The sequence below is a fragment of the Lampris incognitus genome, chromosome 3 (assembly GCF_029633865.1).
Source record: "Lampris incognitus isolate fLamInc1 chromosome 3, fLamInc1.hap2, whole genome shotgun sequence".
Classification (NCBI taxonomy): Eukaryota; Metazoa; Chordata; class Actinopteri; order Lampriformes; family Lampridae; genus Lampris; species Lampris incognitus.
In genome coordinates, this window is record NC_079213.1 from 113,918,730 (window position 1) to 114,136,229 (window position 217,500).

At 46.6% G+C, this 217,500-nt stretch overlaps 7 protein-coding genes across 9 annotated transcripts; 5 read left to right on the top strand and 2 right to left on the bottom strand.

Moving 5' to 3' along the window:
* The first annotated feature begins 4,737 nt into the window (after positions 1 to 4,737).
* On the top strand, positions 4,738 to 54,599 carry rubcn (rubicon autophagy regulator). Of its 2 annotated transcripts, XM_056276180.1 has the most exons (21): positions 4,738 to 4,948; positions 9,521 to 9,674; positions 17,011 to 17,094; positions 19,359 to 19,518; positions 22,393 to 22,499; positions 23,552 to 23,759; positions 25,586 to 25,972; positions 26,813 to 26,908; positions 29,274 to 29,389; positions 29,735 to 29,930; positions 30,326 to 30,433; positions 33,077 to 33,151; positions 34,670 to 34,730; positions 35,901 to 36,033; positions 40,517 to 40,662; positions 41,712 to 41,776; positions 43,175 to 43,413; positions 44,741 to 44,802; positions 46,414 to 46,567; positions 49,184 to 49,277; positions 52,586 to 54,599. In XM_056276180.1, the coding sequence occupies exons 1-21, from the start codon at positions 4,911 to 4,913 to the stop codon at positions 52,720 to 52,722; spliced, it is 2,820 nt and encodes a 939-aa protein (XP_056132155.1). In that variant the 5' UTR covers positions 4,738 to 4,910; the 3' UTR covers positions 52,723 to 54,599. The 2 variants fall into 2 exon arrangements, with proteins under 2 accessions (XP_056132155.1, XP_056132156.1); XM_056276181.1 differs by lacking the exon at positions 33,077 to 33,151.
* On the bottom strand, positions 54,070 to 76,393 carry LOC130109967 (5-hydroxytryptamine receptor 3A). Its single transcript, XM_056276932.1, has 10 exons — positions 76,241 to 76,393; positions 73,081 to 73,125; positions 72,881 to 72,990; positions 61,689 to 61,858; positions 60,908 to 61,068; positions 59,700 to 59,910; positions 59,314 to 59,604; positions 58,333 to 58,350; positions 57,199 to 57,419; positions 54,070 to 54,249 (listed from the first exon to the last, which is right to left on the bottom strand). Exons 1-10 carry the CDS (start codon positions 76,391 to 76,393, stop codon positions 54,070 to 54,072), a joined length of 1,560 nt encoding a protein of 519 aa, XP_056132907.1.
* A 9,294-nt stretch (positions 76,394 to 85,687) lies between these two features.
* On the bottom strand, positions 85,688 to 136,621 carry thop1 (thimet oligopeptidase 1). Its single transcript, XM_056276622.1, has 14 exons — positions 136,539 to 136,621; positions 116,009 to 116,215; positions 113,100 to 113,248; positions 111,188 to 111,295; positions 109,347 to 109,449; positions 107,675 to 107,832; positions 105,281 to 105,416; positions 104,848 to 104,990; positions 100,450 to 100,673; positions 96,611 to 96,812; positions 95,213 to 95,399; positions 92,536 to 92,664; positions 87,288 to 87,424; positions 85,688 to 85,979 (listed from the first exon to the last, which is right to left on the bottom strand). Exons 1-14 carry the CDS (start codon positions 136,549 to 136,551, stop codon positions 85,818 to 85,820), a joined length of 2,058 nt encoding a protein of 685 aa, XP_056132597.1. The 5' UTR covers positions 136,552 to 136,621; the 3' UTR covers positions 85,688 to 85,817.
* A 60-nt stretch (positions 136,622 to 136,681) lies between these two features.
* Positions 136,682 to 149,202, top strand: sgta (small glutamine rich tetratricopeptide repeat co-chaperone alpha). Of its 2 annotated transcripts, none has more exons than XM_056276658.1 (12): positions 136,682 to 136,786; positions 137,579 to 137,719; positions 138,863 to 138,966; positions 139,360 to 139,450; positions 139,854 to 139,953; positions 140,215 to 140,319; positions 141,129 to 141,264; positions 143,663 to 143,725; positions 145,443 to 145,480; positions 146,487 to 146,600; positions 147,706 to 147,831; positions 148,423 to 149,202. In XM_056276658.1, exons 2-11 carry the CDS (start codon positions 137,620 to 137,622, stop codon positions 147,815 to 147,817), a joined length of 963 nt encoding a protein of 320 aa, XP_056132633.1. In that variant the 5' UTR covers positions 136,682 to 136,786; positions 137,579 to 137,619; the 3' UTR covers positions 147,818 to 147,831; positions 148,423 to 149,202. The 2 variants fall into 2 exon arrangements, with proteins under 2 accessions (XP_056132633.1, XP_056132634.1); XM_056276659.1 differs by having other exon boundaries at positions 136,698 to 136,801.
* A 2,246-nt stretch (positions 149,203 to 151,448) lies between these two features.
* Positions 151,449 to 158,430, top strand: LOC130110519 (zinc transporter ZIP3-like). Its single transcript, XM_056277644.1, has 4 exons — positions 151,449 to 151,478; positions 153,537 to 153,639; positions 155,128 to 155,339; positions 155,699 to 158,430. The coding sequence occupies exons 3-4, from the start codon at positions 155,133 to 155,135 to the stop codon at positions 156,440 to 156,442; spliced, it is 951 nt and encodes a 316-aa protein (XP_056133619.1). The 5' UTR covers positions 151,449 to 151,478; positions 153,537 to 153,639; positions 155,128 to 155,132; the 3' UTR covers positions 156,443 to 158,430.
* A 4,177-nt stretch (positions 158,431 to 162,607) lies between these two features.
* On the top strand, positions 162,608 to 201,506 carry slc1a8a (solute carrier family 1 member 8a). Its single transcript, XM_056276933.1, has 13 exons — positions 162,608 to 162,661; positions 164,838 to 164,919; positions 165,113 to 165,381; positions 168,965 to 169,044; positions 179,655 to 179,870; positions 186,690 to 186,732; positions 188,379 to 188,586; positions 189,546 to 189,645; positions 192,381 to 192,614; positions 193,943 to 194,137; positions 197,047 to 197,181; positions 198,985 to 199,087; positions 201,339 to 201,506. Exons 1-13 carry the CDS (start codon positions 162,608 to 162,610, stop codon positions 201,504 to 201,506), a joined length of 1,887 nt encoding a protein of 628 aa, XP_056132908.1.
* A 12,307-nt stretch (positions 201,507 to 213,813) lies between these two features.
* tal1 (T-cell acute lymphocytic leukemia 1) lies at positions 213,814 to 214,838 on the top strand. Its single transcript, XM_056276934.1, has 2 exons — positions 213,814 to 214,000; positions 214,411 to 214,838. The coding sequence occupies exons 1-2, from the start codon at positions 213,814 to 213,816 to the stop codon at positions 214,836 to 214,838; spliced, it is 615 nt and encodes a 204-aa protein (XP_056132909.1).
* Positions 214,839 to 217,500: the final 2,662 nt, after the last annotated feature.

Here is a 217,500-nt window from a genome sequence, read left to right on the forward strand (position 1 = left end):
TGTAGAGCAATGTGACTCCTGGGTGCCATCTGGTGGCCAATCAGAGTAAAACAGGTCCGCTGCTCTCCTAGCAAGGCTGTGGTCTCGTCGTGTTGGTTTGTTTCTTGTTGTTTTCAGGAGTCGAGACCCTCAGAGAAGCAGCAGCTGAACTGTGTGGTGGATCAGCAGCTGAACTGTGTGGGGGACCAGCAGCTGAACTGTGTGGGGGACCAGCAGCTGAACTGTGTGGTGGATCAGCAGCTGAACTGTGTGGGGGATCAGCAGCTGAACTGTGTGGTGGATCAGCAGCTGAACTGTGTGGTGGATCAGCAGCTGAACTGTGTGGTGGATCAGCAGCTGAACTGTGTGGTGGATCAGCAGCTGAACTGTGTGGTGGATCAGCAGCTGAACTGTGTGGGGGATCAGCAGCTGAACTGTGTGGTGGATCAGCAGCTGAACTGTGTGGTGGATCAGCAGCTGAACTGTGTGGGGGATCAGCAGCTGAACTGTGTGGGGGACCAGCAGCTGATCTGTGTGGGGGATCAGCAGCTGAACTGTGTGGGGGATCAGCAGCTGAACTGTGTGGTGGATCAGCAGCTGAACTGTGTGGGGGACCAGCAGCTGATCTGTGTGGGGGATCAGCAGCTGAACTGTGTGGGGGATCAGCAGCTGAACTGTGTGGGGGACCAGCAGCTGAACTGTGTGGGGGATCAGCAGCTGAACTGTGTGGGGGATCAGCAGCTGAACTGTGTGGTGGATCAGCAGCTGAACTGTGTGGTGGATCAGCAGCTGAACTGTGTGGGGGACCAGCAGCTGAACTGTGTGGTGGATCAGCAGCTGAACTGTGTGGGGGATCAGCAGCTGAACTGTGTGGTGGATCAGCAGCTGAACTGTGTGGTGGATCAGCAGCTGAACTGTGTGGTGGATCAGCAGCTGAACTGTGTGGTGGATCAGCAGCTGAACTGTGTGGTGGATCAGCAGCTGAACTGTGTGGGGGATCAGCAGCTGAACTGTGTGGTGGATCAGCAGCTGAACTGTGTGGGGGATCAGCAGCTGAACTGTGTGGGGGACCAGCAGCTGATCTGTGTGGGGGATCAGCAGCTGAACTGTGTGGGGGATCAGCAGCTGAACTGTGTGGTGGATCAGCAGCTGAACTGTGTGGGGGACCAGCAGCTGATCTGTGTGGGGGATCAGCAGCTGAACTGTGTGGGGGATCAGCAGCTGAACTGTGTGGGGGACCAGCAGCTGAACTGTGTGGGGGATCGAACCCCAGTCTGTGCTGTATTCAACTCTGTGGGTAATGGATTTTTATTTTATTTTATTTTATTTTTTTTGCTTTGAATCTCTTCTGTCTTTTTCTGTCTCCACCTGGTTTGTTGTTTTGCTTGTATCTTGTAATATTGGACTGTAAAGGAGCTGCTGGAGCCCAAAACGCTTGTCTACATGTTCGAGTTTACTGAGCCCAGTAGAGGACAAGCCCCACTACTGCTGTCAGCCAGCACTCTGTAGTATCACAGCTCTTCAACCTTAAGAGATACCTTTTTTAATCTTTTTATTGGGTTTTGAACCACTGTTGCATACAATACACACACACATATATATATATATATATATATATATATATATATATATACACACACCGCACACACACACAAAATATCCAATTGAACTGGTTTAAGAGATGCTTTATGAACAGAACAAAACCAGAACAAAACCAGAGGACAGTTGCGAAATACTACTACTACTACTACTACTACTACTGCTACTACTACTACGAGTACTACTACTACTACTGCTACTACTACTACTACGAGTACTACTGCTACTACTACTTTCGGCTGCTCCCGTTAGGGGGCGCCACAGCGGATCATCCGTTTCCATCTCTTCCTGTCCTCTGCATCTTCCTCTGTCCCACCAGCCACCTGCATGTCCTCCCTCACCACATCCATAAACCTCCTCTTTGGCCTTCCTCTTCTCCTCTTCCCTGGCAGCTCCATATTCAGCCTCCTTCTCCCAGTATACCCAGCATCTCTCCTCCACACATGTCCACACCATCTCCATCTTGTCTCTCTTGCTTTGTCTCCAAACCGTCCAACCTGAGCTGTCCCTCTAATATACTCCTTCCTAATCCTGTCCTTCTTCATCACTCCCAATGAAAATCTTATCATCTTCATCTCTGCCACCACCTCCAGCTCCTCCTCCTGTCTTTTCATCAGTGCCACTGTCTCCAAACCATATAACATAGCTGGTCTCACTACCATCTTGTAAACCTTCCCTTTAACTCTTGCTGGTACCCTTCTGTCACACATCACTCCTGACACTCTTCTCCACCCACTCCACCCTGCCTGCACTCTCTTCTTCACCTCTCTCCTGCACTCCCTGTTACTTTGGACAGTTGACCCCAAGTATTTAAACTCATACACCTTCATCACCTCCACTCCTTGCATCCTCACCATTCCACTGTCCTCCCTCTCATTCACACATAGGTATTCTGTCTTGCTCCTACTGACTTTCATTCCTCTTCTCTCCAGTGCATACCTCCACCTCTCCAGGCTCTCCTCCACCTGCACCCTACTCTCGCTACAGATCACAATGTCATCCGCGAACATCGTAGTCCATGGAGACTCCTGCCTGATCTCCTCCATCAACCTGTCCATCAGCATTGCAAACAAGAACGGGCTCAGAGCCGATCCTTGATGTAATCCCACCTCCACCTTCAATTTCCAGCTTCATACTCATCACTCTGTCTGACCCTCTCTTCACCTCTCTTGACATAGTCTTCCTTCAGAATTACCCCTACCCCAATTCTCCCATCCACACCATGGTAGAAGAGTTTGAACCCTCCTCCGATGCTCCTGGCCTTACTCCCCTTCCACCTGGTCTCTTGCACACACAGAATATCGATTCAATTCACTTTGCTCTCATTAGAAACAGTGTCAGGCACATGTTCAGAATGAAACTATGCTGCTGCGGCTTCGCCCAACAGCAGCATAGTTTCCACCGGCACCCTGCAGGCCCACAGAACCGGTAGTGGTCGTTGGTAACCCGGGCCTCGACCGATCCGGGATGGAAATCTGATTTATGATCCGCATATTTGATATGGCAGAGATTGGTCGCCGGATGCCCTTCCTGACGCAACCCTCCCCATTTTTCCGGGCTCGGGACCGGAACCAAGAATGCACTGGCCCGTGCGCCCTCGGTGGCTGGGTTCACGAAAATGGGAAATGGAAAGTGAAACACGACGCTGTGCAAACCAGTGTGTGAGGAATCATTTGTATAACTACTCACAGATATTTACAAAAGAGCAACATGATTATGTAGGAACAGGAGAACACATCCCACAATCTGAAATTCCTTTAGGGAATAGAATTCCAGATACATTAACGGTTGACACAGCTGAGATGATGGCAGTGAGTGTTGGTCTTCAGGGGGTGGAGGAGGGTGGTGTTGTGCGTGTGACTCTGCCGCAGTACTTTTTTAAGTTTGCAGACTGTGAAGTCAACCAGGGAAGATCTTACTACTGTTATTCCCAAATGTCCAGTTTGGGAATAGAGTGACAGCTGCTTGTGTGGGAGTAAAGGGCAATTAATGTGCAGACGGGGTGGCTGAAAGATGACTAAATATGAGGTATATGTCTAACGGACATACCATCTGGAAAAGGGGAAGGAAAAGCACCCATCAACAAGAAAACACTGGACCTTTGGCAGAAAAAGTGGGATGAGGACAGTAAGGGCAAAACATTCTTCTTCTTCTTCTTCTTTTCCTCCTCCTCCTCCTCCTCCTCCTTTCGGCATATTCCCAGTTTCTCAGGGGTCCCCACAGCTGACTTTACAGTTTCCACCGGTACCCTGTGAGGGCAGAACATACTAGAGAATACAAAATACTGTTGGAGCACACAGAGTGTAAAAGGAGGAGGTGGTTTTATCCAGGTTGAGGCTTGGGCACACTGGTTTCATTAGACTCTGGTTCTACTGGGAAAAGTAAACTCACAAGTGTGTGCGCACGCGCTGTAATATAACTGAACACGCGAACTCGTAATGATGCACTGTGACGAGTGTTCTGGCAGAAGGGTAAGGTTGCAACAAAGGGTGGAGAGGCTGGACGAGGGTGGGGTTTGGGAGGAATATTAGGAACAAATGGAGATAAGGTGTGGGAAACACACAGAGAGAGAGAGGGGTAATACGTTTTTTAATAAATGGGTCATTCTATGGAAACCTCCATTCTTCTGTCCCTAGCCTTTACAAAACTATTCCACTTGAAAAATGCTTTAGGGTTACCATTTATTTGTGTTTTAAAATATAACAATATGTTATTTGAACAATTACCTCTTTTTGAGCCATCAGTTTGGCAATACTTGTTTTTTATTCAATTGTTTAGAATGCCAAGCACCACAGTAGTGGTGCCCGTCCCCTCAGTCCTGTACAGAGGGCCAGCGCTGTATTTTGAGGTCCAAAACACGATTTCCTACCATTTAAGGCACAATAATGTATACATAATGATCAAATATATGATGTAAATTACATTAACAAAATCTAATAAACATTTATAACGGAACATTTATAGTTTATAATCCGGTATATATACCGGATTGTTTATTAGAATATTTTTTGACTCGTGTAAATTAGATCCTGTTCTATGTCCTCCGAGCCTGTAGATGGCAGTACACATCGGTACGTTGTCATTGCAATCCGCCAACAACGCAAAGAAGAAGAAGACGACCAAGACGAAGACGAAGAAGAAGCAGAAGAAGGAGGCGTACTGGGTAAGGAGGCCCAACAAGGGCGTTTGGTCTGTCGCTGACAGGCGGTCGGCTGGACATGTCGGACCTTCTTCGGCCATCCAGAAAGCTAGTTTGAAGCTAATTCAAGCGACGTAAGGTGGCTCTGGAGCCCTGGACGGGGCAGGAGGCTGCTAGTTATTTCCCGGAGAAGATGGAGGTGACGACGGAGGGAGAGGTGGAGGAACGCAGGTGAGAAGCCGGGCCTCGGGAACCGGGTTAGCCGGGCTGGCTGTTGGTTCTGTTAGCCGGGCTGGCTGTTAGTTCTGTTAGCCGGGCTGGCTGTTCTGTTAGCCGGGCTGGCTGTTGGTTCTGTTAGCCGGGCTGGCTGTTGGTTCTGTTAGCCGGGCTGGCTGTTGGTTCTGTTAGCCGTAACGAAGTGGAGACTAGACGATAATCCCGCAGTGACGGACATTAAACTACCCCGAGCGTCCAGTCCCGCACGACCCAGACCCGCTTAGTGTCTCTCTTCAGTGTAGACCAGAGCGTTTGTCACCTTTACCCGGATTGTTCTAATGCACAGTATTGACACGGTGATTATTATTCATGGTTATTAATGTTAGCTAAGGGCTGTGTTCCACACCTGTAAGTCCTGCTGATTACTGCCTGTCACCATGGCACCAAGGGCTTGTTGGCCAGACCACCACTGTGTGTGTGCTGTTTTACACCTGCTCAGTGTCACTCGCAGACAGCACCACAACAAACGACCCAGACCACAACAAACTACACAAACCGCAACAAACTACACAAACCGCAACAAGCTACCCAGAGCACAACAAACTACACAGAGCACAACAAACTACACGGAGCACAACAAACTACACGGAGCACAACAAACTACACGGAGCACAACAAACGACCCAGAGCACAACAAACTACACGGAGCACAACAAACTACACAGAGCACAACAAACTACACAGAGCACAACAAACTACACAGAGCACAACAAACTACACAGAGCACAACAAACTACCCAGAGCACAACAAACTACACGGAGCACAACAAACTACACGGAGCACAACAAACGACCCAGAGCACAACAAACTACCCGGAGCACAACAAACTACACGGAGCACAACAAACGACCCAGAGCACAACAAACTACCCGGAGCACAACAAACTACACGGAGCACAACAAACGACCCAGAGCACAACAAACTACACAGAGCACAACAAGCTACACGGAGCACAACAAACGACCCAGAGCACAACAAACTACACAGAGCACAACAAACTACACAGAGCACAACAAACTACCCAGAGCACAACAAACTACCCGGAGCACAACAAACTACACAGAGCACAACAAACGACCCAGAGCACAACAAACTACACAGAGCACAACAAACTACACAGAGCACAACAAACTACCCAGAGCACAACAAGCTACACGGAGCACAACAAACTACACGGAGCACAACAAACGACCCAGAGCACAACAAACTACACAGAGCACAACAAACTACCCAGAGCACAACAAACTACACAGAGCACAACAAACTACACAGAGCACAACAAACTACCCAGAGCACAACAAACTACCCAGAGCACAACAAACTACACGGAGCACAACAAACTACACGGAGCACAACAAACGACCCAGAGCACAACAAACTACACAGAGCACAACAAACTACACAGAGCACAACAAACTACCCAGAGCACAACAAACTACCCAGAGCACAACAAACTACACGGAGCACAACAAACTACACGGAGCACAACAAACGACCCAGAGCACAACAAACTACACGGAGCACAACAAACGACCCAGAGCACAACAAACTACACAGAGCACAACAAACTACACGGAGCACAACAAACTACACGGAGCACAACAAACGACCCAGAGCACAACAAACTACACAGAGCACAACAAACTACACAGAGCACAACAAACTACCCAGAGCACAACAAACTACACAGAGCACAACAAACTACCCAGAGCACAACAAGCTACACGGAGCACAACAAACTACACGGAGCACAACAAACGACCCAGAGCACAACAAACTACACAAACCGCAACAAACGGCACAAACTGCAACAAACTATACAGACCGCAACAAACTACCCAGAGCACAACAAACTACCCAGAGCACAACAAACTACACGGAGCACAACAAACTACACGGAGCACAACAAACTACACAAACTGCAACAAACAACCCAGAGCACAACAAACTACACAAACCACAACAAACAACCCAGAGCACAACAAACTACACAAACTGCAACAAACAACCCAGAGCACAACAAACTACCCAGAGCACAACAAACTACTCGGAGCACAACAAACTACCCAGAGCACAACAAACTACACAGAGCACAACAAACTACACAGACCGCAACAAATTATACAGAGCGCAACAAACGGGACAGACCGCAACAAACTACACAGAGCGTGGACCATATTTCAAGATATTGCAGTAGAGACATTGAACACTTGTAGATATAAAAATCCTAGAAAAACTGCTCTTGTCAACAGGCGCTTTGTTGCGTGGTGGAAGAATGTAATGATTAGGAAGTACAGTTGTGCGAAAGAGCCATCTTGAAAAGGTAATAAATATAACTCGACACGTGTCAAGAACTCAGGGCGTGGTAAGAGGAGCCAGTGTCTGGGCAAGTAATTAATCTAAGAAATGTGTATGGGCCACTTAACGCAACATTAATTAATACAAGTAAGCACTGGAGGCTCAGTGAAGTTATGGTACTGTTCCATCTCCCAGCTGCCTGATTAAAGATGTCTTGTCTGATGGGGGATGTGCCTCCAACCAGTTCTTATTTCTTACCTTAAAAAGATAACTTATTAGTTGTGTTAGCTGCTTGTTGTTGGCAGGTAGGGTTAGCATGCTAACAGCAACTCAGCCTTCAGTTGGCCATCTGCTGCACATGGGTTGTGCTTATTAACAGCGGTCTGTTTGTCAAGTCAGTTTTATTTGTGTAGCCCAGTATCATAAATTACAAATTTGCCTGAGGGGGCTTTACATCAGCACAACATCCTGTCCTTAGACCCTTGCATCAGATATGGAACAACTCCCTAAAAACCTTTAACAGGGAGAAAAACTAGGAAGAAACTCTGGGAGAGCACCAGAGGAGGATCTCTCTCCCACGTTGTCGTTCAGTTTGGATGACAACTGTGTGTACCTGATGCTCGTACTAATAATACGTGTTGGGCTTATAGCTGAGCTGACTGTGCCTGGATAAAAGCGACATTGTCTTTATGATTAAAAATAAATTCAAATTAATGGGGCCCTCAGGTTAATTTCTGTCCACCCCTCTTTAAAATCTACCTCTTCCAGTAGTACACACACACACCACACAAACGCACACAGAGTGAAAGAGACTTCTAAAGTTAATCCTTAACCTTAACAACCTTAGGAAAATGCTAGCCCTTCCCCCCGATACAGACTCGCTTTCACACAGAACCTTGTTGCACAAACACACAGTGTGTCCCTCATGAGGCTGGCGTGTTTTCCCCTCCAGGTAACACAATGTGATTTGATTAGGTCAGTTGGTGAACCCGTGATAGCACTGCTCTCTATCGCAGCTTTCTTTGGAGAGAAAGCTTTTCGTGTCGCATATAAATGGGACCTTGTGAGCTCCAGCTGCACGGCTTTTCAACCTGTAATTCTCATTTCTCCAGTTATGTTATTTGCTGCAATGTTCACTGTGAATTTATTGGAAAATTGTAATCAGGAATTTTTTGGCAGACTCCATTATGGGCGTGCATTGTCCAAATCAGGACTTTCTACTCCCCCAGAGGACTGACCTGGATTCTCTTTTGCCCTTTACAACATTCCAGGTGTAAACCAGACAGTCTGCTGGGTTTCTTCTGATACAGAAGTGAATGTATTCAGGGAAGGGTTTTTTTTTTTTGTGTGCCGTTCAATACATACCATCAGTGACCGTTTTGCTTTTCAGAATGCATCCAAAGACCCAGTCCGCTTTGACTGTGTTTGTCTGCTGTGTGGGGATCAGTTTGGACACTGGTTCAAAATGAACAGAAAAAGAGCGCTTCAGCTTGATGAAGCGCCCTTAGGTACTGCTCCCTCCCATGTGAAAGGAAGTGTGCCCTGTTTCAGTGTTACGCTGCCGCTTAGACTCCGTCTCCACGGCCTCCTGTTTGGATTGGCTGCTGACAGGAAAATAGGAGGAAGCCCTGGATGGGACTTTGTGCTTTCAGTCCCCGAGGGGACGCAGTGTCAGCTCCTCTCGGATGTTGTCAATTTTAATTTCCTTGTCCCAAAGACAAAGACAAAGTCTAAGTCATTCTTTTTCCATACTATCTAATTTCACTCTTTAATTTCTTTTCCAAACTGGTTTCAATCATCTGATTTGCAGTGACACAGCATGGCTGCCAGACAGGCCTCAGATGACTGAGTCTTGTGCTCTCTGGCTGATGTTGTGAACAAACTAACCAATGATCAGCTAAGTGCTACTTAGTTCTGATCATGTGGGGTATCTGGGCTCAGGCCCTTTAGAGGGGTGTTGAGGAAGTAGGGCAGTTGTTTTTGGGTCCGTTATCGTTACTGTAGACACTTTGTGGATGTCAGCATTTCTGCAGGGAGTTGGAAGAACTGCTGCTTACGCTGCTGAATTTGTGCTGAGCTGTCAGTCAGTCAGAAGTCTTTCTCAGGCTGAAGGGAAGTAGTTTTTATGTACATTGTACAATACAAGCCACCAGGGTGCTAGCTGTGATGCTCATACTTCTTCTTTCACTTCTGTCCTCCTCCTCCTCCTCCTCCTCCTCCTCATCCAGGCGGGAGCACTGGAAGCTGCTGTCCAGTCTGAAGACCACGGTGGAAGGCCTGGTGTCCACCAACAACCCCAACGTATGGTCACGTTACGGCGGCTTGCAGAGGCTCCACAAAGACATGAACAACATCCTAAGTCATGAACTGAAGAACGATCAGGTCTGCACTCACCACGGCACACCAACGGGGGCAGCAGTGGTTGCTTATCACTGTTTCTTACCGAAGGGATAACTCATGGTTTAAGGTGGTGTGAGTTAGTGGTTGTGATTGAGGCATGGACGTTACCATGGTCGGCGTTACCTGTGGTCAGACATCTGGCTGCTCGTGTCAGCGAGTTGGCACAAAAATGTAGGGAAAGCTAATGAAAACATTTTCAGGCATATTAAAACATGAAAGAAACTACTGCTAACTAGGGGTGTCACAATACACCAGTACTGACGATAACTGTGATATTTAAAACAGGAAATATTGCTATTGTGTTAATAATACCCATATGATAATATTGTAAATAATCCAGTGCCTCTTAGGGCCCGGACACAGACCGTCGGTGAGTGTTCTTGACCCTAGTTTTTGCGGTGTGTCCCGCACCGTCGGCACTAGTCGGACCCCTGTCGGCAGCCTTTTGGCTGGTTCAGCATGTTGAATGGGCGAAGCCCATCGGTGAGAGAGATCACTCTGATTGGCTGTTCAGCTTAGTGAGTCAGTGCAGAACGTACAGGCTAGCTGGCCGTCAGCTGTAGTCTTGGTGGTGTGTCCAAGTGCTGCTTTTTGGCCCAGGCGACGTGAGGTGGCGCAACAGTCGGCCCTCGTCGCCGCTAGTCGGTTTTGTGTGTCTGGGCTCTTAAGTCGTTTCGGTTTTCCATTCTCGCTTTGTCTGCCTCTCCTGTGATGCCGTGATGTAGTAACTAGCAAGTGTGGCGATTGCCCAGATTATGTTCTTATAAATGATAAGACATATGTTTCCGGCTATCAGTCTGTTTTCACTCACCTCCACACACTCACCTCCACACACTCACCTCCACCCACCAGTCCTGTCAACCAGCAATGTGGCTCTTACTTACCCGCTATTGGAAAGACAGGCCCCTTACGTTCAGGGGCGGATCTGGGACACAGTCTTGCCACCCCTGTTGCCACCCCATTTATAAATCAGATAATATGTTTTTTAAGTATATTTTATGTACATGCATGGTGAAGGTCAATGAGACCCGCACCAAACTCATCTCAAACAGAAGTCGCCGATTTAGAATCCCCCTCCCCCTCACAGGCGCGGATCTACAGGGTGGCAAGGGGTGGCAGCTGCCACCTCTGGGACACAGTCTTGCCACCCCAGGAAAAAATCTCTAGATCCACCACTGCTTACGTTCCCTTATGATGTTGCACAGATCAGTATGGTAACCGATGCCGGCGAGTAAAGAGCAGGGAGAAGTTAGACCTCCACTTCGTCAGCCTGCCCAGGCCTTTGTGCTATGTTAAGTCTGCATTTGTTATATATTCACATGTGTGTCCCCTTGAAAAACCCTCTCCTAATCATGTCAAGCAATCCTTTGAGGATCCAGCAACTCAACATCTCCTGAGACTCGACAACAGCTGAATAATCACTCGCCATAGGGGCGTCTGGGTAGCGTAGCGGTCTGTTCCGTCGCATACCAGTAGGGGGATCGGCGGTTTGAATCCCCGTGTTGCCTCCGGCTTGGTCAGGAGTCCCTACAGACACAATTGGCCGTGTCTGCGGGTGGGAAGCCGGATGTGGGTATGTGTCCTGCTCGCTGCACTAGCGCCTCCTCTGGTCGGTCGGGGCGCCTGTTCAGGGGGGAACTGGGGGGAATAGCGTGATCCTCCCATGTGCTATGTCCCCCTAGTGAAACTCCTCACTGTCAGGTGAAAAGAAGTGGCTGGTGACTCCACATGTATGGGAGGAGGCACGTGGTAGTCTGCAGGCCTCCCCGGCTCGGCAGAGTGGGTGGAGCAGTGACCGGGACGGCTGGGAAGAGTGGAGTAATGGATACAATTCGGAGAAAAAGGGAAAAATCCAAAAAAAGATTTTTGTTTTACTTGAGTGTTTCATTTCCTGCCTTGCGGTTAATTATAAATTACTGTTGTGCAAAATCATATCATGAGTAATGGACAGAGGAGAAGTGGTGTGAGGGCATGGTCGGTGGACATTACAACACAGCAGTATGTCAGCCTCTGGTCACACACACACACACACACACACACACCCACACACACACACAATGTGTCCCTGCTGCAGGGGGTTTTGCTTCAGTTGACATTGTGTTGATGGCACCTGTTTGGCTTGTGGATCTTTATGTTTATCATATCATCTACAGTTGACTCGGATCAGGCGGCAGCAAGAATATGCAACACTTCCTGTGTTGACTGCAACCTAGAGGAAGTTGTTCCTTTGCAGCGTTAGCATTTTTGGGATTATCAGCGTTCTCTTGATAACTTGTGATCATGTCGCTGCCTGATTTGAGTCAGCTGTACTAGATGTGAGTCGCGTATGCGCGAGCGTAAACGGTTTACCCAGCTTTATTGTCTTGTGAAAATAAAGACGGAGGTTGTTGTTTTTTGTTCATCCAGTGTTCCTCCAGGTCTCCTTATCCGAGATCAGCAGTGAAGTATTTGCTCTTTTGCGACATACGATCGACTTCTCGTTTACTTTCAGGACTCGTACCCGAATACGTAATGTTTTGACACTGTTGCTGCCCGGTCTACGTCAGCTGTGTACATGCGTGCACAACTCACGTGTATGGTTAATTAGAGTGGGCAGCGTTGTTCCAGCAAGCTAGAGAGTGAATGAAGAGAGGGATCGGCGGTGTCGAGGACAAACATTTTTCAAAGGTATCGAATCACCGCAACCACGAGAGGTTCTTGATCATACAATCATACCTGCAAAAAGATTTTTACTAGTATGCGAGATTAGCTGTGGACAAACGCACACACACACACACACACACACACACACACACACACACACACACACTTGCTTGCTTTAGGTTGTCCGTCGTGTCCGATGATGACAATCCTGCCTCTGTCACTTGTGAGTCTTCTTATGGCTGTAAAGCCCAATCCGCGATCCACAATGTCTGCCACAGACAGAACAGGTGAAATCACTGACTGGGGGTGTAGGTGTGGTACTGGCTTCATGTCTCTTCAGACGTCTTCTGGTCCGTCGATCACCGCGGTCCTTCTCGAGGTTTTGCACCCCTTGTTGACAGAGCTGCCGCCAGATGGAGCGTTGGGCGGCAGTGTCTTCCAGCTGGCTCGGGTTCAGGCCGCACTTCTTTATGATGGTCTTCAGCTGGTCTTTGTACCGTTTTTTCTGGCCCCCTGCCAAGCGGCGGCCAAGATGTAGCTGGCCATACAGCACTTTACGCGGTAAGCGCTCCTTTGGCATCCTGATGACGTGACCGAGCCATCGAAGTTGGTGCTGGGTGACGGTAGCCTCCATGCTGATGCAGTTGGTCTTGCGGAGTATTTCAGTATGGGGCACTCGGTCACGCCAGGTTATCCTCAGGATGCATTGTAGGCATCTGATGTGGAAGGCCTCAAGCATCCTGAGGTGGTGGCTGTACAGGGTCCACGCCTCACAGCTGTAGAGGAGAGTCGTGATGACAACTGCCAAGTAGACAGATATTTTGGTGTGGAGGTTGAGGTCTTTGTTTTGAAAGACCCTTCTCCTAAGTCTGCCAAAAGAGGATGACGCTTGTTTAATCCGGTTTTGCATCTCCCTGTCGATGCTGCAGTCGTCAGAGAGAAAGCTGCCCAGGTATTTGAAGGATTCCACTGTTGCAAGCGGTTTGTCGGAGATGTTGAAGGTTGGTGAATGAGATGGAGGAGTAGATGCCCACTGGCATACTACTTCAGTCTTTGTCACATTTATAGAGAGCCCCAGCCTACCATACGCCCTTGTAGCAGCTGCAAGGGTAGCTTGTAGTGCCTCGGGTGTGTGGGCCACAACTGCACAGTCATCTGCGTACTGTAACTCAATGATGTGCTCCGATGTCATTTTTGTGACCGCTTGGAGCCTACGGATGTTAAATAGGTTTCCATCTAGTCTGAAGTCCACAGTAACCCCACTGTCCTTCCTGATTTCCTTGTGGAGCAGCAATGTCACACACAGGAGGAAGATGTTAAAAAGAACTGGAGCAAGGATGCACCCCTGACGTACCCCGGTGCACACCCTGAAGGGCTCAGATTCCTGGCCTCCAATGGTCACACGTGCCATCATCCCCACGTGAAATCTTTGAAGGATGTTGACAAACTTTTGTGGGCAGCCAAACTTCAGGAGGATGTTCCATAGGATGTCCCTGTTGACTGTGTCGAAAGCCTTTGACAGGTCGATGAAGGCTATGAAGAGGTTCTGATGTTGCTCCCTGCACTTCTCTTGGAGTTGCCGTGCTGTGAACACCATGTCCACAGTACTCCTATTCTTCCTAAACCCACACTGTGACTCAGGCAACAGCTCCTCTGAGATGTGTTTTACCAGCCTGTGTAACATGAGTTTGGCCAGGACTTTTCCAGCAACAGCCAGTAGTGAAATGCCACGGCTGTTGCAACAGAGGGACTTGTCTCCTTTGCCTTTATATATGGAGATGATGTTAGCATCCCTCCACTGCTGAGGGACAGTTTCGTTCTTCCATACGTGTGAGATGAACAGGAAAAGTGCACGGGTGCAGAGGTAGCCTCCCTGTTTAAAAATCTCTGCAGGGATACTGTCAGGGCCAGGGGTCTTGTTATTTTTCAGCGACCTAACTGCACAATGAACCTCTTCAAAGGTTGGTGGAAGGTCAAGGTCTTGGATGGTGGGGCGGACAGGTAGTTCATCCAAGATCGAGGGATCGGTTGGGGAGGGCTGGTTCAAAAGAGTCTCAAAATGTTCTGCCCATCTTTTTGTGATGAGTTTCTGGTCTTTTATGAGGGTGGTACCATCATCAGACTTCAGGGGGGAGACAGAGCAGTTTCTTGGGCCGTAGATGGTTTTCACTGCATCATAAAAGTTGTGCATATCATTTCTATCGGCATGGGATTGTATTTCATTTGCCTTCGATATCCACCACTCATTCTGCAGGGCACGCAATTTTGACTGCACCTCTCTCCTGGATGCTTGCCATTGTTGCCGGAGTGTAGCTGATGTGGGATTGTTGAGGACAGCACTGTGTGCTTTATGCATGCCTTTGAGTATGGAAGTTATTGTGCCTGTGTTGTCATTGAACCAGTCCTGGTGTTTTCTGCTCTTGTAACCGATGGATTGGGATGCTGCCTTGTAGAGTCTGGAGCTCACGGAAGACCATTTCCTGTCAATGGAATCATCCGTGCTCAAGAGAAGCTCAATGTCTTCCAGGTTTTCAGCCAGAGAGAGGCGGAGATTGTTCTGGACCTCAGCCTTTTCTAGCCGGGTACAGTCAAGCCTCTTCTTTCCTGACCTTTGGAGACGAACAGCAGGGCGTACCTCCACCTGGAGCCTGGTCATGATGAGCCGGTGATCTGTCCAGCACTCAGCACCTCTCATTGCACGAGTGAGTAAGACGTCTTTTGTATCAGCACGTCTCACAATGATGTAGTCCAATAGGTGCCAATGTTTGGAGCGTGGGTGCATCCAGGATGTTTTGTGCTTGTTTTTTAATTGGAAGAGGGTGTTTGTGATGGTCAAGCCATGCTCAGCACAGAGGCTTAGGAGGCGCAGTCCATTTGCATTGACTTTCCCAATGCCATGCCCACCAATGACACCACTCCACACCTTGTTGTCTTTCCCCACTCTGGCATTGAAATCGCCCAGCAAAAAGATCTTGTCCTCCTTGGGTATATGACGGAGAGCCTCATCTAGTGACTGATAGAAGCGGTCCTTTACGTCATCCTCTGATGGCAGTGTTGGTGCATAGGCACCTAGGAGGGTGGCATAACGTTTCTTGGCCAGAGGGATCCTGAGCGACATGAGTCTTTCACTTATGCCAATCGGTGTTTCAGTGAGTCTTGGTAGGAGGCTGTTTTTTATTGCAAATCCCACACCATGCTGATGTTGTCCTCCTGCAGGGTATCCCTTCCAGAAGAAGGTGTAGGTGTCCTCCTTCAGGGAGCCTTCATCCAGGAACCTGGTTTCACTGAGTGCAGCAATGTCAATATTGTAGCGATTGAGTTCCGCTGCAATTAGTGCAGTCCTTCGCTGAGGTCTTTCGGCATTAACGTCCAGCAGAGTTCTTATGTTCCATGTTGCCAGTTTAAAGGGAATTATTTTCTTTTTTTTATTTCGACCGCAGAGTGGAATGTCCCGATAGGTGCGGTAGCCTATCCAGGATGTTTTGAGTGGGCAATGTTTAGGCCACCTTTTCTAGGCCCCTCCCCAGTTGGGGTGAGCAGTGTGGCTCCTAAATAGGGCTGCTCAGACACACAGGGGTCTGCCGAGAGCAGCTGCCACTCAAGCCCAGCTGCTGGCGACCATGAATAGCCCTGTGCCGCTGGCGTGCAGGGGTCTGATTAGGAGCTTCCAGTGCATTCATACCTGCTCCCGTCACCAGACACCCCATCGCCGCCAGACTTTGATCCATATTCCGGTTGCTGGTCTCACCGAGGCAGAGGTGGATACCTGCGCAAAGAGATTATTTACAGTGCCGCTGGGGGTGCGCATGTCCCAGCAGCACTTCTTCACTGTGAGAGGGTGGGATCTGGTGGCAAGGGGGGCCCAAGACGACCAGCACTCTTCCACAGCTGCAGGAGGCTGCCGGAGCTCCAGTCTGTCAGAGGACCGCCTATCGTGCGCCGCCATGCACATTGCTTTTCTCTCAGGGTGTGCTCCCCTAGCCTTTGTCGTCCTACACTTACCCACAAGGCAGTGGGACAGTGGTTGGTCAATGCCAGGGCGTATCCACTTCACATGGGCCTGCGCATTAGACCTCTGGGGACCACTGTAGCTCCGAGATCCCCTACAGTTTAGCCAGGGACCGCAAGGTACCCAGTTACCGTGTGTGGCCACGAGGAGGCACTGCAGGAGTCTTGGCGGTAGAGAGGCTATGTACCGGCAGGGGAGACTTACGCACTCGGCTCCTCTTTTCACCCCCACAAAGAGGGCTAGCCGGCGGCAGTAGCTGAGAGCAGAGAGTAGCAAGCAGAAGCAGCATGCAGCATGCACTAACTACAAGCACTACTACCCCAGTATTACTGCACTGACGCATCACACACGCCCTGTGCCGCTGGCACACACACACACACACACACACACACAATCACACACACACACACACACACACACACACACACAGGGAAGCTGACAAAATCTGGATAGATCTGGATAAAGGAAGCGAGTCTAAGCAGAGCTTTACACCTGCCATCAGTGTCCTAAACACACCCGGGCCGGCTGGATAACACCAAGAACATTTCTTGGGGAGCACTGACACGCCATTACACACCAACACAACACAGCAGCTGGGTTAGTCTCTTCTAGATGTCCAGCATGACTGCATACTGTTGTTCTAGAAGTGCTGTGTTCTCCTTACAGGTGTACTACAAGCAGAAAGACTACTGGGCGTTTGTGTGGTGCGTTCGCTTTATCAGCCCTCACCTGGCCTCACATGTGGAACAGGTAAGACAGAAATACACTCACTGACTACTGCTGCTACTATTACCGCCACCACCACCACTACTACTACTACTACTACTACCACCACCACTACTACTACTACTACCACCACCATTACTAGTACTACTACCACCACCACCACCACTACTACTACCACCACTACTACTACCACCACCACCACCACTGCTACTACTACTACCACCACCATTACTACTACTACTATCACCACTACTACTACTACCACCACCACAACTACTAATACTACTACCATCACCACTACTACTATTATTACTACTACTATTACTAGTACTTTCAGCTGCTCCCGTTAGGGGGCGCCACAGCAGATCGTCCGTTTCCATCTCTTCCTGTCGTCTGCATCTTCCTCTGTCACACCAGCCACCTGCATGTCCTCCCTCACCACATCCATAACCCTCCTCTTTGGCCTTCCTCTTCTCCTCTTCCCTGGCAGCTCCATATTCAGCATCCTTCTCCCAGTATACCCAGCATCTCTCCTCCACACATGTCCAAACCATCTCAATCTCGTCTCTCTTGCTTTGTCTCCAAACCGTCCAGCTTGAGCTGTCCCTCTAATATACTCGTTCCTAATCCTGTCCTTCTTCATCACTCCCATTGAAAATCTTATCATCTCCAACTCTGCCAAAAAGGCCCAATAACACGTTTCTCCTGAAGAGGCTGGCAGGTTTTAATGTGAGACAGGACATTTTAAAAGCATTTTACTGGTCACTCAAGTGTATGAGTTCAAGTACTTGGGGTCAACTGTTCAAAGTAACGGAGAGTGCAGGAGAGAGGTGAAGAAGAGAGTGCAGGCAGGGTGGAGTGGGTGGAGAAGAGTGTCAGGAGTGATTTGTGACAGAAGGGTACCAGCAAGAGCTACAGGGAAGGTTTACAAGATGGTAGTGAGACCAGCTATGTTGTATGGTTTGGAGACAGTGGCACTGATGAAAAGACAGGAGGAGGAGCTGGAGGTGGCAGAGATGAAGATGATAAGATTTTCATTGGGAGTGATGAAGAAGGACAGGATTAGGAACCAGTATATTAGAGGGACAGCTCAGGTTGGATGGTTTGGAGACAAAGCAAGAGAGGCAAGATTGAGATGGTTTGGATATGTGTGGAGGAGAGATGCTGGGTATACTGGAAGAAGGATGCTGAATATGTGGTGAGGGAGGACATGCAGATGGCTGGTGTGACAGAGGAAGATGCAGAGGACAGGAAGAGATGGAAACGGATGATCTGCTTTGGCGACCCCTAACGGGAGCAGCCGAAAGTAGTAGTAGTAGTTGTAGTAGTAGTAGTACAAGATACCAGTCACTCATTGAATCAGTCCTCACATTCATCATAGCATCCTGGTATAACGTCCTCACAGAGAGAAAAAAAACAAACTCATGTGAATCATCAAGCATGCAGCCACAATCACCAGCACCACTCAAACCCAACTCTCAGACTTTTACAATCAGGCAGTAAGAAGAAAGGCAGACTCCATCACTAAGGACCCTTCACACCCCCTGTGCCACTCCTTTCAACTACTCCCATGAGACAGATGCTCCAGAGCACCTCTGGCCACGAAGAGACTGTCACGCTTTTACTGCAGCGTTGTACACGTGCTCTTATTTATTTATGGAATTGTTTGTGTTTTAATACAATTTTTGTGAGTCTTTCAAGGGTGTTTGTTTTTGTGTTGTTTTTAGCCCTTAACCCAAGACAATGTTCTATCATTATACGAAGTACAATACAGTTTTTTTTAATCTTGGCACTGGCGGCACGGTGGTGCAGTGGTTAGTGTGGTCGCCTCACAGCAAGAAGGTCCTGGGTTCGAGCCCCGGGGTAGTCCAACCTTGGGGGTCGTCCCGGGTCGTCCTCTGTATGGAGTTTGCATGTTCTCCATGTGTCTGTGTGGGTTTCCTCCGGGGGCTCCAGTTTCCTCCCACAGTCCAAAGACATGTAGGTCAGCTGAATCGGCCGTACTAAATTGTCCCTAGGTGTGAATGTGTGTGTGTGTGTGTGGGGGGGGGACTGGCGGCCTGTCCAGGGTGTCTCCCCGCCTGCCGCCCAATGACTGCTGGGATAGACTCCAGCATCCCCGCGACCCTGAGAGCAGGATAAGCAGTTTGGATAATGGATGAAATCAAGAAAAAAGACATTCACGTTCTCTCTCTCTCTCTGTCTGTCTGTCTGTCTGTCTGTCTGTCTGTCTGTCTGTCTGTCTCTGTCTGTCTGTCTGTCTGTCTCTCTCTCTATCTCCCTCTCAGTTCAATCTGTTGGAGCCTGTGCTGAGTGGGGGAGGTCAGGTCGGGGGGGAGAGTTATAAGGCAGAGCGCTGGTTGCTGCACAGCCTACAGGCTCACATGCTCTCCGCCCAGCTCCACCCACTCCTCCACCACTTGGAACACACACGCAAGTACTACAACGGTGAGTATTACTACACAAGAGGTACTGTGTGTCTTTAGGCCGTATAAATGCTGTTAACGGTGAACACAGTACACGGAATCTTGTATCTCTTCTCGTCAGTACTCAGTGGAAGTTGCTCATACTGATCGACAGTTGCTGAACAAAGTCGCTGCGATGCTAACACTGTTAGTGTAGCAGTGACTAGCAGTCGTATACTACTGCCCTGTCTGAGACGAATGAGTGTCCTTAAAGTGGTCATCTTTTGTCTGTCATACGTGGGAAATAAAAACAAAACAAGTTGATCCAGAAAATCAGATGTTAAAATGTTTAATTTTTCCATGTACGTCTGTGACACGCCACCTCCGCTGCACACATCTGAAAGTGCGTGTCCAGACCGGCTGGAGCTGTACGGCCCTATTTGTAGGCCTTGGCCTAAAATTTGATTATTAAAAATGTACTTTAGACAATTCAAAGCCAAGTTACTGTGAGCTTATGGGCTATTTTAAAATTCCTGTTTGAATCAGCTGATATTTTATTACATTACGGTAGCCGATGGTAGACCACTGAAGAAGAAGTCACTTCTTCTTCTTCTTCTTCCGGCTTGTTCCCTGTTTCTCAGGGGTCGCCACGGCGGATTTTTGCCCTCTGTAGCTTTCTGTCTGATGCATCCCTCTGTTTCTTTTTTTGGGGATTTTTTTCCCCCGTTTTTCTCCCCAATTGTCTCCGGCCAGTTACCGGCTGCAGACCACCACGTCTCCTCCGATACATGTGGAGTCGCCAGCCGCTTCTTTTCACCTGACAGTGAGGAGTTTCACCAGGGGGACATAGCACGTGGGGGGTTCACGCCATTCCCCCCCCCCAGTCCCCCCCCCCCGACTGACCAGAGGAGGCGCTAGTGCAGTGACCAGGATACATACCCACATCCAGCTTCCCACCCGCAGACACGGCCAAATGTGTCTAACTATTTAAGAACGTGGCAGAAAACTTGGACGAAGCGGGATTCAAAAGAGCCCCCAAGCAAATCCGTGTTCGGTGGAAGCGCCTCAAACAGCCCTACTACTACTGCTACAGGCCTGCTAACTTGTTCGTAGCTTGTTTGGTATATGACGCAGTAGGTCACCGGAAGAAGGTCCAATAGCAACCAGCTGAAAGGGGGCATATCGCCACCTACCTTACCGGGGTCAGACATGCTTCCATCAATAAATGGATTCTCCCCTGGTTTTTGTATACTGGGACAACGACGGTAGTCCAGTTACATGGCCTGATGGAGCTGTAGCCGTAGCTCCTCTTAACTGTGCGTGTAAACACACTGAGTGTTTCAGTTAATCGTGTAAAATGGAGACGTGGTTTGTTTCATTGTGTTGTAATTATGTTATAATGTTACGTGTGTCAGTTAGACGGTAGTTTGGCGAGGGAGCTCATCCGGACAGATATGGTCACTGTAAGTACTTCCACCGTACACAGCTGAGGTTTGCTCTGCAAGAAATACTCCTGTTTTCCAGGGGTACTGAGTAGGTGGGTCTCATAGTAGTGTGCAGAATACTTCAACACTGTACAAGAACTACAGAGGTAAGTTTCTTGCTGCGAAAGGTCCCCAGAAATACTTCATTAGTAGTGTGTAGGTCAGCCTCTCAGCACTGTGACAGTAACAAAAATACTTCATTAGTAGTGTGTAGGTCAGCCTCTCAGCACTGTGACAGTAACAAAAATACTTCATTAGTAGTGTGTAGGTCAGCCTCTCGGCACTGTGACAGTAACAGAAATACTTCATTAGTAGTGTGTAGGTCAGCCTCGGCACTGTGACAGTAACAGAAATACTTCATTAGTAGTGTGTAGGTCAGCCTCTCGGCACTGTGACAGTAACAGAAATACTTCATTAGTAGTGTGTAGGTCAGCCTCTCGGCACTGTGACAGTAACAGAAATACTTCATTAGTAGTGTGTAGGTCAGCCTCTCAGCACTGTGACAGTAACAGAAATACTTCATTAGTAGTGTGTAGGTCAGCCTCCCAGCACTGTGACAGTAACAGAAATACTTCATTAGTGGTGTGTAGGTCAGCCTCTCGGCACTGTGACAGTAACAGAAATACTTCATTAGTGGTGTGTAGGTCAGCCTCTCAGCACTGTGACAGTAACAGAAATACTTCATTAGTAGTGTGTAGGTCAGCCTCTCAGCACTGTGACAGTAACAGAAATACTTCATTAGTAGTGTGTAGGTCAGCCTCTCAGCACTGTGACAGTAACAGAAATACTTCATTAGTAGTGTGTAGGTCAGCCTCTCAGCACTGTGACAGTAACAGAAATACTTCATTAGTAGTGTGTAGGTCAGCCTCTCAGCACTCTGACAGTAACAGAAATACTTCATTAGTGGTGTGTAGGACTGTAACATTTACTATGAATTGAACCCTGCAGCACTGATGCTGCTGGTGTGGCTGTGTGTTATTAGGATACTGGTTGTGTTTACAGAACAGTGTGTGTGTGTGTGTGTGTGTGTGTGTGTGTGTTAGGATACTGGTTGTGTTTACAGAACACTGTGTGTGTGTGGGGGGGGATTTAACAGTGTTTAATTTCAGGAAGAAGGCAGAAGGCTTGCTGGCTGTGTACAAAGGGTCAGTCAGAACAAGACTTTAAAGCTCCTCTTTATTCCCCAGCTGTTCACACCTCTGCAAAACATGCTTCTTCTCATTCTGTCTGACCTCATCCTGTATCACTCTATTAACTTTCTTCTTCTCTTTCATGTCTTTCACATTATTCCCTTCTCTCTCTCCCCCTCGCTCCCTCTCCCCTCGCTCTCTCTCCCTCTCCCCTCACTCTGTCCCCTCGCTCTCTCTCTCTCCCCTCACTCTGTCTGTCTCTCTCTCTGTCTGTCTCTCTCTCTCTCTCTCTCTCTCTCTCAGACGAGGCGTTCCTGCTGAGCGAGCCTCATGTGACGGCCATGTTTCAGTGTCTGGAGGCAGTTGAGCAGAACAACCCCAGGCTGCTGGCCCTGATAGACACAGTTGGGGTTGGTCACACACTACCACCAAGACTTGAACATACAAACCCTGTTGCATATGGACAATTGCATACTGCCACACACAAACTGACACAAAAGTAGAAGTACACACTCTTTCTCGAACTAATACACACAAATATGAACACAAACCTAGCAATGCATAAACGCACTCATATAGAGATGTCTTTTTTTTGGAGGATTTTTTCTCCCCAGTTGTACCCCTTCAATTACCCCACTCTGCCGAGCCGCCCCGGTCGCTGCTCCATCCCCTTTGCTGATCCGAGGAGGGCTGCAGACTACCACATGCCTCCTCCGATACATGTGGAGTCACCAGCTGCTTCTTTTCACCTGACAGTGAGGAGTTTCACCAGGGGGATGTAGCACATAGGAGGAAAAGGCCTCCCAACCGACCAGAGGAGGCGCTAGTGCAGTGACCAGGACACATACCCACATCCGGCTTCCCGCCCGCAGACACAGCCAGTTGTGTCTGTAGGGAGGCCCGACCAAGCCGGAGGTAACACGGGGATTCGAACCGGCGATCCCCATGTTGGTAGGCAACGGAATAGACCGCTATGCCACCTGGACGCCCGTCATATAAAGATGTAAACTGTCCGATGCACACAAGTACATTATGAAGATGTCAGTGTGTGTAGATGAGAAATTAGGAAACTCAAACATCACTTCCTGTCCACAGACTTGTTAAACCCCACATTCCAGAAAATTATAAAAACAAAAGAAAATCAAATGAGAAAATGAGCCTAAAAATGTCTAAACTGACCCAGGATCAGATCCGTCTCTCTCTGACTACCTGACTTTGCTGTTTTCAAACTGGCTGAACAAATGAAGTAAGGGGTTTGTCTCGGCGTGGCGATTGACATAAAGACATAAAAGCACAGCATTTTGAAGGACAGGAAAACCACCAACACGGTGTGGAAGATAAAATAGTCGTCTAACGGGAGGAAGACCAAATGAATTCATATCTGAAAAAGTAGATTTCAAACCCTCTACTAGCAGCCGGTCTCTGGTTTTAAGTCTTCATCGTCTCCCTCTCTGTATTGTAGTTGTCTCCACTGAAGGGCCCTCCATGTCTGGGTCTGCTGAAGAGCCAGAGTCTCTGTGTGCTGCCGGGAGCGGGCGGAGCCTGGAGGAGCGCCACCTCCAGAGAGGAGACCTTGAGCCGCAGGCTAACTACGTCCAACGTCTCCCTCAGAGATGCCCACGCCACCGTCCGACACACCGCCACCTCCTCCCAGAACGCAACCAACAGAGGTGAGGAACAGCTCTGTGAATTCTGGGTATTCATTAGGTGACCTGTATGTTCTGTGAACCGTACCAACATGAAAATGACCAACGCTCAACAACTTTCAGTCCTGGCCTTCATTTACGTAGCAGGCGTTTTCAGGGGAGTCACAGTGACAGACGTGCATGAAGTGTGGCTCAGTTTTGGCACTCGTAACAGCTTCTGGGACAAAATCAGACCTGTTTGGTTTTTTTGTCGCCGGTCTCAGGGTTGGGCTATGTGTCCGCAGCCAATGAGCTGTCTGGCAGAAGTGAAGTGCTGGTTAAAGTCGAAAATCCCTCGCTCTTACAATAGACATTGCGTAGCAAAAAGCAGTGGTGGTCAGAAACAAAAAAGACTTGATGCAGTGTAAATGGATCCTCTTCTTTTTTGGTCGGCACAGATGAAACAAGCTGCAGCGATGCTGACAAGTATTTGCTTGTCCTCCAATGTTGTTTTGCACTTTCAGGCGATTTTCTATTTGTATCCCAGTGTGCTGCATCTTGACTGGCTCTCTGAAAGAGGCAACTTCACTTTATGTCTCGCATCTCATTATGAGGCTTGGATTCCTTGTGAAGCATCTCAAGTAATGGATCACCCCTATCAACTTCTTGTTGTTCAATGGGACATACTCAAGGACAGAAGGACGACTAAGTTGTAGTCCTTAAGTGTGACATATTCCCTGACTAGAACTCTCGTTGTGTAATGTGTACCAGCCTTTACGGCGCCTGTTATGGTGTCTGTCATCATCATCATCATCAGTTCCGTAACCTATGGAGGTCGTAGGAGCACAGCTGATGCCTCAACAAGAGGTTGAGCCATCATTGTGTGTCAGTAGGGGGCAGTACCTGGTGGTCCCTGTCTCCTCTCCAGGTATGGATGGCCGTTGGTTCACAGAGGAACTCATCTGCCCTTTGACAGGTTTTGTTTTGAGTCCTGCTGGATGTCCACACACCCTCCTCACAACAACCCAAGGGTTGAAGAGGGAGTGCCGGTTTAGTCGCCGACCACCTGATGGTTGCAGTTTAACGTCGTACCCAGGACCAACACCATTACATGGTGTCTGTAATGACACATAAAGCACAAAAACTACAGACAAATAGAGAAAATGGTCCGGCATGCTGGTCTGAGGACTGTCTGCCTCCAGCTGGAAAGAGTCTGTTATAACGTTTGTAATGACTGATGGACCGTTTATTAAAAGAATCCAGTATCAGGTTATTGGAGGAATTATATTATGATTCTTTTTTTTGGGGGGGATTTTTACCCCTTTTTCTCTCCAATTGTACTTGGCCAATCTTCCGAGCCGTCCCGGTCTCTGCCCCACCCCCTCTGCTGACCTAGGGAGGGCTGCAGACTACCACATGCCTCCTCCGATACATGGGGAGTCACCAGCCACTTCTTTTCACCTAACAGTGAGGAGTTTCACCAGGGGGAGGTAGCGCATGGGAGGATCACGCTATTCCCCCCAGTTCCCCCTCCCCCCCGAACAGGCGCCCCGACCGACCAGAGGAGGCGCTAGTGCAGCGACCAGGACACATACCCTCATTCAGCTTCCCACCCGCAGACACGGCCAATTGTGTCTGTAGGGACGCCCGACCAAGCCGGAGGTAACACAGGGATTCAGAATTATATTACTTTCGACCTTGTAAACAAATCGAGCTCTTCAAAAGGTTTATCTTTAACTGTTTTCTGAAAGTGTTTGTTCTGTTCTGAACAGTCTGAGTGAAAGATTCATTCTGACCATGCGTTGTTAGTCCTCACCTGTGAGCTAGTTAGAGATCATTATTTGTTGTTAACGGTTTAATTTCTGACACAGCAACTGGCCTGGGCGCTCCCTGGGAGTGTGTGTCCGGGCCGGGAGACACACCTGCTCCTGCCTCCGCCACCGTCCCCCACATCTCCCTCACCAAGCCCCCCTCTCTCACCGAGGCCCACCCCGAGGCATGCGACTCAGGTGAGGGGGACTATGATGATGGGCCGGAGTACCTGGCCATCGGGAACCTGGGAAAACACAGCTCTAACTCCAGAGGCTCCACCCCCAGCTGTGGGCAGGCAGAGGGAGAGAAACAGAACACCCTGGCTGTTGCTCCACCCCCTCCCCGACGGTCCTCTTTCTCCGAGGGCCAGAGGGGGCTTGGCCGGGCGCCTCGAGGCCACACCCGCTCGCTGTCCGACACGGGGGTCAACCAGAAACACCGGCATGGTGAGCCAGTCAGGGGACACCGCTTCTACATAACTTGGGTGCCAAACACACGTATCTTGTATTGGTGTGCTCTGTTCTTTCTGAATGATCGTTTCCAAATATACCCCCCTCCACCGGTTTCTCTGCCCTTAACCCTCTTTTCTCTCTGCTTTGAGGTAACTGTCTCTCCCTCTCCTCCGATTATCTCTCTATCTCCACTTATCTCTTTATCTCCGGTTTGTGTAAAGGAGGGGCCCACAGGAAAATCACCATCATAATTGAGGATCCAATAGCAGGTTGGCTGTGCAGCTCCATGTCAGTCATCCCCCCCAAACATGCCACTGTTTTTCTTTTGCATGATAATGAATTCTCTTTCTCTCCCCTCATCTCCACACATTCTTTCAGACTGACTTTACTCTTTCCTTTTTTTAGTTCTCATGCGCTTCCTGGTTTTGTTTTGTTTGAGGTCAAATCGAGGTCACACTGGCCTCACAAGCATGTTCAGTGGCTACATCATTCTTTGAACCGTTTATGAGTTTATGTGATGAAGCTCTCATTCATTGCACTGACTGGATGCTGGTAATGGATATCAGTGAACTATTTCTCTTGAATCATTTTGACTTGTGATAAAATTTCATGAACCATCTGGAACCAACAATTGGCAAACCAACTTTGACTGAAAAACGAAATTCTATCTCAGCTGGCTTCACCAGTAATGAAGATTTCAATGCAACCTTGTATCATTTGCTTTCACTCCTTCTGTACTCATGATGAAGCATGCCTCCATCAGCATCAGTCCTGTATTCGTAATGATCCTTGTTCAAATGATAGATGCTTCCTAACGTGACCTGTCTGTGTCAGAGTCCGGAGGGGACGACTGCTGTATGAAGGACTACAACCCCTTCTCACCACAGAGCAGTGATTCAAGCACACCCAGTTCCATCTACATGGAGGCTAGTGAGTCATCCTGCTTTTAAAATCACTACTTATACCCTGTGACCCCACGACCCTAACCCGAGTCCTTATCCTGCTCCATCAGAGCACAGACACACACACACACACACACACACACACACCTCCATACTACCAGGGTTCATGTTCACCCTCTATCCTATATATGTTAAGGATTCATTCGGTCATGAAAAAACCCTGGAGAGGTCAGTAAGTTTAAAAATCCAAGTTTTAGGCATTGGAAAATTACAAGTTATGGAAAATTACTGTTTTGTAAACATTTTGGAAAAGTAATTGAAATCAGACTAAAGCAGCGTCAACTCTGTTAAAGACTGCTTGGCTAATTAGAAAAACTAACTGTGGGTGGAACCATTGCAACATGGTCTTAAAATTTCTTGTGTGCGTGTGCACAAAAGTTTGTCCTAGTATGCTAACATGTACCTCCGCTGGCTGATTTTCATCTCAGTTAGCTTGCTAGGTTACCGATGATATACTGGACAAGTAACAGTAATAATAATAATAATGATAACTTTATTTATATCGCACTTTACTAAAACAATGTTACAAAGTGTTTTATAAGAAATAAAACCAGACAAGACAAAAAAATAAGAATAAGACCAAATAAGTAAGAGTAAACATTAAAACAATATGAATAAATAAAAACAAATATCAAACATTTGTAAAAGCTTAACAAAAAGAAAGGTTTAAGATGAGATTTAAAAGAAGCTAGACACTTGGTTTGTCTTAGTTCAACAGGAAGAGAGTTCCATAGTGTGTGTGTGTGTGTGTGTGTGGGGGGGGGGCTCTAACAGCAAAAGCCTGATCAACCTTTGTGACAAACCAAGACCTTGGAATAACCAGCTGGGCTCCATATGCAGACCTTAATGGTCAAGAGGGCGTATACCAGGTCAATAAATCACAAATGTATGTCAGAGCAAGACCGTTTAAGGCCTTAACAGTGAGCAAAAATATTTTAAAATCAATTTGAAATATAACTATGAGCTAGTGTAGGGAGACAAGCACAGGAGTGATATGGTCATGCCTCTTTGTCCCGGTAATGAGGTTAGCAGCCGCATTTTGTATCAACTGCAGACAGTGGAGGGAGCCCTTGCAGATACCAGAGTAAAGTGCGTTGCAATAGTCAAGCTAAGAATAGATGACAGCATATACAACTTTTTGAAGGTCAGCAACTGATAAAAATAACCTAATTTTGGAGATTACTTTGAGCTGGAGAAAGCATGACTGAACATGTTTGATTTGATTATCAAAGTCGAGGTTAGCATCGAATATTACCCCAAGATTCCTAGCAGCCTGCTTAAGGCTACCCAACAGACCACCATATAGTATCAAAAGGGCTGATGGAATTTAGGGGAATGAAAAATTTTCAGACATCCAGGATTTAATGTCAGAGAGGCAAGTTGTGAGATTTGCTAGGATTCTAGGTCTGTGGGTTTTAATGGCATGTATAACGGAGTGTCGGCAGCATAAAATTGTAAAACACATCATGATTTTGAATGATCTGGCCTAGGGGGCAGCATGTGTATAGAAAACAGAAGGGGGCCAAGAATTGAGCCTCGAGGGACACCACAACTCAACTGAGCCATCAAGGAAGTAGAGTTACCCAGAACAACAGAAAAAGTTCTGTTGGTGAGGTAATCAGATTTAGAATCAGAATACTTTATTCATCCCTGAGCGGAAATTGGGTATTGAGTATTGAGTATTGGGTATTGAGCATAGTAAGCTAAGAGCCGAGCCCTCGATGCCAACCCAAGGCGATATAAGAGGATGCTGTGATCAACTGTGTCACAGGCAGTACTTAAGTCTAAAAGAACTAAAATCGAGCAGTCACCTCTGTCTGCAGTCAGCAGTAGGACATTAGTGACCTTAACTAGAGCTGTCTCAGTACCATGAAGTGCTCTAAAACCAGACTGGAAACTGTTAAAAACGCTATTAGTGTTCATAAAAGAAATCAATTGAGATGGAAATTACTCTCTTCAGAACCTTAGATAAAAAAGTACAAGATATGGCTTACAAAAGTTGAGTATTTGAAATATAGACCATATTTTACATTGTGTATATATAATGTTAAAAAAAACCCTAAATTTTAAATAGTAACTCGGAAAAAAATAGTTGCTTTTGGTCATGGAAATTAAGCTAAAAGGTATGGAGAGCTCATGAATGGGTCACCATTGGTGAAAGTGTATGAACTCTGAATGTATACACTTGTTTTTCTTATTATAACTTCTTTTTGTGCAAAATACATTCCATTGCATTTTTGTGTGTGCAATGAGTTATATAAATAGTTTGCTTGTGTGTGTGTGTGTGTGTGTGTGTGTGTGTGTGTGTGTGTGTGTGTGTGTGTGTGTGTCAGATGGCTCCCAGTACAGCAGTGTTCCAGACTGTATGTTCCGGAAGCCTTCGGAGGGGCAGAGCCTCATCAGCTACCTGTCGGAGCAGGACTTTGGCAGCTGTGCTGACCTTGAGAAGGTCAGGAGACTGCGTCACGTCTGCATTGTGATGTTTGGATGAATTATAAAGCTGTTCGACACAAACTGGTGCTGTCAGTGTGGCTTATAAAGCCAGCAGGCATAAGGGAAACGTGTGGGAGGAAAAATGCAGTACCAGTGTACAGATAATATATTTAATGTAGTTGTTAATCCAGTGTTATTTTACAAGTTATGCTTGTTGGGGAAAATGCCGACTTAGATGAAACCTTCAGTTTCAGTCGTAAACAGTTCTGGAAAAAGTATTGACTATTTAGATTCGACAAAGACGAAAGAAATCGTTATCAAGTTCCCTGATGAGTTCCTCCTTTTTCCTCTCTTCCTCCAGGAGAACGCCCACTTCAGCATCTCCGAGTCGCTGATCGCAGCCATTGAGCTGATGAAGTGTAACCTTCGTCGTCATGAGTGTGAGGAAGAGGAGGGTGATAGCGACAGTGAGATCCAGCAGCTGAAGCAGAAGATCCGTCTGCGGAGGCAGCAAATCCGCCGCACCCGCCTGCCGCCCTGCGTGTCGTCTCAGCACCGTAAGCTAACGCTCGACTTCTCTCTTCTGATTGGCTGTCTTACTCATGAAGCCGTATAGCTGAAAATTGCATGTCTGTGATGACATGTCAGCTTTAATATTGATTCACTACCTTTAGAGAACTATACCGTTCAATGGAAGAATAACATTTTTTGTAATTGCAATCAACGTGCTGTGCATGATGGATATTTTGAATTTCTTTTCAAAAGCCAACAAGGTAGATGGTAAAATAAAGAATGGCAGAAATGTTTGGGCCACCAACACAGTGCTTCATTGTCTGTTTTTATCTGCACAGTTTAATTCGTTTACATTTCTTAAATACTTACTTCTGTTCTCTTCTTTTGCCTCCTCCCTCTTGTTCTTTTATTTCTCTCTCTCTGTTTTTTTCCTCCTCAGTGTTTCACTCTACAGACAGTGGAGGATCCAGGAGGAGTTCCCAGGACTCCTCTCAGGGTCTGTCAGACTCCGGATCAGCTGAGGAGGTGGAGGAATGTGAACTGCGAGGTAGAGCGAGCGATGCTGGGAAAGCATGGAAACGATGTGTGTTTATGTGGTGGTGGTGGCGCTGCTGCTTTGTTGCAGAAGGACTGCTGCACAGATCATTAACCTTACATTCCTGAAGAGTTGCATATAAGATATACGTCCCTTTTGATACTTTGTGTTTCTGGTGGATTTAAGGTAAGTCTGTGAAACTCCAGATCCTGCAGACTGTAGCAGTATGTGATGTGGATGGTTGTTGTCCGGTAGGACTTTGCCAGGAAAAATGACAGGGTGCATAGTGTTTTCCATCTTCATCATAGCAGCCAAATGAGGAAGAAGAAGGCAGGTAGTGTTGAGTTTGAAGAAGTGAAGTTGGGTCAATAAGTACAACTCAACGGGTGTCCAGGTAGCATGGCGGTCTATTCCGTTGCATACCAACAGGGGGATCTCCAGTTCGAATCCCCATGTTACCTCCGGCTTGGTTGGGCATCCTTACAGACACAATTGGCCGTATCTGTGGGTGGGAAGCCGGATGTGGGTATGTGTCCTGGTCGCTGCACTAGCACCTCCTCTGGTCGGTCAGGGTGCCTGCTCGGGAGGGGGGGGGGACTGGGGGTAATAGCGTGATCCTCCCATGCGCTACATCCCCCTGGTGAAACTCCTCACTGTCAGGTGAAAAGAAGCAGCTGGTGACTCCACATGTATTAGAGGAGGCATGTGGTAGTCTGCAGCCCTCCCCGGATCAGCAGAGGGGGTGGAGCAGCAACTGGGACGGCTCGCAAGAGTAGGGTGACTGGCTGGATACAATCGGGGAGAAAAGGGGGGGGGGGTAAAAGTCAGGTTACACCAGGTTTTTGGCTGGACCAGACCAGTGGGCCAACCCTACAAATGTGAATGTCTGTGACTGAGTGAGAAAGTTACACAACTGGGCTGCTGGATCACGTGACCAACGATGTCACTTAAGTTACACGATTGGTCAGCCGACCAGCGACTTCACTGGTAAACATGGAAGTGGGAGTTTTGCTTTTGGCCGTTGCTCTTTCGGAATGAATCAGCACAACGGTTGCAGCTCATTCCACATTTCTTGCACGCTAATGAACAGACGGTATCGCTGCTGCTGTTTCCACATCTGGTTCGGCACTGGAGCAGTCCAGCATAGAGCGCAGTAGGAGAGAAATCAGCTCTTCATGCACCGAGAGGCATGGGGGAGGGCGCCCAGCAAAAGCATCCCAAATACCAATCACTCTGACAAAACACTCAATACAGAGTGGCGAGAGACCCCCCAGACGGAAACACACGAGAGAGGATGGGGCATTAACAGATCATTATAATAACACTTTAATAACACTACCACTGACTAGCCCGCTAGCAAATTGGCCACAGTTTCAAATGTTGACCACACACGACTCAGCCATGTACTAGGTTTTGATGTAGTCTTGTTTTGTTTGTTTCTGACACAACAGCACTTTTGACAGCACTCAACTTACCAACAAAGTATGAAAAAATAATTTCTGCATAGTCGTGATAAAATTGTAATTACATTTTATGTAGGAGTTTCTAAATGTTATTGTGAAGGAAAACTGTGACATGGTCTAGTTTGCAGTCAGATGTTCTGGATGGCATCTCAGCGTACATCATGTTGAACGCTGACTAATGTGCCCAAATCCACATACAAAATCAAGGTCTGTAAAAAGAACAGATTCATTTTGAAAAATATAAAGGAAGTCTGGTTGAGGAAGTGTCCGTATCTCAGGAGTTCATTCATTCTTGTGTGTCAGTCATAACTCATAAAGTCATCACAGCCGACTCCATATTGGGGGGCAGCACGGTGGCCCAGTGGTCAGTACTGTTCCTCACAGCAAGAAGGTCCTGGGTTCAAACCCCAGGCCGTCCCAGGTCCTTTCTGTGTGGAGTTTGCATGTTCTCCCCGTGTCTGCGTGGGTTTCCTCCAGGTGCTCGGGTTTCCTCCCACCACCAAAAAGACATGCATGTTAGGGTTAATACTCCTGCCTGTGCCCCTGAGCAAGGCAATAGGAAGGAATGACTAGAGTTGGTCCCCGGGCGCTGTGCAGCGGCAACCCACTGCTCCTAGCTACACAGCTAGGACGGGTTAAATGCAGAGAATGAATTTTGTTGTATGTATGTACAACGACAAAGCAGGAGCACTTGTGTGTTCTGCCATGGCCCATAAACCTGGCACTCTGGACTCAAGTGGCCGTGTCGTAGGAAGGTTTTTAGTTGTGTGTAGGAGGGTATAAAACGTTTTCTTGGACTTGATCAGTGTCGGAAAGATAAGGTCAGGATCAAATGGGTTTGTAGTTGCCGTAAAATTGGACTTCCTAAAAGGATACGATTGGTTCATGAAGAATTGCGGTGGTGAGGTTGCCGAGAACTGATGTAAACAAAGTAGTGATGCCAGAAGAAGTGACAAGTCTCAACAGCTGGAAGACACAACGCATACATGGGACTTGTTTAAGGATCCAAGCAGGTGATGCTGTGCATACATTTCATGCATACTAACAGCATGTCTAGAGGGATTTTTTGTGTGTGTGTGTGTGTGTGTTTGGGGGGGTATTTTACAGTTCCAGTGGTTAGATCCATGCATGTCCATCAGTTGCAGTGTTTGTTTTAGTTTGGTGAGTGCTGAGTGTCAGTTTCTGTCTCCAGATGGCTGTGAGGGTCGCTCCCTGCTGGAGGTGTCCCAGAGCGGCCTCTCGCTGTCGCTCGCCTCCCTCTTCTCAGGTACCTGCAGGGGCTCCAGACAGGGGGGCCCACTGGCTCCATTCCAAACCCAGAACAGGTTTCCTTTCCCGTCCCTCTGCCCTAAACCACCCAGCTGTCTCCAGCAGTTCTAGCAGCCACTCAGTGAAGAGACGGTCGCTGCTGTCTCCCGTGGTTTTCACATTAAGGCGGGCTGAGCCGGTGACTGGTTGCTGAACTTCTACATTACACTCCATTATCAGGACAGTCTTTGGTCTCTTCACATAATATTTGCACTTAAATTCATCAGCTGATGTAATGGCTAGATGAAAACTGTTTTTTATTCATTTTTTCCTTTTTGGGGGGGTTTTGTGAAGCAGAGGTTTGTCGGTGAAGGTTGTAACGTTTCTGTTTGGAATGGAGCCCGTCTCCTCCTGCCCCGACTGACTTGTGTGTCCGCTTGGCTGCTTCTCATAGGTGTTTGTCGCTTGGTGCTTCGGAGTCTTGGTAGTGCACGTGTGTGCATGTGAGAGCTCAGGGAAGCTGGCGGAAGCTGCACTGAAGCAGCCAGTTTTATTCCCTGGCAACAACTGCTAGAAGGCCTTTTTTTTTTTGCACGCACGCACGCTCATTTGTTCACACTCTCATCCATCTAACCATGTGTCCGTCCATCCACCACCTGACCTTTCACCCCTTGGTCCACTTTGTCAAGGTGCTCCCTGTAGAGAATGTGGAGGGTTTGTTGATGAGGAGAGATGGTCGAACCTCCTTGCTGTGTGAAACTTTTGCTGTGCTTCTCTTTCTGCTGCGTTCTAGAGAGATGCACACAGTTGAGCAAATATTTCTCTCAAAAGCATCAGCCCGGTCAGGTGAAGCCAGATACCTGGCACAGGTAAATATCTCCAAAATTCCCTCAAACAGACTTACATCAGGTCTGCCTTACCAGTGTCAACATGGTCATGAGTCTGTAACCTGCCATGAATAGTTCTCTGTGCAGACTTGGTTCACAGCGCTGGCTTGTTCCTCCACCTGAACTGGTTCAACTTGTCCATCCAGTTCCTTTGTGTTGAAACATGGTTTCTGGTGTGAAGGTTGTGATGAAAGCCTGCAGAAACCCACCTGTTTGTGAACATGGAACAAACGGGCAGACTCGTTCGTCTCCTTCTGGGAACTCTCAGGACTGTAGGTTCATGTAGGTCTTCTCTGTGTGCCTGCCAGTCTGATGTTTTGGAGAGAAATGCAGAAGGTGCTTGAATAGAACTGGAAATGTCATTTAAAATACATGAAACTGAAGTTCTCGTTGACTGGAGAGATTTCGAGGGTTCCAGGTGTTTTATTTTAATTGGAGATGGATGTGTGTGTTTCTGTCGTCTTAAGCCGGTAGAGTTTAGCTGAACTAGTCTGTAAACCGTGTCAGGTAGCGGTGCTGATGGTGGATTTTCCTCCTTGAAAAACTGTCTTTGGATGAAAGGTCGAATCTCTCGGTGGTGGACGAAGAGGTTCTGGTTTTCTCCTTCCTGGTAAACTGAACTGCCATGTTGCCGTCTGCTTCTCTTCCAGATGCAGACATCAAGCGCAGCGTGACGTCCAGCAGCAGGTCTTTCTTCAGCTCAGACTCTCTGTAAGTAACCCTGCCACTTCCTGTTTCCCCTGTCATTTCCTGTCAGGCCTGGGACAGTCATTTTCAGAATTCCTCAGGTGGCGATGGATACGGTGTGAGTGTTGGTGTCGGGTGGCGTTAATCAACCCAAGAAAAAAAAATCAGATCCACACATTTGACCCAAGATATTAAATTATTTTCTGGAAGTCCTCATAAAATGTCTAAAAAGTGAAAATGTGGGGTTTTTTTCAGACACTGGAGTTTTTTTTTGTTGTTTTTTTTAAGATATACTTTTGTGTAATATTTTCTTTCATATTGGTGATTTTTCTTTTTTTTTAAGCATTTCCTATAAACAATATATACGGGCTCCCTGTATGTTGTCCATTGCGTGATAGTATCCCCCCCCCTTTTCTCCCCAGTTGTATCCGGCCAATTACCCCACTCTTCCGAGCCGTCCCGGTCGCTGCTCCACCCCCTCTGCTGATCCGGGGAGGGCTGCAGACTACCACATGCCTCCTCCCATACATGTGGAGTCACCAGCCGCTTCTTTTCACCTGACAGTGAGAAGTTTCACCAGGGGGACGTAGCATGTGGGAGGATCACGCTATTTCCCCCAGTTCCCCCTCCCCCTCGAACAGACACCCCAACTGACCAGAGGGGGCACTAGTGCAGCGACCAGGACATATACCCACATCCGGCTTCCCACCCGTGTCTGTAGGGACACCTAACCAAGCCAGAGGTAACGCAGGGATTTGAACCGCCGATCCCCATGTTGGTAGGCAACGGAATAGACTGCCATGCCACCTGGACACCCCGTATTAGGTTTCTTTATATTGATTCACCCTGTGATGGCCTAGCAGCCTGTCCAGGGTGTCTCCCTGCCTGCGATCCGGTGACTGCTGGGATAGGCTCCAGCATCGCCGTGACCCTGAGAGCAGGAGAAGCGGTTGGGATAATGGATGGATATTGATTTATGAGCAAACCTCCAGTATTTACTTTCCCGCATACACACACTAACCAGGGTTCATGTACACCTCTGCCTCATGACTCAGTGTCTGTGTTTAGACTGTTGTCCTACTCTTAAAGAACACTTAATTTCTGTAATCTGTTTTTTTATAAGTTATTAATAATTAAGGTGATTTTTTTTGTAAGTTATTGATAATTAACGTGATTCATAAAATCTTTCTTCAGTTCTCGGTCGCTCTTGCAGTCCAACTCAGCAGAGTCGGTGGCCATGGGTCTCCTCAGACAGTTTGAGGGGATGCAACTTCCTGCTGCCTCAGAGCTCGACTGGCTGGTACCAGAACACGACGCTCCACAGAAGGTACACACACACACACACACACACACATGTTCACACACCCTGGTACACTTCATTGCACCAAACGTGGCTCTTAACATACTAGAGCACATCTGTACACCCCCCCCCCTTTTTCCTCCCATTTGTACCCGGCCAATTACCCCACTCTTCCGAGCCGTCCCGCTCTCTGCTCCACCCCCTCTGCCAATCCGGGGAGGGCTGCAGACTACCACATGCCTCCTCCCATACATGTGGAGTCACCAGCCGCTCCTTTTCACCTGACAGTGAGGAGTTTCGTAGCGCGTGGAAGAATCACGCTATTCCCCCCCAGTTCCCCCTCCCCCCGACCAGGCGCCCCGACCGACCAGAGGAGGCAGCGACCAGGACACATACCCACATCCGGCTTCCCACCCGCAGACACGGCCAATTGTGTCTGTAGGGACGCCCGACCAAGCCAGAGGTAACACGGGGATTCGAACTGACGATCCCCGTGTTGGTAGGCAACAGAATAGACCACCACGCTACCTGGATGCCCAATAAACTGTATTTGTATATAGCAAACTGTGTTTCTTTTAAACTAACAGTTTTTTATAATATAGTTTTTTATTTCACATTTCAAAATGGTTACAGTGTTTGTATGACAACAAATAAACACACAAGACCTCCAGGTGTGTATGCACAAGTAAATATGAAATGTCCAACATCCACCCGCGGATGGCAAATGGTCTTTCAGTCTGAGGATCCAGGTTCAAATCTCAAGTCAGCCAGTTCTGCTGTGCTTAAGTTCCCCTGGGCCAGACACTGAATCCCCCCCAGAGTCCTGGGAACTGTTCTGTAACCCAACCTCACCTTTGACCTCTCCGTGGCAATAGGGTAAAGAGAATCCTTTTTATTATCATTTAAAACACGTGAACCTGTTAAGTGAGTGGAATGGTGACTCAGTGATCAGTGCCGTTTCCTGACAGTCAGGTCGTCGGTTCGATAAGATAAGATACTTTATTGTCAATGTGTACACACCACGAAATTTCATTTGGTGACTCTCAGACCAGCAACACTAGACAAGGTAAATGATTAAAAAAAAACAAGATAAAAACAAGGACAAAGAACATTTAGTATAAAAAAGTGAGGTAGTAAAAATAAGTGAGGTAGCAAAAATGATAAGACAATAAAGATAGCAGCGGGTTTTAGTAAAGTTCAAAATAGTGCATGGGGTTATTGTACATAGTTGTCCATACTGCAGCAGCCTTAGTACCAGTTAGTCTTCAGCAGCTATAGGCAGGTGTGTGTGTGTGTGTGTGGGTGTGGGGCGATGGAGGCTACAGCAATGGGGAAGAAGCTGTTCCTCAGCCTGTTAGTTCGGGTTTTGATGGTGCGGTATCTTTTTCCTGATGGCAAGGGAACGAACAGACTGTGACCTGGGTGTGTTGCGTCTTTGCTGATGTTGCTGACTCTCCTCTGTAGGCAGCCAGCATACACAGCATCCAGGTCCGGGAGCACAGCTCCCACAATCCTCTGTGCTGTCTTCACCACCCGGGCTAAGTCCTTCCTGTTCTCTGCTGTGCAGCTGGCATACCACACTGTGACACATTACAGAGGAGGCTTTCTATTGTGCTTCTGTAAAAGCTGAGACCGGCTTGTTTAAGTTTCCTGGGGAAGAAAAGCCTCTGTTGTGCCTTCTTCACCAGGTGGGAGGTGTTGAGTGACCATGTGAGTTCTTTGGTTATGTGGATTCTCAGGAATTTGATGTTATCCACAATATGCACCTCTTCACCATGTATGTGCAGTGGGGGTGGGGTGGTTTTCCTGGATCTCCTAAAGTCCACAATGATCTCCTTTGTTTTGCTGGTGTTCAGGACCAGGTTATTGTCTGAACACCACCTAGCCAGATGTTGCACCTCCTCTCTGTAGTGTGTCTCCTCGCTGTTGGTTATGAGTCCCACTATAGTGATGTCATCAGCAAACTTCACTTTAGTGTTGGAGGAGTGAATGGGGGTGCAATTGTGGGTGAAAAGGGTGAAGAGGGCTGGACTGAGCACACAGCCCTGCCGCACACCTGTGTTCAGGATGAGGGTTGAAGATGTATGGTTACCTATCCTGACATTTTGTGGTCTGTGAGTGAGAAAGTCCATAATCCATGAACAGAGTGAGGTGGTTAATCCTAGGTGGCTGAGTTTGTGTACCAGTTTATGGGGGATTATTGTATTGAGAGCGGAGCCGAAGTCAATAAAAAGCATTCTGACATATGTGTTTGGATGCTCCAGGTGGGACAGGGCTGTATGAAGTGTAATTGAGACTGCGTCCTCCGTAGATCAGCTCCCCCGATAGGCAAATTGGTGGCTGTCCAGATGTGTGGGGATGATGTCCTTGATGTGAGCGAGTATAATCCTCTCAAGCACTTCATAATAATTGGGGTCAGGGCAATTGGGGCGATAGTCACTGAGGCAGTTGACTGCTGTCTTCTTGGGTACAGGCACAATGGTGGTGGATTTAAGGCAGGTGGGGACAACAGCCTGTCTGTAGTAAGGAGAGGTTGAAAATGTCAATGAACTCTCCTGTTAGTTGGTCAGCGCATGTCTTCAGTGTGCGGCCCGACACTCTGTCTGGTCCTGCCACTTTGGAGATATGGATTCTGCTCAGACCGGATTTCAGCTGATGGTGCTGTAGAATGAGTACATGCTCCTCCTTGGGCAGGGTCATTTGGGTCCTCACTCTGCTGAGCTGCCTTTCAAAGCGTGCAAAGAACTGGTTAAGCGTGTCGGGGAGTGCGCTGTCACGGGTGATGTGTGGGGTGCTGCATTTGTAATCCGTTGTTTTTAATACCTCTCCACATGCTTCGGGGGTTGTTGTTATGTGTGAAGTGCCCCTCAATGCACTGCTTGTACCTGTGTTTAGCCTCTCTAATGCCCTTTTTCAAGTCCCTCCGGGCATTTTTTGTAGGCCAGCATGTCACCTGTCCTGAAGGCAGCATCTCGAGCCCTGAACAGAGACCTCACATATCCAGCCATGGCTTCTGGTTCAGAAATACCTTGATGGTTTTGGTGGTTAGTACTGTCTCAGTACAGAAATGACTGTAGGCCAGGATGGCTGAAGTGTATTCCTCTAAGTCTGCTCCCTGTGCAAACACTCCCCAGTCTGTGCTTCCAAAGCGGTCCTGCAGTCATGAGGTGGCTTCCTCACTCCAAACTTGGACAGTTTGAACAGCTGGTCTTGTTCTGCAGAGTAGAGGTTTATAGGATGGAGTCATTACCAGTGAGATGTGGTCTGATAAGCTGAGGTGTGGCGATGGTGCAGCTTTGTAGGCTCCCGGGATGTTGGTGTAAACATGGTCCAGATTATTTTGGTCTCTGGTTGGGAAGTTGATATTCTTGTGGAGTTGAGGCAGCAGTCTTTAGTTCTGAGTGGTTAAAGTCTCCTGCCACAGTCATGGTTCCTCTGGATGTGCATTCAGCTGGTTGTTGATAGTGCTGTGCAGTTCCTCCAGTGCTATCTTAGCATTAGCATGTGGTGGTATGTAAACGGCTGTGATTAAGATGGCAGAAAACTCCCTCGGCATGTAAAATGGCCTGCGTTTCACAGCCAGGTATTCTAAGTCCCGGGAGCAGTGTGTCCCAGTAATGTTCATAGCTGTACACCAGTCATTATTTATGTAAACACACTCCTCCACCTTTGCTCTACTGGAGGCTGCTGTCCTATCCGCTCGGTAAACAGTGCCCCGCTAGTTCAATAGCCGCATCGGGAATGGTGCTGTCCAGCCAGGTCTCTGTGGTGATCATCACACAGCTGTCCATGTTACGCGACGTAGTCCTCAGTCTTATTTCGTCCATTTTATTGACGAGCGAGCGGGAGTTGGCGAGAAAGAGACTCGGCAGGACTGGTCTGTGCGGGTTAGCCCTTAGCCTAGCTTGTAGGCCGCTCCTCTTACCCCGCTTCTGCTTCCTTTCCCTGCGCCGCCTCCGACACCTCTTTGGTGGGATAGCCATAACTCCCCCTCCGGGCTCTCCTGGATGCAGGCTCTCCAGTGGGATAGAGTCCAGGCTTCCAGTTGTGTAATCCTGATACCATCCTACAATGTTAAGGAGTTCAGCTCGGTCATATTGTATACGAGCCTCAAGCGCTCGAACAAACAACCACAACACACACAAAAGCACAAAAATACTGTTTCGCTTAGAGCAACGAGCCACTGCATCTGTGAGCGCCGCCATCTTGACCCCATTCGATCCCAACTCTTCTGTGTTCACGTGTTTCCGCCCACAATAAACATGTCAGGTGACTGAGAATCTGAATCGTCTGTAGCCATGAATGATAAGTGAATGATTTTGTGTGTGTGTGTGTCCTGTGGTGGACAGGTGACCTCCCCAGGATGTCTCCCTGCCATCTGCCCAGTGCATGCTGGGATAGACTCCAGTCCCACATGATCCTGTCTTGGATTAGCTGGAATGATTGAACTGTAATAAGTAGCAGAAGCCTCTTGACACCGAGCTCTCCCTGTCCTCCTGCTTCCTCCCAGCTGCTGCCCATCCCCGACTCTCTGCCCATCTCCCCAGATGACGGTGAGCACGCTGACATCTACAAGCTGAGGATCCGTGTGCGAGGCAACCTGGAGTGGGCGCCGCCCCGGCCGCAGATCATCTTCAATATCCACCCGGCCCCCAAGTAAGTCCACACCGGCTTTTACACAAACCTCACTCCCACTTCCTTTTTAGGGCTGTCGTTTCCTTTTTGCCAGTTTGTTTTCTCTCTCTCTCTCTCTCTCTCTCTCTCTCTCTCTCTCTCTCTCGCTCTCTCTCTTTTTTTTTTGTGGATTTTTTGCCCCCAATTGCATCCGGCCAATTACCCCACTCTTTCGAGCTGTCCCGGTCTCTGCTCCACCCCTCTACTGATCCAGGGAGGGCTGCAGACTACCACATGCCTCCTCCCATACATGTGGAGTCACCAGCCGCTTCTTTTCACCTGACGGTGAGGAGTTTCGCCAGGGGGATGTAGCACATGGGAGGATCGTGCTATTCCCCCGTTCCCCCTCCCCCCAACCGACCAGAGGAGGCGCTAGTGCAGTGACCAGGACACATACCCACATCTGGCTTCCCACCTGCAGACACGACCAATTGTGTCTGTAGGGACGCCCGATCAAGCCGGAGGTAACGCGGGGATTCGAACTGGTGATCCCCGTGTTGGTAGGCAACAGAATAGACCACCACGCTACCCAGACGCCTGTTTTTTCTCTTTTTGTTTGAAGTTACTTGTTGCCTTTGACACATTTACTGTGTTGAATGGGAAGTTAGTTTAAAACAGCTCTTCTGGTTTGAGACACTAGCCCTGAACAGACACCACAGGGTCGAGTCCTGCTGGTGTTTTAGCATAGGGATTATGGAACAGCCCCAGTGAGAATGAAGTGGAAGAGATGGTGGTGGTGACTGGGAGAGCATCTGCCCCACAACACATTCATTACATTATTACAGAAACAGCTCTCTTAAAATCAGTCTCCCATTCATCGTCTACAGAGCAGCTTGAGAATTTATGGATGACTGTCACAAGGTAGAATTTGAGTTGTTGGGAGAGATCTGTGTCCAAAATATTGATGTGATTCCTGTAAACTGTTAGAAAAGTGAATTCTCCTTTTGTTAAGACCAACCATTGGACACCAGTGTCTCTCTACCTCCTTAGTTTCATGTTTAATCTCACTCCTGCCTCTTTTCCCCTGTCAGGAGGAAGACGGTGGTCGCCAAACAGAACTACCGCTGTGCTGGCTGTGGCATCCGCGTTGACCCAGGTGATGATGATGATGATGATGATGATGAAAAGAATCCTTTATTTTCTGAACAAAATCCAAAAGATTGGGAAAGCCAGGGAAAATAAAATGACTGACAAGGACCACCAGGGACAAAATGAGGCGCTAGAGGAAGAACAAAGGAACCTAAGAGAAGTCTGTCTCTACCTGTCATTTCTTATCTATGAAGCCTGTCCATTTAAACCTACCTGCATCAGCACGTCACCTGTTCAGTCATCTAGACCAGCATGCAACAGTAGGATTAACACAAATAGTTAAAGTTCCAATATTCCAAGATTTCAAGTTAACCAGTAATACACGGGTCAAAGACTAAAACCACTTCTGAATTATTATTATTATTATTATTACTACTCTCGTTTCCTCTCCATATTTGGGCTGCAGGGCCAGCCCTGTGTTTTCAATAGAAAGGGGTAAATTATCTGAATTGCGGTGACACTTCAGCAGGTATGGCGGTTGTGGGGCAAGGTGATGGCAGATGATATCATTAACCACAAAGGTGGCTTCAGCACCTACATCATAGGGAGCAGACTTTCTTAACTTTTTGTTAATTTTTTATTATTTTGACTGGTGTGAACACTCTGTGGACCCTGATGTTCATTAAACTAGTTAAATGTTTACAAAAAGTCGGTCTACTTGAGACTGGAGTGGTGTGGAATGTTTTCTGGTGTGAAGCCAGTTCCAGTAAAGTTAACCTGGGAAAGCTAGAGCATCACTGGCCTGTTTTAGTAACTTTGTCCATTTGAACCCAAAAGTCATGATGATAAATCCTGCTCTTCATTTTCCTGTTAGTCTCGCTGTCCTCAGTAGCTCGCTTGCTGGTGAAAAACAACAAAAACATCTGAACCCGGCGTCCAGGTGGCGTGGCAGTCTATTCCATTGCCTACCAACATGGGCTACGCCGGTTCGAATCCCCGTGTTACCTCCAGCCGGGTCGGGCGTCCCTACACACACAATTGGCCGTGTCTGCGGGTGGGAAGCCGGATGTGGGTGTGTGTCCTGGTCGCTGCACTAGTGCCTGCTCTGGTCGGTCGGGGCGCCTGTTCAGGGGGGAGGGGGAACTGGGGGGAATAGCATGATCCTCCCATGCACTACGTCCCCCTGGTGAAACTCCTCACTGTCAGGTGAAAAGAAGTGGCTGGAGACTTCACATGTATGGGAGGAGGCATGTGGTAGTCTGCAGCCCTCCCTGGATCGGCAGAGGGGGTGGAGCAGTGACTGGGATGGCTCGGAGAATGGGGTGATTGGCCGGATACAATTGGGGAGAAAAGGGGGGGGGGACAAAATCAATTTTAAAAAAGCAACATCTGATCCCACAATGCACGGCCATGTTGTAATGTGAATGTCTCTAGACCATCTTAACCCCCTTTCCTCTGTTCCCAGATTACATCAAGCGACTCCGCTACTGTGAATACATCGGTCGTTACTTCTGCCAATGCTGCCACGAGAACGCCCAGACGGTTGTCCCCGGCCGCGTGCTCAGGAAGTGGGACTTCAGTAAATACTACGTCAGCAACTTTGCCCGGGACTTGTTGAGCAAGATTGCCGGGGACCCCCTGTTCAACCCCAATGACATCAACAGTGGTTTATACAAGAAGAACAAAGCTCTGGAGACAGTCAGGGTGAGTGGATTGTCAAAGGAGTTAATGGAGCTCTTTTTTCCTGGAAAACTTGCTGTTGATTGTTTAATGCCACCGTCGACTTCATGAGCCAGCCTGAGTTCTTGTCAATCAAAATGAACCTCAGTGAGATTCATTCTATTCTCCCTGTCATTGTCAATGGCTTTGACACAGCGGGCCTAGAGGCCGTGACACACTAGGCCGACGGTCAGCATTAGGGGTGTCGGTGAGCGTCTGTGGCCCTAACTTTTGCAGTGTGCCCCACACCATTGGCAGCTTTTCAGTCAGTTCCGCATGTTGAATCGGCGGCGGAGCGCGTGGGTGAGAGAGATCACTGATTGGCTGTTCAGCTTAACGAATCAGTGCACGAGAAGCAAAACGGAACTTACGAAAGCGAGCAAACAACGAAGTCAAGAGGCCACACACAGAAGGCTCGCCTCACTTTTCTTCTGCATGTCACCTGAACATTTCAAGACGCTAATATTTTATGTTTAATATTTAAATTAATAGCTCATAATTAGCTAATATTTAAAGACCAAGGCCTGACAACGCCAGTGCCATTTGCAGCTTTTTAGAAGTAGCTATAGTACAACACCGTCTGTAGTGAGCCAGAGTGAAAATGGTAAGTAAACGCTGCTTTGTTTACTGTTGGTATATCCGCAGTCCTGGGTTTTCCTGTTTCAAATTTTGAATGACGAATACAGACTACCGCCACCTGCTGGTGTGGAGAGTTATTTCCTCTCACGCAGGCGCAGAACGTACGTGCTAGTTGGCCGTTGGCTGTAGGATTTGCGGTGTGTTTAAGTGGTACTTTTTGGCCCAGACACAGGCAGTGTGAGGCGAGGTAACAGTCGGCCTTTGCTGCTGCTAGTTCTGATGTCGGTTTGGTGTGTCCGGGCCCTGAGCGGTTACACATTCAGCATGCCATTCAGCAGAATTAGACTACAACAAACGGTTTTTAAAGCTGTGATTGGATCGTCCGCCCTTCTGAAGTGTCTCCTCGGAGGAGGCCGGAGCCCAGACAAAGCCTGTTTGATTATTCTGGTTCATGAAGCTCGGCCAGTTCAATTAGGAAACACAATACTGATAACACACGCTGGCCAATGTCCTCCAAAGACCAGGGAAACTGGTCTTAAACCCCGGCTGTGGAAAAGAATCATTATGATCATCATCATAATCCAGCTCCACTGAGCTGCTCCACGACCAGAAGAAGGAAAAGCAGATGAGAGTAGGAAACCAACTTTAAAAGAAGTGTTTTGATAAAGGTGAACTTCAGAGCGGAGTCTTGTTCAGGACATAATTAAAAGTTATTTTTCCTGTTTCTATTCAGGTGTTAAGAGTGCAGCTGTTTCACATGAAAAACCTCCTCAAGACCTGTCGCCTGGCTAAAGGGTGAGAAGAGAGTGTGTGAGAGGAAGAGAGAGGTTGTGTGAGTAGGGATGGGTATCGTTAGGATTTTATCGATACTGCTTATCGGTTCGGTGCTTTATCGATACTCTTATCGGTTCTTTTTGATTATTATGCAAGAAAAAAAGACACTTAATTAAGAACAGAATCGACATTGCTTTATTATTCTATTATATAACTTTATATAAATATAAACAAATATTTATTCAGCAGCAACAGCAGCAGCAATGTTTTAAATGCGTCTGAATTATAGACTTTATAATCAACATTCAACAACAACAAATAAGATAAAAAAATAAAAGTAGATAAAGATAAAGAAAAAAATATATATATTAAAAATAAATTTTTACAGCAAAAGGCTAACGGAAGTTCAAACAAACAAGAACCTAGCACATTATCCTAACGGTTCTTCTGCAGAAAAATCAACATATCTGCCTTCTCCGGCAGGAGTCGTGATCTCTCCTGACTTATAGTGTCCCCGGCTATTAGCCTAGCTAACTCCGTATCTTTGGCTTATATATTTGTAGCTAAACAATTAGCTAAGCAATTATATTTTATTTATTGGCCTATTCATAATAATTCGTTATTAGCCAAGCTAACTCCGTATCTTTGGCTTTTATATTTGTAGCTAAACAATTAGCTAAGCAATTATATTTTATTTATTGACCTATTCGTAATAATTCGTTATTAGCCTAGCTAACTCCGTATCTATGGCTTATATATTTGTAGCTAAACAATTAGCTAAGCAATTATATTTTATTTATTGGCCTATTCGTAATAATTCGTTATTAGCCTAGCTAACTCCGTATCTATGGCTTATATATTTGTAGCTAAACAATTAGCTAAGCAATTATATTTTATTTATTGGCCTATTCGTAATAATTAGTTATTAGCCTAGCTAGCTCCGTATCTATGGCTCATACGGCTTACCTGCAGTGGACGTGGATGGAACACTACGAGCAAAGCAGTGGAAAACTCCGCATTTCTGCAGATTAATAACATGTTTCGACAAAAGATGTTTCGACAGATTGCTTGTATTGCCACCCTTACTGGCAAATGATTTGTTGCACTTGTGGCAACGAGCGTTGTTGTCATCGACTTTTGAAAAATATACCCAAACTTCTGAACGTTTAGTTCTCTCCGCCATGATGAGCCCTTGAGCAGAGCTGTGTGTGCGTGTGTGAGCGAGTGTGTGGAGCACAGCACAGCCCCGCCCCTCACGCTGTAGGAGAGAGAGACAGAGAGATGGAGAAAACGGCAAACAAGATTATGTTCGCCACGTTTAAATTCCTCGAAAAACACAATTGCCACATTATAAATCTCACTCCATGATTTCTCGAGTACCTACCGACTACCGATAGCAGAACCGAAAACGTCGGATCTTAAAAATGCTCCGGTTTTTACTAATTTAGAACCGGTTCCCGTTTAGAACCGGGTTTCGGGGGGCATCCCTATGCGTGAGAGAGGAAAATATATTTTCCCTGTAATGGATGACATCACCGGTTTGACTTCCTGAGTTTCATGTCGTGTTTCATTAACATGTTCATATGTCCAGTGTGCTCATCCCACATCTGTCTGTGTGTGTGTGTCCCTCAGTGTGCTGGACCAGTTCGACACTCTGCCAGGTCACCTGACTGAAGACCTCCACCTCTTTTCTCTCAATGACCTCACCGCCGTGCGTAACGGAGAGCTGGCCCCCCGCATGAAAGAGCTGCTGAAACTTGGTTCCACGCATGTAGCTGGCTGTGTGGTAGGACTCCTGTCTGTCATATAGCTGTCTGTCATGTAGCTGGCTGTGTGGTAGGACTCCTGTCTGTCATGTAGCTGTCTGTCATGTAGCTGGCTGTGTGGTAGGACTCCTGTCTGTCATGTAACTGTCTGTCATGTAGCTGGCTGTGTGGTAGGACTGCTGTCTGTCATGTAGCTGGCTGTGTGGTAGGACTCCTGTCTGTCATATAGCTGGCTGTCATGTAGCTGGCTGTGTGGTAGGACTCCTGTCTGTCATGTAGCTGGCTGTGTGGTAGGACTCCTGTCTGTCATGTAGCTGGCTTTGTGGTAGGACTGCTGTCTGTCATGTAGCTGGCTGTGTGGTAGGACTCCTGTCTGTCATGTAGCTAGCTTGCTGTGTGGTAGGACTCGTCTGTCATGTAGCTAGCTTGCTGTGTGGTAGGACTCGTCTGTCATGTAGCTAGCTGGCTGTGTGGTAGGACTCGTCTGTCATGTAGCTAGCTGGCTGTGTGGTAGGACTCCTGTCTGTCATGTAGCTAGCTGGCTGTGTGGTAGGACTCCTGTCTGTCATGTAGCTAGCTGGCTGTGTGGTAGGACTCCTGTCTGTCATGTAGCTAGCTGGCTGTGTGGTAGGACTCCTGTCTGTCATGTAGCTAGTTGGCTGTGTGGTAGGACTCGTCTGTCATGTAGCGAGTTGGCTGTGTGGTAGGACTCGTCTGTCATGTAGCTAGTTGGCTGTGTGGTAGGACTCCTGTCTGTCATGTAGCTAGCTGGCTGTGTGGTAGGACTCCTGTCTGTCATGTAGCTAGCTGGCTGTGTGGTAGGACTCCTGTCTGTCATGTAGCTAGCTGGCTGTGTGGTAGGACTCCTGTCTGTCATGTAGCTAGCTGGCTGTGTGGTAGGACTCCTGTCTGTCATGTAGCTAGCTGGCTGTGTGGTAGGACTCCTGTCTGCTGTGCTACACTAGTTAATCTATTTCCACTGTTTAATGTCGTAGTTATGTCTCTGCTTAGGATTGGTGATCTATAACATGTTATAAATGTGGATTTCGTCTTGCCCCGCCTGTCCGCCCCAGGCACGCCCAGGTTTGTGTCCCCCTGCCTGCCGCCCAATGACTGCTGGGATAGGCTCCAGCATCCCCGCCACCCTGAGAGCAGGATAAGCGGTTCAGATAATGGATGGATGGAAATGTGGATTAAAAAAAAAACAATCCAGTCAGAGTTTGGTCTGTTATTCAGCGTGCAGGAAAACATGCAGTTCAGAGAAATCAGTGAAGCGAACATGGGGGTGTCCGGGTATGGTGGCGGTCAATTGCGTTGCCTACCAACAGAGGACTCGGCGGTTCGAATCCCTGTGTTACCTCCGGCTTGATCGGGCGTCCCTACAGACACATATGGCCGTGTCTGCGGATGGGAAGCCGGATGTGGGTATGTGTCCTGGTCGCTGCACTAGCGCCTCCTCTGGTCGGTCGGGGTGCCTGTTCAGGGGGGAGGGGGAACTGGGGGGAATAGCGTGATCCTCCCACGCGCTACGTCCCCCTAGTGAAACTCCTCACTGTCAGGTGAAAAGAAGCGGCTGGTGACTCCACATGTATGGGAGGAGGCATGTGGTAGTCTGCAGCCCTCCTGCATCAGCAGAGGGGGTGGAGCAGAGACCGGGACGGCTCAGAAGAGTGGGGTAATTGGCTGGGTACAATTGGGGAGAAAAAGGGGGGAAATCCAAAAAAATCAATAAAGCGAACATGGATTTTTATCAGGTTGGTTCTTAAAAATTAATCAATCTGGCCTCCGTCCCCAACTCGTCTGTCCTGCATACTGGCATTTTAGCAGACGTGCATTTCCTCTCCTTTATCAGCCCGGATGTCTAAGGCAGTGGTTCTCAATCAGGTCCTCGGGTACCACCACCACCACCACCAGTGGGGTTAGTGAATTCTATTCAGCAGTTGTTGCAGACTGGAGGAAGTGTGGGAGTATGCCGACGGTGTGTCATTTACTGACTTTGGGGAGTTTGGGGGTGATACAGAACTGATTCTTCATTGTCATCACAACCAATTCGATTTCTTGTTGGGTTACCTGGAACCGCCTTAACCAGCGAAAGAGATTTCTAGTGAACTATTCTGCTCTGCAGCAAGTTAAGATGATTAGTTTCCATTATCCATCCATTATTCAAACCGCTTATCCTTACTCAGGGTCACGGGGGTGCTGGAGCCTATCCCAGCAGTCCCAGGTGGGGAGACGTTTTCGTTTTCAGTAAAATATCGCCCATTTCTGGTTTTTACTTTTTGTTCCTGGAATCGGTTTGGAGCCTTGATTCCAGTTATTCAGCCTCGAACCAGGGAGGTTTTACACCTGGAAAAACAGGTGAACGTAATGAGCTACCTGGTAGAATAGAAGACTGAGGACCTGGTTGAAAACCACTTTTGTAAGGAATAGTTGCAATAAAATGTGGTGTATTGATAAATTCATCTGTTAATTTAAAAAACACAGGTACTTGGATTTTGTATGATTCTACTAACAAAACCTGACCTGAGTCCTAATAACCGTGTGACCTCTGGCCTTTTTCTTGCTTTCTTGCTTTCTTTCTTTGTCTCTCTCTCTCCCTCTGTCTGTCTCTGTCTCTGTCTGTCTGTCTCTCTCAGCTGTGCCAGGCCAAAGGCTTCGTGTGTGAGTTCTGTGGGAATGACAAAGACATCATCTTCCCCTTCCAGCTGAACAAGTGCCAGCGTTGTGAAGGTGAGCGCCATCTGCTGGCGGCCGGCCTTGGCGGCCCACAAGCCCCCCCGCCCCGGCCCTCCCCCACACTCCCCTGGAGAGACTGGAAGTTCCCCAGACATCGTAGACTGGCGAGAGCTCTGTCGCTGGGCCGGAGGGAGGGGGAGGGAGGGGAGGAGGAGGAGGAGAGCAGTGATGAAGAGAGCAAAGAGGAGAGTGGTGCAGTGGAGGAGAGGAGGGGGGTGAAATGGGAGATTTTTAAAGCACTTAAATCTGAGAAACTGGCCCAAGTCTGGTCTTGGAGCAGGAGACGGGAGGAGGAAGAGGAGATGGTTGGAGGAGGCGAGGCAGAGCGTGATGAACAGTCAGATCCGAGCAAAGGAGAGGAGGAAAAGAGCGAGGGAGGTGCAGATGAACGAGGCAGAATGGAGAAAAGAAATTTGTTAAAGGCGTTTCACATCAGTAAACTGATGAAAAGCATCTCCGGAAGAGACGCCGGTGGAGCTCAGAGACTGGCCAGCGATGATGAAACCACCAGTGGTGTGGAAAGACGAGATGAGGGAGGAAGAGGGGAAGCTGAGAGGAAGGGGCGTGTGATGCTTTCAGGGATCGGCGGACAAGTGAAGAGTTTTCTAAAGCGAGAGGGAGAGAGGGATGAGACGGCAGAGAAAGAAAAGAGAAAAGGCGTTGAGAGAGAGAGAGACTCGGCAGAGAACGCCGTCAGGAAAGAACGGTTTCCCAAACTTCCCGCCATCTTCCTCAGAGGCCACAGAGGCTCGCAGCCACGAAATACAGGGATGGAAACGGAGGAGGAAGTAGAAAGAATCCAGACAAGCTGGAGATCCCACAAGACTCGCAAGGCCAGAAGAGAAACCAGAAGCAGGAAGACGAGGGGAGGAAGAGTGAGAGACGACGCGGCGGAAGATAGAGATGGAAAAGAGACGGAAGATTGGCAGGCAGAAAAAGAGTGAGAGAGAGCAGAGAGGCTGGTGATTCCTGCTTCAGCTCGGTTTTAAAAACTGGATTGATCTCCTGACGAAGAACCAGAGAGAAGGGAAAATGTCAAGGAGTCAAGTCACAGAATGGCCTGAGTAAATAAAGTTTGCTCTTCAGCAAAGTGATTGTCTACAAAGTCCAGCAATAAATGGACCTGCTGGACGAGAACCGCCGGGTGGTGTGAATGGAGGAGGTGTTTGCTATAGAGCAGGGGTGTCAAACTCCGGGCCTCGAGGGCCGCAGGGTCTGCAGGTATGTGTTGCAACCGTGCACTACACCACCTGATTTAACTAATTAGCTCAGCTCCTGGATCAAGGAGGGAAAGGAACTAGTCTAATCAGGTGGTGTAGTGCACGGTTGCAACACATACCTGCAGACCCTGCGGCCCTCGAGGCCTGGAGTTCGACGCCCCTGGTAGAGAGTCTTTGTATTTGACCAAGAGGAGGAACTGCGCTGTGATTCAGATGAACCACAGTCCCACCTGCCTTCACACACACACGTGTAGCCCTCCAGATAGCTCGGCTTTTTTACTACAGTCACGATTTTTATTCCGTCCGATCATTTCTGCATTGTCAGATTTCTCTTTTATTTCAACGTGCACTTTGCACCCCTGTCTCCATCAGCAGCAAGTTAAGGTTCCCGCGTCGCCGCGGCTGAGATCGCCTCATCCATTCGGTCCCGCTCGGTTCTCTTCTTCCCACGGTCGGCGGTGTCTCGTTTCTCTCTCCTTCGCTCTGTTAGACTGGTTGGTGGAGGTTCTGCTTCATGGTAGACGCTGTCTGGCGGCTGGTGCTTGGCAGGAATTTCTTCCGGTTTTTGCATGGACGAGGTCAGCCTGGTGGTGGTGGTGGTGGTCTGTGATGTGTCATGTAGGTGTTGGGTTTGTGCTGTTGGGCCTCGTCTGTAGCCCTGCTTCCGGTGGCTGGGATGGACGGCTGCTGATGCTCACGTGTGAAAGATTGATGCCAGAGTGTCGCGGCTCTTGTCGAGCTTGATGGTTCCAGTGTTTAACTCTGGTCATGAAGTTCAGTTGGAAACAGAGCAACAGTTCACTGCTGTGCTGCCTTTGTGTTTTTCGGGGCAATTGTCATTTTGATCATTTTTTGTTTTTAAATGGTGCGGGTGTCGGTGTCTTGTGAAAGTGAACATTATTTAATTTTTTCCAACTTCTCAAACTGCATGTGAAGATGAAATAAAACATTTTTGAATTTCCGTTGCTTGTCGTTTCATTAAAGCCTTCTCCGCTGGGTCCAGTTGAGAGACTAGGTTTAGGGGAAGGGGTTTGGGGGAGACGTTGTGAAGCCGTGGGTGAGAGCTGTGCTCCGTGATCTGAACCGTCTCTCATCCTCCCTCCTTCTGCCTCCGACCAGGATGCCTCTCCTTCTTTTATAGTCGCCTCTCCGCCCGCCTCCTTCAGGGCAGCGTGTGATTGGCTGTGCAGTCTTTGCATCACAGCTCCTTTCGTTGTTCAGGAAAGCGGTCAAACTGGTTGGTTCACAACAGAGAAAAGCGTCTCTACTGCAGGCAGGAGGTTCTCCGTGTTAGAGTTCATACTGAAGTCTCTACCGAGGGCAGGAGGTTCTCCGTGTTAGAGTTCATACTGAAGTCTCTACCGAGGGCAGGAGGTTCTCCGTGTTAGAGTTCATACTGAATTCTCTACCGAGGGCAGGAGGTTCTCCGTGTTAGAGTTCATACTGAAGTCTCTACCGAGGGCAGGAGGTTCTCCGTGTTACAGCAGGAGGTTCTCCGTGTTAAGAGTTCATACTGAAGTCTCTACCGAGGGCAGGAGGTTCTCCGTGTTACAGCAGGAAGTTCTCCGTGTTAGAGTTCATACTGAATTCTCTACCGAGGGCAGGAGGTTCTCCGTGTTAAGAGTTCATACTGAATTCTCTACCGAGGGCAGGAGGTTCTCCGTGTTAAGAGTTCATACTGAATTCTCTACCGAGGGCAGGAGGTTCTCCGTGTTAGAGTTCATACTGAATTCTCTACCGAGGGCAGGAGGTTCTCCGTGTTAAGAGTTCATACTGAATTCTCTACCGAGGGCAGGAGGTTCTCCGTGTTAAGAGTTCATACTGAATTCTCTACCGAGGGCAGGAGGTTCTCCGTGTTAGAGTTCATACTGAAGTCTCTACAGAGGGCAGGAGGTTCTCCGTGTTACAGCAGGAGGTTCTCCGTGTTAGAGTTCATACTGAAGTCTGTTGCAGGCAGGAGGTTCTCCGTGTTGCAGTTCATACGGCAACCACGTATCACATATGAGGCAAAGTGTTTCATAACTTCAGTCATGGTGATCACTTCTGCTTTGTTGACGTATGTGTGTGTTTTTGTTTTCCCAGAATGCCATGCCTGTTACCACCGTGGCTGTTTCCGGGCAGGCAGAGACTGCCCGCGGTGCCAGCGTCTGGCAGAGCGGCGGGAGAAGATGGCACGTCGGAACATGGAGGAACAGGAAGACGAGGGAGGTGGGAGCTAGTGTGAGCCGCCGAGGAGGAGACGAAAAGGAGCACAACGTGACCGTGATGATTGTAGTGACTTGCCTTTCCCTTTCAGACTGCTGCCTGTTTGTTTTAGTCCGTGGAGCGCGCCAAGCGGACGGGGTGTGTCACACGAGATTTACTCAGAGGAGCTGATGAGTTTCAGACTGGGAGATTGTCTAAACTCCATACTTGCTGTGGCAAACCCTGTCTGCTCTGCACCGAGATGGACAGAAAACCCGTTTAAAGGTCCGCAGCAATACTCTAATCCAGACCTGCTTTCTCTTAAATCCAGATTTAGCTTCCTGTCTACGAGTGCAGCTTCCACTGAGCGCTGAAACTCTGCTGTTCTTACCGGCTGCTGGTTTAGCTTGAGGTCCGTCTGTTTCTCTTAACCAGAGTTTGCAGGAATATTTCAGTTTTGCGTTGCTTTTCAAACTGATTGCCAAGTAAACCTGCAGGCTCTCCTGTCTGCCTCTAGGGTTTGGTTTGTGTAGCGCGGACGTTGGGGGGCTGAGTTGTCGTTTTTAAGCGGAGGGCGCTGAAATAATCCCTTTAATGGCAGAACTACCTGTTCCCGTCCCGTTTTAAGATGTTTTAGCTGAGCTAACGTGCCTCTGGGACCAATGCACTGACACTGCTGGAGCCACATCGGTAACCAAAACATGGACTGGCGATACTGGACTATGTGGGGTGGGGGGTGGGGCAGTCGGTGTGGCAATTTTTTTTTTTTTTAAAGGGGTCTGTGATGATTTGGTGTGTGTGTGTGTGTGTGTGTGTGTGCTGTCCATGCATTTTGCATCAGCCTAACCGGGCACTTCAGCGTTTCCTTTTAATGACTGGTCTTGATTAACGGCGGCCGTGTGTGGTTGCACTAACCTGGTGTGTTTGTGTTGGAGGGGGATGCCACTTTGGGTTCTTTTACATTCTGTTTAAACACAAACCTTCACTTTTACGACTCCTAACCCACCGCTGGCTTATAAAGCTGCTCTCACCGGGTCTCCTTATCCACGTCGTCCCCTCTGGAACGAGCTGAACGGCGTCTGCTCGCAGAAGGCCGCCGGTCTGGAGACAGACCCTAGCCGAGGTTCGTGTTCACGTGAGGAGCATCTCGACTTCCCCTTTCTGCAGAGTAAAGATGATCTGAGCTTCTCCAGTATCAGCTGAACTTGTCCCTTTTCACATGATGGGTCACTGTCCCTCGGCGTGACCCATCATGGACTCCTTCTCACGAGGGATCTGCTCAGAGAAGTTCCAGTCAGCTGTGGAAAGTTTTTCTGGAACTTTCCTTTCATTTCCCCATCAGTAGATTCAAGTAGATTCAAAATGAAGCCTGAATAAAAGATCTAGAAGATCGCGTTGACCAGAACGATGCAGTGAGACCAGATGATGACAGAACCCGGTGTCACCTTGAGGTTGTTGAAGTCATTTGGAGAACAAAAGTCTAAACTGTTGAAGCCGCTGATGCTAAAATCAGAATGGAGCCAGGACGGACCGCAGCTCAGCGTTTGTTGTGGGCTGCTTTTCTGAGAGGACGAGACACGAACGCGCCTTGAACCCTGAGAACACCGCGAGTGTTTCCGTGCAATAACTTCAGTCGTCGTCCCTTCGCCTGCTCAACACGCCGCGTGTGGGTTTCAGACAGGCGGCTTTTAAAAAGCGTCGCTGAGCGTTCAAGCTGCTGTTGAGCATGAGTTAACTCTCCGCTGAGGATTCTCTGCTCGTGGACGGGTCTTCTGACACGCAGACCTGCACAGTTGAAAATGCACTACAGAGGAAATGACTCCTTATAAATACTGATTGCTATTCTGATTAATTTTGTGTTTGTGTTAATTTGCTTTTGTGTAATTCTGTTGATAATAAAAGACTGGCCAGACTGTTACCGTGTGTCCGTCCCTTCCTTGTTTCAGTTCAGAAAGTGGATTTTGTAAAATAATCTTTTTCGATAGAAGACGCTTTACATCTGGTCTGAACACCGAAACGGTCATCATGAGAGCAGAGGGTGTGTGTGGGTGTGTGTGTGTTGCTAATCTCTCATACTACTGGGCCTGTCAGCCAATAATGTTTTTTTGGATCCCCCCCCCACCCCCACCCCTTTTTCTCCCAGTTGTACCCGGCCAATTACCCCACTCTTCTGAGCCGTCCCGGTCTCTGCTCCACCCCCTCTGCTGATCCAGGAGGGCTGCAGACTACCACACGTCTCCTCCCATACATGTGGAGTCACCAGCTGCTTCTTTTCACCTGACAGTGAGGAGTTTCACCAGGGGGATGCAGCGTGTGGGAGGATCACACTATTCCCCCCCAGTCCCCTCCCCCCAAAATAGGTGCCCCGACTGACCAGATGAGGCGCTAGTGCAGTGACCAGGACACATACCCAAATCCGGCTTCCCACCCGCAGACCCAGCCAATTGTGTCTGTAGGGACGCCCGAACAAGCTGGATGTAACACAGGGATTCGAACCGGCGATCTCTGTGTTGGTAGGCAACGGAATAGACCTCCATGCATGGAGGTGGCATGGAGGTCTATTCCGTGGAGCCTGAACGGAGTATTGGGTAAATTCATAAATGGAAAGAGGACTTGCTGAGTGGTAGTTTAGTGTTGTCGGCTGTCTGCAGATGGTTGAGACATTTTGTGAGAAAGATGTGACACCAGTCGTAAAACCTGTCTCATCACCATGTTAAGAAGTTAAATCAATTCAGTCACAGCTGACCTTCTAAAAGTGATTTATTCTGTCATTTACCAAGCTGCATATTAATCTACATGTTAATGTTCCTCAAACAATATTGGAACAAAATAATTACAAAGTGCACAAAAGTAATCGATTACTTTGTCATACAGAGTAACTACTGAATATTCAACTTTCTACCCAACATTTCCTTTTTTCTTGTCTAAAGAAAAGCCCAATATAAAGATGGAGGGAAGTGGGTTTGCTGGGCTGAGGTGAGTCATCCACAGAAAGGTCAAAGTTCACGACAGGTGACATTTCAAGCTGTTATGAATCCTCACAGGGACAGAAACCTCAACTATCTAATGAAGGTCATTGAAAGTTTAAAGATGAACGAGCTTATTTTATTACTACTACTACTCCTACTTTCAGCTGCTCCCGTTAGGGGGCGCCACAGCGGATCATCTCTTCCTGTCTTCTGCATCTTCCTCTGTCACACCAGCCACCTGCATGTCCTCCCTCACCACATCCATAAACCTCCTCTTTGGCCTTCCTCTTCTCCTCTTCCCTGGCAGCTCCATATTCAGCATCCTTCTCCCAGTATACCCAGCATCTCTCCTCCACACATGTCCAAACCATCTCCATCTTGTCTCTCTTGCTTTGTCTCCAAACCGTCCAACCTGAGCTGTCCCTCTAATATACTCCTTCCTAATCCTGTCCTTCTTCATCACTCCCAATGAAAATCTTATTATGTTCAACTCTGCCACCTCCAGCTCCTCCTCCTGTCTTTTCATCAGCGCCACTGTCTCCAAACCAGGGGTGGGCAGTCTTATCCAGAAAGGGCCAGTGTGGGTGAAGGTTTTTGTTCCAACCAAGCAGTTACACACCTGAGTCCACTAATCAACCGGTACAGTCTCTGCTGAGGAACTTGATTTGGAGACACAGGTGTGTAACTGCTTGGTTCTTGTAAACCTTCCCTTTAACTCTTGCTGGTACCCTTCTGTCACACATCACTCTGCCACTCTTCTCCACCCACTCCACCCTGCCTGCACTCTCTTCTCCACCTCTCTCCTGTACTCCCCGTTACTTTGGACAGCTGACCCCAAGTATTTAAACTCATATGCCTTCCTCACCTCTACTCCTTGCGTCCTCACCATTCCACTGTCCTCCCTCTCATTCACACATAGGTATTCTGTCTTGCTCCTACTGACTTTCATTCCTCTTCTCTCTGGTGCATACCTCCACCTCTCCAGGCTCTCCAAGACATAAACGAGCTCATTAAGATTTGTAATTTCACTCGTGCAGACGTAGAGGGCGATGTTGGACTCCACTGACAACCCCGTCTCACATCAAATTGTATAAAAGCTACAGTGGCTCACAGTGATAAACGCATAAGTTTTATAATAACATCACCTGAGATGCCTCCCTTTTTGTTGTTGTTGTTGTTTTGGGACTATTCTGTTCTATTGGCCTGCGCCCATGTCACATGACTGTCACCACTGGTCCACCAGAGAGGAAGTTCTGCCTTCTCCTTTCTGGTGGACCAACCACTGCCAGCTGAAGTAAAACTTGTCGGTTCCTATTAGGGTTCATCTGTGCAGTTTGAGATTTTTCTGGAGGAAGTGTGCTGAGCGTTTTGAAATCCAAATGCTGTCAGAAGGAAATGCGTTCATGAACTGAAGTGAGCTGACTTGTTTTAGCGTAGTTGTGGTTGATAGCAACAAAGCACTCTTTCTACATAATAAAAAGTTTGAGATTACCGGCTTAAAAAGGGAGAAGAAAACCTTCCTGGACCAAGGATCCCTCAGACCTGGCCGATCCAGATGCACCACATGCAGATGATGACCAGAGCATAACAGGAAATGAGCAGCAGGTAGATGCGGAACAGCAGGAAATCGAGCACGTAGCCCACGTGACACCACTCATCCTGCAGCTCGCTCTCTCTCTGCATGGCGTTCAGGTGTGTACGCAGCTCGCCCACGTCCTGACAGATCTGCCTCAGCTCCGCCCCCGCCGCCACAGCATCCAGACCTGGAGCAGATGTGATGACATCAGAGACCAGAATCTCTTCAATGCAGAAAAATTCCATAATAACCTGTCAGCATATTGTCAAGTGGTCTGAGAGAAAACTTGGATCTGTATTCAGGCTTTAAAATCTTCTAGCCCGGGACAGAAGAGTCCAATCATGGCTCATTTCAGAGCATTGGCTGTTCTACAAACGCAGATGTGCATGTACGTGATCAATTGGTGTCTACCCTGCCAAGCCGGTCGCTTGTGGTTGTAACCCTGCCCCTAAAAATCAACAAGACCAGCTCGGAATGGCTGCTCCACATGAACAACAGTAATGTAACCAAGAGATCTGCTGAAAAATAAACAACATGGATGATCAAGCACCATACAAGTTTCACAAGTCTCGCTGACATTCCCTGGTTGTACACGAGTGTAAGGGGCCGAAGAGCTACGCGGCGGTCATTTGGTGGGAGGGGCTTAGTGGAGTGATATGAGGAAGCAGAGAGAGATGCGGAAGGATTTGCACTGGAATGTTCAATGTTGCCTACTGCAGCTTTAAAGCCCAAACCAGCTTCCACAGACCGGATGGTGGGAAGTGACTGGGAAGGCAGCCAGCATGAATCAGACCAACAGTGTCCTTTACAACTGTCCTTTGACCTTCCACTGGTGACACGGTGACCCAGTGGTTAGTGCTGTCACCTCACAGCAAGAAGGTCCTGGGTTCGAACCCCAGGGTTGGCCTACCTCGGGGGTCATCCCAGGTCGTCCTCTGTGTGGAGTTTGCATGTTATCCCCGTGTCTGCGGTGGGTTTTCTCTGGGTGCTCTGGTTTCCCCCACCATCAAAAAGACATGCACGTTACGGTGAATACTCCTGTCTGTGCCCCTGAGCAAGGCATGGCAAGAAGAACTGGAGTTGGTCCCCGGGCGCTGCACCGCAGCTGCCCACTGCTCCTAGCTACACAGCTAGGATGGCTTACATGCAGAGAGGAATTACCCCACGGGGGTCAATAGAGTATATTTCAAAAAAACACCTGATGTAATGAGCTGCCTTCCCAGTGCTCCCAGTCTTACTGGCCATCCCAGTGCTCCCAGTCTTACCGGCCATCCCAGTGCTCCCTGCCTTACCGGCCATCCCAGTGCTCCCAGTCTTACCGGGCATCCCAGTGCTCCCAGCCTTACCGGCCATCCCAGTGCTCCCAGCCTTACCGGCCATCCCAGTGCTCCCAGCCTTACTGGCCATCCCAGTGCTCCCAGTCTTACAGGCCATCCCAGTGCTCCCAGTCTTACCGGCCATCCCAGTGCTCCCAGTCTTACTGGCGATCCCAGTGCTCCCAGCCTTACAGGCCATCCCAGTGCTCCCAGCCTTACTGGCCATCCCAGTGCTCCCAGCCTTACTGGCCATCCCAGTGCTCCCAGTCTTACCGGCCATCCCAGTGCTCCCAGTCTTACCGGCCATCCCAGTGCTCCCAGCCTTTCTGGCCATCCCAGTGCTCCCAGTCTTACTGGCCATCCCAGTGCTCCTAGTCTTACTGGCCATCCCAGTGCTCCCAGCCTTACTGGCCATCCCAGTGCTCCCAGTCTTACCGGCCATCCCAGTGCTCCCAGTCTTACTGGCCATCCCAGTGCTCCCAGCCTTACTGGCCATCCCAGTGCTCCCAGTCTTACTGGCCATCCCAGTGCTCCCCGCCTTACTGGGCGTGTACTGAGCCTACGTGATGTCAGAGCGTTTACACAAGACATCTGGGTGATTTCTCTGATACCTTCACAACCTGGGCTGCTCCATGACGAGGACATGCTGATTAAAACTCTTCTCAGTTCTACGAGCTCTTTATTTATTTTGTATTATTGGAGTTAGTCCTTCCTTTATATCACCATCCTCCAACTTTGTTTACTTTCCCTTTGACCTTCACTCACCTCTGTTGCTGACTGGATGCTGAGTAGGCATCTGAGCAACTGGCTGGATAATCCAGGGGCCTGAACTGCCATCCGACCTCTCGGCGTTCGGCTCTTGAGGTACGGGAGGGGGCGGGACTTCCTCCGGCCAGCGATAACAAATGAGGTTAGCGATGTATTTAAGGACGACTACTCTCACCCAGTCAGGGACCATGCGGTGCTTCATGGAGTTATGGTGAAGAACGTTGGTGATGATGACGGTCTCCAGCAGGCTGATGACCATGAGGGCAAGACACACTGAGAAGTAGATACCTGACAGACACAGACGGAGAGAGAAAGAGAAAACTTTCAGCTGAAGTTATAGTTCAAACAGAAATACACGATGACTGTGTGACTTGACCTCTGACCTATGATGGGAGTGCCATTGGCGGTGCTGGGCAGCAGGTCGTTCATGATGAGCAGGAAGACGGTGTAGCCCAGGATCAGCGTCATCTTGAAGGAGGCACGGTCGACACTGTGGGGCGGCAGATAGAACGACAGGATGTCTATGAGCATCAGGAAGGAGCTGGGAATGAGCAAGTTCACCACGTACAGCACCGGACGCCGTTTGATCACCACCTAGGCGACAGGAGAAGGCACGTGTATTAGACATTAGTCGACGTGACCTTATTTGAAAATGTGACTTAAGATGAGCCTCATACAGCCACCCTAAAGCTCACCAGCCCAGTTTTTCACTACAAGGGAGGATGTAGATGATGACGGCCAACAACAATGATGACAACGCTGGTCATTGGTCTTCTTCGTCTAAACCCACCCCCATAGTTGGCTGACTGGTCTGACTTCGAGCTGCCAGACACAAAGCGTTCTAAATGGGTCCTTTCCAGATTCATATGTTAATATCGCGGGCGTCCGGGTAGCGTGGCGGTCTATTCCGTTGCCTACCAACACAGGGATCGCCGGTTTGAATCCCTGTGTTACCTCCGGCTTGGTCGGGCGTCCCTACAGACACAATTGGCCTTGTCTGCGGGTGGGAAGCCGGATGTGGGTATGTGTCCTGGTTGGTCAGAGCGCCTGTTCAGGGGGGAGGGGGGACTAGGGGGAATAGCGTGATCCTTCCACGTGCTACGTCCCCCTGGTGAAACTCCTCACTGTCAGGTGAAAAGAAGCGGCTGGTGACTCCACATGTATGGGAGGAGGCATGTGGTAGTCTGCAGCCCTCCCCGGATCAGCAGGGGGGGTGGAGCAGAGACCGGGACGGCTCAGAGAAGGGGGGTAATTGACATTTTTCCCCCTTTTCTCCCAATTGTAGCACGTGGGAGGATCATGCTATTCCCCCCAGTTCCCCCTCCCCCCGAACAGGCGCCCCGACTGACCAGAGGAGGCGCTAGTGCAGCGACCAGGACACATACCCACATCCGGCTTCCCACCCGCAGACACGGCCAATTGTGTCTGTAGGGACGCCTGACCGAGCCGGAGGTAACACGGGGATTCGAACCGGCGATCCCCGTGTTGGTAGGCAACGGAATAGACCACCATGCTACCTGCATGCCCAGGACACATTTTAATATCGGGTATGAACATGACGTGTCTTTCCGTCTGTCTGTCTGCGTCTCACCCAAAAGGTGATGATGTCCCACTCATCGATGCCAAACTGGAGAATGGAGGTTTCTCCCAGTATGACCACCAGCTCCCATTCCCCGCTGGCCTCCAGGTAGCGCTTTGAGTTCCCAGACATCTCCTCAAAGGTCAGGGCCGGACTCACCCTCACGTCCCTGACTGAGACAGAGAGACAGACAGACTGTCTGTCTGTCTGTCTGTCTGTCTGTCTGACAGACAGACAGACAGACAGACAGACAGAGAGACAGACAGACAGACAGACAGACAGAGAGACAGACAGACAGACAGACAGACAGACAGACAGACAGACAGACAGACAGACAGACAGACAGAGAGACAGACAGACAGACAGACAGACGCACACTCAGTTTACCCAGGAGAGAGTGTATGTGTGTGTGTGCATATTAGTTTGTGTGTGTGTTAGTGTATGTGTTAGTGTATGTGTTAGTGTGTGTGTATGTGTTAGTGTATGTGTGCATATTAGTGTGTGTGTGTGTGTATGTGTTAGTGTGTGTGTGTGTGTATGTATTAGTGTGTGTATGTGTTAGTGTATGTGTGTGTGTATGTGTTAGTGTATGTGTATGTGTTAGTGTATGTGTGTGTGTATGTGTTAGTGTATGTGTATGTGTTAGTGTATGTGTGTGTGTATGTGTGCGTGTGTGTGTGTGTATGTATTAGTGTGTGTGTATGTGTTAGTGTGTGTGTGTGTATGTATTAGTGTGTGTGTCTGCATATCAGTGTGTGTGTGTGTCTGCATATCAGTGTGCTTGGCTACTTACTGGTGTGCATGTAGGAGCCGAAGGTGAAGGAGCAGTTCTGGAGGTCGAAGGGGAAGCTGTAGATCTGCAGGTTGCAGGACGACACCAGACGTAACATCCTGTCCCAGCGGATGTGACCGGTGTGGTTCACGTACACGTACGGACACGCCTGTGACACGTCATCGTCCACGCTGAGACGGAGGGATGACGGGGGGGGGGGGACGAAGAGATGAAACAGAATGACGGGGGGGGGGTGAAGGAGATGAAGAGATGAAACAGAATGACGGGGGGGGGGTGAAGGAGATGAAGAGATGAAACAGAATGATGGGGGGGGTGAAGGAGATGAAGAGATGAAACAGAATGATGGGGGGGGTGAAGGAGACGAAGAGATGAAACAGAATGACGGGGGGGGGGGGGGACGAAGAGATGAAACAGAATGACGGGGGGGGGGTGAAGGAGATGAAGAGATGAAACAGAATGACGGGGGGGGGGTGAAGGAGATGAAGAGATGAAACAGAATGATGGGGGGGGGTGAAGGAGATGAAGAGATGAAACAGAATGACGGGGGGGGGGTGAAGGAGACGAAGAGATGAAACAGAATGATGGGGGGGGGGTGAAGGAGATGAAGAGATGAAACAGAATGACGGGGGGGGGGGGGGACGAAGAGATGAAACAGAATGACGGGGGGGGGTGAAGGAGATGAAGAGATGAAACAGAATGACGGGGGGGGGGTGAAGGAGATGAAGAGATGAAACAGAATGATGGGGGGGGTGAAGGAGATGAAGAGATGAAACAGAATGACGGGGGGGGGGGGGACGAAGAGATGAAACAGAATGACGGGGGGGGGGTGAAGGAGATGAAGAGATGAAACAGAATGATGGGGGGGGGTGAAGGAGACGAAGAGATGAAACAGAATGATGGGGGGGGGGTGAAGGAGATGAAGAGATGAAACAGAATGATGGGGGGGGGGTGAAGGAGATGAAGAGATGAAACAGAATGATGGGGGGGGGGTGAAGGAGACGAAGAGATGAAACAGAATGATGGGGGGGGGGTGAAGGAGACGAAGAGATTAAACAGAATGACGGGGGGGGGGGGTGAAGGAGACGAAGAGATGAAACAGAATGACGGGGGGGGGGTGAAGGAGACGAAGAGATGAAACAGAATGATGGGGGGGGGGTGAAGGAGACGAAGAGATGAAACAGAATGACGGGGGGGGGGGGGACGAAGAGATGAAACAGAATGACGGGGGGGGGGGTGAAGGAGATGAAGAGATGAAACAGAATGATGGGGGGGGGGCAGTGAAGGAGATGAAGAGATGAAACAGAATGATGGGGGGGGGGTGAAGGAGACGAAGAGATGAAACAGAATGATGGGGGGGGGGTGAAGGAGATGAAGAGATGAAACAGAATGATGGGGGGGGGGTGAAGGAGATGAAGAGATGAAACAGAATGATGGGGGGGGGGGTGAAGGAGACGAAGAGATGAAACAGAATGATGGGGGGGGGTGAAGGAGATGAAGAGATGAAACAGAATGATGGGGGGGGGGCAGTGAAGGAGATGAAGAGATGAAACAGAATGATGGGGGGGGGGTGAAGGAGACGAAGAGATGAAACAGAATGACGGGGAGCCAGAAGAGAAGAAAGTCGGGGTTAAAAGACCAAAAGAATGAAACAAAGAAAGGAAAAGGGAGCTTTTAAAGATGTGAAACAAAGACAATGGACATGCACAAGTTGGACATGTGTCACGCAGGCTTCCTGTCCACACATTAACCTCTTTAACCCTACATTAACTCTACATTAACCTACATTAACTCTACATTAACCTCTTTAACCCTACATTAACCCTACATTAACCTACATTAACCTCTTTAACCCTACATTAACCTCTTTAACCCTACATTAACCTACATTAACCCTACATTAACTCTACATTAACCTCTTTAACCCTACATTAACCCTACATTAACTCTACATTAACCCTACATTAACCCTACATTAACTCTACTTTAACCCTACATTAACCCTACATTAACCCTACATTAACTCTACATTAACCCTACATTAACCCTACATTAACCTCTTTAACCCTACATGAACCTTACATTAACCTCTTTAACCCTACATTAACCTACATTAACCTCCTTAACCCTACATTAACTCTACATTAACCTCTTTAACCCTACATTAACCTCTTTAACCCTACACGAACCCTACATTAACCTACATTAACCTCTTTAACCCTACATTAACTCTACATTAACCCTACATTAACCTACATTAACCTCTTTAACCCTACATTAACCTACATTAACCTCTTTAACCCTACATTATCTCTACATTAACCTACATTAACCTCTTTAACCCTACATAAACCTACATTAACCCTACATTAACCCTACATTAACCTCTTTAACCCTACATTAACTCTACATTAACCTCTTTAACTCTACATTAACCCTACATTAACCTACATCAACTCTACATTAACCTACATCAACTCTACATTAACCTACATCAACTCTACATTAACTCTACATTAACCTCTTTAACCCTACATTAACTTCTTTAACCCTACATTAACTTCTTTAACCCTACATTAACTTCTTTAACCCTACATTAACCTCTTTAACCCTACATTAACCTCTTTAACCCTACATTAACCTCTTTTCAAAACATACATTTAATAGCTAGTATCTAAGAGACATTAGGCGATGCTATGAACATACCTACTACCACCACCACCACTACTACTACTACTACTACTTTCGGCTGCTCCCGTTAGGGGGCGCCACAGCGGATCATCCGTTTCCATGTCTTCCTGTCCTCTGCATCTTCCTCTGTCACACCAGCCACCTGCATGTCCTCCCTCACCACATCCATAAACCTCCTCTTTGGCCTTCCTCTTCTCCTCTTCCCTGGCAGCTCCATATTCAGCATCCTTCTCCCTATATACCCAGTATCTCTCCTCCACACATGTCCACACCATCTCAATCTTGTCTCCAAACCGTCCAACCTGAGCTGTCTGTCTAATACACTTCCAACCTCAGCTGGAAATGTGGCAGCAGAACCCGCTGCAGCTGCAGGTTAAACGGGACTAATGAAACACTCAGTGCTGACTGGCTCTGAAAGACTCTATTTCACTGTTAAGGCTACAAACAACCCATAATGCAATATTCTGTAAAATACCGTAGTTACTCTGGTACTCTCTCCATTCAAAAGGCAAGCACGTTACCAAAAAATATATTTATAAGCTAAAAGGATAACCAAGTCAAAACAGCTAGGCAACAAGAAATATTCAAGGACACACTAGGTGGAAAACAGCTACAGCTAGAATAAGATCCCACTAGATCCCACCAGGAACCAGCAGCAGACCTATAGAGAAAAGGACTAATACTCCAGCAGCTAGAATAAGACAGGTACAGCTAGAATAAGATCCCACTAGATCCCACCAGGAACCAGCAGCAGACCTATAGAGAAAAGGACTAATACTCCAGCAGCTAGAATAAGACAGGTACAGCTAGAATAAGATCCCACTAGATCCCACCAGGAACCAGCAGCAGACCTATAGAGAAAAGGACTAATACTCCAGCAGCTAGAATAAGACAGGTACAGCTAGAATAAGATCCCACTAGATCCCACCAGGAACCAGCAGCAGACCTATAGAGAAAAGGACTAATACTCCAGCAGCTAGAATAAGACAGGTACAGCTAGAATAAGATCCCACTAGATCCCACCAGGAACCAGCAGCAGACCTATAGAGAAAAGGACTAATACTCCAGCAGCTAGAATAAGACAGGTACAGCTAGAATAAGATCCCACTAGATCCCACCAGGAACCAGCAGCAGACCTATAGAGAAAAGGACTAATACTCCAGCAGCTAGAATAAGACAGGCACAGCTAGAATAAGATCCCACTAGATCCCACCAGGAACCAGCAGCAGACCTATAGAGAAAAGGACTAATACTCCAGCAGCTAGAATAAGACAGGTACAGCTAGAATAAGATCCCACTAGATCCCACCAGGAACCAGCAGCAGACCTATAGAGAAAAGGACTAATGCTCCAGCAGCTAGAATAAGACAGGTACAGCTAGAATAAGATCCCACTAGATCCCACCAGGAACCAGCAGCAGACCTATAGAGAAAAGGACTAATACTCCAGCTGCTAGAATAAGACAGGTACAGCTAGAATAAGATCCCACTAGATCCCACCAGGAACCAGCAGCAGACCTATAGAGAAAAGGACTAATGCTCCAGCAGCTAGAATAAGACAGGTACAGCTAGAATAAGATCCCACTAGATCCCACCAGGAACCAGCAGCAGACCTATAGAGAAAAGGACTAATACTCCAGCAGCTAGAATAAGACAGGTACAGCTAGAATAAGATCCCACTAGATCCCACCAGGAACCAGCAGCAGACCTATAGAGAAAAGGACTAATACTCCAGCAGCTAGAATAAGACAGGTACAGCTAGAATAAGATCCCACTAGATCCCACCAGGAACCAGCAGCAGACCTATAGAGAAAAGGACTAATACTCCAGCAGCTAGAATAAGACAGGTACAGCTAGAATAAGATCCCACTAGATCCCACCAGGAACCAGCAGCAGACCTATAGAGAAAAGGACTAATGCTCCAGCAGCTAGAATAAGACAGGTACAGCTAGAATAAGATCCCACTAGATCCCACCAGGAACCAGCAGCAGACCTATAGAGAAAATGACTAATACTCCAGCAGCTAGAATAAGACAGGTACAGCTAGAATAAGATCCCACTAGATCCCACCAGGAACCAGCAGCAGACCTATAGAGAAAAGGACTAATACTCCAGCAGCTAGAATAAGACAGGTACAGCTAGAATAAGATCCCACTAGATCCCACCAGGAACCAGCAGCAGACCTATAGAGAAAAGGACTAATACTCCAGCAGCTAGAATAAGACAGGTACAGCTAGAATAAGATCCCACTAGATCCCACCAGGAACCAGCAGCAGACCTATAGAGAAAAGGACTAATACTCCAGCAGCTAGAATAAGACAGGTACAGCTAGAATAAGATCCCACTAGATCCCACCAGGAACCAGCAGCAGACCTATAGAGAAAAGGACTAATACTCCAGCAGCTAGAATAAGACAGGTACAGCTAGAATAAGATCCCACTAGATCCCACCAGGAACCAGCAGCAGACCTATAGAGAAAAGGACTAATACTCCAGCAGCTGGAATAAGACAGGTACAGCTAGAATAAGATCCCACTAGATCCCACCAGGAACCAGCAGCAGACCTATAGATAAAAGGACTAATACTCCAGCAGCTGGAATAGGACTGGTAGCAACTTGTTAAGCAAGAAAGGGGATACTTACTCCATGCTAGATGAGCCAGCAATTCAGAATCACCCCAGAAGTTAAAATGCACACACTCCAGAAGAGTGTCGGCCTAGGAAGATACTGCACAGGACCCTTAAACTCTCTGGCCTCTGGTAGAGGACCTGAGCTTGGGGAAGACACACGCCACGTGAAAAAGGGTGAGAGGGAGATTGTTTATACAACGCTGAAATTTGTGATTATTTCCCTTAAAGGTGCAGTGTGTAATTCTGCCTTAGTGCTGCCCTCTACTGTTCAGATATGTGAGTTACAACTTGGCAAATCAACGTAGACACGTGGCTCAACCCCTCCTCAAGCAGGCAAGACAAACTATTCAATAGAAATCCAAAGGAGTTGAATCAAGTGCAACTGGACTTGGTATATATCCGTGAAGACGTTTCGCCTCTCATCCAAGAGGCTTCCTCAGTTCATGCCTTTCTGCCTAGACCAAGCTAGTCTGACTGGCTGCTGATGAGACTCAGAATTTATCCTCTAGGAGGCGTTGTCAGAGCTATTGATATGCAAAGAGCCACGCATATCAATAGCTCTGATAACGACTCCTAGAGGATAAACATACCTACGATGTGCACGGCCTCTTTAAACCAGATGTGCAACACAAATTGTAAATACACATGCAACTGCTGAATACTGGTTACAAATTATCATTATTGTTATAATTATAACATAAATATATAATTTAGTATATAATTATATACCCATCCATCCACTCATTATCCTAACTGCTTATCCTGCTGTCAGGGTCACGGGGATGCTGGAGCCTATCCCAGCATAATTGATGAATAGATATGTTTAGGATATATTAGGATACAATATATAAACCTAAGTTTGGAGACAGTGGCACTGATGAAAAGACAGGAGGTGGAGCTGGAGGTGGCAGAGTTGAAGATGATAAGATTTTCATGGGAGTGATGAAGAAGGACAGGATTAGGGACGAGTATATTAGAGGGACAGCTCAGGTTGGACGGTTTGGAGACAAAGCAAGAGAGACAAGACTGAGATGGTTTGGACATGTGTGGAGGAGAGATGCTGGGTATACTGGGAGAAGGATGCTGAATATGGAGCTGCCGGGGAAGAGAAGGAGAGGAAGGCCAAAGAGGAGGTTTATGGATGTGGTGAGGGAGGACATGCAGGTGGCTGGTGTGACAGAGGAAGATGCAGAGGACAGGAAGAGATGGAAACGGATGATCTGCTGTGGCGCCCCCTAACGGGAGCAGCCAAAAGTAGTAATAGTAGTAGTAGTAGTAGGAGTAGTAGTATATTGAAAACAAAATAAAACACATCCCTCTCAACTTCAGCTCAATTTACAGCACATCTTTGCTGCAACACTTCTTTACATGGCTCAGTGAGCAGTACCAGCTCTACTGGACTAGAGGCTCTCTGCATCCCAGTCTGTACTTTCCTTTCTAAAATTTGGCTGAACTGATGTAGCTCGTGTCCCCAGTCGTCAATATTTGATTCATTCAATCGAGCAAATGAAAACAGAGCTGTCTCTTTCAGAAATGCAACACTACTTCGGGTTTAGGATGCTATTCATTATGTCACAGTTTGTCTTTGAAAACCATCTGTTAAGCTCATTGAGCATCTGATGAATGAGGGGGTGGGAAAAGGCTGTGTGAAACCTGTCCTTATCTGGTTCTGACTCTCTCTGACCAACAGTAGTCAGTACACAGGGTTCCATGGCCTTGTTTGTCGTTTTGCAGCTGGCTCTATGGCAGTATCACATTGCTCAGAAATGTTCACACTTGGGCATCCGGGTGGTGTGGCGGTCTGTTCTGTTGCCAACCAACGTGGGGATCCCGGTTCGAATCCCCGTGTTGCCTCCGGCTTGGTCGGGCGTCCCTACAGACACAATTGGCCGTGCCTGTGGGTGGAAGGCCGGATGTGGGTATGTGTCCTGGTCACTGCACTAGCGCCTCCTCTGGTCGGTCAGGGCGCCTGTTTGGGGGGGGGGACACTGGGGGGAACAGTGTGATCCTCCCACACACCACGTTCGCCTGGCGAAAGTGCTCACCCTCAGGTGAAAAGAAGTGGCTGGCGACTCATGTCTCGGAGGAGACGTGGTCGTCTGCAGCCCTTCCCGGATCGGCAGAGGGGGTGGAGCAGCGATCAGGAAGGTTCGGGAGAGTGGAGTAATTGGCCGGTGTCACTTAATCACGGGAGTTCTCTTGGTGCACCTTCGTACATCCCTCCTCATATAGTTAGCCGTGTAGGGTGGACATATGACCCAGATGTGAACCCAGTTTTTCTAGGAAGGAGAAGAACTCTACCTCTGGAACAGCTTTGACTGTATCTACTAAACTGCATTTAGACAGTGGGCACTGCAATGGATGTGAAAGGCATTATTTCACTTGCTCTCTGATTCTAGCCTGGACCCCTGAATGCTTAGCACTCATGACGGCAGCACCGTCACATGCCTGGCCTTCTAGAGCACGACTTTCCAATATGTGGATCGTTTTTCAGTAAGCCCTGCTGCATCTAGCCTCTCAGCAGATTCAGAACGGAGAAAACTCTCCTGGATAGCTCCAAACAGTACCTGAGTACTGGAGGAATCTGGTCTGTTTTTTTACAACTTTTGTTTCATCTGCCATGATGCTGAAGACTTCCCTGTTTTTCACTTCTTCTGTAATTTCGGTTCGAACCATGTCTGCTAAACCATCCCGAACCTCATCCTGAATGGTTTTGCTTGTGTACCTTGCAATATGAATGAAAGTCAACCTTTTTTTAACAGTTTTGTCACGGTGGGCAGTTGTCTGTAGAATTGCCATGAAGTTCCCTTAATTATCGGAGACTGAAGCATCATTGTGTCCTCTTTGAGCAATGCAGTAAGTGGTAGCACGTCCCATATTGTTTTTATATAATCCCGATTTCCTCTAACCTGTTTCTGTTCCTTGTTTGGGACATTTGCCAGTGTTGCATTAGGTGTTACAGCTCTCTGATAGTCCCTCCATGCAATCATTGCTTGTTTGTGCTGCTCAGACTTGGCAGGGATTGCAAAACCCTCCCCTCTGTAGGTTGTTTTCTTACAGTTTTTGAATCCGGATGGTGACTCAAATACCGTGTCTGTGCTATTAGGAGAGCTAAAAAAGATTGGTTCAACATCACAAACCTGATGGTGCAGGGCTTGTGGATGCACGTGTATCCTCTGGCTGTCTCACTCTGCTTGTATGTCACCCTCAGCCTCACTCTCCGGATCTTCATCTGTCTCTCCTCCCTGCTCTCTGCCCTCACTTTGAAAACCAGTCTCTCCAACCAACAAGTAATAACAATCAATCCATCCATTATCCAAGCCGCTTATCCCAATCAGGGTGGTGGGATGCTGGAGCCTATCCCAGCAGTCATTGGGCGGCAGGCGGGGAGACACCCTGGACAGGCCGACAGTCCATCACAGGGCCGACACATGGTCCTTCCCATGTGCCAATTCCACAAGGAAACAAACACTTAGCAGGCAAGGACACCGGTCCTCAGACTATCATGTTAACCAGCTACCAGCTAACTGTTTCCCTTTTATTTACACGGCACTTTCCTCAAACGAACTGCTTCACAAAAAATATGAAACCAGACGAGGCAAAAACAAGAGTAAGACCAACCAAACAAGTAAGAGCAAAAACAAAAACAGCACAAATAGAAACAAATATCAAACATTAGCAAATAATAAGATTATGAGATGCATAATCTTTTGAGAGCTACCAAAGCGGCTCAACAATGAAAATGTTCAGCATTCCGAAGGGGCCACGTGACCCCTTTGGAATGCTGAACATTTTGCTCCCGTCCTTGTGGCGGTTTGTGCAGTTTATTGCACAACAACAGCGCGTCATCCCTGCTGTATCTGAGCTGTCTTGGTTAAAACCTCTGCGGTGTAGCTGCGTTCTGCCCCCTAGTGGCGCACGCATCTCTGATGACGCTGCACGGAAACCCTCCTACAGCAAAACCTCCTATAGCAAACACGATGGAGACGAATGCACAGCATGCCATCACCTCAGGCTACGCCTGCATGAAGCGAGAAATGTTCTTCCAAACTCTATCGCAAAGTATGAACCCTTCCATCCACCCTTCCATCCATCCATCCACCCTTCGATCCATCCATCCACCTTTCCATCCTTCCATCCATCCACCCTTCCATCCATCGTCTTAACCGCTTATCCTGCTCTCACGTGTAACTTCTTCTTCACGCTATGTACCGCGCGTTACGTTACAAGGTTCGTTACGTTGTCGTTAGCGTTATTAAGCTTCTCTTCTGTTAGCATTTGCTATATTTTCCAATGTTAAATGGTTGCTTCCTCAAAAGTAAAATCAGCTAGATTTTAATAATCTACTTTTCCAACCGCACCACTTTTAGCATACGCGCTAAACGGCTAATCCCACCGGCGTGGCCGTACGCGAAAGGGTTAATGCAGGCTAACCGTTAGCTACCGGCTAACCGTTAGCTGCAGCTGCTAACGGCTAGCTGTAGCTACCGGTTAGCTGTAGCTACCGTTAGCTGTAGCAGTTTACGCTGGCTGCTATTAAGCTAACTAGTCAACAACAGCTCCTGACCGGAAGTCTTACCTCGTAACGGCTGAACAAATAAAGACGTTTTTTCGCGGCAGTCTCGCAGCGTTCAGCTTTGATTCCTGCTTCCGGTCAGCGCCGACCGCTGGTTGGTAGCCCGCTTCCTCTCGCGCTTCAGCCAGCCAGTGGCGGTGTACCGCTCTAAGGGATCCGACTAGAATGTTGAGCCACAATTGTTCCGCCTTTCGCGTCAGCGCCATATCGTCGCAACCCAGACAGCCATCCGCATGTGGGCCACTTCGGGCGGCACTGATGCGGCACTGCTGGTCTTCTTCTGGCCCTGACAAACTGGATGTGAGCCTGAAGCGGCCCACTTGTATAACAGCAAATATGGCCCAAATATGCCAAATCACATGTGGGTCTTTTCTGGCAAAGATGCGGTGCTCTGGGCAACATGTGGTCTGGACCCGTCCCACACCCGACACTTCCTCCGGCCCACATCCCGCGTGGGATGATGGCACTTGGGCGGTCCGCTCCTGTTTGCCAGATCTGGGCCAGAACCAAGCCATAGCCATGCTGCATGTGCCACATGTTTGCCAAAGGTGGCCATATTTGTTTTGTGATATTTGGGCCATATTCACCATTTACCACACGGGCCACTTCAGGGTCACATCCAGACCACATGTTGCCCAGAGCACCGCAGCTTTGCCAAAAAAGGCCCACATGTGATTTGGCATATTTGGGCCACATATGCTGTTATACATGTGGGCCACTTCAGGCTCACATCCATTTTGTCAGGGCCAGAAGAAGGCCATCAGTGCCGCATCACTGCCTGAAGTGGCCCACATGCGGATGCTGTCTGGGATCCAGCACAAAATTTAAGGTAACCTGGATAAAGAATTACATCTCAAACAAAAACAAGCTTTGGTACCTCATCCCAAATACCATTTCTGAAAAAGTTGGTGGGATAGAATTCCTTCTTAAATGTGACTTTGATATTGAAAATCCCTGTCAAGTTATTCAATTTCCACAGGCAGGCCCTCTTATCTTGCCTTCTCATTTACAAACATTATTTCTCTCTCCAAGAACATTTAATAGTCTGGCAGCCTGTCCAGGGTGTCTCCCCACCTGCCGCCCAGTGACTGCTGGGATAGGCCCCAGCATCCCTGCGACCCCGAGAGCAGGGTAAGCGGTTCGGATAATGGATGGATGGATGATATTATTCATATAGTGAAAATTAGCTGCCATATCATGATTCACTCCAGCTGCAATATTACAGGAAGCGGTCTTAAAGAGGAGCTGTACTTTGCTGAATAGTTGAGTAAAACAGGAGGGAAGTTGTTTGTGAGACTCACAACTCATAGATGATGATGTCTGGAGACCAGAGCTCCTTCACGGGGAGGGAAAGTCTGGTGACGCCGTCACACTCCTCCGGGTTCCAGACCAGAAAGTCATGATGCCAAAACTAGAGAGAGCGTCATATGAGATTCAGTCAAACACGTTTTAATCAGGAACCAGATGAAGTAATGTATGAAAGGTTGGGGGTGTCACTGACCAGCCTCAGCCACAGGAAGGTGGTCAGTATCTGCGTCTTCTCGTTCTGAAAGTTGGACCACATCCTGACATGCGGTGAATCAATCGGCTCTGTGCATAACTGTAGACCACTGACTTCCGGTTTCTACTGCAGCGGCCATACCAGTTTCCTGTTTGTTGGCGCGTGCTGTTGATAGTGTCATATTTTTCGCGATGCCTGCCAAGATTTTCCACGGATAAATGTCAACCACGTGTGTAGCAGCGTGACGTTGTTACGCTAGAGTGTGGACTGAGTCTATATTTTGATATGCATTATAAGAACGACTGGTCTCTTATTGTGAAAGGTGACAGAGCGGAAGTTCTAGCGCAAAGGACGATACCAACTGGTTTCGTTTATGTGGGCGACTTCCTGGTTTCACATTAACTTCTTACAACGCGTTAGCACACATCTAATGGTCAAAGTCCATTTCGGAGGTCATTATAAAGTTGATAGAATCCGGTCATAACGTTTCACAGCTGATATGTGGCGTTATGAGGAAGCTGTTCTATAACGGACTCTTCCCTTGTGGGGACCAGCTCCTCGTTCGCGCCTGGTGGGTTCCCTTTCCTCTGGACTTTGTAGGAGTCTTGGTGAATTACCCTGCAAATACTGTTCCTCATTACCATCAACGGTGGTGGTAATAACCGGTAACTAGTTTGTGTTTTGTGTTGCAATTCTCAACTATTCTGTTCACTCACGTGGATTTAAAGTGTAGAAAATGTGACGGTAACCGCACGTCTCGTTCTAGTGCGTTGTTAGGATGTCCACTAGAGGGTGCTGTTGCCCACTCATGTACTGAACATAGCGTTGTTGGTGAATCAATTACAGGCTGTGGGCACCGTATGCGGAAGGAGACCTGCCTATTCACTGGTGTTTTCATACAGGCCGTGATGGCAAGAAATACGATGTCATCCACCTGGTCGTCGTAGCGTCGTCAATCACACAACAAACTACACAACACTGAGAGCCACGCTACACTTGCACACAATTGTCGACAAACGCTCACCTGCACCTACCAGCAAACTTTCACCTGCACCTACCAGGAAACTTTCACCTGCACCTACCAGGAAACTCTCACCTGCACCTACCAGCACACTTTCACCTGCACCTACCAGCAAACTTTCACCTGCACCTACCAGCACACGTTCACCTGCACCTACCAGCAAACTTTCACCCGCACCTACCAGCAAACTTTCACCTGCACCTACCAGGAAACTCTCACCTGCACCTACCAGCAAACTTTCACCTGCACCTACCATCAAGTTTGCTGGTAGGTGCAGGTGAGAGTGTGTGGACAGTTGTGTGCATGTGGTTGACATTTATCCATGGTAAATCTTGCAGGCATCGCGAAAAATATGCCGTTGTCAACAGCACACGCCAACACACAGGAAGCTGATATGACCGCTGCAGTAGAAACCGGAAGTCAGTGGACTACAGCTATGCACAGAGCCGATTGGCATAATCAGTTCAGTTTTTTGACATCATGAAAATATATTACTGATAAATTGTCATTATTATATTGTAAATATATATTATAAATTAAGTTGTTATCTTTATAATATGTATTTATAATAGAATAATAATAAAGTAAGTTATTATTTTCATTATCATCACTGGCGGGACAGTTGGGAAGATTACCAAAGCAACAAGTTAGAAGACGTCATCTGTGTTTGAGAAACCCTCCCTGTACCTGTGTGTGTGTGTGTGTGTGTTTGTGTTTAACTAAATGAACACTCAGGATTCTACTGTGCACGAGACCCATATGTAAATAACTTAAATGCGTTTACACTAGAACGACCGGGATTTCACTCCCACCTATAACGACCATGGGCGGTCAAAATGACGGCCGGTTTTTGAACTCTGTCAAGATCAATACGCAGCTGAGATATTAACACATTACATATGTTAGTGTGTCTGTTAAGAAACTAACTGACACCAAAATTAACATTTAACAACTTTAATACTATTTCTAAGCAATTTAAAATGGCCGCTGTCCAACGCCTGTAAATGCTGCAGCGCCTCGGTGGTGGTCATGGTGCGTCTGTAGCGGCGTCTATAACCAGACATGTTGGACATCATCACACATCAAGTTTAGACTATTTCTCTCCACTGGAGGGCGCTAGTGTGTTTCTAGTACACAGCAACGAACTTCACGAAGGAAATGACGCCACCAACACAGTCATAAATACTGACATGACGCGCACCATCACGCACACATTACATGACGGTCATGTTGACCGCCCATGGTCGTTTTAGGTAGATCTTATCCTACCTTTTCTGTGCAAGTAATCTACAACTCATTTTAATGCGAATATGTGCAGGTTTGCATTCAGGGAGCAGCAGGTCTGTGTCTCCCCCCCCCCCCACAAAGTTATTAAACTTTGAAAATCCAAAACCGTCAAAATGACGGCCTTGATCGTTCTAGCGTTTTAAAGGTGACCATGTTTTGTTTGATTGCTGTAACATTTAATGGCTACAATGCTTTGTCATAATGATCGTGATGTGAAGAATGCGTATCGTCTACTAAACGTCAACGTTAAGCCCTGTATTCCGCTGTCAAAGAAGTCCTGACGTACACTGAGGGCCAGTGCAGAGCGCGCCGCCATTCATGCTGTGACGGCACAACAATTAAAGAGACAGTACACCTATTTTTCGCATCAGGTGTGCGGTGAGACTGGACGGTTTGGTGCTAGTTTTCTTCACAATCATCTGGCAACTCCCAGAAATTCTCTCCCGACCCCCTTGGGGGTTCTGACCCCTGGTTCAGAAACCGTGCGCTAATCTAAAGCTTTGAATGTTTACTGGGCTATCTGCTAATCCAGCATGTTGCTATGGTTACAGCACATGAATCTACAACAGTGATTAAACTTGAGCTGAACTACGTTTGCCTTAAACGCACACCAGTAATCTCCCTGTCCATGGTCTTCCCTAATCCCAACCAACCTTCATTAATACTGTTTAACCTCGAACCATTCCAGTACTGCTGTGTATTGTCTGATGTTAAATCATATGAGCTGAACTGAAGATAACTTGCTTGCATTAGGAAACAAACTTGAACAATATGTCCGATTATGAATTTATAACAATTGTGCTTTTTAAAACCTTCAGTTTTGAAGGTAATTGAGAGCAGAGTGGGCCTCACCACACCAAGGACGGCGTACAGCGTGAAGGAGATATTGGTGATGGTTGGATTACTGAGATTAACTGCCGGTCTGAAAGGCTTCAGATCGAAAACTACCTGAAGAGCCTGATGAGATGGACCACCATGACCAGACTGACACACCAGCTCCCCCATTGACGCACTCACTGAAAGACAGATGGAGGAAGAAAGGCTTAAATCCTACTTATCTGGAAGAACACAGTGCCTGCTTTGATAATATTACATCGAAATTCTCTGACGTTAAATAGGACATACCTCAGGGCTTGGTTCTTGGCACCCTACACTTCTTTCTATGCGTTTAACCTCTAGGCCAAATTATACGCAGTCGTGGAATAAATCTCCATTGCTATGCAAATGATATTCAGCTGTATGTGCCTATGAGGGCTGATGATCATACTCAAATGACCAATTTAGAGGCCTGCTTGGCTGCTCTGACAAATTGGATGTCACTAAACTTCCTGCTTTTAAAGTTGGATACAGATTTGGGGTTTAAAATTAAATGAAGTTGCTTTAGTTTAGAGGTTTAATGAAGGCGGGTCATAAATGACCCGTAAGACAAGCGCAGTGTCCACACATTGTGGACAACACCAGGGTTAAAGACGAGCGAAGCTTCACTATCTGTCCTCAGTTAAACCCACAAGTTTTAGTTCCTCACAATGACAACTGACAATACTGACACCACGACTACCACCAAACGTGACAGTGAGCAGGTATTTCAGTGATACTGGAATGGCTCTATTAAAAGGAGTAAAAGTTAGAAAATTCACAAGTATTTACACAGAGAACTATGAAGGAAGGAAGGAAGGAAGGAAGGAAGGAAGGAAGGAAGGAAGGACTGGTCTGCATTTCATTACCTGTCACGAGGAAAACCATCGACATGACGCTCGCGCCCCTCATGACGCTGCTGACCAGCACAACTCCACACACCGAAAACATCTCAGCACGCAAGGCCCACTACTTATAGTGTAGTGCCTTCACACACACACACACCCACACCCACACCCACACCCACACACACACACACACCCACACACACACACACCCACACCCACACCCACACACACACACACACACACACACACACGCCCCAGTGGCTCTCGGGTTGTTTTCCAACACCTCCATTAAACCAGTCATCCGTTGTATTTTTCAACAGTGTTCTCTGAGGAGCCTCACCTCTCCAGACCCCTGCAAGTCAACAACTAACAGCAGGGTTAGGAAAGCTTCACCTTTCCCCACAAACCCCCACAAATATATCTAACAAGAAAACAATCTCTCTCTCGCCCTGTTTCAGGCGGTGTGTGTCTTCCTCAAGCCCGGGTCCTCTGCCAGAGTTCTGGGAGTTTGAGGGTCCTGCGCGGTGCCTTAGCTGTTCCTAGGACTGCACTCTTCTGAACAGAGGCATCAGATGTTGTTCCTGGATTCTGCTGGAGCCCCTACAGCTGCTGTTACCACTGGGACTACTGTGGATTTCACCTTCCACATCCGATCTAGTTCTTCCCTCAGCCCTTGGTACTTCTCTAGCTTCTCGTGCTCTTTCTTCCTGATGTTGCCGTCGCTCAGGTTTGCTACATTGATCACTGCTGCTGTCTTCTGTGTCTTGTCGACCACCACAGTGTCTGGCTGGTTAGCCAGCACCTATTCAGTCCAGATGTTCCTGTACACCATCCCAGCCACTTGGTTATGCCTGTCAGTGCTCCTAAGTGCTGGACTGTCTCAGGGGCGTCTTTGCACAGCCTGCATCTTGGCTCTTGTCTGGTGTGGTAGACCCCTGCCGCAACCGATCTGGTCCTGAGTCCCTGTTCTTGTGCTGCTATGATCAGAGACGCTGTGCTGTCCTTCAGTCCAGCCTTTTCTAGCCACTGGTAGGATTCCTTGATACCCGCTACGTCTTCTATCTGTCAACGGTACGTCCCATGGAGGGGCTTGGTCTTCCACAATACCTCCTCTTCTTCCGCTTCTCACCTGCAGCAGTGTTTCAGCAGGAGTCTGCAGGTCTGACAGGGACACGTCTCATCATGAGCTTCTTTTCCTGCAGCGGTGTTTCAGCAGGAGTCTGCAGACCTCACAGGGACATGTCTCATCATGAGCTTCTTTTCCTGCAGCAGTGTTTCAGCAGGAGTCTGCAGGTCTGACAGGGACACGTCTCATCATGAGCTTCTCCCCTGCAGTGGTGTTTCAGCAGGAGTCTCCAGGCCTCACAGGGACACGTCTCATCATGAGCTTCTCACCTGCAGCGGTGTTTCAGCAGGAGTCTGCAGGTCTGACAGGGACACGTCTCATCATGAGCTTCTCCCCTGCAGTGGTGTTTCAGCAGGAGTCTCCAGGCCTCACAGGGACACGTCTCATCATGAGCTTCTCACCTGCAGCGGTGTTTCAGCAGGAGTCTGCAGGTCTCACAGGGACACGTCTCATCAGGAGCTTCTTTTCCTGCAGCGGTGTTTCAGCAGGAGTCTGCAGGTCTGACAGGGACACGTCTCATCAGGAGCTTCTTTTCCTGCAGCAGTGTTTCAGCAGGAGTCTCCAGGTCTGACAGGGACACGTCTCATCAGGAGCTTCTCACCTGCAGCAGTGTTTCAGCAGAAGTTTGCAGGTCTGCAGGTCTGACAGGGACACGTCTCATCAGGAGCTTCTCACCTGCAGCAGTGTTTCAGCAGGAGTCTCCAGGTCTGCAGGTCTGACAGGGACACGTCTCATCATGAGCTTCTTTTCCTGCAGGACAGCGAGCCATTTCTCATCCGACCCAAATCCTGCTCAGATCCACCAGAACTCTCTGCTTTACAGGAGCTTCAGGCGATGAATGAAGCCACCGTGAAAATATTTCATTTGAAAAGTAAAATCACTTCAAGTGGCTCATTAAGGAAATCAGCATCAAATATGGCAAAACTTCTTCCCTTGTTAGGTGAGCCTTCAGCAGCGAGGTGGGTTGCAGGACCACAGTCCAGTTTAGTTAAACTGATTACGTCATATATACTTACATTTCTATATAAGTATATAAACTTACATTTATACTAACATTTCTATATAAGTACATATGATTACATCATACATACTTATATTTATAGATTACATCATATATACTTACACTTCTCACCAGGCTGCGTAACGTTTCTGTCTATCCATCAACACAATGTCAGCAACTGAAGTACTGTGAGGAAAGTTGTTGGTCAAGTGAATTTCACCTCCATTTGAAACTTGTAAACGCTGTAGTTCTAAAACCCAGATAGGGATTAGCAAGAAGACGTTTTCCCCCCAGTGGGGTGAATCTTTTTTTTTTTTTAAAGATTTTTGTGTTTTGTTTTTTTTGCATTTTCTGCCTTTATTTGATAGCAAGAGTCGAGAGAGAGAGAGAGAGAGAGAGAGAGACAGGAGAGTCAGGGAAGAGAGAGACAGTAGAGTCAGGGGAGAGAGAGAGACAGGAGAGTCAGGGGAGAGACAGACAGAAGAGTCAGGGGAGAGAGAGACAGGAGAGTCAGGGAAGAGAGAGACAGTAGAGTCAGGGGAGAGAGAGACAGGAGAGTCAGGGGAGAGAGAGACAGGAGAGTCAGGGGAGAGAGAGAGACAGGAGAGCCAGGGGAGAGACAGACAGAAGAGTCAGGGAAGAGAGAGACAGTAGAGTCAGGGGAGAGAGAGAGACAAGAGAGTTAGGGGAGAGAGAGTCAGGGAAGAGAGAGACAGGAGAGTCAGGGGAGAGAGACAGGAGAGTCAGGGGAGAGAGAGAGACAGGAGAGTCAGGGGAGAGAGAGAAGGGAGAGTCAGGGGAGAGAGAGAGACAAGAGAGTTAGGGGAGAGAGAGACAGGAGAGTCAGGGAAGAGAGAGACAGGAGAGTCAGGGGTGAGAGAGAGACAGGAGAGTCGGGAGAGAGAGACAGGAGAGTCAGGGAAGAGAGACAGTAGAGTCAGGGGAGAGAGAGACAGTAGAGTCAGGGGAGAGAGAGACAGGAGAGTCAGGGGAGAGAGAGACAGGAGAGTCAGGGAAGAGAGAGACAGGAGAGTCAGGGGAGAGAGAGACAGGAGAGTCAGGGGAGAGAGAGACAGGAGAGTCAGGGGAGAGAGAGAGACAAGAGAGTTAGGGGAGAGAGAGTCAGGGAAGAGAGAGACAGGAGAGTCAGGGGAGAGAGACAGGAGAGTCAGGGGAGAGAGAGAGACAGGAGAGTCAGGGGAGAGAGAGAAGGGAGAGTCAGGGGAGAGAGAGAGACAAGAGAGTTAGGGGAGAGAGAGACAGGAGAGTCAGGGAAGAGAGAGACAGGAGAGTCAGGGGTGAGAGAGAGACAGGAGAGTCGGGAGAGAGAGACAGGAGAGTCAGGGAAGAGAGACAGTAGAGTCAGGGGAGAGAGAGACAGTAGAGTCAGGGGAGAGAGAGACAGGAGAGTCAGGGGAGAGAGAGACAGGAGAGTCAGGGAAGAGAGAGACAGGAGAGTCAGGGGAGAGAGAGACAGGAGAGTCAGGGGAGAGAGAGACAGGAGAGTCAGGGAAGAGAGACAGTAGAGTCAGGGGAGAGAGAGACAGGAGAGTCGGGGAAGACAGAGACAGGAGAGTCAGGGGAGAGAGAGAGAGACAGGAGAATCAGGGGAGAGACAGGAGAGTCAGGGGAGAGAGAGACAGGAGAGTCAGGGGAGAGAGAGACAGGAGAGTCAGGGAAGAGAGAGACAGTAGAGTCAGGGGAGAGAGAGACAGGAGAGTCAGGGGAGAGAGACAGGAGAGTCAGGGGAGAGAAAGAGACAGGAGAGTCAGGGGAGAGAGAGAAGGGAGAGTCAGGGGAGAGAGAGACAGGAGAGTCAGGGGAGAGAGAGACAGGAGAGTCAGGGAAGAGAGACAGTAGAGTCAGGGGAGAGAGAGACAGGAGAGTCAGGGGTGAGAGAGAGACAGGAGAGTCAGGGGAGAGAGAGACAGGAGAGTCAGGGAAGAGAGACAGTAGAGTCAGGGGAGAGAGAGACAGGAGAGTCAGGGGAGAGAGAGACAGGAGAGTCAGGGGAGGAGAGACAGGAGAGTCAGGGGCGAGAGAGAGACAGGAGAGTCAGGGAGAGAGAGACAGGAGAGTCAGGGGGAGAGAGAGATAGGAGAGTCAGGGGTGAGAGAGAGACAGGAGAGTTAGGGGAGAGAGAGACCGGAGAGTCAGGGGAGAGACAGACAGAAGAGTCAGGGGAGAGAGAGACAGGAGAGTCAGGGGAGGAGAGACAGGAGAGTCAGGGGCGAGAGAGAGACAGGAGAGTCAGGGAGAGAGAGACAGGAGAGTCAGGGGGAGAGAGAGATAGGAGAGTCAGGGGTGAGAGAGAGACAGGAGAGTTAGGGGAGAGAGAGAGACAGGAGAGTTAGGGGAGAGAGAGAGACAGGAGAGCCAGGGGAGAGACAGACAGAAGAGTCAGGGAAGAGAGAGACAGTAGAGTCAGGGGAGAGAGAGACAGGAGAGTCAGGGGAGAGACAGACAGAAGAGTCAGGGGAGAGAGAGACAGGAGAGTCAGGGGAGAGAGAGACAGAAGAGTCAGGGGAGAGAGAGACAGGAGAGTCAGGGGAGAGAGAGACAGGAGAGTCAGGGGGAGAGAGAGACAGGAGAGTCAGGGGCGAGAGAGAGACAGGAGAGTCAGGGGGAGAGAGAGACAGAAGAGTCAGGGAAGAGAGAGACAGTAGAGTCAGGGGAGAGAGAGACAGGAGAGTCAGGGAGAGAGAGACAGGAGAGTCAGGGGGAGAGAGAGATAGGAGAGTCAGGGGTGAGAGAGAGACAGGAGAGTTAGGGGAGAGAGAGAGACAGGAGAGTTAGGGGAGAGAGAGAGACAGGAGAGCCAGGGGAGAGACAGACAGAAGAGTCAGGGAAGAGAGAGACAGTAGAGTCAGGGGAGAGAGAGACAGGAGAGTCAGGGGAGAGACAGACAGGAGAGTCAGGGGGAGAGAGAGACAGGAGAGTCAGGGGGAGAGAGAGACAGGAGAGTCAGGGGCGAGAGAGAGACAGGAGAGTCAGGGGGAGAGAGAGACAGAAGAGTCAGGGAAGAGAGAGACAGTAGAGTCAGGGGAGAGAGAGACAGGAGAGTCAGGGGAGAGACAGACAGAAGAGTCAGGGGAGAGAGAGACAGGAGAGTCAGGGGAGAGAGAGACAGAAGAGTCAGGGGAGAGAGAGACAGGAGAGTCAGGGGGAGAGAGAGACAGGAGAGTCAGGGGGAGAGAGAGACAGGAGAGTCAGGGGCGAGAGAGAGACAGGAGAGTCAGGGGGAGAGAGAGACAGGAGAGTCAGGGGGAGAGAGAGACAGGAGAGTCAGGGGAGAGAGAGACAGGAGAGTCAGGGGGAGAGAGAGACAGGAGAGTCAGGGGAGAGACAGACAGAAGAGTCAGGGGAGAGAGAGATAGTAGAGTCAGGGGGAGAGAGAGACAGGAGAGTCAGGGGGAGAGAGAGACAGGAGAGTCAGGGGAGAGAGAGACAGGAGAGTCAGGGGAGAGAGAGACAGGAGAGTCAGGGGAGAGAGAGACAGGAGAGTCAGGGGAGAGAGAGACAGGAGAGTCAGGGGAGAGACAGACAGAAGAGTCAGGGGCGAGATAGAGACAGGAGAGTCGGGGGAGAGAGAGACAGGAGAGTCAGGGGCGAGAGAGAGACAGGAGAGTCGGGGGAGAGAGACAGGATGACATGCAGCAAAGGGCCCAGGCTGGGAAGGACTCAGCCTTATGTGGTACAGCTCTACCAGGTGAACCACCGGGGCGCCCCCTGTGGGGGGAATTTTTAAACAGAATTACAAAATCCTCTTAGCTTGCCAAATTAAAACACGCACGCACGCACGCACACACAGACACACACACACACACCAAAGTTACTCCTTGTCATATATTAAGTTCCAATATAACCAATAGACTACATTTAATTAATATATTAAATTAATTAATCAATTAATGAATTAATTGGACACAATAAGAATTACATCTATACTGACTGGACACTAAGAATTATAACTATATGGACTGGACACAATAAGAATTATATCATATGGACTGGACACAATAAGAATTATATCATATGGACTGGACACAATAAGAATTATATCATATGGACTGGACACAATAAGAATTATATCTATACTGACTGGACACAAGAAGAATTATATCTATACTGACTGGACACAATAAGAATTATATCTATACTGACTGGACACAATAAGAATTATATCAATATAGACTGGACACAATAAGAATTATATCTATATGGACTGGACACAATAAGAATTACATCTATACTGACTGGACACAATAAGAATTATAACTATATGGACTGGACACAATAAGAATTATATCATATTGACTGGACACAATAAGAATTATATCTATACTTACTGGACACAATAAGAATTATAACTATATGGACTGGACACAATAAGAATTATATCTATACTGACTGGACACAATAAGAATTATATCAATATGGACTGGACACAATAAGAATTATATCATATGGACTGGACACAATAAGAATTATATCTATACTGACTGGACACAATAAGAATTATATCTATACGGACTGGACACAATAAGAATTATATCTATACTGACTGGACACAATAAGAATTATATCTATATGGACTGGACACAATAAGAATTATATCATATGGACTGGACACAATAAGAATTATATCTATACTGACTGGACACAATAAGAATTATATCATATGGACTGGACACAATAAGAATTATATCATATGGACTGGACACAATAAGAATTATATCTATACTGACTGGACACAATAAGAATTATATCTATACTGACTGGACACAATAAGAATTATATCAATATAGACTGTACACAATAAGAATTATATCTATATGGACTGGACACAATAAGAATTATATCATATGGACTGGACACAATAAGAATTATATCTATACTGACTGGACACAATAAGAATTATATCTATACTGACTGGACACAATAAGAATTATATCTATACGGATTGGACACAATAAGAATTTTATCTATATGGACTGGACACAATAATAATTATATCTATACTGACTGGACACAATAAGAATTATATCAATATGGACTGGACACAATAAGAATTATATCATATGGACTGGACACAATAAGAATTATATCTATACTGACTGGACACAATAAGAATTGTATCTATACTGACTGGACACAATAAGAATTATATCTATACGGACTGGACACAATAAGAATTATATCTATATGGACTGGACACAATAAGAATTATATCTATACTGACTCGACACAATAAGAATTATATCTATACTGACTGGACACAATAAGAATTGTATCTATACTGACTGGACACAATAAGAATTATATCTATACTGACTGGACACAATAAGAATTTTATCTATATGGACTGGACACAATAAGAATTATATCTATACTGACTGGACACAATAAGAATGATATCTATATGGACTGGACACAATAAGAATTATATCTATACTGACTGGACACAGTAAGAATTATATCTATACGGACTGGACACATTAAGAATTATATCTATACGGACTCGACACAATAAGAATTATATCATATGGACTGGACACAATAAGAATTATATCTATACGGACTCGACACAATAAGAATTATATCTATACTGATTGGATACAATAAGAATTATATCTATATTGACTGGACACAATAAGAATTATAACTATACTGACTGGACACAATAAGAATTATATCATATGGACTGGACACAATAAGAATTATAACTATACTGACTGGACACAATAAGAATTATATCTATACGGACTCGACACAATAAGAATTATATCTATACTGATTGGATACAATAAGAATTATATCTATATGGACTGGACACAATAAGAATTATATCTATACTGACTGGACACAATAAGAATTATATCAATATGGACTGGACACAATAAGAATTATATCTATACTGATTGGATACAATAAGAATTATATCATATGGACTGGACACAATAAGAATTATATCATATGGACTGGACACAATAAGAATTATATCTATATGGACTGGACACAATAAGAATTATAACTATACTGACTGGACACAATAAGAATTATATCGATATGGACTGGACACAATAAGAATCATATCTATACTGACTGGACACAACAAGAATTATATCGATATGGACTGGACACAACAGGGGACATTGTTGGGTGTAATTGAATCACCAGCTGCCGACATTATGATAATTAAAAAAGTGGACTTTACAATTTGATTGATTTGATAATATAATAATTTCATATGTGTGTGTGTGTGGACCCTGTGATTGCCTGGCGGCCTGTCCAGGGTGTCTCCCTGCCTGCCACCCAATGACTGCTGGGATAGGGTCCAGCATCCCTGCGACCCTGACAGCAGGATAAGCGGTTTGGATGATGGATGGATGGATGGATGGATGAATAACCAGAACCCACAACGAGAGAGGGAATAGGAAGTGCATCACAGAAAGAGGTGGGGCGTCACTTCAAATGATTTTCTTTATTGATGATTTTTTTCCAACTTGGAATATTTTATTTATTTTTCCTAAAAAACACGAGTCCCTTGTGCCTGCTACACTAACTGGGTGGTGGACAGTAGGGGGCGCTGTTGGTTGGTCAGCAGGGACAAGGGGTGGACGCCTCCATCTCCACCGTCAGTCCTTTGCTCAGGAGGAAAGCTTCCTGCTTTGGCTCCCGCCCGAGGAACTTCTTCAGCATCTCGGAGGCGTCCTCCGAACCGCCAGGTTTCAGAATGCAGTTCCTGTAGTCCAGACCCACCTGAGGTGAGAGAAGGTGGGGTGGGTGGGGGTGGGGGGTCATTGCACTGTTAGACAATACTTAACATTTCCGTTTCATAAAACCTGCTGTTAGCATCGTCAGTGTTTGATGTCAGATTTACAGTTGGCCCTCTAATCCTGCACGAACCAGGTCTGTTGTCTCACGAGTAAACAATGATCAATAATCATTAATAATCAATCCCAATAAACATCGTGTCCAGATGAACTGATTCAGCTTTCTTTGAATAAGCTTTATTTTGTTTTTCTTTTTTGAATTTTTCCTCCTTTTTCTCTGAATTGCACGTGGCCAATTACCCCACTCCTCTGAGACACCCCGGTCTCTGCTCCACCCCCTCTGCTGATCCGGGGAGGGCTGCAGACTACCACATGCCTCCTCCCATACACGTGGAGTCACCAGCCGCTTCTTTTCACCTGACAGTGAGGAGTTTCGCCAGGGGGACGTAGCGCATGGGAGGATCACACTATTCCCCCCAGTTTTCCCTCCCCCCCGAAAAGGTGCCCTGACTGACCAGAGGAGGTGCTAGTGCGGCGACCAGGACCCATACCCACATCTGGCTTCCCACCCACAGACACGGCCAATTGTGTCTGTAGGGACGCCCGACCAAGCCGGAGGCAACACGGGGATTCAAACTGGAGAGCCCCGTGTTGGTGGACAACGGAATAGACCGCCACGCTACCCGGACGCCCTGAATAAGCTTTTTACGTATGTATCTTCATATAAAGTTAGCATGACGTGCACTGTGAGCTGGTCCAACGACAAGACAATTGGGACTAAACTCCTGGAGAACCTCCCCATGACAGCTAATAGCTAGCATGCATGTTTCCATTTCCTTCCATGGCCCCCCAAAGCTGACAGTAAGGAACATTAACATTAACACATTACAAGTATCTCATTCCTCTCCTGCACACCCACATTATGATGCATTCGTAACACGGGGATCGCTGGTGTGAATCCCCGTGTTGGTAGGCAACGGAATAGACCGCCACGCTTCCCCGGAAGGCTGTCAACCTTTAATTTAAATAACTCTGCTAAACCTGTAAAACGCTGATTTCCATGGTTTTACCGTTTTCAACAGCAGCAGCAGATTTACATCGCCAGGTTTTGGTGATTCTAGAGATATGGAATTACAGCTCGAAACACCTTGTTTATTCACCCTTTCACCAGACATGGAGCTCTCGAGCAACGACATGCCCTTTTATTTTGTCATAACAGAACAATGGTACCGACGGTGGTGATGTCGTTTATTCCACCAGGACAAACCCAGCGTCTGTCGATATCAGCACCCACCTTGGGGTTCATGATGCCTTCCTGTTTGAAGCGAGCGTAGAACATATCCGTGGAAAAGACCTCGCTCCACAGGTAACCGTAGTACTGCGCATCGTAACCCCCTGCCAGGTGGCCAAAGGTTGCCGGCATGTTTGTTCCTGAGGGACACAAGGAGAAGGGCGAAAGGTCAGAGGGCAAACTGAATGACCCACTGAGGGACAGTTGACCCCAAGTATTTAAACTCATCTACCTGCGTTACCTCTACTCCAGGCGCACCGGAATCATTTCAGAAGTGTGGGGGGCAACAATGATATCTATGTGTGTGCAGGGTGTACTGTATAGTGCTATAAGAGCGCACCGCAGTGCAGCTCCGTATGCCTGCATTTGTGGTTTTAATACAATAAAGCACGTTATTGAAGACACGTGTCCGCCCCATCATTTTACTTTGTTGCAGTTGGGCATCTCAATGTAGCGTTCTGTGTTGAGCTTGCGCACTTGAGTGATACATTGTATTCAGTTTTGAAATCCCACTCTTTCTGCTGCCTGCCCACGGGGTAGCGCTATAATTCAAACATAAGCCAGCTAGTGCATGTGGGATAAGATACACACATTTCTTGTTCAATTAGCCTAAACTACGAGTTTGGGCTAAGATAGTAACACTGTAGTAGCAAGCAGGCAATAGCAACGCTAATGTTGCCATGTGTTCAGCAGCGCACATCTATCACAAAGCCATATTTAATGAAAATAAGAAAAACAGCTTACTGCTTCACTGTCGCATTCCTCACCAAAACGATTTAGCCACTGGTAAATTATGATTACAAATGCTGTTGCAATGTACCCTTTGATTGAATTAAAATGTGAATATTCTTCCTGATTTATGTCTGCGTGCTTTATTTGACCTCATTTCTTAGAGTGGACGGGAATGATTGAAACGACTTTTTACCGTAAGTGTTGCAATATAGGGGCATTAGTGGGGATAAAGGGATTCCTGTCTTTAAAAAAAATGTGTAAGGAGGGTAAAAGTGGGGGGGGCCAATGGCCCCCTGCCCCCCCCCCATTCCAGCACCCCTGCTCTACTCCTTGCATCCTCACTGTTCCACTGTCCTCCCTCTCATTCATGCATAGGTATTCCGTCTTGCTCCTACTGACTTTCATTCCTCTTCTCTCCAGTGCATACCTCCACCTCTCCTCAACCTGCTCCCTACTCTCACTACACATCACAATGTCATCCACAAACATCATTGTCCACAGAGACTCCTGCCTGATCTTGTCCATCAACCTGTCCATCACAAGAAAGGGCTCAGAACCGATCCTTGATGTAATCCCACCTCCACCTTGAACCCATCTGTCATTCCAACCACACACCTCACCACTGTCACACTTCCCTCATACGTATCCTGCACCACTCCTACATACTTCTCTGCAACTCCCGACTTCCTCATACAATACCACACCTCCTCTCTCGGCACCCTGTGGTATGCTTTCTCTAAATCTACAAAGACACAATGTAACTCCTCCTGGCCTTCTCTATACTTCTCCATCAACATTCTCAAAGCAAACATCACATCTGTGGTGCTCTTTCCTGGCATGAAACCATACTGCTGCTGCTGATCATCGCCTCTCCTCCTCTTAACCTAGCTTCTATTACTCTTTCCCAAATCTTCATGCTGTGGCTGATCAACTTTATACCTCCGTAGTTGCTACAGTTCTGCACATCACCCTTGTTCTTGAAAATCGGTACCAGTATGCTTCTTCTCCACTCCTCAGGCATCCTCTCACTTTCCAAGATTGTGTTAAACAATCTAGTTAAAAACCCCACTGCCATCTCTCCTAAACACCTCCATGCCTCCACAGGTATGTCATCAGGACCAACTGCCTTTCCACTCTTCATCCTCTTCATAGCTGCCCTCACTTCCTCCTTGCTAATCCACCGCACTTCCTGATTCACTATCCCTACAATATCCAACCATCTCTCTCTTTCTCTTTATTCATCAGTCCCTCAAAGTACCAACACTACTTTATAATAACCACATGAGACGTTATCAAAGCTCCAGAGGTCTCAATGATGGTATGCACACAAAACCTCAACTTTATGGATTCATCACTTTCCAGAAACAGCAATGACAGACTAATGTTACTTACACTACACAACTTATAGATAGATAGATAATAGATTTTATTGATCTTGAGGGAAATTAAAGCATCATTAAAGTACTTGGTACCTATAAAATAAAACAGAATGAAGAGATGTAAATTCATACACAGAAGCAGCAGCAGCATTGGGAGAAAAATAAAAAAATAGAAATAAAAATATAGCAGATTTACACTAGGAAGAAGATGCAGCAGCATGTTCACATGTTCACTTATTGTATACTTCACGTAACAGCAAGCCGACGGATGGATGCTGCCCATAACTGAGTAATGAATAAATGTACTGTAGAGGATATAAAATGTACTGTTGAGGATAGAGGATATACTAAAATGTACTGTAGAGGATATAAAATGTACTGTAGAAGATAGAGGATATAAAATGTACTGCAGAGGATATAAAATGTGCTGTAGAGGATATAAAATGTACTGCAGAGGATATAAAATGTACTGTAGAGGATATAAAATGTGCTGTAGAGGATATAAAATGTGCTGTAGAGGATATAAAATGTACTGTAGAAGATAGAGGATATAAAATGTGCTGTAGAGGATATAAAATGTGCTGTAGAGGATATAAAATGTGCTGCAGAGGATATAAAATGTGCTGTAGAGGATATAAAATGTGCTGCAGAGGATATAAAATGTGCTGTAGAGGATATAAAATGTGTTGTAGAGGATATAAAATGTGCTGTAGAGGATATAAAATGTGCTGTAGAGGATATAAAATGTGTTGTAGAGGATATAAAATGTACTGTAGCGGATATAAAATGTGCTGTAGAGGATATAAAATGTGTTGTAGAGGATATAAAATGTACTGCAGAGGATAGAGGATATACTAAAATGTACTGTAGAGGATATAAAATGTACTGCAGAGGATAGAGGATATAAAATGTACTGTAGAGGATACATGGGACGTCCTTACATGATTACAGTGAGTGACAGTATGCAGTATTTGAATATAAGGAATATAAATATGAGCGTTAATGCTGTTGCTTCAGGGTCCCTCCAGGAGGCTGAGGGCAGTGTGGCAGAATGGGGGAGGGGGTTGTCCAGGAGTTATACGAGCTACACACACCATTCTGAAAACACATCTGAACACATCCCATCCGCAGCCAATGAAAATAAGGGCAAGAAAAAAATTTTAACACTAGAACGACCAAGACAGTCATTATGACTGTTTTGTATTTTCAAAGTTTAATAACTTTGTGGGAAAAAAAAAGATACAGACCTGCCGCTCTCGGAATGCTCCTAAAATTGCATATATTTGCATTAAAATAAGATTTTGATTAACTGCACAAAAAAGTCACGATAAGATCTACCTAAAACGACCATGAGCTTTCAAACTGACGGCACGTAATGTGCGCGTCATGTCAGTATTCATGACCTGTGTTGGTGGCGTCATTTCCTTCGTGAAGTTCGTTGCTCTATCCTAGAAACACACTAGCACCCTCCAGTGCAGAGTAATAATCTAAACTTGATGTGTGATCATGTTCAACATGTCTGGTTACAGACGCACCATGACTACCACCGAGGCGTTGCAGTATTTACATGCGTTGGACAGCGGCCATTTTAAATTGTTTAAAAATAGTATTAAAGTTGTTAACATGTTAATTTTGGTGTCAGTTAGTTTCATAACAGACATACTAACACATGTAATGCATTAATATCTCAACTGGGTGTTTATCTTGACACAATATAGAGTTTAAAACCCGGCCGCCATTTTGACCGCCCATGGTCGTTTTAGGCAGGAGTGAAAGCCCGGTTATAAATAAAAGCCAGAGAGACAAAGTCAGCAGTTGGGAAGACTCCAATGCTGGTGATCCATTTGTCCAAGTAAAGAGCCTATGAGCAAGGCAAAGGCCCTCGCATACTCACTCCTTGTGAATAGGACCCAATCTGGACCCAAGAAATTCAAATAAATGGCAAAAAGTGAAACATAGCAAAAGCCAGCCAGCCAAAACTGAGGTGCTCTTCAGCACCACCTAGTGGAGGTATACCTGCTGGCAACACCCCCGGCTCTCCACCGGCAGAGACTGGTAACTGGACTGCATTTTATACAGCGCTTTTCTAGTCTAAAGACCACTCAAAACTCTATATTACCTCAAATTACCTGTATTATCTCAGATTAGCAATTCATCTGGATTATCTCAGATTATCAATTCATCTGGATTATCTCAGATTCAGTTCATCTGTATTATCTCATATTATCAGTTCATCTGTATTATCTCAGAATATCAATTCATCTGTATTATCTCAGATTATCAATTCATCTGGATTATCTCAGATTCAGTTCATCTGTATTATCTCAGATTATCAATTCATCTATATTATCTCAGAATATCAATTCATCTGTATTATCTCAGATTATCAATTCATCTGGATTACCTCAAACACGTTCTTTGGATTCCATATTGATAGCATACAGGAGGCCAAACAAGTACACACATATCCTGGAGAAGCAAAGTGTCTTCCATGATGATCGCTGTGTTGACCTGACAGCAGCAACACCATCCTCAAGCACTGTGAGGGTTCCAGTTTTTCAAGAGACAAGACTCTACCGAGTCACATGTTCAAAAACCGTGGCGGTCACTTTGACCGCCCATGGTCGTTTTAGGTAGGAGTGAAATCCCGGTCGTTCTAGTGTTAAATACAGGAAAAAGGGAAAGAAACTTGATGAACAGAGAAGGGAGTAATGTGCAGGTGAATGGGAGACCACAGACGGGAGAAAAGTTAACCGATTTGTGGCGGGAACACGAGTGTCTGTACGACCTGACCTGCAGGACCGTTCATAACCGCATCGACAAAGAAAGAAATGCGTCTCGGGTTCGTTTTGCTGGCACCACCTCATGGCAACGTGAGGGTTTGTGTTCCTGTGTGAGTTCAGTTCAGTTCAGTTGTAAGTCTGGTCGGGTGTAAACCCGGTTTTTCAGCCATCATAAAAAAATCTACAAAAAAAAAAAAAAAAATCAGTACGTGTGAGACGCCCAGTTTTTTCATAATGTGTAAGAATTTAAAAGTTGTGTACTATAGTGCCACTCTAAAGGAATTCTGCCTTCACCGGTCTGTGTGTGTGTGTGTGTGTGTGTGTGTGTGTGTGTGTGGGTCTGTGTGTACAGACTACCTGCTGAGGCTGGTACCCCTAGGATCTCCTGGCAGAGCCTGGCATACTCCTCCGCTGGGTCCAGACCGGTCTTGGTGTGGAGAGCCTGGTCTACCTTGGCCAGAACGATCTGCCTCAGGTTAAACAGACCTGGGAAAGAGACGCTGATTCAGTACTGCGAGTTTGTTTTCTCGTCAAGAACCACAGCTCATGAATCCTTCCAGGAACTACTACTCAGTCAGTAGAAGTAAAAACTAAAGTTAATTCCGTGGTTTTCCAGCTTTCTGTGGGACATACAGGGTTTTCCAGCGGGTAGTTTTGGGATCTAATCATTTTACCAATTTGTAATTCATTCAAAATCCAAATATTAAAAACGTTGGCATGAGAAGCCTCTTTATATCAGCCTAGAGTGGAGTGACGGAATAAAAGATGTTCACCCATCAGCGAATTAACTGTACCGTCAGTTCATATTCACAGATGATCAAGTGAACTGAGGTGAACCCCAATAAAGCCCGTCACTGTTAGATGATTAAAAACGTCCTCCTGGGGTGTCCTGGTGATTCAGACCCAGCCCCCCCCCTTTTCTCCCAATTGTACTTGACCAATTACCCCACTCCTCTGAGCCGTCCCAGTCTCTGCTGCACCCCCTCTGCTGATCCGGGGAGGGCTGCAGACTACCACATGCCTCCTCCAATACATGCGGAGTCACCAGCCGCTTCTTTTCACCTGACGGTGAGGAGTTTCGCCAGGCGGATGTAGCGCATGGGAGGATCGCACTATTCCCCCCAGTTCCCACTCCCCCTGAACAGGGGCCCCGACCGACCAGAGGAGGCGCTAGTGCAGCGACAACGACACATACCCACATCCGGCTTCCCACCCGCAGACACGGCCAATTGTGTCTGTAGGGACACCCGACCAAGCCAGAGGTAACAAAGGGATTCGAACCGGCGATCCCCGTGTTGGTAGGCAATGGAATAGACCGCTACGTTACCCGGACGCCCTCAGACCCGGCTGTGAGACCTTTGCCGCATGTCTTCTCCTACACTCCTCCCCCTGTGTTTCCTGTCTATCTCTGCTGTCCTGTCGAATATAAGCTAAAAATGCCACACCAAAACATAATTAAACAGGGAAAAAAAGTTCTCCTGCAGGGAATTAAGATGAAGACACAGGCTAATTTAAGCCCCATCATTCGTTTTTTTTACAGTTGTGTTGTACTTACACTGATGAGCCAAAACATTATGACCACCCACAGGTAAACAGAATAACGCTGACCATCTCCAAACAAGGGCACATGTCAAGGTGTGGGTGGATTAGATGGTGAGCGTACAATCAGTTCTCCGAGTCACCGTGTTGGATGAAGGACACATGGGCAGGAGTCAAGACCTGAGCGACTTTGACAAGGGCCAGATTTCTGGGTCAGAGTTTCTCTGAAACGGCAAGGCTTGTGGGGTGCTCCCAGTCACCAGTAGCGAGTACCTACCGACAGTGGTCCGAGGAGGAACAAACCACAAACCGGTGACATAGGGTGTTGGGCGCCCAAGGCTCATCGATGCGTGAGGGCAGAGAAGGCTATCCTGTCTGGTCCAAACCGACAGAAGGTATACTGTGGCACAAATCACACAAAACTTTAACGATGGTTACAGGAGAAATGTGTCACAACACACAGTGCATCACACCCTGCTGGTTATGGGGCTACGTAGCCGCAAATCAGTCAGTGTCCATGATGACCCCTGTCCACCATCGAAAGCGCCTACAAATGGCATGCAAGCGTTGGAAATGGACCTTGGAACAGTGGGACAAGTTCGCCTGGTCCGATGAGTCCCGTTTAGATTATGTGGATTACCGTGTATGTGTGCACCGTTTACCTGGGGAGGTGATGGCACCAAGACACACTGTGGGAAGATGACAAAAAGGTGGAGGGAATGTGATGCTCTGGGCAATGTTCTGCTGGGAAATACCTGAGTCCAGCCATTCATGTGGATGCCAATTTGACACGTGCCACCTACCTAAACATAATTGCAGACCACGTACATCCCTTCATAGCAACGGTATTCCCTGATGGCAGTGGCCTCTTTCAGTAGGATAATACGCCCTGCCACACTGCAAACATTGTTCAGGAATGGTTTGAGGAACATGATGAAGTGTTCAACGTGTTGCCCGGGCCTCCAAATTCTCTGGATCTAAATCCGATTGAGCATCTGTGGGATGTGTTGGAATAACAAGTCTGATCCGCAGCAGCTCAACCTCACAACTTACAGGACTTGAAGGATCCGCCGCTAATGTTTTGGTGCCAGATACCACACAACACCTTCAGGGGTCTTGTGATCCATGCCTCAGTGAGTTGGCGCTGTTTTGGCAGCACACAGAGGACCAACAGCATATTAGGCAGTGGGTCATAATGTTTTGGCTCATCAGTGTATGCTGTACTTATACCAACCCAGCAGTGAATGCTTCCTCATAGACGTCTCCCAGCTTGGTTCAGTATGGGTTTGACAGAGGCCTGCTGGGAAAACACCCAAATGTATTTGGTACCGACCCATTTTCTAATGCGGTTGGCGGAGTTACATGTTAGCTTTTGCTGGCTGTTCGGTTTTCTCATGGAAAACCACAGGGTACTGTACCATAAACCATAGTTTGGTCCAGATGGGGTTTTCAGCAGTACCAGCGGAACATGTAAGAAGAGAGTGTGAGTACAGACCGGTGTTGGCGAGGCGGGACTTGATGAGTTTGTCCAGCAGCTCATCGGGGATTGGACTTCCTGTCTTGTAATGTCTGGACATCCTCTGCAGCGGCTCCCGCTCCCACACCCAGTTCTCCAACATCTGGGAAGGAGCTTCCACAAAGTCCCGCTCCACATGCGTTCCACTAAACATGGCATAGTCGGCCTGGACGGCCAGACAGCGCACAAAGATATCAAAAAGAGGATGGAGGGTTATTTATCCTGTAAACACACACACACTTGTATGACTATTCTAAATGTATATATAAACAGTACTACGAGTTTACTTCCTTCACAACCAGTCTCTACATGCAAGTTAAACATTGGATTTTGATCAGATTAAGGTAATAATCTGATGAGTGAAACTGCCATTAAAACACGTTAATCAACCATTTTACTCAAATGAAGGTGTAAACTGATGCAAGCGTCATGTGATTAATGTGTGATTCGCTGTGATTTGTATTGGCCTTGAAACAGATTTCTTTCAGAGAACTGGTTGAAAATGACTGAATCTAACTGGAAACAACAGATCAACACAGCGAGCGGTGATAAAGACGATGAACAAGCCACCGCACACTCGCTACTCCCATACAAATATCTGTGAATGGTCGTTTATTTTTATCTATTTTTAGGATTTTTTTCCTGTTATTCTCCCCAGTTGTACTTGGCCAATTACTCCACTCTTCCGAGCCGTCCCGGTCTCTGCTCCACCCCCTCTGCTGACCCGGGGAGGGCTGCAGGATACCACATGCCTCCTCCAGTACACATGGAGTCACCAGCCGCTTCTTTTCACCTGACAGTGAGGAGTTTCACCAGGGAGACGTAGCGCGTGGGAGGATCACACTATTCCCCCCAGTTCCCCCTCCCACCCAAACAGGGGCTCCGACCGACCAGAGGAGGCGCTAGTGCAGCGACCGGGACACACACCCACATCTGGCTTCCCAGCCACAGACATGGCCAATTGTGTCTGTAGGGACGCCTGACCAAGCAACACGGGGATTCAAACCAGCGATCCCCATGTTGGTAGGCAACGGAATAGACCGCTACGCTGTGCGGACGCCCCCAGGATGTTTTTTCTGGGTAAAATAGGAGTGCGACTCTGATCCCGTTAGCCAGCAGCTCAACAACACAGCTGTCTGCAGGAAACAGACACATCTGTGGAAAAACACTCATGTTCAGTAAAATGAAGGTTTTAAAATCATCAAGGTTTTAGATGATGGACGAACAAACAAAAGTGGAGACACTTTCCGAAAAGTCTCAAACACAAAGTTGGCCCTCTGTTCCACAATCTGACTATCCAGCGAATCTTGCAGAGTCAGATCATTGAAGAGATGGCATGAATCACACACGTGTGGACCCTCAGTCGGATCTGCTGACCTGAGCGCAGAGCTGGTGCATGACGTGACCGAACTCGTGGAAGTAGGTCTCCACCTCGTCGTGCTGCAGCAGGGACGGGGTGTCCGCCGTCGGCTTGCTGAAGTTCGCCACCATGGCCGCCACAGACATCTGTCTGGAGCCGTCCGGAAGAAGACAGCCTGGCTGGAGGCCGAAACACGCCGCATGGCCGTACTTCCCCTCCCTGCAGATGGGGAAACAGCCACCTCAGTGTTACCAACATCACTATGAAAACTATGAACGCCATGAAATAGTCTGAGGCATGTCGCTGACTTAAGCTGTGTGACCGATCTGCTCCAGTGAATGTGCTTTGAAAATATTTTGGTGTAGCTGAATTAATTTCTGAAGAAGGTTTCAATATGATTTAGGGTTATGATATACTGCTTCAGCATCGCCATCAAGATGTGTGCATCCGCAATACTCACATCACAAGACGTGCCATGTGAAGTACAGCACATTAACTCAAGACACCTCATGACACAACTCCTTGCTGCTGGATGTGAAGGGAAAACGCCCGCGGTTCTCGCCTTCCACGACACATTCATAAGAGGAGTCTGGCTGACATGATGTAACTTACTCCGGTTCATAAGAGATGTCTGGCTGACATGATGTAACTTACTCCGGTTCATAAGAGAAGTCTGGCTGACATGACGTAACTTATTCCGGTTCATAAGAGAAGTCTGGCTGACATGACGTAACTTACTCCGGTTCATAAGAGAAGTCTGGCTGACATGATGTAACTTACTCCGGTTCATAAGAGGAGTCTGGCTGACATGATGTAACTTACTCTGGTTCATAAGAGATGTCTGGCTGACATGATGTAACTTACTCCGGTTCATAAGAGAAGTCTGGCTGACATGACGTAACTTATTCCGGTTCATAAGAGAAGTCTGGCTGACATGACGTAACTTACTCCGGTTCATAAGAGAAGTCTGGCTGACATGATGTAACTTACTCCGGTTCATAAGAGAAGTCTGGCTGACATGACGTAACTTATTCCGGTTCATAAGAGAAGTCTGGCTGACATGACGTAACTTATTCCGGTTCATAAGAGAGGTCTGGCTGACATGACGTAACTTATTCCGGTTCATAAGAGAAGTCTGGCTGACATGATGTAACTTACTCCGGTTCATAAGAGAAGTCTGGCTGACATGACGTAACTTACTCCGGTTCATAAGAGAAGTCTGGCTGACATGATGTAACTTACTCTGGTTCATAAGAGAAGTCTGGCTGACATGACGTAACTTACTCCGGTTCATAAGAGAAGTCTGGCTGACATGATGTAACTTACTCCGGTTCATAAGAGAAGTCTGGCTGACACGATGTAACTTACTCCGGTTCATAAGAGAAGTCTGGCTGACATGACGTAACTTATTCCGGTTCATAAGAGAAGTCTGGCTGACATGACGTAACTTATTCCAGTTCATAAGAGAAGTCTGGCTGACATGACATAACTTACTCCGGTTCATAAGAGAAGTCTGGCTGACATGATGTAACTTACTCCGGTTCATAAGAGAAGTCTGGCTGACATGACGTAACTTATTCCGGTTCATAAGAGAAGTCTGGCTGACATGATGTAACTTACTCCGGTTCATAAGAGAAGTCTGGCTGACATGACGTAACTTATTCCAGTTCATAAGAGAAGTCTGGCTGACATCACGTAACTTACTCCGGTTCATAAGAGAAGTCTGGCTGACATGACGTAACTTATTCCAGTTCATAAGAGAAGTCTGGCTGACATCACGTAACTTACTCCGGTTCATAAGAGAAGTCTGGCTGACATGACGTAACTTATTCCGGTTCATAAGAGAAGTCTGGCTGACATGATTTTAGTCTGGTTTCGCTCCATTCGGACTAATGACACGTCGACGTGTTTGTCCGCCTCTCAGCTCGTGACAAGCAGATTGCGGTTGTATCCGCGGCAACACGGTTAAGCCGCGGATCGTGGAGCCGAGTCATAAAAATTAACATTCTGATTACCAGCAGCTGTGTGGCAGGTGAGTGAAACAACACATCATTAATGAGAAAAATATTAATTACACTGTCTAAAATGTGGACAGATTTTAAGCTTCATTTTCGTCAGGCAAACGTGAACAGGGTCATCGCGGTGTCCGTTTGTCTTAAGTAGCAATGGAGGCAGCAAAGATCCGAGAGAGAGTTAAAAAAGGAGAATTAAAAACAAAAAAAGGAAGGGCAGAAAAGTTTCGTGTGAGAGCGATTTAGTGAAATGCTAAACCATAACGTGTGGTGCCGGGTATGCCTGTATGTACTGGATGTATAGGTATGTATATGTATGTACGTATATGACAGTCACAAAACTGGTACCTCACACATGGTGTGACGTGTTACCACATCACCCATCCATCCATCCATCCATCATCCAAGCCGCTTATCCCAGTTGGGGTGGCGGGATGCTGGAGCCTATCCCAGCAGTCATAGGGTGGCAGGCGGGGAGACACCCTGGACAGGCCGCCAGACCAACACAGGGCCCGCCCACACACACACACACACACACACACACACACACACACACACACACACACACACACACACACACCTAGGGACAATTTAGTACGGGTGCTCCACCTGACCTACATGTCTTTGGACTGTGGGAGGAAACCGGAGCCCCCGGAGGAAACCCACACAGACACGGGGAGAACATGCAAACTCCACACAGGGGACGACCCGGGACGACCCCCAAGGTTGGACTACCCCGGGGCTCGAACCCAGGACCTTCTTGCTGTGAGGCGACCATGCTAACCACTGCGCCACCGTGCTGCTCTACCATATCACCACACTTACATATTATCCCACTGAGAAATCAGGGTAATGCCTGATCGGGTGCGGGTCTCTACATCGCAGAAAATACTTGGTTTGGGTGGGTGACGGGTGGATGACTTATGCGTGCATGCAGATTTGGATGATGTGAGAGGCGGTCAAGTGTGACTACTCTTCGCCATTGCGTCACGTCATCTGTCTGGCTCCGTCTCCTCCTCTTCCCGTATGAACGGCGAAAAAAAGGCACCGCTCACTTTTCATTAACTCCCCTACAAAATCTCCCAAATCATTCTGGAATGATTAGCTCCTCCCAAACACAGCTGCTCGAGTCATCCCGTGTTTTTTCATATCACGATATGTATCGCAGAAAAAAAAACCATTTTGTGATATCATGCAGCCCTAATATATACTATATTCATGTTTTTTAGTGATTAAAGACAATAACACACAACTCCTTTGGAAAGCATTTTTCAAAAGTGACAAAAAAGCAATTGTACACACAAACCAATAAAAGCCACCGAGATAAAAAACAAACTGATCACATTTTTTATTTCTATTTTTCCCCTTTTTTCTCCCCAGTTGTATCTGGCCACTGTTCCGAGCCACCCCGGTCTCTGCTCCACCCCCTCTGCTGATCCTTGGAGGGCTGCAGACTACCACATGCCTCCTCCCATACATGTGGAGTCACAAGCCGCTTCTTTTCACCTGACAGTGAGGAGTTTCACCAGGGGGACGTAGCGCGTGGGATCACGCTATTCCCCCGAGTTCCCTCTCCTCCTTGAACAGATGTGCCAACCGACCAGAGGAGGCGCTAATGTAGCGACCAGGACACATACCCACGGCCAATTGTGTCTGTAGGGACGCCCGACCAAGCTGGAGGTAACACGGGGATTCGAACCGCCAAACCCTGTGTTGGTAGGCAATGGAATAGACCGCTACGTTACCCGGATGCCCCCCTGATCACATTTATCTAACACGAAATAAGAAAATCATACTAATAAAAAACATATCTACCCATGGCCTCCCTGGCCTTGTGCACTCACCTGGGGAACAGGTCGAGGTAAAACTGCCCAACCATCTGCCCCGAGGCCCGGTCCTTTACACTGTATAGAGTGACGTCTGGGTGCCACACAGCAGGGCCCTCCACCAGCTCGAAGGAGAGGCCCAGCAGCTCCTGATAGATGTCCAGAAGGCCCTTGGTCACCACCTCCATGGGGAAGTACTCCTTCAGCTGATTCTGATCCACAGCGTACTGGGTCTCTTCCACCTGGGAATGAGGAAGAGGAAGAGGAGCTTCAACAGCTGACAGGAGCTATGTGTAATAGTTCAGCTTTCCTGAAGCACAAACATCACCAGTAAATATAATCCATCCATCCATTATCCAAGCCACCTATCCCACTCGGGTCGCAGGGATGCTGGAACCTATCCTTAGGGACAATTTAGTAGGACCGATCACCTGACCTACATGTCTTTGATTCACCTGACCTACATGTCTTTGATTCACCTGACCTACATGTCTTTGATTCACCTGACCTACATGTCTTTGATTCACCTGACCTACATGTCTTTGATTCACCTGACCTACATGTCTTTGATTCACCTGACCTACATGTCTTTGATTCACCTGACCTACATGTCTTTGATTCACCTGACCTACATGTCTTTGATTCACCTGAAACCAGAGCACCCGGAGGAAACCCACACAGACACGGGAGAACATGCAAACTCCACACAGAAGACGACCCGGGACGACCCCCGAGGTTGGACTACCCCGGGGCTCGAACCCAGGACCTTCTTGCTGTGAGGCCACCGCGCTAACCACTGTGCCGCCCAAAAACAAAAAAGCTTGTGTGGTGATGAGTCGTTGATTGTGACACGTTTTAGAAAACGGACTTCAGACTTTTCCTGAGACTTTATGGGCTGTACATTTTTGTTGTGTGTCCAGATTTCTACAGTACGTTCTGTTTAAACAAGCGCTGCTATTTCATCGTTCTGACCGGTGCACACTGCTAGCCACGACTCTTAGAAGACAAGAGACAAAAGACGGCCAGTTTTCAAAGTCGAAATATTAAGCCAAGTGTAGACTGGATTTATGTAGAAATGAGAAGTGAACAAAATTTTGCTTGTTTGTTGCTTGTTTTCTGAAGGTTTGTGTGTATATATATATATATACACTACCGTTCAAAAGTTTGGGATCACCCAAACAATTTTGTGTTTTCCATGAAAAGTCACACTTATTCACCACCATATGTTGTGAAATGAATAGAAAATAGAGTCAAGACATTGACAAGGTTAGAAATAATGATTTGTATTTGAAATAAGATTTTTTTTACATCAAACTTTGCTTTCGTCAAAGAATCCTCCATTTGCAGCAATTACAGCATTGCAGACCTTTGGCATTCTAGCTGTTAATTTGTTGAGGTAATCTGGAGAAATTGCACCCCACGCTTCCAGAAGCAGCTCCCACAAGTTGGATTGGTTGGATGGGCACTTCTTTGAGCAGATTGAGTTTCTGGAGCATCACATTTGTGGGGTCAATTAAACGCTCAAAATGGCCAGAAAAAGAGAACTTTCATCTGAAACTCGACAGTCTATTCTTGTTCTTAGAAATGAAGGCTATTCCATGCGAGAAATTGCTAAGAAATTGAAGATTTCCTACACCGGTGTGTACTACTCCCTTCAGAGGACAGCACAAACAGGCTCTAACCAGAGTAGAAAAAGAAGTGGGATGCCGCGTTGCACAACTGAGCAAGAAGATAAGTACATTAGAGTCTCTAGTTTGAGAAACAGACGCCTCACAGGTCCCCAACTGGCATCTTCATTAAATAGTACCTGTTAGAGCCTGTTTGTGCTGTCCTCTGAAGGGAGTAGTACACACCGGTGTAGGAAATCTTCAATTTCTTAGCAATTTCTCGCATGGAATAGCCTTCATTTCTAAGAACAAGAATAGACTGTCGAGTTTCAGATGAAAGTTCTCTTTTTCTGGCCATTTTGAGCGTTTAATTGACCCCACAAATGTGATGCTCCAGAAACTCAATCTGCTCAAAGAAGTGCCCATCCAACCAATCCAACTTGTGGGAGCTGCTTCTGGAAGCGTGGGGTGCAATTTCTCCAGATTACCTCAACAAATTAACAGCTAGAATGCCAAAGGTCTGCAATGCTGTAATTGCTGCAAATGGAGGATTCTTTGATGAAAGCAAAGTTTGATGTAAAAAAAATCTTATTTCAAATACAAATCATTATTTCTAACCTTGTCAATGTCTTGACTCTATTTTCTATTCATTTCACAACATATGGTGGTGAATAAGTGTGACTTTTCATGGAAAACACAAAATTGTTTGGGTGATCCCAAACTTTTGAACGGTAGTGTATACTATATACACACACACACACACACACACACACACACACACATATATACCGACGGACCTCTCATCAATGGACTATTGGCGTTTACCATTTTCTGTAGGTTGTTTATACCTACACTACTGAAACTGCAGCGGGTCACAATAAGACCAGAATATATGATATAATGACTAGTAAATATCTTAATATGGCTAGTAACTATCATAAAAGGACTAGAATATATATCATGACCAGTAAAAATCATATTACCAGGTTACATAATATTGTAATTAGTAAATATAATATGACCAGGTATAGAATATTGTAATTTGTAAATATCATAATAGAAGAGCTTCATATCATAATGGGACCAAAATATTTGATATTATAACAAATAAATATAATATTATGACTAGTAAATACCATAATATGACAAGGATATACAATATCCTTAAATAAATATATATAAAAGTAAATATAATATAATATAATATGACCAGGATATATAAGAAGGCTCCAGGGTGTGACCGTTTTGGCTGCACATGTGACCAAAAATCTATCAAGTGCAACTAAACATTTTCATGGGTCGCACCAGTACGCCTGAAATTTAGCAGTCGGTGTGTATGTGTGTAGTGTTATTTCCCCCCCACCCGCATTCTGTTAAGACACCGGACAGCATCCTCCTCAGCTTCTGATTGGCCCTGACACTGATATTCTCATCCTGACCATCTCACTCCTGGTGCCTGAACCTAACCAAGCACACCAACGAAGGCAACGCATACGAGCCAATCAGAGGCAGAGTAGTGCGGGTCTTCGTGGAATGCAGGTGGGGAAAAAAATAAGGCGTGTGTATACTTGTGAGACCGCGCCCTGTACTCCTCCTTGAGTGACATCACAAATGGGATTTCTCTCCTACCTAAAACGACCATGGGCGGTCAAAATGATGGCTGATTTTTAAACTCTATATTGTGTCAAGATAAATACCCGGCTGACATATTAATGCATTACATATGTTAGTATGTCTGTTATGAAATGACTGACACCAAAATTAACATTTTAATAATTTTAATACTATTTTAAAACAATTCAAACTTCAGAGAGACATGGTCAAACTTGAAAAAAGTGAAAATATTACCTGAAAAACAAAACGGAAAACACGTTGCTCATCTAACAAATGTAACAAGGCCAATAAAACCTGACATGTAAAAAAGAACTGGAAATAAATATTGAAACAGTCCCAAAAAACGGCCGCAACTTAGAAACTATTAGAACACCACGGTTTTTAAACTCTATATTGTGTCAAGATAAACACCCAGCTGAGATATTAATGCATTACATGTGTTAGTGTGTCTGTTAAGAAACTAACTGACACCAAAATTAACATTTTAACAACTTTAATACTATTTCTAAGCAATTTAAAATGGCCGCTGTCCAACGCTTGTAAATACTGCAGCGCCTAGGTGGTGGTTTTGGTGCATCTGCAGCGGCGTCTGTAACCAGACATGTTGGACATCATCACACATCAAGTTTAGACTATTTCTCTGCACTGGAGGGCGCTAGTGTGTTTCTAGGACAGAGCAACGAACTTCATGAAGGAAATGACGCCACCAATACACGTCATAAATACTGACATGACGCACACCACCACGCACACATTACGATCATGGTTGTTTTAGGTAGATCTTAGCATAACTTTTTTTTGTGTGCAATTGATCTAAAAGTCATTTTAAATGCAAATATGCAATTTTAGGAACATTCCGAGAGCAGCAGGTCTGTATCTTTTTATCCAGTTATTAAACTCTGAAATTTCACGACGGTCGTAGAACGACCAGCAACCAGTGACCAGCGATTCAAAATGAAGAGAAGCATTGATTTTTTTTTAAAGGTAAACTTCAAATGTATTATTGTGGTGCCAAAAGGTGAGGCGAAAAAAAATGGGTGCACCTAAATTACGTGCTGGTGTGCCTCGTGAAAAAGTTGGGCGCACCACTGCAACCAGTGTAAAAAGTGTGTCTGGAGCGCTGTATGGAATTATGACCGGTCTATACCATCAGCGGACCAGTAAAGCAGCATGTGTCCAGGCACTGAGGTCCTACCTGGGTCATGAAGTACCGTGTGTCCCAGGCGTGCAGCTCTCCAGTGAAGGGCAGGCCTCTCTTTTCACACTCCTTCTCCTTCAGTTTGAGGATGACCGCTCTCTCCTCCTCTCCCAGAGGCTTCAGTTTACGAGCAAGTTCCTCTGAAACAGACAGAGCAGAACAATGTTCTCCTCTGTGTATTAACTCACACTAAGGCCAGAAAGAGACAGAAAAATTACAGAGAAAGAGAAAGAGACAGACAGACAGAGCCATACAGCTGTGGGTCTGAGTCTGATCTGAAGCCGGACTAGAAAACCAAAACCAAGCCAACATGACACACTTTTATCAGGCTGAGCCACCAAGACAATGCTCCATGCTCAAGTAAAGAACATTTAAATCTTGACTTGACATGATAAAACGGTTTTTAAAATTAATTTGTGCGGATGCTCACCTAGGAAACCGGCCACCTTCTTGCTGCTCTTGGCCATGTTCATCTCCAGAACGAAATCGGCGTGTGTGGTGAAACCAAGCAAAGCTGACTTCTGAGCTCTGAGCTGAACCAGCTCCTTCAGGATGACAGAGTTCTCCTACGAGAGGACGGGTCAGTTTGTTTAGATCAAGACGACAGGCAGGCACACACACACACACACACACACACACACACACACACACACAATAATGGCTCTGCTAGATGCAGGTGTGTTAAAGAACCAGTACCGATAGACTAGCTTTACTTTGTGGAGACTGTTTTCACTTCTGGTCATGTGATGTGAGGAATTACTGTGGATAAACTGACCTTTGAGGCACTGGAATATATTAACTAGACTGAGGCTTCAGAAGACGTCTGACGGAAAGACGTCTGAAGGTAGTGACATTCACTTAAGCCTCCTACACACTGTGTGATGTGGGCCGTGTCATATGAAAGAGGACTAAACGTGGTGATATCTTTGGTCGTGGCTCCAAAATGGCGGTCCTACGTCACTGTGAGACGGGTTCACTGTGAGACAGGTTCAAAGACGGCCGTTATTACGGTCTTGCGACCGAAGACAACCTGGGACAAAAGTCTGACAGGGTCAGAAATGTAGGACGACCATCTCACAATGTGACTGCTGATACCGCCTACATCTACCAACAACCAATAGAAATGCAGCAGGAAATGATGCACTGATCAACACCACGCACAATCTTTGCTGGCGCCAAACACAAACAAACACACTGTCAGCATATGTGACACAAATGCCATGGATTCAACAAAACCAGCAACAAAACGAGCTGCGGTGACTACTGAAAGGACTGGAGTCCTGCTTGGCGTCATGTTGCTCTACCAGCGGCGTAGACTGATGACACACTGATGCAGCACGCACAAAGATGACGTCTTTATGGACTTGGGTGGTAGCCTGTGATTCCGTAGTGTTGGCATCGTACAGTCTACATACATCACACTTGATGTCGTACCAAGTTTATTAGATCCACATCACACAGTGTGGCCTGCAGTAAACTTACAGGACTGCTAAAATCTCACAGTCTGTAGGAGGCTTTAGGGGTGACGACCCACTGACAAACAAAATAATGAATAATGTCAGTTGAATGTCAGGAAACAACCTGACAGAAACAAGTTGTAGAAAGTTGTGACTACAATAGGAGAGACCTGAAATAACAGCAAACAGTGATCCTATTTAGTGTGTATTGTGACAGTACAATAGTAGTAGTAGTAGCAGCAGTAGTAGTAGTAATAGTACTGATAGTACAATAGTAGTAGTAGTAGTACTGACAGTACAATAGGAGAGACCTGAAATAATAGGAAATAGTCAAGTCAAGTCAATTTTATTGGTATAGCCCAATATCACAAATTAGCCTCAAGGGGCTTTACAGCAACACAACATCCTGTCCTTAGACCCTTGCATCAGATAAGGAACAACATAATAATAATAACAATAGTCATGCTAGTCAGTGAAGGTTGAAGAGAAAAATGCCTCCTCTCTCTTCTCCCTCTACTGAATTCACCAGCTGTGCCACGCTCAGCCAGAAATCACAGAGCTTGAGAAAAGAATCTCTTTGCTCTACCAAACACAAGAGGACCAAAAAAGTATTGACACTCTGATTGCTGCTTTCCAAGCTGATGTCCCGGAACCAGCTGACAATCAGAACCAGGGACATGAAGCGCACTGCAGAGCAGCTTTTGGACATAATGAGCCCCACACCAATGACTATGCAGACACTACTCCCTGGTCTGACCCGAACCCACTTGAGACCGACACCATAATGGATCTGGATATGTGCTACTGGCTGAACCGGGGAGCAAGACCAAAGTCCTGTTCTGCCCCTGCAGTGTCAAACCCTGAACTCTGGACAGACGTTGCCTGGGGTAAAAGAAGAGTCAGACACAACAAGCACAGTTCCACTAATGTCTCACGAGAGGTTCAGCTGGAGAACAGGTTTATCGATTTGGATGAGCTGCCCGTCAGTGGGCACAATGGTAATACCACAGCTAGCATTAGCACCACTAGCTCAGAAGCTAACACCGAGACCCATGCAGCAACGGCCTGTGATACAGCTAAGCCCGCGAGGAGCATCAACCGGCAGCACCCGGAGGTAATAAAACAGATCAATAGCTAAAGCTAATATCACATCATTAAAAAATAGCATCACAGCAGAACATGCACCACACATGCGGAAGTTAACCAAGCCAGACAAGACCTCAAACCAAAGACTCTGCTGCTAGGTGACCATATAATACGAGATGTTAAAGGCAAAGTTTTGAAAACTGTCTACCCAACACTACAGTTAGTGATGTGGTGACCTGGTTTGGTGTGACGTGGTTTGTTGTGATGCAGGTCCGTCTCACCTCCTTACAGCGGGAGTTGAAAGCATCCTCCAACTTCCTGCGGGTGTCGGGGACGAAGCACTTCTTCATGGTGGGAAAGTAGTGAGGGTACTTCAGGGTGATCTTCAGCTTGTCGCCATCCTGCTCCAAGGAACCCAGGAAGTCTTCAGGGAGACCGCCTGAAAAACGTCATGTTTGTCATGTGACTAGGGTTGGGTATGACCACCTTTAAAATAAATAAATAATAATAATAAACAAAAAGCTATCAGAGGGGGGTGAAGAGAGCCATCTTTGCCACATCGCCAAACAAATTTGAAAATGTGTTCACATCAATCTTCCATTGTTTATTCACTAATTCACATGAATATCCATCCTGTCGAGCTTTGTTATACAAGTCTGGAATGGTGGTTTTGGAAAAGAATTTCCTCCCAGGCAGCTTGTATAGTGGATCAAATGTTTTGGATCATGGCTTTAAATGATGATTTTATTTTCCACTATGTGGTACGACACCATTTCTTTTGTGATACATGTCACCACCGCGCCAGTACAAGTTTTCCATCGCACACTGTTTATATTTAGTTATTTTTGTGAAAGCATCCGTCACAGTTGGTTGTGAGGGTCCAACCTGAAATTTACACAGGAAGCGAAAACATTTTCAAATTTCTAACCCAAATAGGCAGGTACACAAGAGTTCATCATCAGCCGCTTCTCCGGGGTCGGGCCGCAGTGGCAGCAAGCTAAGTAGGGCATTCCAGAGGTTCCTCTCCCCAGCAATGCCCTCCAGCTCCTCCTGAGGGAACCCAAGAGGTTCCCAGGCCAGACTGGACATGTAGTCCCTCCAGCGAGCTCTGAGTCTAACCTGGGGTCTCCTCCCAGTTGAATATACCCGGAAAACCTCCAAAGGAAGGTGCCCAGGAGGCATCCTAAACAGATGCCCGAACCACCTCAACTGGCTCCACTCCAAGCTCCCTCCAGATGTCCGAGCTCCTCACCCTATCTCTAAGGCTGAGCCCAGACACTGTACGGAGGAAACTCATTTCAGCCGCTTGTATCCGCGATCTCACCCTTTCGGTCTCTACCCAAAGCTCATGACCACAGGTGAGGGTTGGAACGAAGATTGACTGGTAAATTGAGAGCTTTGCCCTCTGGCTCAGCTCCCTCTTCACCACAACGGTCCGGTACAACATCCGCATTATTGCTGATGCTGCACCAATCCACCTGTCAATCTCCCGCTCCATCCTACCCTCACTCGTGAACAAGACCCCAAGATACTTGACCTCCTTCAAGTATCTTAATTACACAAGAGTTATGAACAGTGACTGGACAAACAGTTAGCCAGTAGTTCCTTAGATGTGGCACAGCAACATGAGTTGATGCTGAAATGGATTCAGTCTTCATTTTTCAACACCTCAGATGTCACCATGTTACTGGCATACTGCCCAAACCCAAACACCACCCACTCCAACATGTGTCTGCAGACCTCTACGTTCCATAAACCTTCAAATCAAACACCCACCTTCATGATCCTAGCAGTTAGCTAGACTTTTGGAAAACACAGTGACTCAACACTAGTAGCTTGTTAGTTATAAAAGAAACAACCATGACGAAAAGATTATGGAACTCTAATCTTGTGTCTGATGTAAATTTTTCCAAACTCAGCCTTCTGAGATGTGGACCATGTCTTCCTACTCACCCAGCTCCTCCCTGGTGAAGGACAGGCAGGTTGTGTCCTCGTTCAGATGCTTGTTGAAGTCTATGCATAGGTTACTCAGTTTCTTCTTAATGGTTTTTATCTCCTGTCAAAAACCAAAACAGGAACCCAGTCACACACTCACATTTAACCAAGACCAAAAGGCGAGGAACCCTCTTTCTTCACTTCATAGCCAACTTAGATATTGCTAGATATGTGAACCTGTTCTCGACACTCATCGATAACTGTCCTTTAATCCACTTTATTCTAAGTATTATTTTCTTTATGCTCAGATTCTTTTCCAAGTAAAAGTCCTTGTATGTACACACCTACATGACTAAAAACAGAACCTCCACTGTCGTAAAGTTCAACGGGAGACCTTAAACGCAAAAACTATTAAACAGACAGCAGGATACTCAAAAAACTAGCATGTTTAAAAAACCTTCAGATAAGCTCTTGTAGAGTTCAGATACCCAATGAATAAAATCTAATTGTATTTTAGGGCAAAATGGGTACATAGGTGCTATTCTCTTGTAAACCTCAGTTAAGTATTGCCCTCAATCACAGTTAGCTTTAGAAGGCTTCACCATTCACATATGACCAACAGGAAGTAAATACAGTACAGATACAGTAAACCACAGAAAATGCTCTACTCGGACAAAGAAAAATACCACACACTCCCCTCTCTTGCTCTGCTCTGTTACATGATTTTCATTTTGGTATTGTTTAAACGCTGACTTACACTTTTTTCTCAAGATTACTTTTTTGGTATTTTCTGCCTTTATTTGACAGCAATAGTCGAGAGAGAGAGAGACAGGAAAGGCAGGGTAGAGAGAGGGGATGACATGCAGCAAAGGACCCGCGCCAGATTCAAATGCAGGCCGCTGTTGTAACGACTCAGCCTTATGAGGTACGTGCTCAGGTGAGCCACTGGGGCGCCCCTGAAATGCTGACTTTTACTTAATACCCGTTGCTGCATATGTGTACAGTGCCTTGCAAAAGTATTCACCCCCCTTGAAAGTCATCACTAATTTCTGGATTATAAAAGATAATCACACATCTGTTCCTGAACAATATTGTTTTTGTGAATCCATAAGCTCTAACAGCATGTTCCCAAAGCCAAAATAACTTATGCTGTGCTGACTTGTTATTAATAAATTAAAAACTAAAATTCAGTGCTTGCATAAGTATTCAACCCCTTGTGCTCTGAAAGCTCCAAGTTTACACCAATGACAAATTATTCCTAAAACAAACCCACGTTAACATTGACATTAATTGATTTTAATTACTGAATGTATTATTTTAAGCATTTTTTATTATTGCAATTATTCATTTATTAATAATATATTATTGAAAATCTGTGGCACAGACTGAAAATCGCAGTCCAGAGGTGCCATCCCACCAACCTGCAAGACCTGTACAAATTCTGCCAAGAAGAATGGGCAAAAATTACTCCAGAAGAATGTGCAAAGCTTGTACATACTTACCCCAAGAGAAACATGGCTGTTACTACAGCAAAAGGGTACTCCATCTACAAAGTATTGATAAGTGGGGGTATAATACTTATGCAAGCACTATATTTTAGTTTTTAATTTAAAAAAGTCAGTGAAACATAACTTATTTTGGCTTTGGGAACATGCTGTTAGAGCTTATGGGTTCACAACAACAATATTGTTCAGGAACACATGTGTGAGTATCTTTTATAATCCAGAAGTTAGTGACGACTGTCAAGGGGGCTAAATACTTTTGCAAGGCACTGTATGTATGAAGAACAATATAAATAAAAATGACTTGATTTGAAATGCATTTGTGATTAGCTCAGGAAAACAGCTGCGACCTCTGACCTCTTGGGTCTCTCTGGGCAGGTGCAGACCGTTTCTCTTGCCCAGTTTCATCAGTCGCTCCATGTACCTCCTGGACTCTGGAGTGAGGCTCTCGGAATCAATCTTCTTCTGCAGGGACAAAAAGAAGCTTTGTGAGAATAAAAATTAAGGAAGCTTTAACATGCAACACACACATTGTATACCATACAACACACACTGTATATATAATGCAGTAGATTCAACAATTTATTGCCATATCTACTTTACAGCTGATTTGGAATTTGTTTTGGTGTGCTCAAATATAACCACAATGATCATATAACCACACAATACATACACAAAAACAAAAACATACTGCTACAACTATAATTCAGTTAAGGCAATCATATGTCCCATGTCCTTACAGTGACAAATCAAAGTGCAATCAGCGAAAAAATTTAGGATGTGGATTGCTGCAGGGTACGTCAAAGTAAGGAAGTAAATCGAGTAAGGCGAAGATTTTTATTGGGAGTGATGAAGGACAGGATGAGGAACGAGTATATTAGAGGGGCAGCACAGGTTTGGAGACAAAGCAAGAGAGACGAGATTGAGATGGTTTGGACATGTGTGGAGGAGAGATGCTGGGTATATTGGGAGAAGGATGCTGAATATGGAGCTGCCAGGGAAGAGGAGAAGAGGAAGGCCAAAGAGGAGGTTTATGGATGTGGTTAGAGAGGACATGCAGGTGGCTGGTGTGATAGAGGAAGATGCAGAGGACAGGAAGAGATGGAAACGGATGATCCGCTGTGGCGCCCCCTAACGGGAGCAGCCGAAAGTAGTAGTGGCAGTAGAAGTAGTAGTAGTATTAGTAGTGGTAGTGGTAGTAGATTATTGCAGGGTAAGTGTTACTGTGGAAGCAAGATGTTCTGGTCTTGATAATGCAGTCTTTTACCCGAAGGGAGATACTCCCCCCCACCCCCCCACCCACTTTTTCTCCCAAATTGTACCCATCCAATTACTCCACTCTTCTGAGCCGTCCCGGTCGCTGCGCCGCCCCATCTGCCGATCCGGAGAGGGCTGCAGACTACCACACGCCTCCTCTGATACATGTTGAGTCACCAGCCGCTTCTTTTCACCTGACAGTGAGGAGTTTCACCAGGGAGATGTAGCGCTTGGGAGGATCACACTATTCCCCCCAGTTCCTCCTCCCCCCTTAACAGGCACCCCGACTGACCAGAGGAAGCACTAGTGCAGTGACCAGGACACATACCGACATCTAGCTTCCCAACCGTAGACACGGCCAATTGTGTCTGTAGGGACGCCCGACCAAGCCGGGGATAACAGAGATTCGAACCGGCGAGCCCCATGTTGGCAGGCAACGGAACAGACCGCTACGCTACCTGGACGCCCTGTATCTTTTCAATTTAAGTCTACTGGTTTCTTTATCCTTTCCATCACACATAATTACATGATTTATTAACATGATATATATGTTGTGATAGAACATATTTAATTGAGATCAGATGTCAGGGTCAGCTATCGATACATAGCTGGCTCAGGGGCACTTCAGCAGAACAGACACTGACTTTTCCAGTTGAAGAGGCAATATCCTCCTTAATACAGATGCACAACAACAATCCTGGGGATTTACAACATTAACAATAACATACTCAAACAACATGTTCTTCCAAAATTTTACTATTTTGTGAAAAAATGAATTAGATGGGAAGGGTGATAAACAGGCCCCATATATAAAAAAACATCCATCTATCATCTGTCCATCCATCTGCCACTTATTTTTAATGAGCCATCCATCCAACTTTTTAATCATCCATCCATCCATCTTTCTAATCACTCATCCATCCATCTTTTTTTAAATCATCCATTGATCCATCCATGACACCAGAACGGTTTCCACACGGTACCGTCTGCCTCCTCCTCCTCTAGTCTTTACCTCCAGAGCCACGATTCTCTGGTAGACATCCTCCCTCATGCTCATTTCCACGTCGAACTCTGACAACCTCTTGTCGGCCTCCGTGCTCGCCGTGCGCACCTCCTTACAGGGAGACACGTGCTGGGGGAAGTCCAGCATGTTCCTCTGAACTGTGGTATGAAGACATGACAGAGGAGAACCTCATAACTGCAGGATCACAATCCATTTTACCTGTCTGGTTTTCACACGCCAGACACTGATGGCATCTGAGACGGAAGTATCATGACTGAGATATCATACTTGATGGATGAAGAGATGGAGACTGATCCATTCTCTCTCCCAACCATCCACCCCTCATCATCCATCCATCCATCCATTATCCAAACCGCTTATCCTGCTCTCAGGGTCGCAGGGATGCTGGAGCCTATCCCAGCAGTTATAGGGTGGCAGGCAGGGAGACACCCTGGACAGGCCGCCAGGCCATCACAGGGCTGACACACACTCTCACCTAGGGACAATTTAGTATGGCCAATTCACCCGACCTACATGTCTTTGGACTGTGGGAGGAAACCGGAGCACCCGGAGGAAACCCACGCAGACACGGGGAGAACATGCAAACTCCACACAGAGGACGACCTGGGACAACCCCTAAGGTTGGACTACCCCGGGGCTCGAACCCAGGACCTTCTTGCTCTCCCTTCTTCTTCTTCTTGCTCCCCTCATCAAGATGGATAAATAGTATTAATATGTAAATGAGTAACATCATTATTTATATAGGTAAAATAAAAAGTACACAAGATAGCACATAAGCAAGCTTTTACTGATATTAAACACTCAGTGGTACTTGATGGTCTGGGGGAGGGTTCTGACCCCTTAGTTTATCTAAACACTAACACCCAGTTACGTAATTCTATAAATACATTGTCATCAGCAAAGAAATAAAACTTTGGCTTTTTCGTCATCAAAATGTACATTTGGGTGCATAATTTTTGGAGACCTGAAGCCGTTTCAATGCATTGCTGGTCAGGTGTTAGCTGCCCTAGATAATATGCAACTCCAAAACAAGTCCAAAATACTATTGTAGGGAGCAGGGGCTGGTTCAGCTACTCTTTCTATACAAAGTGCTGAGAGGCCTATACCATTGCATACCACTTTCCTGCCAAGTCAGGCTTTTCCCTGCTTGTTCACAATAACACCACAGTAGATAATGTGTGCTGTGGTCATGGACCTGACTGGACCACACAGCCTGTGTGTTGTGTTTCTGTTTAAAACATGTCCAAACGGAGGAATGTTTTTGTCTTCCTTTTACCTTCTCATTCAGATCAATGTCCAAAAGTAGTAACAAAAAAGATCCAAACATTGAGGAGGCAAAAGTTAAAATTCTGATGTCGGTGCTGCTGTTGTGAAAAAGCACCGTAGTTCTGGTGAAATCTGGTTTAGTCACACTGACACAACACAACAACGAATCCCTACTGGATGACATATGTCCACAACGATTTGTTCTTGTATTTCTGACTGTTGACAGCATTTCCCAGGGACGTCCATCTTCACAGATGTAACAACAATCACCAAGAATAAACACAAGTTACTTTGCAGAAATGAATCTGTTATGCATACAGGTGGATTCAGACAACGGCAGAATATCTACCAACATCATCTGCTGTGCAAGACCTGTCCTCACCACCATGTTATGATCAGTTACATGAGTTGGAAAAGGCTGCAGCCTGGAGCTCTCGTGTCATTCCTCCAGCATCACACGACAACTAGACCAGCACCGCATGGCCCTCTCTGAAGGGACATTCACAAAGATCAAGTTTTAACCCCCATTTACACCACCCCCACTTCATTACCCTGACATTAACCCCACCAAAACCGTACCCAAGCTCAACCATCTCTAGCATGATAATACCTGGGCTTTTTTTTTTTTTTTTTGGATCCCCCCGCCTTTTCTCCCCAGTTGTACTTGGCCAATTACCCCACTCTTCCGAGCTGTCCCGGTCTCTGCTCCACCCCCTCTGCCGATCCGGGGAGGGCTGCAGACTACCACATGCCTCCTCCCATACATGTGGAGTCGCCAGCCGCTTCTTTTCACCTGACAGTGAGAAGTTTCACCAGGGGGACGTAGCGCGTGGGAGGTATCACGCCATTCCCCCCAGTCGCCCCTCCCCCACCTAACAGGCACCCCAACTGGCCAGAGGAGGTGCTAATGCAGCAACCAGGACACATACCCACATCCAGCTTCCCACCCACAGATACGGCCAATTGTGTCTGTAGGCACGCCCGACCAAGCCGGAGGTAACACGGGGGTTCGAACCGGTGATCCCTGTGTTGGCAGGCAACGGAATAGACCGCTACACTACCCAGACACCCCAAGATCAAGTTTTAACCCTGATTTACTCTCAATACAAATTCCCGCCACTCCCAGATCATTACCCTGACAATGTCCTTATTTATTTATCAGTCAAAATGCATCACACACATAAAACAGTATGTGACGCGTGGCCATTCCGTTATTCACGTTCAGACTCGACCCGTGACTAAGCGTTGAGAAAGTGTATGTGATTAATATTCCCTTATTACCCCAAACCATCCTCAGACAAAAATTTCGTCTGGACATGTTTAGAGGTTGGAGCTTTTGCCTTTCAGGGTATGTTTATCCTGAAAACGTGAGGCTCCCTGGGGCCCAGATACAGTGGAGGTGATAGGAGGTATGACACAAGAGATGACAGCCTTACAACCTTCAGTTATACTGGCACACATTGGTTGTTGCTACCAATATACCACCGCTGTATGTTTCCTCAATATCCAGTGACTTTAAAGAATCTCTAAGGTCATCATAAGCACCGGTTTTATCCAGTAGCTTCCTCTGCACTCAGTACTTAATGGTAGAGGAAGGAGGAAGATGGAGGTGGAGGGAGGAAGAGGCTCACCTGTATACTCGACCTCCACATCAGCGAGGGCTTTCATGGTGTTGTCCCATGTCACACAGTCCAGGTTCAGGGCCCCCACGCAGTCATAGACCTTCTTCGTCTTGGCGATGAGTTCGTCTGAGAGCTGCTGGATCTGCTCAGGGCTCAGGTCCCAGCGCAGCCGATTCTCAGTACAGACCCCCTCCTGGCTGCTGAACACCACCTCTCCTGCCACGCAAAAAAACGAAAATGCACTCTTGGTATGTTGCTGTACATTATCCCTTTTATATCACGGACACTGGAAAAATTACAGTGCATAGCTGCACATTTCACTAGGATGGGTTAAATGCAGAAAACACATGTTATTGTGACCTACAACGACAAAATAAAATGGCTTTCTTTCAAATACATATTTTGTTTTTATATAAATGTCCTTCCTGCTCTCAGGGTCGCGGCGTCGCTGGAGCCTAACCCTGCAGTCATAAGCAGTTTGGATAATGGATGGATGGATAAATATCCTTCCTTGAGAAAAGTGATAGAGAATAACAATGGAGAACAAAAATTCTCTGATACTGACAACCGTTGGTACAAATCATCATCATGGCTATGATTACTATTAGTAGTACTAGTAGTAGTACTAGTAGAAGAAGTAGCAGCAGCTAGTCCAGCCCAGTGTGACTACTCCCCCTCCCCTTTTTCTCCTCAATCAATTACCCCAGTCTTCCGAGTCATCCCGGTCTCTGCTCCACCCCCTCTGCTGATCCGGGGAGGGCTGCAGACTACCACAGGCCTCCTCCAATACATGTGGAGTCACCAGCTGCTTCTTTTCACCTGACAGTGCAGAGTTTCACCAGGGGGATGTAGTGCGTGGGAGGATCACACTATGCCCCCCAGCTCCCCCTCCCTCCCGAACAGGCGCCCTGACCGACCTGAGGAGGCGCTAGTGCAGCAACCAGGACACGTACCCACATCCGGCTTCCCACCCGCAGACACGGCCAATTGTGTCTGTAGGGACGCCCGACCGAGCCGGAGGTAACACGGGGATTCGAACCAGCGACCCCTGTGTTGGTAGGTAAAGGAATAGACTGCCACGCTATCCGGACACCCCCAGTGTGACTACTTGTTTCAATATTTCTTAAACACTGTCTGTATGAGAAGTGTCCGGGTAGCGTGGCGGTCTGTTCAGGGGGGAGGGGGAACTGGGGGGAGTAGCGTGATCCTCCCACGCACTACGTCCCCCTGGCGAAACTCCTCACTGTCAGGTGAAAAGAAGCGGCTGGTGTCTCCACATGTATGGGAGGAGGCATGTGGTAGTCTGCAGCCCTCCCTGGATCGGCAGAAGGGGTGGAGCAGCGACTGGGACGGCTCGGAAGAGTGGGGTGATTGGCCGGATACAATTAGGGGGAAAAAGGGGGGAAAAAATGAAAAAAGAAAAAAAAAACAACAGAGAGGTGACGTTATTTAAGTTGGACATCTCTAGACACTGTGGAACCCCACAAGTTGGGGGTGGCTCTAGGTCTAGGGAGGGTCCCTCTTTAGAATTTCCCCTCCTCCCGTCAATGGGGATTTGGGGAGGGATGAGCAATTACCCCGTATTTGCAAGTCCTCTATATTTCTGGTTTGTGTTGAGTTAATAACATGATTACTGAGTTCAGAACTGTTTGGCAGCACATTTTCACGGAGTTGCACAACATAACCATGACTAACAACATCAAGATAACGTCCCTGAGTGTGAATGGTTTAAACACACCAGTGAAAAGAGAAAGAGTTATGACACAACCGAAAGAGCATGAATCACCATCCTCCAGGAGATCCACTGATCCCAGTGAGAACGCGGACAACTAACAGGTACCACTACAGGAATCCATATGACAGTGCATGTAGAGGGACGCAGAAGAGGAGCTGTAACATCGATACCAAACAAAACCCAATTTGATTATGAAACGCAACTGAAAGATAAAGAAGGAAGGTATATTACAGTGAAGGGGAGATTAGAAAATGAACCAATAAAACTGATAAATTACAACAACAATAAATAATATTCTACTACTACCACTCTTGGCTGCTCCCGTTAGGCGTCGCCACAGCGGACCATCCAACACTGATAAATAACACATTTTATTTATAGAGTGATTTCACAGTACTCAAAGAGGCTTGACATATGTTAAAATGAACACAAAGCAACACATCAAAAACATAAAACACACACTAATCACACATTAAAAGCAGTTGTGAAGAGCTGAGTTTTGATGAATGACGTGAACGTGGACAGATGGGGGCAGGCTCTGATGTGCTCGGGGAGAGAGTTCCAGAAGGAGGGGGCAGCTATGGACAAGGCTCTGTCGCCCCAGGTCTGGTGCTTGGTCCTGTGTGGTGGAGACAGAAGCTTGGCATCGGAGGAGTGAAGACTGTGGGGAGGAGTATGGTAGTGGAGCACGCTGGTGAGGTAGGAGGAGGCCTGGTTATGGAGGGCTTTGTGAGTCAGGGGAAGGACTTTGAATTGGATCTGTTGTGGGACAGGGAGCCAGTGGAGGTTTAGGAGGACAGGGGCGATGTGGCACCGGAAGTGGGAGTGGGTGAGCAGGTGAGCAGCAGAGTTCTGGATGTACTGGAGTTTGTATAAGACTTGGATGATGAGCCGTAAAGAGTGCAGTTGCAGTAGTACATTGTGGAGGGGATGACGGCATGGATCAAAGTTTCGGTAACAAAAAAGAAGAGAGATGGGCAGAAATTAGCTGTTTTTCATAAACATAACATAATAAATCGCAAGGTAGTGATGGATACTCCACAGAGTGGTATAAGATGTTCAAGCATGAGCTGGAACCACTACTCCTGGTCTCTTAATTGGACACTACTACTACTACTACTACTACTACTACCATTACTACTACTGCTGGCTGCTCCCGCTAGGGTTCGTCACAGCGGATCATCCGTTTCCATCTCTTCCTGTCCTCTGCATCTTCCTGTCACACCAGCCACCTGCATGTCCTCCCTCACCACATCCATAAACCTCCTCTTTGGCCTTCCTCTTCTCCTCTTCCCTGGCAGCTCCATATTCAGCATCCTTCTCCCAGTATACCCAGCATCTCTCCTCCACACATGTCCAAGCCATCTCAATCTTGCCTCTCTTGCTTTGTCTCCAAACCGTCCAACCTGAGCTGTCCCTCTGATATAATCATTCCTAATCCTGTCCTCCTTCATCACTCCCAATGAAAATCTTACCATCTTCAACTCTGCCACCTCCACCTCCACCTCCTGTCTTTTCATCAGTGCCACTGTCTCCAAACCATACAACATAGCTGGTCTCACAACCATCTTGTAAACCTTCCCTTTAACTTTTGGTGGTACCTTTCTGTTGAACATCACTCTTGACACTCTTCTCCACCCACTCCACCCTGCCTGCACTCTCTCCTTCACTTCTCTTCTACATTCCCCATTACTTTGAACAGTTGACCCAAAGTATTTAAAACTCATCCATCTTTGTTACCTCTACTCCTTGCATCCTCATTATTCTACTGGCCTCCTTCTCGTTCATGCATAGGTATTCTGTCTTGCTCCTACTAACTTTTATTCTTCTTCTCCAGTGCATACCTCCTACTCTCCAGGCTCTCTTAAACCTGCACCCTACTCTCGCTTCAGATAACAATGTCATCCACAAACATCATAGTCCACAGAGACTCCTGCCTGATCTTGTCCATCAACCTCTCGCCATTGCAAACGAGAAAGGGCTCAGAGCCAATCCTTGATGTAATCCCACCTCCACCTTGAACCCATCCGTCACTCCTACCACCCACCTCACCACTGTCACACTTGCCTCATACATATCCTGCACCACTCCTAAATACTTCTCTGCCACTGCTGACTTCCTTATACAATACCACACCTCCTCTCTCAGCACCCTGTCGTATGCTTTCTCTAAATCCACAAAGACACAATGCAACTCCTTCTGGCCTCCTCTATACTTCTCCATCAACTTTCTCAAAGCAAACATCACATCTGTGGTGCTCTTTCATGGCATGAAACCATACTGCTGCTGCTGATCACCACCTCTCCTCTTAACCTAGCTTCTATTACTCTTTCCCATATCTTCATGCTGTGGCTGATCAACTTTATACCTCTGTAGTTGCTACAGTTCTGCACATCACCCTGGTTCTTGAAAATCGGTACCAGTATGCTTCTTCTCCACTCCTCAGGCATCCTCTCACTTTCCAAGATTGTGTTATACAATCTAGTTAAAAACTCCACTGCCATCTCTCCTAAACACCTCCATGCCTCCACAGGTATGTCATCTGAACCAACTGCCTTTCCACTCTTCATCCTCTTCATAGCTGCCCTCACTTCCTCCTTGCTAATCCACCGCACTTCCTGATTCCCTATCCCCCATGTCATCCAACCGTTTTTATTTGGACACTTCAAAATTATAAAATATAACCGTTATGGACTGAGGCAATAATTTCAGTCATCCCAAAACAAGGAAGGGATAAGAAACACTGTGGGAATTATAGACCAATTCCAATACTAAATGTAGGCTACACAATATACTATACAACTATTTCTAAATGATTGACCGCCTTTTTAACAGAAATGACAAGAGGAAGCTCAAACAGGTTTTATAAGAGTACGTAAAATACACAATAATATCAGAGGAACCCTACATATCCTGTAATGGCCAGGCAGCCTGTCCAGGGTGTCTCCCCACCTGCCACCCAATGACTGCTGGGACAGGCTCCAGCATCCCCGCGACCTTGTGTAGGACAAGCAGTTTGGATAATGGATGGATGGATGGAACCCTACATATTGTAGTTCAAGCAAAAAAAGAAAAAATGGGCTATATTAGTAAGCATTGATGCAGAAAAAGCATTCGCTTGGGTAAACTGGAAATTCCTGTATAAGGTCTTAGAACAATTCGGATTTAGCAGTAAATCAATACAATGCATGAAGACATTGTGTAAATAGCTCACTGCTAGATAAAATAAATGGAAACCTGACAGACAAATTTAGATTACAGAGGTCAGCCAGGCTGGGATGTTGTCCATCACCCACTCTATTTGCTCTCTTTATGGAGCCTCTGAGTTGGGAGTGAGTTACTGCCTCAAGTGGAGGAGTTCCAAGTATCTTTGGGTCTTGTTCACGAGTGAGGGTAAAATGGAGCAGAAGATCAACAGGTGGACTGGGACAGTGGCGGCAGTAATGCAGTCATATCAGACCGTCATGATGAAGAGGTAGCTGAGCCAGAAGGCAAAGTTCTCAATTTACCGGTCGATCTTTGTTCCAACCCTCACCTATGGTCACGAGTTCCGCGTAGTGACCAAAAGACTACTTTCGGCTGCTCCCGTTAGGGGTCGCCAAGCGGCAAATATGAGTTTCCTCTGCTGGGTGGCTGGGCACAGCCTTAGTGTAAGCGCCACCTTTTGAAAGAAACAGTATTAAGTTTAATAATAAGATCTTGTATTTTGAGTAATGTGCTTTGAAATGAGGATTTATCATAGTTGAATAATATAATATATTAACAGTATATATTAGTAATAGTAATGTTAAATTAAGAAATTGTGCGGTGTATTATATTTATTAAATACTGCAGAATAGAGTTGTATGGCTTCATGTATGTAACACACTTTCCCTCTAATTGGAATGCTCCGCCATGTTGCCTGACGTCAGGCTCCTTATGCTCAGTTGGAGCGAGAGAAGCTATGGGCAATACAGTTTTTTAACCGAGACTGTAGGACTGTAACACAAATAAGATCAATTCTGTAACGTTCAAGTTTTCAGTAAAAGTTCTCAAACGAATTCTCACAGGACGTTACTAGTCTGGTGATTCATTTGCATCAGACTGGTTGCTGTTTTTGGATAGTTTTCTCTCGCAAGTAGTGGCACATTTGGAAACATTACAGGGGGTACCGCTGTACATTGGTCAGAAAACTAAGCTCATGGTGGAAACAAATGGAGCCGTCTTGATTTAACTTTGGCAGAAAAGACAAGTTTTTGTGCATGGACAACCTCGTGAAAACTGAAAACTTTGTGAGGAGATGGGGTACTGTGGATGCTGACTATTCTGAAGAGAACTAGCTAAGTAATTAGCCAGTATTTACAAGAAAGGCCAACGCCGAGCTGATCCTAACTAAACCAGGCTGCTTGCTAGCAAATTGAGAACCACAGAGAAATGTTTGCTGTGTGTGCAACTAGTTTATGCTGTTGAAGTTGAGATTGAAGCTATTTTTGGATAGTTCTGTGCATTTAAAAGGGAACCTGCTGTGGTGTATTTTTCTAAATGGAAAATTAATAAGAGTTTTTTGAACTTTTGCAAGCAATTTGTGCTTTGATTAATTAAAATGGAAGAGTCCAGAAACAGTAACGGCAATGAAGATTTTGACCACAAGAAGGCGCCAAACATCACTGGAAAGGCCTTGTAGGAGAAATTATCGACTTATAGCAGTTAGAAGAGGAAAATAAACTCAACTTAATGTACCATAAGAGAAATCAACAGTCTTAAAAAACATGATGGTAATTTGAGTACGGTTGAACAGTTAATTCAACAAGACTTTGTCAAGTTGTATAAATAATTCACAGGACTCAACGTGGAAGTATTAGCCACTCTAGTGGATGAAGATGAAAAAGAAGCAGATCAGCAAAATTGCTTTGAACCCAGATCAGCATCCATAAAGGAGTTTGTTGAGAATACCGAACAGTGGAATGCCAGACTGGACAGTGGCAATACAAGATGATTCGGGGGAACGTGACTCTACAGACAAAGAGGATGATGTGAAGGCAGATGATAGGGTCTCTCAAATTGTTGTAAGGAGACAGAACTAGAAGTAGACCTGGTTCAACAACTACACGCCACTCAATTGTTTCATAAGCTACTTCCAGGCCTTCAGCACGCATGAAAGAATAAGCAGAACATGCAACATTCATTTCACGTGCTGTGGCACTAAAGAAGAAGCAGGCCCTCAAACTTGAGGCACAGATGAAAGCAAAAAGGGAGCAACTGGAAGTAGACAGCAATTGCAGAGTCCAGTGCAAGGCTTACAGTGTTTGAAGAACATGAAAACACGAAAGATGGCATGAGGTTATTACATGTCAAAGAAGTTGCCTAATATCATCCTGAAGGAAGAGATTTTTTGAGGATTGTCCACCTTCTCGTGTGAGGATTGTCAACCTTCTCATCCATCTTTGGGAAGGAAAGTTATGCCAGATCCAGCCATGTTGATGCAGCCCACAGGAAGGTGAGATACACGGAGATCAACCAGACAATGACAGTAACCAGCTAACTGGAAGAAATAACAGTGATTTCTATGCAGTTATACAGAGACAAAGTGTAATCACTAAAATGTTTGTCAAGCAGCAGAACATGTCTCACTTACCACATTAAACTGGCTGCAGATCAAGCTTGAGGATGGTAAGACACTGAATGCCTATTCTCTCTTCCTGATGGGCTGAAAGAATGCTATGGATGACCTTGAGTTTATGGACGAAATGGACAACCCTACCAACACACGAGGAATCATTTTGAATCTGCTTTACAAACTGTCTGAGAAGTGGAGAATGATGGCATTTGAGATCAAGACAGAGGATTAAGGTGTGCAAGGTTCTCGGATTTAGTTGAGTTCACAGAGAAACAAGCAAAGGTAACCATGGACCCTTTATTTTGAGACATATTGGAAAGTCTTCCAGCCGCAGAGGGAAAGGATAAATTGGTCAAAATGAAGTCTCTGAAGAAAAGAGGCCAGGGAGGGAGCAGCTTTTCTAAAGACGTCACTATGGCTGCTGAAGAAAGAACCCAAAATGCAACAGCTAAGAACAGCAGCATAGCTAAAGCTGTTAATGCATTTCAGAAACCCTGTGCATTCTGCCAGAAAGAAAAAAAAATCACACTCTCACTGTATGCAGTAAGATCAAGAAACTATCAAGTGGGGAGAGAATACGTTTCTTGAAGTCTAAAGGTCTTTGGATGCCTTATACAGGGGCAAATTAGCATAGACTGCAAAAAGAGAATAGAGTGTCAGACATGCACTCAACGTCACCCAGACACAGCCTACATATGACAATAAAGACAGTGTTGTACCAGACAAAAATGAAGAAATCAACACTGAGAACAAAGAACTCTCCACTGCATGTGTATCACAGGATATATACTGGGGCCAGAGAAGAGGGGTGAGTGCTAGCTGTGCTGCAAGTAAACATTTAAGTCACCGAAGAGCAAGAGACATATGGAGACATACACTTTTAATGATTCTGGCAGAACTGCGACCTTTTGCACTGAAGACCCCCAAAGACAGCTGAACCTCAGAGGAAAGAATACTATAATAACTGAACTAAACAACTATTTAGATACAAATATCTCGCCCGAAATATCACCTCTCATTCTAAGGGACTGTGCTAAGGCTTATATTAGAGGTCGCATTATCTCATTTACAAGTGTGGAAAAAAAGAGTAGGGAAGCAAAACAACATGACTTAGAAGACAAAATAAGACAGTTTGAGCAACAACATAAAAGAACACCATCCTCCAATCTACTTAATGAGCTCAAACAAGCACGAAGAGATCTAAATAGCCTAATCACCAAAAAGATTGAGGGCAACTTAAGGTTCACCAATCAAAAATACTATGAAAATGGTAACAGGGCAAGTAGATTGTTAGCATTAAGACTTAAAAAACAGCAATCAGCCAATGTAGTACAGAAATGAAAGGCCTAATAGCTCAACACTTACAAAACCAGATGAGATTTCAGAGTCTTTTGCAGAATTTTATAAATCCCTATACAAAAACACAGACTCTTGCACAGATGATAAAGAGTTAGCACAGTTTTTGAAAGACATCAAAATAAAAGAGCTACCTGAGACCATGGCAAAAGACTTGGATGAACCAATTAAGGAATGGGAAATACAACAGGTAATCTCTACACTGAAAAACAATAATGCCCCAGACCAGATGGGTATATTAATGAATTTTATAAAATTTTTAAAGAGGCAGTATCACCTTTACTATTAAAAGCTTACCACCATGCGCTACCATCTGGATCCATGGCCCCCTCCTGGAGGGAGACGACAATAGTTGTAATACATAAGGAAGGCAAGGAACCCACCAAATGCCAATCATATAGGCCTATTTCACTACTGAATGGAGACCTGCGTATACTAACAGCTATTCTATCGAGACGCGTCAATAAAATTATCACAGAAATTATTCATCCTGATCAGACCTGGTTTACCACAGGAAGATACTATGGGGACAATATCAGAAGACTTAAATTTAATGGCTCATCCGAAAGTCAAGGAGGGGGAAGCAAGGATATTATCCCTTGATGCCCAGAAGGCATTCGATCAAGTATCCTGGCAATACTTGCTTCAAACACTGAAACGATTCCAATTTGGCCCTAATTTCAAAAAGCGGATACAAATACTATAATCTCATCCACAAGCTGCTGTTAAAGTAAATGGGGCTCTGTCAAACCGATTTGCCCTAGAACGTGGCTGCAGACAGGGCTGCTCTTTATCACCCCTGCTGTTCGATGTTAGTATTGAACCACTAGCACAACTTATCAGAGATGACAATAACATAAAGGGACTGACAATAAATGAAGAACACAAATTATCCTTATACGCAGATGATGTGCTTTTATATATAGCCGAACCTACAACAACAATCCCACAGTTAAAGGATCTCATTTCAACATATGAGTACTTCTCTGGTTATACAGTAAATTTGGACAAAACAATGGCAATGGATATAAGTGGTAGAATTCCTAAAGCGGTCAAACTCCAGAGTGGGTTTAAATGGCCTAAAGATGGCATTAAATATCTCGGTATTCAAATCCCCCATCGCTAGGAAAGTTATATGATGCAAATTACAAACACATAATTCATAATATCAGTAAGGATTTGGACCAGTGGTCAACACTTCCCCTGTCTCTGTTGGGCCGTATTGAGAGTATATGCATGAATGTGCTACCTAAGCTTCTCTATCAATTTCATATGATACCTATTGATATTCCTAAATCTATATTTGATAAATTAGACAGGCTCATTTCAAAATTTATATGGCAAGGAAAACGACCAAGAATTAGACTAAAAACATTACAGCTATCAAAACTGCACGGAGGGCTCAAACTCCCGAATCTAAGATATTATTTTTGGGCTGCACAGTTAAAACCTTTAACAATATGGATTCAGGATCTTACATGTACTCGTTGCCTTAACATAGAAAAAAGCTTGTGTGTGAAACCCCTACAGACTTTGCCTTCCAAGATGTCCCCTTACAAGAAACTCAAATGGGTGAATGGACTAGAGTTACACTAAAAATCTGGAGGAAAATAAAACTGTCATTTGGATTGCCTAAAGTAATTTCTGCACCAACTAGTATTGGATTTATAAAGGATTTTGTACCCTCCCATATATACGCAGATTTAGAAAATGGTCAGAACATGGTCTCAGTAATCTACATCAACTTCATAAGGATGGCATCCTTAAATCATTTTAACAGCTAAGAGAGGAGTTTATGCTTCCTAACACAGATTTTTTTCAGGTATTTACAATTAAGAGACTTTTTAACGAAACATGAAGAGTGGGATCGCGTGTTGGTGCCCACTCCAATTGAAGAGTTCCTGATAAAAACAAACTGTATTGTTTTTTGTGTTGTTATTTGTTTATAAAAATTTTTTTTTCAAAAGGTTTGGTGTATTTGATGTATGCTTGTAATTCCGAAGGATTTGATTGAACAAGGTCCTATCTATGCACTTCTTGTGACATAATAAGGGGCATGTTCTCCCCATGTCTGCGTGGGTTTCCTCTGGGTGCTCCAGTTTCCTCCGATCATCAAAAGACATGCATGTTAGGGTTAATACTCCTGTCTGTGCCCCTGACAAAGGCAATGGAAAGAAGAACTGGAGTTGGTCCCCAGGCGCTGCAGCTGCCCACTGTTCCTATACAACAGGATGGGGTCAAATGCAGAGAACAAATTCACTGTAAGAATACAATTCGTTGTAAGAACACAGTGACAAAATAAAGTGGCTTTCTTTCTTCGTCTAATAAATCAGATTTCCATACCGGATTGGCCGAGGCCCGGGTTACCAACGACCGCCACTGGTACTGTTGGCCAGCAGGGTGTCGGTGGAAACTATGCTACTGTTGGGAGAAGAAAGAGAGGGGGAAGGCATGTGCAGAGGCAGCGGGAGAGGAGGAAGGGTAAGAGTGTGGAGGTGAGAGTCGGAACTTTGAACGTTGGCACTATGACTGGTAAATGGAGAGAGCTGGCTGATATGATGGAAAGAAGAAAGGTAGGCATACTGTATGTGCAAGAGACCAGGTGGAAGGGGAGTAAGGCCAGGAGTATCGGGGGTGATTCTGAAGGAAGAGTATGTCAAGAGTGTGCTGGAGGTGAAGAGTGTCAGACAGAGTGATGAGTATGAAGCTGGAAATCGAAGGTGTGTTAATGAATGTTATCAGCGCATATGCCCCACAAGTTGGGTGTGAGATGGAAGAGAAAGAATAATTCTGGAGTGAGTTGGACGAAGGGGTGGAGAGTGTACCCAAGGAGGAGAGAGTGGTGATTGGAGCAGACTTCGATGGGCATGTTGGTGAAGGGAACAGAGTTGATGAGGAGGTGATGGGCAGGTATGGTGTCAAGGAGAGGAATGTGGAAAGACAGATGGTGGTGGACTTTGCAAAAAGGATGGAAATGGCTGTGGTGAATACATATTTCAAAAAGAGGGAGGAACATGGGGTGATGTGTAAGAGTGGAGGAAAGTGAACACAGGTGGACTTTATCTTATGTAGGAGGTGCGATCTGAAAGGGATTGGAGACTGCAAGGTGATGACAGAGGAGAACGTAGCTAGGCAGCATCGGATGGTGGTCTGTAGGATGACTTTGGAGACCAAGAAGAGGAAGCGAGTGAAGGCAGAGCCAAGGATCAAATGGTGGAAGTTGAAGAAGGAAGACTGTTGTGTGGAGTTCAGGCAGGAGTTAAGACAGGCACTGGGTGGTAGTGAAGAGTTGCCAGATGGCTGGGCAACCACTGCAGAAATAGTGAGGGAGACAGCTAGGAAGGTACTTGGTGTGTCATCAGAACAGAGGAAGGAAAACGAGGAGACTTGGTGGTGGAATGAGGAAGTACAGCAGAGTATACAGAGGAAGAGGTTGGCAAAAAAGAAGTGGGATAATCAGAGAGATGAAGAAAGCAGACAGGAGTACAAGAAGATGCAGCATAAAGCAAAGAGAGAGGTGGCAAAGGCAAAGGAAAATGGTGAGTTGTATGAGAGGTTAGATGCTAAGGAAGGAGAAAAGGACTCATTTGGGTCCAGCCCTAATAAAAGAAAAATGGGAATCGGAGTTCAACATAAGAAATTCAGATGGTGAATGACAAAACATGTGGAAAATACATCAAACATCCACCAATTCACCGATATGGAGGGAATTCTCTTCGAAAAATTTGATCAGGTTTTTTTTTTTTTTTAATCACACTGAAGGTGAAAAGCAAACATTTAAACATAAATCTACCATGCTAGAGAGAGTGTGGCGTATTAGATGCCGATCACTCAACTATATTTTGGAAATGCCACAATTAACATTTTGGAAAATGGTACACAAAATTTGCAAATGACACTAGGATATAGCACTATGAGCTACATCAGCGGTCGGGAACCTATGGCTCGCGAGCCATATATGGCTCTTCCGGTGACGGCATATGGCTCCCAGACAATTTTGAGTTGAAAATTATTTTTTTTTCAAAAAAATCAGTTTGGAACTGATTTTAAAATACTTGTGATATTTCTTAATAATACTGTGTCATTTTAAAGTAAACAGAAATTAGTTTTGAAGATAAATTTCACGGGTCACGGGTCACCCGTGGGTCGGGTCGGGAACCAATGGCTCGCGAGCATGTCCGGGTCATTGTAAAGGTGAAGAAATCAATTTTATCAGATAGCCAACTAGTTTATCCGCTTCAACCCTTGTAACGGAAAAGATGGCGAAAAGAAAAAAAGACGATGATTACCGTGCATTCCAGGCTGCGTGGACAGAGGAATTTGCATTTGTGGAGAGAGCAGGATCTGCGGTATGTCTAATATGCAATGATAAAATTGCATCGATGAAACGGTCAAATATAAAGCGGCACTTCGATACGCACCATGCTTCATTTGCATCGAAATATCCAGCGGGGGACAGCAGGAAAAGGGCATGCGAGGAGCTACAGCGGAGAGTGCAGACGAGTCAGCAGCAACTACGTGTGTGGACCAAGCAAGGTGACGGGAATTCCGCTAGCTTTGCGGGGGCTTTGGCAATAGTAAGGAATGGAAAGTCATTCACAGATGGCGAGTATGCCAAAACATTCATGCTTGATGTGGCCAATAAACTGTTTGATGACTTCCCAAATAAAGACAAGATAATCAAACGAATAAAAGACATGCCCATGTCAGCAAGAACTGTGCACGATCGTAGCATCATGATGGCAAATCAAGTCGAGGAAACACAACTTAAGGACATAAACGCCGGGACATACTTTTCTCTCGCGTTAGATGAGTCAACAGACGTTAGCCATCTATCTCAGTGCAGTATTATTGCCAGGTATGCTGCAGGTGACACACTGCGTGAGGAAAGCTTGGCTGTTTTGCCAATGAAAGGGACAACAAGAGGAGAGGATTTATTCATGTCTTTCATGGAGTTTGCTAAAGAAAAAAAACTACCGATGGATAAACTTATTTCTGTCTGTACTGATGGTGCACCCTGTATGTTGGGGAAGAACAAAGGATTTGTAGCGCTTCTCCGTGAACATGAAAAGAGAGCCATCCTAAGTTTTCATTGCATCCTGCACCAGGAGGCGCTTTGCGCTCAGACGTGTGGCCAGGAGCTTGGCGAGGTGATGTCTCTGGTCATTCGAGTGGTCAACTTTATTGTTGCCCGAGCTTTAAATGATCGCCAGTTTAAAGCTCTGTTAGAAGAAGTTGGGAATCATTATCCCGGTCTGCTTTTACACAGCAACGTGCGTTGGTTGTCAAGGGGGAAGGTGCTCAGCCGTTTTGCAGCTTGCCTGAGTGAAATCCGGACTTTTCTTGAAATGAAAGGCGTCAAGCATCCTGAGCTAGACAACACTGACTGGCTCCTGCAGTTTCACTATCTCGTGGACATAACTGGCCATCTGAACCAGCTCAATGTGAAAATGCAAGGTATTGCAAATACAATCTCATCCCTTCAACAAGCAGTGTTTGCATTTGAAAGCAAGCTGGAAGTCTTTCTCAGGGACATTGAAACAGGTCGTCTTCTGCACTTTGAAAGACTGCAACAATTTAGAGATGCATGCTTAGCAAGTGACTCCACTCAACATCTGGATCTCCAGCAGCTAGCTGGCTTTACGTTCAATCTCCTGCAGTCATTCAAAGCACGTTTTGGAGAATTTCGTACGCGCACTGGTCTTTTCAAGTTCATCACTCATCCACATGAGTGTGCAGTGGACAAAATCGACCTGACATGCATCCCCGGGGTCTCTATCGGAGACTTTGAGCTGGAAGTTGCTGACCTGAAGGCATCAGACATGTGGATGAGTAAGTTCAAGTCACTTAATGGAGAGTTGGAAAGTCTTGCGCGACAGCGAGCAGAGCTGGCGAGGGAACACAAGTGGACAGAAATTAAAAATCTTCAACCTGAAGACCAGCTGATTCTTAAAACTTGGAACGAGCTTCCTGTGACATACCACACAATGCAGCGTGTGAGTATTGCCGTATTGACCATGTTTGGCTCTACATATGCATGTGAACAGTCTTTCTCGCATATGAGGAACATTAAGACCAACCTACGCTCACGTTTAACTGATGGAAGCCTCAACGCCTGCATGAAGCTCAACCTCACCACGTATGAACCAGACTACAAGGCCATCAGCAAAACCATGCAGCACCAGAAGTCGCATTAAAAGTAAGACATATTTAATTTATTATACGTTAAAAATACTATATGGCTCTCAATGAAATATATTTAGAAATATTTGGCTTTTATGGCTCTCCCAGTCAAAAAGGTTCCCGACCCCTGAGCTACATGGTACTCTGTTTCATTTTACTGAAGAAAATGTACGAATAGGGGATAAGTATCTGATCAAATTATTATTAGCAGCTAGTAAAAAGGCTATCACAAGGAAATGGGGTGAAGTGGATCCCCCTACCCAGGTACCCAGGGAGACTAGATAGAAATAGTAGAGGAAATCTATATAATGGAAAAACTGACACATGGTTTGAGATTGCAAGATGCACAGCTGGGAGAACAGCAGGAGAAACTGACATTATTCAGGACCCAAAACAGTAACGAAGACTACGAAAAGGACAACTGAGTTAGTTGATGAAACTGTGAGACTGGATGGACCACCAAAACTGTAACTCCCAAACATTCAAACCATCCATTGTGAAGGGAGAGTTCAGATACGAGCCAATCAAATTTAACAGGATTGAAAATTCATCCCCTGCTCGGCTCCCGAGACCAAACTCCATGCCGTGTAAAGCCAAGTTCACGCTACACTAGGGGCCTAAGAAAATATCGATACACTTGAGTATCACGAGATTATCTTTTGTGATACTGTATCGATTCTCAAAACCACTGTATCGATTTTAATTGTTTATATGTAAAGGTTTGTGATAAACATTTTGTGTTGTGTGTAACCCCACGACCGCTAGACAACAGTGTTGTAATCTATCTTCAGCCATCTGACTCTTCCACTCCAACCCAACAACGTAAACCAAGACAGGAATTAGCATAAGCACAAAGAACACATGCCTATGAAATTGCAATATATCACCTTTCTTACAGTATCACAATATATCATGATATATTGAATCGTAAGCCCTGTATCGTGATACGTATCGTATCACCAGATTCTCGCCAATACACAGCCCTACACTACACAACTTTCAAAGTTGTCAGATCGCTGTACTGTTCACACCACACAACCTGCTGTCTTGTAATCGGGAATCTTGAAGTAGTTGTGGTTTTCACACTACATGACTGAGCGGCGACAGGGGGTCACACACTTCAAGGTCTTTCACCAGCAGGAATCCCCGACAAGTCTGTCTGGTCTCCAAACTATGTTTTGTCACGAAAACACATGCCAGAAGTGACACGGTGAATCACACAATACATTCAATGTGTTTACACGCGCAGTTGAGTCGCGCTACGGTTATAGCTCGATTGGGCCATGTAATTGGACTACTGTCGTTGTCCCGGTATACAAGAACCGGGGGAGAATCAATTTATTGATGGAAGTATGTCTGACCCCGGTATGGTAGGTGGCGATATGCCCCCTTTCAGCTGGTTGCTATTGGGCCTTCTTCCGGTGACCTATTGCGTCACATACCAAACTTTCTTAAATAGTTCGCCATTCCGCGTTCTCCTTCCATTCATGTATTTCAGGATATTCATCTCCTTCAGCTGACACAACATAAAGTTTGTCTCCTCGTCTGTCCAGAAATGTATGGTTCTTACTCTAGCACTCACCATGTTGATACTGTTGATACTACACTGTTCCACTGCCGGGTGAAAGACTGTCGTGAGAACTACGGATCATGCGCTGAACGCCTAGGCCAGTTCGGGGACGGTTGAAGCATATACATGCCAGAGTAAATCCATCCCTAACCGCATTATCTAGGTGTGTTAGTCCCACTTCCAGAAATTCAATTTAGTACGATTTCAGTCAAACTAACACAATAAATCCACTTTTTCTAACGTCATGTAAAAGTACTGAATGTGCGAGACAGGATTGTTTTTCTTCCAAAAACGGATGCCCGCCAGAAACGAGTGCTCCAAGTCGTTCATGCGCTGATGTGCAGCGATAAAACAGAGAAGAAAATGGATGAAAGGATGGACTGGGACGCGCGGGCAGCAAGGTTCGACTGTTCTGCAGAGAGATGCACTTTATGCATATTCTTGCTACACTTCAAGAACTTTATTGTTGTGCTTGCAAAGAAATTGCAGTTGTGTCAACCTCAATGGAGCATTCAAAGAATAAATAAGACATAAGAGGTAAGAAATAGAAAGTGTCCGAAATAGAAAGTAGAGTCTAAACAACATAAGTACAAAATATAAGCAGTATAAAATACAATACAGTTAACATATGTTACATAAGTGTGTGTGCGTGTGTATACGTTTTTCACGTTTTGTACTGCAGTGCCTTTTAAGGACTTTGCAATTTGAAAAGTGCTATACAAATAATAATAACTTTATTTACATAGCACTTTTCTGAGACAATGCCACAAAGCACTTCACAAAAAACAAAACCAGACAAGGAAAAAGCAAAAATAAAAACAAATATCAAACATTTGTAAAAGCTTTGATGAAAAGAAACGTTTTAAGACAAATAAAGATCATTACTGTTATTGCGGTTGTTACTGATTCAACAGCTTTGCTACAGAATGTCTTGTGGAGTTCCAAGATACAGTGTATACAAGCTGCTTAACATACTTTGTGGCGTGATCGTTTCAGTTGCATGTTCAGACACACTACTTTCTGTAAACTTGCAAACATTTACTGAAAACGTAACAGTAAAGATGAGTAAAATAAATATGAACTTGTGTGACACAAAAAAGGAGCAGTGTACTACTCAGTTTAAAATGTGGCATCGTACGCATATATAACACCTGCTCTCAAAAACAAGATGGATGCTAACGTGTCGCCACACTGCTGTACGTGTGGCAACTACCTTCACTGTTTGTGGTCATGCGTAAAGCTACAAAGCTACTGGTCTGGTATTGTGGATTAACTCTGTTTTATTTTTGCTGTTCCAATAGAGTTAAATCCTATGTGTTTCCTTCTTGGTCTTCCAGATGGTCATATCATAAATATCAAACACAGGAGGCTGTTCAGTCTATTGACTTTTGCCACTAGGAAGAATATTATTCTCTTTTGGATCAAGGATGTCGCTCCAATAAAAGTCGTAGCACAATCTTATAATGGAGTGTATTCCCAATGAGTACACCTCATGTATTCCTCACTCCTCACTGGATGCCTTCGGTAAAGTTCGGGACCCTTACTTGAAACATATTTGAGCTAAACTGTCATCTTCCATATTACAAGGGTTTCCTAGACCGGCCTAGCCTGTCCCTGTACCTTTTCTATTGCAAAACCAGTTTTCCTGTAGTCTTGCTATTTGTTTCCACATTTACTTATTTGATGTTGCCTTTCTCTGTTGTAGGGGGTGGTGAGGATGGGGGATGGAGATGTTGCCCACTATTTTTTATTTACTTACTCATTTTGTCATGTCGTGTCTGAGCTGTTGTGTCTTGTGTTGTATACGAAAATGTAATAAAGATATTCTAAAAAAAAAGAAAAGGAGTAGTGTAGCAATTTCACTACATTGGAAAAAAAATCAATTCACCAATATTAAAAAAAAATTAAATCAACTACTGATAATGTAAACTAAACTGCTTAAACACAGCTTTTCACTGCTGATCATTGGCTGTAGCTCGTCGCCGCCCTCACTGCCAGTCACACGTTTCACACTACAGGATTTGGACTCCCAGACAGGTCCAGATTTTTAGCTCCGCTAGGTATCTGGGATGCATCTGTGATGCAGCGGCCAGCCTCTCGGCTCGACTTTTGAACAGTTCGCACGTAGCACTCGCACGCCGAACCAACTAACACAACAACTAAGCAAGTCATACAATCCCTGGGGTCTTGTCACATCTTGACTACTGCCCAGCGATCTGGTCAAAAGCATCTAAACAAGAACTAAATAAAACCCAGCTTAGAGCTGCAAGACTCACTCTGCATTGCTCAATTAGAAACAGTGTTGAAAGAATGCATAAAGAATTTTCATGGATGAGAGTCAATGAGAGACTAGCTTGTAGCCTGATTCGATTTATGAAAAACATGTATACGCTATGTAAACCTGTTTGCCTCTCCTCTCAGCTGTTGCTTACTAGTGAGGGTCATGACTATGGCACTAGACATGTCGGGAACTAAACCGGCACCCCCACTTCAACCCTTGGGTTGTTGTGAGGAGGGTGTGTGGACGCCCAGCAAGACTAAAAACAAAACCTGTCAAAGGCTGGATGAATTCCTCTGTGAGCCAACGGCCATCCAAACCTGGAGAGGAGACAGGGACCACCAGGTACTCCCCCTACTGACACACAATGATGATGCAACCAAACTCAATCACCATACCGGATCAGGGAACGGTGGAAGAGACTTGTTGAGTCATCAGCTGTGCTCCCTACGACCTCCATAGGTTACGGAACTGATGATGATGACGACGATGAAACCCAGAACTGATGCCTTAAAAAAAAGACTAATGTACAGGGCAATTACCTATTGGAATGGACTTCAACAACATTTGGCTTCAATTACCAGCAGATTTGGATTCAAGAAGAGGCTGAGAAAATACGTAATGCACAAAGAGATTGCTTTAGATTAGGTCTCTTTTTTATGTCTGTTTACTGTACTCTATTCTGTTATGAGTTATGTCTGCTTTATTTCAATTCATCTTTTTTTCTCTCATTTACGGTAATGTTTTTGTCTAACTGGGTATGACGGCTACATAGGATTTCGTGTAGTGCTCAAAGCTGTTTGATAAGTCTAGTTTTGTGTGACGTTTCTGGTTGTTGCTGTTACACTGATGTATATGTTCTGTTTTTGCTTGTTGGCTTTTAAAGTAAGTATCGCACTGTTTGTTAGACCCCGTGAAGAACAGTGGCTGCTGCGGCAGTGATGTATGGGGATCTGAAATAAAGAATTCATTTCATTATGTACGGGGCTCATGGTAATGCACAGCTTCAGAGAGAAACTGGCAATTCATGATCACACACAACTCAATGTACACATCCCGAGACTGAGAAGGAGCAGGGAGAAGAGCATCTTACTCTGCCTGCCCCTTACTCACACACACACACACACACACACACACACACACACACACACACACACACACACACACGACAGACTGGATGGTCTGTCAGTCAGTTACTCAACAACGAATACTCACAGCAACACGAGAAACGTAAAAGCATCAAGAAGCCACACACCATAGTTCCCCATTACCTGACGACTCCATGTTGTCTCGTTACTCTTCCCCTATACAATCTCTTGAACCGGGAGATAGTCACCCAACCCTTTAGACCCTTCTCTGAGGAAATCCACGCCACATACTGAAATACACATCTGCTTTACAGCAGTAGAGCGTAAAGGACGCGATGTGCCCCCGGCCCGGGGCTTTGGTCGGGGGTGGGGGGGGCTCGGGGCTAGAACGGTGGACGGGCAGAACTAGCTAACCGGCTCGCTTGCTGTCTGGCTAAGCACATCGAGCGGGTCTAGAACAACAAAGACTGAATTACACCTCGCTTATCCCCGTCCTAACGCGCCGAACAGGGGGCCAGTCGAGGTCAGGACACCGCAAACCTGCGTTATATTCGCTGTTAGTGAGACGAGGCGTCGGTTAGCCGACCCACGGAGCGAAGCCATAACGTCTTGATCCCGGGAAAGACAGCAGCCAGGCAGCCGGCCAGCCGGCCAGGCAGCCGGCCAGTCAGGCAGCCGGGCACCGCACACGACCCGACGCTTCAGCTCGGCCGAACCACCCGGCAACACTCACCTGTCGGTCCCATGTTCCTGACAATTGCACCACGGCGTCCGTTGCGGTCTGTGTAGCTCGGCGTTTGAAAGCTCTGCGGTGCCGTGTCCACACGGGGAGGGTCGGTTCAGCCGGGCGCGTCAGCAGACGTCATCAATCGGCGACTGAAACCGCTAATCGCAAGCCGCAAAGCTAACGTCGGGTCGGGAGGAGGAACAAAGTACAACACAACAACGCGCTAACTCGTACCCGAACCTCCCGAACAGCTGGTAGGAAAACGTCGTGTACGTTGGAAGGTTGATTGTCTTCTGCGAAGTTAAGAGTTCGCTTTCCGGCTTAGTCAGCAGCTTCTCAGCCGGGTCGACAGCTAATTAACGGTTAGCTTTCCGGCTACGTTGCTCGCGAGCAGTTTACGGCTTTTGTCGCTATGCTAACTGTCTCACTTTGCTAATTTGATCCTCGCATCAATTCCACGCTGAGTCTTGGTGAAGACCATGCTATGTTATTTATGCTGAACCCTGGTTAACCTGGGCCCCAGCAACGGCTGATAGCATGGCTGTGGAAAGAGCACAACGTTGGCTACTAGCTGCCATGTCTCCAAATAGGCAGCCCGGGTTGCCGGAATACTCCATAAGCTAACATGTCAGGGGTTGCTTAAATCAATCAATCAATCAATCAAGTTTCATTTTATATAACTCTTTTTTTAAATCATACATCCACCCTTATAACTTACGTCACTTTTTTTATTAAATCTGCAGCTGTACTAATAACTATTGTTCATGTGCACAGCCACTGACGTTAGCATGACACGCTAGTGGGTTCAAGATCAGCGCTTATGTCACCTCCAGGATCTTTTCCATCACACCACTTAGGCAGGAGTAACAGCTTCTGAGAACATTCTGGAACGTTTACGAGCCACAGTTTACACACTATACAAATCAGGGAAACTGGTTTCCCCTTCTCTAGGAGCCTTCAGTAGGGGAACTTAACTAAACTTAATTGTGTTCAGTATATGACAGATGTCCACTGTGTTGGCTTATTGCACTTCTGTCACTTCCCAGGTCTTTCCCATCACACTGCGTAGAGAGGGCCGTGCCTCACAATGACAGACACAAAACGTCTTGCATTCTCCATCATCCAGTTCCTACATGACCAGCTTCAGTCCGGGGACCTCTCCTCGGATGCCCAGGAGAGTTTAGAAGGTGACTGCTGTCTGCATACCAAGTGGAATCGGTTTGATTTTTTTTCCCTGATGTACAATAAAATCACACAAGGTTATGACTGGGACAGTAGAGATACTGGGTGGGAGAACATTATACATAGTTTCTGGATCTTTTATCCTCAACAAAAGTCACAGTGGTGGAATTAGATGTGATTACATTTCTAATGCCACAGAAACGTGACTGTCAGCTTCAAGCAGTTGATCCCAGTATTGCTGTTAAATTTAATTTGGAAGTAAACCTACAAACCTAAAACCACCCTTTAACTGATAATCTTAAAAAACAAGTTTTAAAATAGAAATTAATACTGTAGGGCTATACAGGCTAAATAAAACCTTCAACGGCAGGGAAAGTGCTCAACAAACAATGAGCAAAATAATCCACATTATATATCTGGATATAGATTATATCCAGATTAATCTGGATTTTATATATATATATATATATATATATATATATATATATATATATATGTATATATATAATCCAGTGAGTCAAGTGAATTCTTTATGAGACAGTACAAGCCTTTTTCATGCCATAAGCAATCATCAGCTGTCATTTGACAGTTTTGCTCCATATTTGTTGCCTACCATTGAGTGTTTTTTTAACAAAGTTTTATATATATATGCGGTACGGTTGCCCGTGGCCCAGTGATTAGCGCTGTCGCCCCACAGCAAGAAGATCCTGGGTTCGAACCCCAGGGTTGTCCAACCTTGGGATCATCCCAGGTTGTCCTCTGTGTGGAGTTTGCATGTTCTTCCAGTGTCTGCGGTGGGTTTTCTCCGGGTGCTCCGGTTGCCCCCACCATAAAAAAAAAAAAGAAAGAAAAGAAATGCATGTTAGGGTTAATACGCCTGTCTGTGCCCCTGACCGAGGCATGGCAAGACGAACTGGAGTTGGTCCCTAGGCGCTGCATGGTGGCTGCCCACTGTTCCCAGCTACACAGCTAGGATGGGTTAAATGCAGAAGAAGAATTTCCCCGAGGGGATTAATAAAGTATATCCAAAATAATAATAATAATAATAATAATGTGACTTTTATTGTCATTACTGTTAATCTGAGACTAGTATGTTTTGATCCAGTGCTATATGGGTCCACTGATGAATAAAGCGTCTTGTTTTTTAGTTGCTGTCCAGTGTTTGGAGACAGCATTTGAAGTGTCAACTAATGACCAGAATCTAGCTGTCCCCCAGACGTTACCAGAGATCTTCACTGCTGCCACATCCCAGGTACACTCCAGTTAGTAACTAATAATAATAATAATAATACATTTTATTTGTGGGCACCTTTCAGAGCACTTAAGGACACCTTACAGAACACAGTTAAAAATATATTGAATATAAATAGTGTATATTTGCTATTCATTCCAGAATTATTCTTAAAAGGCTTAAGGTATTGTTTATAAATTAAAGATAGATTTAAAGCTCCCCAGTCTTATTCATTATAAACAACAAATAAGTTGTAACTGTTAGTGATACTAAATGCAATTATTACTTTAAGCATATGATGATCACTTTGCTAAATTTGTGCAATATTGTGTGCTAATCAGGTCTTAACAGCCCCCTCTGTCATGTTAAAGATTGTAATTCATAGTAACCTTACATGTGCTGTTTTGATGGTAGTATCCAGCCCCTCCTGAAGTTAAGATCGACACAAGCCCAGACACCCCCACAGAGGAAGAGATAGCTGAGGCGGAGCAACTCAAAACCGACGGTAAGACCAGTTTGGCATTTCAGGAAAGAGGTTTTCAATCAACGAGACAGTGGTGGGGGAATTCAGATGTCCTTCAGACATTTTGAATTCTTAGCAGCTACGTATGTTGTTTCTAATGAGAAGAAGAAATCTGAACGCCATTTGATTACCCACTGAAGTTCCTTAAATGGCAGACTAAATAGTTACATTCAGATTCTGTCAGTATTTTGCAGGTGATTAGTGATAATTTACTTTCCTGTGTCTTGATTTTTAAATGCCCATTATACAGTTGTCATAATGACTACAAGTTTAAGATTATGCCAGCTATTTCTTAACAGAGCTCAAGACGATTCTTTGAGTTAAAGCCCAATAATGGGGCCTGCCTTCAAGTTCTTGACCATTAAGGTTTTTTTCTCCACACTAGGCAATGATCAAATGAAAGTGGAGAATTTTCAAGCAGCTGTGGAATTCTACTCCAAGGCTATCGTCATAAACCCCCAGAATGCGGTCTACTACTGCAACAGGTACTGGTCACCTGGACCACCATGCTCCCTTCCCACAGCTCAGTAGTTGGGTAATGAATGGTTTCCAGGTTTTAAAAGTTTGAAACGTTGAATCACAAAGTCAGGGCAAGTAACCTCCACTATCTGCATCAACCCACACCTGAAAATCAATTTGAAAAGTATGGAAGTTTCCTCTATTAAGACCTGGAGGGAGCCTGTACTTTAATAGTGTTTTTTACGGTTAATGGGAGTCCATGTGGATTTTGACTGTGTCCTCTGTAGGGCCGCAGCTTATAGCAAACTGGGGAACTATGCTGGAGCCGTGCAGGACTGTGAACTGGCCATTGGGATTGACCCCAACTACAGCAAAGCATACGGACGAATGGGGTGAGGATGACCGATTTCCCCTGTGGAGATGTAGTCTGATATGTGGCTGGTACTGGACCATCCCTTCTTTAGTTTTTCATTATATTTGGTATATTTAAGAGTAATTAAAAACAAAGTTATTCCACAAAGACTTAAATTGTTCAAAAAGAAGGTAAGAATCTTTAATTGGGCCTCCTTGGTGATGAATGAAAATATGCTCTTTTTCATCCCTGCTTCACAGTGGTTAAGCATTCATATCTGAGAACTTACTGGTAAAACCACAGGTTCTAGTTACTGGTCACTGGGAATAGGCCAGTTTAACTACAGTCTGTTTCTGTAGCAATCAGAATTTCTCTACTCCTTTCTAGCCTGTTTTTCCCAACTGTCCAACTGATTTTATTGATCAGTGTCACGTCACCATGGTAAATGGATTAGGCAGGCTCTAGCTACCGAAGGTGTGAGCAATAGAAGTGTGTCTGTTGATGGTTTCTCTATCAAGTTGAAAGTTTGGTCCTCCATACAGTTGAATTCATAGAGGACACTTGAGAAGGGTGGATTATGGTTTTAATAAAGGAATAAAAACTTTTTGTTCTCCAGTCGCTCAGGATAACAGTTCCCCAACAACAGACTTGAACTGTTTCCCTTTCTGTTAGCTATGTCGTTTTACTAATCTAACATTATCTATGGTACATTACGTCAAAGCTCTCTGTTGATTTTATTGGCTTGCTGGATGTGAGGAAGTTGAGACTATTGCTAAGTTTAGCTCTATTGCACAGCATGTCCCTTTTAACTTGTCATTGACTTGTCGTTGTGTTTGGGGCTTTCTGCAGATTGGCTCTCGCCAGTCTGAACAAACACACAGAGGCAGTGAGCTATTATAAGAAAGCTCTGGAACTGGACCCTGACAACGAGACCTACAAGTCAAACCTGAAGATTGCTGAGCAGAAAATGGAGACCCCCAGCCCAGTAAGCTGTTCACACAGAACCAAGCTCAATAACACAGGGCAGAGAGGACACTAAAGAAAGACACATTAAATACGGTCTAAACCACTAATGAATAGAAAAAAATATATAGGAAGTATGGATCTCTACGAAGGTAGTTCATTCCAATAAATGCTTTATTTCAAAACATGATAATCAGCAATAGGATGTTTTTTCACATTAATGGAAATTATTTACTGTGTTCAATCAATCAAAAAATTAGAATATTGTGGAAAAGTTCATTATTTTCCGTAATTTAATTCAAAAAGTGAAACTTTCATATATTCTAGATTCATTACACAAAATGAAATATGGCAAGCCTTTTTTGTTTTAATCTTGATGATTACGGCTTACAGCTCGTGAAAATCAAAAATCCAGTATCTCAAAATATTAGAATATTACAGAAGACCAATAAAAAAAAAAAAAGGATTTATAATACAGAAATGTCGACCTTCTGAAAAGTATGTTCATTTATGCACTCAATACTTGGTTGGTCGGGGCTCCTTTTGCACGAATTACTGCATCAATGCGGCGTGGCATGGAGGCAATCAGCCTGTGGCACTGCTGAGGTGTTATGGAAACCCAGGTTGCTTTGATAGCGGCCTTCAGCTCATCTGCATTGTTGGGTCTGGTGTCTCTCATCTTCCTGTTGACAATGGTTCGGGTCGGGTGAGTTGGCTGGCCAGTCAAGCACAGTAATACCATGGTAGTTCTGGCACCGTGGGCAGGTGCCAAGTCCTGCTGGAAAATGAAATTAGCATCTCCATAAAGCTTGTCAGCAGACGGAAGCATGAAGTGCTCTAAAATCTCCTGGTAGACGGCTGCGTTGACTCTGGGCTTGATGAAACACAGTGGAGCAACACCAGCAGATGACATGGCACCCCAAATCATCACTGACTGTGGGAACTTCACACTGGACTTCAAGCAGCTTGGATTCTGTGCCACTCCACTCTTCCTCCAGACTCTGGGACCTTAATTTCCAAATAAAATGCAACATTTACTTTCATCTGAAAAGAGGACTTTGGACTACTGACCAACGGTCCAGTTCTTTTTCTCCTTGGCCCAGGTAAGACACTTCTGACGTCTCTGGTTCAGAAGTTGCTTGACACTAGGAATGCGACACTTGTAGCCCAGTTCCTGGGCACGTCTGTGCGTGGTGGCTCTTGATGCACTGACTCCAGCCTCAGTCCACTTCTTGTGAACCTCCCCCAAGTTCTTGAATCGGCCTTGCTTGACAATCCTTTCAAGGCTGCCGTCATCCCTGTTGCTTGTGCACCTTTTCCTACCACACTTTTCCCTTCCGGTCAACTTTTCATGGATATGTTTTGATACAGCACTCTGCCAACAGCCAGCCCTTTCAGCAATGACCTTCTGTGGCTTATGGGGTATTGTCAAGAGGAAGATGAGAGACACCAGACCCAACAATGCAGATGAGCTGAAGGCCACTATCAAAGCAACCTGGGCTTCCATAACACCTCAACAGTGCCACAGGCTGATTGCCTCCATGACACGCCACATTGATGCAGTAATTCGTGCAAAAGGAGCCCTGACCAAGTATTGAGTACATAAATGAACATACTTTTCAGAAGGTTGACATTTCTGTATTATAAATCCTTTTTTGGATTGGTCTTCTGTAATTTTATTTTTATTTCTAGTTTTTCCCCTTATCCCACCCGATTAACCCAATGGCATATGGCCGGAACTCTTGTCGAATAACTCGCCTGGCTCACGTTTCCACAGGAAGGAGATAGTCGTAATACCAGCTTCCTTCAAACTTGTGTCAGTTGCTCTCGCTATTTATGACGCTGAAGCCTCACATGGATTGCATCACCTTCAAGCCGCGAAGAAGACGTAGGGAGAATGCTTTCAGTTGCTTGGCTGCAGGCGCCCCGGATGGGCCAGAGGGGTCGCTGGAGAATGACGAGTCCCCGAACACTACACCGATCTACACCCACTATCCCTCGGGTAAGGGTGGCCTAATGAATGCCTTACTCCGTAGACGCTCTGGCCGTGACCGGTTACGGCGAGTCTGGGATACGAACCTCCCAGCCACATGACGAGAGGACTGCAAGAACGGCGGTTTATTCCGCTCGGCCGTCAGAGCGGCTGGTCTTCTGTAATATTCTAATATTTTGAGATGCTGGATATTAGATTTTCATGAGCTGTAAGCTGTAATCATCAAGATTAAAACAAAAAAGGCTTGACATATTTCACGTTATGTGTAATGAATATAGAATATATAAAAGTTTCACTTTTTGAATTAAATTACGGAAAATAATGAACTTTTCCGCAATATTCTAATTTTCTAAGATGCACCTGTATATGGCGCTTTTCTAGCTGTTGAAAGATTTCACAACTCCTTGTGGTCTGTTTTCTCTTCCAGACAGCAGGAATGGGAGGAGTGGATCTGGCAGGCTTGTTAAGCAACCCTGGCTTTATGAATATGGTGAGATCCAGTCACACATCTCCTTCCCTTCAAAATAGACATGACATTAGGCATTAGTTGACACTTTAATCTCAAATGATTAAAATTACAGGGTAACCATCTTAAATACGGCTGTCAGTCTGTAACCCTGACCTCTACACCAGGGGTCCCCAAACTTTTTTGCACCGCGGTTTAATATTGACAATATTCTGGCGGACCGGGGGAGGGACGGGGTGGGTTAATAACAACCAGAATATAGGTTAGGCTTCTAAGTCAATAGTATTATAACATTTAAACTTTAAATGTTCACCGGTCGCAGTAAAGCTGTATTTTAGGTACCACTCATCGTATTACTCACCTTTTATCTCCCCTACCTCTTCCGAAGAAACTTTCAAGCGACGTTCGTTTTTTACGGTACTCATGGTAGCTAGCTAGCTGCTAGTAGCGAGCTGACTGAGTGCGTCTCTGAGTTATGAAGTTGGTTACCATTGGTCTGCGAATGCCACATGAATGAGTGATAAAATTACATCATTATACACACTTCAAGTATCCGTTTCAAATTAAAAGCCCTCTAGCATTACACGGTCCCCAGGCTTTTATTTGAATATTGTATATCATATTATTTCCTCAAAAGCTTTCAATTTACCAGTCAATCTTCATTCCAACCCTCACCTATGGCCATGAGCTTCGGGTAGTGAGCGAAAGGGTGAGATCGCGGATACAAGCGGCTGAAATGAGGTTCCTCCGTTGGGTGTCTGGGCTCAGCCTTAGAGATAGGGTAGATAGGCTCTACTCCGAGCTCCCTCTGGCTGTCTGGAGGCAGCTCGGAGTAGAGCCGCTGCTTCTTCACATCAAAAGGAGCCAGTTGAGGTGGTTCGGGCATCTGATTAGGATGCCTCCTGGGTGCCTTCCTTTGGAGGTTTTCCGGGCACGTCCAACTGGGAGGAGACCGCGGGGTAGACCCAGAACTCGCTGGAGGGACTACATGTCCAGTCTGGCCTGGGAATGCCTTGGGATCCCCCAGGAGGAGCTGGAGGGCGTTGCTGAGAAGAGGGATGTCTGGAGTGCCCTACTTAGCTTGCTGCCACCGCGACCCGACCCCGGAGAAGCGGTGATGATGAATGAATGAATGAATATTATTTCCTTACGGCCCCGGTAGCAAATGCTTTGCGGCTCGACGCCGGTCCGTGACCCGGTGGTTGAGGACCCCTGCTCTAGACCACCTTGTTACTGTCAGTGGATGGTTTGATTCAGATAATCCTCCACTTAAGTACCAACACAGTTGCAATAACAGCCACGGCATTCGATATGCTAGTAATACCCTTTTCCCACTAGCCAAAAATGTCCGCCTTTGGTCAACGGAAAAAGGCGGATGTTAGTGGGTTTTTTTGGCCAGTGGGAAAAGGGTAGTAGTGACTGGCCGCTGAGGGACAGTATTGGCCAAAAGTTCAGCCGCTGCCAGTTTACCTGTGCTAACATTAAAATAAATATGAAGGCAAAGGTCAATGCAACCAGTGTTTTACTGACAACTGAAGATAAACTGATTTGTTTTTGAGCTGAGTTCTAAACTTTTTCCTCCTTAAAATTGGTTTTGACATTTGTAATATTGAAATTAAATCTTATCTTACTTTTGTTCGCACTAATCTGTCTGCATAAGAAGAGCAGCTAATGACTAGAAATGTGAAAATGTCTGCCTTCTTAAAAATTAAATTAAAACTGTCGTCTTCTTTAATCCCAGGCATCCTCTTTGATGAACAACCCACAAGTACAGCAACTGTAAGTTTATTTCAAGTTCTCCATTCCCACGTGTTTACTTTAGAACTGAAGCAAAGATCAGAGTCCTGAAACCTACAGGGATGTCAGCACTTCAGAGCTCCTTCTCGAAAGGAGACATGATAGGGTTTTTTAAATTGAATGCACCAGATGAGGTTTTTAGTCATACAAACTCAACAGATTTGGACATTCTTGTTCTGTGAAATAAAATCAGTCATGAAATCTTGTTGTTGGGAGTTATGAAGCATTTTTCTAGTATATATAAAAAGGCACGTTGCCAACAAATAGCTAACAGACACAAAAGAACTCACAGTGGAGATCACTTCCAGGTTGAGCCTCCTACAGACTGTGGTTTCAGCAGTCCTGTAAGTTTATTGCAGGCCACCCTGTGTGATGTGGATCTAATAAACCTGGTACGACATCAAGTTTGTATGTAGACTGTACGATGACAACACTACTGAATCACAGGCTACGACGCAAGTCCATGAAAACGTCATCAGCGTGCGTGCCGCATCAGCATGCGTCATCAATCTTCGCCGCTGGTAGAGCAACATGACGCCAAGCAGGACTCCAGTCCTTTCAATAGTCACCGCAGCTCATTTTGTTGAATCCATGGCATTTGGGCCCCAGATGCTAACAGTCCGTTTGTTTTTGTTTAGCGCCAGCAAAGATTGTGCATGGCGTTGATCAGTGCGTCATTTCGTGCTGCATTCCTATTGGTTGGTTAGTAGACGTAGGTCATTGCATCAGTCACATTGTGAGATGGTCGTCCTACATTTCTGACACCGTTGTGTCCCAGGTTGTCTTCGGTCACAAGACCGTAATAACAGCTGTCTTTGAACCTGTCTCACAGCGATGTAGGACCACCATTTTGGAGCTACGACCAAAGATATCACCACGTTTAGTCCTCTTTCATCTGACACGGCCCACATCACACAGTCTGTAGGAGGCTTTAGTCACCAAAAAAAAAAAACTGCTCAATTCACCATCTATTTCCTGTCTTGTTTAGGATGTCGGGGATGATGTCAGGAGCTTACGGTCCAATGGGAGCAGCAGGAGCCACTGGGGGAGGGGCCGGGGGAGCTGCAGCTGGCCCCGGGGACATCTCTGGACTCATCCAAGCGTACGTGTCCCCGCTAAGACCTTTTTCTGTTTATCCATGTTGGTGTGGTCAGCCACATGTTGGGGAATTTAACCTGTTTCCTGCAGCAGATAGCGGACCATCGTTTTGAGCTGCTGGTCTGGCGAGGTGTGGGCTGCACCAGTTTCTGTGACCAGCAAATGAAAACATTGTCGAGGCGTTCGGGTAGCATAGCGGTCTATTCCGTTACCTACCACCATGGGGATCTCCGGTTCGAATCCCCGTGTTACCTCCGGCTTGGTTGGGCGTCCCGACAGATACAATTGGCCGTTTCTGCGGGTGGGAAGCCAGATGTGGGTATATGTCCTGGTTGCTGCACTAGCACTTCCTCTGGTTGGTCGGGGTGCCTGTTCAAGGGGGGGGGGGGGACTGGGGGGAATAGCGTGATCCTCCCACACGCTACGTCCCCCTGGCGAAACTCCTCACTGTCAGGTGAAAAGAAGCAGCTGGTGACTCCACATGTATCGGAGGAGGCATGTGGTATTCTGCAGCCCTCCCCGGGTCGGCAGAGGGGGTGAAGCAGAGACCGGAACACCTCGGAAAAGTGGGGTAATTGGCCAAGAACAATTGGGGGAACCCCCCCCCCAAAAAAAGAAAACATTGTCACCTCAGTTGTCCATAGGACGAAGAAGATTGGGGTTTCAGCAGCTCATCAGTTGACTCAGAAGGGATGTTGGACAACAGTGAGGAACATTAAAATGGGAAACAACATCAAATGAAACATTGCCGACTGGTAAACGTGACTTATTTTCAGACAAGACGAGAGACGTCCCGCCATTATGAATGAAGACCTCCGCTTGTAGCACAGAGCTTGTTGTTGGTGCTGAAAGGAAGGTTGTTAAGCACTCATGATAAACATGATAGCTCCATGTACCCGGTGATCCTTTAAAGCTGAGCGAAGCAGAAAGCTTCATTCACCTTAAATGATGTAGAAAAGTTTATTGCAAGATATTCAAGGTTCTGCCCTGACCGGGGGGAAGGTTATGTGAGTCGTGGCCATAATCTGTTATATGACGAGCGACCAGGACGGTGTCTTGAAGGTTGGCCCTCAGATCAGACGTGTCTGTTGTGTTGGGTTGTTTTCCAGAGGTCAGCAGTTCGCCCAGCAGATGCAGCAGCAGAATCCTGAACTCATCGAACAGCTGAGGAGTCAGATCCGCAGTCGGACGCCCAGTGCCAGCAACGAGGAGCAGCCATGACAGACATGAGTCTAGTGAGTTCACAGTAGACACGAGGCTTTGTCTGTAAACTGAACCGGTAATGACCGTCAGATAAATGCTGCGGCCGGTGAGCTTTCTGTGCCAGCTGCTTTGACAATTAACAAACCATCATCAGGAAATTCCTCTTCATTTTCATAGGGCTGCAAGAAAATATCCATACACTCAAGTATCACCATATTATCTTTTGTGATACTGTGTCGATTCTCAAAACCACTGTATCGATTTTTAATTGTTTACATGTAAAGGTTGGTGACAAACATGTTGTGTTGTGTGTAACCCCACGACCGCTAGACAACAGTGTTGTACTCTATCTTCAGCCATGTGACTCTTCCACTCCAACCCAACAACGTAAACTGAGACAGGAAGTAGCATAAGCACAAAGAACACAGGCCTATGACATCACAATATATTGAGTATCGTGATACGTATCGTATCGCCAGATTCTCGCCAGTACACAGCCTTACATTTTAAACATTCCTTAAATATTTCTTAGATATTTCCTGCCCCAAGCATCAAATGTTGTTTTATGCTCTAATTGAAAAAATTTGATTTTAACTATGACAATGTGTTGTGTTTTCTCTCAGGTTCTACGGAGGTGTGTGTATGTGTATGTGTGTGTGTGTGTGTGTGTGTGTATGTGTGTGTGCGTGTGTGTGTGCGTGTGTGTGGAGAGCGAGCTGAGACAGGCTGGCCTTCCTTCTGATTTGTGTTGGTGAAACTCTGGGAACATAAGGAAGCTGTCCATCACTGAATGAACTGCTGCGTGAGTGGTCTCCCGAACCAGCTACAGTCAAGAAAACAGATCGGCCACAATAACCCAGATTTACTGCTGCTCAGTGTCATTTTGGGAAGAAAAATCAAAGTTTGGTATCACAATAATTCAATAATTGGAAACTGTATTCTTTGAGACACTGAAGCTCATCCCATCTCCAGCCACGGAGACAGAACAGCAGCTCACATCACTAACTCACTTTTCAAGAAAAGCTGATGTTTGACATAAGATTTGAACTACATATTTGCAAAGTACTGAGTCACTTTGTTTATTAACAAAACCACACAGTGCATTCTTCCCTGTTTCTGATTACCCCTTCTGTATGCAGAGCGGCTGTGGTTTGACTGCAGCGCTTCATGCAGCGTAGCGGGTTGTTGAATACTACAAATGAAACTAATTCTCACCAGAGAGCCGCGTGTCCTCCTTCAGTCACGGCCCCCTGGACCTCCTGCAGTCACGTCACAAAGGCTTCATCAGTGATGCTCACAACACACACAGTTTAGTCAAACCTAACCTAAAAGCATCTATTTGTACAGACACAGTAGGGTGGTGTGTAGTGAACTGTGGACAGTATGGGAATTAAAGGAAACTTTCAACATTTTTGAACTCCTGTAGATTTCTTGGTTTCAGTGTGTGCACATCTTCATCTGACTTTCACATCAGACACGATCTACTGACATGCTCTGGCTTTGCAACACATGGGGGCGACATTGCCACATCTGAGGTTTAAGATACTTGGTTGAACTGGCGTCAGGGTTTAAAACACCTGACTTGACAATATACCCTTCATAACCGAGTTGTTAAACATAAACCAACTTAAGGAGTCGTGGAAAAGTCCTTTGGTCAGTCTGTTTTTGGAGACAGTAGTCACATCTTCCACTCAAAATAAAGTAAGAATTATTTTGTATACAACTAAATAATACAGATTCTATTTAACTCAAATTAGACTGCGCTTGTCCAATACAAGTTGCAATCAGTCATACCAAAGTTCTTTGGTCAAATACCATTTCTGTGCGCATGGCAGAAACAAGCAGCAGTCTGTTAGTCTGAGTGATAAAAAGAGACAGCTTGGGCTTTCTGCAGCTGTGCTCTGTTTTACATCAAGAAGTTAGTGACTCAGGTTAATCTACGGACTTAATAGATTATAGCTGTTTATAAATTACAGCTCTGCCTTCACCACTATCACCCCCGCCAAACTAACCACCAAACTCCTCTCCCTTGGCCTCAACCCCTCCCTCTGTAACTGGACCCTGGACTTCCTGACCAACAGACCTCAGTCTGTTAGGTTAGGTGACCACACCTCCTTCACCCTGACCCTCAGCACAGGTGCCCCTCAAGGCTGTGTTCTGAGCCCCCTCCTTTTCTCCCTCTTTACCCTCGACTGCCTGCCAACTCACCCTTCAAATGTTATAGTTTAAGTTTGCAGATGACACCACAGTCATTGGCCGTATCACCAACAATGACGAGACGGCCTACAGAGACGAGATTCAGCACCTCACGTCATGGTGTACTACCAACAATCTTGTCCTCAATGTGCAGAAGACGAAGGAGCTGATTGTGGACTTCAGGAGGTCTAGAAGCGGCAGCCACTCCCCCATACACATCAATGGGGTGGAAGTGGAGCATGTTTCCAGCTTTAAATTCCTTGGAGTCCACATCAGCGAGGACCTTTCCTGGACATTAAACACCCAGGCCCTTGTGAAAAAGGCCCAACAACGCCTGCATTTCCTGAGGAGGCTGAGGAGGGCCCGTCTATCCCCCAAAATTCTCCCCAACTTCTACCACTGCACCATAGAGAGCATCCTGACCATCTGCATCTCAGTGTGGTACGGCAGCTGCACCTCAGTAGACCAGAAAGCTCTGCAGCGGGTCGTCAAGGCGGCCCAGCATATCACCGGTACCCAGCTCCCAGCCATAAAAGACATTTATCACAAACGCTGCCTTCGAAGGGGTCTGAGCATCAGCAGAGATCCCACCCACCCCAACCATGGACTGTTCTCCCCCCTGCGCTCTGGGAGGCGCTACAGGAGCCTCAGAGCCCCCACTACCAGGCTCAAAAACAGCTTCTTTCCACAAGCTGTTGCCCACCTGAACCTGGCTACCCACTGAATGTCTGTAGATGTTTTTAAATATTTTGTACTCCAGCTCTTTTAAAAGTCATTTTTAGCTTTTGGTCTTCATGTGTGTATATCTCATACTGTGTTTGCTGTGTTTGTGTGTGTCTGTCTTGCACTGTTTGTTGAAGCCACAGCCCTCACTTCATTTCTAACATGTGCCTGCTGCACATTGTTTTTAATGACCATAAACTGAATTGAACTGAATTGAATTGATGGTTGTAAGCAGTTGTGACCTCTGGACGCCATGTATGTGCATGGTTGTGAAGTACAAGTCCTGCTCTCCTCCCCGTAATCTGCTCAGTGGAGAAATAGAAACCTCGTCTCTTTAAACCTGAACCTGAACCCAACCTCTTCCATATCTCTAGAGGTGACGGGTGACGCCTTCATTAAACCTTTCGAGGGGAATTTAAATGGAACCTCTTGCGTCCGGTGGGCGGGCTGCACCTCAGCGCTCTAGGTGTGATTTGTCGGAGTAAGTTGAGCGACAGCGGGTTGACCAATCAGCAGCCAGATAGGTGCGCTGGTTTGGAATAAGGAAGTGGGGTCCAGGAAGAAGAGCCGCGGAGCAGGTAAATAACACACGGGGGATCTGTTTAACGCGCGGGTCGTGTGTGTGTGCTCGTGGCAGCTCGCGCGGTGCAGGAGGGGAGCGCGGTGGGGACGTGCCGCCCTCTGGTACATGTCAAGGAGCGTCCTGTCGTGCCGCGGCGGCGACGGTGCCGCGGCGACGGTGCCGCGGGGGGTCGGTCAGGTGAGGGAAGATGGACAGGCTGCCGCTTCACGGCGCCCCCGACACGAGCATAACCGGATGAGAGCAGAGTGTTTTATTAGCCGCACGACCGAGACCGGGGGGGGGGGGGCTGTTGTTGGTACACGTTACACTCTGCAGCACAACACGGACAACAACAACAGGCACTCCACACACCACCAGGAACAACACAGCTACACAACACAGCTACACACCACCAGGAACAATACAGCTACACAACACAGCTACACAATACAGCTACACAACACAGCTACACACCACCAGGAACAATACAGCTACACAACACACCTACACAATACAGCTACACAACACAGCTACACACCACCAGGAACAATACAGCTACACACCACCAGGAACAATACAGCTACACAACACAGCTACACAATACAGCGACACACCACCAGGAACAATACAGCTACACACCACCAGGAACAATACAGCTACACAACACAGCTACACAATACAGCTACACAACACAGCTACACAATACAGCTACACACCACCAGGAACAATACAGCTACACAACACAGCTACACAATACAGCGACACACCACCAGGAACAATACAGCTACACACCACCAGGAACAATACAGCTACACAACACAGCTACACAACACAGCTACACAATACAGCGACACACCACCAGGAACAATACAGCTACACAACACAGCTACACACCACCAGGAACAATACAGCTACACAACACAGCTACACAATACAGCTACACAACACAGCTACACAATACAGCTACACACCACCAGGAACAATACAGCTACACAACACAGCTACACAATACAGCTACACACCACCAGGAACAATACAGCTACACAACACAGCTACACAATACAGCTACACACCACAGCTACACAATACAGCTACACACCACCAGGAACAATACAGCTACACAACACAGCTACACAATACAGCTACACAACACAGCTACACACCACCAGGAACAATACAGCTACACAACACAGCTACACAAACACAGCAGGAACAACACAGCTACACAACACAACTACACAACACCAGGAACACTACAGCTACACACCACCAGGAACAACACCAGGAACAATACAGCTACACAACACAGCTACACAACACCAGGAACAACACAGCTAAACAACACCAGGAACAACACAGCAGGAACAACACGGCTACACAACACAGCTACACAGAACCAGGAACAATACAACTACACAACACAGCGACACAATACAGCTACACACCACCAGGAACACTACAGCTACACAACACCAGGAACAATACAGCTACACAACACCAGGAACAACACAGCTACACAACACCAGGAACAACACAGCTACACAACACCATGAACAATACAGCTACACAACACCAGGAACAATACAGCTACACAACACCAGGAACAATACAGCTACACACTGCCAGGAACAACACAGCTACACACCACCAGGAACAACACAGCTACACAATGAAGCTACACAACACCAGGAACAATACAGCTACACAATACAGCTACACAACACCAGGAACAACACAGCTACACAACAGCAGGAACAAGCATGTCAGGCCCAACAGTCAGGTGAATGGTGGTGTTTCTACCAGTGGTGTGGGAGGAGGGTCTATGGGGGCTCTGGTCAGGGTCTATAGGGAGGGTCTATAGGGGGGAATTCAGAGTCCTGATGGCTGGGGGGGGGGGCTGTCTGTGAAGCGTTTAGTCTTAGTGGACAGTGACCTGTAGCGCCTCCCCGAGGGAAAGAGCTGGAAGAGGTGATGAGCAGGATGTGAGGGGTCGGAGGTGATCTTCTTTGCTGCTGGGGAGTGTGTAGAGGTTCAGCTGAGGGGAGTGGGCTGCCTAGCATTTCGGATGCCTTGTTGACACTCCGCTGCAGTTTTTTCCATGCTGGACTTTCAGTTATAGTAACGGAAAGGCAGCTGGTGGGCCGCCTGCTTGATGTAGTCCGCCACACACTGCAGCTTGCGTTGACTTTAAGGTCACTGCTACGCAGCTCTGACTCAACGTGTAACTGCAGCTAACTTGGTGACTTTAACTTTCAGCGGGATTATTCGGTCACCATGCCAAGACCACACCAGTAACCAGTTCAACCACACCACAGACCAGTTCAACCACACCACGGACCAGTTCAGCCAAACTAACCAGGTGAGCAGGGAAGCCATATGCAAACATGCCTCACTCATGAAACTGGACGATGCTAAAACCATACTTGGAATAAGATTACTGGAGTATTGTGGCCAGTTTGCTTGGAGAATGAGAAGCAGAGATCTCTTTCGATCGCAACACCGATGTCCCATACACCACACAACCCTGAGAATGCTAGTAAACACACCGTCAGAACCGAACAGAACTGACAGGAAAGGAGAGGCAAGAGGCAAGGATTTAGTTTGAATGGCAGCTCCTGTGTCCCATACACTGCACAACCCCAGCAGTGCTCCTTTATAACAACATAGCTGGTCTCGCTACCATCTTGTAAACCTTCCCTTCAACTCTTGCTGGTACCCCTCTATCACAAATCACTCCTGACACGCTTCTCCACCCACTCCACCCTACCTGCACTCTCTTCTTCACCTCTCTTCTGCACTCCCCGTTACTTTGGACAGTTGACCCCGAGTATTTAAACCCATCCACCTTCGTCACCTCCACTCCTTGCATCCTCACCATTCCACTGTCCTCCCTCTCATTCACGCATAGGTATTCCGTCTTGCTCCTACTGACTTTCATTCCTCTTCTCTCCAGTGCATACCTCCACCTCTCCAGACTCTCCTCCACCTCCACCCTACTCTCACTACAGATTACAATGTCATCTGCAAACATCATCATCCACGGAGACTCCTGCCTGATCTAGTCCGTCAACCTGTCCATCAGCAGTGCAAACAAGAAAGGGCTCAGAGCCGATCCTTGATGTAATCCCACCTCCACCTTGAACCTGTCTGTCATTCCTACCACACACCTCACCATTGTCACACTTCCCTCATACGTATCCTGCACCACTCCTACATACTTCTCTGCAACTCCCGACTTCCTCATACAATACCACACCTCCTCTCTCGGCACCCTGTCATAAGCTTTCTCTAAATCTACAAAGACACAATGCAACTCTTTCTGGCCTTCTCTATACTTCTCCATCAACATTCTCAAAGCAAACATCACATCTGTGGTGCTCTTTCATGGCATGAAACCATACTGCTGCTCGCTGATCATCACCTCTCCTCCTCTTAACCTAGCTTCTATTATTCTTTCCCATATCTTCATGCTGTGGCTGATCAACTTTATACCTCTGTAGTTGCTACAGTTCTGCACATCACCCTTGTTCTTGAAAATCGGTACCAGTATGCTTCTTCTCCACTCCTCAGGCATCCTCTCACTTTCCAAGATTGTGTTATACAGTCTAGTGAAAAACCCCACTGTCATCTCTCCTAAACACCTCCATGCATGAATAGTAATGTAATGAGGAAACAGTATAGGAAATTCTACAGTAATTTGTATGATACTGGCTTTTCAACAGTACTGTCTGATGGGAAAAACAACAAGAACCCAAAAGTAGTTTTTATGGTTTTACTATCGCCCATTTTCACACAAGCAGACACTTGATGTATTGTCACTGTGAATTTATGTTTCTCCACCCTGCAGACAGCATGGATATCATGGTGGCCAAGATCCTGTGCCTGCTGGGGGTGTTTGCTCTCATGCTTGGCGGGGTCCTTGTCCCAGTGCGCCTCCTTCAGGTGGATTATGAGAAAGCCCAGCGGTACCGGAAGGCTCTGGCGCTCTGTAACTCGTTCGGAGGGGGTGTCTTCCTTGCCACCTGCTTCAATGCTCTGCTGCCTGCCGTCAGGGATAAGGTAGGTAACACGACTGTGCTGATTAAGCATCTGCTGTAGATAACGCAGTTGTAGCTGATGTAATTGCAAATTCATTAATAAATGATAAACCCTGTGTCCTACCTCGTCTCCCCCTTTTGGAAACATCCACATCAGGTTTCTCCTCAGTGACCCCATCAGGTTGTCAGACATGAGATCCTGTGTATTGCTAAAGGGAAACTTTTAACAGAACGAGTTAATAAGTGATGTGTAAACGTAGCTGGTGGACTGCGTTCTGCTTTGACCTCACCTTGAGGGTGAACTGGTCTGGATTCCTTACTAACAACTAAATGATAGTCACTGTCTTGAGTGCCAATAGAGTCCTGTTTATCCTCTTCCAGGTTGATGAAGTGTTTAAAGAGTTGAAGATAAACTCGGACTACCCTCTGGCAGAAACCATGATGATGCTGGGCTTCTTCTTCACTGTTTTCGTAGAACAGGCTGTCCTCACCTTCAGGAAGGAGAAGCCCTCCTTCATTGACATGGAGACGTTCAACACCGGCGGCTCAGAGGCGGGGAGTGACTCTGAGTATGACACCCCCTTCATCTCCCCGACACGCAGCACCCCAGCCAGCCACCACCACTCCCGTGGGCACCACCACAGTCACCTCAGCCCAACAGAACTGGCTGGAGCAGGACCACTGCGCCTAGCCAGCCTGGTTCTGGCTCTTTCAGCCCACTCAGTGTTTGAGGGCCTCGCCCTGGGACTCCAGGAGAACGGACCCAAGCTGGGCAGCTTGTTTCTGGGAGTGGCGATCCATGAGACCCTGGCAGCTGTGGCACTGGGGGTGAGCATGGCGAAGGTGGGTCTGCTGATGAAGGATGCCATCAAATTAGGCATCACAGTCAGTCTGATGATCCCGCTGGGCATCGGGGTGGGCATGGGCATTGAGTCGGCGCAGACATTAGCGGGGAGTATCGTGTCTGTGGTTCTCCAAGGCATGGCTGCTGGAACGTTCCTGTTCGTCACTTTTTTTGAGATTCTCTCTAGGGAGCTGGAGGACAAACAGGACAGGCTGCTGAAGGTGCTGTGTCTGGTTTTAGGATACGGGGTGCTGGCAGGTTTGGTGTTTATCAAATGGTGATGTACAAGATGACACTGGATCTTTTTTAACGCATTGAAATAGACTGTTGGCATCCCATTTGAACAGTGTTGGCATACACTTTGCAAAACGGCCAAACCAAAGGAAGCTTTATAACTTGTTCCTCATAATGGTGCCATGCCATATTAAATCAGCTCCCCTACAATAATGGTGTATTTCCATTTTAAATCAAATATGGCGAGAGTTACTTCCGGAGCAGTCTCAGATTAATGCTTGTGTTACTGCAGTTGGTGGATTTCTGATTTCACAGGCATTAAATCTGCTTCCTCTCCAGCATCTCTTGGCCCAAAATTTGAATAGCGATGTTCCTCTGCCTTTATATGGACAGTAGAAACTATTCTTATTTATTTATACTCTGTAGGAAACCTTAGCTGATATCTCTTGGAGTACTTGCCATAATCTAGCACAATCTTTTACCTGCGAGTGTTTGTGGGATTAAATGTAGTAAATTAATGTTATTGTAGTAACTGTATGGGTGTCCCAGGAGCATCATTGCATAAAGATAATCTTTCCTCCTTTTACTCACAGTGGCAGAATGGACGTTTCTGGGTGATTCTGGAAAACCCATCCTTGTACATAAGATAAGAAAAGATGTACTTTATTAATCCCTTTGGGGAAATGCATCCTGTGCATTTAACCCATCCCAAAACACACACACTGGAAACAGCTGGCAGCTGTGGTGCAGCGCCCGGGACCAACTCCAGTTCTTCTTTCCATTGCTGCCTTGCTCAGGGGCACAGACAGGAGTATTAATGCTAACATGCATGTCTTTTTGATGGCGGGAGGAAACCGGAGCACCGGGAGGAAACCCATGCAGACACGGGGACAACATGCAAACTCCACACAGAAAAGACCTGGGGGGCATCCAGGTGGCGTGGCGGTCTATTCCGTTGCCTATCAACGCAGGGATCGGTGGTTTGAATCCCTGTGTTACCTCCGACTTGGTTGTGCCTCCCTACAGACACAATTGGCCGTGTCTGCGGGTGGGAATCCAGATGTGGGTATGTGTCCTGGTTGCTGCACTAGCACCACCTCTGGTCAGTTGGGGCGCCTGTGCAAGAGGGAGGGGGAACTGGGGGGAATAGCGTGATCCTCCCACGCACTACGTCCCCCTGGTGAAACCCCTGTCGAGTGAAAAGAAGCAGCTGGCGACTCCACATGCATCGGAGGAGGCATGTGGTAGTCTGCAGCCCTCCCCGGATCGGCAGAGGTGGTGGAGCAGCAACCAGGACGGCTCAGAAGAGTGGGGTAATTGGCTGGATACAATTGGGGAAAAAAAGGGGGGAAACCCCCCCCCCCCCCCAAAAAAAAAGACAAGGACCTGGGACGGCCTGGGGTTTGAACCCTGGACCTCGTAGTATGTGAATGTTATTGTAGCAATTATGTGAGTTTTTCAGGAGCATCATCAAATCAAGATCATCTTTTCTGTTTCCTCACAGTGGAAGTATGGATGTTTCTGGGTGATTCTGATGAACCCATCTTTGTACATTTCCTACTGTGCAGTTCATGTATGATGTGTATGTGAGTCCTGTGGCATCAACCTAAACATGAAGTTATTATGGGATGCATCAGCCTCACTGTAAAGATAGTAGCTTGTGTTCTTGTATATTATTAGGAGTTAAAACTATATCTGGCTCATATCTCAGCCTTTATCTTGTTTATTTCCCAAATCCCACCCTTGCATTTCTATCCAAAATGGCTTGGTTAGGAACTGAACAGGATGTATCAATAAAATTCTTTAAATTAGGGATGACATAAGGTTGTATACGAGCGTTAAACAGCTTTTTCTGTGTTTCAGCCTAGAGGTTCCTCAAAGGAGTCAAGTAAAATGTTCCACAGGTTAACATTGTGATCCTGAATGATATTCCCATCATGCTCTCTCTTCATCCAGTATGTCTATCATGTTGTATTTCTCTGGAGGAAACCTGTAAAGTGCTTTATAATAAAGGTGTACTTTTACCGGTCTTGAAACCAACACTGCATTTCTCCATCTATTCATTTGAACCTGGAATGGTTCTCTGTAGCCAAAATTTGCTTTTTTCATCCAAACTAGGTCGTTTTTTTCCCCAGGCACTGGCAGATAAACAGGTCAAAGGGGTTATGTCTAAAATTTCAACTTTTATGAGGAAAATTATGACTAATAAATATCAGCAGGGGGAGCCGAGTGGTACTGATTTAAATGTAGGCTGTTGACAGAACGGCAACTCATGTCCGATTCTTTTGCATATCTGATTTGAATCAGGTTGCTTTTCTACAGTGTGTGCGTTCTTCTTCTTCCAGCCTGTTTCCTGTTTCTCAGGGGTCGCCACAGTGGATTGTACAGTTTTCATCGGTACCCTGTGAGGGCACAGTACCGATGGCAGCTGCCATTAACTCGGGCCTCATCCAATCCTGTATGGAGCTTCGACCGATCCGGTATGGTCTTGTCAATCTGCATACTCCAATCATCCATCCATTATCCAAACCGCTTACCCTGCTCTCAGGGTGGCGGGGATGCTGGAGCCTATCCAGCAGTCATTGGGCGGCAGGTGGGGAGACACCCTGGACAGGCCGCCAGGCCATCACAGGGCTATCTAGTTCATGAATGCCTGTGTGTTTGACTAACTATGAAAAAAACCTGGATATTAGTTAATATCCGCATACTGATTTGCCAAGATTGTACGTCGGATGCCCTTCCTGACACAACCACTACCAGGAATCAAGAACATTAGTTTATTTCATTCCATGCAGCTGTGCACATGACATGAAATATGGTTTCCCCAGCCCACAGCAGTGCAACACAAAGACAAAAACACAACCATACCACAAGAACACATATATCCAAACTACAAAAACACATATTCAACATATCAAATAAATAAATAAAAAATTCGCTGTCCAAGAGAGCGAACGCCAGGATGACTGTCAGAACCGCCGGTCTGCATGGGCTAGCAGTTAGCTTAGCCTGCCCAGCTTCCGCATCCTGTCAGACCGCCCTCGGTGTTTCCTCCTTGGGCGCAGATCCGGTCAGGGCCGTGGTCCTGGGCCCACCAGACGCAGCAAACCAAGCGCCCTGAGCTGATCCAACACCAGCTCTCCCAGCCAGACACCTTCGACACACCTCCCCGCACTCCACACGACAACACCAAAAACCCAGGCAATGCTAGGCGAGGCTGCTGCCAGACCGCCCTCGGTGTTATCAGAACTGCCGGTCTGCATGGGCTAGCAGTTAGCTTAGCCTTCCCTGCTTCCGCATCCTGTCAGACCGCCCTCGATGTTGGTTACCACTAACCCTATGGACGGGGGCACAGATAAAGTCTGGATGCCATCCCAGTATTCATGGACTTGTGCCCATGCCTGTCACTACTGTGTATGTTTGAAAAAAAAAAAGAAGAATGGAATCAGATTTTTTTTAAATCAAATCCAACGATGTTTGCATGTGGTTTGCTATCTGACAGCTACTATCCCAGATATCAGACACATTTGGGCCTAATCTGGGGCACTCTTGGTACTTATGGCTCAGTTACGGCACTGGCAACTGTTGTGTGGGCCATACGTGGTCCAAATGCCATAAGCCGGGCCTGACTTGGGTTACGGCAGGTGTTGTGTGGGCCAGACATGGCCCAAATGTAATGAACTGGGCTTGACTTGGGTTACAGCACATACTATGTGCGCCAGATGTGGCCCAGATGTGGCCCAAGTGTGGCTGAGTTGAGGCACCGCACTCACCCCGAGTCAATGCCATCATTCAAGGCCAAATGTGGGCTGTAAGATAACTGCAGATGGCCATATTTGGACCAAAGATTCTTTGCTATCTGGGACAGCAACCCATATAGATGCAGTATAAGATACACATACACCTTAACACACAACTCCCATCTGATCACTGGAAAAGGTCCCATTTGAAAAACAAATCAGATTTGTACGCCATCTGAACAGAGCCAAAGTTAACAACTCACTGCCCCAAAACACAAGAACCAGGCCGGCTGACTGGTTCTGTTTTTTAGAAGCTGGTCAACCCCCCAGAAAACCTGTTCCTCTCACAGTCCTCAGCAGACCATACAGCGATCACGGTAAACTGATTTATACTGAACGTGTTTGAAGATGTCAGCAACCGCACCGTGTGTCCACCAGCCTTCTAGTTGAATTTATTTACTGTTTAGATTTTTTATCATGACATCACTGAACGCTGACGTGTCAGCACTCAGAAATTAGACATGGCACCTTTAACAAACGAATGCTGCAAGTAGAGAGTTTATTTTGCTCCACAGGTGGATCAGTGAATACGGTGGGCTGTGTGTCTGAACTGGTGGAGAAAACCTGCCTCACTTTATGAAAAACAGCCAATCGTGTCTAATTCCAAATGTGATGTATTAAAGTAGCTAATGTCCATCTTAGTCCATCAAGTATCTCGGGGTCTTGTTCAGGGGTGAGGGTAGGATGGAGCAGGAGATTGACAGGTTGGTTGGTGCAGCATCAGCAGTAATGTGGACGTTGTACCAGACCGTTGTGGTGAAGAGGGAGCTGAGCCAGAAGGCAAAGCTCTCAATTTACCAGTCAGTCTTCGTTCCAACCCTCACCTATGGTCACGAGCTTTGGGTAGTGACTGAAAGGGTGAGATCGCAGATACAAGCGGCTGAAATGAGTTTCCTCCGTGGGGTGTCTGAGCTCAGCCTTAGAGATAGGGTGAGGAGCTCAGACATCCGGAGGGAGGTCGGAGTAGAGCCACTGCTCCTTCACGTTGAAAGGAGCCAGTTGAGGTGGTTCGGGCATCTGATCAGGATGCCTCCTGGGCGCCTTCCTTTGTAAGTTTTCCAGGCACGCCCAACTGGGAGGAGACCCCGGGGTAGACCCAGAACTTGCTGGACAGACTACATGTCCAATCTGGCCTGGGAACCTGGGAACGTCTCGGGATCGCCCAGGAGGAGCTGGAGGGCGTTGCTGGGGAGAGGGATGTCTGGAGTGCCCTACTTAGCTTGCTGCCACCGTGACCCGACCCCGGAGAAGCGGCTGAAGATGAGATGAGATGAGAATGTCCATCTTCAGCAGAATGGAAGGATCCTGGACTATAGATGTTCTGGATGTCATGCTGCTCAAACTTCAGCAGCATGACGTCATCTTGAGAAAACGTTGGGCAAAGCCGTGATGAAAGTGAACAAGAACATATTGAACTGTTTAACTTCTGTCTTAAAAGAGAGCAGAATCCAGCTATGTGTACTTTACTGACGGCGGTGGGGGTGGGCTTTGACCCATGTATAGACAGAGCTGCATCTCTTCACGATATATCTGATGGACTCTTTAAATGAAAACTGACCTTCTTTTTTTTTTACCTTGTTAGCTCGTTTCACCAGTCATATTTAATAGCTTATGCCAAATAAAATACACAAAAATCCATAATTTACTCATCCATCCATTATCCAAACTGCTTATCCTGCTCTCAGGGTCATGGGGATGCTGGAGCCTATCCCAGCAGTCATTGGGCGGCAGGCGGGGAGACACCCTGGACAGGCCGCCAGGCCATCACAGGGCTCACACACACACATACATTCACACCTAGGGACAATGTAGTACGGCCGATTCACCTGACCTACATGTCTTTGAGTCACCTGACCTACATGTCTTTGGACTGTGTGATGAAACCGAAGGACCCGGAGGAAACCCATGTAGACACAGGGAGAACATGCAAACTCCACACAGAGGACAGCCCCCAAGGCTGGACTACCCCGGGGCTCGAACCCAGGACCTTCTTGTTGTGAGGCGACTGCGCTAACCACTGCACCACCGTGCCACCCTGACATGACATAAGAATCATAATTTTTCCCATATTTCACCTGTCGTAAAAAGATCCTTCAGAGGTTTACATCAGATAATTTACTTATTTTATATCAAAATCTAATCTCTAACCTCTAAAAAAGCCACATTTTTGTGATTGTGTCACCATGGGAATCAAATGTTTTGCACCATCCAATCAAATAATCTAATCACATCCCTCCCATTCTTTTGTTTGTGTGTGTGTGTGTGTGTGTGTGTGTGAGATGACCCACTGGTATAATTCACATCATGGCCATTTCCTGTCCAGATTTTAAATAGCCAGGACAGGATTAGGATCTGACAACAGTCCCAGACTACAGTTTGACTGCTTACTGGCACAGCATCAACAAATCCTCCATGGTGAGCTGCACCAGTCCAGGCCTCTGGGCCGGTGCCACGGTCAGACACCAGGTCAGATCTAATTTTATCAACGTGAGCTACAGCGGTGTGAACAGAGTGTTTGATGTGTTCACTAATTCTTAGCTTTACTTCTTAGCTTTACTTTTGTAATCAGGATTTTTCAAGAACAAGGGTGATGTGCAGAACTGTAGCAACTACAGAGGTGTAAAGTTGATCAGCCACAGCATGAAGATTTGGGAAAGAGTAATAGAAGCTAGGTTAAGAGGAGGAGGGGTGATGATCAGCAGCAGCAGTATGGTTTCATGCCATGAAAGAGCACCACAGATGTGATGTTTGCTTTGAGAATGTTGATGGAGAAGTATAGAGGAGGTCAGAAGGAGGTACATTGTGTCTTTGTAGATTTAGAGAAAGCTTATGACAGAGTGCCGAGAGAGGAGGTGTGGTATTGTATGAGGAAGTCAGGAGTTACAGAGAAGTATGTAGGAGTGGTGCAGGATATGTATGAGGGAAGTGTGACAGTGGTGAGGTGTGTGGTTGGAGTGACAGATGGGATCAAGGTGGAGGTGGGATTACATCAAGGATCGGCTCTGAGGCCTTTCTTGTTTGCAATGTTGATGGACAGGTTGATGGACGAGATCAGGCAGGAGTCTCTGTGAACTATGATGTTTGTGGATGACATTGTGTTCTGTAGTGAGAGTAGGGAGCAGGTGGAGGAGAGCCTGGAGAGGTGGAGGTATGCACTGGAGAGAAGAGGAATGAAAGTCAGTAGGAGCAAGACGGAATACCTATGCGTGAATGAGAGGGAGGACAGTGGAATGGTGAGGATGCAAGGAGTAGAGGTGATGAAGGTGTATTAAATACTTGGGGTCAACTGTCCAAAGTAACGGGGAGTGCAGGAGAGAGGTGAAGAAGAGAGTGCAGGCAGGGTGGAGTGGGTGGAGAAGAGTGTCAGGAGTGATGTGTGACAGAAGGGTACCAGCAAGAGTTAAAGGGAAGGTTTACAAGATGGTAGTGAGACCAGCTATGTTGTATGGTTTGGAGACAGTGGCACTGATGAAAAGACAGGAGGTGGAGCTGGAGGTGGCAGAGATGAAGATGATAAGATTTTAATTGGGAGTGATGAAGTAGGACAGGATTAGGAAGGAGTATATTAGAGGGACAGCTCAGGTTGGACGGTTTGGAGACAAAGCAAGAAAGACAAGATTGAGATGGTTTGGACATGTGTGGAGGAGAGATGCTGCGTATATTGAGAGAAGGATGCTGAATATGGGAATATGGGTGGCACGGTGGCACAGTGGTTAGCGCTGTCATCTAACAGCAAGAAGGTTCTGGGTTCGAACCCCGGGTATGTCCAACCTTGGGGGTCATCCCAGGTCGTCCTCTGCGTGGAGGTTGCATGTTCTCCCCCTGTCTGCGGTGGGTTTTCTCCAGGTGCTCTGATCTCCTCCACCATCAAAAAAAGACATGCATGTTAGGGTTAATACGCCTGTCTGTGCCCCTGAGCAAGGCATGGGAAGACAAATTGGAGTTGGTCCGCGGGTGCTGCACGGTGGCTGCCCACCACGCCTAGCTACACAGCTAGGATGGGTTAAATGCAGAGAGATAATTTCCCCACAGGGATCAATAAAGGAGTAAAAAAGGTCTGCAAGGAAGAGGAAAAGAGGAAGGCCAAAGAGGAAGTTTATGGATGTGGTGACTCCTAATGGGAGCAGCCAATTGAAGAAGAAAACATTTGTAATTAGGATTTTCTTCTCTTTTTTTGGGGGGGGGGTGCTACTGTTCCTCTCTTTGAGGAACTTATGTGGCTCATCTTTAGTGCATTGCCGTTTAGACAGCTTTGTCTGCTGCTGGGTATTTTTATACCTTGAAAATAACCCAGAATCAAGAGAAAAAGGGGCCTCTCAGTTTCCCGAGTTGCTGGGAGCATTCAAACAGAACGCTCCTTAATGCAGATGAAGGAGATAATGAAGTATTCTGTGTTTATCAGAAGAGAAAAGAGGGGAAAGCCCGGTGGAACACGTAAGTCATGAGCGAATCATGCTTCATATTGTACTGGGATTTACTGGTTTGTACTGGGATTTACTGGTTTGTGCTGGGATATAGTGGACGGATGGACTGGTATCTTCTCACAATAAAGATTAGCTGTTAATGACCTCAACCATGCTTGCAGTCAGACGGTGTAAGAAATGAGAATCGAAAGTTCACCCAATGTTTTGTTGATCTGCAGGCTGCCGTCATCTGGTTTTCACCCTGGCAGATCCTGGAAGCCTACATAGGAGATGTCAGTGTTGACAAGATCCAAAAGCAGAGTAAGACGCCACCTGCAACAAAGGCGTGTTAGATTTTATTCCTCTCTGGTAAGCCTATTAGTCCCACTAAGTCTCCCAGATGAAGGGAGCCTGCGGGGAGCAGTTGGCGCCCATGAAGCCATGATGGGTTAATCCCCCGGTGGAGAAGGTTACCTTGTCTTTGGCTTGTCTCAGAAGTTGACTCTCTGCCCAGGTGAAACACTTGGAATCATGGAGGAGCTACTTTTACCGGCCGGGGAAGAGGAGGGACGCTCGGAGAACAGTTCTTATGGTCCGGGAGACGCAGAAAAAACCATGGCGGATCGCATCAAGCGTTACCTCCGGGAGAACGTCACCTTTAACCTGCGACAGAACTTGAGGGATTTCTGCAAACGCAATGGGCTCTTGACTCTGTCGTTATTTGCCGTTTTGACCGGCTGCATCTTGGGCTTCATGCTACGAGGAACCAAGCTGTCATTTCAGGTAGGCCAACCTTTAGTAAACAGAATGATCTGAACAATATGAGAGTTTAAGATCTGAAATTTTCCTTCCCTGTTCTCCAAACACATCCTAAGGCCTTTCCCCTTGTCTTCCATCCGCTGTCCTTCCATTCACCGATCCCTCACTTCTCACTGGACAGAGACCTTATTGTCACCAAAATGTGTAGAAACCCAGAAAGGGGAATGTCAACATCTAACTTTTATTAACCGTTTAACCAGACCTCAGACGAGCACTGGCCTTGTAGATGACATGAAGAGTTGGACACTGGTTGTTACAGGAACTCAAATGGGGCTTCTCAGAACCGAGAAACGCTCCAGCTAATAATCCCCTCCATTGAAAAACTGGCAGTTTGCCAACGCAAGTCACCTGCAGAAGCATATGGAAGGAACAAGCACCAGGCCTGTTGTTGTCTTACATGAGGCTTCAGACGAGTCATAGATAGAAACAGATGCAAGTGCTCAGAAACAAAGAGACATCGGTCAGTATGAGGATGATGAACATTACCCATGAGGTCCTATGAGCAAGAAGATATGATAATCGTTACTGCTTTAAAACTTCTGCCACTGACAGCAGATAAAGAAGGAAAATCTGCTCATCAAAGTTGTAGCGCAGCTGCAAAAGCAGGAAACACCTCAGTGTCAGGATACAAGCTCCATGAAACACCACTGTAGAAACACCAGTTTACTGGCTGAGCTTCACACTGGTGTTCTGCATGGTGCTGCTGCACATCATATTGCCGGTCGGTGTTTGCTTGTCATGTGAAAGGACGATGGCTGATGGGAGTTTCTTTACTGGTGACGGTGAGCTGAAGCAGGGTCGTGGCAACACGTGACCCCGTGTATATGCGCCGTGCAACACAGCTGATGTGTCACGTGATCTAAGCATGTACTGCAACACGGACTCCCAGGGAGAACTGAACTACAGCGGATGAAGATCTATAATCACATTGTATTGTGTTCGTCAAAAAACAAGTCCCTTCATTTCCAAGAGCAACACAATTCATTTGTAATGTAAAGCAGAGGGAAGCCACACACAGAAAGAAAGCAAAGACACACTTTTTTCAGTCAGTGTAACGACAGTCAACTCAGGCCACAACAATTAGCCTCCCCAGCTCATGAACTAACTCATTTAAATAATCCAAATGTTATTTTTCATGTTGTTTGAGCACCGAAATTATTCTTTCTTGGCAGCTGCCAGTATATTACTGACACTGGTAGTTTTTCCATCAGTCATATCTCATGACCTCATTTTACTCACTGGCTTCATTCAGGAGATGCTAGACATGGACCACCGCTGGACTCAGCGTGACAGTGGTGTCTTATGGAACACCTGAACAGGAGTATTTAAACAACAAACCCCCCTAACATGTCAGCCAGACTGTGTCCATGACTGTCCCTTATCTAGGACTTCTCTGTCGTGCTGGCCGGCTAGTTTACGGATGTTACTACTACCTACGGTAAGTATAGGCTGCTACTTCCTGAACCAGGAAGTAGACCAGCAACGTCATCCACCACTGATCATAGTGGAGGCTTCACATCATAACTTTTTTTTTTTGGGGGGGGGGGGATTTTCTCAGTTTTTCTCCCCAATTGTACCGGTCAAATTACCCCACTCTTCTGAGCCGTCCCGGTCACTGCTCCACCTCCTCTGCTGATCCGGGGAGGGCTGCAGACTACCACATGCCTCCTCCCATACATGTGGAGTCGCCGGCCGCTTCTTTTCACCTGACAGTGAGGAGTTTCACCAGGGGGGACGTAGTGCGTGGGAGGATCACGCCATTCCCCCCAGTTCCCCCTCCCCCCTGAACAGGCGCCCCAACTGACCAGAGGAGGTGCTAGTGCAGAGACCAGGACACATACCCACATCCAGCTTCCCACCCACAGACACAGCCAATTGTGTCTGTAGGGACGCCCGACCATAACTTTTAACTTTCACTTCCATGTACCTGGTTTAGATAACTGCATTAAACTGGACTTGTTGAAACGTGTCTGACGCTCCTGTTCGCTTGTCCCATAAACTAGGAAGATAACACACAGTTGTAAAAAAGTGGAATTACCTTTTAATATCCAACAGACTATGTCCTCAACACTTACTGTCACCATCATACCCCGCTATTTATCTCTGCTCGGGCTGGGGTTCGGCACGGCTGTGTAAAATGTGGTAGTTTGAATATTATTACCATCCGGTGAGAGGACAGTGTTAAAGAATGAGGACCAGTACAGTGAACCAAGATCCAAATAGCAGAGGAAGAATGGCATCAAATGTGTGAGACACAATGTACATCCACAAACTCACAAATGTGGAGGGAATTCTGCTGGAAGAATCTAACTCGCTTTTCCATGACACCCAAAATAAAAAGCAGCAACTTGCTGCACAAGCACAGTGCTGGAGGCCGCGTGGGAGCGCGGAGGCCGTGTGGGAGCGCGGAGGTTGACCACTCGCATGCTTTCTGGCGGTATGTAAACGTAGGCATCAACGATATTTTGGGATATGAAATCCCAAACACCTGCCCTGTGGCGCACCTCGGTAACACAGAAGATGTGGTGATGAGAGGAGATCGCTACTTGACTAAAGTTTTACATGCAGCAAGTAAGAAAGCCGTTACCACAAACTGGCTCAATGTCGACTCTCCAAAACTGGAAGAGTGGATGGAAATTGTCCAAGACATTTTTGTTATGGAAAAGTGGACGCACACTTTGAGAGTTCAAGAGAATATATTTAAAAAGAACAGGAAACACAGAACACTTACATGAGAAATGACGCCGACTAAATGAATGCCTGATTAAAATATGTGTGAATATTGAAATGTTTGCAGACAACTATTTATTTGTTTGTATATCTTAATGTATTATTTTTTTTGTGTGGATGTTGTTGTACTGTTCTGTTTATACCTTTTTGAAGCCTTAATAAAAACTTAAGTGAAGAAAAAATAAAAGAATGAGGACCTGAATGTGCTGTCACAGATGGCCGACATCCCCAGCGTAGTGAACCAAAACACTGCTGTTAGACACTGACTGTCACAAATGTAATGGAGGGGGCGTCCAGGTGGCGTGGCGGTCTAGTCCGTTGTCTACCAACACGGAGATCGGTGGTTCGAATCCCCATGTTGCCTCTGGCTTGGTCGGGCGCCCCTACAGACACAATTGGCCGTGTCTGCGGGTGGGAAGCCAGATGTGGGTATGTGTCCTGGTCGCTGCACTAGCGCCTCTTCTGGTCAGTTGGGGTGCCTGTTCAGGGGGGAGGGGGAACTGGGGGGAATAGCATGATCCTCCCACATGCTACGTCCCCCTGGTGAAACTCCTCACTGTCAGGTGAAAAGAAGCGGCTGGTGACTCCACATGTATGGGAGGAGGCATGTGGTAGTCTGCAGCCTCCCCGGATCAGCAGAGGGGGCGGAGCAGAGACCGGGGTGGTTAGACAGGTACAGTTGAGGTGTTATAAAGTTCTACGTTTGGCCCTCAGGTGCTTTGTGTGAGAGTCCCTCCTGTCTGTGTTCCGATGTGTTGAAGGAACAACAGACACTCAGTCAGTTCTTTAACACACTGCTGTGGTTTTGTTTTTCCAGGCAAAGATTTATTTCTCCTTCCCTGGAGAGCTGCTGATGAGGATGCTGAAGATGCTGATTCTTCCTCTCATCACATCCAGGTACGTTTTGCCCATCTAACTCCTGCTCCTCTGTCACTCGCCTGCCTGTGGCGTTCTATTCTATCATTTACTCGGACGGAAATGTTCATTTTGTTGTCGTCTTTTTGTTTTACCTTTTTTCCGCTTATCCCTGGTGTTCTACTGTTATCGATCTCTTATCCTTCAGCTATCTGCTTCTGGAAAGGCACTCTACAAAAATAAATTGTGATTATATTATCATTAATAATAATATAACAGCAACACCAATAATAATACTGATAACATAATAATAATAATAGTCAGTATTATTATTATTATTAATAATATTATTAATTGAGTTCCTCCTCTCTCTTCCTGGACATTGCTGGATCAGAGAGCAGTCATACATTTTCATATTGAGGACGTTACGTTGCACAGAATGGGATGAATGTTGGATAGATGCTCGTTTAAAGGGTTTAAAGCTGCTCTTGAAGGGACACAATCAGCTTATCCATCCATCCATCCATCCATCCAGCCAGCCATCCATCCATCCATCCCTCCCTCCCTCCATCGGGCAGCTCCGCGGCCCAGTGGTTAGCACTGTTGTCTCACAGCAAGAAGGTCCTGGGTTCGAACCCCAGGCCATCCCAGGTCATTTCTGTGTGGAGTTTTCATGTTCTCCCCATGTCTGCGTGGGTTTCCTCCCACCATCAAAAAGACATGCATGTTAGGGTTAATATTCCTGTCTGTGCCCCTGCAGCTGCCCCCTGCTGCTATACAATAGCATGGTTACATGCAGACAACACACTTATTGTAAGAATACAATGTGTTGTAAGAATATAATGTCGAATAAAGTGGCTTTCTTATCTTCCATCTATCTATCTATCTATCTTTTTTACTAATTTATTAATCCCCTTGAGGAAATTCTTCCTCTGCATTTAATCCATCCTAGCTGTGTAGCTATGAGCAGTGGGCAGCCGCCGTGCACCACCCGTGGACCAACTCCAGTTCATCTTGCCATGCCTTGCTCAAGGACACAGACAGGAGTATTAACCCTAACATGCATGTCTTTTTGATGGTGGGAGGAACCAGGGCACCTGGAGGAAACCCGCTGCAGGGACGGGGAGAACATGCAAAGTCCATCCATCCATCTATCCGTCTATCTATCCGTCTATCTATCTATCTATCTATCTATCTATCTATCTATCTATCTATCTATCTATCTATCTATCGCAGTCATACTACCGAGCAGTTCTCTGTTTCTGAAACGCTGCTGAAATTGTGCAACATGAATCTGTGGATGAAAACTGACCTGCTGGTTTGCCCTCTAGGCTGCATCATATAAGAACATGTAAATATATCAACAGGTCATACAGTTCAGGCTGGAACGATTCCTTGAGAAACTCGATTCCTAAAAATCATCGATGAAAATTCGTTGCATCGAAACTTTGTTTAATCCATATAACTATATACAGCTTACATAAAAACACCCTCAGGGAGAGCAACAGAGGAGGGATCTCTTTCCCAAGACGGACACACATGCAATGATGTTGTGTGTACAGAATAAAACACAATTTACAGAATACAACACTGAAAGAGGATAACAGAATTATAATTGAATTATAAAATATTTGAAGAATATGAAGAGGAGGATGCCAAGTAGTGTCCAGATGCCACCGGAACAGCCCAGGAAGATCCTTGACTAGACCCATTGACTAAACTAGCTGATGCAACATCTGCACTAGGTTTAAACCTAGCAGGCTCTGATCACCTGTGACCTGCTGAAAGACAAGTCCCTAGTGTCAAACTAAACGTAGACCGCTATCTATATTGCTAGACAAAAGAGCAGCGCCGTCCCCAGCAGGATGAATGCTGTCCACTTTCAGCAGGTCAGGGCGGCTCCAGAAAGAAGGCCAGCGAATCCCGGCTCATTACACTAGCGAGTCAGCTAGGGTTCATTGAGGTGAGCCTACTGTACATCTCATCATTATCAATATTACCCCTCACGGGTAAGGGACCAGAGACAATTAATCGATGCCGACACATCTTTCTGGCCAAGTCAAGCGTGCTGACTAGACTAGCTTTTGTGATCTCTGATTGCTTCATCCTAGCGTTATTGGTGCCGACATGAATGACAATGGTACTGAAAGTAGTGGTGCTGTGTGCCTGGGTTCCCTGATTCTCCCTCCACCCAGACAGCATCCGGATGTGGGCCACTTCAGGCAGTGATGCGGCACTGGTGGCCTTCTTCTGGCCCTGACAAAATGGATGTGCGCCTGAAGTGGCCCACATGTATAATAGCAAATATGGCCCAAATATGCCAGATCAAATGTGGGCCTTTTTTGGCAAAGCTGCGGTGCTCTGGGCAACATGTGGTCTGGATGTGACCCTGAAGTGGCGCGTGTGGTAAATGGTGAATATGGCCCAAATATCACAAAACAAATATGGGCCATCTTTGGCAAATATGCGGCATCGCTATGGCTTGGTTCTGGCCCAGATCTGGCAAACAGGAGTGGACCGCCCAAGTGCCATCACTCCACGCAGTATGTGGGCCGGAGGAAAGTGCCGGGTGCGAGACGGGTCCGGGCCACAGCAGTTTTGCTATCTGGGCGTGATGCCAGCACCCCAAGCTTATCCTCTGTGTCGGAGACTCTGGGCCCGGGTAAGCAGTGAACCAAGGCTGCTGGAGCTAATCTGATATTGCGGGTTATGGAGTCTCCTATCACTAGCGTGCTTTACTCTGTCGACGGGAGCACGCTGGCCGGTAGGACTACCAACCGGGCTGGCGAGGGGCGAAAACCGGTTTGCAGTTGGAGAGGTGACTGCAGGCCAGGTCACACGACCGGTGGCTTGCTCTTGCGAGCCTTCCCACGCCGGTAAACAGAGACGAACCCCGCCGCATCTGCCGACGAGGCTGAGCTAGTGCTAACAATAGCAGGCCTGCTGGCAGGCACGGGGCTACTGAGCTAGTGCTAACAATAGCAGGCCTGCTGGCAGGCCCGGGGCTACTGAGCTAGTGCTAACAATAGCAGGCCTGCTGTCAGGCCCGGGGCTACTGAGCTAGTGCTAACAATAGCGGGTCTGCTGGCAGGCCCGGGACTACTGAGCTAGTGCTAACAATAGCAGGCCTGCTGTCAGGCCCGGGGCTACTGAGCTAGTGCTAACAATAGCAGGTCTGCTGTCAGGCCCGGGGCTACTGAGCTAGTGCTAACAATAGCAGGCCTCCTGTCAGGCCCGGGGCTACTGAGCTAGTGCTAACAATAGCAGGTCTGCTGGCAGGCCCGGGGCTACTGAGCTAGTGCTAACAATAGCAGGTCTGCTGTCAGGCCCGGGGCTACTGAGCTAGTGCTAACAATAGCAGGTCTGCTGTCAGGCCCGGGGCTACTGAGCTAGTGCTAACAATAGCAGGCCTGCTGTCAGGCCCGGGGCTACTGAGCTAGTGCTAACAATAGCAGGCCTGCTGTTAGGCCCGGGGCTAAGGCTATCTGGAGGGCCCGTCACATCTAACGTAATCCTAGCCGACAGCAGGCGCTCTAACTCACGGACCCGTCTCTGTAGCAGAGACAACCGGTCTGTAACTACGAAGCAGCCGCCACACACCACCGTTTTAACGCGGCTGCTTTGACTGCGAATGTAATCAAGCTAACTGCTGTAAACTACTACTAAGACACGTTAGTCCCTAGCTAGCTAACGGGTCTGACCCTTTAGCCGAGCGGTTAGTGACGTGGCCTTGTGGTGCAGTACACCCCGTATCGAATCCCGCACCGGGCGAGAAAAGAAGCGGCTACGCTGCTAAGCTAGGCTAACGCTCAACGCTGCGAACGAAACGCGACGGAAGAGCCGCTTGAGAAGGAGAAGCAGCGAGTCTGGCGAGAAGTGAACCAGGCACAGAAAACAGCGACTCCGGTCGGACAAAGGAGGAGCTGGGAGCGCAACGTAGAGGACACGACGGAGGCGTCCGGGTAGCGGAGCGGTCTGGGGCGTCGCCTACCTGGGTCGTCGGTTCGAATCCGCGCCTTGCCTCCGGCTCGGTCGAGCGGTCCTACAGACACAATTAGCCGCGTCTGCGGGTGGGAGAAGCCGGATGTAGGTGTGTGTCCTTGTCGCTGCACTAGCGCCTCCTCTGGTCGGTCGGGGCGCCTGTTCGGGGGGGGAGGACTGGGGGGAATAGCGTGATCCTCCCACGTGCTACGTCGAAACTCCTCCATGTTTAGTTACGTTAAGTTTGGTTTGGGTTATTTTGTATTTGACAGGGACAACGCACCATTTGACCACTGCACCACAGTTAGCCGGCAGCTAGTCTGCACCTGCAGCCCCTGCGCAGGCGCAGACACACAACAACTCATGCACAAGTAAAAACACAACAACACATAACAAAACTGCTGCACAGGCAGACACACAACAACTAATACACAAGTAAAACACAACAACACATAAGAAAACTGCTGCACAGGCAGACACACAACAACTCATACACAAGTAAAAACATGACAATACATCTAAAATATGTGCAAAATATTAAAGCAAGCACATGTATTTGTGATTACACGTTTGCACATGTCAGGTGAAAAGAGGCAGATTAACACGAGAGTCGTTTGAGAAGGAAAACTTAGCGAGTGTAGTGATAACTAAGCCCAGAACACAGCCAAATCACCCGCAGGACACATGAAAAGGTCAGAGCAGAATATAGAGGAGGGCGAGAGACAGAGAGGGAGAGACAGAGAGACAGACAGAGAGAGAGGGCGAGAGAGGGAGAGAGAGAGAGAGAGAGAGAGAGAGAGAGAGAGAGAGAGAGGAGAGAGAGAGAGAGAGAGAGAGAGAGAGAGGAGGGCGAGAGAGAGAGGGCGAGAGAGGGCGAGAGAGAGCGAGAGGAGAGGGAGAGAGAGAGAGCGAGAGAGGAGGGTGAGAGAGGGAGAGAGAGAGCGAGAGGAGGGTGAGAGAGAGGGAGAGAGAGGAGAGAGAGAGAGGAGGGCGAGAGAGAGAGGGCGAGAGGGGCGAGAGAGAGCGAGAGGAGAGAGAGAGAGGGAGAGAGAGCGAGAGAGAGAGAGCGAGAGAGGAGGGTGAGAGAGGGCGAGAGAGGGCGAGAGAGAGAGAGAGAGGGAGAGAGAGAGGGAGAGAGAGAGAGAGAGCGAGAGAGGAGGGTGAGAGAGAGAGCGAGAGGAGAGAGAGAGAGAGAGAGAGAGAGGAGGGTGAGAGAGAGCGAGAGGAGAGAGAGAGAGAGCGAGAGGAGAGAGAGAGAGAGAGAGAGAGAGAGAGAGAGAGAGAGAGGAGGGTGAGAGAGAGAGCGAGAGGAGAGAGAGAGAGAGAGAGAGAGAGAGAGAGAGAGAGGAGGGTGAGAGAGAGCGAGAGGAGAGAGAGAGAGAGCGAGAGGAGAGAGAGAGAGAGAGAGAGAGAGAGAGGAGGGTGAGAGAGAGAGCGAGAGGAGAGAGAGAGAGAGAGAGGGAGAGAGAGAGAGAGCGAGAGAGGAGGGTGAGAGAGAGCGAGAGGAGAGAGAGAGCGAGAGGAGAGAGAGAAAGAGAGCGAGAGAGAGAGAGGAGGGTGAGAGAGAGAGAACGAGAGGAGAGAGAGAGAGAGAGAGAGAGAGAGAGAGAGGGAGAGGAGGGAGAGGAGAGAGGGCGAGAGAGAGGGCGAGAGAGAGGGGAGAGGAGGGAGAGGAGAGAGAGCGAGAGGAGAGAGAGAGAGGGCGAGAGAGAGAGAGAGAGGAGAGAGAGAGAGAGAGGGAGAGGAGAGAAGGAGGGAGGGAGGATGAACAGCAGTTAGTGATCACACCATCTCACAAAATCGAGTGTCATGAGGCTGGAAGCCAAAACCTGGTCAAAGCCAAAAGCTTCCAGGAAGACAGCTGAGCTGTAGTTGGGTTCAAACTTGTAGTTCTGAAAGTTAAAGAACACAATTTAAAGGCAAGTTTATGAATTGTTATTATTAATTCTTGCCCTAGTTTTAGGTTGTATGTATACCTTTTTAAAGTAATTTGAATTTTTTTTACATTTTTCTTTTTATCTGTTTTTGCATTTCAGAACAAATGTTGTTTAAAACCCAGAATATGATATGGCACCTGAATGCACCAAACGTGTTTAGTTTTGACAGATAATGTTCTTTACTCAATTCAAGAAATAAAAATTTGGATTAGTTTTTAAAGAAACCAATCAGCCGTCCGTGTTATGTTCTCTTTTATATATTTACTATTGCTCTTTCCTAAAGCAAAAGTATTTCTTATCTGATTACTCCATTCCTCAATGGAATAGTCGGTAGAATACTTGATTACTGAAATAACTGATAGCTACATACAAGAGTGAATCATCTGCATAAAGGGGTTATTTGTCTTGAGTATACAAGTTGTGTTTTTTCTCACTGGCCAGGCAGCCAGGCTACATGTTTGTTTGTTTGTTTTTGTCTTTTTTTCCATGTGGAATTTTGACTGCTGTTTGTTCTGAGTTTTTTTTTTAATGTAAATTTAAACATTGACTTCATATGTGTTTATACAGTATTTTGATTGTAAAATTTGGTAACACTTTAGTATGGGGAACATATTCTAAGTAAAAAAACTTAATTACTAGTGAATTAGTAATGATCAAGATGTCACTTTAGTATGGGGAACATATTCTAAGTAACAAAAACTTAATTACTAGTGAATTAGTAATGATCAAGATGTCACTTTAGTATGGGGAACATATTCTAAGTAACAAAAACTTAATGACTAGTGAATTAGTAATGATCAAGATGTCACTTTAGTATGGGGAACATATTCTAAGTAACAAAAACTTAATGACTAGTGAATTAGTAATGATCAAGATGTCACTTTAGTATGGGGAACATATTCTAAGTAACAAAAACTTAATGACTAGTGAATTAGTAATGATCAAGATGTCACTTTAGTATGGGGAACATATTCTAAGTAACAAAAACTTAATGACTAGTGAATTAGTAATGATCAAGATGTCACTTTAGTATGGGGAACATATTCTAAGTAACAAAAACTTAATTACTAGTGAATTAGTAATGATCAAGATGTCACTTTAGTATGGGGAACATATTCTAAGTAACAAAAACTTAATGACTAGTGAATTAGTAATGATCAAGATGTCACTTTAGTATGGGGAACATATTCTAAGTAACAAAAACTTAATGACTAGTGAATTAGTAATGATCAAGATGTCACTTTAGTATGGGGAACATATTCTAAGTAACAAAAACTTAATTACTAGTGAATTAGTAATGATCAAGATGTCACGTTAGTATGGGGAACATATTCTAAGTAACAAAAACTTAATTTACAGTAATTTAACACTATGAACACTTGTAGTTGTGTGTGTTGTTATGTAAGAACAGAGCATATTCATTAAGTGTTAGTAAGGGAGAATAACTCTTCTTGTGGTACTACCACCTTATAAAGGCCATACTAAGCAAATCATATTGAGATGGTACTACTAATAAGCAATACTTCTGAGGTTATAGAGGGAAAACTCATAGTTAATGCCTTACTGGTTGTATAATAAGGCCATGCAGAATAAGGCATTAATGAGTACGTAATAATGACCAATTAAGAGCCAACATGTTGCTAATTTGCATGCTAATAAGCACCTAATTAATGGTGACTACATTCCCCATACTAAAGTCTTACCTAAAATTTAAATAAAAAAGTTGTGGAAAATAATTGACAGCTGCAGCCCTGCACACAGCTGTATCACATCGTGATGTCATTCACGTTTTCTTCAACAATGCAGCCTATCAGCAAACCAGGGAGTACATTTGAACACTGACAGGCTGCCCCGCAGTGATGTCACTGAGCGACACACACAGAAGTCTGTTGAGTATCATGGCTGCTGATGGGGTGTTATTCCTACCACACAGAGATCATGTTGAAAATCCAGATTAGTTCCAATCCATCAATCAGCTGGTCGTTCAAGCAGCCAACCAAAAACCAGTCAACTGTAAGGTAATATATATGATGGCTTACTTCTTGTGCAATAACCTGCCTGCTGTCACCAGACAATCAGAGTCTGTTGAGTCCTTTAAACCTAAACTCAGAACTCCTCTTTTTGCCTTAACCTACAATTAGTTGCCTTTAAGTAGAGTACTGAATTGCCCTTCTGGCATAAATAAAGGTGTCTGAATCTGAGTACTTCACAACCAGTACTGCATGGCGGGTCGGCTTCTGTCTCAATGAATTTACCAAGCACTGTTCTACCGACGAGATCATAGAGTATAAATTACAGAGTATAGATTATAGAGTATAAATTACAGAGTATAGATTATAGAGTATAAATTACAGAGTATAGATTATAGAGTATAAATTACAGAGTATAGATTATAGAGTATAGATCATAGAGTATAAATGACAGAGTATAGATTATAGCGTATAAATTACAGAGTATAGATTATAGAGTATAAATTACAGAGTATAAATTACAGAGCATAGATTATAGAGTATAAATTACAGAGTATAGATTATAGAGTATAAATTACAGAGTATAGATTATAGAGTATAGATTATAGAGTATAAATTACAGAGTATAGATCATAGAGTATAAATGACAGAGTATAGATTATAGAGTATAAATTACAGAGTATAGATTATAGAGTATAAATTAGAGTATAAATTACAGAGTATAGATTATAGAGTATAAATTACAGAGTATAGATTATAGAGTATAAATGACAGAGTATAGATTATAGAGTATAAATTACAGAGTATAGATTATAGAGTATAAATTACAGAGTATAAATTACAGAGTATAGATTATAGAGTATAAATTACAGAGTATAGATTATAGAGTATAAATTACAGAGTATAGATTATAGAGTATAGATTACAGAGTATAGATTATAGCGTATAGATTATAGCGTATAGATTATTGACGATTGCAAACTGTTATCTTCTCTCACGTCTTTTCTCGCTCTCTCTCTCTGAGCAATGTCTTCTCCTGTCTCTTCTTCTGTGTATGTGAATGGTGTGATGTGAGTCTCCCCTGTGTGCACATGTAGTCTCTCCTCCTACCAGGTCTCCATGGTGATGGTGGTCACCACCTGGACACTGCTTGGCATCCCCCTCATCGCTTTTTTTTTATATCTTATAATCAGAATCAGAACCAGGTTTACCGGCCATGTGGGTTTGCACTACATGGAATGTGACTCTGGTTTCGTGGCTCTCTCAGTGTACTTAAGATAGAATAACACCACAACAACTCAACAACCTTCACATATATACACAAGGACTGACTTATACATAGAATAACAACACTACCACACAACAACCTTCACATATATACACAAGGACTGACTTATACATAGAATAACAACACTACCACACAACAACCTTCACATATATACACAAGGACTGACTTATACATAGAATAACAACACTACCACACAACAACCTTCACATATATACACAAGGACTGACTTATACATAGAATAACAACACTACCACACAACAACCTTCACATATATACACAAGGACTGACTTATACAGGTGAAATAAGAGGTGATAAGGTGCAGTGGTGCAGAGAATATATCAGAGATGCTGGAATACATGTTAGCAGCTTACTGACATACATGCCTGAGGTAGATGGACATGAAAGAGTGTACCAGTATACACACAATGTACAGTACAGTATACACAACATGTACAGTACAGTATATACTACATGTACAGTACAGTATACACAACATGTACACAGTATATACTACATGTGCAGTACAGTATATACTACATGTGCAGTACAGTATATACAACATGTACAGTACAGTATACACAACATGTACAGTACAGTATACACAACATGTACAGTACAGTATATACAACATGTACAGTACAGTATATACTATATGTACAGTACAGTATATACAACATGTACAGTACAGTACAGTATATACTACATGGTTGGATGTATTGACAGTATTAAGTGTTCATTTGAATGACAGCCTGTGGAAAGAAACTGTTTTTATATCTGGTTGTTTTGGGGTTCAGTGCTCTGTAGCGCCTACCAGAGGGGAGGAGTGGGAACAGGTTGTGACCAGGGGGTGATGGGTCTGCAGTGATGTTGCCTGCCCATCTCCTGAGTCTGGAGGTGTATAAGTCCTGAATGGAGGGCAGATTGGCACCATTGAGTTTCTCTGCAGACCTAAACTGTCTGTTGTAGTCCGTCCCTGTCCTGTTTGGTGGCTGATCCAGACCAGACAGTGGTGGATGTGCAGAGGGCAGACTGGATTATTGCAGTGTAGAACTGGATCAGCAGTTCCCGAGGCAGGTTGAACTTCTTGAGCTGGTGGAGAAAGTTCATCCTCTGCTGGGCCTTTTTGATGACTGAGTCTATGTTGGATGTCCACCTTAGGTCCTGGGAGACTGTGGAACCCAGAGATCTGTAGGTTTTCACCATAGACACCATGCTGTTGAGTATGGTGAGGGGGGGTGGTATTGGGGGGCTCCTCCTGAAGTCCATTATGATCGCAGGGAAAGGCCTAGAAAAGGTGGTGCAAACTTGTCCACAGTGTCCCAAACTGGCCTTGTTTTTAATCCTTTTCCATTTAAGTCAATATTCCATCATAGTGGTCTGGTTTTCTTCCTCTACAGAGGGACGCTTCATAGTATTTACCGTACAGTGACACATATCATCAGTCCTCACTGCTTTTCTCCATCCTGTCCTCCACAGTTTAATGTCTGGCCTGTCATCTATGGAGTCCAAAGCCTGCTGTCGGATGGGGGTCCTGACCGTCACCTACTACCTGTGGACCACCTTCATTGCCGTGGTGGTGGGCATCGTGCTGGTGCTCATCATCAAACCAGGGGTCGGAACCGAAATGGAGAGTAACCGGCTGGGCGGGGGGCCGGTCATGACCTCAGCTGATGCCTTGCTTGACCTCATCAGGTAACACTGACAAATGAAGTCCCCGTTCTTCTCTTTTCACCCCCCCCCTTGTTATCTACACCACCTTTATGTCAGTGCTCCTTGATTCTGGTCCCCTATAACAAGTCTGCATGGGACGAGGTTTTAGGCCTTACACCGAGTCAAGCCTAAAGAATTCAGCAAACTCTTGACCTGAGTTGAGTTGAACTGTAAACAAAATACATCAAAACACACACACACACACACACACACACACACACATACACTCTTTTCTCTCTGACAAACACACACACGTGCAACACAGGGAGGGTAGACTGTACTCTGCATACACATGCAGATAATGCATAAAGCCTTCACGCACCCAGCACCAAGAACCAGTCAGCAACCCAACCCACCAAATGTTACATCTCCCCAATTGAAAACTTTGATTAAATCAAGCAAACCAAAACCCAACCAGAAGCCTAATCAGATTAATCAACGGCCAAGGCTGGATGTCTCATTTCACAGTAACCACTAAACTTCCATCCATCCATCCCATTATCCGAACCGCTTATCCTGCTCTCAGGGTCAGGATCCTGGAGCCTATCCCAGCAGCCATTGGACGGCAGGCGGGGAGACACCCTGGACAGGCCACCAGGCCGTCACACAGGGCCAACATTGGACGGCAGGCGGGGAGACACCCTGGACAGGCCACCAGGCCGTCACACAGGGCCAACATTGGACAGCAGGTGGGGAGACACCCTGGACAGGCCACCAGGCCGTCACACGGGGCCAACATTGGACGGCAGGCGGGGAGACACCCTGGACAGGCCACCAGGCCGTCACACGGGGCCAACATTGGACAGCAGGCGGGGAGACACCCTGGACAGGCCACCAGGCCGTCACACGGGGCCAACATTGGACAGCAGGCGGGGAGACACCCTGGACAGGCCACCAGGCCGTCACACGGGGCCAACATTGGACAGCAGGCGGGGAGACACCCTGGACAGGCCACCAGGCCGTCACACGGGGCCAACATTGGACAGCAGGCGGGGAGACACCCTGGACAGGCCACCAGGCCGTCACACGGGGCCAACATTGGACAGCAGGCGGGGAGACACCCTGGACAGGCCACCAGGCCGTCACACGGGGCCAACATTGGACAGCAGGCGGGGAGACACCCTGGACAGGCCACCAGGCCGTCACACAGGGCCAACATTGGACAGCAGGCGGGGAGACACCCTGGACAGGCCACCAGGCCGTCACACAGGGCCAACATTGGACGGCAGGTGGGGAGACACCCTGGACAGGCCACCAGGCCGTCACACAGGGCCAACATTGGACGGCAGGTGGGGAGACACCCTGGACAGGCCACCAGGCCGTCACACAGGGCCAACATTGGACAGCAGGCGGGGAGACACCCTGGACAGGCCACCAGGCCGTCACACAGGGCCAACATTGGACAGCAGGCGGGGAGACACCCTGGACAGGCCACCAGGCCGTCACACAGGGCCAACATTGGACAGCAGGCGGGGAGACACCCTGGACAGGCCACCAGGCCGTCACACAGGGCCAACATTGGACAGCAGGCGGGGAGACACCCTGGACAGGCCACCAGGCCGTCACACAGGGCCAACATACACATTCACACCTAGGGACAATTCAGTACAGCCAATTCACCTGACCTACAGGTCTTTGAGTCACCTGACCTACATGTCTTTGGGTCACCTGACCTACATGTCTTTGGGTCACCTGACCTACATGTCTTTGAGTCACCTGACCTACAGGTCTTTGAGTCACCTGACCTACATGTCTTTGGGTCACCTGACCTACATGTCTTTGGGTCACCTGACCTACATGTCTTTGAGTCACCTGACCTACATGTCTTTGAGTCACCTGACCTACAGGTCTTTGAGTCACCTGACCTACAGGTCTTTGAGTCACCTGACCAACATGTCTTTGGACTGTGGGAGGAAACCGGAGCCCCCGGAGGAAACCCACACAGACACGGGGAGAACATGCAAACTCCACACAGAGGACGACCCGGGACGACCCCCAAGGTTGGACTACCCCGGGGCTCGAACCCAGGACCTTCTTGCTGTGAGGCGACCGCGCTAAGCACCGCGCCACCGTGCCGCCCACCACTAAACGTTAACAACAGTAATAAACTATGAGAGATTCTTCTCTTTACCTCCTCCTCCTCCGCCATCTACGGATGTCAATACGATCACTCTCTCTCTCTGTTACACACACACACACACACACACGCAGTAACACTACCAATCCCATTAAAAGCAGGGCTGATCAGTGTATTTTTAGTAATCCTGCAGCAGTGACTAACAGATTAACGGCGTGGCGGCTGCTGCTGCTGCTGCTGGTGGTGTGGTGGTGGTGGTGGTGGTGGTGGTGGTGTGGTGGTGTGCTGGTGGTGTGGTGGTGGTGTGGTGGTGGTGGTGGTGGTGGTGTGGTGGTGTGCTGCTGCTGGTGGTGTGGTGGTGGTGTGGTGGTGGTGGTGGTGGTGGTGGTGTGGTGGTGGTGGTGCAGTGATCTCTGCTGCAGCACGTTGGGAGAGGCTCCGGTTTGTGCCATCCTCTCTCAAAAGGTCGGAGTGTATCTTTTCCACCTCGACCGCTGTCTCCTTCACCTTTGACCTTGGAGAGCAGAGTCAAGTGTCACACCGTCAGTGGAGCTAACACCTTCCTTATTCAAGTAAATGAATATCTAAAAAAATAAAAATGTCAGTGATTGACAATCGATAGACTAATCTCAGAGCATGTTTCAAAAAAGCAACGGAAAAAAATTCACAATCATAAACGTGCAAAATGTATAAAATAAATATGCACATCAACAGGTGTTAGTGCAGTTATACAGGAATCAGAGTAGAATAGACAAATATCACAATATACAAAACACACACACACACACACACACACACACACACACACACACACACACACACAAACCAAGAACTTAGCCAGAGGCTGTTGTGAAAAGTAAGGTTTTTAACCTGCTTTTAAAAGTGTTCAGTGGGGGGGGCCTCTCTCAGGTCCTCAGACAGGGCGTTCCGTCTACCTGGTGTGTGAATACAAAAGGCAGCTTCCCCTGGGTTAGAGTTAGTACGAGGGATGGTTAAAGGACCACTGCCTTTGGACCTAAGGGTTCTTGCTGGTTTGGAAGTAATTAGCATGTCTTTAGGTGCGAGGCCATTTAGATCTTTGTGTACAAGTAACAGAACTTTAAAGTCAATCCTAGTTTAACGGGGAGCCAACGCAGAGATATAAGAACAGGTGTAATGTGTTCATACTTTTTAGTTCTGGTCAGAACATGCGCAGCCGCATTTTGAATTAACTGTCGTTGGCGTACAACTGATTTCGGGAGGCCGGTTGAATAGTCCATTACAGTAGTCTGGTCTACTTGTTATAAATGCATGGATTAATTTCTCAGTCTGATTTTGAGAGAAAGCCCTTCATCAAATAAGGTTGAATCAGTTCATCTGAATACAATGGTTATTGACAGACAGATCTGTCAGTAATCGTTGTGTCCAGATGAACTGATTCAACCTTATTTGATTTTCTTACCTGGATTACTGAGCATGCATCAAGATGAAAGCTCTTTAGTTTTGAAATGTTTTTAAGATAGTAGAAGGCTGATCTTGTGAGATGATTGATGTGGCTCTTAAAATTTAGATCCCCGTCTATGATTACACCCAGATTTCAGAGCTGAGATGAGCTGCAATTCTCTGTCTCCGAGTCTTCGCACCAAAAACGAGTATTTCTGTTTTGTCATTGTTCAGTTGTAAAAAGTTCTCTGACATCCATCGATTAATATCATCAATACACAGAGTTAGGGAGTGTATGGGATCTAGGTCATCAGGAAATAGGGATATGTACAGTTGTGAGTCATCTGCATAATTATGATAATTGTGTTTCTGTATAACATGTGCGAGTGAGAGCGTGTAGAGATTGAACAGTAGTGGTCCAACAATTGAACCTTGGGGTACCCCACACATTATACCCACTTTGTCCGAGGCAAAGCCTCCAATGGACACAAAGAACTGCCTGTCCTGTTGGTAGGTTCTGAATCAGTTGAGAACCGGGCCAGAGAGGCTGACCCATTTTTCTAATCTCTCTAGTAAAATATCATGGTCAACAGTTTCAGAGCCGGCACTGAGATCCAGGAGTACAAGAACAGACAATTTATTAGAATCTGTGTTCATATGCAGATCATTCACAACTTTGATAAGTGCTGTTTCTGTGCTATGCTCAGATCGAAAACCTTACTGATAAACGACTAGAAGGTTGTTTGATGGTAAATAGTTATTAAGCTGAGAATAAACTGTTTTTTTTAAGTATTTTGCTGAGGAATGGTAAATTGGAGATGGGCCTGTAGTTGGTATTAACTGTTGCATCAAGGTTGCTCTTGTTCAGAAGTGGTTTAATGTCAGCTGTCTTAAGTGCTGCAGGAAATATACCTGTCTGAAGAGAGCAGCTGATAATTTCTAAGACATCATGTGCTAAGCAATTAAAAACAGTTTTATAAAATGTGGCAGGGAGAGAACCCAAGCAGCAGGTGGAGGACCTGAGCTGCCCAACAATATTGTCTAGACTTTTAAGGTCTAGAGGGTCAAAGTGAGACATGGTGCCAGTGATATTTCTGGAGAACTGGAGTGTAGGTTCATAACTGGATCTTCAGGCACTAATGTTCTATCTAATGGCAGTAATTGTGTTATTGGAGAATGTAGCGAATTGCTCACATTTTTCAGTGGACAGCATCTCTGATGGGTTTGGAGGTGGTGGAGTAATAAGTCGGTCAATAGTAGAGACAAGCACTTTACTGTTGTTAATATTTTCATTAAGGGTTTTAGAGAAAAAAGACTGGCCTGTTTAATTTCTTTGCTGTACTTGTTCAGTCTATCCTTGTAAATTTCATGGCATGGTGAACCAGAAGTTTAGTCTTTCTCCACTGTCCTTCTGCGTGGCGACACTCTCTCTTAAGCTGCCTAGCAACCACCCCACTTCTCTAGGGGGCTTTTAGTTTTTCTGTTTTTAGTTTTAACAGGTGCAAAGTCGTCAGAGATGTTTCGTATTTTTGAGTTGAAGTTGTTCACAAGATCCTCAGCTGGTGATGCCATGAACAGCGACAACTCATTTACAGTTTTCTCAAAGGTTTCCGTTGTATTATTGTCAATGATAGTAGGTTGTAAGTAGGTTGATGAAATTATAAAAAAGATCAAATGTAAATAAGAAAGGGTTGGGGTACTTTTGGACATAAGAGAGGACAAGGAATAACAGAACATGAAATATTAAAATGGGCCTCTTTTCAAGATTGATTTAAAAGATGACCCGCAAACATATTAGAAGTTAATATCAGTTTTATGGCAGTATAGCTTCCCTTATCCCATGTGGTCAGTCCATTTCTAAATGAAAGAAGCACTTGTTGTTACTAAGGATGTATTTTAATGGAGTTGAAATTCTTTAAAAACCTTTTTTTTCCAGCTAACGGAGATGAATGTTTGACACAAATGTGCGCGGACACCAGATCACATCCAAGAACTCACCTGGTTTAACGACGAGCAGCTTTCTTCATGACAGCGTTCCACTGTGCACTTCAAACAGACACATCAAAGCCGCTTTGTTTGGTCATTGTACAACCAACTCAGCTCCCTGCATGGAACCATCCTGTTGTATAGCAGCGGTGGGCAACTGCAGCACCCGGGACTTCTTCTTTCCATTGCCTTGCTCAGGGGCACAGACAGGAGTATTAACCCTAACATGCACGTCTTTTTGGGGGGGGGGTTCCCCCCATTTTTCTCCCTAATTGTATCCGGCAAATTACCCCACTCTTCCGAGCCATCCCGGTCGCTGCTCCACCCCCTCTGCCGATCCCGGGGAGGGCTGCAGACTACCACATGCCTCCTGACACATGTGGAGTCACCAGCCGCTTTTTTTCACCTGACAGTGAGGAGTTTCACCAGAGGGACGTAGCGCGTGGGAGGATCACGCTATTCCCCCAGTTGCCCCTCCCCCCCTGAACAGATGGCCTGACCAACCAGAGGAGGCGCTTGTGCGGCAACCAGGACACATACCCACATCCGGCTTCCCACACGCAGACATGGCCAATTGTGTCTGTAGGGACGCCCGACCAAGCCGGTGGCAACACGAGGATTCGAACCAGCGATCCCCGTGTTGGCAGGCAACGGAATAGACCAATACACCACCCAGACACCCTTTTGATGGTTGAAGGAAACCGAAGCATCTGGAGGAAACCCACGCAGACATGGGGAGCATATGCAAAGTCCACACACAAAGGACCTGGGACGGCCTGGGGTTCGAACCCAGGATCTTCTTGCTGTGAGGAACAGTGCTAACCACTGGACCACCATGCCGCCTAGGCTGTGTTAAGCCCCCCCCCCCTACACACACACACACACACACACATACACGTATATGTATTATGTTATGTACATAAATGTTAAAAGCAACAGGTTTTCTGATCCAAAACAGATCCTGGTTCTGTTGGGCTCATCAGAAAGCAACATTTTACTCTCTTCCTTTGATTCCATATCTAAACATGCTTCATGTCCTCCTATTGGTAGGAGAAAATGTTAGAAGGTCATCTTCACTCTAATCTAATCAGCCCTTTTCAACCCCTGGACTACAGGTCAGGTTTTCTTTACTGAGCCCCTCCAAAGAGAGCTGAGAGGTCAAAGGTCAGCACTGGAACTGCGACCCTGGATGTGGGAGGGATTAGGAATCTTGTTGGACTGGTGGAAACCCCGGACCCCGTAGTTGGTCTCGTCTCTCTCTGAACGGTTCAGTTTGCTTGCTTTCATTTCATTGTGCGTTCTCTTCCTTTCCACAGGAATATGGTTCCCTCCAATCTTATCGAGGCCACGTTTCAGCAGGTTAGTTCAAAAACTGATGAAATACTTCATCAGTCAACCATTCCTCCCTCCATTAGTACACCATATCTATCTACAATGGACTTATTCGTACATCCTTTTCATACTTTCTGTCTCCGCTGTGTTTAACACGATGTCTAATCAATGAGGGTCCAGATCCTGCAGACTGTAGCGGTGTGTGATGTGGGTGGTTGGTGTCTGGTAGGATTTAACCAGGAAAACTGACAGGGTGCATAGTGTTTTTATCTTCATCATAGCAGCCAGATGAGGAAGAAGAAGGCAGGTAGTGTTGAGTTTGAAGAAGAAGTGAAGGTGTTGTGTCTAACCAGCAGATATGACAGAACAAGCTGGTAGAAGAGCTTTACCAACACATAGTACTACATCAATAAGTACCAACACATAGTACTACATCAGTAAGTACCAACACATAGTACTACATCAATAAGTACCAACACATAGTACTACATCAATAAGTACCAACACATAGTACTACATCAGTAAGTACCAACACATAGTACTACATCGATAAGTACCAACACATAGTACTACATCAACAAGTACCAACACATAGTACTACATCAATAAGTACCAACACATAGTACTACATCAATAAGTACCAACACATAGTACTACATCAATAAGTACAACTCAGCTTCCACCAGGTTTTATGTTCGTTTCTGACACAACAGCCCTGCTGACTCTCATTCATTAGGAATGAAGCTCAGCCCACACTCACCGCACCAACACCTACATATAGGACACACAGAGATTCAGGACTGTGGCTTTACTGTGATTATTTTCCAAATGAGAAACCTCTCACCTACTCTCAGCAAACGATTCACAACAAAACACTGAAACAAAGGAGGACATTATTTGAACACCAGAAACAAATCATACCGTCAGCTCGAAAATGTGTTCATACGTCCAGAAAATATGTAAAATAATTATGCTTGTTGGTCGGGCGTCCATACAGACACAACTGGCCGTGTCTGCAGTTGGGAACCCGGATGTGGGTATGTGTCCTGGTCGCTGCACTAGCGCCTCCGCCCCAGGGGGAACTGGGGGGAATAGTGTGATCCTCCCACGCGCTACGTCCCCCAGGTGAAACTCCTCACTGTCAGGTGAAAAGAAGCAGCTGGTGACTCCACATGTAAGGGAGGAGGCATGTGGTAGTCTGCAGCCCTCCCCGGATCAGCTGAGGGGGTGGAGCAGAGACCGGGATGGCTCGGAAAAGTGGGGTAATTGGCCAAGTACAATTGGGGAGAAAAGGGGAGGGGGGGGTCCAAAAAAAATTATGCTTGTTTCGTGTCATACTGTCATTAACAAAAGGTAACAAAGAGGAGAAGAGGTGAAATGAAACGAAGATTGAGTTGATACTCCAAAAGAAACGAGCACATCCACTGACAGCATACTACACAACAAGGCACGATGGTCCATTCTAAAGAAAATGTACTGAACAAGACTGCCTTCAGTCCCCATTCACTAGATCTCAGAGATGCCTAATAATGTAGCCCAAATCTAAGAACACGTCTCTGTTGTGTCCTCACGACTGTTTAAGGCATGTTTGCTTTGTTTTAAAAGAAAGACCTTCCTTAAAAGTCTCGTCCTTACACGCCTGACCTGCTCTCATGTCTGCTGTGGTGTTTCAGTACAAAACAGACCTGGTTCCAATCTTCAAACTCCCTACCAGAACCATCCAACCGAACTTTGTCTACGTCATTCCCGATGATAATGACCCTAAAGGTCATACGGTGTACCTGGAGCTGACCCCGGCCCCAGAGGTCACCTATAAGACCAGTCCCGGCAGCAGCCAGCAGATGAACGTACTGGGTATCGTCATCTTCTCTGCCACCATGGGTGAGCATCTTCTGTCCAGGCAGTCACACAGGATTAGCACAGCGTTAGCAGTGGGTTAGCACAGGATTAGCACAGCGTTAGCATGGGGTTAGCACAGGATTAGCACAGCGTTAGCAGTGGGTTAGCACAGCGTTAGCATGGGGTTAGCACAGGATTAGCGCAGCGTTAGCAGTGGGTTAGCACAGGATTAGCACAGCGTTAGCATGGGGTTAGCACAGGATTAGCACAGCGTTAGCATGGGGTTAGCACAGCGTTAGCGGTGGGTTAGCACAGGATTAGCACAGCGTTAGCATGGGGTTAGCACAATGTTAGCACTGGGTTAGCACAGCGCTAGCACAGCATTAGCACAAGGTTGGACAACGTTAGCACAAGGTTAGCAGTGAGTTAGCACAGGGTTAGCACAGCATTAGCACATGGTTAGCAGTGGCTTAGCACAGGGTTAGCACAGCGTTAGCACTGGGTTAGCACAAGGTTAGCGGTTTAATTCCCTCTGGAAACCCATACTGAAAATACTAAACTCATCATCCTGTTGCATTTTTCCGTTGAAGTTGTCCAAAGTTACTTTTGACCGTTTCCAGAGCTGGACGGTAATTCAACAACACTGTTTATCATCTTTCAGTGGTTCCATATAGGGACGAAATGTTGATATTGTCACGTCATAATATACAATGCTGCTGCAAAATGAATGATGATAAGAATCGACTAACTAAAATTTCTCACAAAATGAGGTGTGAAATATTTGAGGGAGTATTAATTGCTAGCTAGTTTTGGTTTGATATTATACTTTACATGACCAAACAGTTTGATGTGGTGAACCTCAGTTGGATTCTTAAACGTGGTATTGTTGCACATATGAGAAGCTGTCTTGATATATATTTTTGTTGATATGTTTCTCATATCGCCCAGCACTAGAGTCTAAATAGCACAAGACTTTTAGACAGAGCTGTGTTGTCCATCAGGTCTGTTACTGGGCAGGATGGGAGAGAGAGGAGCGCCGCTCGTCAACGTGTGTCAGTGCATCAACGAGTGTGTCATGAAAATCATCAATGCTGCTGTCTGGTAAGCCAGGACCAGTCATGAGCACACCATCACAAACACCACACGAACAAGGTCCGGCCCACAGTACTCCTAGCAGCCAGGACACCTTGAACTACGAAAACATCTTCCGCTGGGTCCTTTTTAGCCGTCACGATGTCATACCAAATACTGCCACTGTGGAAAACTGACCAGTAATGTGTGGTGGCAGACTGGCGGAAACTTCAAAGTCCACCCACCTTCTGGTTTAAGTTAGGTATGGTTGGGTGTCCGGGTGGCGTGGCGGTCTATTCCATTGCCTACCAACACGGGGATCGCTGGTTCGAATCCCTGTGTTAGTACCTCCGGCTTGGTCGGGCGTCCCTACAGACACAATTGGCCATGTCCATGCCTCCTCTGGTCGGCCGGGGCACCTGTTCGGGGGGGAGGGGGAACTGGGGGGAATAGTGTGATCCTCCCACGTGTTATGTCCCCCTGGTGAAACTCCTCACTGTCAGGTGAAAAGAAGCGGCTGGCGACTCCACATGTATGGGAGGAGGCATGTGGTGGTAGTCTGCAGCCCTCCCCAGGTCGACAGAGGGGGTGCAGCAGCGACTGAGACGGCTCGGAAGAGTGGGGTAATTGGCCAAGTACAATTGGGGAGGGGGAAAAGGGGGGGGACTAATATAGTTTGAGCGTGATTGGGTTTTAGAACGGTGTTCAGGAGACTGATTCAAACATCAGTGTGTCCCCGCCTGACGCCCAGTGACTGCTGGGATAGGCTCCAGCATCCCCGCGACCCTGAGAGCAGGATAAGTGGTTCGGATAATGGATGGATGGATGGACGGATGGATGGATGGATGGACGGATGGATGGATGGACGGATGGATGGATGGACGGATGGATGGATGGACGGACGGATGGATGGACGGACGGATGGATGGATGGATGGATGGACGGATGGATGGATGGACGGATGGATGTGTCTAAACAGAACTGAGCAGCCTGGGCGTTTCAGTGTTGTCTGTTAGTTTCTTATTCCAGTAAAAACAGAAACTGACAGAAAATGTTCTTATGAACCGAGTTGGGTGGAGCCACGCTGTGCCTAAGCTGAAGAAAGACTCATCCCTCCTCATGGTTCACCTCTGACCTCGTCTGTTTGCTGACCTCATGACCCCTCCGCTCGCGGCATGTGCCGACAACGTGCCGTTCTGTGACGTCACTGCCAAGCTCTTAGGCTCGCGGCACAGGATTAGCACAACTTCAGCTCACGGTTCAGGCTGCATTTAAAGCCTGTGGACACAAGAACCGGGCCTCAGAAAACACAGAGGAGGAAACCGCCATCGACATCACCCGTTTGAAGTCAAGAAGTCCCGGATCAGCTTCAGGATGGGACATTCAGAGGTTCTGGAAAAACATGTCTACAACTTTGCTAACTGAAACCTTTTCAACCAGATCCGGATTAATTCCACCATAGTCTGTTGCTACTGTTCAATGACCAGCTCGTGTCTATTAGACAACAATAAAAACCATGCTGAGTCATACGAGATTCAGAGAAATGTATGATTATTACATTTATCTCAAGTTGTGACCCAATCCAGTAACCTGATGAGACAAACGAATCATCTGCCCGTCAGTGTCAGCTCTAAAATGAGGCTTACATTTACATGGCTCACTGAATAAAAAGAGAACTGATCTGAGTCTCGTTTGGTACCAACAGAAAGAAGCATCTGCGCTGAAGTTACTGAGCAGACATTTTAAAGGTCTTGCTGTACGTCTCGGTGTTACATTACAGACTTACTTCCTCTCCTCACCAGCTTAAACATGTTTAAAGCCATGTCCGGCACCACCGCAGCACGCGGACAGGTTCGTGATGTTTGGCGTTCAGCAGTGGGACGGCACAAACTGCCCGGTTATTATACAGAACCAGTGAGACTATGGTAATTATACAGGAGCCGGGGGCGTCCGGGTAGCGTAGCGGTCTATTCCGTTGCCCACCAACACACACGCACACAACACAACACAACACAACACAACACAGGGATGGCCGGTTCGAATCCCTGTGTTGTCTCTGGCTGGGTCGGACGTCCCTACAGGCATAGGGACGTGGGCTCTGTACATATCAAGTTACGTCCACAATTCTGTCTGTCCATATCCTCGTCCTCATAATTGTGGACGTAACCTGATATGAACAACTTGGAACTTTTCAGCCGTTTGCTGGTAGGTGCAGGTGAGAGTGTGTGGACAGTTGTGTACATGTGGTTGACATGTATCCGTGGTGAATCTTGCAGGCATCATGAAAAATAAGCCATTGTCAACAGCACACGCCAACAAACAGGAAACTGGTGTGACCGCTGCAGTAGAAACCGGAAGTCTGGACTACAGCTATGCACAGAGCCGATTGGCCATATGGTGGGAAGCCGGATGTGGGCATGTGTCCTGGTCGCTGCACTAGCGCCTCCTCTGGTTGGTCGGGGTGCCTGTTCGGGGGGAAGGGGAACTGGGGGGAATAGTGTGATCCTCCCACGCGCTACGTCCCCCTGGTGAAACTCCTCACTGTCAGGTGAAAAGAAGGGGCTGGTGACTCCACATGTATGGGAGGAGGCGTGTGGTAGTCTGCAGCCCTCCCCGGATCAGCAGAGGGGGTGGAGCAGAGACCGGGACGGCTCAGAAGAGTGGGGTAATTGGCCGGATACAATTGGGGAGAAAAGGGGGGGGTAATTATACAGAAACCAGTGGAACCAGTAGAACCGATGTATGTTAAATATTTTGTTTCTCAGGTATTTTCCATTCGGCATCATTTTCCTGGTGGCGGGAAAGATTCTGGACATGCAGGACCCGACCACGCTGGGCAGGAAGCTGGGCTGGTACACTGTTACAGTGCTGGCCGGCCTCTTCGTCCATGGACTCATCCTGCTTCCTTTCTTTTACTTCCTCCTGACTCGGAAAAACCCCTTCACCTTCATCCGAGGGCTGCTCCAGGCCATGGTGGTCGCCCTGGCCACCTCCTCCAGGTAACACACACACACACACACACACACACACCTGCACACGATACTTCATCTCGGCCAGATCCAGAACAGGATCCAGAACCTCTCAATTTTGAACCATCTGCGTACTGCTACTACTGCTACTACTGCTACTGCTACTACTACCACTATTGCTACTACTACAGCTACTACTATTGCCACTGCTACTACTGCTACTACAATTACTACTGCTACTACTACTATTACTACTGCTACTACTGCTACTACTACCACTATTGCCACTACTACAGCTACTACTATTGCTACTGCTACCACTGCTACTACTATTACCATTGCTACTACTAATACTACTATTACTACTGCTACTACTGCTACTACTATTACTACTGCTACTACTACTATTACTATTGCTACTACTACTACTACTGCTACTACTACTACTATTACTGCTACTACTGCTACTACTACCACTATTGCCACTACTATTACTACTGCTACTACTGCTACTACTATTACTACTGCTACTACTACTATTACTATTGCTACTACTACTACTACTACTGCTACTACTGCTACTACTACTACTATTACTGCTACTACTGCTACTACTACCACTATTGCCACTACTATTACTACTGCTACTACTGCTACTACTATTACTACTGCTACTACTACTATTACTGCTACTACTACTATTACTACTGCTACTACTGCTATTACTACTGCTACTACTGCTACTACTACTATTACTACTGCTACTACTACTATTACTACTGCTACTACTGCAATTACTACTGCTACTACTGCTACCACTACTACTACTACTTTTGGCTGCTCCCGTTAGGGGTCACCACAGCGGATCATCCACTTCCATCTCTTCCTGTCCTCTGTCACACCAGCCTCCTCCTGCATGATTCTGATAGTGTATTTCTGTTGAGCTGGGACATTTTATCCTCCGTGTTTTCTAATCTCCATGATTTAATTACTTATGTTCTGCTTGTTTTCTCATTTAAACTAAATTTAGGAACCTAACCTAATCTTACCTAACCTAACTCAATCTAACCTTAAGTAACTAAATGTGAATATTTGGACAGGAGATAGCTGACTTTTACTGAGGCAATCAAATGAAAAGGTGCCAAACTTTATATTAGATTTTACTGTTTCATGATTACATTTACAAAACCTTTGTGTCAATCATTTCAGTTTTAACTCTTTGGTGAATGCTAACCATGGTTCACTAGCTCCTGAATTTCAAATAGAGATTCTGCAGTCTATCTTCTAAGGTAAAAGGTCACAAGGTCAGAGATGAGCAACCATACTTTAAACCATCTGGTTTCTCTTGTTGTCCATAGTTCTGCCACTCTGCCCATCACCATGAAGTGTTTGCTAGAAAACTGCAACGTGGACAGACAGATCGCACGCTTCGTCCTTCCTGTTGGGGCCACCATCAACATGGACGGCACGGCTCTGTATGAAGCGGTGGCTGCCATCTTTATCGCCCAGGTCAACGACTACGAGCTGGATTTTGGCCAGCTGGTCACAATAAGGTATGAGTACTAAATTCTATGATAGCATCTACATACCTGAAAAACTAGGGCACGGCAAATATGGAGGTGACCATTAACTAGACCAGGGGTGGGCAATCTTATCCAGAAAGGGCAAGTGTGGGTGGAGGTTTTTGTTCCAACCAAGCAATTACACACCTGTGTCTCCTAATCAAGTTCCTCAGCAAAGACCCTACTGGTTGATTAGTGGGATCAGGTGTGTAACTGCTTGGTTGGAACAAAAACCTTCACCCACACTGGCCCTTTCTGGATAAGACTGCCCATTCCGGAACTAGAGTTTCAATGGCCACTTGTACTATTCAGAGGGTTGGGGAATGGTTGCAATCACAGCATTATAAGATGGTGAAAGATGTACACTTAGCACCCCCACTCCCTCGGTTCAGGGATGGGCATTCCCTCTTCACTTAGATGGCCTCTTTGACTCCCCGTTCAAACCAGCGTTCCTCCCTATCAAGGATGTGCACGCCCTCATCCTTGAAAGAGTGACCACTGGCCTGTAGATGGTGTAGACTGTGGAGTCCTGGCCTGACTTGTTGCCTCTCCTGTGTTGTGTCATCCTCTTGGCCAGCGTCTGTTTAGTTCCCCCAGTGTACAAGTCATGGAAATCCTCCTGGCACTAAACAGCGTAGGTCACCAACCCTGCTCCTGGAGAGCTACCATCCTGCTGGTTTTCACTCCAATCCTAATTTAACACACCTGATTCTACTGATTACCTACTTACCAGGACCTTGATTAATTGAATCAGGTGTATTGAATTAGGATTGGAGTGAAAACCCAGAGGGATGGTAGCTCTCCAGGAGCAGGGTTGATGACCACTGACTATATTGCTCTGTTTGTGCCAGGGGACTCGATCCTTGGGGTGGACCAATTTCTGGCACAGTGTGTTTTGGGGTTTGAAAGCAACTGAGATGCGGGGTTTGGAAAGCATGCATGTCAACTGTTCTGACACTCCCATTACATATGGAATCAACACTGGTTTACACTTAGGCAGCTGTTGTCCTCCTCTCTTCGATTGGCTGATGCACTGTTTGGGCAGCATCTGTCACCATCTTACAATGCTGTGGTTGCAACTATTCCCCAATCCTCTGTGAATAGTACACATGGCCACTGTAACTCTAGTTCATGGTCACGGTAATTTGCATATGAAACTGATCGTTGGTTTGGGTCGTTATGCCACTGTATTGTTTATAAGGGTGGGGACACCTGCAGTCACTGTGTTGTTTATAAGGGTGGGGACACCTGCAGTCACTGTGTTGTTTATAAGGGTGGGGGTACCTGCAGCCACTGTATTGTTTATAAGGGTGGGGACACCTGCAGTCACTGTGTTGTTTATAAGGGTGGGGACACCTGCAGTCACTGTGTTGTTTATAAGGGTGGGGGTACCTGCAGCCACTGTATTGTTTATAAGGGTGGGGACACCTGCAGTCACTGTGTTGTTTATAAGGGTTGGGACACCTGCAGTCACTGTGTTGTTTATAAGGGTGGGGGTACCTGCAGCCACTGTATTGTTTATAAGGGTGGGGACACCTGCAGTCACTGTATTGTTTATAAGGGTGGGGACTCCTGCAGTCACTGTGTTGTTTATAAGGGTGGGGACACCTGCAGTCACTGTGTTGTTTATAAGGGTGGGACACCTGCAGTCACTGTATTGTTTATGAGGGTTGGGACACCTGCAGTCACTGTGTTGTTTATAAGGGTGGGGGTACCTGCAGCCACTGTATTGTTTATAAGGGTGGGGACACCTGCAGTCACTGTGTTGTTTATAAGGGTTGGGACACCTGCAGTCACTGTGTTGTTTATAAGGGTGGGGGTACCTGCAGCCACTGTATTGTTTATAAGGGTGGGGACACCTGCAGTCACTGTATTGTTTATAAGGGTGGGGACACCTGCAGTCACTGTATTGTTTATAAGGGTGGGACACCTGCAGTCACTGTGTTGTTTATAAGGGTGGGGACACCTGCAGTAAGGTGAGACTGAAGAGGTCACTTAGATGATGATGAAACGTTTCACTCAATAACCGCTGTGTCCAGATGAACTGATTCACCTTTGTGCTTTCCTTACCTGGATTATTCCCTGGATCATTTAGTTATTACAGTCACATTTATTGCATCGTACTATTTCACCTGAATCACAGTGTTGAATAACAATGAACAGATGATGTGAAGAGGTTTGATGTCATGATTTCTACATCTCTGAGTGTCTGAGTTTGAATTGTTTGAATGTTTTATGTAGGGAAGTAGAATCATGTTTTAAGATGTTCCAACACATGAGGAGTCACCACAGCAGATCATCTGTTTCCATCTCTTCCTGTCCTCTGCATCTTCCTCTGTCACACCAGCCACCTGCATGTCCTCCCTCACCACCTCCATAAACCTCCTCTTTGCCCTTCCTCTCCTCCTCTTCCCTGGCAGCTCCATATTCAGCATCCTTCTCCCAATATATCCAGCATCTCTCCTCCACACATGTCCACACCATCTCAGTCTTGTCCATGTCCATGTATAAAGGATATAAAGGGGTGTAGATGTAGAGGTCTGTGATGGTGGTGTGGGTTAGACTGAAGGTGTAAGCATTGTGGCAGAACATCTCGTCCCAGACAGTTTAGTTTCTAACGTCGGCATGTTGTCTTTCTACTCGCCTCATATTTTACTGGTCTAATGTGATGTGTCGTCCACATCACTTGGGTCTTGCCAGCTTTAATGTGTTTCAGTTTTTGTTGAATTTACAGTGGGTTCTACCATCGTAGACCCATAGCAACACATTTTCACATCAGAACAGGGGGAAATGTTCTAGACCACAGTTTAGAAGATGGACTGTCAGCCTATGGCGGTAGAGTTGAAGTACATCAATGTGGAATCCTTTGGTTGGTGAACTGACCTGCGTCTCTGTGTTAGCATCACAGCCACGGCGGCCAGCATCGGCGCAGCAGGGATCCCCCAGGCCGGTCTGGTTACTATGGTGATTGTGTTGACGTCGGTGGGTCTGCCTCCAGATGACATCACGCTCATTGTGGCCATCGACTGGGTGTTGTAAGTAGAGTGAAAGGCTGATGGGAGATTGTGAGAAAGTGTGACACTATGTAGGCTTGGTAACACATGTTTAGGATATCGTTCTGGTTTCTGTAAACAGAAATCGACAGAGCAGTAACCTGAAAAATAAAGGTGGTATTTTTTAATGAACTGTGGTTGTTAATATGTTTGAGAAAGTGCTCACACTTTAACAACAAAACTTGTTGTTGATGTTCAAAGTTTTTAGAGACGAGCTCTTTAAACTCTTTCAGTTCATCTTACCTGATGGAGTTTTAACAAGTTTTAAATGTGTTTGTCTTAAGATATGTTGTCAATCTTTTTGTATGTCCATGTCCATGTCAAATCTTTTTCTAATACATGTGTGAATAAGTTAGTCATTGTAAATCCCATTTCGGTGACCTTACGCATACGAAATAGGTAGCGATTGTACAGAAAACGGCTCGTGTTCTGTTATAACAGGTGTCTAAAATTCAGATTGGACCAGAAATGTAAAGCGCTTTGAGTGGCTGTTGCAGCTAGAAAAGCGCTGCATAAAATGCAACTTGATTGATTGATTGATTGATATGTTGCCCTCATCTCAGGGCTTCCGGATTACTCTCTGTGCCATTATTTTTTTCACCTATGGTGAAAATGACTTGGATTTCTGGTTCCTGTTTGTCAGTGTCCTCTACATTTGTGAAGCCGAGACATTAGAAATACCACAAGGTGAATTATTTAAATGTGTAATCAACTTAATCTGATTTGAAATATGTATATCCATCAATCCATTATCCAGACCGCTTATCCCTCTCTCAGGGTCATGGGATACTGGAGCCTATCCCAGCAGTCATTGGGCGGCAGGCAGGGAGACACCCTGGACAGGCCGCCAGTCCATCACAGGGCCCTCCAGACAATCCAAATATATATTTAAGCTATACAAAAAAAAACAAACTAAGGATGGGTGTGTGTCACCACACCACCATTTCTCTGCTTACAACCACAACTGCTTGAACAGTTACAGCAGGTCATAGAAATGCTAAGCTAATTAATGCTAGCAGGTTCTTTTGTTCGTTTGTTTTGTTTGTTGTTGTTTTTTTACATTTTTTCAACGCAGTGTCAAAATTGGTTCACACACACCATAACAAATACAGAAATCCACACGAAGCCAATTTTCTTGACTGAAAAAGTTACTGTTGGCATCGGACATAATTTCCTATGAGTCTGGCAAGGTAATGGAACCGGAATTCCTTATTTGGGTGGAAAATTGACATCACGCTCCCATGGTCTGTTGTACCTACTACAGGTCTGAAGATGTGGTTTGCAGTTAAGTTACCTTTTTTTTTTGGACCCCCCCCCCCCCAATTTTATCTGGCCAATAACCCCACTCTTCTGAGCTGTCCCAGTCATTGTTCCACCCCCTCTGGCAATCTGGGGAGGGCTGCAGACTACCACATGTCTCCTCCCATACATGTGGAGTCACCAGCCACTTCTTTTCACCTGACAGTGAGGAGTTTCGCCAGTGGGACATAGCACGTGGGAGGATCACGCTATTCCCCCCAGTTCCCCCCCCCCTGGATAGGCGCCCCGACCAACCAGAGGAGGAGGCACTAGTGCAGCGGCCAATTGTGTCTATAGAGACGCCCGACCAAGCCGGAGGTAACACGGGGATTTGAACTGGCGATCCTCGTGTTGATAGGCAACGAAATAAACTGCCATGCCGCCCGGATGCTCTGGAGTTAGTTTCTGCTCAAAATCACATTCAGGAGTCTTGATTTGATTGACAGACGTCAGACTGGATCTGATATTGCCTTATCTTCTCTCCAGGGACCGGTTTCGTACCATGATCAACGTCCTCGGAGATGCCCTGGCAGCAGGAATCATCGCCCACCTCTGTCGAAAAGACTTTCCGCTCGGCAGCGGGAGACAGGTGGGTGTCCTTCAAGCTCCAACAGCTTCCAGAAAGATATGAAACAAATCTAAAACGAGAACAGGGTTCAGCTCCCAGATGCCACAGGTTAAAGTCTCAGCACCCTGACAATAGCCAGAAAATCACTTACATTTCAAATACTGACCCAAAAGGCTGACGGATTTTAGCTAGGGAAGTAGGCATTGGTAGAAATAAGAGCCATAGTTTCTTTCTTTCTTTTTCATTTTATTTTTGATTGAAGAAAGCCCAGTGAAGATTTGGCAAAAGCTGACAAAAACCAGATCTGATGGTAACTTGAGTTAATATTTCATCAACGTGTTGGGATCCTGTTGCATAGGCAGAAACCACAGTGTGGGTGGGCACAGAGAAAATAAGGTGGGCCTAGCCCGTCCAAGATCAATCATACTTCATAGGTTCGGAAACACATATGTTAACCAAAATAGGCCATTACAACTATACTTACTATCCTCAGCAATTGACCTCGTCAAACAATACTGCATACAGTTCATCCTATGTTCCACTCTCTTCTTCACTATCTAGTTTTAAACTCCCAACTGTTACTGAAATATCTGGTCTAATTCGCAAATCCAAATCATCTACTTGTCAGTTAGACCCCCCTCCTACTCATTTAGTAAAAGCCCGTCTACCTTCTCCATCTCCTTTAATAACTGATATCATACATTCCTCCCTTACCTCTGGTCTTGTTCCCTCATCTCTCAAAACAGCTGCAATAACTCCAATACTCAAGCAACCTGACGCAGACCCCAACAATTAAAATACTTTTGCCCAATCGCAAATATACCATTTCTTTCTAAAACACTTGAAAGAACAGCTGCATCTCAGGTACACACTCACTTGACTCACAACAATCTGTTGGAACAATTCTAGTCTGGTTTTCGCTCCATGCACAGTACGGAGACAGCCTTGTTGAAAATCCCAAATGATCTGTTGATGGCAGCTACGCAGATGACACCAAGCTCTATCTATCCACCAAGCCTACCTCCACTCTTCCGCCCACTTCCCTTTCTGGCTGCTTACTAGAAATGAAATCCTGGTTTTCATACCACTCCCTCAAACTTAATAGTGATAAAACCAAGGTCCTGCTAGTAGGCACTAAATCTACTTTGGCTAAACCTGATAGTTTTTCTCTGACTGTTGACAATTCTGTAGTTCCTCCATCGCCTCAGGTTAAGAGTCTGGCTGTCATCCTGGACAGCACATTATCTTTTGAAGCTCACATCAACAATGTTGCTCGGTCTGCATACTTCCACCTACACAATATTAATCGTCTTCCCCCGTCACTTACACCTAACAGCACCGCCATACTCACTCACACCCTGGTTACATCCCGTATTGACTACTGTAATTCTGTCCTCTTTGGTCTTCCCCTCAAGTGTCTTCATAAACTTCAATTGGTCCAGAATCCAGCTGCCCGTATCATCACCAGAACTCCCTCCATAGATCACATCACTCCTGTTCTTCAGCAGCTCCACTGGCTCCCTGTTAAATACCGTACTGACTTCCAAGATCCTGCTTCTTTAAGGCTCTTAATAACATAGCTCCTTCGAACTCCTTCATATCCACACACCCTCCCGCACTCTCAGATCCTCTTCTGCTCTCCAATTCACTACACCACCAAGGCTCAACTACCTTTTAAAGAGAAAAAGACTGAATTCTATCTTTTATCGCTTGATTGTTATTGATTGATTTTATTTCGAACATGTTAAAATAACAAAATGAAATATATAGGCAGGAATACAAAAACAAATGGAGATAACAGTGAACATATTTTGCAAACTTTCTGTAACAACACAAGTAATAATTAGTCCATGTTCGAAAAGGGCGTGGGATGAAGTAAAGAACACTGTGTACTACAACATCTTTTATACTTATATATTCATTTTTCAGTAGAGAGAGACAATACAAAATACCTGACGGTTAAAGTAATAATTGATGTTAGAAAATGGTGCTTCAATTTTGGGCCGAGTTTGATGTAGAGTGTGGATTTCAATATCACTATTTATAATTATTGAATAAGTGTGTGAATGAATGCATAGATAGACAGACAGACAGACAGACAGACAGACAGACAGACAGACAGACAGACAGACAGACAGACAGACAGACAGACAGATAGATAGATAGATAGATAGATAGATAGATAGATAGATAGATAGATAGATAGATAGATAGATAGATAGATAGATAGATAGATAGAGTTGTCTAATGATTGTCTATCTCTCTCCAGAAGGTTCCGTCCTATGGTACTCAGAACCCTCACACTCCCCAAAACTCCACCAGCGTCAGCATACCGATGACAGAGCTACACACACACAAGGACTGCATCTATGACGAGACGGGGGACTCCATCAACTACAGAAACACACAGACTGTGTACTACAACATCTGTCAAGTGTGACTGCTCGACAGAAACTCGCCTCAAACCTCCGGACATTTGTTTTCGGGGAGCCCAGCCCTGTCCAAACCTCTCAACGTGCCATCGAAGAAGTGCTGTACAGAACCTTTGCTGCGGAGTTGTTGCTAATTTGGTCTTTTTGTGACCAAATTTGCAGTGACAACCAATGGCTCGTTCATTTTCTACTTCAGAGACATAAACGGGCAGAGCGGGTTGCCAGGTGAAACAGAGCTCTTCCTGTGTTTAGAATCAACATCGGAAACCACACTGTGATTGGTCGGCTCATTAAAGAATTGTTCAAGTCAAGCAACCTGATTGGTCAAAGACTTGCGCCACTGAATTCCCATTCAGTCTCCAGCAGAAATGGAACTTGTTGCTTGGCCACCTCTTGTGATACACAGAGTTGTGTTTAATAACCGTCACTGTGTTTTCATTCAACTTTTAAGTAATATTTGTTGGTGAGCATTGCATAAAATCTGTTAAACACCACAGGGAGCCGTTTGCTGTGATTACAGGGTATGCCAACATCCCTGTTTTAGCCACAATCCCGGTAAATAACGTTTCGATTATGTCTGCCATGACTCCACCCTCAGTTCTGGCTGGTGCTCAGCTCTACCACCGGTTCAAGAGGAATCTTGTTCAAGTCAATGGATGAAAGAACACAAGCGCTCTTCACCTGGCAGCCCTGTCTCCTTCCACCTCTCCTCTGAATGAAAGCATGCTGGCATGCGTTCTGATTGGCTTCTTTTGAAGCCGGTGTCTAAGTGCATTATATTCTTTTGTTTTTGTTGTTTTAACTTGAACCTTGCTAACCATAAAACAAAGTGCTGTAGGGGTAACACGATTCTAATATCATGGACAGTTCATGTACTAGTTTGAATCTGAACGTATCTTCTGCCGCCCAAGGTCACTATGGTTATGTTCAGACTGACACCTTAGTTCTGAGTCAGGTCTGAATTTTTTCCCCGAAATGTGACACAGATCTGAATTTAACAGCAAGAACACAAAAAAACAAAAAACATATAAACATAACTTTTTCCATTCTGATTTGGTCCACTATCACATGCAGTAGCAGATCAGATCCACATCCAATATGCAACCATGCAACCAGCCTGAATGGTAAAATCAGAATTCATGTGGATTTTCTCCAAGACACAGGTCACCATTATCACCGTTCAGTGTTGACAGGGTTAATGTAAAGCTTAGTGGCTCCATCAGACCAGAGCAGAAAAACATGGAGAACACCAAGATGGACTTGAGCGGAAAGATAGCAGTCCCTGATTTAACGTCTACTTGGAGATGTGTCATTATTCAAGCTAAACTCGAGGGCAAATATGGTATTCAGTGTTTGAAAAAGTTGCAGATGAAATGTCTGAGCATGGTCACAACACATCATTCGGTCTCAGAACTCGGAGGCTAAATCGTCTGACGACTGATGGCTGACGACCATTTGGCCTCTGGGGACAACGGTCAATATTTCGGGGCATCTGGTGTAGCTGCTAGCTGCTCACGTCCGTTTCCTATGACAACTTCCTCTTCCATGCACCCGTCATTGTTTACAGTTGGATTAGCAACTCCAGATGTGAGTTGAGAGACGATGTCTACGACTGGATTGTTTCACAAAGATAGTACACAAACAGCCATACTTTCTGTGGGTATTTTAGGTCCAGCCGACATTTCGGCCCCTGTGTTCCGCCTCTTTCACTCCCTACGTGGACTGTTACCAACATGCAACCAAAGCATATTCCTGTAGAAATGACCACCCTCAAACAAGATGGGTCAATACTACTGGGACTAAAACAGAAACAGAACCCAGAAGGCGTCTGATACCAAAATCTTGTTCCATGCCCACAGATTCTACACACACCACACACAAGCATGGTGAGCTATATCATCATCAAGTCCCCTTCACACGGCACTCGAGCCTTTGTTGATGAGGATGATGTCATCATAGGCTTGTGCTCCATGACTTAATGACTATTTTGTATGCCATCCATCCATTATCCAAGCCGCTTATCCTGCTCTCAGGGTCGCGGGGATGCTGGAGCCTATCCCAGCAGTCATTGGGCGGCAGGCGGGGAGACAGGAGACACCCTGGACAGGCCGCCAGGCCATCACGGGACTTTTTTTGTATGCAACATAGCTAATTTAAAAAAAAAACTTAGCTAATATAGCTAATAATAAACTATGTTCCCATTTCATCCTGTCCTTTTTCACCCACTTCGGAGGGACTGCTGGCCTATGAATTTCAATGTATTTTATTTAGGCCCATTTTATAAACAAACATGGATCATGAGTTAAGAGCACTTATTACAACTGCAGTGATTTACACAACCAGAACAAGTTTTTCCAGCTTTTGAATGGAATTGGGAACTTTTAAGAGAAAGGAGAAGGGGGTGTCAATGATGAAACAACCAAGACTTGTGATTGTTTGATGCTTTGCCAAGCCATTGGAGCGCGAATTTGAGTCCATCTCAACTTCGGTTTGCAGTCAGTCAGGCCACGCTGTGTGTCAGGCCTATGTCTGGAAATTAAGCTCGGTACCCATTGCTTTGTCACTGGTCTTAAGAATGTCACATTAAGCACAACTCGTGTAAGCTGAAGCTCTACATGCAAACAAATGTCTTTTGCATTAACTTCCTATCACTGGTGTACTCAAACCAATAGCAAATCCATGAGGGTCCAGATCCTGCAGACTAGTAGTAGTGTGTGATGTGGATGGTTGTTGTCTGGTAAGACTTTACCAGGAAAAATGACAGGGTGCATAGTTTTTTTCATCTTCATCATAGCAGCCAGATGAGGAAGAAGGCAGGTAGTGTTGAGTTTGAAGAAGAAGTGAAGGTGTTGTGTCTAACCAGCCGATATGACAGATCAGCTGGTAGAAGAGCTTTACCAACACATAGTACTACATCAATAAGTACCAACACATGGTACTACATCCATAAGTACCAACACGTGGTACTACATCCATAAGTACCAACACGTGGTACTACATCCATAAGTAAAACTCAGGTTCCACCAGGTTTTATGTTTGTTTCTGACACAACAGCCCTGCCGACTCTCATTCATTTGGAATGGAGCTTTGGTATTTAGAGTATTTATGAATGCACACAATGTCTTTGTGTCGTCCAAGCACAATTCTTTAGCACATATCTGACTTAACCTGAATTATTTTAAAGACTTGTGAAACCAAAAGAGACTGTACAACAGTGCTGGAATGTTGGGATGACTGACAATAGATTCTTGCTTGTTTATTTCACTTTTTTTTTCTTTTCTTTTTTTTGGAATGCCCCTTTAAAATGTACTGCTATTTCATATAATCATTTCTAGATTTGCTCAACGTTTCCCATCCCCAGTACTGCAATGATAATATTAGGCATCTAAATGTAGACTTGCCTTAAGTTAATGACAGACTTCCTCTCTCAGAAGACTGATCACTATCTGATTCCACAGGACCTCTTCTTTCATCTGCCAACACACATTCTCAGGTTTTCCGTCATAACATTTGATTGCATTTTTCATTCCAACTATTTTTCATTGACCTATGAAATAACTTGTGTCAATATTTTTCTATGAAATATTGTCTCTTTTAACTTGTGTGATTCACATGTATTTTTATTTGAAATTAAAGATCATGTCTGTCTGCATGATATACAAAGAGTCAAAAAGTAGACCACATTCTTTCTCCCTTCCACTATTACTACTACTTTCAGCTGCTCCCGTTAGGGGGCGCCACAGCAGATCATCAGTTTCCATCTCTTCCTGTCCTCTGCATCTTCCTCTGTCACACCAGCCACCTGCATGTCTTCCCTCACCACCTCCATAAACCTCCTCTTTGGTCTTCCTCTTCTCCTCTTCCCTGGCAGCTCCATATTCAGCATCCTTCTCCCAGTATACCCAGCATCTCTCCTCCACACATGTCCAAACCATCTCCATCTTGTCTCTCTTGCTTTGTCTCCAAACCTTCCAACCTGAGCTGTCCCTCTAATATACTCCTTCCTAATCCTGTCCTTCTTCATCACTCCCAATGAAAATCTTATCATCTTCATCTCTGCCACCTCCAGCTCCACCTCCTGTCTTTGTCCCTTCCCCAAAAATACATTTTTGGCAATCAGCTAATGGTGTTAAAAGTCTTGCTTAGAGGGACTTTGGCAGCTGTGGGGATCGACCCTTTGACCTTTTGTGTTGAATGATGTCTTTCTAATGGTTAGGATATGCTGCTCCTCCTGCACCACTTTTGTGCTGTCATCCTGTTCCTGCATAATGTCGTAATTACCAGTTCACGAACATAGGAGGCTTTCACACCACGGACCCAGGCCCGGATCCGACTAAACTTGACCCCAAAGTCCAGTTCGTTTGATGAGTGTGAACACTGTGCACCGGTGGTTTCGAGCATTGTTCATGTGTACTCCGGTACGGTTCGCATCAGGTGTGAAAACAACTACCAAAACACAGAAGTAGACTGCTATGCTACAAAGGCATTTCTCAACGCCGCCCGTCTCCTCCGAAATCTGCATATGCGCACAACATGCACCGATCTCATGTGTGTAGATACACAAGTGTACTCAGGTACAAAACAACATTACTAATGTGAAAGCTGAGCGTCAGGGGAGTATCATACTCAGACTCGGCACGAAGCATCCATCCATCCATTATCCAAGCCGCTTTTCCCATTTGGGGTCACGGGATGCTGCAGCCTATCCCAGCAGTCACTGGGCGGCAGGCGGGGAGACACTCTGGACAAGCCGCCATTCCAACACAGGGCCAACACATTCAATTCAATTCAATTCAGTTTATGGTCATTAAAAACAATGTGCAGCAGGCACATGTTAAAAATGAAATGAGGGCTGTGGCTTCACCAAACAGTGCAAGACAGACACACACAAACACAGCAAACACAGTATAAGATATACACACATGAAGACCAAAGCTAAAAATAAGTTGTAAAAGAGCTGGAGTACAAAATATTTAAAAACATCTACAGACATTCAGTGGGTAGCCAGGTTCAGGTGGGCAACAGCTTGTGGAAAGAAGCTGTTTCTGAGCCTGGTAGTGTGGGCTCTGAGGCTCCTGTAGCGCCTCCCAGAGCGCAGGGGGGAGAACAGTCCATGGTTGGGGTGGGTGGGATCTCTGCTGATGCTCAGACCCCTTCGAAGGCAGCGTTTGTGATAAATGTCTTTTATGGCTGGGAGCTGGGTACCGGTGATCTGCTGGGCCGCCTTGACGACCCGCTGCAGAGCTTTCTGGTCTACTGAGGTGCAGTTGCCGTACCACACTGAGATGCAGATGGTCAGGATGCTCTCTATGGTGCAGTGGTAGAAGTTGGTGAGAATTTTGGGGGATAGACGGGCGCTCCTCAGCCTCCTCAGGAAATGCAGGCGTTGTTGGGCCTTTTTCACAAGGGCCTGAGTGTTTAATGTCCAGGAAAGGTCCTCGCTGATGTGGACTCCAAGGAATTTAAAGCTGGAAACACGCTCCACTTCCACCCCATTGATGTGTATGGGGGAGTGGCTGCAGCTTCTAGACCTCCTGAAGTCCACAATCAGCTCCTTCGTCCACAGGGGCGCCTGTGCTGAGGGTCAGGGTGGAGAAGTGGTCACCTAACCTAACAGACTGCGGTCTGTTGGTCAGGAAGTCCAGGATCCAGTTACAGAGAGAGGGGTTGAGGCCAAGGGAGAGGAGTTTGGTGGTTAGTTTGGCGGGGATGATAGTGGTGAAGGTAGAGCTGTAATCTATAAACAGCATCTGGATGTATGTGTTGTTAAGTTCAAGGTGGGTCAGAGCAACATGCAGGGCAGTGGCAATGGCATCCTCAGTAGACCTTTTGGGACGGTAGGCAAACTGATGTGGGTCGAATGTGGGGGGGATAATGTTTCTGATGTGTGCCAGAACCAGTCTTTCAAAGCACTTCATGGCAATGGGGGTGAGTGCTATGGAAAAAGGAGCACCTGGAGGAAACCTATGCAGACATGAGGAGAACATGCAAACTCCACACAGAGGACGACCCGGGACGACCCCCAAGGCTGGACTACCCCAGGGATCGAACCCAGGACCTTCTTGCTGTGAGGCGACCACACTAACCACTGAGCCACCATGCTGCCGGTGTGAAAACACCCCTAGAATTGAAAAAAGCTCCGCCCCTTTCCTCCTCTCAACCAATGAAATTTGTTGCTGGTTCACAGCAGCTCACAACGCCGCTCAAAATATTCAGTGGTGATGTTTCACATTGTGTGAAACATCACCTTTTCTCCCTCTAACACACGAAGAGACACACATTTCTGTGTGCTTGACTGACATCTCGGAGTGGATGGCGACACACCACCTAAAGCTCAATCTGGACAAGACAGAGCTGATGTTCCTCCCGGGGAAAGGTTGCCCGCATCGAGACCTGGCCATCACCATGACAACACCGTGGTGACGCCAACTCGGACGTGAGGAATCTGGGTGTGATCCTGGTCGGCCAACTGTCGTTTGCTGCAAACGTTGCATCGGTTGCTGGCTCCTGCAGATTTCTCCTGTATAACACCAGGAGGATTCGCCCATTCCTCACCGACGAGACAGCACAGGTGCTCATCCAGGCTCTGGTCATCTCCCGGCTGGACTACGGCAACTCCCTCCTTGCTGGTGCCCCGGCGTCGGCCATCAGACCTCTGGAGCTTGTTCAGAAAGCTGCAGCTGGTCTGGTGTTCAACCACCCTAAGTTCTCCCACACACCTCCCCTTCTCATGTCCCTACACTGGCTCCCAGGAGCTGCTCCCATCCAGTTTAAGACTCTGGTGCTGGTCTACAGGGCAGTGAAAGGAACAGCTCCTTCCTCTCTCCAGGCCATGGTCAAGCCCTACACCCCCGCCCCACCACTTGGCTCTGCTGCCTCGGGACGCCTGGTTGCCCCGTCGCTCAGAGGCCCCTGGTGCTGATCGACCCGGTCCCGGCTCTGTTTTGTCCTGGTCCCACAGTGGTGGACTGAACTCCCCACTGATGTCAGGACAGCGGAGTCGCTGCCCATCTTTCAGCTCAGGTAGAAAACTCCACTCTTTAAGAACTACTGGTACCCTGTTACTTGTTCTTACCACTTACTGTATTCACTCATTTAAAACACACAAATCTCTTTCTTGCTCTTTTACTTTAGCACTGGTTTTGCTCTTAGATGCTTGTTTAGATGCACTTAGGACCTCTGATGACCAGTAGTTCCCCTGATCTCCTACGTTAAATGATGCACTTATTGTAAGTCGCTTTGGATAAAAGTGTCGGCTAAATGACTGGAATGTCATGTCATGTCATGTCATGTCATGTCATGTCATGTCATGTCATGTCATGCAGGTGCTGCGATACCTCTTTTTTTGCTTCCCTCCCTCGCAGGATCCATCAAAAAGGGGGACCATCAGCACCTCGCGTCTGTGTCGTTTTCCATTACCGTGACAGTACCGCCTCAGTGTTGCTGGACTTTCGGCTCTTTGAGAACGCCGGGCGATCTCCCATGCGCGCATTGATGACGTATGAGGCAGTGACGCGTTTCTCTGACCAGTCAGAGGTCTGCATTGATTTTGGTTCCCGCTCCAGTTCTTTTGGAACCTCGACAAAGGTGGTACCGGAAAAATGGTAACGGTTACCAAAATGCCGGTCCTGTCCAGTAATGGGAAACGAAAAAAGTGCGAGTGGATGAGCCGGTACCATGTTGTTGAGCCGGTACCATGTTGTTGAGCCGGTACCATGTTGTTGAGCCGGTACCACGTCGTGGAAAGATGTTGCCCCGTTTTTTTTTACATTTTTATATTGTTTAAATCTTATACTTTTACATTTTCGATTCTTTATAGTTTCATATTTTTCTTTCATCACCTCATTTTAATTGTTTTCATCATACTCCTTGTTTTATCGGCTCTAATTGTCGTCGTTTTAATGATGCTCTCGTGACGTTATCCTGACCGTGTTCTGTGCGGCGGATCTGACATCATATCCGGTGTTGTAGTCAAGCCCGCGTCATCTGTACAGCCCAACATCACCCCATTTACACACGGGCCTCAGGGGCCTAACAGCCACACAGCACCCTGTCCTGAGACCCTCACACCGCATAAGGAACACCTCCCTACAACCCTTTAACAGCGAGGAGGACAGGAGGAGGAAGAGACCTCAGGGAGGAGAGCAGCAGGAGGAGGAGACCTCAGGGGCCTAACAGCCACACAGCACCCTGTCCTGAGACCCTCGCACCGCATAAGGAACACCTCCCTACAACCCTTTAACAGCGAGGAGGACAGGAGGAGGAAGAGACCTCAGGGAGGAGAGCAGCAGGAGGAGGAGACCTCAGGGGCCTAACAGCCACACAGCACCCTGTCCTGAGACCCTCGCACCGCATAAGGAACACCTCCCTACAACCCTTTAACAGCGAGGAGGACAGGAAGAGACCTCAGGGAGGAGAGCAGCAGGAGGAACAGACCTCAGAGAGGAGAGCAGCAGGAGGAAGAGACCTCAGGGAGAGCAGCAGGAGGAAGAGACCTCAGGGAGAGCAGCAGGAGGAAGGCTCAGGGAGGAGAACAGGAGGAGGAGACCTCAGGGAGAGCAACAGAGGAAGAGACCTCAGGGAGAGCAGCAGGAGGAAGAGACCTCAGGGAGAGCAGCAGGAGGAAGGCGCAAGGAGGAGAACAGGAGGAAGGCGCAAGGAGGAGAACAGGAGGAAGGCGCATGGAGGAGAACAGGAGGAAGGCTCAGGGAGAGCAGCAGAGGAAGAGACCTCAGGGAGAGCAGCAGGAGGAAGGCGCAAGGAGGAGAACAGGAGGAAGGCTCAGGGAGGAGAACAGGAGGAAGGCTCAGGGAGGAGAACAGGAGGAAGGCGCAAGGAGGAGAACAGGAGGAAGGCGCAAGGAGGAGAACAGGAGGAAGGCTCAGGGAGGAGAACAGGAGGGAGAGACCTCAGGGAGAGCAGCAGGAGGAAGAGACCTCAGGGAGGAGAACAGGAGGAAGGCTCAGGGAGGAGAACAGGAGGGAGAGACCTCAGGGAGAGCAGCAGGAGGAGGATCTCTCTCCCGAGACGCACAACGCCGCATGATGTTGTGTTTACACAGTTGACACAACACAACACTGAAAGAGGAGAACACAACTACAAATGACATATAAACTATTTGAAGAGTATGATGAGAAGGATGCCAAGCAGTGTCCGGACGCCACCGGAGCAGCCCAGGACCCGAGCCACGTGACCGCCGTCACCATGGAGACCTGGGAGGAGTATTGTATTTGTGTTTGGTTGTTTTATCTTGACTACGTGCATTATTCATCCTGCTGTGTAAGGCACCTTGTAACGCTGTCCAGAAAGGTGCGATATAAATAAACGGTATATATATACACTACCGTTCAAAAGTTTGGGATCACCCAAACAATTTTGTGTTTTCCATGAAAAGTCACACTTATTCACCACCATATGTTGTGAAATGAATAGAAAATAGAGTCAAGACATTGACAAGGTTAGAAATAATGATTTGTATTTGAAATAAGATTTTTTTTACATCAAACTTTGCTTTCGTCAAAGAATCCTCCATTTGCAGCAATTACAGCATTGCAGACCTTTGGCATTCTAGCTGTTAATTTGTTGAGGTAATCTGGAGAAATTGCACCCCACGCTTCCAGAAGCAGCTCCCACAAGTTGGATTGGTTGGATGGGCACTTCTTTGAGCAGATTGAGTTTCTGGAGCATCACATTTGTGGGGTCAATTAAACGCTCAAAATGGCCAGAAAAAGAGAACTTTCATCTGAAACTCGACAGTCTATTCTTGTTCTTAGAAATGAAGGCTATTCCATGCGAGAAATTGCTAAGAAATTGAAGATTTCCTACACCGGTGTGTACTACTCCCTTCAGAGGACAGCACAAACAGGCTCTAACAGGTACTATTTAATGAAGATGCCAGTTGGGGACCTGTGAGGCGTCTGTTTCTCAAACTAGAGACTCTAATGTACTTATCTTCTTGCTCAGTTGTGCAACGCGGCCTCCCACTTCTTTTTCTACTCTGGTTAGAGCCTGTTTGTGCTGTCCTCTGAAGGGAGTAGTACACACCGGTGTAGGAAATCTTCAATTTCTTAGCAATTTCTCGCATGGAATAGCCTTCATTTCTAAGAACAAGAATAGACTGTCGAGTTTCAGATGAAAGTTCTCTTTTTCTGGCCATTTTGAGCGTTTAATTGACCCCACAAATGTGATGCTCCAGAAACTCAATCTGCTCAAAGAAGTGCCCATCCAACCAATCCAACTTGTGGGAGCTGCTTCTGGAAGCGTGGGGTGCAATTTCTCCAGATTACCTCAACAAATTAACAGCTAGAATGCCAAAGGTCTGCAATGCTGTAATTGCTGCAAATGGAGGATTCTTTGACGAAAGCAAAGTTTGATGTAAAAAAAATCTTATTTCAAATACAAATCATTATTTCTAACCTTGTCAATGTCTTGAATCTATTTTCTATTCATTTCACAACATATGGTGGTGAATAAGTGTGACTTTTCATGGAAAACACAAAATTGTTTGGGTGATCCCAAACTTTTGAACGGTAGTGTATATATATACATATATATATATATGTGTGTGTGTGTGTGTGTGTGTATATGTGTGTATATGTGTGTATATGTGTGTGTGTATATATATATATACACACACACATATATATATATACATACATATATATATATATGAGGATGATGATGTTTTAATGCTCATCGTGTATATATACTATATATATACACACGATGAGCGTTAGAACATCATCATCCTCATATATATACACACACACACACATATATATATAAGAGGATGATGACGTTGTAATGCTCATCATATATATATATATGATGAGCATTAGAACATCATCATCGTCATATATACATATACATACACATATACATACACACATATATATATATAGGTATATATAGGTATATATAGGTATATATATATGACGAGCATCAGAACATCATCATCCTCTTATACCGCTTCACATGTACAACACGTGATGGACGTGTGAACAGACAGGCGGCATGTCTCCCAGCTGTCAATCAGCGGCCGGAGAGGAAATGGAAAAGGAGCCCGGGACACGACTCCCGCCGCCGGGGAGGAGGAGGAGGAGGAGGAGGCCCGGGACGCGCAGGAAGACACGACGCGGCCGCGCCGGGACCCTCATCTGGGTTAATGGACATGCCAATCAAACGGCGCGTGAGGACGGGGCGCGGGGGGGGAGGAGGAGGAGGGGCGGCGGATATAAACATCGAGGAGGCGCTGGCGGACGGAGCACAGTCGGCCTGGACCTCCAAGCCCCGCAGATCATCGAGTCTCCCACCGGACCGCGACCAGCGCCAGGCCGGCGACAGGCAAGACCACGTGACTAAAGATGCTGACTAGTAAGTAAAATGATGATGATGATGATGATGATGATGACAGTAGTAGTGGTAATAATAATAACAATAATAATAATAAGCACGGATGGATGTTTGTAGTGGAATGACTGGTGACTGAGGAGTAATACCTGTACACCTTCACCAGGTGAACAGGTATTGCTCCTCCTCCTCCTCCTCCCACGGGCCGCAGGGGTACTACAGTACTTGTGTTGGGTTTGATGTGATCTGCTGACTCCTCCTCCCCCCGGGCCGCAGGGGTTCCACAGTACTTGTGTTGGGTTTGATGTGATCTGCGAGTTGTCATGTTGGATGTGGAGGTTCAGGTCCAGGCGAGTCCGGATCCCCTGCAGGCTGAAACAGCAGCACGTCTCTGCCTGTTTCTACCGCACACCGGAGGTCTGCTGCCCCCTGCTGGACAACACCGCCGTTGCTCTGGGACCTCTGGAACTTCTGGACTGCGCCACATAAAAGTAGAATATCGTAGAAATTAACAGCAGAATCTCACGTGAAGCCCACGGGCAGCAGTCGCGTGGATAATTAATACTGCTTCACAGCTGCCATTAATGAACTCTACCGTAATATAACTGTTAGGAGCTCAGCGGAAAGGCGCATTCACTAGGTTTCTATTTACCGTGGTGAGAAACAGGAGTCACACGTGTGAGTCTCCTCCACGTGTGACTGGAAACAGACTGAAGCAGAACTGAAGCAAACAACATGTCGGAATGACTTCTTCTGGCACGACGTCTCCAAAGAAAGCCGCCGGAGCGCAACAGCTGGTTCCGCCCAGGCTGCCCAGCAGGGGCGCTGTGTTCCTGCGGGACCCTGGGAGCTGCCCCGCACTCTGAAGCCCGCCAGCCGCAGCGGGGCTGTGTGGCTGGCGTGCGTTTAGACTTGACGACGCGGACAGTCAGACCAGTATCCACGGTAACAATACCGGAAGTAATAATGGACGCCGGGCAGCTGAACGAGAGCTTCCGCTGTTGGTCTGATGAGGGGCTCTCCTCACCCTGGGCCCGTCTCAATACTGGGGGACATAGGATGACGCCGGCTTATCAGAACACGGGCCTGGACGCGGTTCCGACGCGGCTTCGCCTGCAAACCCCTCGGCTTCCCGCAGTGCACCGCTATGCGCGTGTGTTCTGTGCGTGGGGGGGGGGGGCTGGCTGTACTTCTGTTCGTGACGTTTCAACGTAATCCCGCGACCGCTATTGTTTGTGTAAGCGGTTCTTTTCTTGCCCGGTGCGGGATTCGATACGGGGTGTAGTACTGCACCACAAGGCCACGTCACTAACCGCTCGGCTAAAGGGTCAGACCCGTTAGCTAGGGGCTAACGGGTCTTCTTATCCATGCTCGTTACAGTATTGTTGTAGCAACTGCATCTCTTAACCTTTTCTTTTAGTCGAACATAGCTTAGCCATGTCACGTGACATGCTACTTCAGTACACGTTAACAACACGTGTTACTGGAACCACTGCAGAAAATTAATGATATGGCGATCATGACTAACCCCGCCCCCCCTCCTACCCCCCCCCCCCCCCGCAGGCTGCCGGCCGAGGGTCGTTCGACGAATCTTCACCAACAGCCGCGAGCGCTGGCGTCAGCAGAACGTCAATGGCGCCTTCACAGAACTTCGCAGGCTCCTTCCCACCCATCCCCCCGACAGGAAGCTCAGCAAGAACGAGGTCCTGCGGTTGGCCATGAGGTACATCAACTTCCTGTCCGGGCTGCTCGGCGACCAGGACTTCTGGCCAGGCGGGGCGACGCGCTCCACGGCTCCCCAGGGTGGAGAGGAGAGCCAGGAGGCACTGCCGCGGGATCTGTCACCTGACTCCAGCTGTGGGGGTCTGCCGGACGGAGAGCCGAGTCCTGGTCTCCAGGACTTCTCCGCGGAGCCCGACCTGACCACCACGTACCTCTACACACAAACAGCTGATCTAGCGTGCTGGCTACAGCTGAGTCCAGGGGACTGAGCGAGGAAGAGGAGGAAGAGGAGAAGGAGCTGCATCCCTCCAGAGTTATGTCTTACTTGTTGTTTGAGAGCAGAGCGCTGCAGCTTTATAACCTGTTATAACCTCTGGTGCTCTCCCTGAGGTGTCTTCCTGTTTTTTCTCCCTGTTAAAGGATTTTTAGGGAGTTGTTCCTTAACCGATGTGAGGGTCTCAGGACAGGATGCTGTGTTGCTGTAAAGCCCCTTGAGGCTACTTTGTAATTTGTGATACTGGACTATACAAATAAAATGGACTTGACTTATAAGCAGCTGATAGAGGAGCACCTGAAGGGACTCGCGGGAAATAAAACTTCTTGTCCGGACTCATTAGAACTGATGCTCCTAGAGGGAGGAGGAGGAGGAGCAGGAGGAGGAGGCCTGTCTGTTGGTGACATGATTGAACCCTCTGACAGGTTTGTATTTGAGTGCACACACACACACGTGTAAAGATGGACACGGCAACTTCTTCTCGTGCACACAGGAAGACATCATGTGTCACTGGGCGGGATCAGAGGTGAAAGGTCAGGGTTGAGGGTTTACCGCAGGACTTTGGATGTGAATGTCTTCTGCTTCTGCAGCAGACTCAGTAAACACACGTGGTACCTTTTGATTGTTTAAATGGTGATTCTCGCCGTGATGGTGGTAGTGACGACAGGTATGAATAAATGTGATGCAGAAATGTATGTTTCAATGTTGTAAAACCGGTGGCTTGATAACTGGAAATAAAGATGAGTTCCTATCTGCTAGGCTGTCTGTCTCACACATCTTATCATAAGATACCATTCATATTAAAGCGGTAATTAACATTAAATATTACATTAATATTAATGAGGGCGGCATGTGGCGCAGTGGTTAGCGCGGTCACCTCACAGCAAGAAGGTCCTGGGTTCGAGTCCCGGGGTAGTCCAGCCTTGGGGGTCGTCCCGGGTCGTCCTCTGCGGAGTTTGCATGTTCTCCCCGTGTCTGCTTGGGTTTCCTCCCACAGTCCAAAGACCTGTAGGTCAGGTGACCCAAAGTCATGTAGGTCAGGTGACCTGGTCGTACTAAGCTGTGTGTGTGTGTGTGTGTTTGTGTGTTTGTGTGTGTGTGTGTGTGTGTGTGTGTGTGTGTGTGGGCCCTGTGATGGTCTGGCGGCCTCTCCAGGGTGTCTCCTCCCCTGCCGCCCAATGACTGCTGGGATAGGCTCCAGCATCCCTGCGACCCTGAGAGTAGGATATGGATAATAAATAGATGGATGGATGGATGGAAGGTAGAACTTCAGGTGTGTGTCTGTCATGGCTGAGAGGATGGGAACGATAGATAATCCAGTATCACACACACACACACACACACACACACACACACACACACACACACACACACACACACACACAGAGATCCTATCAGTGGAGGCGGGGAGTGTTCATGGGGTCACAGGGGAGTAGTTGGTCAGTCTAATAAGCCAATGATGGGACTGATGGCTGATAACCATCTCAGCCAATCAGAGAGGAGCAGCTCCCACCACGCCACAGGGCTGTGTGAAATGGAGACATATGTGTGTGTGTGGGAAACTCGTTCATCTCTTGTTCCCATTCCGGTCAAGGTACCATCCTGCCTCCCTTCCATCACACACACACACACACACACACACACACACACACACACACTTGCCTACTTGCTGGTAGTCCATCGAGTCCGATGATGATGTCCCTCCTCGTTAACGGTGTGGTCTTTGATGACTGTAGAGTCCAGTTCTTGATCCACAAGTGTTATTGCACGTTGGACATATGAAGTGTGGGTCAGTGGGGGCAGGCATGGTTGTGCGTCTCCTTAGTCTTTTCTGTGTTTCTCCACATTCCTCTCATCTCCAGCTGTTCTACACCTCTGTGGCAGATCTCATGCCAGCTGGAACGGTTGATGGCAGCTTGCTCCAGTCTCAAGGGGTCGATACAAAACTTCTTCAGCGATGTTTTTAGCTGGTCTTTGTATCGCTTCTTCTGCCACCTGAAGACCGTCAGTCCAGATGAAGCTGTCCATACAGGACTTGATGTGGCTGGCGTTCTTGAGGCATCCTGATGACGTGCCCAAGCCAGTGCAGTTGGTCTTCAGTGACCGTGGCTTCTGTGCTCTTGCAGTTTGTTCTAGCAAGAATCTCAGCATGAGGAACACGGTCACGCCACGTGATCCCCATGATTCGCTGCAGACACCTCACGTGGAACTGGCAGCTGTATGTGACCCAGGCATCACAGCTGTATAGGAGAGTTGTGATGCAGACGGCTTTGTAAACGGCAGTTTTGGTGTGCAGGTGGAGGTGTTTGTTTTGGGAGACCTTACACTGGAGTTTGCTGAAGGCCACAGAGGCTTGTTTGAGTCTATTATGAGTTTCGTGATCAGTGTTGCAGCCCTCAGGAAGGATGCTGCCCAAGTATTTGAAAGCTGGAGCAACTGAGAGTGGTTGGTGTTCTATAGTGAAGACAGGCATAGTGGGTGGGGGGCTGGAGCTCCATTGGCATAATACCACACTCTTGGTGGTGGTGACTGATAGACCCAGCCTGCTGTAGGTATTCACAACTGCGGCATGCATGGTTTGCAGGTCTTCTGGTGTGTGAGCTGCAAGAGCGCAGTCATCAGCTTGGTTGCCCGGAACCTTCGGATGTTGAAGAGGT

Excerpts from the sequence above, each read along its gene's own strand:
- rubcn (XM_056276180.1), top strand. The coding sequence starts at position 4,911 with ATGGAGGTGACGACGGAGGGAGAGGTGGAGGAACGCAG. Across the intron at positions 25,973-26,812 it reads CAACCAGAAACACCGGCATG|AGTCCGGAGGGGACGACTGC; the intron begins GTGAGCCAGTCA and ends TGTCTGTGTCAG. Across the intron at positions 33,152-34,669 it reads GCTCGCCTCCCTCTTCTCAG|ATGCAGACATCAAGCGCAGC; the intron begins GTACCTGCAGGG and ends CTTCTCTTCCAG.
- LOC130109967 (XM_056276932.1), bottom strand. The coding sequence starts at position 76,393 with ATGGGGGAGCTGGTGTGTCAGTCTGGTCATGGTGGTCCATCTCATCAG. Across the intron at positions 59,911-60,907 it reads GGGACATCATCACCTTTTGG|GTGGTGATCAAACGGCGTCC; the intron begins GTGAGACGCAGA and ends CCTGTCGCCTAG. Across the intron at positions 59,605-59,699 it reads CAATGGCACTCCCATCATAG|GTATCTACTTCTCAGTGTGT; the intron begins GTCAGAGGTCAA and ends TGTGTCTGTCAG.
- thop1 (XM_056276622.1), bottom strand. Across the intron at positions 104,991-105,280 it reads GAAGGTGGCCGGTTTCCTAG|AGGAACTTGCTCGTAAACTG; the intron begins GTGAGCATCCGC and ends TGTCTGTTTCAG. Across the intron at positions 96,813-100,449 it reads TACCTCGACCTGTTCCCCAG|GGAGGGGAAGTACGGCCATG; the intron begins GTGAGTGCACAA and ends CCCCATCTGCAG.
- sgta (XM_056276658.1), top strand. The coding sequence starts at position 137,620 with ATGACAGACACAAAACGTCTTGCATTCTCCATCATCCAGTTCCTACAT. Across the intron at positions 137,720-138,862 it reads TGCCCAGGAGAGTTTAGAAG|TTGCTGTCCAGTGTTTGGAG; the intron begins GTGACTGCTGTC and ends CTTGTTTTTTAG. Across the intron at positions 139,451-139,853 it reads GGAGCAACTCAAAACCGACG|GCAATGATCAAATGAAAGTG; the intron begins GTAAGACCAGTT and ends TCTCCACACTAG.
- LOC130110519 (XM_056277644.1), top strand. The coding sequence starts at position 155,133 with ATGGATATCATGGTGGCCAAGATCCTGTGCCTGCTGGGGGTGTTTGCT. Across the intron at positions 155,340-155,698 it reads TGCCTGCCGTCAGGGATAAG|GTTGATGAAGTGTTTAAAGA; the intron begins GTAGGTAACACG and ends ATCCTCTTCCAG.
- slc1a8a (XM_056276933.1), top strand. The coding sequence starts at position 162,608 with ATGGTGAGCTGCACCAGTCCAGGCCTCTGGGCCGGTGCCACGGTCAGA. Across the intron at positions 192,615-193,942 it reads GCCCTGGCCACCTCCTCCAG|TTCTGCCACTCTGCCCATCA; the intron begins GTAACACACACA and ends TGTTGTCCATAG. Across the intron at positions 197,182-198,984 it reads GTGGCCATCGACTGGGTGTT|GGACCGGTTTCGTACCATGA; the intron begins GTAAGTAGAGTG and ends TCTTCTCTCCAG.
- tal1 (XM_056276934.1), top strand. The coding sequence starts at position 213,814 with ATGGACGCCGGGCAGCTGAACGAGAGCTTCCGCTGTTGGTCTGATGAG. Across the intron at positions 214,001-214,410 it reads CGCAGTGCACCGCTATGCGC|GCTGCCGGCCGAGGGTCGTT; the intron begins GTGTGTTCTGTG and ends CCCCCCCCGCAG.